We start from the raw sequence: 275,950 nt of genomic DNA on the forward strand, positions 1-275,950 counted from the left end.
TTTTTATAATTTCTTCCTTATCTATTTTTTACTTTGTCTTAAACCTGCATTGATGGTTAAATCCCTTAACGCTCGAATCCCGTTAGTGGGATAGATTTGACAACATCCTGTGAAATTGCAGAGCGCCAAATTCAAACTACAGAAATATAAATATTTAATATTCATATAAATACAAGTGTAATACATCAAAATAAAGCTTAACTTCTTGTTAATCCAGGTGCTGTGTCAGATTTCAAAAAGGCTTTACGGCAAAAGCACACCATGCGATTATCTGAGGACAGCGCCCGGCATACAAAAACATGAAAACCATTTTTCAACCAGGCTAATGTGACACGAAAGTCAGAAATAGCGATATAAGAAATGCCACACCTTTGAAGATCATCTTTTTGCAATCCCAAATTGTGTCTCAGTGACACAATAAATGGTCAATTCGTTCGATAAATTCCTTCTTTATATCCCAAAAATGTCCATTTATTTGGCGCGTTTGATTCAGATATACACCGGTTCCAACTCGCCCAACATGACTACAAAGTATCTAATAAGTTACCTGTCCAAACATTTCAAACAACTTTTCTAATCCAACCTAAAATGTAAATAATCGATCAAATTTAAGACGGAATAAACGGTTTCCAATACCGGAGGAAAATAACGAGGAGCGCGCTCCTGTTCACGTGCACCAAAAAGACTTAAGTCCATCTGAGTGACACATGGAAAGAATAGGACTACTTCTTCATTTCTCAAAAGAAAAACATCGAACAATTTCTAAAGACTGTTGACATCTAGTGGAAGCCATATGAACTGCAATCTGCATTAGAAAACACAATGACCTCAACAACAAAAAAAATCCCTGGATGGATTGTGCTCAGGGTTTCGCCTGCCAAATCAGTTCTGTTATACCCACAGACATTATTTTAACAGTTTTAGAAACTTTAGAGTGTTTTGTATCCAATTCTATCATGCATGTGCATATCCTAGCTTCTGGGCCTGAGTAACAGGCAGTTTACTTTAGGCACGCTTTTCCTCCGGACGTGAAAATACTGCCCCCTATCCTGAAGAAGTTTTTAAGGGCTTGTAAGTAAGCATTTCACTGTAAGGTCTACACCTGTTGTATTCGGCGCACGTGACAAATACAATTTGATTTGATTTGATTATAAGTGACTTACGTTCCAGTGATGCATTGGTCGGTGTGTGTCATTGTTTTCTCTCTGTTCCCTTTCCTCCTCTCCGTCCTCTCCAGCGCGGCCTTGCCTTTATGTCTGTACCTTATTAGAGTATCCAAAGGTGAACTTTCACAGACACACATGCCATGTTAGAATACAACAACAAGGCCCTTGTTTAGCCAATTCCTTGTTGTGTTATTGTGCCATTGTCGTGTTATTATTGTACCTCTGAACATGTGTATAACAGGGTCAAACTGTTGATGTGTTAAAACGCTGTCCCTCTCAGGGCCAGGTGTAGGCAATTGTCAATTAATGGCATGGCTGCCATGCCCAGGTATAAAAGCTGTGCTTTACCCTTTGTTTTGGGGGATCCCTTCACGATTGTACAGGCTGGTGTGCCTTGGGAGGACGGGGGCAGTGGCTGTGGTGTAATCTAAATTCTACTGTGACCCATATTGTAACCGTCTATGGCAAGATGTGCCCCTCTTCGCTGGTAGCTGTTCTCCTCCCTTGGCACGCCTTCCTCGATATTGGTTTGGTGTGTATTTATTGTGTGTTGGCCAGATAATCGGAACGTAAATATATTATGAGACTTAAACATGTTTATTGAATACTCAGACAATGATTATTGCAATAACTAAACTCAGTAAAAAAATAAACATCCTCTCACTGTCAACTGCGTTTATTTTCAGCAAACTTAAATATTGTGTAAATATTTGTATGAACATAACAAGATTCAACAAATGAGACATAAACTGAACAAGTTCTACAGACATGTGACTAACCCTGGGCATCCTTCTTTTGGTGTTTTTCAGAGTCAGTAGAAAGGCCTCTTTAGTGTCCTAAGTTGTCATAACCGTGAGCTTAATTACCTACCGTCTGTAAGCTGTTAGTGTCTTAACGACCGTTCCACAGATGCATGTTCATTAATTGTTTATGGTTCATTGAACAAGCATGGAAAACAGTGTTTAAACCCTTTACAATGAAGATCTGTGAAGTTATTGGGATTTTTACGAATTATCTTTGAAAGACAGGGTCCTGAAAAAGGGATGTTTCTTTTTTTGCTGAGTTTATGATTTGTTTGTCAGCAGACACTGTGCTGAGCGCTAGGCCCTGAAGATATTGTCCAAATCTAACACCTTGATCACACTTAGTGTCATTGGGCAAAATGTTACGCAGCATCATCTGGATATGTGTGCAACAAAAGTTCAACATTCACATTCTGCTACCATTTCTGTCAAGCCGTCTATGCATACAGTTTGACTCATGAATGTACTTCTGGTGTACCAAAATGCAATGATGCTGTCGGTGTGATCGAGGCCTAAACTTTTTACTAGTCCTATTGTGAAATAAAATCTAGTTTGCTCCACTCCCTGACGCAAAGAAGCGGTGTTTTATGCAACAATTTCAAAGACTTTACTGAGTTACAGTTCATATAAGGGGGAAAAAGTCAATCAAAATAAATAAATTAAGCCCTAATCTATGGATATCACATGACTGGGATATGCATCTGTTTGTCACAGAAACCTTTAAAAAAAGGTAGGGACATGAATCGGAAAACCAGTCAGTATCTGCGACACATCTCCTTTGCATAGAGTAGATCAGGCTGTTGATTGTGATCTGTGGAATGTTGTCCCACTCCTATTCAACGGCTGTGCAAAGTTGCTGAATATTGGCAGGAACTGGAACAGGCTGTCGTAAACATCTATCCAGAACATCCTAAACATGCTCAATTGCTGAAATGTCTGGTGAATATGCAAGCCATGGAAGAACTGGGACATTTGCAGCTTCCAGGAATCGTGGACAGATCCTTGTGACATGGGCCCGTGCATTTATCATGCTGAAACATGAGGTGATGGCGGCAGATGAATGGCATGACAATTTGAATGTGCATTCAAATTGCCGTCGATAAAATGCAATTGTGTTTGTTGTCCGTAGCTTATGCCTGCCCATACCGTAACCCCACTGTCACCATGGGGCACTCTGTTCACAAGGTTGATATCAGCAAACCGATCGGCCACACGACGCCATACACGTGGTCTTAGGTTGTGAGGCAAGCTGGACATACTGCCAAATTCTCTAAAATGATGTTGGAGGTGGCTTAAGGTAGAGAAATGAACATTCAATTCACTAGCAACGGCTCTGATGGACATTCCTGCAGTCAGCATGCCAGTTGCACGCTCCCTCAAAACGTGAGACATCTTCGGTATTGTGTTGTGTGACAAAACTGCACATTCTAGAGTGGCCTTTGTTTAATGATCATGCTGTTTAATCATATCAAGCTTCTTGATATGCCACACCTGTCAGGTGGATGGATTATCTTGGCAAAGAAGAAATGCTCACTAACAGGGATGTAAACAAATTTGGGCACAACATTTGTGCGTATGGAACATTTCTGGAATCTTTTAACATGGTCCAATACTTTACATGTTGCGTTTATATTTTTGTTCAGTATAATTTAGTCCTGAGGACTTCCCCTTGCATATAAAAAGGTGTCGTATTGGCTACAGGAAATATTGTTTATGTGTAAATTCTATACTGTACCTCATGCTGTTTTTCTTGGTGTCCACTTCGTTTGGCTTGTGTGTGAGAGTGGGACAGGGTGCTGTATAGACTGGAGAGGGGTCTGGTTCAGGTGGTGACTGGACAACAGCAGCGACTTCTTGTTTGTTATCATCAGGGGCTTCATGTGGTCTTGAATCAGCAAAAAGGTTTGGTTGGTGGCAGGGTTAGGGTCAATTCCAATTGAATTTGACATTTCAATTAAATTCTTGAATTCACTCATGAAGTGGAGAATTTGTTGAATTCAATTTGAATTTCAACAATCTTCATGTCATGTCAAAGAAAACATTTAATCTTTGGAATTGAATTGGAATTGAGTATTTCTACATATCCCAGGTAATGTAATTAATGCATCAAACATTGACTATAGTATTTGTTTTAAATCATTTCAACTTGTATTTCTATATTTCATTTCCAGTATAGCTAGGCTGTCTGAACAGTGACTTAATCAGCCTGAAATAGCCTGACGGAATTACATTTCAATTTGTGGAATTGTTGGGGATAATATTGAATTGGGAATTGAATTCTTGGATTTGACCTAACATTGGAATTGAATGGAATTTAATTCTCTGAATTCAAAGACTGATTTGGAATTTGAATGAAATTAAATGAAAATTACAGCGAGAAAATTGAAGTAAATTCTAATTTCCTTTAACCCTTGCATGTAGATACTGTATATTCCTATGTAGCACATGGGAACGTGTGAAATGCACTCCTCAGCCTGAAGTGTCCCGCTTGCTTCACCTCATTGCTAGCTTTTGAGGTGGCGCGATCGGGCTAATATGCTTGAGGGAGGACGTTCATGTGTGTTTGTGACGCAGAGGTCCCGAGTTTGCGCCAGGTATGGGCCGTATCGGGAGGAAGTGGTACTCGCTAAGCAAGCAGCGTGAAGTCCTCTACACCTACATTACCTGCCAGCCAGTAAGGGAATATCCATCTCTTCTGTCTTGACCATGACTGAAGGGTTGGACTCTGTGATGGAGTCCATTGATGGAGATGGGGTTGAGAGTGACTTCTTGCCTATCCCATGATCTAATGAGAATGACTTCTGCAGCCCTCTTTCCCATTTTCTCTTTTCCTGAGGCAAAAGAATAGGCAGATAGTTGGTGTGCGTGGGTACGTGCATGTCTTTGGAGAGGAAGGACTTGAACTGCGCAGACCTGGGCTTGTTTGGTGATCACTGCTATGCTGACCCTTCGGCGACTTGCACCAATGTGCAACTAGAGGAACGAGAGGAAAGAAGAGAAACAAGAAAGGGATTGGAGATTAAAACAAGATGAAAACAATTATGACACAATGTTATACATAGTGAATATCCTCTGCATGAAGACAGGGAAGTGCTCCTACCTGCTGAGAGGTTTTATTGTCCTTCTGTCTGAACTCTCCTTCATCTGCAGCGAGAGACACACCAGTCAGATAACAGCATCTGTGCCTATCACATACCAAGTCATATTCAGGTAGACCTATGATGATTCAGTGAACCATGCTTACGTGATAAGTAACCTCACCAACAACCTAGACCTGAAATCTAGGTCTAGGCTTTAGCTCAGCGGGCTAACACAGTCTTGTGGCGTGCGGGACATACGAGTTTGAACCCAGACAGTTACACTGGTGGTACTTACCTCTAGGGTCGCTGTAGTTCCTACGGAGGATTTTCCTGTTGAGTTTCTTGGTCTCGTCCAGCTCCGTGATGTCTCTCTCATAACGCCTCTTCAGGTTGTCAACGTGGCTCACCATCAGCTCCACCGCTCGACTCACACGAGCCTCCTACCATACAGAGTACAGCTACATTGAGTATGTATACGGTATGTGTAGACAGAGTATATAAACCTGTACTGAACCACAAAGGATAGCAGCTTCATTCTACTCAAGTCTCAAAGTATCAGTGACGAGTGTGATGATTGTGTCCTTCCCCATTGATTCAGTCATTGGGGTGTAATGTGTAGCTGATCCAATCCATAATCAAAGTCTTGAGCTAGATAGACTGTACAGTAATGTCTGTGTGAGAGAGACTACCTGATGTACAGCTCCCAACACCTCTGCTGTGTTGGAGATTCTCTCCACTGTTCCTCCCAGTATATCCAGACACAGCTCTAGTCTCTGGAGGATCTTACTGCGCATACTGTCCAGACACAGAGCCTTTAGAGTCTGACGACACAGTGAGACAGGTCAAAACTCTGTTACAAAAACCCTCATATACAATACACACATTGTATGCTGTAGGCCTTATACCCCCCACACCCCACCCCCCCAACAAAAAGTTGTTCTCAATGTCAGGGACACAGTGCTGCTGACGCTTGTCATCATATTCATTCGAGAAAATAAGGTACTAACTCACACTTTCACTCTGGCTCAAACATAATTTATTATGATTAAGGGTCTCAGGGATTGGTGAGTGGAACAGGCTAGAGGGGAAACGTCCAATACTTCTCTTCCTTCATTGCAGTGACCCCATCCACCCTCCTTCTCCAATACCTCCAGTGTCTCCCGGCCTCTCATCAGCTCCAGCTGGATGTTCTCCTCAGCCAGGTTCCTAGCATGCTCCTCTGCCTGCAGCCTCTGCTTCAGGGTGTACTGGTCACTACGAAAGGCCAGCGCAATCTGGGAGAATGCATTCTGAATAGAATAGAATGGAATAGAATAGAAGAGAATATAGTAGAATAGAATACAATAGAGTAGAATACAAAATAATATAATAAATTAGAATAGAACTGTATAGCTCCTTAATGGGAAACGAAGGTGTTACAGGCTTACCATACAACATCATAAGGGGGGAAGGGGTTGGGGGCATCAGATGGTACACACAATACCCACACAAGATGTATCCCTATGATTGCAATGCATCATAACATCATGTTAATGAGGACTACTGATGGATTGCCTTACCTCCACTTGTTCCTCTGACATCTTAGCACTTTGATAGAGGGAGGGAGGGACAGACAGATGAAGAGGGAGAGTGAGAGAGGGAGAGAGACACAGAGAAAGAAAGAGTAAGAAAGAGAAAGAGAGATGCCCAATGAACCAGCTCAAGACAACAAAGAACCAAACACATATCTGGGGCAATTGCAGGACTTGAACACTTTAACAACAAGTCTGGATTAGGGATGAGACGATCTATTTTTGATCATTACCAATATAGTGATGGTTATCATCAGTCACACAGAGGATAAAACCTCACCTGTTGAAGCCTACGCGATCTATAATACACAGGTCATTCCATGGCGTAACCGGCTGCTGCTCTTCAATGGACTCTATGAATGAAAGACATCAACGTGTCAAATTATTCTTCCTAACCGCACTCTGTATGAAAGATACCAACATGCCAAGTTATTCTGCCCAAAAACAACAATGACATAATGACTCTGTTATTGCTAGAGAGGGCATACTAGGGTACTATACCTTCCTCACTGTCCTCACTGTCTAGCACGATTAGCATCTTGGCCGGCTGGTCACTTTGTTTAGGTGTCCCCTCATCAGGCTGGAAGAATAGAAACCCTGACTCACTTGGACATTATGAGCCCACTGTATTAGGTACAGTCTGAATCATTAGCAGAGGGTTTGTATAGCCAGAGGAGAGATGGTCTGACTCACCTGAGGGTGCATAGTATGGATCGGCACCATAGCAGCAGAACGATGCTACTAGAGAATAGGGACCAAAGACAACTGCTCCCTGTCCCTTGGACCAAAACCAAAGTAAGAAAGTAGAATAAATGTAAAATAATCAACAAGGCAAGAACAAAACCACAATAAGATCTGCATATCACTCTGAGGGAAAAAAAGAGAGTACAATTCCTTACCATTTGTCTTACTCCATTGATCTCTTCACTCACTCTGTCAGTCTCAGAGGACTGCACTCAGGACGTCAGTAATCCTATTATGAGATCCTCAGTCAGGGAAGTAGACCAGGATAAGTACAGTACCTATTAGGTACTACCTAAACCAGCTCTGTGTGTGTGTGTGTGTGTGTGTGTGTGTGTGTGTGTGTGTGTGTGTGTGTGTGTGTGTGTGTGTGTGTGTGTGTGTGTGTGTGTGTGTGTGTGTGTGTGTGTGTGTGTGTGTGTGTGTGTGTGTCAGCTCACACCATCACTGCTTAGGCGTGTGTGTGTTGTTACGTAATAACAAACTATCAGGACGGTCTAGGCAGTAGTTAGAGCCGGAGGTTAAGTTGGAAGCAGTCAGCCCATCACTATCGTCTGCTGTCCGTTCATCTGGACGCCTAGACTGACTTCCTCCCACCTCCTTACTTACACTAATCCACTTGAAACAACTTGTGTTTTAGTCAAGTGATATGCATTTTTGTTATTGACACTGAATTGTATGTGGCTTCTGCTGTATATTTTCAGATCTACACTAACATAAGAGTTCACTCTGTCTCTAAGGTGTTTGAGGAAAAGCTCTCAACTAGAACACAAACAAGACAGAACAGAAGATTGTAGGATCTTGGCAGGTCAATTCGTAGAAAAGAAAGGCAGTTTGACAGGTAGTTGATGGCCCGACAATAACCAAAGGAGGTGGCAAGACAGCACAAACAGATCTGGAACCAGGCTAGTTTGGTTCTCTCATAACGAGAGGTTTTTCTATACCTATCTTGATATACAAGGTAGTTTGAGTCTCTACTAGAGACTAGTAGAGACCAGTGTTAATTTCGTCAATAAAAACAGTGACTAAAATATTTGTCAAACACCAATTTTTTTTTGTGTGCCAATTGACGAGACTATAACTGACTAAATAATAAACCCAGAAAAAACTATAACTAAACGGGATGAGACTAAATTATCTCTGCACAATTGATATTAGCAGCACAGATAGCAGTATTGTTCAACAGTGGGAAGGATGTGCCACACCCGGCACACACAGCCTAGATCAGCTGGTGAGCTGCAGGAGAGCAAGCAATGAGTGTAGGCATTGCAGCCTGGTTTCATAGACTAGACGTAACATAGTAAATGTAAATCCAAGACACTCAAATTAGTATGATATGTTGTTGGGTAGACAGGCTTCGCCCTGGCTCCACCTCCGATTATGCACATCACACTGGCAACTCTCTTGCTTACCCGTAGCTAACCAGTCACCACCAGCCTTCTAGTTAGTTACCCTTTGCCTGGTTAAGAAACCCAAGTTGCTTTACGAAATTTTAAAAAATAGCAGCATTGAGTTGAAATTTTGTTATCAATGTTCATAAACTTCAATTAATCTACTCAGTCTGCAACCCAGAGTTAATTCATATTCTGGTTGAATGAAACAGACAAGAGTCCCAATTTACAAAAATCAAAGTGTTTATTCACGAGAATTCTAACATCAAAAATGCAAACCCAGTCTTTATAACACACACAAACAAGTTCAAATCTTAAGCTACGCCTTGCTCAGACAGTCTGTGTTTTTCCACTATACAGATACATTGTTTAATCTGCAACATGTTTCATAGTTTTCTGCGAGCCTAACAGTTTCTCCCCTCCACGGGTGGAGACAGAATGTCCTGTAAGGAACACAGTAGTCCAGCTTGTCTGTCGATAGCTCCTCTTATCATTTGTTTCCCACTTGCACCCTGCTTACATACTAAAAAGGAACAAAAGGTCCTTGTTATAATTCTGACTAAAACTACACACACCATCAGATTATAGTTTTATGATTCTAATAAATTTCATACAATTATATGGTTTCAGAGTGGAATTATTTACTCATTATCTTTGAACGTATAAATTATTTTATCACTTTGCGAAATTAAAAACAATAGCAGCATTGAGTTTAATGATAAAACAACAGTCAAGCTATGTTTTTCTCTACCTTGAGTATAGAAAAGTAGGCGGTCCTCCATTTTTTGTCTCGCTCAACCCTTCCACTTTCCCCACTGCATTTTATATCCAGGTTCTGTAGCAAAACGGCTAGAGAGATTACCGTTCAAAAGTTATGACCCATAATACAGGCACTATGTTTTTTTCTTTCTATCATGCATTGGCAGGCCGAATTTTACATTCATAAAGTATATCGCGGACCGGACCATTGACTGGCATTGTTCAGTCATGTCGCCTCATTAGCTAGGTATAGCTAACAACCTGGGGAGCGTTCAGTAGGATGCAATGTCTTGGAACGTTCAGATAGAAATATGCTATGTAGAACAAACATGCCTCTCTGACATGAAGAGTAAGGAATTGCTTTGGCTCCATTCATGGAATTTCTATATGCAACATTCGACGTTTTGCAACGAACGTGGCCCTTTTAACATGACCCTTTCTCGGCACAGAAAGAAAGGAAAAGGGATACCAAACAATTTATTGACTAAATTCCTCTTGCCACTACACTATATCCGACTGTGTAAATAACTTTGTTTTGAGTTAATGTGGACCCATTGACTGACACATAAGCACTTGGGCCAGGACTCGAGCACAGGGACTCGGACTTCTGCCATAGGTACTTGTGACTCGACCATTGGTGACTCAGACACAAGCACAGGGGACTCAAGGTTTAGTGACTGACACCTCTCCCTCTCTCTTTGTGCAAAGGTGTCATAAAGGCAAAGTGTGGCTACTTTGAAGAATCTCAAATATAAAATAGATTTTGCTTGTTTAACACTTGTTTTGGTTACTACATGATTCCATATGTGTAATTTCATAGTTTTGATGTCTTCACTATTATTCTACAATGTAGAAACTAGTACAAATAAAGAAAAACCCTGGAATGAGTAGGTGTGTCCAAACTTTTGACTGGTACTGTATGTCTATATACATATATAGTTTATTAGGTACACCACCCCAATCACAAAAATGGTTTTCTCCTACAGACAGTGAGTCACGTGACCGTGGCTTGCTATATAAAGCAGGCAGACGGGCATCGAGGCATTCAGTTACTGTTCGATTGAACGTTAGAAATGTGCAAATCGAGTGACCAAAGAGACTTTGAGCGTGGTATGATTGTCGGTGCCAGGGGTGCAGGTTCCAGTATCTCAGCAACGTCTGGCCTGGGCTTTTCACGACAGTGTCTAGGGTTTACCGAGAATGTGACAACAAACAAAAAACACAGTCAGCGGCAGTCCTGAGATCAAAAACAGCTCATTGATGATAGGTCGAAGGAAAATGGCAAGAATCATGCAAACTAACAGGCGTGCCACAAACAGGCCAATAACTGTGCAGTACAACAGTGGTGTGCAGAATGGCATCTCGGAACGCACAACTCGGCAGTCCTTGTCGCGGATGGGCTATTGCAGCAGACAAACACACCGGGTTCCACTCATATCAGCTAAAAACAATAAGAAGCAGCTCCAGTGGGCACGTGATCACAAACACTGGACAATTGAGGACTGGAAAAACATTGCCTTGTCCCACGAATCCCGGTTCCTGTTGCGTCATGCTGGTGGCAGAGTCAGGATTTGGCGTAAGCAGCATGAGTCCATGGCCCCATCCTGCCTGGTGTCAACGGTACAGGCTGGGTGGTGCTATGGTGTGGGGAATGTTTTCCTGGCACACATTAGGTCCCTTGACACCAATTGAGCAACGTTTCCATGCCCCAAAGAATTCAGGTTGTTCTGAAGGCTAAGGTTGTTCTGACCCGTTTTTAGATTGGTGTACCTAATAAAAAATTACAGAGAACTGAGGCAGGTAGGCCTGGAGTAGCGATTGCATAGCAACGTTACAGCTGTGACTAGACAGTGTGAGGTGGGTTCAGAGAGGGAAAAGACATGCCAGGGGAAACAGTATGGGAGAAGTAGTCTGACACAGGAGGGACAGCACCTCAAACATAGAGGACGTGTACTCCGAGGATGCGCAGACCAACTGGCAAGTGTCTTCATTGTTTCATGCAGTGTTTCATGCAGACCACCATAGTCTCTGTGCCCAAGAACTACCGACCCGTAGCACTCCCGTCTGTAGCCATGAAGTGCTTTGAAAGGCTGAGCAAGGCTCACATCAACACCATTATCCTAGAAACCCTAGACCCACTCCAATTTGCATACCACCCCAACAGATCCACAGATGATGCAATCTCTATTGCACTCAACACTGCCCTTTCTCATCTGTACAAAAGGAACACCTATGTGAGAATGCTATTCATTGACTACAGCTCAGTGTTCAACACCATAGTGTCATCAAAGCTCATCACTAAGCTAAGGACCCTGGGACTAAACACCTCCCTCCGCAACTGGATCCTGGACTTCCTGACGCCCGCCCCCAGGTGGTAAGTGTAGGTAACTACACATCCGCCACGCTGATCCTCAACACAGGTGCCGCTCAGGGGTGCATGCTCAGTCCCCTCCTGTACCCCCTGTTCACTCATGACTGCATGGCCAGGCACGACTCCAACATCATCATCAAGTTTGCCGATGATGCAACAGTGGTAGGCCTGATCACCGACAACGACAAGACAGCCTATAGGGAGGAGATCAGAGACCTGGCCGTGTGGTGCCAGGACAACAACCTCTCCCTCAACGTGAACAAGACAAAGGAGTTGATTGTGGACTACAGGAAAAGGAGGACCGAGCACACCTCCATTCTCATCAACGGGGCTGTAGAGGAGCAGGTTGAGAGCTTTAAGTTCCTTGGTGTCCACATCACCAACAAACTATCATGGTCCAAACACACTAAGACAGTCGTGAAGAGGGCACGACAAAACCTATTCCCCCTCAGGAGACTGAATGATTTGGCCCTTCTTTTACGCTGCTGCTCCTCTCTGTTTATTATCTATGCATAATCACTTTAACTCGACCTACATGTACATATTACCTCAATTACCTCGACTAACCTATACCCCCGCACATTGACTCTGTATCGGTGCCCCCTGTATATAGACTCACTATTGTTATTTTACTGCTGCTGTTTAATTATTTGTTACTTTTATTTTCTATTTTTTTCTTAAAACTGCAGTGTTGGTTAAGGGCTTATAAGTAAGCATTTCTCTGTAAGGTCTTCACCTGTTGTATTCAGCGCATGTGACAAATAGAACCGGATAGGATTTGAGACACACAGTACATATTCACTTATACTGGAACCCCCTTCTCTGTTTCATCTTTTTTCTTAATGCTGTTTAGTCTGCCGTTGTTTTGATCTCTGGTTGTTTGTGTTTTATCGTAAAGCAACTTTAGGTTGCTTTACGATAAGGTTATTTAAGTCCCATGTATTAATATTATGTTACGAGAATTATGTTCTCAATGTTCATTAACCACTTCAATTAAACTACTCACTAAGATTCTGGTTGAATGAAACTATGTTCGTCAAAATGTTTATTCACGAGAGCGCTAGTCCGTTGTACAAAACCATTCATTTTATACTGGCTCCTTACGCACTTACATTCACACACAAACAGTAGGTATCCTACGCAAATACTGTATCACTACCCAGCCGACAAAGATTAGGGAGACTGTGGGAAGCACTCCCCTGTCCTCCCTCAAGATTAGGGAGTACTCACTGCCCTCTCCCAAATCTCTGAGGCCCCTTGCAAGGTCGGCACCAAATTTTGCTCAGACAGTCTGTGTTTAAGATACTATAAAGATATATTGTACAGATATATTGTTTTACCCTAATTCTGACTAAAACTACAAACATCATTAATTATACTTTTACTGACTAAACCTAAACAAACCCATCAGATAATAAATGTATGATTCTAATCAATTTCATACAGTTATAAGGTTTCAGAGTGGAATTATTTCATCATTATCTTTCAACATTTAAATTACATTAACATATTATTATATACATAATTGTCATCAGCCAATGTGATTTGAGGTGGTCCGAAAACCAGAGTAACAAAACTCGAAATTACAGATGCAACTCTCTCAGACACAATTACAAAGCTGTATATTGTATTACTTCAGAGTTTAAAACATTACATTTTGCCAGCCAATGGCCTTCATCAGAAAAACGTCTTAAGTCTGACAGGCAGCTAGGAGGCGAACTCCACTCGACACCCCATGTTGAATGAACTGTGAGGTGAGGAACATGACCTTTCTCATCGGGAGGTTCTTGATGAGTGTGGCTGCTGTGCTGTGACTGAGATCAGGAGTGTGCGCCAGCAGACAGCTACACTGCTGAGGTAAGGCCTTAAAAAAAATGCATTAGTTTATGAACCCAGAAAATTCTATCAACTTCAGTTAATCCGTGATTTCTATTTCCTACGATAACAATAGAATGCTGATGTGACTGAATATAGCCTACAACGCTGTAATGCCCTTTAGTTCTCTCACCTTTACATGCTCAGGCAGGGCATCGCTTGGACTCACTGATACTGCTGGCTTCTGTGCTGAGATTGTCGACTGTCTAACTATCTGGTCTTTCAATCCCTCCGTTCCTACTGCCGACCCCACACTGCTGCTACAACTCCTCTCGGTCTCTACAGCAGGGAAGAGACTCATCTTCATCCTCTTACTCTGCTGTCCGGAGTCCTCCTCAGGTTCCGAGTCCAGAGCCACACAGCTGCTATTGCTCTGTGGAACCACCAACTCTAGCCCACTCTGTGAGGATGGTTGTGAATCTATTGGTCCACCATCCTATTGCTTTACCACCACCCCTCAGAAGCTTGCATAGTCCCCTCAGTTTGTCTCTGCACTGGGGTGTGATGAGGGGCCAAGGACTCCCAGGACCTGGACAATCAGAGCAGGCTCCCCCTGCCCGAGACATTCTAGCAGACGGAGAATACTGGTCCGGGAAAGCACGAGGTGGATGAAGGATAAAAGGCTAAGTTGGAAGGCGACTGGTTTGCTGAGAAGACATAGCTAAGGGTGATTGTTCGTTGTGAATGTAAAACAGTATACTATAGTTTTGTGAACAGCTACAATGAAAATATTAGCTATAGGCCTACTCAATGGTGTTCACATGTGCATTAAGATTTAGTGGAAGAAACTCTGACATGTAATTTCTCCAGTGGTGTAAAGTACTTTAAAGTATTTTTTACTTAAGTACTTTGGGGATATCTGTACTTTACTGTTAATATCCGACTACTTTTACTTCACTACATTCCAAAAGAAAACAGTGTACTTTTTACGCCAAACATTTTCCCTGACACCCAAAAGTACTGGTTACATTTTGAATGGCTAGCAGGACAGGGAAAAGCTCCAATTCATGCACTTATGACAACCATGGTCATCTCTACTGCCTCGGATCTGGCTGACTCACTAAACACAAATGCTTGGTTTGTAAATTATGTCTGAGTGATGGTGACCCTGGCAGTCCATATTTATTTAAATGGTGCCATATGGTTTGCTTAATAAAGGGAACTTGAAATTTGGTACTTTTACTTAAAATATATTTTTGCAATTACATTGACTTTCTATACATAAGTATATTTAAAACCAAATACATTTACTCTAGTATTTTATTGGGTGACTTTCACATGAATAATTTTCTGTTAAGGCATTACTTTTACCAGGTAAGACAATTGGTAACTTCTGATGACCGCATTTCTCCAATTTACCATCGTTTCGGCATATTTCCGCTCTGCAAAGTGTCGAGACGTGTGGATGCAGCGGTCCGGCTCTGACCGTCGCTGGAACACCCACAGAGCCTGGAGGGCACTGGTAGCCCCCCGTGAAGAATGAACAGAGCAACAACCGAGAGCAGCCATCAAACCCTTGCTGGCTGACTGGAGCGACAGAACCATTTAACTGCATGTATTGGGAGTGATTCACTTTTGCAATACAAAACACTTTCTGAAAACATGCAAGTCATCCACAACAAACTGTTTTGATGACAACAACTATAGGATTGTGGCTTTAGTGTGAAAAGGTTAAAACATTCAACCCAGTATGACATGAAGCCAGCAATGGCTGTGTTTAGACAGGCAGCCCAATAGTGATGTTTTTTTTATTACCAATTCACATCTTTTAAAAATCAGATATCTGACATGTCAAAACATCAAAATTGGGCTGCTTGTGTAAACAAACTTGATTGGCTTCAAGTTAAACTTGGTTACTGGTGTGTGCTCAACATTCATACTGAAGCCAAAACAGTATACAGTGGCTGTCAAACCGCGAAGCAGGTTAGACAGAATGAGCAAAACAATTAAAACAGGCAAACTGTGAAACTATGTTTAATTCTCTTTTCTGTGCGTGCAAATACAAACAGGTTAGAAGTAATAAAAATCAGACATTACGGTCTTCAATCAGCATGTCAACGAGAGTGTCATTCCCTGTCAACAGTACAGTAAAGGATTTCAAGTACAGCGGAGACTGCTGAGGGGAGAATGGCTCATAATGGCTGGAATGGAGAAGAATGGAACCGTAACAAAAACATGGTTTTTATATGTTTGATACCATTCCATTCCCGGACATTATTATGAGCCGTCCTGGCCTCAGCAGCCTCCACTCAAGTATGTCATAGACAGGTGACAAATAGCAGGGCAGGGCAATGTATTGCCCCGAGGCATGGCAAGATTTGTATGATGCTATAGGAGTATCGCCATGTCTTAGGGCAAGGCAAAGTATACTTCCAATTTAGACATAAAATACAAACTACACATTCTAAAAATCAAAAAAAATCTCACTTTCTAAATGATGCAAATGGCAACAGTGACACAGCATTGGCACAAGTAACACTATTTTTTTTTTTTTTAAACAGGACCAACCAATGGAACAGAGGGCAATCCAAAGCAGAGCTTGCATCAATTAACCCTGCCTTTACTTGCAATGAACCAAGGCCATCAACAGCAAGAGAAGAACCAATCTTCCTGTCTAACAACCAGCCCTGAATCCAACCAAAAGGTTAGCTGTTGGTTAGGATTGTTCATATCAAGTGTGGGAGGCTTAACAATCACAGTAAGCGAACCAGTGGTAATCCTAGCCTTCGGTACAGTTCTTCAAGCAACAGGTCTGCAAGTGCTGGGCCTATACCACAAACAATTATTCTCCCCACCAGGAGAGCAGATATATGCAGCATATATAGGGACTTCAGTTCTGAGAGACAGTGAGTGAATAAATGGCAGCCTTCTTTAATTGGGTTAGAGTAGAGGACCTAGCCAGCCATTGCATACCAAATCCTTGGAGCAGGGTGGTGCTCAGAATAGGTCATATTCACTCAGGTACAGGGGGAACTCATCATCATCCTCATCAAGCAAGTCATCCAGCAGAGTCATAGCAATGACATAGTCAAGAAGTTGTAGGCTGCCCAAGTCATCCAGACTCATCTCATGATGCTATTGGATAAGAGCAACAAAAAACCTTCTGCAATTTAGAAATGCATTGAGTGGTCACAATATCAAATGTCTGTTCCCGTTTCTATTTATCTATGTTAAAGTGTGTGTGAAGCAAAAGTGACGTCAAATATTTACAGAACGTGCTGATCTGCGTTGGCGAGGTGGTCTGTAGCCATGAGGCAGGTCATGCCAATAGAGACACTCAGTCTTGAAGGGACAGCATCCATGACGCATGAAGAAACTACATCTTCTTTTACTTGAAAAACAGAGATGTGACCAGGACAACAGAAAATCAGAATTTTGGCTATGGGACAGGGACATTTCAATAACATGAATGAGGAAAAGCAGGAATTCTTGATTAAATCAGGAAGAATCACATTCCTTTAAAGCCAATATCCCAGAAAAAGCACCATTTGACAATTCTAGACAGAATGACAAAAACTAACCTGCATTTCGCTTTGAAGTTACGGATTAGGGTTTCCTTTGGTTGTCCCTCCACCCAGTACTTGTTAGGGACGTAAAACGCGGACTTCACTCTGCACTGTGGGCAGCTCCTTTGGCAAAGACAAAAATGTTTAGCCCTTCCAGGCAAGTAAAAAAATAAAACAGAACACCCCTAGTAAAACAAAACTTACATTTTTTTTTAAATACTGCCATAAACTATGCTGCCCTGCCATCTTACTTTATAACTTCTTCATGGAAGTTTTTGGTTTTCCTCCAGGTGACAATGCAGCTCAGGCAGAAAGGATGACTGCAGTTGGGCAGGATGCCAAAGCGCCTCTCCTCAGCACTGGTCTTCTCGTACACAGTCTCCATGCAGATGCCACAGGTCACATCTTTACTTTGGTTGAAGGATTCCGTATGCTCCTGGGCCGTCTGGAAGGCAGCAGTGGCAGAGGAGGCACCATGCTCTGCTGCTACCTCCAGGGAGGAAGGCTCCTGCTAACAAATGGAACAGGCTTCATTGTGCTGCTTAGCAGTATTGCTTCCATGCTCAATATCCTAACCCAGTAGGTGAACTTGTGTTGGCGAGGCAGAGGGCACATGGTCGCTCTGCTTGACAATGTATTAACCAACTGCGCCACCAAAAATTATCCAATTCAGCAGCGGTGACCTTTCAAGCTGTGGCACTAGCATCTAGGACAATCTTGAATCCCTTAAACAAAAAACAAATACTAAATATTTCCATGTGCTATCAGGGTATATTGTACATCTTGACTGAGATTGCATAAAAAAATCCCTTGAGGTAGCAGAGAAAGTAACCTAATTTCCATAACAATGACAAACCTGCTGATTGACTAAAGGCCTCCATTCGCCTGCTTGAGCCGACAGTGTGCTGGATGGAACTGTAGTTTGGGCCGATGTCTCAGGACACTGTTGGACTGAAGCTTGGGGCTCTGTGACATTAGCATGTGATGACGCCACTGCAAATAAAAGGGACATTGTTACAACCAAGTACTACTACACAAACTCAGCAAAACAAGAAACATCCCTTTTTCAAGACCCTGTTTTTCAAAGAATGTAAAAATCCAAATAACTCCAGATATTCATTGTAAAGGGTTTCCCATGCTTGTTCAATGAACCACAAACTAATGAACATGCACCTGTGGAATGTCATTAAGACACTAAAAGCTTACAGAAGGTAGGAAATTAAGGTCACAGTTATGAAAACGTAGGACACTAAAGAGGCCTTTCTACTGACTCTGAAAAACACCAAAAGATGCCAAGTGGCCCTGCTCATCTGCGTGAACGTGCCTTAGGCATGCTGTAAGGAGGCATGAGGACTGCATATGTGGCCAGGGCAATAAATTGCAATGTCCGTACTGTGAGAAGCCTAAGACAGCACTACAGGGAAACAGGATGGAGAGCTGATCGTCCAGTGGCAGATCACGTGTAACACCTGCACAGGTTCGGTACAGCCAAACATCACACCTGCGGGACAGGTACAGGATGGCAACAACTGCCCGAGTTACACCAGGAACGCACAATCCCTCCCATCAGTGCTCAGACTCTCAGCCTATTGAAGACAGAGGCTGTACTGAGGGCTTGTAGGCCTGTTGTAAGGCAGGTCCTCACTAGACATCACCCGCAACAACGTCGCCTATGGGCACAAACCCACCGTCACTGGACCAGACAGAACTGGCAAAAAGTGCTCGTCACTGACGAGTCACGGTTTTGTCTCATCAGGGGTGATGGTCAGATTTGCGTTAATCGTTGAAGGACTGAGCGTTACACCGAGGCCTGTACTCTGGAGCGGGATCGATTTGGAGGTGGAGGGTCCGTCATGGTCTGGGGCGGTGTGTCACAGCATCATCGGACTGAGCTTGTTGTCATTGCAGGCAACCTCAACGCTGTGCTTTACAGGGAAGACATCCTCCTCCCTCATGTGGTACCCTTCCTGCAGGCTCATCCTGACATGACAATGCCACCAGCTATACTGCTCGTTCTGTTCGTGATTTCCTGCAAGACAGGAATGTCAGTGTTCTGCCATGGCCAGCGAAGAGCCCGGATCTAAATCCCATTGAGCACATCTAGGACCTGTTGGTTCAGAGAGTGAGGGCTAGGGCCATTCCCCCCAGAAATGTCTGGGAACCTTGGTGGAATAGTGGGGTAACATCTCACAGCAAGAACTGGCAAATCTGGTGCAGTCCATGAGGAGATGCACTGCAGTACTTAATGCATCTGGTGGCCACACCAGATACAGACTTAATTTTGACCACCCCCTTTGTTCAGGGACACATTATTCAAGTTCTGTTAGTCACATGTTTGTGGAACTTGTTCAGTTTAGGTCTCAGTTGTTGAATCGTGTTATGTTCATCAAATATTTACACGTTTAGTTTGCTGAAAATAAACACAGTTGACTTTTTTTACAGTCAAATTCCTCTGTACAGTACTACAATACACCATCCTAGTCCCAGATCCATTTGAGCAACCTTGCTAACCCCTAGGGTCATTGTAATGCCAAACATTTGAATTGGCAAGAATGGACAAACAGATCAGGAACCAGGTCAACAGTATACACCGATACCAGGGTAAAACCTAGCAAAGGGGACCAATTGAGGCCATACCCTGTCGTTGCGTTGAAGTTTGCGATGAACTTTCGGCTACATCCTCTTCTGTGATATCAGTGTTCTGACGGCCAAAGTTGTGCTGGAGGTGTGCTGCATAGGTCTGCATGGACTCTGAGCCCTGTCGTCCTTGGCTGTAGAAGCCCTGTGCCTGCAGTAGCGATGGCTCTGATCCTCTACGCTCTGGTAGTGCATGGCCAACCCACGGGGTGTGAACCACAGGTGCTGAACCCCTCCTACTCAACCCCGCACTGGCTGCCTCAGGATCAGTGATGTGGAGATATCTGTAGAATAGGCAAAACATAATTAAATGACTCAGAAAGTAGGTAGTGTAAAGGTAGTCTGATTAGGTAGTCAGGTCATTATGAATTTAAATGTCTCACCTGCAGCCATCTCCAAACCAGCATCCACCTTTCTGGAAGTACCTGCATATTTGGGATGTCGGCGGCAACACTGATGGCAACTCGTGTAGATAATGACAACTCGAACCGAATCTGCATGAACCGTTCAAGAATTGCCTGTAAAACAGATGTCATGGAACCATCACATTCACTGTAGATTTGAGACTCGGCATACAAAAAAATAAGAAATAAAGTGTCAAGACTGCAAGGCAAGCTCATGCTCTTCTCGATGTGGGTGTGTAGTGACCGGGGTTCGAACCCTTTTAACCAAACATTGAACTTGTTAGTTACGCGTTAGCTAGCTAGTTGGCGTTAGCAACTAGAGGCAATGAAGTCCATAGCAACGACATCTGAAGTGTAGTTAACGATTTCCAATTAACTTTAAATAACTGCTCTTAACAGAGTCATTATGCTTTAGTCGTACAAGTTCACCCAATTAACTTTTGTGCGCTACAACCGGATGTAAACATCATTGCAACAGATCAAGACACGCCTGGTGCGCGTTAGGGTTAATCGAAGAATAAACTTTTTTTTTTTCAGAATAGATGGGCTGTGTTTCCGAAACCCGACCCAGTTCTTTAACCAAAACTATACCTGCAAATCCTTCTATTAATTGAAGGACGTTCATAAGAGTCATGACACGGAAAACCATATTGTTCCATTATTGTTTGTCAAATAAGTCGTCTTTGTTTATCAAGAACAGACTACAGCAAATGGCACATAAGCGGTTAACATACTACGTCACATACACAATGCCTCGTGCTCCACCACAACTTCACTTTTTCATGTTATTCAAATATAACAAATCAGCAAACAATAGTCAAGACCTGTGCAGCAGCCATCGACAAAAAAGTGCCCTGTGCAGCAGAACAGTTTCAGAGGAAGATGAACAAATTAATTGCATTTAGTCACAGTTCTTTCAAACAAATCGCATTCAAGGCCATATGAAACAAGTTAATTTTGGGATGCATACCTACAAGTTACACCCCTGCGAAAATACGAAGTTTGACCTATATCTGACTCCATTTTCTGGCCTGCGTCTTGTTGATGTTATTGGCCCCCAAACAAAAAGGTAAAAACTTTTCAGCTAAATAGAAAGCGGGCGTTACTTTCCCATTTATCCAATTAGGAAAGGAACCAATGGGGGATTCGATTAATCTGGCCCGGGTAGACATGTTTTACACCTGGAGAAAGAACCTGGCAGCCTCCGGTCGTGCGCCAGGTGCCCCGTTCAAAGTCCACTGCGAAGTCAGCTCAAAACAAAAGTGACGTAATTCGTACGCGGAGTAATGAGTAGGATTCTGTTTTCACATGCAACATGGATAGCTTTTCAAAAGATGTATTGCCTTCCCGATGAAAACTAGTTTGAAACTGCAAACATATTTTAAATGGAAAAGAGAGGTATGGTTCTGGACGATGCGCCATGCTGCCTTGTTGACATGACCAAGCAGCAGCAGATCACTGATCGATTTGAGAATGGTGTTCCTTCCTCACGGCTTTTGCCCGTCCACGTCACGGGTAATAGACCGGCGCCCTGTAGCTCAGCATAATCGAATACGCCCATTGAAAAGCCATGATCAAACATCATATCTGACCAATAGGAACACCACCCTAATTAAGCATACATGTATCAATAACTGTAAATGTCTCATTAAAATATTGTATATGATCATTTACTGGAATGTACTAGTCTTTGAAAAGACTAGTAGTATATACTAGCAGTATATCAAATAAATATTGAAAAGCTATGAAAAGCCAACTGAGTTTTATTCCTGATTATTATTTGACCATGCTTGTCATTTATGAACATTTTGAAAATCTTGGCTCTCTCTAATTTTCTCCTTCTCTCTTTCTCTCGGAGGACCTGAGCCCTAGGACCATACGTCGGGACTACCGGCCGTGGTGACTCCTTGCTGCCCCCAGTCCGCCTGGCCTTGCTGCTATTCCAGTTTCAACTCTTCTGCCTGCGGTTATGGAACCCCTACCTGTCCCAGACCTGCTGTTTTCAACTCTTAATGATCGGCTATGAAAAGCCAACTGAGATTTATTCCTGATTATTATTTGACCATGCTTGTCATTTATGAACATTTTGAAAATCTTGGCTCTCTCTAATTTTCTCCTTCTCTCTTTCTTTCTCTCGGAGGACCTGGGCCCTAGGACCATGCGTCGGGACTGCCGCCCGTGGTGACTCCTTGCTGTCCCCAGTCCGCCTGGCCTTGCTGCTATTCCAGTTTCAGCTGTTCTGCCTGCGGTTATGGAACCGCCACCTGTCCCAGACCTGTTGTTTTTCAACTCTTAATGATCAGCTATGAAAAGCCAACTGAAAATTATTCATGATTATTATTTGACCATGCTTGTCACTTATGAACATTTTTGAACATCTTGGCATAGTTCTGTTATAATCTCCACCCGGCACAGCCAGAAGAGGACTGGCCACCCCTCATAGCCTGGTTCCTCTCTAGGTTTCCTCCTAGGTTTTGGCCTTTCTAGGGAGTTTTTCCTAGCCACCGTGCTTCTACACCTGCATTCTAGCTGTTTGGGGTTTTAGGCTGGGTTTCTGTACAGCACTTCGAGATATTATCTGATGTACGAAGGGCTATATAAAATAAAATTGATTGATTGATATTATTAAATTCAAAAATTGAGACACAATCATGTACAAAAACTATTAAAGTGCTGCAACTTGTATCTGTTCATTATTTGGGCAAAGTACAGCTAGTCACAAAAATAACTGTTGCCTTCACAGAGTTTTTGACAATCTGATATCTTGAAAAACTGTTTCAACTGGAGATAAATTGGGAACAATACAATATCTCATGTGCCTCTAACAAAATTTGGCCCCACAAAAGGACACTCCCATAGACTTCAAAAACTTTCAAACTTACTTTTGTGGGAAATTTTGTGAATATATACTATATACATTAGCTACATATACTGCAATTGGAAAACATTTTAGTATCACTTTATGTACAATGTACTTCCAGTATGCAGAGCATTCATAGGTCACCAATTTCATGAGGTAGTTGAGTGCTACAACTTTATATTAAACACTTTTTATTTGCTATTTTGCATTTATTAAAGCCCCAAACCCAGAGAGTGCAGACCTAGAAACAATAATGAAATTGTAGATAGAATACATAAAATCCTTGAAAAAGTAGTTTGTTCAGTGTTGTACATTATAGTCCTGAGTGGATGCAGAGTTCAAAGGTGTGATTTTGGTAGAGTCTTGATATTCATCTCTCATCATTTAAATTTATTATGCCAGACATTTCTTTAATCCACAAAGCAACCACGTTGTCTGTCCTGAGTTGTGGAAAGATAGGCAGACAACACATTATTACATGTACCAGTAACGTAAGTAATACACTAAGGTTTAAGGACTGGTCCTTTGCTGGTTCTCCATTCATCTAGATTAGATACAGAATCACACCTCTCAAAGTAAAAGGCCAAACCCATCTAGAAACTGTTATTTCAGAAAACATGTTGGGGGTAGTCATATTTCACAGTGGTACCTGTCCATAACCGATGACAACCTCAAGATTGTAAGACTTTGTGTCATTAGTTGTCATAATAATCTATACATTGTGTACACATGTATATTATAACATTACAACTCACCACTTAGGTACCTTGGATAAACCAAAACACATCTGTACAATCTAACAAAATTAGCACCATTATTCTGGTGAACATTATTCATTAACTTTTTTTTATCCCCTAACTACAATTAAATTCCCTAAAGCAATTGCTCTACTGCTAACAGTACCAGTAGTGTATGAAACTATTCTGAGAGAAGTATGAAAATGTTAACACATATTCAGTTGAATACAGTATAACCAAGGAAGGGTAGAGGCTCAAGTTTATGTTGTGTTAGAGAAATAAATTGTTTTTCGAACTCTAACACTATCCATATTGATTAACACCCATTTCCTGTTTTCCTTTTGACCTGCACCATCCCGTTTTCCTTTTGACCTGCACCATGTTAAGCAACTTCTATATAGTCTCTTTAGAACTTATAAATACTTTGTAACCTGAATAAACAATTTCCTTAACAGCAAACCTCCAAATGCATTCATGAGACAACTAAAATTTTACTCATAATGTGAAGTGAAACCTGTTAAAAAAAAGGTTTGCCAGGTTTTGGCAACATACTCAATTGGTGCAGTAGTACCCATTCACAACATTACTCTGGAAGAAGAGCTATACATAATTGGTCTCGTACCTCCATTAGTGTTACTGCTGTAGCAAAATCCCTACAGCAGTTTGAACACCTACTCATTCATGGATTTTTCTTTATTTGTACTATTTTCTACATTGTAGAATAATAGTGAAGATATCAAAATTAAGAAAAAACACATGGAATCATGTAGTAACCAAAAAAGTGTAGTGTATGAAACGATAAATCAAATAATATTTTACATTCTTCAAAGTAGCCACCCTTTGCTACGATGACAGCTGTGCACTCTTGGCATTATCTCAGCTTCATGAGGAATGCTTTTCCAACAGTCTTGAAGGAGTTTCCACATATTCTGAGCACTTGTTGGCTGCTTTTCCTTCACTCTGCGATCCAACTCATCCCAAACCATCTCAATGTGGTTGAGGTCGGGGGACTGTGGAGGCCAGGTCATCTGATGCAGCACTCCATCACTCTCCTTCTTGGTCAAATAGCCCTTACACAGCCTGGGGGTGTGTTTTGGGTCATTGTCCTGGTGAAAACAAATGATAGTCCCACTAAGCCCAAACCAGATGGGATGGCGTATCGCTGCAGAATGCTTCGGTAGCCATGCTGGTTAAGTGGGCACTGAATTCTAATAAATCACTGAGCGTCACCAACAAAGCACCCCCACACCTCCTTCTCCATGCTTCACGGTTGGAACCACACATGCGGAGCTCATCCGTTCACCTACTCCGCGTCTCACAAAGACACGGCGGTTGGAACCAAAAATATCAAATTTGGACTCAGACCAAAGGACAGATTTCCACCGGTCAAATGTCCATTGCTCGTGTTCTTGCCCCAAGAAAGTATCTTCTTCTTATCGGTGTCCTTTAGTAGTGGTTTCTTTGCAGCAATTCAGCCATGAAGGCCTGATTCACGCAGTCTGAACAATTGATGTTGAGATGTGTCTGTTACTTGAACTCTGTGAAGCATTTATTTGGTCTGCAATCTGAGGTGCAGTTAAATCTAATGAACTTATCCTCTGCAGCAGAGGTAACTCTGGGTCTTCCTTTCCTGTGGCGGTCCTCATGAGAACCAGCTTTATCATAGCACTTTATGGTTTTTGCGACTGCACTTGAAGAAACATTCAAAGCTCTTGAAATTTTCCGGATTGACTGACCTTCATGTCTTAAAGTAATGATGGACTGTTGTTTCTCTTTGCTTATTTGAGCTGTTCTTGCCACTCCTACCTTGTCACAACACAACTGATTAGCTCAAACGCATTAAGGAAAGAAATTCCACAAATTTACTTTTAACAAGGCACACCTGTTAATTGCCATGTATTCCAGGTGACTACCTCATGAAGCTGTTTGAGAGAATGCCAAGAGTGTGCAAAGCTGTCAAAGGGTGGCTACTTTGAAGAATCTCAAATCTAAAACATATTTTGATTTGTTTAACACTTTTTTTGGTTACTACATGATTCCATATGTGTTATTTCATAGTTTCGATGTCTAAACCATTATTCTACAATGTAGAAAATAGTAAAAATAAAGAAGAACCCTGGAATGAGTAGGTGTGTCCAAACTTTTGACTGGTATTGTACATTAATATATACATAACATCATTATGTAAACATATTGCTGTCAACAACAGTCAGTATTTGCTCTAAGGGGACACTATTTGCTAAGTCAAGGTTCGCTCCAAGGGGACAATAAAGTATTGAATTGAACAGTGTGGCTCTGCTTATGAGGAGGACTAGTACATGAATGTCTTTATAGATCTCCTACAGTAGAGAGTGCAGCAAGGTACGGTCCCATCCTGTTAAATCTGGTTTAGTCCAATTCCTGTAGTAGCAGATGCAGCAGTCTAGTCCGAGTTGGTCCGGTTTAGGCCACTGTGTCCAGTCATGTTCTTGTTGAGCTCCTGCAGTAGCGGGAGCAATGAGGTCGCAGACTCGGGGTGTGTCCGAAATTGCACCCTATTCCCTATGTTGTGCACTACTTTTGAGGAGACTAGTACATGTCCTTGTAGAAATCCTGCACTAGCGGGTGCAGCAAGTCCCAGTTCAGTCTGGTTAAGCCCAGTCAGTACATGTCCTTATAGATCTCCTGTAGTAGAGGGTGCAGAGAGGTCTCTGACTCTGTCTTCTTGATCTTCTGCACCAGCAGGGCGTTCTCTGTGACCAGCTGTCTGAGGTCGGCCATCTTGTTCAGCAGCTTGGGGAAAAGGTAGAGGGAGTCCTGGTGGTTGGCCTGCAGGTGCTGGTCCAAGGCCTGGAGAATACCGTCCTGACTCTGTTCTACCTGCTTCACGTTCATTAGCCCCGGGCGGTCTGCAGATAGATCGAGAATAGTTAGATGGGTAGACCACAGACGTGACAGAGCTGCCAACTCACAGCACAGAGTTAGAGTTACTGTGATACTACTAGTACAAAAGTATACCATACCTCCACACAGGATGATAATGGCCACAAACAGAGCCAGGTCACTGTCATCCAGCTCCAGAGCATTGAACTTCACAGCAAACTCAAACTTGGGCTCCATGATCTCACTGAAGGGTTTACGGAGGCTCCTCAGGAACTCCCGGGTCACAAAGCCCTTCCCGTTGGCCACCAGGAGGCCATCTTTGTTCATGAGGGAGGGCAGCATGGCGAAGATGGCCTCGTGGACGCCATACTTCAGTAGTGTCACCTGATGGAAGCAGGTAGGTAAACAGGGGAGAAATTAGAATTCAACAACAAAGTAAAAGTGCCATTAACAGCAGTTTGAACAGTTGACAAAAGAAAATGCATGATGAGTTCATTGTATAACTATGGGAGATATTTCTACATTAATGTCAGTACATTTCACTGAGTGTGACAAGAAATTAAGTTGATAATCAATAAGTGAAAAGACAAGGTTACTTTTTTAGTTTTTTCCCCCGACATAACATAGGTACAGATCCCCTTTTTGTATGGGACACTTTTAAAATGTACCTTTAGAGGCCATGCAATTCAGTACTCATCTATAAAACAAAAGCAATTTAGATCAAGAGTCCATATTAACAAAGGATATTGAAGGACTAACAGTACAGGTAGATAGCAATAAAAATTGTACCAGAGGCACAGTGTAAATGAGAGGAAAAACAAAAAGAACGAGTGTAAGATCCAGTGTAATATATTATAAAAATAAAGCGAACTGGATAGAATACAGGGAAAAATTCACAAAATTATATATTTTTATCTTCAACATAGAAATGCTACCATTTTTATTATTGAAACTTGTTACAAGTGGAGTCACGTATGATTCACCGAATGATATCTTGAAAGAGGAAGTACTTTAAGAATGTTTTCATTTCAGTCTCCTCCATCTCCACTAACCGAAGCTAATTATAATATTTTTTCCCAATTAATCATTTAAAATGAACATCTGTACAGAAAGACTCATGTGAAGGCCAAATTAGAGGAGGAACTTCTTGATGCAATTAAAGCCTTTAAGGCTGGGAAAACTCCAGGGCTGAATGGCATACCAGTGGAAGTATACCAAACTTTATTCACATGTTTTAACCACTCCTATATAAACGGTAGATTATCAGACACACAACAAGAAGGTCTGATTTCATTATTACTGAAACAGGACTCAAATGGTATATATAAAGATCCAGTCTCTTTAAAAAATTGGAGGCCTCTTACACTTCAGAGTTGTGATGCAAAAATTTTAGCTAAATGCTTGGCGCAAAGAATTAAAAAAGGTTTTGTCAGATATTATTCATTCTAGTCAGACAGGTTTTTTACATGGACAATATATTGGAGATAATATAAGACAAGTACTGGAAATAATAGAATACTATGAAATATCAGGGAAACCAGGCCTAGTTTTCATAGCTGATTTTGAAAGGGCTTTTGATAAAGTATGACTGGAGTTTATATATAAATGCCTAGGATATTTCAATTTTGGAGAATCTTATAAAATGTGTTAAAGTTACGTTTCATAACCCTAGGTGTAAAATAGTAAATAATGGCTACATCTCAGAAAGTTTTAAACTGCCAAGAGGAGTAAAACAAGGTTGTCCACTATCGGCATATGTTTATTATTGCCATCTAAATATTGTCTGTTAAAATCTGAACCAACAATAATATTAAGGGATTAGAAATCCGTGGCTTAAAAACAAAGGTGTCATTGTACACTGATGATTCATGTTGTTTTCTTTCAAATCCACAATTTGGACCCACCCACGGCCTCATAGAGGATCTGGATACTTTTGCTAATTTCTCTGGATTAAAACCAAATTATGATAAATGCACTAGATTACGTATCGGGTCACAAAAAAATGCAACTTTTACATTACCGTGCAGTTTACCAATAAAACGGTCTGACAGGGATGTGGACATACTTGGTATACAAATCCCAACAGAAAGAAATTATCTAAAAAAAAAAGGTATCATTTTTGTTAATGATATCATAAATAGGACTGATGGAGTTGTCACACATGCAGCTAACACAGAAATATGGAAATGTCTGCTCTACCCAAAATTACAACCAACTAATCGCAGCATTCCCACAAAAATGGAAGAGGCAAATGGAAGGGGGGAAAAAGTAAGGAACTTGTCTGTCAGCCCTGCATTAAAGACCATAAATGGTTTAAGAAAATTGTGATAAATAAAAACATATACCAATTTCATTTAAGGACCAAAAAATTGACAGCTGTTCCAAATAAATTGCAAAATAGTTGGGAAGAGATTTGTGATGTACAGATTCCATGGCACTGGAATGATTCATGATTCAAAACTTTGAATTTTCCCATTTAAATTATACTAAATTCTTGCAACCAATAGAATGTTACATACACACACATATATACATACACATATATGTATACATAAATACATATACACATATATGTATACAATATGTATACATACATACATACAGTGGGGAGAACAAGTATTTGATACACTGCCGATTTTGCAGGTTTTCCTACTTACAAAGCATGTAGAGGTCTGTAATTTTTATCATAGGTACACTTCAACTGTGAGAGACGGAATCTAAAACAAAAATCCAGAAAATCCCATTGTATGATTTTTAAGTAATTAATATGCATTTTATTGCATGACTTAAGTATTTGATACATCAGAAAAGCAGAACTTAATATTTGGTACAGAAACCTTTGTTTGCAATTAGAGATAATACGTTTCCTGTAGTTCTTGACCAGGTTTGCACACACTGCAGCAGGGATTTTGGCCCACTCCTCCAGATCCTTCCGGTTTCGGGGCTGTCGCTGGGCAACACGGACTTTCAGCTCCCTCCAAAGATTTTCTATGCATTAATTTTTATGTGCGTGTGTATATATGCATGTACAGTTGAAGTCGGAAGTTTACATACACCTTACCCAAATACATTTAAATTCAGTTTTTCACAATTCCTGACATTCAATTCTAGTAAAAATTCCCTGTCTTGTGTCAGTCAGGATCACCACTTTATGTTAAGAATGTGAAAGAATAATCAGTAGAGAGAATTACTTTTTTGAGCTTTTATTTCTTTCATCACATTCCCAAAGCGTCAGAAGTTTACATACACTCAATGAGTATTTGGTAGCATTGCCTTTAAATAGTTTAACTTGGGTCAAACGTTTCGAGTAGCCTTCCACAAGTCTCCCACAATAAGTTGGGTGAATTTTGGCCCATTCCTCCTGACAGAGCTGGTGTAACTTAGTCAGGTTTGTAGGCCTCCTTGCTCGCACACGCTTTTTCAGTTCTGCCCACAAATTTTCTACAGGTTTGAGGTCAGGGTTTGTGATGGCCCCTCCAATACCTTGACTTTGTTGTCCTTAAGCCATTTTGCCACAACTTTCAAAGTATGCTTGGGGTCATTGTCCATTTGGAAGACCCATTTGCGACCAAGCTTTAACTTCCTGACTGATATCTTGAGATGTTGCTTCAATATATCCACATACTTTTCATACCTCATGATGCCATCTATTTTGTGAAGTGCACCAGTCCCTCCTGCAGCAAAGCACCCCCACAACATGATGCTGTCACCCCGTACTTCATGGTTGGGATGGTGTTCTTCGGCTTGCAAGCCTCCCCCTTTTTCCTCCAAACATAACGATGGTCATTATGGCCAAACAGTTCTATTTTTGTTTCATCAGACCAGAGGACATTTCTCAACAAATTTTATGGCGGTTTTGGAGCAGTGGCTTCTTCCTTGCTGAGCGGCCTTTCAGGTTTATGTCGATATAGTACTCGTTTAACTGTGGATATAGATACTTTTGTACCCGTTTCCTCCAGCATCTCCACAAGGTCCTTTACTGTTGTTGAATTGATTTGCACTTTTCGCACCACAGTATGCTCATCTCAAGGAGACAGAACGCGTCTCCTTCCTGAGTGGTATGACGGCTGCGTGGTCTCATGGTGTTTATACTTGTGTACTATTGTTTGTACAGATGAACGAGGTACCTTCAGGCGTTTGGAAACTGCTCCCAAGGATGAACCAGACTTGTGGAGGTCTACCATTTTTTTCTGAGGTCTTGGCTGATTTCTTTTGATTTTCCCATGATGTCAGGCAAAGAGGGACTGAGTTTGAAGGTAGGCCTTGAAATACACCCACAGGTACACCTCCAATTGACTCAAATGATGTCATTTAGCCTATCAGATGCTTCTAAAGCCATGACATAATTTTCTGGAATTTTCCAAGCTGTTTAAAAGGCATAGTCAACTTAGTGTATGTAAACTTCTGACCCACTGGAATTGTGATAGTGAATTATAAGTTAAATAATCTGTCTGTAAACAATTACTTGTGTCATGCACAAAGTAGATGTCCTAACCGACTTGCCAAAACTATTGTTTTTTAACAAGAAATTTGTGGAGTGGTTGAAAAACGAGTTTTAATGACTCCAACCTAAGTGTATGTAAACGTCCGACTTCAACTGTATATATAAATATATATATTTACCCCAGAAATATATGGGGGATTGGAAATGATGCAGACAATTACATTGATGGAAGCAACAATCTATCCGCAATTTTAGAGCTGATCCACCCCTTAAAAAAAATGAAAAAAATACTAGCGTTAGTAAGCTCTGTTGAGAAGACCGTGGTCCATGCCATACCTGGTCGTTGAGGAAGAGATCCACAAACCCTGGGATGTTCTTGGCGAACTCAGTTAGCTCTCGTACCGTCTCCACCGTGGTGCACTGACAGCGGTAAAACACGTGTACCCCTATCTCCTTCGTGAGGGGCGCGCCCGGGATTAACTGGTTCCACACTAGACCACTCTCTGCTTGCCACAGGGTGTCCACATCATGGATCACAAATGGCTGCCGGGGGAGAGCGAGAGAAAGCATTCATCTTTTAACAGTCTGGTCTTCCTTTTCTTTAAAAACTATTCAGCTAAACAAAAATCCTTGCTCTTATAGGTCTCGGGAGACAAAAAAGCTATATGTAATTGTTAATGACAAGTTAAAACTCATTACGAAAAAGATTGATAAGAGGCTAATAAAAAACTAAAGAGCTCTACAAATAATCAGCCACTAAATCTTTCCATGAGGTTACTAGTAATATGCATCTACATTGGTGCAACCAGAAAAGCCTTCCCCCTCATCCAAGCTCAGCGGAGTTGTTGTGAGTTATGACCATAAACATACACATCATTGGTTCAGCTTGGAAGGCGTATCCTACCTTGGTGCAACCAGAAAAGTCTTCCTCATAATGAAGCTCAGAGAGTGTGTTTTTAAGGTTCTAACCGGAGGTGTAACCAATACCCATGCACGGTCAGGTCCAAAATTATTGGCACTGTTGATAAAGATTAGCAAAAAAACTGTATAAAATAAATAATACAAATACAGCTACATTATGTGCATATATTATTTTATACTGAAATAAAAATACCCCAAAAGATAAGGGTTAAAATGATTGGCACCCGTTTTCAGTACTCCATCACCCTACCCTTGTGAGGATAATGACACTGAGCCCGTTTCTATTATGTTTTATGAGATTGGAGAACACATTGGGAGAGATCTTAGACCATTCCTCCATACAGAATCTTTCCAGATCCTTGATATCCTTTGTCTGCGCTTATGGACTGCCCTCTTCAATTCAAACCACAGTTTTGCAATGGGGTTCAAGTCCGAGGAGTGAGATAGTCAATGCAAAATTTAGATTATGTGGTCAATCAACCATTTCTTTGAGGATTTTGATGTGTGCTTGGGGCTGTTGTCTTGCTGGAAGATCCACTTGTGGCCAAACCAGGTTTTTGGCCAAACAGCTCTATTTTCATTTCACCTGAACACAGCACCGCCTGGAGTTCGATAAACGGCACTGGCACTTGGATTGAAACCGGTGCTATGGTCAGATGACATGAAACCCAGTGGTGGGTTGAAGAACGGAAGCATTTGCAGAAAAGTACCTCATACCTACAGTAAAAGATGGTTGTGGATATTTTACGTTATGGGGCTATTTTGCTTCCACTTGTCCTGGGGTTCCTGTTAAGGGCAAAGGCATCATGAATTTACCAAGTACCAGAACATTTGCTGCCAAAACCCTGGTTGCCTCTGCCAGGAGGCTGACACTTGGCCACAACTGGATCTTCCAGCAAGACAGTAACCCCAAGCACACATCAAAATCCAAAGAAATTATTCATTGACCACAAAATTCATAATTTGGCAATGGCCATCTCACTCTTTGGATTTGAACCCCATTGTAAACCTGTGGTTTGAATTGAAGAGGGCAGTCCATAAGTGCAGACGAAAGGATATCAAGGATATGGAAATATTCTGTATGGAGGAATGGTCTAAGATATCTCCCAATGTGTTCTCCAAACTCATAAAAACATTATAGAAAAATCTGTCATTATCCTCGCCAGGGGAGGATGCTGGAGTATTGAAAACAGGGGTGCCAATAATTTTGACCACCATCCTTTTTATTAAAACAACTGAGCAATTGTATTAGTATAAAATAATATAATTTTCAAATGTTTTGGAGCATACAATATAGCTCAGTATGTTTTATTTATTTTGTAGTCTTTTTTGCTCATCTTTATCAAGGGCGTCAACACTGAGTGTAGAAAATATTAATTACACCTTCCTAATATTGAGTTGCACCCCCCTTTTTCCCTCAGAACAGCCTTAAAATGTCAGGCATGGACTCTACAAGGTGTCGAAAGCGTTCCAGGGGATACTAGCCCATGTTGACTCCAATGCTTCCCAGAGTTGTGTCAAGATGGCTTGATGTCCTTTGGGTGGTGGACCATTCTTGATACACATGGGAAACTGTTGATCGTGAAAAACCCAGCAACGTTGCAGTTCTTGACACACTCAAACAGCACCTACCACCACACCTCGTTCAAAGGCACTTTGATCTTGTGTCTTGCCCATTCACCTTCTGAATAGCACACATATACAATCCATGTCTCAATTGTCACAAGGCTTAAAAATCCTTCTTTAACCTGTCTCCTCCCCTTCATCTACACTGATTAAAGTGGATTTAACAGGTGACATCAATAAGTCATCATAGCATTCACCTGGTCAGTCTAACGGAAAGAGCAGGTGTTCCTAATGTTTTGCACACTCAGTGTATATTTCCATAACAGTGAGCGTACCGATGTGCAGCTGGTCTTGCCGGTGAGGATGCTGCGGGCTTTCTTCTTGGTCATAATGAGGTTCTTCAGGTAGGCTTGGTACACCTGTTTAGCCAGGGTCTTGAGGTCTGAGCCACCAAGGTGGTGGGGGTCCAGCTCCTCCGCTAGCAGGCCAGCCACTAGCTTCTTCTTCTCAGCCCCCGGCATACGCCCATACCGGATCGCTGCCGGTCGAACAGGCAGAATAGTGTTAGCATTGAAGGTGAAACAGACAGGTTAGCATCGTGCATAGAGCCATATTAGATCACTGGGTAGACAGTAACATCGAAAGCTGTACAGTGCATTTGGAAAGTATTCCTAACCCTTGACTTTTCCCACATTTTGTTATTCTAAAATTAAATGTATTGTTTTCCTCATCAATCTACACACAATACCCCATAATGACAAAGCAAAAACAGGTTTTTAGAAATATGTGAAAAGATATTAAATATAAAAAACTGAAATACCTTATTGGCATAATTATTCAGACCCTTTGCTATGAGACTCTAAATAGAGCTCAGATGCATCTTGTTTGCAAGTCTACAACTTGCTTGAAGTCCACCTGTGGTAAATTCAATTGATTGGACATGATTTGGAAAAGGCACACACCTGTCTATATAAGGCCCCATAGTTGACAGTGCATGTCAGAGCAAAAACCAAGCCATGAGGTCAAAGGAGTCGTCCGTAGAGCTCCGACACAGGATTGTGTCGGGTACCAAAACATTTCTGCAGCATTGAAGGTCCCCAAGAACACAGTGGCCTCCATCATTCTTAAATGGAAGAAGTTTGGAACCACCAACACTCTTCCAAGAGCTGGATGCCCGGCCAAACTGAGCAATCGGGGGAGAAGGGCCTTGGTCAGGGAGGTGACCAAGAACCCGATGGTCACTCCGGCAGAGCTCCAGATTTCCTCTGTGGAGATGGGAGAACCTTCCAGAAGGACAACCATCTCCACCAATCAGGCCTTTATGGTAGAGTGGTCAGATGGAAGCCACTCCTCAGGAGAAGGCAAATGACAGCCAGCTTGGAGTTAGCCAAAAGGCACCTAAAGGACTCTCAGACCATGAGAAACAAGATTCTCTGGTCTAATAAAATCAAGACTGAACTGAATGCTAACTACTTCTCTGATAGAGTTCAGTGTGTCAAATCGGAGGGCCTGTTGTCCGGACCTCTGGCAGTCTTTATGGGGGTACCACAGGGTTCAATCCTCGGGCCGACTCTCTTCTCTGTATACATCAATGATGTTGCTCTTGCTGCTGGTGATTCTCTGATACACCTCTACGCAGACGACACCATTCTGTATACTTCTGGCCCCTCTTTGGACACTGTGTTAACTAACCTCCAGACGAGCTTCAATGCCATACAACTCTCCTTCCGTGGCCTCCAACTGCTCTTAAACGCAAGTAAACTAAATGCATGCTATTCAACCGATCACTGCCCGCACCTGATTGCCCGTCCAACATCACTACTCTGGACGGCTCTTACTTAGAATACGTGGACAACTACAAATACCTAGGTGTCTGGTTAGACTGTAAACTCTCCTTCCAGACTCACATTAAGCATCTCCAATCCAAAATTTAATCTAGAATCATCTTCCTATATCACAACAAACATCCTTCACTCATGCTGCCAAACATACCCTCGTAAAACTGACCATCCTACCGATCCTCGACTTCGGTGATGTCACCTATAAAATAGCCTCCAACACTATCACAGTGCCATCCATTTTGTCACCAAAGCCCCATACACTACCCGCCATTGCGACCGGTACGCTGTCGTTGGTTGGGCCTCGCTTCATACTCGTCGCCAAACCCACTGGCTACAGGTTATCTACAAGTCTCTGCTAGGTAAAACCCCGCCTTATCTCAGCTCACTGGTCACCATAGCAGCACCCACCCGTAGCACGCGATTCAGCAGGTATATCTCACTGGTCACCCCCAACGCCAATCCTCCTTTGGTCATCTTTCCTTCCAGTTCTCTGCTGCCAATGACTGGAACGAACTGCAAAAATCTATGAAGCTGGAAACACTTATCTCCCTAACTAGCTTTAAGCACCAGCTGTCAGAGCCACTCACAGATTACTGCACCTGTACATAGCCCATCTATAATTTATCCCAGAAAACTACCTCTTCCCCTACTGTATTTATTTATTTATTTTGCTCCTTTGCACCCCATTATTCCTACTTTGCACATTCTTCCACTGCAAATCTACCATTCCAGTGTTTTACTTGCTATATTGTATTTACTTTGCCACAATGGCCTTTATTTGCCTTTACCTCCCTTATCTCACCTCATTTGCTCACATAGTATATAGACTTATTTTTCTACTGTATTATTGACTGTTTGTTTTGTTTATTCCATGTGTAACTCTGTGTTGTTATATGTGTCGAATTGCTATGCTTTATCTTGGCCAGGTGGCAGTTGCAAATGAGAACTTGTTCTCAACTAGCCTACCTGGTTAAATAAAGGTGAAAAAAAAAAAATGTAAATGCCAGGCATCACATCTGTTAGAAACCTGGGACCATCCCTACGGGTGAAGCATGGTGGTGGCAACATCATGCTGTGGGGATGTTTTTCAGCGGCAGGGACTGGGAGACTAGTCAGGATCGAGGGAGAGATTAATGAAGCAATGTACAGAGAGATCATTGATGAAAACCTGCTCCAGAGTGCTGAGGACCTCAGACTGGGGGTGAAGGTTCACCTTCCAAAAGGACAACAACCCTAAGCACACAGCCAAAACAACGTAGGAGTGGCTTCGGGACAAGTCTCTGAATGACCTTGAGTGGCCCAGCCAGAGGGCAGACTTAAACCCGATCAATCATCTCTGGAGAGGCATAAAAATAACTATGCTCTGATGCTCCCAATCTAACGTGACAAAACTTGAGGATCTGCAGAGAATGGAAAAAACTCCCCAAATGCTGGTGCGCCTAGCTTGTAGCATCATACCCAAGAAGACTCGAGGCTATAATTGCTGCCAATGTTGCTTCAACAAAGTACTGAGTAAAGGGTCTGAATACTTATGTAAAAGTGATAGTTTTTATTTTTAATACATTTCGAAAAACATGTTTTTCTTTGTCATTATGGGGTATTTAAAAAAATAAAAAATGAGAATAAGGCTGTACTTTTCAAATGCACTGTATAGCCCCACCAAAATGAGGTTCAAGAGTTTCATCAATTAATATTGTTAATATTGAAACACATTATCAGTAGTTCTTAGGGACAGTTTTCAAAACACAGATAAAGATCCTCCATTCAGTCCAGGGCTTTATCTGCGTCTGGGAAACTGGCCCTTAACCTGTAAAAGGATCAAGTATTTCCAGACCCTGAAAGACCCATTAACGGTCTCCTCTCACCGTCATGGGACATGCCCAGGGCCAGACACTTCTGGAAGCGGCAGTATTGGCACTTGTTACGGTTCTTTTTCAGGATCTTACAGGCTCTCTCACAGCGCTCGTACTCCAGCTTCATCCGAATGGTCCGCCGGAAGAAGCCCTAGACCACACGATACGCACAGGGGAGAGAGAGCGAGCGAGTTCAGTTTATTTACAATTGAAGGCATTACAGGGAAGACAGATATAACACTGCATTTACCACAAGTCACACATTATGGCCATTGAACTTGAGTTGCAGTGGGCTAAATTTGGGTCACACAGAGTGGTAGTCTTAAACAAATCTACTTTGAAACAAAAGTATTCACATGGTTATGGGCTTAAATAAAAGAAGACACCTGTACCATGTCAGATATAGTTGAAATGTTGAAATGTATTACATTTTATGTATTACATTTTAAGTTTGCCTCCCAATATTACACTTTATATTCATCACAGAAAACTGAAATATAACAAAATTGTTGGACATAGAAAGACCGGATTTTCGACGAGTTATTTCAAATAATGTTTAATTATGAATAACATTCCACCCATCAGGCCACTAGGTCATTTGACTGCAGGAAAGGGCTACCGGACTGGAATGCTGCAACATAGGACACCAACTAAACTCAAGCTAAGCTCAAGCCAGGTTGAGGCTGTTAGAAGCCATGACAAAACCTCCAGGATTTAAGACCTAAGAACATTAAGCAAATTTGTTTTCTGATTTTAAAGCCCCATTGGTAGACTTGTGAAATCTCTCACCTTGCAGCCCTCGCAGGCATGCACACCGTAGTGGAACCCTGAAGCTTTGTCAGCACAGATCCTACACTCCACGTTGATACCAGGGCCTGTGGCCTCATCCCGTCCCAGACGCAGCTGCTCCGACAGCGAGGGAGACGACGTGTGAGACAGGTCTGGCACACAGAGAGACAACACCCATCTGATTGTCGTACGAGAGACTCGTATTACCAGCTCAAACTGATCTGGGACCAGGTCATACCCATATGCTCTGGTCTGCTGATGTATTCACTATAAGTCCAAAATATTTCAGTGAAGCATATCACATCCCACTTAGGGTATTATTTCAAATATAACCAATGACATGTATTTCATTTACTCTCTTTTACCTGTATAGTTGTTATCAGCAGCAGGACTGTCTTGTCTGCTGTAGCTAGTCTTGTCCTTCTCCAGTCTCTCCTCTTCCCCTCCTCCATTCTCTCCATTCTGTTGGCTGCCAGTCCCATTCCATGATACCCTCGAGATGGGGGACCTCGGCCTCTCCGCCCCACTGCCTTCACCCTCCTCAACCCCCAGCTCCTGCAGGTCCGTCAACCCTCCAAAGTCAGGGGCCACTGCCTCCACCTCCCTTGCAGTCCATATATCATCAGCTGCTGTGTCCAGGGGATGTGGAGAGTTTGGGCCACATAGGGGCTGCGGGCCTGTCCTAGTCTCCCCATTCACCTGTTCAAGATGCTCAGGGGAAGGTAGCTGCTGTAACACATCCATGGCTCCTTACCTTGTGGTCAGGGTGCTAAAGCGCCTCTTCCCTGTCTGTCATGATGTTGCTGACATGGTCTCCCCTGTTAAGGTAAAGAACAGCGTAATTATGCAACAACATTTAAAGACCTATCTACGTCTCCATATACTTGAATGGATCACTAGGTTCATATCAAAAGGAAACCCAGGTAGAGTTATTATGGCAAACTGTAGCTAAACATTTTAAACAAAAAAATGTGCAATACTTATTGGACAAGTCCTGGTAGGCCCTCCCTGTTTCAGACTGTTTCCTTCTGTTTTGGTGCCTAATGAACATGACCTAGTTATTGGGGTTCTTTGTTGTATGATTAGAGAGAGGGTGAGAGAGCAAGAGTGAGCTCAACTGTCTCTGCTAGTGCGGCAATCAAACACTAGTCTCATAACCAACCTTAACCTCTTTTAGAATCCAAGAGTAAAATACATACACTCTCGTCTCTAACATGTAGGCTCAGTATTCCCAAACAGTCCCATTACAAGTCAGAATGTTGAACAAACTTAATTTCAACGTACTTTACCCGATATTGTCCCTATGGTCTGTATAACTTTTGTATTTTTACGATTGGCTCATTCATGCCCCTCTCCCCTGTAACTATTCCCTAGGTCGTTGCTGTAAATGAGAACATGTCCTCAGTCAACTTACCTGGTAAAATAACGGATAAATAAAAATAAATACAAAATTCCAGTTTATTTTTTTCAATACTGAAGCAATTCGCATATGACAAACACTTGCACGTTATGGCCGAGCCTAACAGAACCACAGACCAAATGTTGTCCCACGATATCTGCTGGCAAATTTCACAGCTGATTGCGAGTTAACTTGCTTAGGTCCTCTACTTTTGGTAACATTCAGCTATTGTTTACATATTGTGCATCACATGCATGTGTCAGGAGATTGAAAAGGCAAGCAACAGAACCTACTGGAGCAGCAAAAATCAGAGTAAACAAGACTTTCCTGTGGATACACAACATCCACTTCCTATCGCCAAAAGGACCAACAGCATGTACAACCAGTAAAGTATGTGTAAATATCATTTTAAATCAACATTCTGACTTGTATATACTTTTTTTAGGCAAACTTCTTTCAGACTGAATAGCAATGGAGTAACCATGGTAAGTCTGAGGTTTCAGCAAAACCAACCTGAGTGCCACACTTGTCAAAACATTCCTTTTTATTTGACTCGGTGAAGAGACAACAAATGTTTCATTTAATACCAATTCTAGGCTATTACTCAATAGAACAAGTCTAGTACAGAAAAAAAAAACTGTAGGAAATTACTGTTCAAACACTCGTTCAGACTTGTCACTTAGCTAATAACCTGTCATGCTGGTTCTCAGAATATCTGCTGCTGTGCTTTGTGTGAGTCATTCTAAAGGGCTTGGCACCATTGATTGGCACAGACAGGGTCGAAAATAGCACAATATAAGTATACATGACACACAAAAAAGTGTTTACGAGTGAGTGCATCACAAACGTCTCTGATGAATCCTCTTCCCAATGCAGCCTCTTCCAACACCAAATGTTGCTTTGATGTCAAGTAGGCTCATAAGGTCAGCGGGTCTGACCAACAGTAGGTCAGCAATATAGGCTTATCATGAGACTTTTCTGTTAAAATCATGACTGGTAGATTTGATTGAATCCAAATTCCATATCCCAAAACATGCATTCAAAAAGCACATTGACAGAAAATGCAAGCATTCATTGAAATAAATCTATAGACTTAACTATAGTGACGTGAAAGCAATCATCCTAAATAAACAATGTCTGATAGTTCCGAGTACAGACCAGAAGCAAAAGACAAGCTAGTGAATAAATTGAACTGTTGTTGTTTTTGTCTTGGTGGATATAGCTAACTAGCTAGCCTAGCATGACAACTAACCGTTAGTCCATTCTCACCTTTCTCAATGGTGTTGCTTACTTTTCCAAAGAATGTGTACCGGTGAAGTTACCAAGTCGTGTCCATTAGCACTTGATTCGATTCGCTGGCTATGCGGTGTTGTTTGATAGCAGCTAGCTAACGCTAGCTAGTTTACGTTAGCTAGCTCTGAACTTGTAAAAAAAAAAAATCCCAATTCATCTATCAATGCTGTCAAATAGTCTGTCCTGTATGCTTGCAGTACAGTCTCCGTGTCTGGTAGCTGGCTGGTTAAAGTACATTTTGTATCAAACTTTCCAGTGAGCTCTTGCTAACTAATGTTAGCCCAGTATGAATCATACACCTCACTCAGTCAACCTTCTCTGCGCCCCGCTGTTGCCCTCTGAGTGCCTGCTTCCACTAGTTAACGTTACAAAATCACAAAGGCAAAATTGGCTTTATCGTAAAAATTCAGGAAAACAAAAATTTGCTTTTTAGTCTTAATTTAAGGTTTGGGTTAGCATTAGATTAGCAGTGTGGTTACGGTTATGGTTAGGTTTAAAATCAAAATTGAAGAATATAAATGTTAGAAATAGGCGAGGTTTATGACTTTGTGGCTGTGGTAACTAGTGACTACCCTGAGTTCCCCTCATTTTACATTTGAGTAATTTAGCAGACTTACAGTTAGTGCATTCATTTTAAGATAGCCAGGTGAGACAACACATCACAATCATATCAAGTACATTTTACCCCAACAAAATATTTATCAGCAAAGTCAATGCTAGTGAAAAAATAGAGGGGTGACATGGGATTACTTTGGAAGGTTGAACACCGGTGGTCAAGGTGGAGGACAGGCGCAAGCCATGTTGGGAGAAGAGGAATAAGAGGTTAAAGAGAATAAGGAAAGCAGAGATTTGAATTTGTGGACGATGGCGATTTTTTTTCTCCAGATGTGGTGTCGAAGAAGATTGGTGTCAAGTGCAAAATGAGTGAGCCATGTGCAAGACCATGACTAGGACCGTTGAGCTAACGGGCACTAATATGATTAGCATGATGTTGAAAGTAATAGCCAACTTTCCAGGACATAGACAAAACTGTCCAATTTACAGTTGCTATTACAGTGAAATGTTATGCTATTGTTTGAGGAGAGGGCACAACAACAACAAAAAAGGTATTACCTCTGAAGGTAAATAATGTACTTACATTCAGTAATCTTGCTCTGATTTGTCATCCTGAAGGTCCCAGATATAAAATGTAGCAGTTCTGTTTGATAAAATCAATTTTTATATTCAAATTTGGGAACTGGGTTCTACAGTTTGAACCCCTGCTGTCTCTGGCTCCACACCCACCCCGCCCGGCCATCTAGATGTGTGAAAGTTAATGTATAAGCTAATGATCTATCATGTATGACATTCCTGGGAGTGTGTAAACTTAAATGTTGTGTTACCATATCATTTTTGTATGTTCTCTAGTTATGTACTTGAAATTAAATCAATTGACCAATTTGGCACATTTGGGCAGACTTGATAAGAAATATTGTCCAGTATTGCAATGCTTTACTGGATCTATCTGAAACTTTGCGCGCACACTGCATCATCTAAATTGCACCCAAACTGCAATATTATAATATGGTCTTTCTCTTGCATTTCAAAGATGATGGAACAATTTTTTTTAAACGCATGTTTTTTTGTTTGTATTCTCTTTTACCAGATCTAATGTGTTATATTCTCCTACATTACACATTTCCACAAACTTCAAAGTGTTTCCTTTCAAATGGTATCAAGCATATGCATAGCCTTGCTTCAGGTACTGAGCTACAGGCAGTTTGATATGGGTATGTCATTTTAGGTGAAAATCCTTGCCTTTTGGCGGATCCATGTGCGGTTTCAGGGTGGCTAGGAAAGAAGTTGGGAGCAGTTGAATCGGTGAAGGTAACCTGAAGTGGACTTGTGATATTTTCTTTGGACCAGAGGGAGCGGGCGCTCCATGTCAAGCAACTTGGGCCAAGATCTTTCTTGCTTTGCACTTAGGAATAGAGCATCATTGAATGCAGGGATTTCTGGGGCAGTGTTAAGTGTGCAGGGGGAGAAGTTGAAGATTCCTGGTGTTTGTGATGCCTGCCGTTTGCTGCAACGCAGACCCGGTGGGGAAACTGTCATTCCTTTTTGAGTTTTGAGTCTTTTTACCTGACAAAGTCTTGTTAGGATATATCAGTTATCCCGTTAGAGCATTTGTGCCAAATCCATTGCGGCTATGGTCATGTCACAGCAGTGTGTAGGAGGGAGATTCCAAGATGTGGGAAGTGTGCAGGAGTGCATGAGATAGAGGATTGTGTAGTTTCGGGGAATAAAGTTGTGTGTCACCTGTAGGAGTGCCCATGTTGCTGGGGATCGGAAGTGTCCGGTGCGAGAGAGGCAGGTGGAGCTGGCCAGAGTCAGAGTAGTGCAGAATGTGTTGTATGCTGAGGCAGTGAAGAAAGTAGAGGAGGATGCGTCAACGGTGAGAGATCCTGAGAGGATCCATGTGAGGAGTGGATCTGTGCCAGCACAGAGGGATAGGCCATCGAAGGATGCACTGTATGCTTTAGTAAGGTTGGCTTCTTAGCGTTCATAACAATGGTTATCAACTGTACCACAGAAATGGAATGTAAATCACAAAAAATAGATGTTGTGGTGGCAGCTGCAGAGAAGTATTTGTGTATACGAGATTTGACTTCAGAAGAGTTACAGGGTGTGTGAAGTGGTGGTGTCCCGTCCTCCCAGGCAAGTGGCATGAACCAGAAAGGTTCAAAATAGTGGAATGGGATGGTGATAAAAATATTTTAAAAATGAAATAGTGAAAAATAGTTGTAGGGTTAGTTGGTGGTGCATATTATTATTTCTTAATTTTCCCCCCTTTTTATTTTTGTATAACAAAATGTAAGGTGATTGAACACACACTACAGTAGATGGCGGCATGCACAAACAAAATATGTGAACGACATGATACCAAAGAAGAAGAAGAATGTCGAACACCAGGCGGCTGCGGCATTCTGGATAAGTTGCAGGGGTTTGATGGCACAAGCGGGGAGCCCATCTAACAGAGAGTTCCAGTAGTCTGGATGGGAGATGGCAAGTGCCTGGATTAGGACCTGTGCCGCTTCCTGTTGTAGAGCATGAACCTGCAGGAGCAAGTCACTGCCTTGATGTTTGCAGAGAACAACAGAGTGTTGTCCAGGGTCATGCCAAGGTTCTTTGCACTCATATCTGTCATTCAGAGGGTGAATGGGCAAGACAAAATATTTAAGTGCCCTTTAAACTGGGTATGGTACTGGGTGCCAGGCACGCTGGTTTGTGTCAAGAACTGCAACGCTGCTGGGTCTTTCACGCGCAACAGTTTCCTGTGTGTATCAAGAATTGTTCACCACCCAAAGGACATCCAGTGAACTTGACACAACTGTGGAAAGCATTGGAGTCAACATGGGCCAGCATCCCTGTGGAACGCTTTCGACACCTTGTAGAGTCCATGCCCCGACGAATTGAGGCTGTTGAGGGCAAAAGGGAGTGCAACTGAATATTAGGAAGGTGTTCCTAATATTTTGTACACTCAGTGTAAATAATGCAATGGATGCACTCAAATAAAAAGGAAGAGAATACCCTGAATTAGACACAAACATTGAGAAACTGCCACGTCAATGTTGCATAATATGTAGGTAAGGCAGGCACCCCAGAAAGAGCCTTGATCTCTACATGTCTGTTGACTTACAACGGAAACAGGAAATAGACACCACAGAAGCAGTTTGCATTAGTTTCCCTCTACAAATCAGTCTTATCTGTTTGTATATCGAGCCCAACCCGTTATCATTTGATAATACTTTTAATGGAGACAGACAAAGTGGCGAGCAAAAACTAGATTCCAAACCATTTAATCTGGTCCACCAGCCAGCTCAATTGAGCCTGGGGATGAGGTTACAAACTACTTAGTAAATATATCTACAAAATTCATAGTGGTGCATTATGGTTCTTTCATTCTTCATTAAAACATGGAGATCTGTTATAACATACTGTGAGATAAGGTGAGAGAATAATACAAACTTTTAAAAAGTTAATACAATTACAAAAATGTTTGTGGGAGAACATTTGAACAGCTGTAAACAGAGTGTTTACTTTGCCTTTATCCTACCCAGCAATCCCATTGACAGAAAGTTCACCTCAAAATATTATTTCATACTAAAAGGTTCTCCACCTTGCTTTTTCATTACAAAAAACACAAACAAAATAAACAGTTGTTGAGTTAGGCTTTGAAGAGAAGCACCATATGATCCTCAGGGAATGTCCATGTCTCCGTTAGAGGCCTGAGAGAGACGCCTCTCAACTCTCTCTCCTTCACACCCCGACTCTGCACTGCTGCTGTTGTCCACGTTTTCCTTGCTCTCCTCGTCCTGCTCCTCAGACCTCTGTCTCAGACGCAAACCTGGATCTCTCTGGGATGGGATCTGGAAGCTGGAGAAAGAGCCCCCTCCTGATGGTCTCTTCTCTAGAACCATGGGAGGGAGATCAGGAGACAGAATAACAAACATTTATTTTAACATATATGGCGCTGAAGAAACAATGTCATCAAAGAGAACCAGAGTTATCTGCAGCTAAAATATCAGTCACCCCCTGAAATGTAATTTGTCTAACTTGAAGCTGTTTAACTTTGGCAAAGATAGGAGACAGATCCATGTGATTCTGTGTCTGCCATGCAGGGAGAGTGGTGGCGTGTCACCTGGTAAGGGGGGAATGAGTAGAGCCAGGGGGTTTCAGTTCAAAATATGATTAAGATCAATAAAATAGAAATGCACGAACGCGTCTTGTCTAAACTATGTTTGAGGAAGACGTCTTCTAAAAGGAGCTTGAGAACCGCCAGCTGCAACCACAGTGAGAAAGAGGGACACTTCTGAAGACCTTTAGCATACTGTATAGTCTACACCTACTACTGTAGGTCTTATCCACTACATGCTCTTTGTGCATAGTTAAAAGCCACCCAAACCACAAGGAAACGTAGGCTTATTCTAGTGACCTGGCTGAGCACTTAGCAGCAGGCACTTGGCAGTGTATGCATCCCAAATGGCACCCGATTCCATGTTTATAGTGCAGTATTTTTGACCGGTCAAAATTTGGGACACGACCAGTGTTTATGTTGCAGATCGCGACTACTCCTCCTTGCTTCGTCTCCGCCTCAAACATGATAATATATCAAACCTTAGCTTTCTGTGTAAGTTTTTTTTATAGTCAATGAAGACACTGATGTGGTGTGACGTAGCCTACCTCCTGGTCCAATAGGACGCATCAGTCGGTTCATCTGAACATTCCAGTGTTTGACATTGGTGCTGGCCTGGCGAAGCTTCCTCTGGGCAGCCTATAAGAACACAAGACGGATTGAAACACCCCCGCAAACACAGTAAAAGGTACTTAATTCCCTCACTATCTCCTGCAATCCCATCCCTGATCACATCCCACTGGGCAAAAACTGGTTGAATCAACGTTGTTTCCACTTCATTTCAACCCAGAAAATCTGTGACGACATTGAATCAATGTGGGAAACTAATTGGCTCAACCAGGACATTTTGTATTTTTTTCTACCAACTTTTAACCGAAAGCCAATGACATGGTGAATATTTTTAATTTCATGTTAAATTCACCATAGTTGACAACTCAACCAAATGTAAATCAAAACTAGACGTCTGTGCCCAGTGGGATGTGATACCCAAATAGCCAGGGCTGTTTTAAAGTACCATTAACGGTGTGTGGATAGGCTACTCATCACTATATAACTATAACATTATGCACAGGTATTTACATTTACATTTAAGTCATTTAGCAGACGCTCTTATCCAGAGCGACTTACAAATTGGAAAGTTCATACATATTCATCCTGGTCCCCCTGTGGGAAATGCCATGCTCTACCAACTGAGCCACACGGGACCAGGTATTTATATTATATAGTGTATCTCTGTACTCACCACAACGTCCTGGTCGACCCTGTAGCGGTTGGCCCTGACCTCCTCCAGCTGCTTTTGGGCCTCCTCAAGAGCGCGGGACTTGTTCTCCATCTCTTGCCTTAGCTCCTGCTTCTCCCTCTGGGTCTTCAGGATGTACTCCTCTTGCTCCTCTTGCAGCGTCATCAGGGCCTTCATCTTGTCCTCCTCCTCAGACAGCAAACTGTACAATAAACGTATATGACAAATAGAAAATCTTTAACTGGAAGACATGCAGTAGATATGGCATTGTGTGGTAAGAAGTTGGACGAGACACATTTCATGTTTTTAGAAATGTGACACATGCAAACTCTTGACCTCGCAATCATCTCTCAAAAAGTGTCCAGTAAAACACAGGCGTCCTCCAAGGCTGTTGCTTATCTCCATTACTTTTCATTATATACTGTACAATGTTATGTACATTTTTTTAAAGCATATATGAGCCTTTGTAATGTCTTATTACTTCATATTTGTATGCTATATTTGCCTTGTCTGAGTGTTTTTTGATCTTTGAGACAAGCAGAGAGCTTGGCGCTTGGTATTTGCAGTCACAAAATGAAATAGAACAGGTTAGGATCTGTATGTTTCCCAACGAGCAGTCAGTGAATAAATGCAACAAAGCACACGGCTTATTCTTACATGTAGGATTGTGACAGACACACCATGAACACCCTGTCAGTGTCAACAGATCCTACACATCATAGCTAGACAACTTCCTCTGTTAAACTCAACTTCCTCAGGAACCTAACTAATGCAACAGCCTCTCTTCAACAGCAATTGGCTGCTCTTAACACCATCTGTCTCTCTGCTGTGTACTGTGCTCTGTAAAAAGACATGCAGCTTTTACGTGCCAACTTGGTGCCTTCTCACACGATGACAGCAAGCCCTAAGATGAGCCTGTGTCTTGTAAGCAAAGTAGTTAGGGTACTAGGTTTGTGAGTCAGTGTGAGCGAAACAATGTCTTGAGTGTGTCCAGCAGCCTGCCCTCAGCCTGTGTGTGTATGCGAGAGTGTGTTTGCGTGCGTGCGTGGGTAACTGCCTACCTGTGTGTGTGTGTGTGTGTGTGTGTGTGTGTGTGTGTGTGTGTGTGTGTGTGTGTGTGTGTGTGTGTGTGTATCCTTACCCAGTCTGTGCGTATCGAAAGACCTCTTCGTCCTGCCGAGCTTTGATCTCCTGCTGTAGAGCCTCCTCCAGACTTGTCTGCATCTCCTCCAGCTCCTTGATCCTCTTCCTCTGCCGCTCCGCCTCCTCCTCCTTCAGAACCATCTCTGCCTGCATGGTGGCCCGCGACTGGAAGAGGAGACCCACATCAGCATGGAACATCTAAACACCCACTCCTCCAGTCTGAATCAACCTCCACCCTTCTCCTGCGCGACACAGGTAAACATTGTGCGGTCGTCACTCTCCTCCGTGCAACCACACTCCTCTCTTCCCTCCACCCTCCTCCCCTGTACACTTCCTCCACCCCTCCCCCCTCCCAGTCTTCACCTCCTTTGCCTCGCGGAGCTGCACCTCCAGGGCCTGTTGCATCTCCTCATGATGCTGGCGCCGCCTCATCTCGTCCTGCTCCAGGAGGGCTTGGGCCTGCCTCTGCGCCTCCTTTAGGAGCTCCAGCTCGGCCAGCTTACGCTCCTTCTCCTCCTGCAGGGCCTGAAAACGTTGCTGCTCCTGCTCCTTGGCCAGCCGCCTCTTCTCCCGCTCCTCCCTCTGCTCCCTCCTCTTCAGCTTCAGGTCCTTGTGGAGAGAGGTCTTCCCTTCAGTGTGTAGACGGATGGCTGTCTGAATGGCTGGGGGTGAAGGGAGGGACAGGATGTCAGTACTCAGTATATGCTTACTGCTTGACTTTGAATAATCAACCCAGTAATCAACCCAACATATAGGGCAGGGGGAATCGTTGCCTTCACTACTTTTGCCATCAGTATGATAGCTGTTACAAGCTTGGTAATTCATCATATCCCTAAATAATTGTGTCAACAACGTGTAAATGCTCAATTAATAAATTATTGATCGTGATACCTGCAGTCCATTCCTGTCTCTGCTTGGTGTCCGAGGCACTCATCTCGTAGGTCTTGGACAGAGTTTTCAGACAGAACATACACCTCTTTCCATCCCGGTCTGGCAGAACCTGATCAACAGGAGAAGTACTCATTGTGACACATTAGCACAATGTATATATATTTTTTGTACATCTATTTCTATTTTCAGCTTTTTCAAATGAAGCATATGAGGGAGGGATGTGTTAACCCTGTAGCTCTGATTGAATAAGTTATTCCTATCTTGTCACCCATTCTCAAAAAGGAGCAGGCCCATCTCAGCTGTGCCTGTCCCCACTGCCCCACCCCAGGTCCCACTCCACCTCAAGCCCAGCCTACCTCCACACAGCAGTTCCCATCCAGAGCAATGCTTCCCTGGCGCTCCTTGCGGTCCTCACTGGTGTAGTAATCCAGGGTAATCGGCCTCAGGGTGAACCAGCGCTCCTTCCAGTTCCTCCTCAGCTGACTCTTTTTCCACAGGTACCCCTGTAGGCAACACAGTTAACCCACACAGAACTGACGCAATCAACACACGTCACTGAAACAGAATTGAAGGTCACAGGCAAGTAGGCAGATGGCAAGAAATTCAGACAGACAGGCAGACAGTATAGAGATGCTGTATTGTTGTTCTGTTGTTTTTAAGTACCCTACCTCTTTGAGGACATCAGCAACTATCTCCCTGTAGACCTCCTCTATGGCCATGCTGGTGATTTCCTGGCCCATGCCTCTGGTTATCTTCCCAGTGTTCATCATCTCCAGGAAGGACCAGACAGTGAAACCATTCTGTTGCACTGCATCCTGGGAGATGAAGTCTTCCAGCTCCACACAGTTGAGCTCAACACTCATGGCCATGCATATCTTCTTCAGGAGGTATTCCACCTGAATAATTCAAACAAAACACAAATATTTTGTTTGTAAAAGGGATGCAATTGGTATATGGGGGGAATGGTTGCCTTTCAATTGTTTTGTAATTGGTTTATAATCTGAGTCTCAATCTCGATCTCGTTTATTTTAATAGTCTGTCACGACTCACAAGATACTATTTGGATGATAATGTAACCTATGTTTTTGTTTTCAGTGAAACCACCCTGACTGCTGGTTGTTACTCTGAGGCACTGTAGTGCCCTGCTCTGAAATCTGTGGCTTATCACAATCATACTGCCAACACCGGTTGTGAAAAACAGACTACAGGCTGAAACCAAAGCCATGCTACAAGTGACATACAAGCCCATATTTAGGTACTGAAAGACACACAGCAATCAGTAGGAAGAGAAGCATTCCTCACAGATTTGCTATATTTAGCAACCTGCTCTCAGAGCATTTCGTATTATTCTATACGTAATTCTGATACTATTTCGTATGATACTGTATGTTACGTTTTGTATGTTATGTATTAATTTGTGGATGTCCATTACGTATGTTATGTTACAAATTACAATTTATATTATATGTTACGAATTTGCAAAACATATAATATGTTACAAATTCTAGCTGGATGGTTAGGTGGCTAACGTTAGTAATCTGGTTAACATTAGCGAGACTAGGGGTTAGGTTAGGGGTTAAGTTTAGGAGTTAGGTTAAAGGGTTAGGGGAAGGGTTAGCTAACATACTAAGTAGTTGCAAAGTAGCTCAAAAGTAATAAGTCGTTGAAAAGTTGCTAAAATGCAAAAGTTGTCCATGATGAGATACGAATTCAAACTTTGGGTTGCTAGATGTTCGCTGTCACGCACGCCCAACCACCCTACTTTCGTTTTTGCCTTAAGTAACCATACCAAATGTAACATATCATACTGATTTACATTTACTATGTTACGTCTAGTCTATGAGAGTATAGAGGTTTGGCAGATAAATACTACATTTTACATTTAAGTAATTTAGCAGACACTCTTATCCAGAGTGACTTACAAGAGCATTTAAGGTTAAGTGCCTTGCTCAAGGGCACAGACAGATTTTTCCCCTAACGTTAGTCGGCGATTTGAACCAGAGACCTTTCGGTTACTGGCCCAATGAGCTTAACCGCTCGGCTACCTGCGGCCCCTACAATTAAATACTACAATTTGAATGAGTGTTTGGATTTGGTTACAACGGTTTTGAAAGTTAGTGATGGACCTTTTCCCTTTTTAAGTGACTAAATGTATTAGGATTATTTAGCATCCATCCAGTGTATTCTAGGTGAATTTGTAGTATAGTATGCTACAGAACCCAGCATGCTTTGTATACATAACTCACCTCATCAGGAACCATAACGAGAGGGTATTTATCCTCTGACAGAAAGTTAAATAGACTCCAGAGATGAAAGGCATCTTTCCCTGGCAACACATTCTTATTGTCCTTCACCGGTTTGTAGTTCTTCTTAGCAGTGAGAGTCCAGCACAGTTCATCAACCTGTTCTTTCACAAAACAGCCCTCTTCTACCTGTGAGGCATAATAAACAGCACTGAGTAAGGAAAATGTACCTAGCATTTTTTAGCTCTCTTTTCCTTCTGTATAAACCAAGTGGTGGCATCTGGGTACACAAACAAAATAAAAGGAAAGCCTGAGGCAAAAATGTAAGGTGACCTGGGTGTGTTTGTGTACATGACTTTACCTTGTCCAGTATGTATTTGTTGAGGTAAGGCATGTACCCCTGGCTGGAGACCGGTCCATCGTCATCATCCCTGAAATGTTCTTCCAGAGCCACCGGGTCGTGAGGGATGGACAGAACCGTACACAAGTTATGTGATAGGACCTAGAACACACAAATGACAGGGTTGTGAGGGCTGTTCACTTCCTTATCGTCGGGCAAACCGTATCGGAGCATGAGGTCTGATACCCACAGGCACAGAGACAGTTTCTATCTACAAGCCATCTGACTGCTGAATAATTGAACTGGACTGACCACCTGCTCTGATTCTCCGCACCTTGGCACACACACACACACATTCGTGGTTCCTTCTATTAAGGCAAGTCGTCCAGGTCCTGAGGCAGCAAAGCATCACCAAACTATCATACTACCACCACCATGCTTGACTGTTGGTTAAAGGTTCTCACTGTGGAATGCAGTGTTTGGTTTTCGGCAGGCATAAAAGGTCCACTTTTGACTGATCTGTCTATAAAACATTCTTCAGAGAGTCTTGATGATCATCCAGGTGCTTTTTGGTCAACTTGAGTCAACTTTTTGGATGAGACGGGTCCCACTTTGTCTGGCAAAAACCAAACACTGCATTCCACAGTAAGAACTTCATACAAATCGTCAAGCATGGTGGTGGTACTGTAGTGTGATGGTTTGGGGAATGTCAGGCCATCCGTCTGTGAGCTGAAGTGGGAGCACAGCTGGGTCATGCAGCAAGACAATGATCCAAAACACAATCAAGTCTACATGAAAATGGTTAAAAAAATAAATAAATGTGACGTTTTAGAATGGCGTAGTCAAAGTCCAGACCTAAACCTGATTGAGATGTTGTGGCAGGACTTGAAACGAGCAGTTCATGCTTGAAAACTCACAGATGTTGCTCAGTTAAAGCAGTTCTACATACAAGAGTGGGCAAACATTCCTCCACAGCGATGTGAGAGACTGATCAACAACTACAGGAACCATTTGGTTGCAGTCATTGCAGCTAAAGGTGGCACAACCAGTTATTGAGTGTAAGGGGGCAATTACTTTTAAACAGAGGGAAATTGGGTGTTGCATAACTTTGATAATTAAATAAGTATCCTTTTTTTGTTATTTGTAAATTCAGGTTCCCTTTATCTAATATTAGGTTTTGGTTGAAGATCTGATAACAATCAGTATCAAAAATATGCAGAAAGCGTTTCACGGCACTGTAGATGAGATACAGCTAAATGTATATTGAAAATAAGTTTCAAATCAAGTTTAAATCTTTGGTAGATCCTTTTAAAAACTGACTTGTCTCTGTCAGACAAAGATGTGGCGTACAGTAAAAAGAGAAATACATTGACGTTATGAAGGAACTGAAACATAAAAGCTGAATCATGAAAGTATTTTAGTCTTCTATAAAAAGCAAAAAAGTTAGTTTACATATTGTAGGGAATTTGGGGGGTAGCCCCGACCAGAACTCAAACCCTGGTCCCGCGACTGTCAAGCCAACACCTTAGCCGTTACAACAAGAGATCTGAACCCTTTGACAAGATCGCTAAGTGTTGGGTTAGGGTTGCTTTAATATCTTTGATTTACCCATAACAATATGTCATTCAAGAGTGCTTCTCACAGGCACAACAATGTTTCAACTGCCATTTAGACCTCAGAGAAAATACAATGCTATTTCTGTGAAGTTCATAATAGTTTTTTAAGAGAGCATCATCAATAAATAACTGGAGGCTTATTGAAATAGAAGTTGGGGATAATCCTTTTTTTTGAGAGTGGGGGGGTTTGAGGCAGTGCACCCAGCCCACATCTTCTGAAACATCATCACATCCTGTCTTCCTCTCCTTCTGCCTCCCTCCTCTTTCACTACGAAACCAAGAGTATGTGACCTGTTTGACCTGCTGGCTTCTAAGCCTCTATTACCCTTTCACAATATCATTCCAACCTGAACCATACGGTGCTGGCTGGCTCTTTTTTCATTTTTCCAGCACGGCTCCATCACCTATGGTTGATGGTAGGTGTACTGTAACCAACATGATACAGCTCCGCTCAGCTTGGCTAAGTAGATTTTAAAAAGGTATATGACTCCCTGGTCTCTGGACTGACTGGGCCATACTCCAGACCAGAGTACTTAGCCTCGATAAACCTGACTGCATGGTTCTGGTCTGGACAATACTCTAGACTAGAGCCTGCCCCACCACCAGTATGACGGGATAGGCTTTGTCATGAGGTTCTAGTAGTTAAAGCCAGTAGCACATGGCTGAACGTAGGGCCGAATGGAGAGATGGAGGGTAATGTAATGATTATATATCCAACTTTCTACAGCACTACTTTGTCAATAACAATAAGCACTGAAGATGTACATGACCATAGTATTGAAGACCATGTGTGACACGTTCTATTCCATTCACCACCTCTTTGGTCATGTTCAGTGCCACAGTACCAATTGCACTGTATGTGGTGACATCATGGACTAGTCTGGGTACAACTTGGTGATAAGGGCTCTTATTCATAGAAACACTGAGAGCAAACTGTTACTTGTCAGCTCCACACTCGCAGTGCCTCTAAAGCACAAGCACACATTGTTCACTCTCACTATCACTACTGTTTTGCTCCCCATAGGAAACATCTTCATCACTGAGTCAGCCATCTACACTACATGACCAAAAGTATGTGGACACCTTGTCGAACATCTCAAACCACCTCTTTACTGCTATAACAGCCTCCACTCTTCAGGGAAGGCTTTCCACTAGATGTTGGAACATTGCTGCGGGGACTTACTTCCATTCAGCCACAAGAGCATTTGTGAGGTTGGGCACGGATGTTGGGCGATTAGACCTGGCTCGCAGTTGGCGTTCCAATTCATCTCAAAAGGTGTTTGATGGGGTTGAGGACAGGACTCTATGCAGGCCAGTCAAGTTCTTCCACTCCGATCTCGAGAAACCATTTCTGTATGGACCTCGCTTTGTGCATGGGGGCAGTGGCGGATTTAGTTATAGGCGACATGGGCATCTTGCCTGGGGCAGCACGAGGCGCTCGCACAAAAAAAGAAGAAATGAATGGTGACATTTGCGTGATCGGTTTTCTATCGCTCATTTGCACGTAACGTCAATGATATCATGTCACCGTGTGGGACTGTGGGTCAATTAACCTTGTCGGACTGAGCACCCGGATTCTAGTTTGTGAGCTAGGCAGGCTACTGCCTGGGAAGGTCATCCACTCAGAAGTACGAGATGGAGGGCGGGGTAGGTTGACTTCAGGTCTCCCCACTGGAAGTCCGAGGTAGGGGGAGCGGGGGAATCTATCAAATAGCGCACCTCTAACTTTATACAGTACTAATGCAATTAGTAAAATCAGTCACACTACGAAATGCTACCAAATAAACCACAATTCATTTATAATACTGTGAATATATAGTTTCACAGACATATTGTTGCATTTTTTTCTGGTTTGTGTGAAATCGTAAGGAATAATATAAAACAAGTCTGCACACCAGCAAGGTGAATTGGGTTAGTCTTGACTCTTGGTTGACAGTGTTGGGGGATGGGTAATGTATTGATGCTCTTTGTTACTTATTTTTTATATTTATGAGTCTTATTTTTGCATATATTTTTATATAGTTTTAAATGTTCTGATTATTTATTTGTGTTGTTCCAAATCTTAATAAAAATTACACTTAATGCAGAATTGTGTTTTTTTTGTTCTTTTGGGGGGGGGGGGGGGGGGGGGGGGTTGCCCTGGGAGCCATACAAGCTAGAACTGCCACTGCACAGGGGCATTGAGATGCTGAAACAGGAAAGGGCCTTCTCCAAACTGTTGCCACAAAGTTGGAAGCGCATTATCGTCTAGAATGTCATTGTATGCTGTAGCGTTAAGATTTCCCTTCACTGGAACCAAGTGGCCTAGCCCAAACCATGAAAAACAGCCCCAGACAATGATTACTCATCCACCAAACTTTACAGTTGGCACTATGCTTTCAGGCAGGTAGTGTTTTTCTGGCATCCGCCAAACACAGATTCGTCCGTAGGACTACCAGATGGTGAAGCGTGATTCATCACTCCAGAGAACGCGTTTCCACTGCTCCAATGTCACTGAGCTTTACACCACACCAGCTGACGCTTGGAAACCCATTTCATGATGCTCCCGACGAACAGTTCTTGTGTTGACATTGCTTCCAGAGGCAGTTTGGTAGTGAGTGTTGCAACTGAGGACTGACAATTTTTACACACTTCAGCACTCGACAGTCCCGTTCTGTGAGCTTGTGTAACCTACCACTTCGTTGTTGAGCCTAGATGTTTCCACTTCACAATAACAGCACAATAACAGTTGACCACGGCAGAAATTTGACGAACTGACTTGTTGGAAAGGTGGCATCCTATGACGGTGCCACGTTGAAAGTAACTAAAAATCAATCAATTTAATCAATTTAAGAATAAGGCTGTAACGTAACAAATGTGGAAAAAGTCAAGGGGTCTGAATAATTTCCGAAGGCACTGTATATAAAAGTATGTAAAATGTGTGAATTCTGCTGTTTCAGCCACACCTATTTTTGACAGGTGTATAAAATTGAGCACACAGGCAGTAGAATGGCCTTACAGAAGAGCACTGCTCAAAAAAATAAAGGGAACACTTAAACAACACAATGTAACTCCAAGTCAATCACACTTTTGTGAAATCAAACTGTCCACTTAGGAACCAACACTGATTGACAATACATTTCACATGCTGTTGTGCAAATGGAATAGACAAAAGGTGGAAATTATAGGCAATTAGCAAGACACCCCCAATAAAGGAGTGGTTCTGCAGGTGGTGACCACAGACCACTTCTCAGTTCCTATGCTTCCTGGCTGATGTTTTGGTCACTTTTGAATGCTGGCGGTGCTTTCACTCTAGTGGTAGCATGAGACGGAGTCTACAACCCACACAAGTGGCTCAGGTAGTGCAGCTCATCCAGGATGGCACATCAATGCGAGCTGTGGCAAGAAGGTTTGCTGTGTCTGTCAGCGTAGTGTCCAGAGCATGGATGCGCTACCAGGAGACAGGCCAGTACATCAGGAGACGTGGAGGAGGCCGTAGGAGGGCAACAACCCAGCAGCAGGACCGCTACCTCCGCCTTTGTGCAAGGAGGTGCACTGCCAGAGCCCTGCAAAATGACCTCCAGCAGGCCACAAATGTCCATGTGTCTGCTCAAATTGTCAGAAACAGACTCCAGGAGGGTGGTATGAGGGCCCGACGTCCACAGGTGGGGGTTGTGCTTACAGCCCAACACCGTGCAGGACATTTGGCATTTGCCAGAGAACACCAAGATTGGCAAATTCGCCACTGGCGCCCTGTGCTCTTCACAGATGAAAGCAGGTTCACACTCACATGTGACAGATGTGACAGAGTCTGGAGACGCCGTGGAGAACGTTCTGCTGCCTGCAACATCCTCCAGCATGACCGGTTTGGTGGTGGGTCAGTCATGGTGTGGGGTGGCATTTCTTTGGGGGGCCACACAGCCCTCCATGTGCTCGCCAGAGGTAGCCTGACTGCCATTAGGTGCCGAGATGAGATCCTCAGACCCCTTGTGAGACCATATGCTGGTGCGGTTGGCCCTGGGTTCTTTCCAATGCAAGACAATGCTAGACCTCATGTGGCTGGAGTGTGTCAGCAGTTCCTGCAAGAGGAAGGCATTGATGCTATGGACTGGCCCGCCCGTTCCCCAGACCTGAATCCAATTGAGCACATCTGGGACAACATGTCTCGCTTCATCCACCAACGCCACGTTGCACCACAGACTGTCCAGGAGTTGGCGGAACTTTAGTCCAGGTCTGGGAGGAGATCCCTCAGGAGACCATCCGCCACCTCATCAGGAGCATGCCCAGGCGTTGTAGGGAGGTCATACAGGCACGTGGAGGCCACACACACTACTGAGCCTCATTTTGACTTGTTTTAAGGACATTACATCAAAGTTGGATCAGCCTGTATTGTGGTTTTCCACTTTAATTTTGAGTGTGACTCCAAATCCAGACCTCCATGGGTTGATAAATTTGATTTCCATTGTTAATATTTGTGTGATTTTGTAGTCAGCACATTCAACTATGTAAAGAAAAAAGTATTTAATAAGGATGTTTCATTCATTCAGATCTAGGATGTGTTATTTTAGTGTTCCCTTTATTTTTTTGAGCAGTGTACTTATGAAATCAGCAAATATCTTGTCACCATAACAGAGCATGTGGCATGAAGGTTTGCTCAACCGGGAAATACAGTACATATAATCAGATAAGGATCAGCACAAAATCTACCACATATCTTTCAAAATCCTACAGAATTATGTCAAGTTATTCTCCAGCTAGCACAATTTGGTTCCTTGGAAGTTATGGAACATAAGTTTTTGGTTTCCCATTGGTTCTGGGAACGAAGCCATTCGTTTCCTTGACTGGTAAAACTGAACGTTTTTTAAACGTTCTGATAACAGAAGTGAAACTTTCACCTGATCTGGACGTACATTTTTAGTTTACAGGGAGATTCTGAGAACATTTTACTATGGTTCCCTGAAAGTTTTTAATCGGAGGTTTCATTAATGACAGGTTATTCCATTAATGACAGGTTATTTCATTAATGACAGGTTATTTGAAGGTAATTAAATAATGTTCTGAGAACATGTTTCAATAAGGCTTTTAATAACACTGCTAGCTTAGTTTGGGTTAACTATTTTGCACTCCAAGCACACATAAGACACATGGAAATTATTTTGTTGAGGCTCCCGAGTGGCGCAGCAGTCTAAGGCACTGCATCTTGATGCAACCAGCGTCACTATAGAACCTGGTTTGAATCCAGGCTGTATCACTTCTGGCTGTGATTGTGAGTCCCATAGAGCAGCGCACAATTGGCCCAGCGTCATTGTAAATAAGAATTTGTTCTCAACTGACTTGCCTCGTTAAATGCATATGTTTCTTTTTTATGGCACAGCATCAGTGAGATTGAAACCTATGATCTTCTGTTCTCTCTGTGGAATAGCTAGCAAACTTCAATAGACCCCATTTCAAAGGAAACAAGCACTCATTAAGATCAGGTGTGGCCAATTAGTGGGCAAGGCCAACACACCAGAGGTGCGTTTAGATCGCGTGAACGTTTTGCGGAACAGTTTGTACTGAACGACACATTAATACAAAACTTTATTGTATGTTTTTTAACAGACTTTGAGGTACGTTTCCTCCCGTTTGGTGGGTGTCGTGAGTTGTGGCTTGAACTAATGAGTGGCGTATTTAAAGGGCAGTTGCCATGCTGACAGTGTTCCCCAACCCCTTCCAGTTTTTCATTTGGTCATTCAATACAGCACCGTTTCCGTTCAATTGAACATTCTAGAACACAGCTCTGAACATACTTAAGATAGAGGATAGAGAGAGTTTTGTTAATAATGAGAACGGAATCTTTATGTTGTTGAATAACATTCTTAGATCGTTCTCTGAAAGTTACTAAAGTTTTCTTGGGGTTTTTATGTAAAGTTTTCTTAACGTTCTGGGAACCATTTAAGAACATTACTTTAAATAGAATCATGAGGAAACCTGTAATAAACGTTAAGCTAAAGTACTGAAATTCCTGCAGAAGAATGTTGTTTCTTAACGTTCTCGGGAACAATGTGAGAATATGACTTTAAATAGAACCATGAGGAAAGATGTAGGAAACGCTATGTTGAAGCACTGAAATTCCCACAGAAGAACAATGTTTCTTAATAACATTCTCTGAACTATTTGAGAACAGTTTCAATGTCAAACCAGTTGGAGAATGTTCCGTGAACATTAACAAAATTGAAATTAAATGGAAACGTTCTGTTAAAGTAATGAAATACCAAGAAAATAACACTTTTTTGTCAAGTTCCTTAAATGTGCTAAGAATGTCCAAAGCCAAGCAACTATCCTGCACCATTCCCAGAAAGTTGTGGGAAGGTAAACATATGGTTCCCAGAACGTTATGTGCTAGCTGGGTCAGGACCTGTTTTGCTCATCATCCAATGTCAATAAATGAATATTTTTGTGGATCCAGTTCACTTTATATATTGTTGGCTGACTCCAGCTACCTCAAGAAGAGAAGATTAATATGATGTTCCTGAGGTCGGAAATGTGGCAGAAAGCGTGCCTGGATAGAAGAGGCCCAAAGCATTGGTCCAAAAAAACTCATAAAATCTACCTTTACCTAATGTAACCAGGTACTTACCTTAAGTTGAGACTTTGACACTTTCCCACTCTTCTCTAGATCCAAGGCTGTGAAACCATACCAAATGGACTTGAGGAGCTCTGAGCGTAGGTCCATGTCTGCAGCAGCATAACTTTCTGTTTTGCTCCTTCTTTCACAGCTTTTTTTCCTCTCCTCTCCCCTCCTCTTGATACGTGGCCCTATGTGTGACAGCCAGCAGTCACCCACACCCTGTACTGTGGCTCGTGAGGACCTGCGCTGACAGTCCCACAATCCAATCAGTCTCAGCTACCCCACCTGCTGGTGGGGCAGGACACTGCAGGTAGGGGTCCACTATCATATCAAATCAAATTGTGTTTGTCACATGCGCCGAATACAACAGGTGTAGTAGACCTTACCGTGAAATGCTTACTTACAGGCCCTTAACCAACAATTCAGTTCAATAAATAGAGTTAAGAGCATAGTTGGTTAGGCAGCCATCCCCTCCTGCGCCATTATTATGCTTTGCAAAAAGTATTCAGACCCCTTGAATTTCTTCACGTTTTATTGTGTTACAAAGTGGGTTTAAAAACAAGTAATTGTACATTTTTTGTCAACAATCTACACAAAATACTCTGCAGTGTCAAAGTGGAAGAATTATTTTTATTTTTTTAAAGATAAATAAAGAATAACCAAAATATAATCGCTGCTTAAGTATTCAGCCCCTCTGTTTAGGCAAGCTTAAATTAGTTCATCTGTAAAATGTGGCTCAACAAATCACATAATAAGATACATGGACTCACTTTGTGTGAAATAATAGGGGTTGACATGATTTTTGAATGACTACCCCTTCCTCTGTCCCCCATACATACAGCATCTGTAAGGTCCCTCAGTCAATTATTGCATTTCAAGCACAGATTCAACTACAAAGACCAGGGAGCTTTTCAAAAGCCTCATAAAGAAGGACAATGTTTGGTAGATTGGGTAACAATAACAAATCAGACATTGAGCATCTCTTTAAGCATGTTCAAGTTAATAATTATGCTGTTGATTATGTATTAAACCACCCAGACACATAAAAAATACAGTTCTCTTCTGATCTTAGCTGCAGGATAGGAATGCAACTGCTCAGGGATGTTACCATGAGGCCATTGGTAATTTTAAAACAGCTACAGAGTTCAATGGCTGTGATGGGAGAAAACTGAGGCGGGATCAACAACATTGCAGTGACTCCAAAATAGTAATCCTGGATTGTAAACTGTTATGGTCAAAACATATTGATGCAACAGTAGCTAAGATGGGGAGAGGTCTGTCCGTAATAAAGCACCGCTTTGCCTTCTGAACAACAAATCAACAAGGCAGGTCCTTACAGGCCCTAGTTTTGTCGCACCTGAACTACTGCCCAGTCTTGTTGTCAGGTGCCACAAAGAGGGACTTGGGAAAATTACAACTGGCCCAAAACACTGCAGCACGGCTGGCCCTTTAATGTACATGTAGAGCAAACATTAATAATATGCATGTCAATCTCTCATGGCTCAAAGTAGAGGAGAGATTGACTTCATCACTACTTGTTTTTGTAAGAAGTATTGACATGTTGAATGCGCCGAGCTGTCTGTTTAAACTACTAGCACACAGCTCGGACACTCATGCATACCCCACACGACATGCCACCAGAGGTCCCTTCACAGTCCCCAAGTCCAGAACAGACTATGGGAGGCGCACAGTACTACATAGAGCCATGGCTACATGGAACTCTATTCCACATCAAGTAACTCACGCAAGTAATAAAATCAGATTTAAAAACCTTATAACAATATACCTTATGGAACAGCGAGGACTGTGAAGAGTCACACACACAGGCACAAACACACACATACAAACATACATAACATGCACACTATACACACACGTACACAGTTGTGGCCGGAGGGCACACACTTAATGTATTTTGAAATCTGTTATAAAATGTTTTTGAATGTTTAAAATGTTTATTAAAATGCCTTAATTTGTGCTGAATAACAGGAAGAGGCAGCAGCTAATGGGGATCCATAATACATACAAATACAAATGACAGATTGAAAAGAAGAATACAAAAATACAGAATACTAATATTTGTATGTAACCAAGGGTGCTACTAGAAGCTCGGATGGGGGCACAGGGACAAAGACGTTTCAGATGGAGTGTGTGGGGAAGGTACTCATTGGGTCACGTGGTGAAGCATCATGCGTCGTTTCCATGGAGTTGTTTTTGCACGCTTGATGCTGATTGGTCAAAGGAAATACGGCTCTTGAAAAAACTAGCGCAACGATTGGCTCATGGCGTTTCTGGTTTAACCAATAAAACAACTTGCTTTTTACAAACTGGAGCATGTTCAGGAAGTTTTGAGCTTGTCTTTTTTTCATGCCTCTTTTGTGTTGAAACAGAGAAAAGTCTTGGATATATTCATTATTTTGTTCGAAAACATTTTTTGAAGCAAGTAAACAATTCTCTATTTTGAAGTGTGCATGTGAGTACAGTCAGATTTTCTCTCTTGTCACGTTCAGATACCCAGAGAGCAAGCTGTCCTTTCTCTCAGGTAGCTCGCTTGAGGCTAGCAGTAACAGTACTGTTTAAATTGTTCAACGTTTTGTGGTGTTTTCTAAGGGATCCGAATATTTCAGTGGGTCTTTGCTTTATACGACAGCTACTAGGCTATCCAGCGAGTCATTAAACAAGTTAACTAGCTAACTGTAGCAAAGCAATTAAACAATGTGACAATGTGGTTACTGTTTTTGTCTCTAAAAAGCATATGCTCTTGCCAACTGTGTTAGCTAGCATGCTGAATTATGTTAACTAACATTTGGTTCAGGGTTTGTTATTTGCAGAATTCTGTTGAACCTCTCTGACTGAGCGAAGATGGATTCCTCTCCGATTCTGCGTCAGCATAGTCAGAACAAAATCCTGAACAACCATTCAAGGTAGGCCTACAGAGTATGGATAACTAACAAGTCAATTGTGCTTTATGTTGTTGGTCGCCGCTCCCTAATGATGCATGGCCACTGTTTATCAAGTACTGTTGATAAGTTAACCTGAATTAAAAACACTGTATAAACGGCCTGGAAAGTATATATGTCTGTCCACATTGACTGTCAATCTCCAGTCCAAACAGAATGAAGATCAACAGAATGACAGCAGACCCCAAACCAGGTTCTAAACACCCGTCTGTACCCCACCCTTGCAAACACCCCTCTGTACCCCACGGCCACCATTCCAAACGAGGGACTGAGAACAAAGTCCCAGCAGCAACCTCAGACAAAGACCCTAAGCCCCCTGTAAGACCACTGGGCATCAGCAGGCTGCCAGTGCTTGCTAAATCCTTGCCCCTTCAGACGCCCTCTGACTTCACCCAGTCACACAAGAGATGGGAGGAGAACTCTCTAGCGGTAAGAACTATAGATAGATTCTAAATACATAACCCAATTATATTTATGTGGTAAACCCATCGCTTCAAATGAAATGTATCACTGATTCTGGTCCCATATTAAGCCTAATTTCTGCATTAAAAAGCATGTGCGATGGGGAGTCTACATTGAAAGTGTTTCTTAACCAGGAATAGCCCTAACTTTGAGAAACCGGCCCTGAATGTGTATCTTGCTAGCATTACTGGCAGTGCTAAGGGATGTCATTTAAATGTTTTGTCCTTATCTGTTTTCCTAAAGGGTAAAGCAAAGAGGAAGAAGCCAAACACCAAGCCTGTACCTTTCAACTTCACCCATCCCAGAGCCAACCGAATGGGGGCCACGAACCAGAGGCCGCCGCTGGTTGCTCAAACCACCCAACCTGAAAATACTTTTAGCGCTGCTGCCAGCCATAAAATAAGACCCACGACGACAGCTAAACTACCCAGTTCTGTCCCACAAACTCATAACAAGGCCCGAACAAAGTCAACAGTAGAACTTTCTGCTCGACTCCCAACACTCGCACAACACTTGGCGGCCAGAAAAGAAGGTCCAGGGCTAGCAGGCATCTTGTCACATCACGATGGAAAAGAATGGAAGACTCATTGGCCCCAGGCTACCAGTGCTGCCACCTCCATGTCTTTGTCTCAACATCCGAAACCAAAGGCACAGTCTTCTTTAGACAATCCATTTCACGGATCTGGATCGGGACAGCTTGGTCTTTCCAGACCGCCCAGTTCATTTGGTCCTGGCTCAGGTCTTTCGTCCATTGCGTTCTCATTTAGCAGTGACTCCTCCACTACCTCAGCCAAGCTCACTGCCCTCAGTACGGAAGCCTGCAGGGGCCATTTGGACACGCTCAGCATCAAAGATCTTTCCGAGCCTGGCCAGTTACTAAGTAGCACCGCTGGTGAGTTCAGAGCTCATCATAGAGCTGCAGTGTCATGGTGTTTGTTCTCTCTCTCCCTTGTCTCTAGATTTTCTAGGTTTTTGTTATCTTTAGATTTAGATTTAGTTTTTGAAATTGTGTTCCATTGTCACTTGTGTGTGTTCCAGGACGTGTGGAGGCCTTCTCCTCTGACCCCTTTGCCCTACGTAGTATCCTGCAGAATGTCGGAGTCAATGCTGCTGGGGCTTCTATGTCTAGCCGTCCCTCTACAAAAGCCTATAACAACATGGTGAGTTGTCCTATGGTTCCTTTACACAGCAGACCTGGTACTCTATCAGATTGAGAGACACAGGAGAGTAGCGCTTCTTTGGTTATATACTCAACAAAAATATAAACGCAACAAAATCTGAATTTTTCCATATGCACAAAAATCTTCTCAAATTGTGTACAAATTTGTTTACATCCCTGTTAGTGAACATTTCTCCCTTGCCATGATAGTCCATCCAACTGACAGGTGTGGCATTTCAAGAAGCTGATTAAACAGCATGATTATTACACAGGTGCACCTTGTGCTAGGGACAATAAAAGGCAACTCTAAAAGGGAGAGTTTGGGCTACCATTACCTGTCTGTATTGTTTAGCATTAGGATACGTATTGTTATCAGTCCTTATAGCATAGGCATGTTCAGACACCCTGTCCTTGAGCCTTCTCTTAGTACGTCCTATGTAAAAGCACCCACATGGGCACTCCAGCCTGTACACCACATAGGTAGTGTTGACAAATGATTGAACTTTATAGGTTCCAGGTACACAAGTGTCCCTGAATGTATTTGTTTTTACAATATGATTGCAGTTACCACATGGAAGTTGCCTCTGAGCTTGGGGAGCCAACTTGGTTTAGTTACTAGGATGAGTTCGCTGCGCACCAACTTATCCTTGAGGGTAGGGGCCCTTCTGTAAGAGAATGCTGGGGGTTCAGTGAACACATCGCACAGAGTAGGATCACTTGCTTTTTGGCCATCAAGGAAAATGCTATGTCTGGCACAAACCCAACACCTCTCATCATCCCGAGAGCACCATCCCCACAGTGAATGGTGGTGGCAGCATCATGCTGAGGGTATGTTTTTCATTGGCAGGGACTGGGAAACTGGTAAGGATTGATGGATGGTGCTAAATACAGGGAAATTCTTGAGGGAAACCTGTTTCAGTCTTCGAGATTTGAGACTGGGACGAAGGTTCACCTTCCAGCAGGACAATGACCCTAAACATATTGCTAAAGCAACACTCGAGTGGTTTAAGGGGAAACAAATGTCTTGGAATGGCCTAGAACTCAGTACTTTTGATAATCTGTGGTATGACTTAAAGATCGCTGTACACCAACGAACCCATCCAACTTGAAGGAGCTGGAGCAGTTTTGCCTTCAAGAATGAGCAAAAATCCCAGTGGCTAGATGTGCCACGCTTATAGAGACATACCCCAAGAGACTTGCTGCTGTAAAGGGTGTCTCTACAAAGTATTGACTTTGGGGGGTGAATAGTTTTGCATGCTTAAGTTCTGTTTTTTTTGGTCTTGTTTGTTTCACAAGAAAATCATATTTTGCATCTTTAAAGCGGTAGGCATGTTGTGTAAATCAAATGATACAAGACCCCCAAAAATCTATTTTTATTCCAGGTTGCAAGGCAGCAAAATAGGAAAAATGCCAAGGGGGTGAATACTTTCGCAAGCCACTGTATTATTCTCCCTTCCTGTAAGATATATGTGGTTTATACATTTTTTGTTATCCAATCTTAAGTTTGGTAGCAAGAGCTCGTGTACACAGGTTTTTTCCTTTTATGATATTGGATTTCTTTTGTGGTGTTCCATTCTCGTTATGCCATGTTTATCTTTGTATCTTGAATATTTTCGTTACGTTTATTTTTTTTGCTTTATCAACTACATATGGTAATGAATTGAGTCACTTCCTGTGAGAGTTGGGATATACAACAGTTTGTCCACCACTATTCTTTGTCACCCTGATGAAGGCTGTTGTAGCCGCAAGGCATCGGTGTGTTTTATTCTTACCATTAGGCTTTTTTATTTTTGCACTACATGACAGTTAGTTGATTACTTCTGGAAGTTTGTTTGCACAAAGGCTGTTCCAGCATTGTTTACTATCCGGCATCAACTTATTTTTGTTTTGAGGTTGCCTGGCGCAATGGAACCAATAGAATAGTCATAGTAATCAAACACTCGTATTTGAAAGAAAACAAATAACAATTGAAGTGAACCCAGATCTGCAGGGTACTGACTGATGACCTTTCTGAGTTTGTGTGTCCAATATCAGTCTGTGAACTAACTTGAAGTGATCTTTCCTCTGCAGCCCCAGAGAGTGTCCATCATGAAGAGTCAACAGAAGACTGCACCCTCTGCAGGTCAGTGGTAGTAGTACTGGACATTTCCAAGCTGCATATATCGGTCTATGTACCGCTGATATAAACTCAGCAAAAAAAGAAATGTCCCTTTTTCAGGACCCTGTCTTTCAAAAGATAATTCGTAGAATTCCAAATAACTTCACAGATCTTCATTGTAAAGGGTTTAAACACTGTTTCCCATGCTTGTTCAATGAACCATAAACAATTAATGAAGATGCACCTGTGGAACGGTCGTTAAGACACTAACAGCTTACAGACAATTAAGGTCACAGTTATGAAAACTTAGGACACTAAAGAGGCCATTCTACTGACTCTGAAAAACACTTGCATGCTGCAAGGAGGCATGAGGACTGCAGATGTGGCCAGGGCAATAAATTGTAATGTTCATACTGTGAGAGGCCTAAGACAGCGCTACAGGGAGACGGGATGGACAGCTGATCGTCCTCAGTGGCAGACCACGTGTAACAACACCTGTACAGGATCGGTACATCTGAACATCACACCTGTGGGACAGGTACAGGATGGCAACAACAACTGCCCGAGTTACACCAGGAACGAATAATCCCTCCATCAGTGCCCAGACTGTCTGCAATAGGCTGAGAGAGGCTGGACTGAGGGCTTGTAGGCCTGTTGTAATGCAGGTCCTCACCAGACATCACCGGCAACAACGTCGCCTACGGGCACAAACCCATCGTTGCCGGATCAGACAGGAATGACAAAAATTGATCTTCACTGACGAGTCGTGGGTTTGTCTCATCAGGAGTGATGGTCGGATTCGTGTTTATCGTCAAAGGACTGAGCGTTACACCGAGGCCTGTACTTTGGAGCGGGATCGATTTGGAGGTGGAGGGTCAGTCATGGTCTGGGGCGGTGTGTCACAGCATCATCGGACTGAGCTTGTTGTCATTGCAGGCAACCTCAACGCTGTGCTTTACAGGGAAGACATCCTCCTCCCTCATGTAGTACCCTTCCTGCAGGCTCATCCTGACATGACAATGCCACCAGCCATACTGCTCGATCTGTGCGTGATTTCCTGCAAGACAGGAATGTCAGTTTCCTGCCATGGCCAGCGACGAGCCCGGATCTCAATCCCATTGCGCATGTCTGGGACCTGTTGGATCAGAGGGTGAGGGCTAGGGCCATTCCCCCCAGAAATGTCTGGGAACTTGCAGGTGCCTTGGTGGAAGAGTGGGGTAACATCTCACAGCAAGAACTGGCAAATATGGTGCAGTCCATGTGGAGGAAATGCACTGCAGTACTTAATGCAGCTGGTGGCCACACCAGATACTGACTGTTACTTTCGATTTTGACCCCCCCCCCCCACTTTGTTCAGAGACACATTATTCAATTTCTGTTAGTCACATGTCTGTGAAACTTGTTCAGTTTGTCACAATTGTAGAATCTTGTTATGTTCATACAAATATTTACACATGTTAAGTTTGCTGAAAATAAACGCAGTTGACAGTGAGAGAACGTGGAGTTTAACATTGACATTGAAGGCTATTTCCGTGTGGAAATGTTGCATGTAGCACCCCTTTAAAAACACAATTTGCACTGATCTGTTTGATTAGCCAGCCTATTCAAACTCCTACTCCAGCTCAATCTAAGGGCCTAGGACAGGCTAGCAAGTCTATAGCCTTGTATGTGCTTGAATTGTTTATAGGTCCTTTAAGATCTCTTCAGTTCTCCCCTGAGCCTTCAGCCCTCAACAGCATCCTTCAGAATGAAGGGGTTACCTACCCTCTGCAGGCCCAGAGAGTGTCCGTCATGAGAAGTCACCAGAAGACTGCAGCCTTGGCAGGTCCGTGGTAGTACTATCTTTGAGCACGTTTTGAAGAGCAAAGCTTAGAAATGCCTGCAATAGCTTACTACTGCTTCATAATCATGATGCAAAAATATTAATTGTAAAGGAGCTTTCTAGCTTCAACCAGTGCTAAAAGAAAGAAAAAAGTTAAACTAACAAGTTTGTAACCTTGTATGTGCTTGTGTTCCAGGTCCAGGACGGAGTGTCCCGTTCACCCCAGACCCCACGGCCCTAAGCAGCATCCTACAGAATGAAGGGGTGACGGCTGGGGGAATGCTGGGGGCCACACCACAACGCACCTCTGTCTGCCCCTCTGCCAGGGGGACCTCCATCTACACTGTGAGTAAATACTTTGATCGATAAATGTATTTAAAATGTATGATTTGATAATGCATATAAAGCCGCTCCAGCCAGGGTGAAAACAACTTTATATGCATTTCAATTAAGATTTAAAAGTCATTGCCATAGTACTGCCTCATGTCCCTATTTCTCATGTCATGTCTCCTTAGGGCTGCATGAAACAGGCAGCCACAGTTTACTGATGAGTATAGAGAGGCTTTAGGAATATAAACAGAATATTCACTGTGGTGCTTTACCTTTCCAGGCTCAGAGAGTACCTGTCACAAAGAGTTGCACTGAAGCATCTGGACGACCTCTGGGTAAGTTATACTGAACAAAAATATAAACGCAACATTTAACAATTTCAAAGATTTTACTCAGTTCCAGTTCATAGAAGGAAATCAGTCAATTGAGTAAAATTCAGTAGGCCCTAATCTATAGATTTCACATGACTGGGTCGGGGTGCGGCCATGGGTGGGCCTGGCAGGGCATAGGCCCACCCAATTGGTTGGATGTACTGCCAAATTCTTAAAAATGACGTCGGAGGCGGCTTTTGGTTAAGTTCTCTGGCAACAGCTCTGTTGTACATTCCTGTAGTCAACATGCCAATTGCACGCTCCCTCAACTAGAGACATCTGTGGCATTGTCTTGTGTGACAAAACTGCACATTTTAGTGGCCTTTTATTGTCCCCAGGACAAGGCTCACCTGTGTAATGATCTTGCTGTTTAATCAGCTTCTTGATATGCCATACCTGTCAGGTGGATGGATTATCTTGGCAAATGAGAAATGATCACTAACAGGGATTTAAACAATTTTGTGCACAGAATTTGAGGGAAAGATGCTTTTTGTGCACATGGAACATTTCTGGGATCTTTTATTTCAGCTCATGAAAAATGGGACCAACACTACCTGTTGCGTTTTATATATTTGTTCAGTATAGTTACAGTGCATTGGGAAAGTATTCAGACTTTTCCCACATTTTGTTACGTTACGGCCTTTTCCTCTTCAATCGACACACAATATCCCGTAATGACAAAGCAAAAACAATTTAGACATTTTTGCAAATGTATTAAAATAAAAAAACAGATGCCTTATTTACATATTCAGACCCTTTCCTCTGAGACTTGAAATTGAGCACAGGTGCATCCTGTTTCCATTGATCATCCTTGAGATGTTTCTACAACTTGATTGGAGTCCACCTGAGGTAAATTCAAATGACTGGAAATTATTTGGAAAAGCACACACCTGTCTATGTAAGGTCCCACAGTCGACAGTGCATGTCAGAGCAAAAACCAAGCCATGAGGTCGAAGGAATCGTCCGTAGAGCTCCGAGACAGGATTGTTGTCGAGGCACAGATCTGGGAAGGGTACCAAAAAATGTCTGCAGCATTGAAGGTCCCCAAGAACACAGTGGCCTCCATCATTCTTAAATGGAAATATTTATGGTCACTCTGACAAAGCTCCAGAGTTCCTCTGTGGAGATGGGAGAACCTTCCAGAAGGACAACCATCTCAGCAGCACTGTAGCAATCAGGCCTTTATGGTAGAGTGGCCAGACGGAAGCTACTCCTCAGTAAAAGGCACATGACAGCCCGCTTGGAGTTTGCCAAAAGGCTCCTAAAGGACTTTGACCATGAGAAAAAATATTCTTTGGTCTGAATGACAAGCGTCATGTTTGGAGGAAACCTGTCCCCATCCCTACGGTGAAGCATGGTGGTGGCAGCATCATGCTGTGAAGATGTTTTTCAGTGGCAGGGACTGGGAGACTAGTCAGGATCGAGGGAAAGATGAACAGAGAAAAGTAAAGAGATCCTTGATGAAACCTGCTTAGGACTTCAGACTGAGGCCAAGGTTCATCTTCCAACAGGACAACAACCCTAAGCACACAGCCAAGATAACGCAGGAGTGGCTTCAGGACAAGTCTCTGAATGTTCTGGAGTGGCCCGCCCAGAGCCCGGACTTGAACCCGATCAAACATTTCTGGGGACTTGAAAATAGCTGTGCAGCATCGCTCCCCATACAACCTAACAGAGCGTGAGATGATCTGCAGAGAAGAATTGGAGAAACTCTCCAAATATACAGGTGTGCCAAGCCTGTAGCGGCATACACAAGAAGACTGTAATCGCTGGCAAAGGTGTGCTACGACTGTAGTATGGGGTTGTCTTACCCAGCTATCTTAAGAGGAATGCACCAGATTGTAAGTCGCTCTGGATAAGAACGTCTGCTAAATGACAAAAATGTAAATGTTCAAATGTTATGGCTGTCTTATAACTTGATTTGAGCCCAATACTACATACCTGGTTTGAGGAGTTAGTGAGGTATCTTTGGTCAACCGGTACCACCAAAGTGGCTCACCTTTTTAGCCAGGTACATTTCTATGGCAACGAATCCTTAAGAACTAACTTGCTCCAGGGCAGGCTAACTCCATTTATCCTGAATGAAGTGTGAGCTGCGAGTTGAGGACCAATGAAATCCGATTCCCTCCCTATCGCAAAGATTGCTTCATTATCCCCTTCATTTAAGGAAGAAGACTGATTGAGTATTCTCTTTTTTGTGTTAAATGTTAAAATACCTATCACATTTAGTAATGACAGAATGCATTTGAATCTTCATGCACAGTAAAACCTTTTATATGACTTAAGTTACAAGCCTGCTAGAGTTAGCGGTCCTCTGGGGGGTATCCTATGAAGCAAGCTAGATCTACTGAGGGTTTTCTAAAGCTAACCAGCTCCAGTTAATTTCACATTCCAGCTCAGGCTTCTTCCTTACTACGACGGGGAATACTGCTTGTCCGCCTGCCGCTGACTCTCGCAGGCTTGTAACTGCTTGTGCACGTGGCTAGTCGACGCCGCACGTGGCTAGTCGAACACGACTCTGAGGCAATGCTGAAACGTCAATCCATGGGCGAGTCAGTGACACATTTTAATTTGTGCCGAAATCAAAAGAAAATGTATCATGCAAATTCAGCAGGCTATGGTGTGAAATAAGAGTGTTCTTGTGCCATCTTCATTGTATTACATTTACATTACATTTAAGTCATTTAGCAGACGCTCTTATCCAGAGCGACTTACAAATTGGTGCATTCACCTAATGACATCCAGTGGAACAGCCACTTTACAATAGTATTACGTATTACTTATCGTTAATGCCGTCTTTGGGGTGCTTATCAATGCACAAGCACCTTTTTTCCCCCACTCCTTTCGATATTTGTATTACATTGCGTGAAGTTTAAAATGGATTCTGTTGTTACTGAATGTGTAATGTGATATATTTTAACATCACTTTTTTTGCACGCAAAAAACATTTGAGTAATAAAATATTGAATAATTCATCTTCCTCAAATGAAGGGGATGATGACGCAATCTTTGCAACAGGGAGTGAATCTGATTGGTCTTCTATTTGCGTTTGTCATCTCATTCAGGGTAATTAGAGTTAGTTAGCTCTGAAGGATTCGTTTCCATAGACATGTACCTGGCGAAAACGTGAGCCACTTTCGTATGATTTATTATTATTTTATTTATTTAATCCTGATTTTGAAAGCAAGGTAACTTTGGTCAACTCAGATAACTCCACAAACCTGCTTCGTAGGATACCCCTCTGCTCTGTCTTTGTGTTATGAAGTAGTCTGTCGCTGTCCGTCTGTCAATATGATCTATCTGTCTGTCCCTCTCGTCAGTGATGCCAGTCGGCCAGAAGTGGACACCCCAGCGGGTCCCTGACACCAGGCATCAGCCCATGTCCATGGTAAGTATGTTACAGTACACTTTCACTCGTATGTCCATGGTCTGTATGTAGAGTTTTTTGATTTTGAACTGTCAACACTAAAGTGGCACCTTCTCAGCATATGTTGCCCATGGTGGAATCAAACTGACAACCCTGATATTGCCAGCATCATAGATGCTATAACTCACTGAGCCATCTTCTTTCAGGGGAGGCACCTGTCTGCCCACCGGACCCCCTACGCATGCTCTCCTAGACTCTGGGGCCTCCAGGGCCACAACCGAGATCTGGAGACACACAAGGAGGTGAGGACGAAGGCTTACTAATGGAATATATAAATATCCTACACCACATGACTGAATTAGGTTGCTAACGTCTATTTCATAATGTTGAGTCACTTAAGTCATTGAGTGCGTGTTTGTGACAGGAGGTTGTTCAGCGATTATTCAAGGAGACGGACCAAGAGGAGGAAGATAGGATAGACAACAGGGAGCTGGTCGAAGACCCTACTGAGACCCGAGCAGACAAGGACCAGGAGGAGGAGGAGGAGGAAAATAACACGGGAACAGGACTCCAGACCTTCTTTCAAGCCCCACACAGGGAATCTGTCATTTTCTTCTCAACGGGGAAGAAGCTGCTCAGAGCAGCTCCAGCACAAGAACAGGAGAGCCCTGTGGCTGGATTTCTGGAGCGAGGTGGGCCACTGGAGAAGTGTTGGCCTGGGGCCAGAGCTTCAGCACAGGGGACTGTCCTTGAGCTCCTGCTACATCCAGTCAGACCCTCGTCTGGACCAGAAACTCTATCCACGGTTGCTACTGCAGCCATAGCATCAGGCTTGACCAGGCTAGCCAACCCCTCAGCCTTTGTCCCCCTGAGTCATCCCAGAGGTAGGACTGCTGAGACAATTTATCTTTTGATACTACTTGTAGCTGGGCTGGCTCAGTAGAGTGGGCAGAATCCATTGATAGATAAACATCTGATAGTTCTTATCCCATTGATGCAAAAAAGTGCTTAATAAATACATTTGATTGACTGACCTCGGTCCTCTGAATGTCTAACCAGTAACCTGTGTCGTTGCAGGTAGTATCATCATCCCAAAGAGCGGCGCTCTGAGTTCTGCTGCAGCCTTGCTCCGCCGGCGCCTCCCCCCTCTGCAGGAGCTACGTCTGGATGAGGAGGTGGCTACCTACACCACCACCTCCCCAGCCCCTCCCTGCTCCTCCATGGCTACCTCCTCCTGGCCCGTGCAGACCCGCTGTGGAAACCCTGTGGCAGCAGCCCTGTATCTGCAGGACTACACTGTAAGTTTGGTATCATCGTTTAATTTACATGTTAGTACTACAGGCATTTAGCCCATCTATAGCATCGGTTTCTAAGATTCCTCCAGTAGTCGGGTGATGAACAAGACTTGGAAGGATGGCATCGTGAGACCTTCCTACCTATTGATGAGGATTCATGTTCATTGTCCAATAATCAGAAGAGCATCATTGATCATTTTGTGATAGTTAAAAGTCAATTGAAACTCTTTTCCTGTTCTTCCCTTCCTTTCTCCCCTTCAGAGTTTTCGGTCAATCATCTTGGACCCCTCGTCTGCTCTTTCCTCCCCCTGCTCCTCTCCTCTACAGGAGAGATGATGGCTGTTGCACTGAGAATGTTTCTCTTCTTTTTTTGTCTGGTCTAGTTTACTGATAAGACACTGTAAAAATGACGGATTGTTAAGCAAAGACTTGAAGGAGTGTATGTATGTACAGGTAACTGCCAAAATAAAGGAAACACCAACATAATGTGTACATTGGCATACTGTAGATTCTACAAGTGTCTGGAAGTCTGTTGGAAGGATGCAACACCATTCTTCCACGAGAAGTTCTATCATTTGGTATTTTGATTTTGATGCTGGTGGAAAAGGCAGGCTCAGATGCCACTCCAGAAGCTCCTATAAGTTTTCAATTGTGCTGAGATCTGATGACTGAGATGGCGTATGGTTTACAGGCTCAACAAACCATTCAGTTACCACTCGTGCTCTGTGGATGGGGGCATAGCCATGGTAGCCAAAATGACCTGCCCAGAATTTTTACAGTGCAGTCAGTTAGTATTCAGACCCCTTGACTTTTCCCATGTTTTGTTACGTTACAGCCTTATTCTAAAATTGATCAAATATTTTTTTTTCATCCATCTACACACAATACCCCATAATGACAACGCAAAAACTGTTTTTTGAAAATGTATTACAAATAAAAAAAACGATACTTTTTATTTACGTAAGTATTCAGCCCCATTGCTATGAGACTTGAAATTGAGCTAAGGTACATCCTGTTTCCATTGATCATCCGTGAGATGTTTCTACAACTTGATTAGAGTCCACTTGTGGTAAATTCAATTGATTGGACATGATTTGGAAAGGCACACACCTGTTTATATAAAGTCCCACAGTTGTCAGAGCAAAAACCAAACCATGAGGTTGAAGGAATTGTCCGTAGAGCTCCGAGACAGGATTGTGTCGAGGCAGAGTTCTGAGGAAGGGTACTAAAAATGTTACGCAGCATTGAAGGTCCCCAAGAACACAGTGGTCTCCATCATTCTTAAATGGAATAAGTTTGGAACCACCAAGATTCTTCCTAGAGCTGGCTTCCCGGCCAAATTGAGCATTCAGGGAGGTGACCAAGAACCCGGTGGTTACTCTGACAGTTCATCTGTGGAGATGGGAGAACCTTCAGAAGGACAACCATCTCTGCAGCACTCCCAGTCAGGCTTTTATGGTACAGTGGCAAGATGGATGCCACTCCTCAGTAAAAGGCTCTGACCATGAGAAACAAAATTCTCTGGTCTGATGAAACCAATATTGAGCTCTTTGGCCTGAATGCCAAGTGTCACGTTGGGAGGAAACATGGCACCATCCCTACAGTGAAGCATGGTGGTGGCAGCATCATGCTGTGGGGATGTTTTTCAGCAGCAGGACCTGGGAGACTAGTCAGGATCGAGGGAAAGATGAACGGAGCAAAGTAGAGAGAGGTCCTTGATGATAACCTGCTCCACAGTGCTCAGGGCCTCCAAACTGGGGCAGAGGTTCACCTTCCAACAGGAATACGACCCTAAGCACACAGCCCAGACAACACAGGAGTGGCTTCGGGACAAGTCTCTGAGTGGCCCAGCCAGAGCCCAGACTTGAACTCGATCTAACATTTCTGGAGAGACCTGAAAATAGCTGTGCAGCAATGCTCCCCATCCAGATAAGAATGGTAGAAGGTCCCCAAATACAGCTGTGCCAAGCTTGTAGCATTAAACCCAAGAAGACTCAAGGCTGTAATCGCTGCCAAAGTTAAATAAATCATTTTATTTTTGCCAGTATTTACAGTATCCAAGAATGTGACATTAAAAGTGTTTCATTCGAATCAAACAAAGAAAATGAATTGTCAAATCAATGTTGATGTTTTCTAGACTACTGATCCCATTTGGACACTGTTGGGAATCTGTGGCTTGATCAATGTTACAAATATTTAAATTAAATGATCTTCCGGAATTGATAAGGGGAATATGTAGATTTTATGCGATTTTTGATTTTGTAATTTTTCATGAAACAGTCAATATCGATGTCAGCATTGTTTCACTAAAATGAGGCCAAAGTCAGATTGTGTAGATTTCAGGACGTGTAAAACTGTCGTATGATGCATGTTTTGTGAGTTTTATTATGACATGGTCGTGAAGCCCGTTGGAAACTATACTTACTGTAATAGAGCTTTTTAGGTTCTGATGGACAGTGTCAACTACAGCGATCTCGCAGAGCCAGACTGCTTTTTAGGTTCTGATGGACAGTGTCAACTACAGCAATCTCGCAGAGCCAGACTGCTTTTTAGGTTCTGATGCACAGTGTCAACTACAGCGATCTCGCAGAGCCAGACTGCTTTTTAGGTTCTGATGCACAGTGTCAACTACAGCGATCTCACAGAGCCAGACTGCTTTTTAGGTTCTGATGCACAGTGTCAACTACAGCGATCTCACAGAGCCAGACTGCTTTTTAGGTTCTGATGCACAGTGTCAACTACAGCGATCTCGCAGAGCCAGACTAGTGTCTCTTCATTTTTATTTAACCAGTTTTATTTACAATGACGACCAAGAAGATCCGCGTTCAAATGTAAAGGTCATTTCAGATTGAGCCGACGCTGCGTTTACCGTGAATGCAGTCCGCGAAGGCGAGATCATTGCCTTTACATTTCAGTCGAGCTATAACCTGAATTGAATCCAGCCTTCCGTGTCAACTGACTCTTTCTAGCGCTGTGTATGAAATGCCATCTGGAATCTGTAGCCTTTAGCGGGGGAGTATGTTGTTCCTCAAGACATTCCCTTTAACTGGGCTGTACCGCATAACAGATGAATACACTGGCCTGTGCTACCACTTCTGAAGAAGAGCAAGACTGTAGTCGCGTTCCAGACATCACACACCAGACATCTGCAAAGTAGTCACGCTACACACATTTACCAATTATTTAATGGTACGTCATCTACGTTGCAGTCATGTCATATTGATTCAGTTAGTAACATGTAAAACACAACAAAAGTATTTGGGAGATTTAGTGTGCGACTGCAACGTAGAACGCGACCTGTAGCTCATACCATTGGCTTTGGCTACTGTACCGCTTGGCATGTTAAAAGATTTCGTGTGTCTTAATCTGAATTTTTCTGCCTCATAACAGATTAAAATGTATAATGTGTGTCTACAGGTGATTGACAAATAACTTTAACATTCCCTGAATTTCTACTGGGCCATACTAAAGTTAAAGTATCTGTCTGGTGAAAATCTCACTTAAAAGTGTATATTATGTTAACTCATACTCATAATGTTGTTGACTCGTCCTATACTTGTATTTGTGGCCAAAGCATAAATTGGAGAGAAAAAGGTAAAAACGATTTTTTTAAAACTTGTATGTCAAACTGGGCCCGGTTTCCCAAAAGCATCTTTAAGGCTACGTTCATTGTTAAAGGTCTACTCACATTGATATTTTTAATGCCTGGTATACCGCCCACACATTATGTCGTTGGGGTACGCCCACACCATTCCAGCACATAAAAGCTGCTTTTAAACATACTTAATTAAAACATTTTTGGAAGGAAAACAATTTCATGCATATTGTAATTAATTATAGGTCATATTTAACAGAAATCTGGAAACACTGGGCAGTTACTTTAAAGACAGTGTTTTCAGGAAGCAAGTCATCTCTTCCCACAGCCAATGTATCTCTGACACTGGGGGTGGTGGAGACCAGCAAGACTATAGTATATGTAACACATACTGATGAGGAACACATGATGATAACGTAAGCATTCCTCTGCTGCTGGTTATCTGAAATGTACCCTGTCTGTTGCTGAAACAGCAGGTTAATTAAAGGACACGTAGACAGGGGGTAGAGATGACCCAGCACACTATCTGTGGCCAGTGTCTTTTGATTGCCACATTCATGTAGGTGGGCTTGCCTAGCCTGGTCCCAGATCTGTTTGTGTGTCTTGCCAACTCCTAGGCTATGGCCATTGTTGTCACTTTGGGACCAGGCTTACGCATATCAATGTCAATTCTGACCTAATGGTGACTTACAGTTTCTATGTTATCATGGTTCTCTCATATCATCGGTGCTGGGTGTATCAAACATAAGACATGCAGTCTACTAGCAGTATCCTGATGTGGGTAGAGTCGCATTTGTTATTTCTTTGGGACACAGGGGCCCTTCAAGGTCTCTGGTCTCAGAGATAAATTATATGATTATAATGTATTATAATTTATTAAAGTTTTAAATGTTCATATTTTAATCCCTCAAGCATGTTTTAAATGTATCCTACATTCTATCATATGTTCTGTTACTGTGCCCTCTAGGAGGTGACAGTCACTGTGATGTATATTTAGTTCAGTCATGAGGTGTGTGTGTGTGGATGTGTTTAACTATACTTGTGGGGACCAGAATAGTAAACAAACAAAAATTGACCAATTGGAGACATTTTTAGTCCCCGCAAGGTCAAATGTTATTTCTAGAGGGTTGAAGTTAGAATTAGGGTTAGGAGCTAGAGTTAGGAATAGGTTAGGGGTGAGGGAAAATAGGATTTTGAATGCGACTGAATTGTGGGTCCCCACACGATCAGTAATACAAGACTGTGTGTGTGTGTGTGTGAGAGATTCGGGGGCAGGGCTATAGGGCAGTGTCCTTTATAAAGCCAGTGACCTTACCATTCTCTCTTGAGAAACAGGGTAGCAGCCAATCTATCCCTTTCCTTCCTTAGTGCCACCACCTAGTTGGTGTGGAGCCCTGTGGACACCATGTCACATACAAGCATGGATCCAACCAAGATGGGCATCGGCCGGTCTATAGCCGTGCTGACGTCTGGTGGTGATGCCCAAGGTAAGAAGTGTGTGTGACGTCAGAGAGACAGTGTGTGTGTGTGTGTGTCTGTAACTTTGTGTGCCTGTAACTGTGTCTAGGTTTTTGTATGTGGTGTGTGTCAGTGTTACTACTGCAATAGTCTGGGTTTGACTGTGAGGACCTCCAGCTCTGTAGGTGAAATCAAATCATGCCAGTTTATATTAACTCAACACCCCGAGTTGAATTATTGAGTTAGGGCTGGAGTTATCTCTGAAGAACATCCAAAGCAAGCTAAAAGCAGCCAAAGAAGGGTTGGGCGACTGAGCGATCAGTTATGCCAGTTAGATTCTGGAGTTATGTGTCTTCATGGTCACTTAGTCCCAGAGGCCAGGTGTCAGGAGTTGATGAATGTCTTTAGCTTTTAGGTTTGTGGTGGTCAGGGCAGTGAGGACGATGTGATGAGTACAGCGTGATAGCTTTCCTGTACCCTTAGAGCCACGGGACTTTTTAGGCTGACACCCGATACAGATAACTTAACTACCCAACTTGATCAGGATCTCAAATTGGCAATATCTACACAAACATTGTTGTCCTGCATCTTTCCCTAGCAGGGTATACTTCTTATCTTGAAGTTGCATAACTTATGCTTCAAATTTGTGTACTACTCCATGATTGTTGAGAGACAAAAAAAGTAGAGTAAAATGAGACTGTAGTTTACTGGCAATGTCATATAAGTACATTTCAGTAATGCTGACTGTGTTTCTAGTTTAAATTCACAGAATACCTTAGCTGGCCCACCAGTAAATACCATTACATGATATTTATTTGGACAGATCTCTACTAAGTTGTTGCAAGATACATTGCCAGTGCGGCTAGGTATAGGGTATAGTGGCTATTAAACAATATATATTATGACTGATGTTTGTCTAGCTGTTGTATCATCATTGAAAATAAGAATTTGTTCTTTAACTGACTTGCCTAGTTAAATAAAGGTAAAAAAAAAAAAAAATACAATTAAAACCATTGCTAGATAGATGATTCCAAATGTGTCCCATAACCTTTTCTCTAAGCCACTGTTATCTCCCGCCTATTCCCCGTCCGTCTCCCCCTCTAATTTGGTGTTAATTTTAGACCCTCTGACCTTTTTTGTGGAACGTCATGGTATGGAGGATATGGCCACGCTCTTCTCTCAGCTGCTCTACTGTAACAAGAGACGGTCCCGTACCATGCTTGTCTACCAACCAACCAATCACAACACGCACCCACACACCTTGGCCTTTTAGTGTTCTGAACATGGAGAGAAGATAGAGTACAGTCTACAGATCTGTTTACAGACATGACACCTCTCTATTCCAATTCTGAAAATAAGTTTATGAGCCATTTTGGATGTGTCAGCCGGACGTTGTAGCCAAAATACTCTGAACACAAAACACAAATGTCAAGGGACTTGATACCCATACGTCAATGGTTGATACACATAAAATATATGTGTATAAAGCATCAATATATGGGTATCAAGCCACTTAGGGGCTATAAAAGTCATATTAATGTGTTTGATGACAATGCTGAAATCCAAATGTAAACTTGATTTAGTCTTAATGTTAGTATTCGTTAAACGGGTTGTTTTACGCCATAACTACTGTACTGCCACTGTGAGATGTGGACCTGTGTACGTCACAGTTTGGCTTTGACAAGCTGCTCGTTATAGTGCATTGCACTTTACTGAAAGCCTGCAGGTGTAAGACTTTATAACTTGTTATAAGCATGTATAAGCCTTCAGTCAATCCTGTTTGTCTGTCTATCTGTGACTATCAGGTATGAACGCGGCCGTGAGGGCCACAGTCAGAGTTGGTATCTACACCGGAGCCAAGGTCTACTTTGTTCATGAGGTAAAGTCATACAATAGTATCATAGAATCACAGTTCTGTTATCCAAGTTTATTCACTTGCTAATGTGTTGCCTATCATTGCTGATCACCCATGGAGTCCTCTACTATCCATTCTATCCTGATTACCATTGTGATTTATCTGACTGAAGTTTTAAGAATTTCCCCCCAAAATGGATTCTATCACAACCCACATTGAGAGAGAAGTTGTGTGGCTGCAGTAGCATGGTGTTGTCTCCCATTTCAGAAGATAATGGAGTTTGTATTTGTGTTGATGATGTGTGCAGGGTTACCAGGGTCTGGTGGATGGAGGAGACAACATCAAACTGGCCACCTGGGAGAGTGTGTCCATGATGCTACAACTGGTGAGTCCTGTTATCACACCCTCACACGCACTGATGCCAATACAGTACACAACTGTCATACGCTGTCATTGTCTAGAGAGGGTATTACAGTAAATGAATGACGAGAAACCAAGAGTACTGGTTTATTTTAATATTAGAGACGGATACAAACACACAACCAAAAGTGTTCATAGATGGATAGATGATGTCTACTGTAACTAAGGGAGAGCAGGGGTCGGCTCCAGTGATACAAGCTGACCTCCACGTACACAGGGTGTTTTAAGTTGAGTTTGGATGTGGCCAGACACCATGGAAAGATCCCAGCAGGGTGTGATTACAGAGCTGCCTCTCTTTAATGATAGCCTGACATATTCTCAGTGCTCAAACCGGCCTAGAGTTGAGCTGCAGACGAGATGCAAGATTCACATGCATCACTAAAGATCACGTTTCACGTTTAGAATAGTTAAAAACACTGTTGTTTCGGCCATCTGGGTCTTCAATGATTTCTAACAGCCTCCACCAAATTGCAGTCCACAACTTTGTCCATTATTTCTTCTAATTCTATGAGTCTCTCTCTACCAGGGTGGCACGGTCATCGGCAGTGCCCGCTGCATGGACTTCAGAGCCAGGGAGGGCCGCATGAAAGCTGCCCTGAACCTGGTCAAGCTGGGCATCACCAACCTGTGTGTGATTGGGGGTGACGGTAGCTTGACCGGAGCTAACCAGTTCAGGAAGGAGTGGGCCACTCTGCTGGTCGACCTGGTCAAAGCCGGTAAGAGCCCCCGAACCCTGAGAACCCCAGGAAAGCCCTAAGAACTTCGAGTGTATTGCAGACATTGGTTCAAATAGTATTTGTTTTCTTCCAAAATTCTTTGATCGTTTGATTGAGTCTGCCTGGAGTGCCAGATTGGCAAGTTTGCACTTTTCAGGCTATTCCATTGGTTCCATGGTGCCAGGAAAACTCAGTCAAGCACAAAAAAAGTATTTGAAAGAAAACATACAGTTGAAGTCAGAAGTTTACATACACTTAAGTTGGAGTCATTAAAACTCGTTTTTCAACCACTCCACAAATTTCTTGTTAACAAACTATAGTTTTGGCAAGTCGGTTAGGACATCTACTTTGTGCATGACACAAGTCATTTTTTACAGACAGATTATTTCACTTATAATTCACTGTATCACAATTCTAGTGGGTCAGAAGTTTACATACACTAAGTTGACTGTGCCTTTAAACAGCTTGGAAAATTCCAGAAAATGACATCATGGCTTTAGAAGCTTCTGATGGGCTAATTGACATCATTTGAGTCAATTGGAGGTGTACCTGTGGATGTATTTCAAGGCCTACCTTCAAACTCAGTGCCTCTTTGCTTGACATCATGGAAAAATCAAAAGAAATCAGCCAAGACCTCAGAAAAAAAATTGTAGACCCCCACAAGTCTGGTTCATCCTTGGGAGCAATTTCCAAACGCCTGAAGGTACCACGTTCATCTGTACAAACAATAGTACGCAAGTATAAACACCATGGTACCACGCAGCCGTCATACCGCTCAGGAATGAGACGCGTTCTGTCTCCTAGAGATGAACGTACTTTGGTGCGAAAAGTGCAAATCAATCCCAGAACATCAGCAAAGGACCTTGTGAAGATGCTGGAGGAAACAGGTACAAAATAATCTATATCCACAGTAAAACGAGTCCTGTATTGACATAACCTGAAAGGACCCTCAGATAGGAAGAAGCCACTGCTCTAAAACCGCCATAAAAAAATCCAGACTACGGTTTGCAACTGCACATGGGGACAAATATCGTACTTTTTGGAGAAATGTCCTCTGGTCTGATGAAACAAAAATAGAACTGTTTGGCCATAATAACCATCGTTATATTTGGAGGAAAAAGGGGGAGGCTTGCAAGCCAACGAACACCATCCCAACCATGAAGCATGGGGGTGGCAGCAGCATGTTGTGGGGGTGCTTTGCTGCAGGAGGGACTGGTGCACTTCACAAAATAGATGGCATCATGAGACATCAGTCAGGAAGTTAAAGCTTGGTTGCAAATGGGTCTTCCAAATGGACAATGACCACAAGAATACTTCCAAAGTTGTGGAAAAATGGCTTAAGGACTACAAAGTCAAGGTATTGGAGTGGCCATCACAAAGCCCTGACCTCATCCTATAGAAAATGTGTGGTCAGAACTGAAAAAGCGTGTGCGAGCAAGGAGGCCTACAAACCTGACTCCGTTACACCAGTTCTGTCAGGAGGAATGGGCGAAAATTCACCCAACTTATTGTGGGAAGCTTGTGGAAGGCTATCCTAAACGTTTGACCCAAGTTAAACAATTTAAAGGCAATGATACCAAATACTAATTGAGTGCATGTAAACTTCTGACCCACTGGGAATGTGATGAAAGAAATAAAAGCTGAAATAAATAATTCTCTCTACTATTATTCGGACATTTTACATTCTTAAAATAAAGTGGTGATCCTAACTGACCTAAGACAGGGAATTTTTACTAGGATTAAATGTCAGGAATTGTGAAACTGAGTTTAAATGTATTTGGCTATGGTGTATGTAAACTTCCGACTTCAACTGTATACTATTTAAGCCCAGGTCTGGTTACATTGGTGGAACGGCTGCTGAATATGACTGACAGTGTATGACTGACTACTTAGTTACCATGGTTGCTCTCCAGGTAAAATTACAGATGACGAGGCCCGGAAATCGTCCCACCTGAACATCGTAGGCATGGTGGGTTCTATCGACAATGACTTCTGTGGGACAGACATGACCATCGGGACTGACTCTGCTCTGCACCGCATCATAGAGGTGGTGGATGCCATCACCACTACCGCACAGAGGTGAGGAGAGGTCATCACAGTCACGAAAATGTGCAACTGTGCGTACACAACACATGCAGACACACACACAGTTGATAGGCTTAATTACTGTCAGTAACAACTTGGACATAAACGGCAGCCTGACACACACGCATGCAATCTAGTGCTGAGTGATTAGTGCTTTTTAAAGGTTGGTTCGGTTTCAGTTGGATTATTTAAAAAATAATCATGGTTTTTGATTTCTGTTTCTGTCATTTTTCTAAACACCAAATGCATTATGATATAATGACATTAAAATGATTTTAGAGCTTTTCAATTGCTAAAACATAGAAAATATCCCATTGTCTCTGTTAGGTCCATTGGGTATAAATCAATAGAAAAAGAGGAAATTACTATGAAATAATGAAATATTTCAGTTGTGTATATTACTTTTTATTTGATTACTTAATTTTTTGTATTCCTTATAGTCATCATCTCATCTCTGCTAAAGCAGTAGCAGCCAGCCAGACATCCATCTAAAGTTATCTCTGTACTGTTTTTAGTCATCTTATTTATGCTGCAGAGCTGTCTGACTAAATCATTTGACCTGTTATTCAAAGTAGATAAGCCAAGGCTTTCACGAACTGTCTCTATCCCTCTCATTGTTCTGTTGTGTACATTCCTCTCGCATGCGGTCTGTGTGTATCTAACCTAATTTAGCAGGCATATGAGTGTATCCATCTCTGTTCAAGCCGGGAACGGGGGCAATGAATTATGCTCATTGTAGTTAATTACCATGTTTCTGCACTGAACTAGGTTGAATATTTGCTTAATGAAAACTACAACTCCCTTCAGCCCAGCATCTCACATAGTTCTTGACTTGATTTCTTTCGTGAATGATTTGATTTCTCTCTAGATCAAACGACACGGTTGGGCTCACAAAAAAAAACTGGACTAAATGGAATTCAAGTACTTGAACCAACACTACAGGTCAAAAGTTTTAGAACAACTACTCACTCAAGGATTTTTCTTTATTTTCTAAATCGTAGAATAATAGTGAAGACATTAAAACTATGAAATAACAATGGACATATGGAATCATATAGTAACCAAAAAAGTGTTAAACAAAGCATATTTTATATTTGAAGTTCTTCAAATAGCCACCATTTGCCTTGATGACAGCTTTGCACACTCTTGGCATTCTATCAACCAGCTTCACCTGTCTTGAAGGAGTTCCCACATATGCTGAGTACTTGTTGGCTGCTTTTCCTTCACTCTGCAGTCCGACTCATCCAAAACCATCTCAATTTGGTTGAGGTTTGGTGATTGTAGAGACCAGGTCATCTGATGCAGCGCTCCATCACTCTCCTTCTTGGTAAAATAGCCCTTACACAGCCTGTAGGTGTGTGTTGGGTCATTGTCCTGTTGAAAAACAAATCATAGTCCCACTAAGCGCAAACCAGATGGGATGGCGTATCGCTGCAGAATGCAGTGGTAGCCATGCTGGTTAAGTGTGCCTTGAATTCAAAATAAATTACAAATGTCCATTGTTCGTGTTTATTGGCCCAAGCAAGTCTCTTCTTATTATTGGTGTCCTTTAGTAGTGGTTTCTTTGCAGGAATTCGACCATGAAGGCCTGTTTCACACAGTCTCCTGTGAACATTTGATGTGGAGATGTGTCTGTTACTTGAACTCTGAAACATTAATTTGGGCTGCAATTTCTGAGGCTGGTAACTCTGGGTCTTGAAATTCATGTGGCGGTCCTCTTGAGAGACAGTTTCATCATAGCGCTTGATGGTTTATGCGACTACACTTGAAGAAACTTTCAAAGTTCTTGAAGTTTTCCGTATTGACTGACATTCATGTCTTAAAGTCATGATGGACTGTCGTTTCTCTTTGCTTATTTAAGCTGTTCCTGCCATAATATGGACTTGGTCTTTTACCAAATAGGGCTATCTTCTGTATACCACCCCTACCTTGTCACAACACAACTGATTGGCTCAAACCCATTAAGAAGGAAATAAATTCCACAAATTAACTTTTAACAAGGCACATCTGTTAATTGAAATGCATTCCAGGTGACTACCTCATGAAGCTGGTCGAGAGAATGCCAAGAGTGTGCAAAGCTGTCATCAAGGAAAAGGGTGGCTATTTGAATAATCTCAAATATAAAATATATTTTGATTTGTTTAACACTTTTTTTGATTAATACATGATTCAATATGTATTATTTCATAGTTTTGATGTCTTCACTATTATTCTCCAATGTAGAAAATAGTAAAAATAAAGAAAATCCTTTTGAATGAGTAGGTGTTCAAAAACTTTTATTTTTATGTCTGTCAGTTGTTTAATAACAAAAAATAAATACATTTTGGTTAATCACTCAGCACTATGTCACTCACACACCCTGTTTCAGTTTTCTCCTCTGAACCTGGTTTATAACAAAAATGGTTATTATTTTGTTCTCCTCAGTCACCAGAGGACCTTCATCCTGGAGGTGATGGGTAGACACTGTGGCTACCTGGCCCTAGTGACTGCTCTAGCCTGCGGTGCTGACTGGGTGTTCATCCCAGAGATGCCCCCAGATGAGGGATGGCAGGGGCATCTGTGCAGAAGACTGGCTGATGTAGGTTTACATGCCCAGACAGATTAACTTCTGACCTGAAAGATTCCTTTATCCATCTTGAATTACATTTTAAAAACACCACATTACAACATAATTTCTAACCCCACTCATCGGTTTCCATCGTTGGTACCTAATCATCAGCTGACATCTTGTGTCTTTGGTCTCTGACAGCAAAGAGCCAGAGGATCTCGTCTGAATGTGATTATTGTGGCTGAGGGAGCTATGGACCGAGATGGAAACCCCATTAGCTCTGAAGACATCAAGAAGGCAAGCTCTCCCTCATATTACTGTACCTCGCAGTTGAAATGAGTTTGTTTGCTTGTTATTTTAGGACCTCTTTTAGCGTTGCTGAATCCACCAATGGGCTCACTCTCTGGGGACGAGGTTACTTCAAATCAAAGTTAATCGGTCACGTACACAGATTTTCAGGTGTTTTTAACAGCTGCAGCGAAATGCTTATGTTACTAGCTCCAACAGTGCAGTAGAATGTCTTGCAAATACAATACAATTCCCACAAAACAAAACAAAATCTAAACAAGAAATCAAGAAATAACATTCCACGGAGATATATTAGAGTCAGCATGTGTGAGAATCCAGAATATAAATACGTGATGTGTATAGACGGTATATAATTTGGAAAAGGAAATGGTACGTACAGTAATAGTATTAAGATGAGAACAGTTGCTGCTGCTCCAGTTTCAACTGTTCTGCCTGCCGCTATGGAACCCTGACCTGTTCACCGGACGTGCTACCTGTCCCAGACCTGCTGTTTTCAACTCTCTAGAGACAGCAGGAGCGGTAGAGTTACTCTGAATGATCGGCTCTGAAAAGCCAACTGACATTTACTCCTGGGGTGCTGACCTGTTGCACCCTCGACAACACCTGTGATTATTATTATTTGACCCTGCTGGTCATCTATGAACATTTGAACATCTTGGCCATGTTCTGTTATAATCTCCACCCGGCACAGCCAGAAGAGGACTGGCCACCCCTCATAGCTTGGTTCCTCTCTAGGTTTCTTCCTAGGTTCTGGCCTTTCTAGGGAGTTTTTCCTAACCACCGTGCTTCTACACCTGCATTGCTTGCTGTTTGGGGTTTTAGGCTGGGTTTCTGTACAGCACTTTGAGATATCAGTTGATATAAGAACGGCTTTATAAATACATTTGATAAATACATTTGATTTGATTTGCCTTCGGAAAGTATTCAGACCTTTTCACTTTTCCCACATTTTGTTATGTTACAGCCTTATTCTAAAGTTGATTAAATGTTTTTCCCCCCTCAATCTACAATACCCCATAATGACAAAGCAAAAACTGTTTTTTTGAAATGTTTGCAAATGTATAAAAAAACAAAACAGGAAATTCATATTTATTAATATTCATATTTACATAAGTATTTACCCTTTACTCAGTACTTTGTTGAAGCACCTTTGGCAGTGATTACAGCCTTGAGTCTTCTTGGGTATGACGCTACAAGCTTGGCACACCTGTATTTGGGGAGTTTCTCCCTTTCTTCTCTGCAGATCCTCTCAAGCTCTGTCAGCTTGGATGGGGAGCGTCCCTGCACAGCTATTTTCAAGTCTCTCCTGTCGTGACCTGACTTTAATTAACGTGATGACTGTTATTTATCGAATCAACTAACTACAATAGTCACCAATTTTTAAATTAATCATGTAACAATGAACTCATTAGGAATTTGGGGCACTACGGGAAAAGTTGTTTAACAAGTTACCATCTCCCGAATTAAACTCTGAAGAGGTACAGATATCTCTTACATCAATAACTTAATCATTACCTGATATCAGTCTCATTCTGAACGCCGCAGACCTCTTGAATCCGCAAGAACCCCAGCTTTTTCTGATCATTCAATACTACATCAATTGATTTAATTATTTATTTACTAACTAACTAAATAATAACACAGAATACACATATACACTTACATGAGATAAAAGTCCCTAGTGGACTGACATGATATGATGCCTTGTTACACAATGGAAAGGGGGTGGGGAAAGATAGAGGAGGAGACAAAGAGACAAAACACTTACATTTGGAAACTATCTCACAGTAGTTAGAATAATTAGCACCCTAACCACCCCCCATTCGCATAAGAAATGCAATGTACATATTTACGCGTAGAGGTCTTTGTTTGTCCTTTCTCTGTTGAACCAATCAACCCTTCTATGAGGACGGGGTAGTTGTAGTTCACACTTCGGTGTAAGGCTTCGCTTGTCCACCAGAGGTCACAATGTCCTTCTTAGTTGTAGAGCTTCTCTGGCAGTGGAGGGTTCAAATAGAGCAAACTGAGATGGGATTTGTTCCTTCCCACCTTGTGTCTTTAGTTAAAGTTCTAGGACCACTTTTACATGCACAGCTGCAGACTGTGAATGTTTCTGGTCTCGTAGCGGAGGTTATCTTCTCCCCTCGTGTTGGTTTTCAGAGTTTCCAACCATTTCGTAACATTCAGTTTACGCCGGCCGTCTGCAGGTCTGATATGCTAATTCTTAGTGAGTCCTTTTATTTAAGCACTCCGGTTGGAAAGGCGGTTGCATCACACTGATATGCTCTTCCGACCTCATTAGGAGCGTGGCTAAGTTAATGTGCAACAGACATGAAAAAACATTCTCATTAGAAAACCAAAGTCTAATTCATATCTTAACAACAATAGTTCCATCATTCTTCATATTGTATTAACATCATATTGGATGGAAACTTGAAAGCTAGAATGTGTTTCCTTCCTAAGTTACAGAATTTTTGTTGCATAGTTTGGAAAGCAATATGACAGGATTATTCTTTGGTCCATAGGGATCTAATCTTAACATTCGTATCTTATAATGTTCCAAATTTCACTCTTTGGGTGTTATAGTTTTGGCGGCAAAATCTTCTCTCTAACAAAGTCATTCCAATCTTGCTACTAGAGAGAAGGAGAGTTCTCTCTCACTTGATTTACGACAGGGTGTGAAAGTGTCATAAAACTGGCCAAGCCCCCCCCACCGGCTATCTGTCGGCCATTTGCCAAGCTGATCTGAGGCCTTGGATCCTCGACCAGGAGAGTCATGACACAACAGAGATGTTCGATCATGTTCAAGTCTGGGCTCTGGCTGGGCCACTCAATAACATTCAGAGACTTGTCCAGAAGCCACTCCTGTGTTGTCTTGACTGTGTGCTTAAAGTCGTTGTCCTGTTGAAAGATGAAACTTCACCCCAGTCTGAGGTCCTGAGCACTCTGGAGCAGGTTTTTATCAGGGATCTCTCTGTACTTTTCTCCGTTCATCTTTCCCTCAGTCCTGACTTTCAATGCTGCAGAAATGTTTTGGTACCCTTCCCCAGTTCTGTGCCTCAACACAATCCTGTCTCGGAGCTCTACAGACAATTCCTTTGACCTCCTGGCTTGGTTTTTTCTCTGACATGCACTGTCAACTATGGGACCTTTTATAAACAGGTGTGTGCCTTTCCAAATCATGTCCAATCAACTGAATTTACCACACATGGACTCCAATCAAGTAGAAACATCTCAAGGATGATCAATGGAAACTGGATGCACCTGAGCTCAATTTTGAGTCTCATAGCAAAGGGTCTGAATACTCATGTAAAAAAGGTATTTCTGTTTTTATTTTTAATAAATGTGCAAAAATGTCACGTCTGTTTTCACTTTATCTTTATGGGGTGTTGTGTGTGTAGATTGATGAGGATTTTTTTTATTTCATCCATTTTAGAATAAGGCTGTAACGTAACAAAATGTGGAAAAAGTTAAGGGGTCTGAATACTTTCCGAATGCACTGTACATACACAGTGAGTAAACAACAGTATATAAACAGAATATGAGGTGACGAGCTCTATACATGAGGCATTAGTCTCACGGTGCAGGGCTGAGTGTCTGGCAGGTAGCGAGCTAGTGATGGCTGTGCAACAGTCTGATGGCCTGGTATAGAAGCAGTTTCTCGGTCTCTCGTCCCGGCTCTGATGCACCTGGTCCGTCTCTGTCTGCTAGGTGGTAGCAGAGTGAACATACCGTGGCTTGAGTGGTTGAGGTCCTTAATGATCTTCTTGGCCAGGCAGCGTGCCCCCGATGATGTGTTTGGCTGACCGCACCACCCTCTAGAGAGCCATGCGGTTGAAGGTGGTGCAGTTGCCGTACCAGGCGGTGTTGCAGCCCGACAGAATGCTCTCAAAGGTGCATCTGTCAAAGTTTGTGAAGGGCTAGGTGTGTGACTGTTGAAACGTTTGAAAGAAATTGGGATCCTTAACGTTAAGAAAAATTCCTAACTGTAAAACAATGTTTTTTATTAAATTTTTTACATAGATGCAGAAAATAAACAGCATATTGGGTCCATTTCTGCAACAACTAAGAGTGTTCAGGTCCTCAGTGATGTGCACGCCAAGGAACTTGACGCTTTTGACCCTCTCCACTGCGGGCCCTGTCGATGTGGATGGCTTTTCCTGGTACTACTCCGCTAGGGCTCTAACCTCCTCCCCTGTAGGCTGGCTCATTGTTGTTGGTAATCAGGCCTACCACTAATGTCGTCAGCAAATTTGATGATCAATTTGACAACTGGAAGACACACAAGATGCTTATCCACAACAACCCTCCAGATACCAAGGGGGGACAACAGCTACACAATTAACACATTAAATTACTTAAAAGACCATAAAACTGACAGAACAATGTCAGCATATCTTTGCCCACAATAGGGCCGATTTCTCAAATAATACCTCAGTGTTGAATACGGTTAAACTGTCGATTGCTAACAGCTCTTGGTGTGTGCTTCTTACATTTGTAGCTGGTGGAGAAGAATTTGGGCTTTGACACCCGTACCACTGTCCTGGGACACGTGCAGAGAGGCGGCACTCCCTCAGCCTTCGACAGAATCCTGGTAGGTCTCTCTGTCTCTGTCACTGTGCGTATGAGCATGTCTAAATGTGTGATGTGTTCTCCCTCCTCCCCATGGCAGCAGGATGGGTGTGGAGGTGGTCATGGCTCTGTTGGTGTGTCTTTGTGTGTATCTAGCTACGGTGTGTCGTGATTGTGTGTGTCTAACCCTGGTGTGTGTTCTCCCCCAGGGCAGCAGGATGGGTGTGGAGGCTGTGATGGCCCTGTTAGAGGCCACTCCAGAGACCCCGGCCTGTGTGGTCAGTCTGTCCGGTAACCAGGCCGTCAGGCTGCCCCTCATGGAGTGTGTCCAAGTGGTCAGTATCAGTCACTAAGCCACATCAACTGTTGTGTGTGTGCCATTCAAACGGGTTCATCATAGATCTGAGCACTTTTGCTGTCATTTCAACAAGAATTTAATTGACTACTAAAGGGTTTTGATTATTATATGGCAGAAAAAAACAATGACATGGAGTGAGATGGCAGATGGTTCAACTTCTATGTAAATTTGCATTAATGATCGCTCGCCCCCCCCCCCCCCCCCCCCCTAGACTAAGGATGTGACTACTGCCATGGCTGAGAAGAGATGGGAGGATGCTATCAAGCTCAGAGGAAAGTAAGAACACTACCCTACTTTTACCACTCTTACAATGGCTTCACTATGATTGAAACTAATCAGTGGGATGCCACATATGAACTTTATCACAGTCTACTAACACATCACTGTTTTGTTGGCTGTGTCCAGGAGCTTTGAAAACAACTGGAACACATACAAGATGCTGGCCCACATCAACCCTCCAGATACCAAGGTGGGGAACAACAGCTTCACAATGAACACATGAGTTTTGTTAAATTAAGACTCTAGCACTGACAAAAATGTGTCACCATTTTCTTCGTGTCACCTCTCCTCTCCTCCTCTTCAGAGCAACATTAACGTGGCTATAGTAAACATTGGTGCTCCATGTGCTGGTATGAATGCTGCTGTGCGTTCTGCAGTGAGGATCGGCATCATTCAGGGACACAACATGTTGGCCGTTCATGACGGGTTCGAGGGTCTCGCTCAAGGAAAGGTATATACACCCTACGCACTACACATTGCGTACTAGGCAGAGCCCATTCCTCTCAGCCAAAACTCCTCTTTTTATCAGGGCCCATTTTCATAAAGCGTCTCAGAGTAGGAGTGCTGATCTAGGATCAGGTCCCTTTTGTCCATGCAACATCTAAAAGGCTCAACTGATCCTAGATCAACACTCTTGGATGCTTTGTGAGTACAGATCCAGGTCATCTCTAATCTAAATATAGAATAAGTGGCCTGGTACCAGAAGAGGCTGGTAGGAGGAGCTATAGGAGGACGGTATCAAACATCCGTTCCATCTATTCCATTCTAGCCATTACAATGAGCCCGTCCTCCTATATCTCCTCCCAGCAGCCTCCTCTGCCTGGTACAGTAACTCTTGTCCAGTGAATCTGGAAACCTCAATCCCTTGACCCCTTGACTTTGTTGTCTTCCACAGATCGAGCCTATCGCCTGGACTGGAGTGTCAGGCTGGACTGGAAAGGGGGGCTCTGAGTTGGGCACCAAGAGGTACTACTCAAAATGATTATTAGGATGCAGGATGAATACAGTGTAATAGTTTGTGTTGTCCGCAGGAGTGGAACTGAGGGGCACACATGTAAAATCATTTTTTGGGGCAGTGATGCGGTAAATTACTGATATTTCACACAACTAACTAAATCGTCCTTTTTTTGAAGAGTCCTTCCTTCTGAGTACATTGAGGAAATCAGCTTGACTATCGCTAAGTTCAATATCCACTCTCTGGTGATTATTGGAGGGTTCGAGGTAAGACTCAGAAGATTATCTCATCACATGCATGTCTTCTTTAATGTGTGGTTGTCTTACAATCACAAGTAAATGTTCTAAAAGTAGGTAAGTCATCCTGGATAAAAGAATTTGATAAATGATTAAAATGTAAATGTAATGTCTATGTGGAATCTCACATGTAACTACAAAAGACACATAAGCCCGGTACCTCAGTAGTGTAACCCCTGCTGCTCTTCTCCCTCCTCTCGCCTCTCCTTCCCTCCCCTTTTTCCTCTCCTCTCTCCTCCTGTCCCCTCTCCCAGGCGTATATGGGTGGTCTGGAGCTGGTGCAGGGCAGAGATAAGTATGAAGAGCTGTGCATTCCCATGGTGGTCATCCCCGCCACTGTCTCCAACAACGTCCCCGGCTCAGACTTCAGTATCGGAGCTGACACAGCCCTCAACACCATCACCTCGGTCAGTACTGTAATACATCAACACCATCACCTCAGTGAGCACCACAGTGCTAGCTGTGCCACCAGATATTCTGGGTTCGTGCCCAGGCTCTGTCGCAGCCGGCCGCGACCAGGAAGGCCCATTGGGCGGCGCACAATTGGCCCAGCGTCGTTAGGGAGGGTTTGTTCGTCAGGGATATCCTTGTCCCATAGCGCACTAGTGACTCCTGTGGCGGGCTGGGCGCAGTGCACGGTGTTTAGCGACACATTGGTGCGGCTAGGTTGGATGTGCATTGTTCAGTGCGGCTTGGTTGGGTTGTGTTTCGGAGGATGACAATGACACACTTAGTTATCTACCGGCCTCGTTCCTTTCTTTTAGCATGTGCGCGTAGTAAGTACACCATCATGTTTTCAGTATACATGTCTTTTCAGATTCCACAATGATTATTCAGTTGTGGACTCTACATCACCACACTCCCTCTCTTGCTCTTGGTCCTCATCTTTGTAAGTCACTTTGTGTATTTTATCAGTTTCTTTATGAAAATATTTTGCGAACTCCATGACAGTAGATAAAGCAAGAGGCTATAGCAGCACACAAGTAGACTACGAATTAATGCTGGCACGGGCATACCTTGAGCTCGTGAAGTGAGCGCTACTTGGAGTGAAATTGGAGCGGGCGAGAAGGCTCCGCGCTCCAGTTACAAATTGGGCAAGCTCCACTCCTCGCTCCGCTCCAGCTCCGCTCAGCTCACATACTCTGATGCTGTAAAACTGTCAGTCTCCCCCTCTTACCCCGTCTCCTCTCCATTCCCTGTCCCCTCAGACCTGTGACAGGATCAAGCAGTCAGCAGCAGGCACCAAGCGTCGTGTGTTCATCGTTGAGACCGCAGGAGGGTACTGTGGTTACCTGGCTACCATGGCAGGTCTGGCTGCTGGGGCTGATGCTGCATACATCTATGAGGACAAATTTGGTATTAGGGACCTGGAGGTGAGCTGAAGCAGGATACACACTTTCTCTCTCTCTCTCTCTTAGTCATGGACACTATTCCTGGAGAGGCACTGTCAGTGGAGAATCGTCATTGAACATGCTTTCTAGTCCAGGACTAGGCTTAAGTTTCTCCTTTATATAAAAGTATACATGGTACAAACTGGCCTCTATATAGTTGACATGGTACAAATGGGTGCTGACCGACTGGCTCTGGTTTACAGATGAATGTAGAGCATCTCGTGCAGAAGATGAAGACAGACGTGAAGAGAGGTTTGATTCTCAGGTGGGATTCATTCAAGCATTCATTCATTTCATTATCTACCATGCTTGTACCTTTTCCAAAACCCCAAACTGCCATGCCACTTCAACAGTGTATATACACATTACATTCATGTTTAGATCTCATCTGTACACCTTTTGATTATTCCTCTGTGTGTCAGGAATGAGAACTGCAATGCCAACTACACCACCGACTTTATCTTCGCCCTCTACTCTGAGGAGGGCAAGGGCATCTTTGACTGCCGCAAGAACGTTCTGGGACACATGCAACAGGTCTGTGAACAGTGACAAGGCTGCATCCCCAAATGGCACCCTATTAGAAGTAGTAGAAGAGTGTCCCTAATATTATAGCTTTACCAGAACATACAGCACGTCGACTTCAGATGCAGTAATAGAACCTTCCCTCTCCCCAGGGCGGCACCCCAACACCTTTCGACAGGAACTTTGGCACCAAGATGGGTTCCAAGGCTGTTTTGTGGATAACAGAGAAACTCAAGGAGGTCTATAGACACGGTAAGACAGACAGGCTGTGGGATGTCTCCAAATAGCCCATGTGTCTTAGTGGCAATTGTAATGTACACATACATAGAAGATAGGATGTAAAAAATAAATGTGTCCATTGATGGTACATTTTGTGTCCGTTGTATCCCTTGGTTTAATCTCGGAAACCCAGAACTAAAATCTTGCATAATTGCGTCAGATGCTTGATTAAGTTATGGGGGCAGACGTCTTAGAAAATAAACTATAATGAGGAGCTGAAGCAGGATGGTAGCTCCACCCCCCTCTCGCTGCATATTTCAGGCAAGTCTATGGGCCAAATGTCCCCTCTTCCGAAATTCGAAAGCCTGTGAAATCGTGATTTGTCCAAATGATCAGTGATGTATAAAATCTGCCAGACAGACGCTACGATACCATCCTCTGTTACGTGCGTTTGTCCACGTGAGATTACCCCTGCTTTTACCTCACAAATTCATATACTTGGTTTTAAATCTCTGTCTCTGTGACAGTTAATATTCTTCTTCTGTTCTCCAGGCCGTATCTTCGCTAACACCCCAGACTCTGCCTGTGTGCTGGGCATGAAGAAGAGAGCACTGACCTTCCAGCCTCTTGCTGAGCTGAAGGAACAGACAGACTTTGTGTAAGATCCTTTAAATCATATACATATTTTCAAAAATAAAATCTATGACGCTTAACTTGAAAGTGGCAGTTGCTGATTATTCTATAATAATATAATATTTGCCATTTAGCAGACACTTTTATCCTAAATGACTTAGTCATGTGTGCATCCATTTTACATATGGGTGGTCCTGGGAATTGAACCCATTACTGTGGCATTACAAGCGTCATGCCGTACCAACTGAGCTACAAAGGACCACTTTTTATATTGGCCTTTTCCAGAAATGAACCCTAGCACCTGTTATCACCATATTGCTATCCAATCCTCTCAGATATCCACAAGTGTCTAGGGGTAAGGGCAAGTGGTTGTTCCTGGACAGGGCCAAAATCTCCCATAACATTCCTATTAAGGCTTCTCTACCCCCCTCTGCTGTCCTGTCCAGGCACCGCATCCCCAAAACATCGTGGTGGCTGAAACTGAGGCCAATCATGAAGATCCTTGCTAAATACAACATCAGCCTGGACACATCTGAGCATGCCCACATGGAGCATGTTATCAATAAGAGGGTGTCGATGCCCGCGCCACTGATGAAGAAGGCATCTCCTCCCACGAAACACGAGGAGGAAGAGTAATTGTACTAAGTTACATGTATGTCAGTGGAGGGCTGGTGGGAGGAGCTATAGGAGGATGGGCTCATTGTAATGAATGGAATTAATGGAACAGTATCAAACACAAATATATGGAAACCACATGTTTGACTCATTCCTTTTTTTTCTATTCCAGCCACTACAATGAGCAGTTCTCCTATAGCTCCTCCCACCAGCCGCCTCTGATGTATGTCTATATCAGGGTTCTCCAACAGGTCAATTGGAGCAGCCCACCAAATAGTAATGAAAAATACATGCACTTCCCAAATTGTTTAAAGTCAGTCTTGTGTGTTCATTTCATCACTGTTTTGATTGTGACTGCCCCATTGCGCTCTTTTTGCGAGAAGTGTGGAGGGACTCCTCTTGATGAATCAATGTCAGATGTTTGTTTTCACTGAATCTCAGTTTGGATATTTGGTAACAATTAGACTGGGAAAATGTTAGCTAAATTGAGGTGAGTGCTCGTGATAATCTTTATTCTAGTTTGCTCATATTCGTTGATTAGAAAATTTTGCTAGTATGTTATGTAGCCTAACAAGTGTATTTTGCTCTTCACTCGGTAGTAGCCTGTCCTACACCCGACCTAATGCCTGTGATTTGACTGATAAATCAATATGGTTTTGTTTCACTGAATTTCTGTCTGTATATTGCTTAATTGATCTCTGGTTGGGCAAGTGGAGGTGGTGGTTCATTTATTTGTTAGCTCATCCATCACTGATCAGAAACATTTAGCAAGCAACAATATAGCCTGAATAATGTGTATTATTTTTGCTAGACCCACCTCGTAGTAGCCTTGTATAATCAATCCATCAAGCTGTGAGTGCGCGTTGTCTTAACTTAGCCTACTAATATATAATCAATTAATCATTCATGTCATTAGACAGCAAACGAGTCATTAATGCCTTTAAATACAATCAAGCATTTTATTATTATTATGTAGGACTAAAAGACTGGGCCGACCACGGTTGGATTCGGGCTGAGAATGAGAACTCTGCAGACTGTCAAGTATCACACACCAAGCTCCCGGCTACTATCCAATCAAATCCACATTGACATTACCCCTAGTTAGTCACAACTGGCTTAAAACCCAAACGTAACAATATCTGTCAATACATTTCCAGCAATATTGCTCCTGTATGTCTGTGTGGTGTGCGCGTTTGCCTATCATTCACTTTGTATACCAGTTAGCGGAAATAACAATTGTCTTCTCCGTAGACAGAAAGACTTACCCCCAAACCTTCTCATTTTAATGTCAACTGCAAACCAGGCTTACCTGGCAGAATTATATCATGATTATTTGTCTTAATTGGGTTGGCTTTTGTTATGCAAACAGTTATGAGTTCCCAAACCACAAAAAATAAAACAGAGAAAACATAACTCGGGAAAATACAAGGAGTGCATATTTCAAAGCTAGGAAAGCAATTATGAGTAGCTCATGTTTCATGATTTAACAGTAGCTCTCATGTTTCATGATTTAACAGTAGCTCTCATGCTAGAAAAGGTTGGAGACCCCTGGTCTATATCAATCAATCAAGTTTATTTTATATAGTCCTTCTTACATCAGCTAATATCTCGAAGTGCTGTACAGAGACCCAGCCTAAAACCCCAAACAGCTAGAATGCAGGTGTAGAAGCATGGTGGCTTGGAAAAACTCCCTAGAAAGGCCAAAACCTAAAGAGGAACCAGGCTATGAAGGGTGGCCAGTCCTCTTCTGGCTGTGCCGGGTGGAGATTATAACAGAACTATGCCAAGATGTTAAAAAAAATTCATAAGTGACAAGCATGGTCAAATAATAATCATGAATAATTTTCAGTTGGCTTTTCATAGCCGATCATTAAGAGTTGAAAAACAACAGGTCTGGGACAGGTGGCGGTTCCATAACCGCAGGCAGAACAGCTGAAACCGGAACAGCAGCAAGGCCAGGCGGACTGGGGACAGCAAGGAGCCACCACGCCCGGCAGTCCCGACGTATGGTCCCAGGGCTCAGGTCCATTGAAACTGGAATATATGGAGGAGGAAGAGGTGCATGAAGGGGAAGAGTCATTTTTTTATGTTACATGTATGTATGTTTCTGGTTTAATGAATCATCTGACTCATAAACTAAACGAGAGCTACATTCTTTCTTACTGTTGTCTTCTTTTTGATCTTCTCAAACATTTTTTCTTGCACTTTTTCATTTCTCAATCAGTGTGTGCTGCCCTGATCTGGGAACCAGTTTTACTGCTTCAAGAATTAAACGCGTTACGATTTTGGCTCTTCTGATTTATTTTGTGCATGATTTACAGCTCACTAATTGTTATGTATACAAATAAATGCATTGTCAAGACATAAGAATCATAACCTAATCTTTAAAAAAAAACTGGTTAAATGCTTATTGCTTAAGTGAAGTACTGGTTTGCAGTCACCTCGCGAAAGTGATAACTCTTTCGGGCATTCGTAAGCTGAATATTGTGCAAAATGTGATGTCATGCATAGGAAAGACACCCAAAGTTGCTAATGTTCTCACTTCTCGCGCAAACTTGTCAAAGCTTGACCTCCCTCCAATACACAGACAAAACGTATGGACTGTTTCTTCATCACCCCTGACTACTGTCACATTGATATCTTCCATAGGGCCACATTCATAACCATCACCGTTCCTACGATGTTGACTCAATGCTCAAGACTACTAATACTGGGATCCCCAGGAGGAGACAAGGACAAAGAAGGTAATGTGTTTTGGTCACCTTGTACAGTAAATGTCAATAAGCAAACTACCGCCCGATAGCACTCAAACCTGTAGCCATAAAATGCTTTTTAAGGCTGGTCATGGCTCACATCAACACCGTCATCCTAGACACCGTGAACCCACTCCAATTCGCATAATGCCCCAACAGAACCACATGTCACAATCTCTATTGCACTCCACACTGCCCTTTCCCACTTGGACAAAAGGAACACATACGTGAGAATGTTCATTGACTTCAGCTCAGAATTCAACACCATAATGCCCTCAAAGCTCATCACGGAGCTAAGGTCCCTGGGACTGAACACCTTCTTCTGCAACTGCATCCTGGACTTCCTGTTGGGCCACCCTCAGGTGGTGAGGTTAGGCAACAACACATCCGCCACACTGACCCACAACACGGGGGGCCCATCAGGGGTGCGTACTTAGTCCCCTCCTGTACTCCCTGTTCACCCACGACTGCATGGCCACGCACGACTCCAGCACCATCATTAAGTTTGTAGACAACACGGTGGTGGTGGGTCTGATCAAAGATGACGATCAGACAGCCTATCGGGAGGTCAGAGACCTGGCAGTGTGGTGACAGGACAACAACCTCTCGCTCAACGTCATTAAGACAAAGGAGCTGATTGTGGACTGCAGGAAACGGAGGGCTGAGCACGCCCCCATTCACATTGATGGGGCTGTAGTGGAGCGGGTCGAGAGCTTCAAGTTCCTCAGTGTCCACATCACTAAGGATCTATCATGGTCCAAACACACAAACACAGTTGTGAAGAGGGCACGACAACATCTCTGCCCCCTCAAGAGGCTGAAAAGATTTGGCCCTCAGATCCTCAAAAAGTTTGACAGTTGCACCATCAATAGCATCCTGACTGGCTGCATCACCGCTTTGTATCCGTCCGCAAGGCGCTACAGAGGGTAGTGTGTACGGCCCAGCACATCACTGGGGCTGAGCTTCCTGCCATCCAGGACCTCTATACCAGGCGGTGCCAGAGGAAGGCCCAAAAAATTGTTCTAGACTCCAGCCACAGACTGCTCTCTCTGCTATCGTACGGCAAGCGGTACCAATACACCAAGTCTGGAAACAACAGGACCCTGAACATCATCTACCCCCAAGCCATAAGATTTCTAAACAAGACTGCTAAACAGCTAATCAAATGGTTACCAGGACTACCTGCATTAACCATTTTTTATACGAACTCTCTTGCACTGACTCTGTACACACACACACTGGACTATAACCATACACTCATGCATACCTGCACTAACACCCCAGCACACACACACCCACATAACATGCACACACATGCATACTAATGCGACACAACACATACACTGCTATTAGTCGTTTTACCCCTACCTAAACTCAGCAAAAAAAGAAACGTCCTCTCAAACTACGTTTATTTTCAGAAAACTTAAAATGGCTAAATATTTGTATGAACATAACAAGATTCAACAACTGAGACATAAACTGAACAAGTTCCACAGACATGTGACTAACAGAAATAAAATAATGTGTCCCTGAACAAAGGGGGGGGGTCAAAATTAACAGTCAGTATCTGGTGTGGCCACCAGCTGCATTAAGTACTGCAGTGCATCTCCTCCTCATGGACTGCACCAGATTTGCCAGTTCTTGCTGTGAGATGTTACAGTCCTCTTCCACCAAGGCACCTGCAAGTTCCCAGACATTTCTGGGGGGAATGGCCCTAGCCCTCACCCTCTGATCCAACAGGTCCCAGACGGTGGGATTGAGATCCGGGCTCTTCGCTGGCCATGGCAGAACACTGACATTCCTGTCTTGCAGGAAATCATGCACAGAACGAGCAGTATGGCTGGTGGCATTGTCATGCTGGAGGGTCATGTCAGGATGAGCCTGCAGGAAGGGTGCCACATGAGGGAGGAGGATGTCTTCCCTGTAAAGCACAGCGTTGAGATTGCCTGCAATGACAACAAGCTCAGTCCGATGATGCTGTGACACACTGCCCCAGACCATGACGGACCCTCCACCTCCAAATCGATTCCGCTCTAGAGTACAGGCCTCGGTGTAAAGCTCATTCCTTCGACGATAAACGTTCATCTGACCATCACCCCTGGTGAGACAAAACCACGACTCATCAGTGAAGAGCACTTTTTGCCTGTACTGTTTGGTCCAGCAACAGTGGGTTTGTGCCAATAGGCGACGTTGTTGCCGGGGATGTCTGGTGAGGACCTGCCTTACAACAGGCCTACAAGCCCTCATTCCAGCCTCTCAGCCTATTGCGGACAGTTTGAGCACTGATGGAGGGATTGTGCTTTCCTGGTGTAATTCAGGCAGTTGTTGTTGCCATCCTGTACCTGTCCCGCAGGTGCGATGTTCGGATTTACCGATCCTGTGCAGGTGTTACACGTGGTCTGCCACTGAGGACGATCAGCTGTCCGTCCTGTCTCCCTGTAGCACTGTCTTAGGCGTCTCACAGTACAGACATTACATTTTATTGCCCTGGCCACATCTGCAGTCCTCATGCCTCCTTGCAGCATGCATAAGGCACGTTCACGCAGATGAGCAGGGACCCTGGGCATCTTTCTTTTAGTGTTTTTCAGAGTCAGTAGAAAGGCCTCTTTAGTGTCCTAAGTTTTCAAAACTGTGACCTTAATTGCCTACCTTCTTTAACCTGTTATTGTCTTAATGATATTTCCACATCGCTGCATGATTTACAATTGCCCCGTTGACGGGACGCCTATCCCTAAGAAACAGTGTTTAAACCCTTTACAATGAATATCTGTGGAGTTACTTGGATTTTTACGAATTATCTTTTAAAGACAGGGTCCTGAAAAAGGGATGTTTTCTTTTTTTGCTGAGTTTATATGTACAGCACATAGACTCGGCACAGGTACTACCTGTATATAGCCATGTTGTTTTCTACTCCCTATATATAGCCATAATATTTCTACTTGTTATTTTTATTCGTTATTCGCTGTTTCACTATTTCAATGTTTTATTTTATTTCTTAACTTATCCTTAACTATGCATTGTTGAAAATGGAACTATAATTAACCATTTCACTGTTAATCTACACCTGTTGTCTACGAAGCATGTGACAAATAATATTTGAAATAGAGTGCCTCATCTGTTTCACCACGCTTGCCACCGGGTCTGCGTCTCACCAAACAGCAGGCGTCACAGACACCAGGAATTTTTCACTGCTCCATCTTCACCTCTACCCCAGTAATCACTCCTTTCATTGGTGCCCTATTCTTGGGAGCAAAGCAAGTAACATCTCTTTTCCCCATTTGTGTGGTGCGGAGCGTCCGCCCCCTCTGAGGGGAAAAAACACAATCATCACAAGACCACTTCAGGTTACCTTCACCGATTCAACTGCACCCAACTCCTTTTCCCACCCACCATGAAATCACATATGGGTCTGACAACTTTTCCCAAAAATGTCACTCCCACTGGACCAAATGCATCTTTATCCATTGGAGCGAGGCTTAGGCTCCAATATCTTCACCACACCTGCCACCTCCAGTAATTCTCCCTCATTCTCTTCCATTTCACCTCCAGAACTCGGTCTGGAGTACAGCTCACTCTGTACTTAACACCAATCTTCCTCAACACACCATATCCCTTGTTATTGCTCGCTTCATCGGATTCAAACTCAACATCTGCTGTCTTTAAGCTCTTTATCTTCTTTTTCCACAGTACCTCCAAGTTCCCCGGCGGCACGACCCAGCCATAACCCAATATAAAGTACATTCTTCGGATCAGACTCACTCTCATCCGTCATCTTCGACCACATGCCGCTTGGCTCGACTAAAAGTTCTGTCCACTCAAGAGTGACTTCCTTTCACTCACACGAGTGAGTGAAGGCGATAATATAAAGGCGATAATAAAGGCGATAATCATGGTTCTATTGTTGATTATGGGTCCTCTCGAGGTCTCTTCATTGCCTTGCCATCCATGTAAACACCTGCTGACTTCTGTTAGTATGCATTGCGTGCATGTACGTCCATCTTGTGCTCGTGCCATTCGGTCATCAGCAAACATGTGTAGGCCAACACAATGCATGCATACTAACTGAAGTCAGAAGGTATTTACATGGTTTTGCACAAGTGCCAGGTGATAGAAATTTCAACTTCAGTACCAGCACCCTAACAATATTTTCCTGTGGATATTTGGTCTCAAATTTCACCCAACTGTAAGACCAACACACCAGACTACCGGGAGAGTAAATTCAAATGCAATTGTATTAAACATTTTGGCTTTAAAGAAAACTTTGACGATTTTGCAGTCATTAATTTCAGGCTGTGTATATAGCCTACCAGAATCAGCCTGTCTGATTCATCATCCTACCAATAGAGTAAAGTATAAAGGTTGAGAACAGGCCTCTCCAACCATGTTCCTGGAGAGATTACCCTCCTGTAGGTTTTCAATTCAACCCCAGTTGTAACTAACCTGATTCAGCTAATCAACAAGCTAATTATTAGAATCAGATAAACTAGATTACCGTTGGAGCGAAAACGTACAGGACGGTAAAACGTTAGCTCTCCATGGCCAAGGTTGGAGCCCTGGTTTAGAAACGCTATTATAAGCAAATAATTATCAAAAACTGCACCTCAGTTGCATTGGTAAGTATTGCCCTTCTTGGATCAAACGTACTAAAATATTGTACAATAAAGGGAAAGCTTTTTTTTTTTTTTTTGACACCCCTGCCTGACCAAGCTGTTTGTTTTTAAGTTTGTCAACCGGAAACGGAAAGTACCACCAAAGTTCCAAAGGTCATTTCGAACTCGCAATGTGAGTTGGGACAGTGGCGGACTTCACTAATGTCTGCCTCTGCCTGCTCTTAGAAAGGTGCGTGCAGGGTGCGTGTCCCTAGTGTCCGCTTCGGTTGCCCGGGTAAGAATTCGCCTTTGACGCTTGTAAAAATGTGTGGGAAGAAACATTAGTGACAAAGGTGGTATAAGTAGGTTCATGAGCTCGCATAGTTTTCGTCTGTAGTATATTGTCGTGCGAGTTTGGTTCATACACGTTGATTCAACCCGGCTAGCTAGCTAAGTAGGATAGCTTACTTGCTAACCCTGTCTAGTTAGTTAGCTTTAGGTGTTGGCTAAACAAGTCTAGCACGAGATAAGCAGACTGATTGTAGACAGTAAAACCAGTATTTTGAGAGACTAGGAGTGGCAAGCAGGCCGGGGGGTTGGGAGGAAAACGACGGGGGAGTCGTGAGCCAGGAGCGGCCGATGAGTTCGGACCAGGGTGGAGAGCCGCGGCTGCTGCAGGAGGAGGGTGATCCGGGACCGAAGACCTGTGTGGAGGACGACACACCACTTGGGATCGGGGGAGGGTCAGGCGGCATGGTGAGTTGCGGCCTCTACTCTTACTAACTAGCTAAGCTAACGTCGCCTAGCCTACACACAACACACCATCCCCATCTCGTCCTAAGTCCCATTCCTACCACCATGATTTGTTGCCTGCCACTGCCTTTCCAAATAGGGTCATCATGCCTGTCATAGGCTCTTGAGGCCGATAATATTACCTACATTTGCAATGATTTCTGCTAACTACCAATCCGATTCATATCGAGAACTTGGTTGAGGTTATTTATAGTTCACTTTAGCTAGGTATGTTGCCATATGTTTGGCTGACTGATTTATTTGCTGTCGTTCATTACACCAAACAGTTGGTTTGCTAGGGTAAATCAACGTTACAAACAATATTTTCTATTTTCTTATTTTGCAAACAAAGTAATGAGTAACTTAGTTAGCCAGCTAACGTTGGCTAGCTAGCCAAACGTTATCTGAAGCTTAGTTCAGCCATCTACTTTGGCAGCCATTTAATTTGCTAACCTAGTTAGCAGTAGCAGCCTAGCTAGCTAATTTGTGAGTTTGCCTAGTAATCTTTATGCAGTGACAACTGTAATGTTATTTAGTAGACTATGAATTGGAGACGGCGGGCAGGCGCACCGATGCTGTCAAACTATGCAGCCAAACAGCAAGCAAATTCGCCGAATCAACGTTACCTAGCAAGCTAACATGCGTTGCAAATACCTGGCCTATGCAGCACAGTCGGTGTCAGATGACTATATAGAAACTGTGGCTACAGTAACGAGATACAACCAGGCAGCAGCAAGCACTGCAAGTGTGTTGCTACACATTAATTCGAGTTGCTTTGCCAGACTAAGGGACTGTCGGACGTATTGTGCACCGTGTAAGGTGTGCTACTTAATATATCAAATTATTTTAAAACCACAATGTATACTGAGATGTGACAGCTGCTCTTGCCAGGAAGAACAGTTAGACTAGAACGAGAAGGGTGGATCATTTTGTAGCAGGTGGTGACTAGGTACGACCCCCCCCCGTGGTAACGTTGTGGCAGATTTTACTATTATCTAAAGCTAGCTCTGTGGACTCAAAGGTGAAACAAGATGACGACCAATATCAAATGCTTCACATGTATGGTACAATGTTTAAGTACGTGGCTAGCGTGGCCATTCATTAGCTAAGTATTTACTGATTTATGCTGTAGTTTGTCCAGCTATGGGCCGTAGTATATATCTGTTTTCACAGTATTGTAACGACACCAATGTAATGAAACAGCAGGGAGCAGGTCTCGAACCCTCGACCTCCTAGCCCCTAGCCCGAGGTCCGGCGCGCTATCGACTGTGCCGCAAAAGCATGCTCAAGCGGCAGAGTCGATTTCCGCGCTTATAAACCCAGGGTCGTTACACTATTGTTTTTATTTGTGTCATTGTTGCTTTAATGACACATGTAGCTGACATACTAAGTCAACATATTTTGTCTGTCATGTCCAGTCAACGTAACTGACAGCTCTGGGGCGGCATGTAGCCTAGCAGTTAAGAGCATTGGGCCAGTAACCGAGCCGATAAGGTGAAAAATAATTCGGTGTTCCTTTGAGCAAGGCACTTAACCATAATTGCTTCTGTTAGTCGCTCTGGATAAGAGCGTCTGCTGAATTACTAAAATGTAGCGCTAGCTACACCTTTTTGGATTAGTGCCACGCCTCAAAAGCCCATGCACACCCGTTTTTAAAATGGTGTCATGTAACTGGGGATTGGGGATCCTCCCTAGACCGGACAAGATGCTCTTGTGAAGAATACTAATTTCCGAATTCCTATATTATATTTTAGAACATGGGGGCGGGGGCGAGAGAACGTGGCACGTGCCTCAAGTATCATCAGGAATGATTAAGGGCTCGGTAGCAGCAGCAACAAAATATCATGTGTATCGTTTGAGATTGACAGTGCTGCCTGCCAACAGCGATTCTGGGTTTGGGTTGGCGGTAAAGCATACAGAAGAGAGCGCGAGGTCTGCGGATACATGTCATGTGGGTCCATCTGCTAAGGATGTAGGTGAAGTTCAGTGAGAACCGCATGTTGATTTTTAGAAAACAATCGACTTTACGGGTAGTCTTTTTTTATATATATAACTACTGTGAAGTATCTCAAGTTCTGCTTCTCACTCTTGTTCGCAATAGAAGATCATTGGCGTTTTTAAACTTTTATCCACAAAGTACAACAAAATTGTTATTCTCGAGGTAAGCAACTTTATTTGATACAATGTAGGCAACACAACACGCTCGCGAGTTGCAAATGACTAAGGTTAATAGTGGATGGGGACAGCGCGCCATGCTTGCTTTGGCATTCTTGATCATAGTAGTTTATCGATCAGTGGTTGTACTGAAAATAAAATGTATAAAGCGACCACGAATTCAATTTGGTTCCCAAATAGCTTAGTTACCTACTTGCTTATGAATCTTTATGTTTTCATGTGGATTTTGTGCTCATGGAAACGAATGTAATACATCCTTGAGGCGTTTGATACATTTGTATCAAGATTGATGTTATATATTTTGTCAAATTTTTCTCCTGAATACGATTAACATTTCTATCAGATTTACATTAGGGGGTTATCCAATGTTACTACAGGGTAATTACAATTCATGTTCACATTACATGGTATTTACATGAACAATTAACTTCTACATTGGACCTTTATCTCAATATCAAATCATTTCTGTACCTTACTGTGAATATTTTTAATTAAAATGGTCAAATGGAAACAAATGGCTTCTTAGCAGAGTAATTTTTCTAGTGGTGGAAAAAGTACCCAATTGTCATACTTGAGTAACAGTAAAGATACCCTAATAGAAAATTACTCAAGTAAAAGTGAGTCACCCAGTAAAACAGTACTTGAGTAAAAGTCCAAATATATTTGGTTTTAAATGTACTTATTTTTCAAAATAAAATACAATTGCTAAAATATACTTAAGCATCAAACGGAAACGTATAAATCATTTCAAATTCCTTATATTAAGCAAACCAGACGGCACCATTTTCATGTTTTTTTTATTTATTTATGTAGAACCAGCTCCAACACTCGGACATATTTGTGTTTAGTGAGTCGGCCAGATCAGAGGCAGTAGGGATGACCAGGGATGTCTTCTTGATAATTGCGGGAATTTGACAATTTTCTTGTCCTGCTAGCCATTCAAAATTTAACGAGTACTTTTGGGTGTCATGGAAAATGTATGGTGTTAAAAGTATATTTTCTTTAGGAATGTATTGAAGTAAAAGTTGTCAATATAAGTAGTGAAGTATAGATATCCCCAAAAACTACTTAAGTACTTTACACCACTGAATTTTTCAAGCAATAATTTAGCTCGGACAGAGTGTGGAGCGGAAACTAAAAGCAAAATGTTATTGAGAGATGTTTGGGACTCTCTTATTGGTGTATTAACTAATTTACAGCAGGCCAAAATTCCTTCCCACCACAACAGGCTCACATTTCAAGTGGCCTTTTCAGTGTGGAGATAGATATATCCAGCTCTAAATCACAGGAAAATTAAGTGTTTGGCTGCACTGGGCAGTTTTAAAGATTCAAAAATAAACTGGGAGAAAAACGTGGAGCACTGCCCCCGGACTGAGTCAGGGAAACCCTTACCTAAAACAAGTCTACCTAGTGTGAGAAGCGCAGACAAGTATATTTTGTCTTTTGTGTGGTTGTGTGCACAATCAAAACGCAAATGTTATGCTGAGTGTAATTCCCTTGTTTTAGGATGGGCAAGAAAATTGCACTGTATTTGACATGGCAAGAAATAAAGACAGGTGGCCTGTATGATGGCACCAATTTTAGTGAACTATTTGCAAATAATTTACAGAGCAGATCAGCCTAGAGTGACAATACATCAGGACGCGTTACCACAACACATTTCGACTTGATGAGTGTTCCTCAGGCAGCATGAAAAAGGGAGACAATAGAAGTATGTCAGGATTGGGATTAATTCCATTTTGATTCAGTCTGTTTAGAAAGTAAACTGAAGCTGCATTAAAAAAATCCAAATGTTATTGTTTTTCAACCCTGAAGTGTATGATACTGTACATTTTCAAGTGCATTTCCTCTCCCCCTGTTCCAAGGTCACCTCCAAGGGCGCCGGTCTGAACCCCAATGCCAAGGTGTGGCAGGTGTCTGTGGCCCCCGCTGAGGTCCCTCCTGACGGAGCACAGTGGCCCCCGGCTGACGTCACTGAGGGTGAGAAACGACACTTAACAACATAATTAAGTATGCCGTTTAGCAGAATCTTTTAGCCAATGCACCTTAGAGTGAAGTGAGTGCATACTTTTTTTTGATTGCATACACACCTAGCACCATACCCAACACTGTACGGTTTACAACCGGGGGAGGACACAGACTCGGAATAACCTGGATGGGAGAGAGTGTACATCGGGTGTCATTTATAATCGTTGATTGGCTATGCATAACACATTTCAGAACACATTTCCAGATGCTCAAAGCGCTTTTACATTCAGGAAAGCTCATCTTATCCACCACATCAATGAAATAACCCTTACTTGTCTCTGATGGGCTATTATGGCTGACAACAGAAGGAACATACCACAACCTATGCTGTACTATACATGACATCAATGCCACATATACTGAAATCTATAGGCCTATTGTTATTGAGAACTCTCTTTATAGAACTGTGGGGCCAAGAGGGTGCAGTGACACAGCAGCAACAGACATGGCCAGTCAAAATATCCACGTTAGCTTACAAAATTTATATGTTACAATTTATCACAAACTTATGAGTTTAACAATAAATGACGACCCCTGTTGCACTCTTTCTACCCAAGTGCAGACATTTCGGCAGTGGAATTTCGAATAGGCTACTAATAGGTTCTTACAATTATCGCACATCCTATTAACTGAAGAATCTAACAATAAATGACACCCGTGGTGTACCCTCTCTCCCATCCAGGTTATTCCGAGTCTGTGTCCTCCCCCAGTTGTAAACCGTACAGTGTTGGTTTCACTATCCTGGAGGACAGCAGCTCCTCGACAGCATCCGCAGCTGAGATCACTGTGAACGGCATGGATCCCCCAGACCTGGGCTTCACCCCCACTGAGACCACTACCGGCACATCAGGTATGTAGCACAATTAACCACACTACCCATAATTCACCATATACAATACAAATGGTTAAGATCAGTCAATCATAGCCACAAGGCTGCATGTTTCTCACTGACAAATTATAACACTTTTACAGATGCATTATTCCGACAGCCCTCTTCCGGATGTCTTTTCGGACTTACCTTAGTACATGCTAATGAAACATGTTGGTTTGCAGGGGAGACCAAGCTGACAGAGGAAAGGCCCCTCTCATCAGAGAACCTGAGAGACTCCCTCAAGAAAGAACTGGAGTTCTGCTTCTCAAGGTGAGTACACATGTTCTAGGTTAGGTCTTCTACCTCTAGGTGAGTGTAATTGTTCCTATGTTTGTAACTGGGAGATAGTACCTGAACTTGTCCAATTAAAAGCACACATTAGTTTTGTAGTTGAAAACATTTGCTACACTATCTCTTACTGAATGACCATAGTCTGATGGGGCTTTGGCTATGTGATTATATATTAAGTTAATTCCTTAGGATAAATGTGAATGTTTGATCGCCATGTATGTTTTATGATGATAACCCTTGACCCTCATTTCATGTCTAGGGAGAACCTGTCCAAGGACCTGTACCTGATGTCCCAGATGGACAGTGACCAGTTTGTCCCCATATGGACCATAGCCAGCATGGAGAGCATCAAGGCCCTCACTACTGACATGGAGATCATCCTGGACATACTCCGGTGTAAGGAACTATACCGTTGTTTTATTTGTCATTTTTGCTACTTTTGTGGAACCATGTACCCTGGTCCCAAATCTGTTTGTGTTTTCTTGCCAACTCCTATGGTCAATGTGGGACGGCACAAACAGCTCTGTGACCAGTCTAGGAACAAGTGGACTTATGATTGAATGGTATTGATACATTTCTTTTTTTTTTTTGTTACGCACCAATGGCAATACTTTTTGGACAATGGAGTGGTATAACCCATACAATTATAGTTAGTGTATGTACAGTACCAGAAGTTTGGACACCAACTCATTCTGGGGTTTTTATTTATTTTTACAATTTTATACATTGTAGAATAATAGTAAAGACATCAACTGTGAATTTGCACATATAGAATCATGTAGTAACCAAAAAAGTGTTAAACAAGTCAAAATATATTTTAGATTCCTCAAAGTAGCCACCATTTGCCTTGATGACATCTTTGCAAACTCTTGGCATTCTCTCAACCAGTTTCATGAGGAATGCTTTTCCAACACTCTTGAAGGAGTTCCCACATATGCTGAGTACTTGTTTGGCTGGATTTCCGTCACTGCAGTCCAACGCATCCCAAACCATCTCAATTGGGTTGAGGTCGGGTGATTGTGGAGGCCAGGTCATCTGATGCAGCATTGCATCACTCTCCTTCTTGGTCAAATAGCCCTTACACAGCCTGGAGGTGTGTTTTGGGTCATTGTCCTGTTGAAAAACAAATGATAGTCCCACTTAGCGCAAACCAGATGGGATGGAGTATCACTGCAGAATGCTGTTGTAGTCATGCTGGTTAAGTGTGCCTTGAATTCTAAATAAATCACTGACAGTGTCACCAGCAAAGCACTCCCACACATCACATCTCCTCCATGGTTCACGGTGGGAACCATACATGCGGAGATCATCCATTCACCTACTCTGCGTCTCACAAAGACATGGCGGTTGGAACCAGAAATCTCCAATGTGGGCTCATCAGACCAAAGGACAGCTTTCCACTGGTCTAATGTCCATTGCTCATGTTTCTTGGCCCAAGCAAGTCTCTTCTTCCTATTGGTGTCCTATAGTAGTGGTTTCTTTGCAGCAATTTGACCATGAAGGCCTCATTCACGCAGTCGTCTCTGAACAGTTGATGTTGATGTGTCTGTGACTTGAACTCTGTGAAGCATTTATTTGGGCTGCAATTTTGAGGGTGGTGACTCTAATGAACTTATCCTATGCAGCAGAGGTAACTCTGGGTCATCCTTTCCTTTGGTGGTCCTCATAAGGGCCAGTTAATTTAATTGAAATGCATTCCAGGTGACTACCTCATGAAGCTGGTTGAGAGAATGCCAAGAGTGTGCAAACTGTCATCAAGGCAAAGGGTGGCTACTTAGAAGAATCTCAAATATAAAATATATTTTAATTTAACACTTGTTTTGGTTACTACATGATTCCATGTGTGTTCATAGTGTTGCTGTCTTCTACAATGTAGAAAACAGTAAAAAAAAAAAAAAAAAGTAAAATCCTGGAATGAGTAGGCGTCCAAACTTTTGACTGGTAATGTAGCTGGATAGTGATGTAATTTGTGACCCTGATGTTTGTTCTTGTTCTCAGCCTCTCCAATGGTACAAGTGGATGAGAAAGGAGAGAAAGTGCGTCCTAATCACAAGCGCTGCATCATCATCCTGAGGGAGGTTCCTGAGACAACACCCGTAGAGGTCAGGCGACTGTGTTAAAACCAATATATTACCATGTTACTGCCGTGGTTACATTACTCTTACAACTAAAATAAAACCATTTTTTTACCCAATCATGTTACAACTATTTGTAGCCAGTGGTATTATTGTAAGTGACAAGGTGAATTGCTAGCAGTACTCCCAAGTAAAAATGCACATTTGCTATATTTGAGCAACAACTCACATACTCTTATCTTTTTTTTTGTTCCCCTCAGGAAGTGGAGTCTCTCTTTAAAAATGACAACTGTCCAAAAGTGATTAGTGTGGAGTTTGCGCACAACAACAACTGGTACATCACATTCCAATCTGACACTGATGCTCAACAGGTAAGCTGGATCTGATTGGTGTATAAAGTAGTATTCAGGCTTCTAATTGGTGTAAGCAGTTATCAATCCCAATTTTGTTGAATACCTATGGAATTTCTGCCTGTTTGTCTTTCTCTCTGTTCAGGCACACAGATATCTAAGAGAAGAGGTGAAAACATTTCAGGGGAAGCCTATCATGGTGAGTTACATAACACAATCAATCACTTGTAATTTAAGATTGTCACCTCCCTTTATTAATCTCTCTTCCCTTCGCAATCATATTGTGAAGCCAAAGACAAATTTCCACATTTAGTTTCTTTTCACAAGTTTTTTTTATTTTAATATATTTTCTTTTCTAACTTCCAGGCGAGGATAAAAGCCATCAACACGTTCTTTGCTAAGAATGGCTACCGTAGCATGGACAGCAGCATGTACGCTGCCCAGACCCAGTCCCAGTACAACCCTAACCTGTACATGCAGCACGTGTACAGCCCTCAGCAGCAGTACCCTCTCTACGGCATCGTACCACAGACCTGGACACCCTCTCCTACACCCTACTTCGAGACTCCTCTGGTGAACATCAACACTCAATATACTATCTTTATGGTGTTAACTGTGGTATAAATGTATAATATTCAAATTATTTGATAAGTTTCAGCACACTATAAACCTTATCCTAGTAAATTGTGTCAACTAATTTAATTCGGTTAGTCTTATTGAGAAAATCCTACAGAAGATATATCTTCTTATTAATGAAATGGAGAATTACAAAATATTGATATTTCTTGTTCAACAGTGACCTGTATAAATGTGATTTGTAAGGTGGAAACTTGTGTAATGACTAACTCTCCTGCACTACACTGCGACTGACCATGTGCTTCCAATCCCGCTGTTTCTCGGGTTTGGGCTGATCAGACAAAAAGGAAAAATTCAGTTTAAGAATATTGACAATGAAGTATTCTTCCTCCTTTTCCCACATCTCCAGGCACCATTTCCCAACAGTGGCTTTGTGAATGGATTCAGTTCTACTGGACACTATAAAACTGGCAACAACTCCCTTAATATGACTCGGCCCTATAACAGAAACCGGTACGTTGAAAGTTGATCTTTTATTCTCTCTGAAGTGCCGTGAGTGGTTTCAAGTTGTCTTTCTGTGGGTGAAAATGCTTTGAACCCGTACATGCCAGTTTGTGGATAAACCATAGTAAAATTGGTCAATACTTTGTGCCATTTTTTCCCTTCTTCATAGAATAAGGCTACAGCCGCACAGAAATTGTGTAAATTATGGATTGATCCAGTGGTTTTTCAATTTGAGATTATCCGTTCAGAAACGCACAATAGTTTCGCCTGTTTACTTATGCAGCTTGTCGGGAAAATGGTTTACTTGGATTGAACCTTTGACTGACAAAAACAGGCAATTGATGAATGCAAATACGAAGTATTTCTTGTCCATGCGTCTCTGTGGCCGTAGCCTAATGGTATATATCCTTACATAAAACCACAGATTTTGCATTTCCATATTAATAGTGTATGAGTCTTATTGAATGAACCAGTCCAAGGTAAGGTTTTGAATTCACCACCTGTTCTCTTACTGTCTGTCCCCGCAGTGTACCCCTCTATTCAAGAAAGAATGTAATAAATGCCTTCAGGTACAGCCATTATACTGTATCAGCTTCATCGCTTCCCCATCTCTTGCAATACCACTGACAGCTTTGTTAGTTCGTAGCTGTTTATAACAGTTTAGGTACTACTACACTGTTGGAGCTAGGAACACAAGCATTTCGCTACACCTGCAATAACGTCTGCTAAATATGCTACATCAAATTTGATTTTGATTGAACAGTTGAGCATTATCCCATGTCTTACTATACTAGTCTACAGCCAAATGACTAAATCTATAACTGGTCTTAGCTCTGACAGCCAGCGCATAACAGTTCAGTTAATACTTTTAACATTGACATATAGGATTTGTTAAGTCATTTGACAGCTTCTGTTTGCAAGATGTTTAGAAGAGTTAATAATTGGTGGAGTAAAAGAAAAGCTGGCTTAATAGAAAATGACTCAAGTTAAAGTGAGACCCAGTAAAATAGTACTTGAGTAAAAGTCTAAAAGTATTTGGTTTGAAATATACTTGTGTCAAAAGTAAATGGCATTGCAAAAATGTACTTAAGTATCAAAAGTAAAGGTATAAACCATTTCAAATTCCTTATATTAAGCAAACCAGATGGCAAAATGTATTGTTTGTTGATGGATAGCCAGGGGCACACTCCAACACTCCAATACGCAGTAATGTCACTGTTGCTTTAAGAATGTATCAGGTACGTGAACGGAGGTGTGAGGATTGGATGAGTGAGTTAACATTTTGATCCGAAGTAAAGAAGTTCCGTTTAATTGCACCGCAAGCCTCTGCATTTGTAACATTTACAAATTAAGCGTTTGTTTAGTGAGTCCTCCAGATCAGAGGCAGCATGGATGTTCTCTTTATAAGTGTGTGAATTGGCCCATTTTTCCTGTCAAAATGTAATGATTACTTTTGGGTGTCAGGGAAAAAGTACATTTTCTTTAGGTATGTAGTGAAGTAGTTGGCAAAAATATAAATTAGTAAAGTACAGATATCCCAATAAACTACCTAAGTAGTACTTTTAAATATTTTTACTGAGGTACTTTACACCACTGGTTAATAAGTTTTATAGGCTGTAGCTCAGATAACAGTTCTAAGTATGACTTGGCTCCTATCCACAGTGATCTAGCTATCTCTCCATTTTGTCATTTAACCGTTTCTCTCATCCTGACAAACCATCCATTTTATTTATTTTCATTTATCTCTTAGTTTCATTATAAATGTTTCCGTAGTACAGCTGTACTTTGGTAATGTAGTCATGCTACCAAATAAATGTCCTTTACTAAGAGGTGAGGGAAATTCCTGTGACCTAATCTGTTTCATTTGATGACTGTATAAATAAGACAGCTAGCTACTGTAATGTGGAATGGAGATTTGGTCAGCCAAAAATGATTGACTGGTAACTTTTCCTTTGCAATCTGAATAAGAACCTTATTTTAGCTGGCAAATTGGTACGGATACCCATGTTAACTTTGTTTTTTTTAAATTGAGAAATGCGTCCACCACTTAACAAATGCATGTATTTCTAAAGATCAGTAGTTGGCAGACCTAATGATTGGCTGCTTCTTTTGTACTCTTGTGTCATGTATAACCCTGACACTGGTTGGACCTGATGACACATTGATGTGCATAGAGGGAATACAGTCTTTGGAGGGAATGGGTCTCTCTGTTTCTCCTCCTGTGCTCACCCCTAACCACTCCACTCCTCTCCCTCCAAAACCCTGAATCTCCACACCTGTCCCGACAAGTGCAAAGATTGATGTCTGACATGGGCTTGAAAAAACAAATGCATGAATTGAAAGGCGGGTGTGGTGTTTGTAATATTCTTGCAAAGTTAATTTCAGCCGACATTTGTCTTTCAGTTTTCTTCGCACATCCGTTGCATGTTGGCGTATATATCATCAAATGTAGGCCTAGATGCTGCATGCTATTTGTATCCCCACCACGTCCCAGTTGTGCCAAGATTAGCCTCTGTAACCCTGGGTCGTATTTATTAGGGCACACGTGAAGCCCCAGGTGGGGAGACCAGGCGAAATGGCCCCTGTTCCCCTGGAGAGCTTGACTGGCCTGAGGAGTCCCCAGCCCCCCACCACTGGCCCTGGACCTCTGCAGACCCAGACACCTCCAGACCTGACCTTAGCCTTCCCCCACATCTCCACCTCCTCGGACCTCAACGATGACGGAAGCATGGCTGGACGCGGAAGGTGAGCCTGACACTTAAGAACTTTTTTGTTGTTGTATTCATAAAGGTCTCTCGGGGGGCCTCTCGATTGGCGCAGCAGTTTAAGGCACTGCATCGCAACACTTGAGGTATCACTACAGACGCAGGTTCGATCCCAGGCTGTGTCATACCCGGCCGTGACCGGAACACACATTTGGCCCAGCATCGTCTGGGTTAGGGGAGGGTCTGGCCAGCCGGGATTTCCTTGTTCCATCGCGATCTAGCAACTCCTTGTGGTGGGCCAGGCGTTTGCAAGCTGACTTCGGTTGCCAGCTGGACGGTGTTTCCTCTGACACATTGGTGCTTCTGGGTTAAGCAAGCAGTGTGTCAAGAAGCAGTGCGGCTTGGCAGGGTCGTGTTTCGGAGGACGCATGGCTCTCGACCTTCGCCTCTTCTGAGTCCATAGGGGAGCTGCAGCGACGGGACAGGACTGTAACTACCAATTTGGATATCACGAAAAAGGGGTAAAAGTAAAAATAAATATCTCGATCTGGTATTATGACAGAACACATTGCGGTCCCCAGGGATGGTATTATCCCCCTAATGGAACAATGATATTCTGTTTTTGAAGTGGTGAATTCTTCCGGGTCATCTCATCAGACCTAGTGATGACAACTTGATGCGCAGGAGGGGAAAGCAGGCTGTGGAGTGTGACTGGCTTTGGGTCTTTCCCCTTCTCTCCTCCTCGTCCTCTACCTACGCTCCCCCTCTCCCCTAAGCTATGATCCTCCACACCTGTCCCGATGAGCGCTAAGATTATGAGATCTGAAGGTCTGATATGGAGAATGTTAAGTCAGTTAACAGAACACTTGTGTACTAGTTTCTGAACCACTTCTAATAACCTCTTCTGTCCTCGATTACAGAAGGACTACATACAGAGGCACAAGGAGGAGGAGAGAGGATGAGCGGATTACGGTACCGTTGCAAGACGAATGATAGTTATTTTTCTTTTGCATAATAGATTTAAATCAGGACCAAACCGGTTATCAACTCAACTGCCTTTTTTCCTTGTTTGCATGTCGTTTTTTTATTTTTATTTTTTAAGCTTATTTTGTTATTATGTACATTTTGAGTTTGTATGGTGCAAAATGTAAATGTTATCTCTTTGTTTTCCCCTCCAGAGGCCCATACCCCTGGCTGAGGTAAAGGTGCCGGCCCCTAAGTTTGACCTGGCCGCTACTAACTTCCCCCCGCTGCCGGGCTGTGTGGCCAGTACACAGGGAGAGCCCCTACTGGAGAATAGGATGTCAGACGTGGTGCGAGGACTGAACAGAGACAAGGTTAAGACGGGAACCGTATGGTTAACGCCTTGCTACCACACTCCTATCACTTCATTTTGGACAGAATCCTAACTTGAGATGCATATGATCAAGTCAGACTTTTGCGTCAATCACAAACTGGAGTTTCACATGCAGATCTCAAGTTAGTTTGGGTGGTGTTTTTTTTGCTCATATGCTTTACTTCAGTCTTTACTTACTCTCTACAGACGCCGGAACAAGCAAACAAGGAATCGAGCAAGGAAGTGGGTGCCGAACCAGTCCCAGCCCCGACCCCAGCCCCAGAACATGAGGAGGCAGTGTGTGTCTCTAATCTTGCTCAGCTTGCAGCCAAACCTGCTGCACTCCCCCACGGAACCCCCATCCATGCACCTGCCCCCAGGTATGGGAAAATAGGCTGAAGTCTGTACATTCTTTTTCAGAGGGTTAGAGTGTAAAATTGTGTATAGAGACTTAACTTCTTGCGGATCAGTGGGACGCTAGCTCATTTCGACAACTTCCGGTGAAATTGCAGAGCGCCAAATTTAAACTTTCATGAAATCACAAGTGCAATACATCAAAATAAAGCTTACCTTGTTGTTAATCCAGCTGCCGTGTCAATTTCAAAAAGGCTTTGCAGTGAAAGCAAACAATGCGATTATCTGAGGACAACGCCCAGCACACACATGCATAACAAATCCTTTTCAACCAGGGAGTTGCGACACAAAAGTCAGAAATATAATAAATGCCTTACCTTGATCTTCTTCTGTTGGCACTCCAAAAGGTCCCAGATGCATCACAAATGGTCTTTTTGTTCGATAATGTCCTTTATATCCATAAACTCAGTTTAGCTGGCGCGCTTCAGTCAATAATCTACTCGGGTTCCCTCCTTTAAAATGCATACAAAATGAATCCCAAACGTTACCAATAAACTTATCCAAACAAGTCAAGCAACGTTTATAATCAAACCTTAGGTACCCTAATATGCAAATAAACGATAAAATTTAAGACTGAATCGTTGTCTTTACCGGAGAAAAATACCAAAGAACCCGCTCTCATTAACGCGCTTGGAAACACTACAGCCAAAATGGGAGCCACCTAGAAAAACTACAATTTCTGGCGCATTTTTTCAAAAACCAGCACGAAACTCTTTCTAAAGACTGACATCTAGTGGAAGCCCTAGGAACTGCAATCGGGCACAATTTCGCCCTATTATAAAAGTGTCAGCCATTAATCAGTGGTAGGAAGATTTTTTTATATATTTTTTTAGATTGTTTGTCCTCTGGTTTTTGCCTGCCATTTTAGTTCTGTTATACTCACAGACATTATTTTAACTGTTTTAGAAGCTTTAGTGTTTTCTATCCAAATCTACCAATTATATGCATATCCTAGCTTCTGGGCCTGAGTAGCAGGCAGTTTACTTTGGGCATGCTTTTCATCCGGACGTCAAAATACCGCCCCCTATCCCAAAGAAGTTAAGTCTGTTTACATTTTATTTAGCAGACGCTCTTATCCAAAGCGATTTACACTAGTGAGTGCATACATTTTCGTATGTTAGCTGGTAATTCTTCAATCCTTTAAATGAAATTGCTAGATCACTGGCTAGTGATGGCTAGCTCATTTACAGTCTATGAGCTGTAAAGCTAATGTCACAGTTGAATTTTAGACTTGCCTTGTTAATTAGTGATCTGCCAATGAAGTTGTGCTGAATTGACTAGAATCATCAATAAATAGAGCTCAAAGAAGCATGCAAAGGTCTGCTTCATTCATAATGACATTAAAACTAACTTTGGGTCGAATGGGGCTTCCTGCTTTTTGTTCTTCTGTAGTGTACCCCATCAGGAGAAGAAGTGGGAGACGGTGGAGAGGGTAGCAGAGCCCCCAGCCCCCAAAGTGACCCCACCCACACCTGCTCCCTGTGCGGCCAACCCATCCGGACTCCCCTCCACACAGCCAGCTATGCCTGGCCCCAAGCCTCAACCCAGCACAGTGTCCTCCACTCCAGCTACACCCAGCACACCAGCCACCATCGCTACCCCTGCATCAGTGGTGAGGCACCAAAGATAATCCTGTACCTCTAATCTAGCCATTTAGAGATGATTGCTTTGTTTTACATTGGGATTGCTTCCTTAATTTTATGAAACGTAATTGGTTTCCATTTTCTACCTGAACTCTTAGATCTACATCTGTTCCTTTGAACTCATTGTTCCTTTTTTATGGCTCTTGTTCAGGAGCCCCGTAAGCTTAGCTATGCCGAGGTGTGCCAGCGAGCCCCCCCGCCGCCCCCCCCAGCCTCAGCCTCCCCTTCCACGCCAGCCCAGCCTCTGCGTGAGCTGCGCGTCAATAAGGTAGAGGAGCCAGGCTCCAGCTCTACCACCAGCTCGGGCGACCGCCCCAGGGGAGACCGGCAGGACAAAGCCCAGGATAGGGACGGTGGCTGGGAGTGCAAGGAGACCCGTCCCCGTGATCGTGACCACCGTGACTCCCGGGATGGAGGCTACTACCGCAGCAACGGGCCCTCCAGACAGGGAGGCTACGGGGGCCTCAAGTTCCGTGAACAGAGACGGGGCCCCCAACCAGCCTGCCGCAGCTCCCCCCAAGGTGGCCCCCGACACACTGGCAAAGAGCAGAACATCCCCCCGGTATCGCCAAAGTAAAACTTCCGATATGAATAACGAAAACAAACAAAAGTATGAAATATATACATGGATATAAATATATAAAAAATGAAATGCATATAAAAGCAACAATCTTAACGGTAGCCGCCTCCTCCTGTCTGCCTCCTGGAGCATTGTCCCAAAGAAAGGAAAAAAAGCTTTGTGAAATGACAATGAAATGAAAATGGAAGCCTGGGGACATCCAGGAGAAAGTAGGGCAAAAAAAGAAACTGCTTAAGAAGTGTGAACTTTCACAGTGATTTTTAAAAAGGAAAAAGATCTCAATTAGGCCTCGTAAACAAATGTATTCACGGAATTTAAAATCAATGATTTTAAAATCAATGTGCTCTCTTTGGAGGCTGTTTCATTTTCTTCTCTAACTGAGGGGAGGTGGGACATTTGGGCCCTGTATTAAGGCCCTCTACCATTTTTGATTTTAAAGAATAGATGTTGGTCTGCAAGAAACATATGCACTAAAGAATAGAACATGCATACATGTCGTGTACACATACAAAGATATCACTAACAACACAGTGACGACGAGACATTATTTTTTTCTTGTGAGCATAGGTTTGGCACGGATAAATGGCTGTAGACAAGCTGGGTTGATTAATTAAGATGTCTGTTAATGCATTGACTGCTGCTAAGCAAACAGATTGGGACAGAGTGCTACAGTTCAGTTTGCTGTTGCACTGATTTTCATGAAACTAACGAGCGGCTCATTGTGATTCTAACATTCTAGAATCAGAATCGATGACCTGAAATTAGGCCGTTAGAGATGATCCTCTGTTTATTCATTGAAAATAAAAAATATATAATTTGAGGCTTGGTAATTATTGTCTCAACTATGTTATCTGTAAGGTCAACAAAATGATCAGTAACAATCAAGCTACAGTTTTATGTCGGTGGTTTTTGCCCAGAGCTGGAAGGCTCTTGTTTGCAGAAGGAAGGGTGAATTATTACAATATTTTTTAAAAAGTTGAAATCCATTCTGGGTAGGAGCAGCGCAACGCGCGGTCCGACTCGCAGATCGCAGTCTCCTGGTCCAATGCTGTTTATTTGAAGTTGTTTCATCTATTTGTATCTTTATTTCCTGATTTGTCTGGATTTCCCGTCTTCTAACGGATTCAGATCATACATACTGATAATCAGTCAGGCTCTCTGTTTACAACTTACTATTCACAATGGGATTGTAGCTTAGTTAGGCTATTTTTATGGAAACCTAGGGAATAGAAATGTAGACTGGGTGCCAGTCTGTTTCGTCTCTTGCCCTAACTCCTTATGTTATTGTCATGTTTGGCTTAACAATGACAGCAATGGTGTTAGCAAGGGCACGAACAGATCTGAGACCAGGCTAAGGTCGATGCAGTCAAACCTGACTGTCTGTGCTTAGGTTGATGAGTTGACCGGAATGGTCTTGGCAAGATCTTGTTGGTTTCTCCACATCAATGCAGGATATTCAGGTTTAGCAACACATTCTGTGTATTGTAAATATAAATAAATGATGGTATAGCAATATCATTCAGAAGTAGGCTGAATGCTGTTAGCTGAGAGTGATTTAGCTAGCTTATATAATACATTTGGCAGCGAAGTAAAGGGGTTAAATGATATCAGACCATTTCTATGTGCTATGTGCCAGCTGCCTACGATCCTAGTTGACTTGGTAGGGTAAAAGCTTTGGTTGTGTCCCAAATGGCACCCTATTACCTATAAAGGGCACTACTTTTGACCAGGGCCCTGATCAAATGTAGTGCATTATATAGGGAACAAGGTGCCATTTGCGACGCACAAGAGTTGAATCGTTCGGCTAGGTAATGTAGTCCTTTGGGGAAACTTTGTCCCAGTTAAACTGAACATTAGAACTGTAGAGGTGTAGTTGCCTATGCTATATCATATTATTAACCCTTCACTAGAGGTGTGTGTGTGGGAGAATGTATTTGTTCTAGTGCTGAACTTCCAGAGAAGGGGAGGCTGGCATTTATCCACCACTGCAGATTTTGTGCTTTTTAGGGTGAGTTTGCTGTTTTCAAATTTGATAAAAACGAAGACCGAAATTTGACTTGGGTATTTGCAGTTTGGACTTACTGGACAACGTTATTTGCTTTTTACATTTTATTTATTTTAATCCTACTGTGCAACGCTTTTCCCAATCTTGGTAGGTTGGTTTCCCCAAAGTTGTGTGTGAAATCGCATTGGCAAAGAATCACGCATTTGACAATGTTTGAGATTTCAACTGAGAGAAATACTTGATGCATTGACTTGGGGTTTAGTAATGTAGTTATAAATGATTTAAACAATCAGAGGCTTTTTTTTTTCTCCATTTCATGAGTTTTGAGCAGCTAGTGATCTAGTGTAATGAAATAAATCCACTTGTTAAAAAAAAAAAAAATCTTACTGTTTAATGTGAAATCATTTTAAGAAGCATATGGTAATGACATTGAGGTAGACAGGCTTGTGAAAATCTACAGGAATTGCTTTTTTCTCATGCTTGGCATTTTTTTATTTTTGGTTTGGGGTGGCAACAAGGAAATATGGCAATGGATCAATTAAGTGTTTGAGACACTAAATTCTAAAACTGTATGAAATGTCACAAAAAATAAATTATTTTGATTTGGCTTTTGAGTTCTGACCTTTTTGTTTCATCAAAGCACACTGAACAAAAAATAAATGCAGCATGTAAAGTGTTGGTTTCATGAGCTGATAAATCCCAGAAATGTTCTATATGCACAAAAAGCGTGTTTCTCTCATTATGTGCACAGATTTATTTACATCCCTATCAGTGAGTTTCTCCTTTGCCAATATAATCCAGCCACCTGAGAGGTGTGGCATATCACAAAGCTGATTAAACAGCATGATCATTATACAGGTGCACCTAGTGCAGTGGACAATAAGTCCACTTTAAAATGTGCAATTTTGCCACACAAAATGCTACTGATGTCTCAGGTTTTGAGAGAGCATGCTGACTGCAGGAATGTCCACCAGAGCTGTTGCCAGATAATTTAATGTTTTTTTTCTCTACCATAAGCTGCCTCAAATGTCATTTTAGAGAATTTGTCAGGAAGTCCAACCTGGCCTCGCAATTGCAGACCACGCCAGCCCAGGACCTCCACATCTGGCTTCTTCACCTGCGGGATCGTATGAGACCAGCCACCTGGACAGCTGATGAAACCGAGAAGAATTTCTGTCTAATGCCCTTTTGTGGTGAAAAATCAATTATAATTGGCTCCCCAGTGGGTAAGCCTATGCCCCTCCAGGACTACCCATGGCTGCACCCCTGCCCAGTTGTGTGAAATCCTGTAGATTAGGGCCTAATTTATTTCAATTGACTTTTTTGAATTGTAACTAAGTTAAAATTGTTGCATGTTGGGTTTATAGTTTTGTTCAGTAAAAGTTGTACCCCTTGCAATAATACTAAATCTTTGTGATACACCTAGTGACATCAAGATAATTTTGCCTTTTAGCTTTGAAGCGAATGGTGGGGCAGGGAATACAACTTGGGTCACTGGCGTGAAAGGCAAATACCCTACGCATCGTACCAATAGGGTTAACCCACTTGCTGGTAATTGTAACATGGCTCATATAGCAATGTTTGCTACACTGCTCCCTCTGTACTTCAAGGCGCATCCCTGTGCTTCGACAACTCAGCCCCCTAGCACGTCCGAGCCGTGCTTTTCGATGGCCGCCATCCCACTTCTGAAACCAATGTAGCAAAAGGCAGGACAAGGAAGTGAAAGGCAAACACCCTATGCATCGTGCCAATAGGGTTAACCCACTTGGTAGGCATAGTATTATTACATATAAGTATTTCGGCAGACACTCTTATCCAGAGCAATTTATAGCAGCAATCAGGGTTAAATGCCTTGCTCAAGGGAACATAGATTTTTCACATAGTCAGCTAGGAGATTCAAACCAGCAACCTTTTGGTTACTTGCCCTATGCTCTTAACATTAGCTACCTGCCACCCTAATCAAAGCTCATATATCAAGGATTGTGACAGTATAATGATTTTGGAATGACAGTCACAGGGACCAGGGTTTGAGTTCCAGTCAGAGTACCCCCTTAATCCACTATATTATTGTCAGATGTTGGAGAGCACCATTGAAAGCATGTCCCAGCCAAGTTTTAGTCACAGTATTTTTGTGTTAGGCTAGCGGTGTTTGTCAGGTTTCTGTACTGCACATGTGACAGCAGAGTATGCAAAACAAATGCAACCGATTGATACAAATCATCAAGATATCATTCTGCCAGGTAGGCCTGCCAGGTAGGCCCTTCCAGTCAATGTTTAATTTTGTAGTTTTTTGGTAGAGACCGTTGAAAGTGACTTTTTCATCGCAGATTTTATAGAGCCGATAGGTTATACACAGTGTGCAAAGCATTAGGAACACCTGCTCTTTCCATGACATAGACTGACCAGGTGAGCACTATGATCCCTTACTCATGTCCCCGGTAAATCCACCTCAGTGTCACGTCCTGACCATAGAGAGCATTTATTTTCTATGGTAGAGTAGGTCAGGGCGTGACTAGGGGTTGTTATAGTTTATATTTTTTATGTGGGGTTCTAGGTTTATTTTTCTATGTTGGTGATTTGTATGATTCCCAATTAGAGGCAGCTGGTTATCGTTGTCTCTAATTGGGGATCATACTTAAGCATTTTTTCCACCTGTGGGTTATGGGATATTGTTTATGTTTAGTTGCCTGTTAGCACTGCATTATTGTTTCGTTTATTCTTTATTGTTTTGTTTTTTCTAAGTTTCACTTCAATAAATTATGTGGAACTCAACATACTTGATCTGTTTATGCAAACGATTGTGACACTCAGTCAGTGTAGATCAGGGGTGTCAAACTCATTCCACGGAGGGCCTAGTGTCTGCAGGTTTTTGGTTTTTCCTTTCAATAAAGCCCTAGACAACCAGGTGTGGGGAGTTCCTAACTAATTAGTGATGTTAATTCATCAATCAAGTACAAGGGAGGAGCGAAAACCCGCAGACACTCGGCCCCCCGTGGAATGAGTTTGACACCTGTGGTGTAGATGAAGGGGAGACAGAACCTCTTAAAGTCTAAGCCAGGGGGGGTACTAAACTAGCATTTGGAATTGTTTTAAGATGGTCATACCATGGATCATTTAGCTATTTTTCGAAACGCTTTAGGCATAATTAAAAACATATATTTGATAAAATATTGAGGTTGGCCTTAACTACTATAGCACATTGAAACATATTGAATAACACATTCATAAATGGCAAAAAGGACAGTCAAAAAGAAATCATAAAAAATACGGTTTTGAAGCGTCTGTCTTAGAAATACTAAGAGATAGCAGACCTCTTTAACCCCTTATTTTTGTTGGCACACAACTTCCTCCATACTTCCGTTCGTTTGTATGGGTTACCTTCAGACGAGTCCCGTGACACTTGTGGGGGTCGTAGAGCAAAACGGAGAACACCATCGTGAGAGTCTCCCCTTTCCATATTAGTTTTGTAGGCCAAATCGTTCGGGCTCTACAGACGATTTCGTGAGAAGACCGATTTTCGAAATGTCTCATGGTCTGATGTAGTTTGGCCACCTTCCACCGCAGGCCGATTTTAGCCCTATTTTAGCCTTATTCGGACTAGTATTACCAGAGAACTTTGATTATATAATTACTACCCCAGAATGCCCTTTATTCCAGAGGACGATTTGGACGGGATTAGTTTTTTTTTACAAACTGCCCTTTGTAATTATACATTTTTGTTCAATAAATTGACAGTTATGAAGAAAGCCTGGAGTTTTTTTTATAGCCGTGAAAATATTTTAAAACGCATCTCAAGTGCAATGTTCAGCTCACATCTAAAGGCTGGGGGGCTGAAGGCTGATTCGCTAAAATATCCTAATGATTATGATCTCACTTCCTCAATTCAAATGTTATGGGGACATTATACCAAAGACGGGTTGGCAGTGGTGTAAAGTACTTGAGTAAAAATACCTTAAAGTAGTACTTAAGTCATTATTTGGGGTGTCTGTATTTTACTTAACTATACACTACTGTTCAGAAGTTCGGGGTCACTTAGAAATGTCCTTGTTTTTGAAAGAAAAGCACAATTTTTTGTCCATTAAAATAACATCAAAGTGATTATAAACGCAGTGTAGACATTGTTAATGTTGTAAATGACTATTGTAGCTGGAAACGGCAGATGTTTTTATGGAATATCTACATAGGTGTACAGAGGGTCATTATCAGCAACCATCACTCCTGTGTCCCAATGGCACGTTGTGTTAGCTTTTTAAAATGATAAACTTGGATAAGCTAATTGATCATTAGAACACCATTTTATAATTATGTTAGCACAGCTGAAAACTGTCATACTGATTAAAGAAGCAATAAAACTGGCCTTCTTTAGACTAGTTAAGTATTTGGAGCATCAGCAATTGTTAGTTCGATTATAGGCTCGAAACCAGAAACGAAGAACTTTCTTTGGAAACTTGTCAGTCTATTCTTATTCTGAGAAATGAAGGCTATTCCATGCGAGAAATTACTAAGAAACTTAAGATCTCGTACAGCGCTATGTACTACTCCCTTCACAGAACAGCGCAAACTGGCTCTAAGCAGAATAGAAAGAGAACTGGGAGGCCCCGGTGCACAACTGAGCAAGTGGACAAGTACATTAGAGTGTCTAGTTTGAGAAACAGACGCCTCACAAGTCCTCAACTGGCAGTTTCATTAAATAGTACCCGCAAAACACCAGTCTCAACGTGAACAGTGAAGAAGCAACTCCAGGATGCTGGCCTTCTGGGCAGAGTTGCAAAGAAAAAGCCACATCTCAGACTGGCCAATAAAAAGAAGAGATTAAGATGTGCAAAAGAACATAGAGACTGGACAGAGGAAGATTGTAAAAAAGTGTTATGGACAGACAAATGTAAGTTTGAGGTGTTCGGATCACAAAGAAGAACATTTGTGAGACGCAGAAAAAATGAAAAGATGCTGGAGGAGTGCTTGACGCCATCTGTCAAGCATGGTGGAGGCAATGTGATGGTCTGAAATGCTTTGGTGGTGGTAAAGTGGGATATTTGTACAGGGTAAAATGGAACTTGAAGAAGGAAGGCTATCACTCCATTTTGCAAAGCCATGCCCTACCCTGTGGACGGCGCTTAATTGGAGCCAATTTCCTCCTACAACAGGACCATGACCCAAAGCACAGCTCTAAACTGTGCAAAAACTATTTAGGGAAGAAGCAGTCAGTTGGTATTCTGTCTATAATGGAGTGGCCAGCACAGTCACCGGAACTCAACCCTATTGAGCTGTTGTGGGAGTAGCTTGACCGTATGGTACGTAAGAAGTGCTCATCAAGCCAATTCAACTTGTGGGAGGTGCTTCAGGAAGCATGGGGAGAAATCTCTTCAGATTACCTCAACAAATTGACAACTATGGCAAAGGTCTGCAAGGCTGTAATTGCGCAAATGGAGGATTCTTTGACGAATGTAAAGTTTGAAGGACACAATTATTATTTCAATTAAAAATCATTATTTACAACCTTGTCAACGTCTTGACTATATTTCCTATTCATTTTGCAACTCATTTCATGTATGTTTTCATGGAAAACAAGGACATTTCTTAGTGACCCCAGACCAAATTTTACTTTACTACATTTCTAACGACAATACTGTCCTTTTTACTCTATGTTCTCCATGACACCCAAAAGTACTTATTACATTTTGAATGCTTAGCAGGAAAGGGAAATGGTCCAATTCACACATTTGTCAAGAGAACATCCCTGATTATCCCTAATGGCGCTGATCTGGCAGACCTTCAAAACACACCTGCTTCGTTCATAAATTATGTCTGAGTGTTGGGGTGTACCCTTGGCTATCAGTAAATAAATAAAAAACTAGAAAATGGTGCCATCTGGTTTGCTTAATATAATGAATTTCAAATGATTCATACTTTTACTTTTGATACTGATGTATATTTTAGCAATTACATTTACTTTTGATACTTAAGTATATTTAAAAACAATACTTTTAGACTTTCACTTGACTCATTTTCCATTAAGGTATCTTTACTCGTGTATGACAATTGGGTACTTTTTCCACCACTGTGGTTTGGTATGGTTTAGAAACTTGGAAACCAAGCTTGATTTAGCAGTGTTGTCCTGTTATCGCCTGGACTTGTTAAAACTTGTTAAGGATCTGACCCTTCTTTTAAATTTGATTGATCAAGTCAAATGTATTTATAAAGCCCTTCTTACATCAGCTTATATCTCAAAGTGCTATACAGAAACCCAGCCTAAAACCCCAAACAGCAAGCAATGCAGGTGTAGAAGCACGGTGGCTAGGAAAAACTCCCTAGAAAGGCCAGGACCTAGGAAGAAACCTAGGTACTAAAACCTAGGTAATAAAATATAGTATTAAAACACTTGACTGTCTCCCTTGATCCTAGGTCCTGGCAGAGTTGTGCAGACTCAGGACAACTGAGCTTTGGAGGAATATGCAGATTTAAAGAGGAGTCCGTAATTTGCTTTTTAATGATCATGATCTTTTCCTCAAAGAAGTTCATGAATGTAATACTGTTGAAGTGAAAGCCATCCTCTCTTGGGGAATGCTGCTTTATAGTTAGTTTTGCGACAGTATCAAAAATACATTTTGGATTGCTCTAATTTTCCTCAATTAAGTTGGAAAAATAGGATGATTGAGCAGCAGTGAGGGCTCTTCGATACTGCACGGTACTGTCTTTCCAAGCTAGTCGGCAGACTTACAGTTTGGTGTGGCGCCATTTCCATTCCAATTTTCTGGAAGCTCGCTTCAGAGCTTGGGTATTTTCTGTATACCAGGGAGCAAATGTTTTTTGTTTTTAGGGGTGCGACTGCATCTAGGGTATTGCACAAGGTTAAATTGAGTTGCTCAGTTAGGTGGTTAACTGATTTTTGTACTCTGGCGTCCTTGGGTAGGCGGAGGGAGTCTGGAAGGGCATCTAGGAATCTTTTGGTTGTCTGAGAATTTATAGCTTGACTTTTGATGATCCTTGGTTGGGGTCTGAGCAGATTATTTGTTGCGATTGCAAACAAAATAAAATGGTGGTCTGATAGTCCAGGATTATGAGGGAAAAAAACATTAAGATCCACAACATTTATTCCATGGGACAAAACTAGGTCCAGAGTATGACTGTGGCAGTGAGTAGGTCCGGAGACATGTTGGACAAAACCCACTGAGTCAATGATGGCTGCGAAAGCCTTTTGGAGTGGGTCTGTGGACTTTTTCATGTGAATATTAAAGTCACCAAAAATATGAATATTATCTGCCATGACTACAAGGTCCAATAGGAATTCAGGGAACTCAGTGAGGAACGCTGTATATGGCCCAGGAGGCCTGTAAACAGTAGCTATAAAAAGTGATTGAGTAGGCTGCATAGATTTCATGCCTAGAAGCGTTTTTTTTGTTGGTACATTGAAATTTGCTATCATAAATGTTAGCAACACCTCCGCCTTTGCGGGATGCGCGGGGGATATGGTCACTAGTGTATCCAGGAGGTGAGGCCTCCTTTACACAGTAAATTCATCAGGCTTAAGCCATGTTTCAGTCAGGCCAATCACATCAAGATTATGATCAGTGATTAGTTCATTGACTATAACTGCCTTGGAAGTGAGGGATCTAACATTAAGCAACAATCTCTTTCAATAATGGCAGAAATGGAGGTCTTTATTCCAGTGAGATTGCTAAGGCGAGGTCTCCCAGGTGGCGCAGAGGTCTAAGGCACTGCATCGCAGTGCTAGCTGTGCCACCAGAGATTCTGGGTTTGAGCCCAGGCTCTGTCGTAGCCGGCCGCATCCAGGAGGTCCATGGGGCGACGCACAATTGGCCCAGTGTCGTCTGGGTTAGGGAGCGTTTGGCCGGCAGGGATATCCTTGTCTCATCGCGCACCAGCGACTCCTGTGGCAGGCCGGGCGCAGTGCATGCTGACCAGGTTGCCAGATGTACGGTGTTTCCTCTGACACATTGGTGCGGCTGGCTTCCAGGTTGGATGTGCGTTGTGTCAAGAAGCAGTGTTGCTAAGTTGGGTTGTGTTTCGGAGGACGCATGGCTCTCGACCTTCGCCTCTCCCGAGTTCGTTCGGGAGTTGCAGCGATGAGACAAGACTGTAATGTGAGCGGACCAAGTAATTGGGCGTCACTCTAAAGCGGGAAGGTGGAACAAACGAGTCAGGAGTAGGTTTTCTTGATTGAACAAAGTTCTATATTGAGGGCATTTGGACAACACAAACACTCCAACAGAATCAATGAAACTCTCCAAAGGAATAAAACATCTATCTTCTTCTCCAGAGCAAAACAGGAACACCATACGATTGTCTTTAAATTACCACAAAAAGTCACGACATTGTCACCGTCTTAATGGTTCTTCCTAGATAGCTCCTCTGTCTCGGTGGCCATCTTCCAGAGATAGTTCCCCCCCTTGCTGGTTCCATACTCTCTCTTATAGGGGAAGGAGAATATCTCATTAGTAGTGTCAGCTGTGCTTAATTGCCTCTGGTTCACCTGTCTCCCATGCCTTGTTGGGCTACCATCCGTGAGTCCAGCCTGCCCTCTGGTGGTCCTTCCACAGTAACTACTACCAATTGGACACCATGAAATTGGGGAGAGAAAATGGGTAAAAAAAATTTTAATGGAGATTGGCGAACACCGCCATGTTTAGTTTTGCCCAACCTAGGTCGAGGCACAGACACGGTCTCAATGGGGATAGCTGAGCTGACTACACTGACTGTGCTAGTGGCAGACTCCACTAAGCTGGCAGGCTGGCTAACAACCTGGCCTGCACCCTATTTCATTGTGGAGCTAGGGGAGTCCGAGCCCTGACTATGTTCGTAGATAAGATGAGAGCACCCCTCCAGCTAGGATGGAGTCCGTCAGTCCTCAACAGGCCAGGCTTGGTCCTGTTTGTGGGTGAGTCCCAGAAAGAGGGCCAATTATCTATAAATTCTATCTTTTGGAGGGGCAGAAAACAGTTTTCAACCAGCGATTGAGTTGTGAGACTCTGCTGTAAAGCTCATCACTCCCCCTAACTGGAAGGGGGCCGGAGACAATTATTCGATGCCGACACATCTTTCTAGCTGATTTACACGCTGAAGCTATGTTGTGCTTGGTGACCTCTGACTGTTTCATCCTAACATCATTGGTGCCGACGTGGATAACAATATCCCTATACTCTCTACATTCGCCAGTTTTAGCTTTAGCCAGCACCATCTTTAGATCAATCAATCAAGTTTATTTTATATAGCCCTTCGTACATCAGCTAATGTCTCGAAGTGCTGTACAGAGACCCAGCCTAAAACCCCAAACAGCTAGAATGCAGGTGTAGAAGCACGGTGGCTAGGAAAAACTCCCTAGAAAGGCCAAAACCTAGGAAGAAACCTAGAGAGGAACCAGGCTATGAGGGGTGGCCAGTCCTCTTCTGGCTGTGCCGGGTGGAGATTATAACAGAACTATGCCAAGATGTTCAAAAATGTTCATAAGTGACAAGCATGGTCAAATAATAATCATGAATAATATTCAGTTGGCTTTTCATAGCCGATCATTAAGAGTTGAAAAACAACAGGTCTGGGACAGGTGGCGGTTCCATAACCGCAGGGAGAACAGCAGCAAGGCCAGGCGGACTGGGGACAGCAAGGAGCCACCACGCCCGGCAGTCCCGACGTATGGTCCCAGGGCTCAGGTCCTCCGAGAGAAAGAAAGAGAGAAGGAGAAAATTAGAGAGAGCCAAGATTTTCAAAATGTTCATAAATGACAAGCATGGTCAAATAATAATCAGGAATAAATCTGTTGGCTTTTCATAGACGATCATTAAGAGTTGAAAACAGCAGGTCTGGGACAGGTAGGGGTTCCGTAACCACAGGCAGAACCGTTGAAACTGGAATAGCAGCAAGGCCAGGCGGACTGGGGGCAGCAGGGAGTCGTCATGCCCGGTAGTCCTGACGTATGGTCCTAGGGCTCAGGTTCTCAGAGAGAGAAAGAAAGAGAGAACGAGAGAATTAGAGAAAGCATACTTAAATTCACACAGGACACTGGATAAGACAGGAGAAGTACTCCAGGTATAACCAACTGACCCTAGCCCCCCGACACAAACTACTGCAGCATAAATACTGGAGGCTGAGACAGGAGCGGTCAGGAGACAGATTAGCCTTAACGTCGGTAGCCCTGCCCCCTGGAAAAAGTGTATGATCGCTGGATGATTCGTTTTAAGTCTAATACTGCGGGGTAATGGAGTCGGCAATGACTAGGGTTTTCAATTTGTTAGAGCTAATGGTGGGAGGCTTCGGCGTCTCAGGCCCCATAACGGGAGGAGTAGAGACCAGAGAACGCTCGGCCTCTGACTCCGACTCGCTGCTTAATGGGGAGAACCGGTTGAAAGTTTCTGTCGGCTGAATGAGACACCGGTTGAGCATTCCTACAGCATTTCCCTCCAGAAGCCATGAGAAAGTTGTCCGGCTACGGGGACTGTACGAGGGGATTTATACTACTATCTGTACTTACTGGTGGCGCAGATGCTGTTTCATCCTTTCCTACACTGAAATTACCCTTGCCTAACGATTGCGTCTGAAGCTGGGCTTGCAGCACAGCTATCCTCTCCGTAAGGCGATCGTTCTCCTGTATATTATGAGTACAGCGACTGCAATTAGAAGGCATCATGTTAATGTTACTACTTAGCTTCGGCTGGTGGAGGTCCTGACGAAACATGTCCAGATAAAGCGTCCGGAGTGAAAAAGTTGAATGAAAAAAAGTTCAGCGAGGGAAAAATACAAAATATAAACGGTAATTAAAAAGTAAAAACTGTCAGGTAGCAAAGTAAGGTTAGCAACAAAACGCACAGCAGCACGTAAACACGTCTGCTTGATACCATTTGAAAGGAAACACTTTGAAGTTTAATGTAGGAGAATATAACACATTAGATCTAGTAAAATATAATACAAACCAAAAAACATGTGTTTTCCCCCCAAAATTAGTTTTTTTTCTTCATCATCTTTGAAATGCAAGAGAAAGGCCATAATGTAATATTGCAGTTTAGGTGCAATTTAGATTTTGCAGTGTGTGTGCAATGTTTCAGATTGATCCAGTGAAGTATTGCAGTACTGGACAATATTTTGTATCAAGTCTGCCCAAATGTGCCGAATTGGTCAATTGATACATTTTCAAGTACATAACTATAGAAAACATACAAAAATGATATGGTAATACAAAATGTAAGTTTACACACTCCCAGGAATGTCATACATGATGGATCATTAGCTTATACACTAACTTTCACACATCTAGATGGCCGGGTTGCGTGGGTGTGGAGCCAGAGACGGCAGGGGTTCAAACTGTAGAACCCAGTTCCTACATTTGAATCTAAAAATTGATTTTATCAAACAAATCTATGCTACATTTTATCTCTGGGACCCTCAGGATGACAAATCAGAGCAAGATTACTGAATCTAAGTACATTATTTACCTTCAGAGGTGTATGTATCAAACCAGTTGCCGGGACACAATTTTTGTTGATGCTGTGCACTCTCCTCAAACAATAGTATGGTATTTTTTCACTGTAATAGCTACTGTAAATTGGACCGTCACTGTAAAACCGACCGGCTTTCTGGCCATATAAGATATGTCTATGCCCTGGGAAATATTCTTGTTACTTACAACGTCATGCTAATCACATTAGCGCATGTTAGCTCAACCGTCCCGGTAGAGGGACACCGAACCCGCTATGGATGAGAAAGTGAACTTATAATTTCCAAACATTTTGGTCAGTTGTATGCTGCTTTGCAATCTATTAACAGCAAGGGTTACATTAAATAATAACAGCAAGGGTTACAATATTTTTTACATACATGTTGCCTGGACTAATATGAATATATGAACCTGGTGAAATTCACAGTCTTTTAACAACTGTTACATGTGTACATTTCAATGTGTGATTGTGATTGTGTTTGTGTATAAGTACACACATAGGTTTGCATGTGTGATTGCAATTGGTGGAGGGTGGTATGTGCATTAAAATGAGTGAAATAATAAACAAAAACATTGATTTTGGTATATTATTATGTGATTAGTTGCAGTAATTAGGTTATTAATAACAAATGTTGTTACTCACCTGATAACATAATAACCACCAGATAACATAATAACGTTTTAAATTAAGTGGAAAAAGTTACTACATTATCCATTCAACATGTGTATTACGTTATCCGGCAAGTTATTACATTAACCGGTTTTATTACATAAACATTTTAAAAGTTATCACACTTAGAAAAGCTATTACATTAACCAGTGTTATTACATTGACTGTTGTTACAGGGCATTACAAGTGTTATCAGTTTTGTAGTAAGAGTTTTGAAATTACCACTTACATCTAAAAAAAATTGTCAAAAAATTGTACTAATTTTGTGATAAGCACCATATTAAGCAAGGTTATACAGTGAAGTGCCCCTGAGTTTATAGCTTCAACAGAAATGGAAACGAAAGAATAGAGAAGGTATGTAATGATTCAATCTGTCAGCAAATATTACGTTTGTGTCTAGATAGATAGATGTCATGGCTCACGCAATGTTAACATCTGACACATACACACACACATTGATGGGCATTGCCTGTGCTGCATTTCACTACAAGGTATTTAACATAGCACTGCCAAGCAGTCAACCTTTAAAGTGCTTCCCAGAGAGAGCAATGGAGCCATCTGATGCCCATTCTTGGAGAGGAAGCATGGCTACTATGTGATAAATGCCAGCACTACATGAAGTCTGTTACTATTAAAATAACACATGTAAGATGCTGAATAACATTACAAAAACACAAAATTCTAAGTCAGAGAAGATTCCTGTGTATATTTTGCAGTGGTGCAAAGTACTTCAAGTAAAAATACTTGAAAGAAAAGTACTACTTAAGTCGTTTTTGGGGGTATCTGTACTTTACTATTTATATTTTTGACAACTTTTACTTTTATTCACTACATTCCGAAAGAAAATTATGTACTTTTTACTCCATACATTTTTCCTGAAACCCAAAAGTACTGGTTACATGTTGAATACTTAGCAGGACAGGAAAACGGTCCAATTCACGCAGGTATCAAGAGAACATCCCTGTCCATCCCCTGCCTCTGATCTAGCGGACTCACTAAACACACATGCTTCGTTTGAAAATGATGTCTGAGTGTTGGAGTGTGCCCCTGGCTATCCATAAATACATTTTTTTTTTAAATGAAAATGGCGCCGTCTGCTTTGCTTAATATAAGGATTTTAAAATGATTTATACTTTTACTTAAGTATATTTTAGCAATTACATTTACTTTCGATACTTAAATATATTTCAAACCAAATACTTTTAGACTTTTACTCAAGTACTATTTTACTGGGTGACTCACTTTTGCTTGAGTCATTTTCTGTTAAACTATCTTTACTTTTACTCTAGTCTAGTATGACAATTGGGTACTTTTTCCACCGCTGATATTTTGTGGGCGTAGCCCAGTCGCATGTTTTCGCAGCAAATTAAATGACGTTGCCGTTTCCATGTTTTTGTCAAGCTTGGACAGCGCATTCCTTGAAACTGTGGACCATAAACGGTATGTAGGGCCCAAAATATCGACATACCAACGATGCAACTTGAATTTTAAATCAAACTATGGAAATATTTGATACATTCTTCACAATCAATAAAATGTATAATACTGGTCATCTTTGCTAGCGTGAACTGTCATTTGGAGTGGAAAACAGCGAGCCGATTAGCACGCTAGCTAGCTAACGTTACTGCTGCTGAGGTCGCGACATTTAGTTAAGCTAAATTGTGTTTTGGTTAGCAACTGCAATTATGGTTAAGAATTTTGCTAGATAGCTTAGTTTGATTGTTTATATAATGGTAACTTAGCTAATGCAAGTAAGTTAGCTAACTAGTAGTTGGCCACTAAGTAGCCAGCATTAGCTGCTAGTTGACGTGTTGCAACAGCTGGTTAACAGGCTAGCTAGCTAACGTTACCATTTAACCTAACAAGCTAAATTGTAAAGTTTCTACTTTTTGCCAAATGATGCACAGGTCAAACTAAAAACACTTTTGCTAGGTTGGGAAATGATAGCTGTCGTGTACAGAGTAGTAGCCATTCAGTTTGTGTGGGCGGGTGTCAAAAGAGAGTGTGTGCATCAAATAATAACAAATGTCAATGTCAGTCAACGTCACATTTACAAATTCACCAGAGTGGGATTGCCATACCCATGCACGTAATTGATCTCCTAGAATATATTGTAGACCTAGATAAAAACAAGCATGTCTCTCCAAAGTGAACACCTGTAATTCTTTACCATAATAATACCAACATTGTGTTTTCTTTCAGATCTTTAACTCCAACTTGGCCAGCCAGGTGTTGTAGACCGTGTGGTGTGGCGTCAGTGCACCCCAGCCTGGGTGCAATGTTCCTCAGCTCCACATGAGCTCTACTATGTGGTACATCATGCAATCTATTCAAAGTAAATATTCCCTGTCCGAGCGGCTCATCCGCACCATTGCTGCCATTCGCTCTTTCCCACACGACAATGTGGAGGATCTTATTCGAAGGGTAGGTTGGCTTATCTTTGAACTGTAGAGATGAAATGTTAACACAAACACCACTGTACTTATCGAATTTGTTGTGTCCCAGAGTTGACTTCTATGTAGTAAAAGAACTCCCTCAACCTCACATTTTCTCTGCACGTTGTTAATTGTGTCGATGTTTTGTAGTTTCATTGCTATCTTTTAACTATGCCACAAATTTGAGATGTTTTTCAGTTGAATATGACTTGTTGTGTATGGTATCGGTATCTATTCATATTTTGCATACTGTTGAAAATTACATAATTGCATGTCTACCTTCAGGGAGCTGATGTGAACCGTATGCACGGCACTCTGAAGCCCTTGCACTGTGCCTGTATGGTGGCGGATGCCGACTGTGTCGAGTTGTTGTTGGAGAAAGGAGCAGAGGTATGTATGGTGGCATGTTTTTAACTCTCACTCATCCAACTTGAACTTTGTTTGAAATGATTTAGCTACTTGCTTAGCTAGTGGTGTTATGTTGTAATGTAAAAAAAAGAAGAAGGTAAACATCCTGAGGTAATATTTTTTTCTTCTTTTTATACTGTACATGCTGCAGGCATCGATACATCTAACCTACTCTTGATTACTCCCACTTGAATCCCCTTCACCTGAATCTCAGAAAATAATAGTGAATCTCTTATCTGTGAACTTAGGTCTATAATAGCTGCCATTTGTTACTATGTAATGCCTCCAATTGTAAAATAAACCATGCTCTCTCTCCCTTTCTCAAATGGACTAACAAAGTTTTATTGTATTCTGTGAATCCCCTACCTGTCTTCTCAGGTGAATGCCCTGGACGGCTACAACCGCACAGCGCTGCACTACGCAGCAGAGAAGGACGAGGGCTGTGTGGAACTCCTCCTAGAGTACGGGGCCCAGCCCAATGCATTGGACGGCAACAAGGACACCCCGCTACACTGGGCGGCCTTCAAAGACAACCCGGAGTGCGTCAGGGCTCTGCTGGAGAGCAGTGCCTGCCCCAACGCACGGGACTACAACAATGACACTCCATTAAGCTGGGCCGCCATGAAAGGCAACCTAGAGAGTGTGAGGGTTCTGTTAGAATATGGAGGCCAGGTCCATGTTACTAACCTAAAAGGCCAGACACCCATCTCTCGCCTGGTGGCCCTACTTGCCAGGGGCCTGGGGGCAGAGCAGGAGGAGGAGTGTCTGGAGCTGCTGTATAAGGCAGCGGGGAGGTTTGAGATCCGCCGGGCAGATGGTACCTTACCCAGGGAGCTCAGTAAGGATCCCCAGCTCCTGGCCAAGCTGACCAGTATGGTGGCTGAAGCACCGACGCTACGCGCGCTGTCACGGTGTGCTGTCAGACAGAGCCTGGGGGTGAGATTCCTCCCCACTGCGGTCAAAGAGCTGCCTTTACCAGAGTCGGTCAAAGAGTACTTACTGCTGAGAGACTGAACTTACAAGGGGTGGGACTAGAGGTGACAGGATGTGTAATCACTATCAATCGTATTCAGACTGGAAATCTGTGCTTAGCTCAAATTAGTTCAGAGTTGCACGCACCTATCTCACCCATTTAATAGTTTATGATGCATATATTCTGACAAAGTTTCTCCTTAATGAGGAATGATGTTGATTCTAGATAGTATGAGGTGTTGGAGGCAGTCCAAAAGGTCACACTGAGATGAGGAAGTACTTAGTTCTTATGTGGTTGTTGTGTGTGTGTAAAATTTGAGTGATTCGCTTTTTCTCAGTGCTTCCCTCTTCGTCAGTGGGTCTGCAGAATCAGCCTTGCAATCCCAAAAAACATAGTGTAAAATATGGAATTGCATTTCATTCAATGTTGCATTTCATGATAACTGAGTATAATCACTCTTCGTGTTACAAAATAATAAACAAATGTAGATGACATATTTAAAATCACTAATATATTATAGAGATCAGTGTGCCAGGTAATGTTGTTACATAATGTTGATTAACAGATATGTGACTGTTAAACAAAATCATCTGTATCATATAGCACTTCCTGGCAGGATTGGGGTCAATTCTGAATTAAGTTGCGAATTGGTGTTTAATTCCATTGTTGAATTTGAATTGGCCACACCCCACAGGAAGCAGAATTTGAATTAAATTAAATATAATTTAGTGAAATTAAATTAATTGAAATTCAAATGGATAATTTATTGCATAAGTCATTATGCACATGTTTATTTTGACATGTATGGTTACCAATACTATATTTAAAACTCATTATCCTTCAACGGGTTTATCATAATTATAGTGGTTTGGAATATTGTAAGATCATTGTGAAAGTTGTCTATAATAATTCAAATTCACTTACATGTTATTAGATAAAATAAACATGTTTTCCAGAATGCATTAGCTCAACCACTCAGAACATCTCATGACAAAAATACAAACATCTGTGAGTTATAAAAAAGCAAATATTTGAAAATGGTATCTGTATTCTTCAGTAAGAGGTGGCAGATGCTTCTGGCAAAATATTTGTCAAAGGACTGAGACTTGATGTTTCATATCTAAGTTTGAATTGTTTTTTAATTAAATTCTACTTTAATTCAAATTCATTTAAAATTCTGCTTCCTGTCGAGTGTGGCGAATTCGATTTTCAATTCGTGGGATGAATTGAATTAAATTCTGAAATTCTGAATTGACCCCAACCCTGCTTCTTGGGCTAAATATGTGGAAATGCCAGCCTGTCAAATATATAAGTGTGAAAATGTGATTTGCTATTTGTGTTTTCTATACAAGTTTTTGAATGGAAAAGGTACAGTGTACATTGGCTTATTTTAGTTGAAGTATGCTGATGTACAGCCAACTATTGAAGAATACATAGATATTTTGTTTTCTATAGAGACTAGGTAAACTTTTATTTTATAATTTTTACATCAGGATTTTCCATGGTGCTTTTTTTGGTCCAAAACTTTGTGCACCACAGATTTAAATGTGACCATAAACAATGTAACCAGCAAACCATATAAAGGTCTTTTTCAAAATTCTTTATTTTAGGCAAAAGCTTTCAGTAATAGTAGAAATTGTCATAGTGGCGTGAATTTAGATGTTTTTTTAAATTGTATTTAAAATATATAAACTATAGAAGCTTTGACCAATGTACTTTAGTTTGTAGTGAAACTCAAGTGACACATTTTTGACAGTTGTTTAATGTGCTTGTTTCTGTTTGCTTGTTTGCCAGGTGTGTACATGCATAACATTGATAGTTAATTTGGTTCTCTTAGACACCAATGTAAACCTACAAAGTGCATTTTTCTGTTAAATAATGAAAAAAAAGTAAATGCCTTCCCTTATACTATGTACCGCATTTCTGTTGTTTTTACGTTATTTTAGTTTAGACACCAAAAACTCCAGTAGGGATATTGGCAACAACTTATGTGCATGTAGTTTCATCACATGCAATATTGAAATTGTCCAGCAGGAGTCTAGTCTGCAACAGTGCCTTCAGAAAGTATTCATACCCTTTGACTTATTCCACATTTTGTTGTGTTACAGCCTGAAATCCAAATTTATTAAACGTTAAAAAAAAAAAATCATTCTCACCCATCTACACAATAACCCATAATGACAAAGTGAAAACATGTTTTTAGAAATGTTTGCTAATGTATTGATAATAAAAATACATGTCTCATATACATAAGTATTCACACCCCTGAGTCAATACATGTTAGAATCTTATTTGGCAGTGAATACAGCTGTGAGTCTTTCTGGGTAATGCTCTAAGAGCTTTGCACACCTGGATTGTAAAATATTTGCACATTATTCTTTTAATATATTTTTTTAGCTAAACTACCATTTTCAAGTCTTCCCATAGATTTTCAAGCCAATTTAAGTAAAAATGTTAACTAGGCCACTCAGGAACATTCAATGTCATCAACTCCAGTGTATATTTGGCCTTGTTTTAGGTTATTGTCATGCTGAAAGTTTAATTTGTCTCCCAGTGTCTGTTGGAAAGCAGAATGAACTAGGTTTTCCTCTAGGATTTTGCCTGTGCTTAACTCTGTTTCGTTTATTTTTATCATAAAAAAACTTCCTAGTCCTTGCCAATGACAAACACACACATAACATGATGCAGTCACCACTATGCTTGAGAATATAGAGAGTGGTACTCAGTGATGTGTTGTGTTGGATTTGCCCCAAACATAACGCATTATATTCAGGACATAAAGTAATGTCTTTGCCATTTTTTTTGCAGTTTTACTTTAGTTCCTTATTGCAAACAGGATACATGTTTTGAAGTATTTGGATTCTGTACAAGCTTCCTTTTCTCTCTGTCATTTATGTTAGTATTGTGGAGTAACTACAATGTTGTTGATCCATCCTCAGTTTTCTCTAATCCCGGCCATTAAACTCTAACTGTTTTAAAGTCACCATTGGCCACATGGTAAAATCCCTAAGCGGTTTCCTTCCTCTCCAGCAACTGAGGTAAGGATGCCTGTATATTTGTGACTGGGTGTATTGATACACCATCCAAAGTGTGATTAATTACTTCACTGTGCTCAATGTCAGCTTTTTTTAATTTTTTTATTTTGTATCTTTCAATAGGTGCCCTTCTTTGCGAGGCATTGGAAAACCTCCCTGGTCTTTGTGATTGAATCTGTGTTTGAAATTCACTGCTCGACTGAGGGACCTTACAGATAATTGTATGTGTGGGGTACAGAGATGAGGTAGTCATTCTAAAATCATGTTGAACACTATTATTGCATACAGAATGAGTCTATGCAATTTTTACTCCTGAACTTATTTAGGCTTGTCATAACAAAGGGGTTGAATACTTATTGACTCAAGAAATTTCAGCTTTATATTTTGTATTCATTTGTGAACATGTCTAAAAACAATTCAATTTTGACATTATGGGGTATTGTGTGTAGGCCAGTGACACAACATCTCAATTTAATCTATTTAAAATTCAGGCTGTAACACAACAGAATGTGGAAAATGTCAAGGGGTGTGAACACTTTCTAAAGGCATTGAATAAATCTGTATTTGCTTCAATAGCAGGAGATCTAAGTATAGCATTGAAAAACTTGTTAATAATCTTCAGTAATGTTGTGTTATTGGGAAAATATGACAAGAAAGAAAGATTGGTTTAACAACATCTTGAGAAGTATATACTCAACTCAAAATGATTGTATACATCTGTCAAAATAACATCCTATTTACAGGATAATACAGTAAACTCTTGTATGCCATTGTTGGTGTGGCACCACTGAAGACATGACAGTTGAATTGTTGTAAACAACATATATTTCACTGTTTATCTGTATTTACAGTGGCTACCACTCTAATTTTTAACGTTATCGTCACTGTGTAAAAACACAAAGCTATTGGACACATTTCAAATCCCACCTTTGTTTTAATTGGCTGCTTCCCCTTTGATGACATTTGAGCAGGTTCAAAGTACCACTCAATAATAATCCTTTGTTGAGTAACTAAGGTATTGTCTCGAGATATTTCCAATGCTATATTTTGGCCCCATATCCCGACACAGACAGGATGTTCGTTTCCCAGCGAGAGAAAAAAGGTTTGTTCATAAACCCTGCCCATTTCTACAATTGATCATCTTACATTATTATTATTACTTTTACCTTAATTCTAACCTTAACCACACTGCTAACCTTATGCCTAACCATAAATTAAGACCAAAAAAATCATGTATCCTTCCAATTTTGGCTTTGTGGCTTTGGAATCTGACGTCGTGGCTATAGAAGCTAGTGGAAACCAGAAAAAAAGGGCGAGAATTTCTAGAAGGAAACTAAAGCAACACAGAGAGGAAGAAGGCCCCCTCTCAGCACTCTCTCACACTACCTTCCTTAAAAACTGTACAATACAGTAGTTATCATTCACTCACAGCTGTTCAATGTCTGGATTTTCTTCACATTAGTGCTACTGTAAACTTTCAATACTACTGTACATTTCTACTACAGTAACAGTCAAAAGTTTGGACACCTACTCATTTCAGGGTTTTTCTTATTTTTAAAACTATTTTCTACATTGTAGAATACTAGTGAAGACATCAGAACTATGAAATAACACATGGAATCATGTAGTAACTGAAAACGTGTTAAACAAATCAAATTATATGTTGTATTTGAGATTCTTCAAAGTAGCCACCCTTTGCCTTGATGACAACTTTGCACACTCTTGGCATTCTCTCAACCAGCTTCATTAGGTAGTCACCTGGAATGCATTTCAATTAACAGATGTGCCTTGTTAAAAGTTAACTTGTGGAATTTCTTTCCTTCTTAATGCGTTTGAGCCAATCAGTTGTGTTCTGACAAGGTAGGGTTGGTATACAGAAAATAGACATTTTCCTTTAAAGTAATGAAGAAGAACAGATCAAACGACAATCCGTCATTACTTTAAGACATGAAGGTCAGTCAATTTTGAACATTTCTTCAAATGCAGTCACAAAAACCATCAAGCGCTATGATGAAACTGGCTCTCATGAGGACTGCCACAGGAAAGTAAGACCCAGTGTTACCTCTGCTGCAGAGGATACGTTTATGAGAGTTACCAGCCTCAGAAATTTCAGCCCAAATAAATGCTTCACAGAGTTCAAGTAACAGACACATTTCAACATCAACTGTTCAGAGGAGACTGCGTGAATCAGGCCTTCATGGTCGAATTGCTGTAAAGAAACCACTACTAAAGACACCAATAATAAGAAGAGACTTGCTTGGGCCAAGAAACACGAGCAATGGACATTAGACTGGTGGAAATCTGTCCTTTGGTCTGATGAATCCAAATTACTGATTTTTGGTTCAAAGCCATGTCTTTGTGAGACGCAGAGTAGGTGAACGGATGATCTCTGCATGTGTGGTTCCCACAGTGAAGCATGGAGGAGGAGGTGTGATGGTGTGGGGGTGCTTTGCTGGTGACACTGACAGTGATTTGTTTAGAATTCAAGGCACACTTAACCAGCATGGCTACCACAGCATTCTGCAGCGATACACCATCCCATCTGGTTTGTGCATAGTGGGACAATCATTTGTTTTTCAACAGGACAATGACCCAACACACCTTCAGGCTGTGTAAGGGCTATTTGACCAAGAAGGAGAGTGATGGAGTGCTGCATCAGATGATCTGGCCTCCACAATCACCCGACCTCAACCCAATTGAGATGGTTTGTGATAAGTTGGATCGCAGAGTGAAGGAGAAGCAGCCAACAAGTGCTCAGCATATGTGGGAACTCCTTCAAGACTGTTGTAAAAACATTCCAGGTGAAGTTGGTTGAGAGAATGCCAAGAGTGTGTAAAGCTGTCATCAAGGCATAGGATGGCTACTTTGAAGAATCAAAAATAATACATTTACACAAAATATACTTTTTTGGTTACTACATGATTCAATATGTGTTATTTCATAGTTGTGATGTCTTCACTATGATTATACAATGTAGAAAATAGTACAAATAAAGAAAACCCCTTAAATTGTTTCCAAACTTTTTACTGGTACTGTACTGCACTCTGGTGTACATTTTTCAATCCTTCAAAATATCATGAATTTCACTCATATATCAGGCTTGGAAATGTAAAACAGAAAGAAAAAAATGTTAAGAGAAAATGAAATGAAAAATGTTAGGAGAAAATGTAATATTTTAAATGTGACAGAGCGTTGTTGTAACTGCCCTCATCAGAGATGGTCTATAATGTTGTAACAATCCCTCACAACAGTGCTCCTTCTACACATAGCAATATAATAAACTGGGGTCATTCTACTTCTAGAATCATTGGCTCCACCTGCCCAAGGTTGTAGGCAGGCCAGGCCAGTGGTTGTTATGCAAGCTGTGATCTTAGGGACTGGATACATAATTCATTACATAGTCTGAGTTCGAAAAGGCACCCTTTCCCCCTTTTTTCCCACTTTTGACCAGGGCCAATAGTGCTCTAGTTAAAAGTAGTGCCTTATATAGGAGATAGGGTGCCATTTGGGATGAAGACATAGTTTCCTTGTCCACAGACTCCTGGCTCAGTCAGGATACAGAATATTGGAACAACACAGTTGGCAAACAAAGCAAATGAGCTGAAAATGTGATGTTACCAATAATTATGATTAACACTCATTGCTGGCTGGTGTACTTGGGGAGAGAGTACAGTGTACTGGTAGTGTACAGTGTACTGTTTAACCAGTTTCTTATGTTGCATCTTGAATTGAATACCTGCTTCATGTCAACGGTTCTAAACTAAGAATTTAGAACCTGCCAGCTTCTAAAGCGACCAACTTCTATTATATTCCATTCTATTATAGCTTTAACAACTTTAGATTGATTACAAACAAAGCTTTACACTGTGCTCTAAGCATTCCCTTTCCCAGGAACAGACAGTATCTATTATTCTATTTAGAAGGAGATAGATAGACAAACCTCATGTATTTCATCGCCACATTCCAGAAACAGGTTATTGAGGTAACTAAAATAGCTGCAAAAACAAAGGTGCCTGTTTGTTTGTTGTAAGTATGAGCAATGTGAGTATAAAATTCAGTGTGTTCACAGTCAGAAATATGGTAGGCTTATGACACCCCATTTCAAACATCTGCTACACAGGGTGAATAGAATAGAATATGTTGCCCCTGGGAAAAATATTATACCATTTTTTATGCACCCCTCAATACATCTTAAAATAATTAATGTAGGCGTATGTAAAATAAAAAATACATAAAAAGCTTTGAAATAGGCCTAGTCTGTATTTTCTTAAAGTAAATTCCATACACTGTTTTTTATTATATGAGTAAAATGACTATGAAGACCTCGACGTAGAACCTCGCGATGATTCAAGGAGGAGGGGAGTGTCAAATTCCAAGACTAGAGAAGAGGAGAGAGGGAGCGAGAGAGGGGTGCAACGGTGAGTTTGTAAACAGTATATCATTGTCAAAATCTACAATCCACGCGTAATTCCGATGAAAATGTGACATAGAAGTATTGAAAGTCGTTACAGTTAGTGTGTACGTTTCTATCGTTGTCCTGTCGGCCATGAAATCTGAGTGGGCAATTAACGTTATTTGACAGAACTGTTGTGGTCTGTCTTCTCGCTCGCACTCGAGTGCCTATTTTCGCTTTCTAGCTAACAAGTTGGTTAGTATTTAGCTAACTAAAGTGTCAACTAATTATTTATCAGCAAAACTACACGACTATATGACATGCTCATGTTGTCATGCATGAAGTTCGTTGTTGTTGATGAGGTTTTAGTACTGCACATTGCTTTTCCCTGGCTGTGGTAGCGGCCTGTTCGAAGTTAGCACTGGGGAAAGTTTCAGCTAGCGAAAACTCCCATCTTTTGAGTGGAATCGTCATGAACCAATCACATTCTTCTGTCAGAATTGATTGACAGCCCAATGAGCGATAAGGATACGAGATCATGGTGATTAACATGTTGGTAGCCAATCCTTGAAAAGAAAGGGCGGTCTCATGCGGGAAAAGGCAGGTCTTGTGTGTGTTAATGGTATTCGGGTCTCAGCTAGCATGCTAACTTGACTGAACATCTAATTTAGCCAGACGTCTGATGGTTTCAACTTTTAGCAGAAGTTAAGTCATTACGATTCTGCTTCTTGAGAAGATGATTTCGATTCTGCTTACTGAGAAGAGAGAATGTCATAACTTTAGCTAACAATAAGTTTTCTCCATCATCGTAAGCGATCCACACCATGTGTAGCTGAAAGAATAACCTGCAATAAATTACAGCACAGTTGATTCTTTAAAAACTGGGAGATTCAAATTCCTCAACATATACAATCCTCCATTCTATTGCCAGTTGTGACTTTAACTTCAGCCATATATTTATAACACTGTTATAATAACTGTACCTCATCCTAGTCTAAGATTATGATAATATTGTTATCTGTATTGATATCTATACTGAACAAAAATAGAAACGCAACATGTTAAGTGTTGGTCCCATGTTTCATAAACTGAAATAAAAATCCCAGAAATGTTCCATAAGCACTAAATGCTTATTTATCTCAGATTTTGACCACAAATTTGTTTACACCACTGTTAGTGAGCATTTCTCCTTTGCCGAGATAGACCACACCTGTCAGGTGGATGGATTATCAAGAACTTGATTAAACAGCATGATCATTACACAGGTGCACTTTGTGCTGGGCACAATAAAAGGCCACTCTAAAATGTGCAGTTTTGTCACAAAACACAATGCCACAGATGTCTCAGGTTTTGAGGGAGCATACAGTTGGCATGCTGACTGCAGGAAAGTCCACCAGAGCTGTTGCCAGAGAATTGAATATTAATTTCTCTACCATAAGCCGCCTCAACGTCGTTTTAGAGAATTTGGCAGTAGGTCCAACCGGCCTCACAACCACGTGTAACCACGCCTGCCCATGACCTCCACATCCGACTTCTTCACTTTTGGGATCGTCTGAGATCAGCCACCCGGACAGCTGATAAAAAATTTCAGAAACAGTCTCAGGAAAGCTCATCTGCATGCTCGTTGTCCTCACCAAGGTCTTGACCTGACTGCAGCTCGGTAGCGTAACCAACTTCAGCGGGCAAATGCTTACCTTTGATGGCCGCTGGCATGCTGGAAAAGTGATGTTCAAGGAAGAATCCCGGTTTCAGCTGTATCGGGCAGATGGCAGACAGCGTTTATGGCATTGTGGGCAAGTGGGTTGCTGACGTCAATGTTGTGAACAGAGTGCCCCAGGTGGCGGTGGGGTTATGGTATGGCAGTTATACGGTCAACGAACACAATTGCATTTTATCAATGGCAATTTGAATGAGAGATACTGTGACAAGATCCTGAGGACCATTGTCATGCTATTCATCTGCCACCATCACCTCATGTTTCAGCATGATAATGCACTGCCCCATGTCACAAGGATCTGTACACAATTCCTGGAAGCTGAAAATGTCCCAGTTCTTCCATGGCCTGCATACTCAACAGACATGTCACCCATTGAGCATGTTTGGGATGCTCTGGGTCGACGTGTACGACAGTGTGTTCCAGTTCCCACCAATATCCAGCAACTTCGCATAGCCATTGAAGAGGAGTGGGACAACATTTCACAGGCCACAATCAACAGCCTGATCAACTTTATGTGAAGGATATGTGTTGCTCTGTGTGAGGCAAATGGTGGTCACACCAGACACTTACCGGTTTTCTGATCCACACCCTACTTTTTATTATTATTAAAGTTATCTGTGAACAACAGATGCATGTCTGTATCCCCAGTCATGTGAAATCCTTAGATCAGGACCTAATGAATTTATTTGAAGAGGCTCCTGAGTGGCTCGGTGGTCTAAGACACTGCATTTCAGTACAAGAGGCATCGCTGCAGTACCTGGTTCGAATCCAGGCTGCATCATATCCGGCCGTGATTGGGAGTCCCATAGGGCGGTGCACAATTTGCCCAGCGTCGTCCGGGGTAGGCCGTCATTGTGTAAATAAGAATTTGTTCTTCACTGACTTGCCTATTTAAATAAAGGTAGCATAATTTAAAATAATTGACTTATTTCCTTAAATGAACTGTAACAAGGTAAAATCTTTGAAATTGTTGGATGTTGCGTTTATATTTGTGTTCAGGGTATATACATTCCTATTCATATCTACACATACAGTACCAGTCAAAAGTTTGGACACATCTACTCATTCCAGGGTTTTTCTTAATGTTTTACTAATTTCTATTTTGTAGAATAATAGTGAAGACATCAAAACTATGAATAACACATGGAATCATGTAATAACCAAAAAATTGTATCTGTGTGCGTGTTTTATGAGTGTCAGTGTAGAGTGCAGTGAGTGTGCATTGGAGCCAGTACAAGAATGCAACAAAAGGGTGTCAATGCAAATAATCCAGGTAGCCATTTAATTAACTGTTCAGCAATCTTATGGCATGGGGGTAGAAGCTGTTCAGGAGCCTTTTGGTCTCAGACTTGCTGTGCAGAACAGCCTATGACTTGCGTGGCTGGAGTCTTTGACCATTTTTGGCTTTCCTCTGGCACCACTTGGTAGAGAGGACCTGGATGGCACCGAGTTCGGACCCAGTGATGTACTGGGCCGTACGCACTACCCTTTGTAGCACCTTGGGGTCGGATGCCAAGCACTTGCCATACCAAGCTGTGATGCAGCCAGTCAGGATGCTCTCAATGGTGCGATGTATAACTTTTTGAGGATCTGAGGGTCCATGTCTGGGACTTTGTCTGGTTCTGTGATGTGTCCATATTCACAAGTATTTGTTTGGTTGTCTGCTAAGTTAATAAAGATATCAAATCGAAGTTTATTGGTGTGGTGTTATATCTGTGGTGCTGTCTAAGGCAATGCATCTCAGTGCTTGAGACGTCACTACAGACACCCTGGTTTGAATCCAGGATGTATCACAACCGGCCGTGATTGGGAGTCCTATAGGACAGCGCACAATTGGCCCGGGTTTGGCCGGTGTAGGCCGCCATTGTAAATAAGAATTTGTTCTTATCCGACTTGTCTAGTTTAAATAAAAAATATGCATCTCCAAGACTAGCGCATCACCAAGATTATGTTCATTGCGAATCATCTGGGAGATGTACGAAGTTAGCAGTGGGAGTTTTCACAACTATAACTTTCCCCATCTTTTTGAGTGGAATCGTCATGAACCAATCACATTCTTCTGTCAGAATTAATTGACAGCCCACTGAGCGATAAGGGAAGGAGATCATGGTGATTTACATGTCGGTAGCCAATCCTTGAAAAGAAAGGGCGGTCTCATGCGGGTAAAGGCAGGTCTTGTGTGTAAAGGGTATTTGGGTCTCAGCTAGCATGGTGACTTGACTAGTGCCGATTTTTGGAACAGTTCTGCCTTTTAGATCACAATCCAATAAGATTACATCGACGGGGGGGGCTGATCCTAGATCAGCACTCCTACTCTGAGATGCTTGGTACATACAGCCTCTGTTTTTCTGGTTTGCAGTTTAATTCTAAAAAGCTATATCAAATGTTATACATTATGTATATTTTTCTGTATTGGATTTATACTTGTGTATTGATCCATGAAAGTGTCAAGAACACATGGCAGGTGATTAGCTCCGGTTCATCATTGTTTCACCACTTGCTTCGTATTAGATCCCAGACTAAGAATTTGTGCTTTCTGTCTGATCTACTCAACAGAAACAAAACTAATGAATGTACATTAAATACAGGGTGTTTAAACCGCCTTAAAGTTCATAGCCCAGATGCAGCCTACCAGTTGTTCATAACACAGAGATCAAATGTCTCAGTTATTGGACAAGTCTGTCTTGTTTAAGCGTTGTAGTTTTGGCATCAAAACAACTTGGGCCATACAACCCATTCCCTTCCGTTCAAAAGCTGATGATCCATCTAATAAATAGACATTCAAGGGTTTCCAATTTCATTGCAAAAAAATGTCACTGGTGGATCATTTGTCTTGCATTGTCTGTCTGCTCTGCCATGGATTTAGCTTAAAGACCTGGGCAGTTATGCAGACGCGCGAGCATATAGGGTTTCATGTGTTCCAGGCAGCAGCCTAGATTTCTCTTGTTAGTCAACCCTCACAGGGTTGCAACTGAGGCCGCTAGCACCTCGTCTGTCCTGTCCAATGATTTATATACAGTGCGTTCAGAAAATATTCAGACGCCTTGACTTTTTCAAAAACAAATGTAGGTTACAGCCATATTCTAAAATGTATTTAATAGTTTTTTTCCCCCCTCCACACAATACCCCATAATGACAATGCAAAAACAGGTTTTTATACATTTTTGCAAATGTATTAAATAAAAAGAACTGTTATCACATTTACGTAAGTATTCAGACCCTTTACTCAGTACTTTGTTGAAGCACCTTCGGCGGCGATTACAGCCTCGAGTCTTCCTGGGTTTGACGCTACAAGCTTGGCACACCTGTATTTGGGGAGTTTCTCCCATTCTTCTCTTCAGATCCTCTCAAGCTCTGTCAGGTTGGATGGGGAGCGTCGCTGCACAGCCATTTTCAGGTCTCTCCAGGGATGTTAGATCGGGTTCAAGTCTGAGCTCTGGCTGGGCCACTCAACGACATTCAAAGACTTGTCCCGAAGCCAATACAATGCAGGAGTGGCTATGTGCTTAGGGTCGTTGTTCTGTTAGAAGGTGAACCTTTGCCCCAGTCTGAGGTCCTGAGCGCTCTAGGGCAGGTTTTCATCAAGGATCTCTCTGTACTTTGCTCTGTTCATATTTCCCTCAATCCTGACTATTCTCCCAGTCCCTGACGCTGAAAAACATCCTCACAGCATGATGCTGCCACCACCATGCTTCATCGTAGGGATGGTATTGGCCAGGTGATAAGCAGTGCCTGGTTTCCTCCAGATGTGACACTTGGCATTCAGGCCAAAGAGCTACATCTTGGTTTCATCGGACCAGAGAATCTTGTTTCTCATGGTCTTGAGAGTCCTTTAGGTGCCTTTTGGCAAACTCCAAGCGGGCTGTCATGTGGCTTTTACTGAGGAGTGGCTTACGTTCAGCCACTCTACCATAAAGTCCTGATTATTGGAGTGCTGCAGAAATGGTTGTCCTTCTGGAATGTTCTCCCATCTCCACAGAGGAACTCTGGAGCTCTGTCAGAGTAACCATCGGGTTCTTGGTCACCTCCCTGACCAAGGCCCTTCTACCCCGATTGCTCAGTTTGGCCGGGCTCTAGAATGAGTCTTGGTGGTTCCAAACTTCTTCCGTTAAAGAATGATGGAGGCCACAGCCACCATGCCTCCATCTTGGCAGTCCCCCACGATTGTAAAAAATATATATTTTGGAAGCTATAGAAATTTATTTATGATGTATACATTTTTGTTTTTGCCATATTTATTATATTACAGACAACGTAAAGGTGCAATATGCAACTTTTTTAACAACCCCCGACCAAATTCACATAGAAGTGTCAGTTATGGATCTGTCATTCTTATTGAAAGCAAGTCTATGATGTGTAGATTTTCTATGCTTCCCGTTCTTAAGTTCACTGTTTGCGTCTTCGATTTTGTACAGCAGCTTCTAACAGCTGAAAATACAATAATTTTGGTTATTGAAAATATATTTCACTCCGCTTTAGATGGTACAATGATTCTCTACACCAGTGGTTCCCAAAGTTTTTATTGTCCCGTACCCCTTCAAACATTCAACCTCCAGCTGCGTATCTCCTCTAGCACCAGGGTCAGCGCACTCTCAAATGTTGTTTTTTGCCATCATTGTAAGCCTGCCACACACACTATACTATACATTTATGAAACATAAGAATGAGTGAGTTTTTGTCACAACCCGGCTCATGTGAAGTGACAAAGAGCTCTTATAGGTCCAGGGTACAAATAATAATCTAATATTAGTAATAATAATCAATCATTTTGCTCTTTATTTAGCTATCTTGCATATAAAACTTTATTTGTTCATCGAAAATTGTGAATAACTCACCACAGGTTAATGAGAAGGGTGTGCTTGAAAGGATGCACATAACTCTGCAATGTTGGGTTGTATTGGAGAGAGGCTCAGTCTTAAATAATATTCCACACACAGTCTGTGCCTGTATTTAGATTTAATGCTAGTGAGGGCTGAGAATCCACTCTCACATAGGTACGTGGTTGCAATAGGCATCAGTGTCTTAACAGCCCGATTTGGCAAGGCAAGATGCTCTGAGCGCAGCCCAATCCAGAAATCAGGCAGTGGCTTCTGATTAAATTAAATGTTCACAGAACCGCTTGTTGAAATTTCGATGAGGCTCTCTTGTTCAGATATCGGTAAGTGGACTGGAGGCAGGACATGAAAGGGATAACGAATCCAGTTTGTGTCATCCGTTTCGGGAAAGTACCTGCGTAATTGCGCACCCAACTCACTCAGGTGCTTCGCTATATCACATTTGATATTGTCCGTAAGCGTGAGTTTATTTGCACACACAAAAATCATACAATGATGGAAAGACCTGTGTGTTGTCCTTGTTAAGGCAGACAGAAAAGAGCTCCAACTTCTTAATCATAGCCTCAATTTTGTCCTGCATATTGAATATAGTTGCGGAGAGTCCCTGTAATCCTAGATTCCGATCATTCAGGCGAGAAACTCGTTATCATGCAAGCGGTCAGACAAGTGAAAATTATGGTCAGTAAAGACACTTTAAGCCTGTCTCTCGTGTCAATACTTTGCCCCTTAATAACCAGCGCACTTCTGTATGTTGTAAAAGCGTTACGTGTTCACTACCCATATCATTGCATAGTGCAGAAAATACACGAGAGTTCAGTGGCCTTGATTTAACAAAGTTAACCATTTTCACTGTAGTGTCCAAAACATCTTTCAAGATGTCAGGCATTCCCTTGGCAGCAAGAGCCTCTCGGTGGATGCTGCAGTGTACTCAAGTGACGTCGGGAGCAACTGTTTGCACGCGCGTTACCACTCCTCTATGTCTCCCTGTCATGGCTTTTGCACCATCAGTACAGATACCAACACATCTTGACCACCAAAGTCCATTTGATGTCAGAAAGCTGCCCAGTACTTTAAAAATATCCTCTCCTGTTGTCCTGGTTTCCAGTAGTTTGCATAAAAGGTTGTCTTCCTTAATTGACCCCCCCATAAACGCAATGGACATGTGCCAGGCCCGCCACGTCTGTTGACTCATCCAGATGTAACTCATATAATTCACTGGCTTGTATGCCAACCAGTAGTTGTTTCAAAACATCTCCTGCCATGTCACTGATGCGTTGTGAAACAGTGTTTGATGAAGGCATTGTCTGGATAGTTTTGGTCTTTTCCCCCAGCATTGTCCTAGCCATATCCTCTGCAGCAGGAAGAATGAAGTCCTCCACAATAGTATGGGACTTGCCTGTCCTATCCACTCGGTAGCTCAACATATAAGACGCTTCTAGCACCTTCTTATTAATGGTATCTGTTGCAGTTTATACATGTCTTACTACTCGAAAGTCGACTTAATTCTCGCTCAAAAACTCCTGTAGCTTTATTTCAAATTTGCATGTTTTGCATCTAAATGTCTGCACAAGTGTGAAGGTTTCATCGAGTTGTGAGATAGCCACAGTGTGTTATATGTGCAAACGAACTGAGGAAAGGCACCCAATATAAGTGAACCCCAAATCAATGTAGTTCTCATCATATTTGCACCTCTTCGATTGTCCAGTGTCCCTGTCTGTTGTTCGGTGCTTTCCCTGGCTGTAGCTCTTTGGCTGCGTCAGATTCACAACTGTAAGTGCCCATGCTAGCTGGGCTAACAACAACATGTAGAATTACTGATGTTAGCATTGGATGTGCTTGTGGAAGCTGAACAACTTATGTTGTCGACAGGTGCAGGTGTAGTATTGCTGGTCGTAGCAGTACTACCAGTAGAGCTGGTATGTATGTCTCCATGGACACGGGCCTAACTAAAAAAAAAAAAAAAAACATTTATCAATTTTTTTGCAAATGGAATGAGCAGCAGCTACGTTTGACTACATACGGACCGTTAGTGGAATTCCCACGAGAGAGTAATGTGATTGGATGTTAATTATTTGACAAGGCTACCTGTATTTGACATTGTGTTATTTCATTGAACACTAGATGGTTGAATTAAATTTTTTGCAGTGAAAGGAGGCTACTCAGGCGAGTCAAAAACCTCACCCAAATGCATAGCCCTGTTGGAAAATATAAATGGACTGTTTGAAAATGTGTGGGGGAAAAAATGTATTTCAAAATTATTTTTAAATGTGAATCACATTTTGATTTGGCTTACCTCCGACTGCATTGCGCGTACCCCTGGAGAATACCTACTCTACACAATTGCTTGTTTTGTCACATAAATTGAAATTAGGCGAACTACTAGTATTTTAGCAGCCAGGCAATATTGCAAATTGTACCTTTTTTTAATTAATACTTTTTAAATGATATGCCTATTATGTGAGGTATATGTGTATATATATATATATATATATATATATATATATATATATATATATATATATAATTTTTTTTTTTTTTTTTTTTTTTTGAAATACACAGATGATTTTTTTTAAACATACTGAGTTACAGTTCTTATAAGGAAATCAGTCAATTAAAATAAATTTGTTAGGCCATAATCTCTATGGATTTCACATGACTAGGAATACAGAAATTAATCTGTTGGTCACCGATACTTTTGGTCATGTCATGTATGTGGACTCCTGCTCATCGAACATTTAATTTCAAAATCATGGGCATTAATATGGAGTTGCTTCCCCCATTGCTGCTATAACAGCCTACAGTCGTGGCCAAAAGTTTTGAGAATGACACAAATATAATTTTCACAAAGTTTGCTGCCTCAGTTTGTATGATGGCAATTCGCATATACTCCAGAATGTTATGAAGAGTGATCAGATTAATTGCAATTAATTGCAAAGTCCCTCTTTGCCATGCAAATGAACTGAATCCCCCAAAAACATTTCCACTGCATTTCAGCCCTGCCACAAAAGGACCAGCTGACATCATGTCAGTGATTCTCTCGTTAACACAGGTGTGAGTGTTGACAAGGACAAGGCTGGAGATCGCTCTGTCATGCTGATTGAGTTCGAATAACAGACTGGAAGCTTCAAAAGGAGGGTGGTGCTTGGAATCATTGTTCTTCCTCTGACAACCATGGTTACCTGCAAGGAAACACGTGCCGTCATCATTGCTTTGCACAAAAAGGGCTTCACAGACAAGGATATTGCTGCCAGTTAGATTGCACATAAATCAACCATTTATCGGATCATCAAGAACTTCAAGGAGAGCGTTTCAATTGTTGTGAAGAAGGCTTCAGGGCGCTCAAGAAAGTTCAGCAAGCGCCAGGACCGTCTCCTAAAGTTGATTCAGCTGCGGGATCGAGGCACCACCAGTACAGAGCTTGCTCAGGAATGGCAGCAGGCAGGTGTGAGTGCATCGGCAGGCAAAGACTTTTGGAGGATGGCATGGTGTCAAGAAGGGCAGCAAAGAAGCCACTTCTCTCCAGGAAAAACATCAGGGACAGACTGATATTCTGCAAAAGGTACAGGGATTGGACTGCTGAGGACTGGGGTAAAGTCATTTTCTCTGATGAATCCCCTTTCCGATTGTTTGGGGCATCTGGAAAAAAGCTTGTCCGGAGAAGACAAGGTGAGCGCTACCATCAGTCCTGTGTCATGCCAACAGTAAAGCATCCTGAGACCATTCATGTGTGGGGTTGCTTCTCAGCCAAGGGAGTGGGCTCACTAACAATTTTGCCTAAGAACACAGCCATGAATAAAGAATGGTACCAACACGTCCTCCCAACCATCCAGGAACAGTTTGGTGACGAACAATGCCTTTTCCAGCATGATGGAGCACCTTGCCATAAGGCAAGAGTGATAACTAAGTGGCTCGGGGAACAAAACATAGATATTTTGGGCCCATGGCCAGGAAACTCCCCAGACCTTAATCCCATTGAGAACTTGTGGTCAATCCTCAAGAGGTGGGTAGACAAACAAAAACCCACAAATTCTGACAAACTCCAAGCATTGATTATGCAAGAATGGGCTGCCATCAGTCAGGATGTGGCCCAGAAGTTAATTGACAGCATGCCAGGGCAGATTGCAGAGGTCTTGAAAAAGAAGAGTCAACACTGCAAATATTGACTCTTTGCATCAACTTCATGTAATTGTCAGTAAAAGCCTTTGACACCTATGAAATGCTTGTAATTATACTTCAGTATTCCATAGTAACATCTGACAAAAATATCTAAAGACACTGAGGCAGCAGACTTTGTGAAAATTAATATTTGTCATTCTCAAAACTTTTGGCCACGACTGTACACTTCTTAGAAGGCTTTCCACTAGATGTTGGAACATTGCTGCGGGGGACTTGCTTCCATTCAGCCACGAGCATTAGTAAGGTCGGGCACTAATGTTTGGCGATTAGGCCTGGCTGGCAGTCTGCGTTCCAATTCATCCCAAAGGTGTTAGATGGGGTTGAGGTCAGGGCTCTGTACAGGCAAGTTCTTCCACACCGATCTCAACAAACAATTTCTGTATGGACCTCGCTTTGTGCACGGGGGCATTGTCATGCTGAAACAGGAATGGGCCTTACCCAAACTGTTACCACAAAGTTGGAACACCGATTCGTCTAGAATGTCATTGTATGCTGTAGCATTAAGATTTCCCATCACTGGAACTAAGGGGGCTAGCCGGAACCATGAAAACAACCCCAGCCCATTATTCCTCCCCCACCAAATTTGACAGTTGGCATTATGCATTCAGGCAGGTAGCGTTCTCCTGGCATCTGCGAAACCCAGATTTGTCCGTCAGGCTGCCAGATGGTGAAGTGTGATTCATAACTCCAGAGAATGCGTTTCCACTGCTCCAGAGTCCAATGGCGGCGAGCTTTACACCACTCCAGGCGACACTTGATATTGCGCATGGTGATCTTAGGCTTGTGTGGTTCTGCCCCGCCATGGAAACCCATTTCATCAAGTTCCCGACAAACAGTTCTTGTGCTGATGTTGCTTCCAGAGGCAGTTTGGAATAATGGCACTTAAAGTTGACCAGGGCACCTCTAACAAGGGCAGACATTTTACATACAAACTTGTTCGAAAGGTGGCACCGTCCTAATACCGTGCCACGTTGAAAGTCACTGAGCTTTTCAGTAAGGCCATTCCACTGCCAATGTTTGTCTATGGAGATTGCATGGCTGTGTGCTCGATTTTTATACACCTGTCAGCAATGGGTGTGGCTGAAATGGCAGAATCCACTCATTTGAATCGGTGTCCACACACAATATATAGTGTACTTTAAAAAAAAGTTGGGGCATGGTTTAGAAAACCAATTAGTATCTGGTGTGACCACCATTTCCTCATGCAGCGCAACACATTTCCTTTGCATAGAATTCATCAGGCTGTTGATTGTAGTCTGCAATTGTGGTGCCGGTTGGACGTACTGACAAATTCTCTGAAACAACGTTGGTGGCGGCTTATGGTAGAGAAATTAACATTAAATTCTCTGGCAACAGCTCTGGTGGACATTCCTGCAGTCAGCATGCCAATTGCACTCTCCCTCTAAATTTGAGACATTAGTGGCATTGTGCTGTGACAACACGGCACATATTAGAGTGGCCTTTTACTGTCCCCAGCACAAGGACCACCTGTGTTAATGATCATGCTGTTTTAATCAGCTTCTTGATATGCCACACCTGTCAGGTGGATGGATTGTCTTGGCAAAGGAGAAATGCTCACTAGCAGGGATGTGAACAAATTGTTGCCCAATTTTTGAGAAATAAGCTTTTTGTGAGGATGGAACATTTCTGGGATCTTTCATTTCAGCTTATAAAACATGGGACACTTTGCATGTTGTTTATTATTTTGTTCAGTATATAGTAAAACGTTTCCTTTTAAAGTATACTTTTTTAGATGACTAATGATACTGACACCGCTACAAATACTTTTTGTGCACGAAACATCTCATGTAAATACTGTAAAAATGACATTCATTCCTTTGGAGGACTGCTCCTACTGGGGAGTGCCAATATGGCTGACCTGTGGCTTCAAAGCCTCTCAATGGCCAATACAAAGGATCAGCAATCCAGGGTTTATATACATCATTGGTCATGTCCTGTTTGAGCTACCAAATACCCTTTGATCTCACAGTAAAGTCCGTGAGTCAACCAATACATGACCACCACACAGCAAACCTTCTTCACCACACAGCAAACTTTCTTTTCTTTCTTTCTTTCTTTCTTTCTTTTATCTCTTTTCTTTCTTTCTTTTCTTTCTTTTCTCCTTTCTTTTCTCCTTTCTTTTCTCTCTTCTTTCTTTTCTCCTTTCTTTCTTTCTTTCTTTCTTTCTTCTCTGTGCCTTATCCCCTCCCTCCCTCTAAGCCTTTTGTGGGGTCTCCCCTACCCTCTAACCCTGGCAACTCTAGCCCTGTAGATTCCTGAGTCCTTTGGCTCCCTGCCTGCAGGCAGAGAGAACTATTAATACAGTTTGTTTAGCTAGTTTCCTAGCAGGCTGCATCAAACACTGCGGGCCTGTAGCTGATTATAGACAGAGACCCGCTCGACCTGCTCGCTCCCCTGGCCATTTGGGAATTGGGACACAGACCAAGTTAACACCGACGGGGACATTGCCGGCAGGCTCCGAGAGAGCTATTGGAATAGGGCCCACTGGCTGAGCTGACTTCTTTTGATGTTTCCATGTCACCTTGGATGAATGGAAGCTTAAATAGATGGGTGGACTCACTGAGTCTGACTCATATGTAGGCTATCGCATGTCTGAAATGGATATAATGAAAAGGATTTATGTGGAGGCGTTTTACCTCAGAAAGCACAAGAAGGAAGATTTAGACTCCCACATTCTTTGCTTGTTCTGAAATTGTTTCTGTTGTAGAAACACAGATACAATTAGTCTTTGCAACATTTATTTTGTTGAAATATAATTTGATCTCTGAATTTGTTTTCTTATTTATCGCAAACAAATTGGTCATTATAATTTATAGAATTCATTTAATATTCAATAAATATAGTACCTAACATCTGATTTGGACCAAACCTTTTTTCCAGCTATGAGTTAGACATGAGGAATCCAAAGAAATAGTGAAAAGCTACCCACAGAGTCCCTGCCACACCCCACTACAATCACATCCTACATCCTGATATTACCAGGTTATAACCACTAGATGGTGCTGTTTCAGGGGATTTTTATAAAAATGTCCACGACAGGGAACGGTTGATTGTCAAGGGCAATGAATTCCATTATCTTGGCATTAATGGATTTCGCCTTTTGAGTTATCTCACTGAAATCTTCTTACTCTTTCAAATGACTGCTCGACTTGAACTTGTTTAGTTGTTGGAAGTGTGCGCTTAGTATTTTTTCTGCTTTTCTGTGTAGCACCGTATTTTTCGTGGCGTCATTACGTCATCTACCTACGTTATATAGGTATGCACGTCAGCTTTGACATTGGTTTTGCACATCGCACTAGATGTTGGCATTTTTAGCTAATATCGACCAATTCCGATATGCTCACCGATATATCGTGCATCCCTAATTTAAATAGGCCTACATTAATTTTGTTCTCAACAATTTGTATGAATTTTATTTTCATGTATACTGAAAAAATATATAAATGCAACATGCAACTATTCAAAGATTTTACCGAGTTCATATAAGAAAATCAATCATTTGGAAAAAAAATTTGTAGGCCCTAGTCTATGGATTTCACATGACTGGGAATGCATCTGTTGGTCACAGATACCTTAAAAGGTTGGGCGTGGATCAGTAAACCTGTCAGTATTTGGTGTGAGCACCTTTTTCCTCATGCAGCGCGACACGTCTCCATCCTTCGTGTAGAGTTGATCAGGCTGTTCGTGGTGGAATGTTGTCCCACCCTCCTTCAATGTCTGCAAAGTTGCTGGATATTGGCGGGAACTGGAACACACTGTCGTACACGTTGATCCACAGGATCCCAAACATGCTCAATGTTTGACATGTCTGGTGAGTATGCAGGCCATGGAAGACCTGGGACATTTTCAGCTTCCAGGAATTGTGTACAGATCCTTGAGACATGGAGCCGTGCATTTAAAGGTAAAAACATATATATTTTTTTATTTAACTAGGCATGCTGAAACATGAGGTAATGGCGGCGGATGAATAGCACAACAACGGGCCTCAGGATCTCGTCACGGTATCTATGTGCATTCAAATCGATAAAATGCAATTGTGTTGGTTGTCTCGAGCTTATGCCTGCCCATAACATAACCCCACCACCACCATGGGGCATTCTGTTCCCAACGTTGACATCAGCAAACCGTTCACCCACACGGCGCCATACACGCTGTCTGCTGTTGTGAGGCCGGTTGGACGTACTGCCAAATTCCCTAAAACGACGTTGGAGGCGGCTTATGGTAGATAAATTCAATTCTCTGGGAATTGTTCTGGTGGACATTCCTGCAGTCAGCATGCCAATTGCACACTCCCTCAACTTGAGACATCTGTGGCATTGTGTTGTGACAAAATTGCATATTTTTAGTGGCCTTTTATTGCCCCCAGAACAAGGTACATCTGTGTAATGATCATGCTGTTTAATCAGCTTCTTGATATGCCACACCTGTCATGTGGATGGATTATCTTGGCAAACGAGAAATGCTCACTAACAGGGATGTAAACTTGAGAAATAAGCTTTTTGTGTGTGTTGCACATTTCTGGGATCTTTTATTTCAGCTCACGAAACATGGAATCAACACTTTACATGTTGGGTTTATATTTTTGTTCAGTGTAGATAAAGTTGACACAATAGCGGGAGTGTTTACTAATGATTATAAGCAATTGTTTTGCTGACTTAGTCTGTCAAACTTTCTACATCTCCTTCTCTTTCCAACTGTGCTTTGATGCTCGAGCAGCAGCTAAAACGCTAGATACACAGGGGTGTAGAGCGCTATGGGATGTGTGAACTTTCATGCAATGCACATTTTCATTGCTTGCTAGTAAATAAATACATCGGTCTTCCTTGGACATGTCTGACTATTCATGACTCGTTAAACAGCAGTCGACAAGGTTGTTCTGGCTCTGAGGCCTATAATGCGCTAATGTTGTGTCAAATGGACAGTGCGCCAATCCTATCTAACCTGGTATGGATAGTTTGATACGGAATCTTTTCTTACTTTAAATATATAGACTAATCAACGCTGATCAGGCCCGGTACGATATTCCACCCTAGGCGCACCCCCTCCCTCAAAAAAAGAATGCCGGACCCACCAATCCCTGCAAAGTAGAATAGAATAGTAGTCGAGGCTAAAAGTGTCGGCTCGCAATGCACTTTAATGAATGCTCATGTGGAAGCCTACCGTTTCTAAAACAGGCAATTTACTGTTAATCCCTGTCATTTGGTTATATTAATTTCTGTTAATGCATGTATTAATTACAGTAATTGACTGTTCTCCTTCTCTGAGCGGAAACGTTGTTTGCAGAGTTCACATCCTGCTACACTTGTGAGAAACAAGTTTTGGTTTATTTCATACCATCATTTACGCGCTCCATGTGAGCAATGAGCATGTGACTGGTCTCTCTGTCCTGGTAATGTTGACAGAGCGAGCATAGAAGTACCTGGCCTGCTTCTAACAAATGTCAAATGTAGGAAGGAGCCCAGCTGGGCTTCTCAGTAATGTTTTCTTCACCTCACACAGTAAGTCAACAAAGTCCTTTTAAATATACAGTACCAGTCAAAAGTTTGGACACCTACTCATTCAAGGGTTTTTCTTTATATCTTTATAGTGACTATTTTCTACATTTGTAGAATAGTGAAGACATCAAAACTATGAAATAACACATGGAATCATGTAGTAACCAAAAAAGTGTGTTAAATCAATCAAAATATATTTTATATTTGAGATTCTTCAAAGTAGCTACCTTTTGCCTTGATGACAGCTTTGCACACTCTTGGCATTCTCTCAACAAGCTTCACCTGGAATGCTTTTCCAATAGTCTTGAAGGAGTTTGCACATATGCTGAGCACTTGTTGGCTGCTTTTCCTTCACTCTGCGGTCCAGCTCATCCCAAACCATCTTAATTGGGTTGAGGCCAATTAATGAGGTGTTAATTCATAGTTGATGTTTTCACTATTATTCTACAATGTAGAAATGAGTATCTCTACCGCTCCTGCTGTCTCTAGAGAGTTGAACAGGTAACACATCCGGTGAACAGGTCAGGGTTCCATAGCCGCAGGCAGAACAGTTGAAACTGGAGCAACAGCACGGCCAGGTGGACTGGGGACAGCAAGGAGTCATCAGGCCAGGTTGTCCTGAGGCATTGTCTTAGGGCTCAGGTCCTCCGAGAGAAAGAAAGAAATAGAGAATTAGAGAGAGCATACTTAAATTCACACAGGACACCAGATAAGACAGGAGAAATACTCCAGATATAACAGACAGCCCCCCGACACATAAATTACTTCAGCATAAATACTGGAGGCTGAGACAGGAGGGGGCGGGAGACACTGTGGCGCCCCATCCGACGATACCCCCGGACAGGGCCAAATGGGCAGGATATAACCGCACCCACTTTGCCAAAGTACAGCCCCCACACCACTAGAACCTTCCAGAAGGACAACTATCTCAGCAGCACTCAACCAATCAGTCCAGCATCCTGGAGTCGGCTCTTCACTGTTGACGTTGAGAATGTTGTTTTGCGGGTACTATCTAATGAAACTGCCCGTTTGAGGACTTGTGAGACGTCTGTTTCTCAAACTAGACACTCTAATGTACTTGTCCTCTTGTTCAGTTGTGCACCGGGGCTTCCCAGTCCTCTTTCTATTCTGGTTAGAGCCAGTTTGCGCTGTTCTTTGAAGGGAGTAGTACTTAGCATTGTACGAGATCTTCAGTTTCTTAGCAACTTCTCGCATGGAATAGCCTTCAGTTCTCAGAATAAGAATAGACTGACAAATTTCAGAAGAAAGTTCTTTGTTTCTGGACATTTCGAGCCTGTAATCGAACCCACAAATGCTGATGCTCCAGATACTCAACTAGTCTAAAGAAGGTCAGTTTTATTGCTTCTTTAATCAGGACCACAGTTTTCAGCTGTGCTAACATAATTGCAAAAGGGTTTTCTAATGATCAATTAGCCTTTTAATATTATATACTTGGATTAGCTAACACAACGTGCCATTGGAACACAGGAGTGATGGTTGCTGATAGTGGGCCTCTTTACGCCTATGTAGATATTCCATAAAAGATCTGCCGTTTCCAGCTTCAATAGTCATTTACATCATTAACGATGTCTACATTGTATTTCTGATCAATTTGATGTTATTTTAATGGACAAAAAATGTGATTTTCTTTCAATAACAAGGACATTTCTAACTGACCCCGAACTTTTGAACGGTAGTGTATATCCTACGGGACATTAATAACTGTAATATATTATGTTTCACCGAGTCGTGGCTGAACAACGACATGATTAACATACATCTGGTGGGTTTTAAGCTTTTTCGGCAGGATTGAACAGCAGCCTCTGGTAAGACAAGGGGAGGCGGCCTATGCATATTTGTAAAAAACACCTGGTACACGAAATCTAAGGAAGTCTCAAGGTTTTGCTCGCCTGAGGTAGAGTATCTCATGATAAGCTGTAGACCACACTATTTTCCAAGAGAGTTTACATCTGTATTTTTCGTAACTGTCAATATACCACGCAAGACCGATGCTGGCACTAAGACCGCACTCAATGAGCTGTATTCGGCCATAAGCAAACAGGAAAACACTCACCCAGAGGCGGTGCTCATAGTGGCCGGGGACTTTAATGCAAGGAAACTCAAATCAGTTGTACATTTCTATCAGCATGTTAAATGTACAACCAGAGGGGGAAAAAACTCTAGACCACCTTTACTCCACACACAGACACACATACAAGGCTCACCCTCCATTTGGCAAGTCTGACCATAAAGCAGGAAGCACCAGTGACTCGGTCAATAAGAAAGTGGTCAGATGAAGCAGATGCTAAGCTACAGGACTGTTTTGCTAGCACAGACTGGAATATGTTCCAGGATTCTTCTGATGGCATGGAGGAGTACACCACAACCGTCACTAGCTTCATCAATAAGTGCATCAATGACGTCGTCTCCACAGTGACCGTGCATACAAACCAGAAGCCATGGATTACAGGCACCATCCGCAATGAGCTAATGGGTAGAGCTGCTGCTTTCAAGGAGCGGGACTCTAACCCGGAAGCCTATAAGAAATCTCGCTATGCCCTCCGACAAACCATCAAGCAGGCAAAGCGTCAATACAGGACTAAGATCGAATCGTACTACACCAACTCCGACGTTCGTCGGATGTGGCAGGGCTTGCAAACTATTACAGACTACAAAGGGAAGCACAGCCACAAGCTGCCCAGTGACACAAACCTACCAGACGAGCTAAATTACTTCTATGCTCGCTTTGAGGCAAGTAACACTGAAACATGCATGACAGCACCAGCCGTTCCGGACGACTGTGTGATCACGCTCCCCGTAGCCGATGTGATTAAGACCTTTAAACAGGTCAACATTCACAAGGCCGCAGGGCCAGATGGATTACCAGGACATGTACTCCGGGCATGGACTGACCAACTGGCAAGTGTCTTCACTGACATTTTCAACCTCTCCCTGTCTGAGTCTGTAATACCAACATGTTTCAAGCAGACCACCATAGTCCCTGTGCCCAAGAACACTAAGGTAACCTGCCTAAATGACTACCGACTCGTAGCACTCACATCTGTAGCCATGAAGTGCTTTGAAAGGCTGGTCATGGCTCACATCAACACCGTTATCCCAGAAACTCTAGACCAACTTCAATTTGCATACCGCCCAAACAGATCCACAGATGATGCAATCTCTATTGCACACAACACTGCCCTTTCCCACCTGGACAAAAGGAACACCTATGTGAGAATGCAATTCATTGACTACAGCTCAGTGTTCAACACTGTTGAACTGGTGTTCAACACCATCGTGACCTCAAAGCTCATCGCTAAGCTAAGGACCCTGGGACTTAACATCTCCCTCTGCAACTGGATCTTGGACTTCCTGATGGGCCACCCCCAGGTGGTAAGGGTAGGTAACAACACATCCGCCACGCTGATCCTCAACACGGGGGCAGTCCCTCCTGTACTCCATGTTCACTCATGACTGCACGACTCCAACACCATCAAATTTGCCGATGACACGAGTGGTAGGCCTGATCACTGACAACAATGACCCAGCCTATAGGGAGGAGGTCAGAGACCTGGTCGTGTGTGCCAGGACAACAACCTCTCCCTCAATGTGATCAAGACAAAGGAGATGATTGTGGACTACAGGAAAAGGAGGACCAAGCACACCCCCATTCTCATTGACAGGACTGTAGTGGAACAGGGTGAGAGCTTCAAGTTCCTTGGTGTCCACATCACCAACCAACTGTCATGGTCCAAACACACTAAGACAGTTGTGTGGAGGGCATTGCAAAGCCTATTCCACGTCAGGAGACTGAAAATATTTGGCAAGGGTCCTCAGATCCTCAAAGGGTTCTACAGCTGCACAATCGAGAGCATCCTGACGGGTTGCATCTCAGCCTGGCATGGCAACTGCTCGGCCTCCGACCGCAAGGCGCTACAGAGGGTAAGTGCGTACGTCCCAGTACATCACTGGGGCCAAATTTCCTGCCATTCAGGACCTCTATACCAGGTGGTGTCAGGAAGGCCCTAAAAATTATCAAAAACTCCAGCCACCCTGGTCATAGACTGTTCTCTCTGCTGCCACACGGCAAGCGGTACCGGAGCACCAAGTCGAGGTCCAAAAGGCTTCTCAACAGCTTCTACCCCCAAGCCATAAGACTCCTGAACAGCTAATCGAAGGGCTACCAAGACCCTTCTTACGCTGCTGCTACTCTCTGTTTATAATCTATGCATTGTCACTTTAACTCTACCTACTAGTACATATTACCTCAATTACCCCCGCACATTGACTCTGTACCGGTACCCCTTGTATATAGCCTCGCTTGTTATTTCACTGCTGCTGTTTAATTATTTGTACTATTTTCTATTTAACACTTTTTTCTTTTTTTCTTAACTTCTTAAAACATTGTTGGTTAAGGGCTTGTAAGCATTTCACTGTAAGATCCTACACCTGTTGGATTCGGCGCATGTGACAAATACAATTTGATTTAATTTGAAGTCTGAATGTCCTTGAGTGGCCCAGCCAGAATCTGGACTTGATCTCGATCTAACATATTTCGAGAAACCTGAAAATAGCTGTGCAGTGACGCTCCCCATCCAACCTGAGAGCACTTGAGAGGATCTGCAGAGAAGAATGGGAGAAACTCCCCAAATACAGGTGTGCCAAGCTTGTACTGAGTAAAGGGTCTGAATACTTATGTAAATGTGATATTTCAGTTTAGTTTTTTTATACATTTGCAAACATTTGATAAACCTGTTTTTGCTTCGCCATTATGGGGTGTTGTGTAGATTGAGGAGGGGGGGGGGAGTATTTCATCCATTTTAGAATAAGGCTGTAATGTAACAAAGTGGAAAAAGTCAAGGGGTCTGAACACTTTCCGAATGCACTGGACTAACATTAAGAGTTTCCTAAAATATATATATCTTTAATAAGACTCAAACGCTCCTTTTCTGATTTAATCTAGTAAAAGGCCTATTTTCAGTAGCTTAAGCTACATGATTTCTCTCGACGGCCTTCTCTCTTTGAAGAACTTCGAATGACCGCAGCAGCAAGGTCTGTGACGTAATGTGAATATTTTGGGAAAAGTGGGAGAGAACCCATCCGACTTTGTTTGAATGGTTTTGTGCGTCAAGATTAGAATCTCTATTTAAAAAACTATTTTGTGCAGAAAAGCCAACAGACAAGGACAAGTTAGGCATATATCTTTATTTTGACTCTGTTAATGTTGTGTCAATACAAAAATGCAACAGATCCTGTCCAACCTGGCATTTCTTAATTTGTTGATTCATATTTAAGTCATTACCTGAATAATAATGAAATGCCATTATAATTACGAAGTGTAATAGCTTGTTTCAAGAAGCATATCCATGTAATCAAGTGTACAAGTAAAAGTCTGTCCCTCACCCCTCCTGCTCCGTCCAGTTGTTGTCCTTGATATGGCACACACAGCCTGTTTGTTCACACGATGAGTATAACGAGTTGCTGGTGTATTGTGGTGTGTAGATGGACTGAAGTCACACATCTCTGCCCAAATGGACTCAGAGGAATGTGTTTTAGTGTGGGCAGCGGATGAGGCCTAACACCAGCCTACTGTATTGGCTTGCTGCTCTCCGCTCCACACACAAGTCTGCATCCCAAATGTCATCCTATTCCTGATATTGGGGACTACTTTTGACGATAGCCCAATGGGTCAAAAGAAGTGCACTAAATATGGAATAGGGTGCCATCTGGGACGCTGACACAGCCTGTGAGGTCTGTTCGGAATCAAACCCTCTGCTCCTCTGCCTTGTATGTGTTCCGCTTCCTCCTTTGATCTCACTGGGGAAGGATAGACCAGCCTGCTTTTTATAGGCAAATAACATGCAGCCTTTGTATTTTTCGAGAGAGTCGAGAGATTCAACAGTGGAAACATGATAAGTGCTACTAAAACCAGTGGTCTATAAAAGGTTGTAAGTCGAGTACTAGGCTATGTAAATGTGCAGTTACACTGCGGTTACACAGTAGGCCTACCTGGCAATGTAATTACTATGTAAAAAGGCCTATAACAGGTTGTAATTACATGGGTTCTTACAGATATTTACATGGTTACAGATCTACATGGCATCTTCATTGGATGTTATTGGAGGAGAACGTGATGCTGTTGTATAATCTGTTGTGCATTAGTGTGTGTGTGTTGTAGGACTTGCGTTGTGTAATAGTTGTTGTCAGACGTCATCTAGAGGCTTGTGCTGGGACATTAGGACAGAGTGCTGCTGAAAAATGTATGCCATAACGCACCCCACCCCCAAGTATCATCTCTTCTCATCCTTCCCTCTCCTGTCTCTCCATCCCTGTCTTCTCCCATGCTCCACTTGAAGTCAGGTTGTGAAGTTTAGTAAAGATAACTTGGTCATTCAATGTTAATGACCTATCCCCAACATTACATCACATCCCATGATAAACATTTCATGACCAAGTTATCTTTACTAAACTTCCCAACCTGTCTTCACTGTGGGGGAGAGGGAAGAGATGAAAAGCGAGAGGGATAGAGAGGGTGGGATAGAAGAGAGGGGGAGCAGAAGAGGGAGGAAGAGGTGAGGAGGAGAAGAGCGAGCAAGGGAGGGGAGGAGTACTCCACAGAGACAGTTGACAGACAAAGTTGAACCCAGGCCTGTAACCGCCAAACAAGCTTTAGATCATGTCAGTTCAACTGTACTCACACACGGTCGGGGAGGAGAAACTTAACGGTGTTGTGTGTGTGTTATGTCACATTTGTTAATAGTAGAGTATAGGCCTATGCTCGGAAATGTGAGTTGAGAGAGGTGGGTGAAATCAACTGAAACTGCAGATTAGATAGAGAGAAGGTGGGTGAAATCAACTGAAACTGCAGATTAGATAGAGAGAAGGTGGGTGAAATCAACTGAAACTGCAGATTAGGTGGGTGGGCCTAAATGGCCTAAGAGGAAATGTCCTGAAACAGGGAGGGAATTTGTCCAATACAATCTGATTTTGTCCAATGCTTGTTTTCTTTGTTCGTTGCATAATGTTTTGCTACGTTGTGCACTAATGAGTATGACCCAGAGCAGCATAGGCCTACATCTAATTTACAGTGTTGTACCTTATTGGCAACAATTTTTGATGAGCGAGTTTCAAACTCTTGACAATTCACACCTTCCAACACCAGCTGAGAGTAGCGTGTCTCCCATTCATCAACTGTAGTGACCTTCCCTTCTTAGCTATGCGCTAGGTCTCTTCTCGTTAGCCTAGGGGTTCTTGGTATGGCATTCTGAACGTGCTTGGTTTCTGTTTTGCTTGTGGCAGTAAAGTCACTGAGAAAGTGGGGTGACAGCAGCAGACAAGAACAGGCAAATGAGATCACACGATAAGGGTTATGTCCAAAATGGCACTCTATTCCCTATGTAGTGCACTACTTTTGCCCCGGGCCCATGGGGTTGAGGTCAAAAGTAGTGCACTATGCAGTGAAATAGGGTGCCATTTGGGATGTATCCGAGGTGAGATGAAAGATGGTTGTTGAGGGTCACTAGGGGATGTATGGCGCACAGATATTTGAGCTGTGGAATTAGAGATGACATCCTTCAAAAAGTAGACGAGGGGGGGGGGGGGGCATTGACGTGTAGGCTACTGGACTATAGAGGGGTAGTTGAATCTGAAAGATTGAGGGAGCTGGCAAAAAGAGGGAGAGCGAGAGAGCCTACAGAAAAGAAGAGCGAGAGACGGAGTCAAGAATGGGTGCTTGGGGACTAGTGGTGGGTGTGATGGAGAAGTCTATGTATTAACCAAATGCTAGCTTCCTTCTCTCCTGTAAGCTTCTCCTCATTCATTGGCCAGCTGAAAGACCCTGGTATGAAGGAAACGCCACCAGGGAGACCTCATCTCGCTGCCTAGCTGTGTGTGTGTGTCCGTGTGTGTTTTCCTCCCTGCTTGGGTAGGTTATTTTTAAATCCATTCTGCTTCCTGGCTGCCCTGACTATAGCTAGCCTACCAGCAGGACAGGAGTATTCCTGCTTTGTTGTTTTCTGGAATAGTCTACTGGAGGACCAACTGAACCGCTTTGAGGAAACTAAGAAAAGAAAAGAAACGACAACAATGTTCTCTTCTCCTTTCCCACAGTTACATTGCAAACTCTTTGCAAAGATGGGGGACGATCGACCTTTTGTGTGCAACGCTCCGGGCTGTGGACAGGTAAGCCGTCAACTACCTCTGTCTTGTCTCGGCTTTCAGGTGTGTGTGTGTGTGTATGTATGGTTGTACTTGGTATTTGTGAGTGTGTTTGTACAATAGTGTGTGTGTGTGCGCTTGTATGGTTGTACTTGGTATTTGTGTGTTTGTATAATAGTGTGTGTGTGTGCTTGTATGGTTGTACTTGGTATTTGTGTGTTTGTATAATAGTGTGTGTGTGTGCTTGTATGGTTGTACTTGGTATTTGTGGGTGTGTGTGGCTTTGTTAGTGTGTGTTGTCTATAGCAGTTGACTCTGGAATAACTCTTAAGTGAGCATCCTCCTCAATCAGTTGATTGGGAAGTTGAAACTGACGATATTCATTCACACTCTACATGGTCTAGTTCTGTAGTGAAATGAATGGAATTTCCCACTGCTGTCAGTGGAATAGAACATGGGTAGAGAGTAGACATGTTTTAGTTAGCTGGCTGAGTGACCACATGGACAACACATTCCTATTGCCAGTCTGTTTCTGTTCTCTCGCCAACTCCTTATTGGCTTGACAATGACTAGCTAGGAAGCTAGAATTGCGAAACAATTCTAATGTAGACTATTTAATGGATTAGCTCTGCTTATTCTGTTTCTCTGGAAGAGCCCTCATGGACGACACACACACACACACACTGATCGCACTGTTAGTGATAGCTAGCTAGTCGAACATGGGTCTCTCGGCTACTTCTGTTTCTCAGTGAGAGCCCACATGGACAATACACTGATCACTGACAGAGACAGCTAGCCTAGCGGTGTTGCGATACATTGCTAACAAGGATGTGTCTCCTCCACTCAGCCAGCCAGTGAGTCACAGGCAGCAGGGCAGTACAGATGAGTAATCTAGGCGCCGTTATTGTTTCAACCTGTCTCTGTCTCACTTCTACTGCCCTGCAGACACAGAGGTTGAAGACCCATATAGTGACTCGGCTGGGCACTAAATGTCTGTGGCTGACGGCATCCCAAATGGCACCCTAGTCCCATAGGGCTGTGATCAAAAGTAGCGCACTATATATGGAATAGGGTGCCATTTGGGACGCAGCTGTACTGGAGGTTAGCGACGTGCAACACTAGTGACTGCTTTGGCAGTTAAGTATGTCTACGACTACACACGCCACAATCATGTCTAATGTAATGTTGGTTTTGGCCAGCAGAACATGATGAATAGCAGTCATAACAAGACAGGTGTTGTTGTACTCTGTCCTAAGGTGCTAGATTTCACCTATAAGCTAGTTGTTTTAAAGCCTAGTACAACATTACAATACAATCCCAGTGAAGATGTTAAGAAGACGTCTTTTCAACACCTCGTGCTCTCTGGTTCTCCCCTCCTTGACTATTGATGCCATGACTTAAGACTTATACGCCTTGTTATTAGGTAACATTATAAAGGCTCCCACATGCTTATAAAAGTGTTACCACATATTTTACTGTGGACAGCTTGCAGACAACAGATGACTGTGTTGTTAAGAGAGTGGAGATGGGATTATTGATGTTATTACTTTGTCTCTTTTTTATTATAGAAGAAATCATTAGTGTTGTAGTCTGTGTTGTCCTCAGCATTTTAGTGTTTAGACACTGTACCGCACACACACACAGTAACTTGCGTCTGGAATGAATCATTGATTGCTTGTTGGCTCCTTTTCCCTCTCGGAACCTTCAGGACACCTAGGGACTCAATTGAAGTTACCACAACACTGAGTTTAGCTTCCACTTGACTTGCTTCTGTTAGGATATTCAAGTTACCACAACAAACACTTTAGCTTCCACTTGACTTGCTTCTGTAAGGACAACAATGTTGTAACATATTTAATTTATTGACATGATTAATTTATTAATCAGGTACAAAAAGGCTACAATGGATGCTAAAATAAAAAGTACAGGATGTCCTTTGAGATTTGGTTGAATCAACATTGATGTCTGTCTGTAGCTGACTTGCTAGTGTGTGTGTGTGTGTGTGTTAAGAGTTGGGCGATATTATGATAGTATCGTCTATCGGCGATGATTGACAGCCATCGTCGATGGTGACGACATCGTGATGTGACGGACAATGCTTTAGCTTATTTGAACTTGACTGGCGCCGCGCAGGAAAGAACGGAGTCTCAAAGTGCACAGCACAGCAGCACAAGTGGCATTCTGGGTAATTCCTATTTGCTAAAGCCAATTTCAATAAGTATGTTGCATACAGAACGCAAGCGAGGAATATAGGCCAGACCGAGCCGGTAATTCCACCGACGCGGCGTAAAATGACACTACTTAACTATCTTGTGTCTAGCTGTTTAAAAAAAACTTAGGCAATAGGCTTCTCTCGCCATTCGATAGGCTATGAACATGACTTTGGGCAAAAGGCTTCTCTCTCCATTTGATAGGCTATGAACATGACTTTGGGCTATAGGCTTCTCTCTCCATTCGATAGGCTATGAATATGACTTTGGGCTATAGGCTTCTCTCTCCATTCGATAGGCTATTAACATGACTTTGGGCTATAGGCTTCTCTCTCCATTCGATAGGCTATGAACATGACTTTGGGCTATAGGCTTCTCTCTCCATTCGATAGGCTATGAACATGACTTTGGGCTATAGGCTTCTCTCTCCATTCGATAGGCTATGAACATGACTTTGGGCTATAGGCTTCTCTCTCCATTCGATAGGCTATGAACATGACTTTGGGCTATAGGCTTCTGTCTCCATTCGATAGGCTATGAACATGACTTTGGGCTATAGGCTTCTCTCTCCATTCGATAGGCTATGAACATGACTTTGGGCTATAGGCTTCTCTCTCCATTCGATAGGCTATGAACATGACTTTGGGCTATAGGCTTCTCTCCATTCGATAGGCTATGAACATGACTTTGGGCTATAGGCTTCTCTCTCCATTCGATAGGCTATGAACATGACTTTGGGCTATAGGCTTCTCTCTCCATTCGATAGGCTATGAATATGACTTTGGGCTATAGGCTTCTCTCTCCATTCGATAGGCTATGAACATGACTTTGGGCTATAGGCTTCTCTCTCCATTCGATAGGCTATGAACATGACTTTGGGCTATAGGCTTCTCTCTCCATTCGATAGGCTATGAACATGACTTTGGGCTATAGGCTTCTCTCTCCATTCGATAGGCTATGAACATGACTTTGGGCTATAGGCTTCTCTCTCCATTCGATAGGCTATGAACATGACTTTGGGCTATAGGCTTCTCTCTCCATTCGATAGGCTATGAACATGACTTTGGGCTATAGGCTTCTCTCTCCATTCGATAGGCTATGAACATGACTTTGGGCTATAGGCTTCTCTCTCCATTCGATAGGCTATGAACATGACTTTGGGCTATAGGCTTCTCTCTCCATTCGATAGGCTATGAACATGACTTTGGGCTATAGGCTTCTCTCTCCATTCGATAGGCTATGAACATGACTTTGGGCTATAGGCTTCTCTCTCCATTCGATAGGCTATGAACATGACTTTGGGCTAAGGCTTCTCTCTCCATTCGATAGGCTATGAACATGACTTTGGGCTATAGGCTTCTCTCTCCATTCGATAGGCTATGAATATGACTTTGGGCTATAGGCTTCTCTCTCCATTCGATAGGCTATGAACATGACTTTGGGCTATAGGCTTCTCTCTCCATTCGATAGGCTATGAATATGACTTTGGGCTATAGGCTTCTCTCTCCATTCGATAGGCTATTAACATGACTTTGGGCTATAGGCTTCTCTCTCCATTCGATAGGCTATGAACATGACTTTGGGCTATAGGCTTCTCTCTCCATTCGATAGGCTATGAACCTGACTTTGGGCTATAGGCTTCTCTCTCCATTCGATAGGCTATGAACATGACTTTGGGCTATAGGCTTCTCTCTCCATTCGATAGGCTATGAACATGACTTTGGGCTATAGGCTTCTCTCCATTCGATAGGCTATGAACATGACTTTGGGCTATAGGCTTCTCTCTCCATTCGATAGGCTATGAACATGACTTTGGGCTATAGGCTTCTCTCTCCATTCGATAGGCTATGAATATGACTTTGGGCTATAGGCTTCTCTCTCCATTCGATAGGCTATGAACATGACTTTGGGCTATAGGCTTCTCTCTCCATTCGATAGGCTATGAACATGACTTTGGGCTATAGGCTTCTCTCTCCATTCGATAGGCTATGAATATGACTTTGGGCTATAGGCTTCTCTCTCCATTCGATAGGCTATGAACATGACTTTGGGCTATAGGCTTCTCTCTCCATTCGATAGGCTATGAATATGACTTTGGGCTATAGGCTTCTCTCTCCATTCGATAGGCTATTAACATGACTTTGGGCTATAGGCTTCTCTCCATTCGATAGGCTATGAATATGACTTTGGGCTATAGGCTACACTTTGATCGTTTTATGCTTTCTCCCGATCAAACAATAAACGTAAAGGAGTTCCATCTTAAAAAGTTGTTTGAATAGCCTAAAAACCTAAGGTAGCCAGAAGACTGCACTATTTTTTTTAATGAACATCCATACACCTATACAAGTCGCTCTGGATAAGAGCATCTGCTAAATGACTAAAATGTAAAAATGACTAATAATGAAAGGGAGCGAGAGGGCGAGAACAAACCATATCAATAGAAAAACGTAATGACAAGTTTTAAATCAAGTTTAAGCTTATTGAGAAAGAAATGATCCATGCGGGCCAGAAAAATCCCTTCATGCAACATAAAAAAATAAAAAATAAAAATCTAAGACAAGTTAGTCACAGTCACTTAGTTGCCAAATATTCTAGCCTGGTGTTGTCCTAAAGTTGCTGCTTTCAAAAATCGCAAGAATGTAAGTCTAATAGCCTAGGCATAGGCTATTCTCAATCAAAGATTTACGAGAGATAGAAGAAACAATATTATTTATTTATTATTTTATGGGGCTAATTAAGCAATTTATTTTCCAGTTCTGAAGAACCTAGAGTGCTCCCTTACTCACTACGGTAAGACCGTTCCTCATCAGACAGTCACTGTTCCATCATGTGCGCCGTGCCACACACACACACACATACACACACACACACACACACACACACACACACACACACACACACACACACACACACACCTGTTCTATGCTGCAGCTCCTCCACCAGAAATAAATATTAGAAAAGATTTGCCTGCACTTAGTCTCTACCCAGGCTTTCAACATTATCTTTCGTCATGATTTGTCCTGTTGAAGCATTCGATTTCACGCTATAGCCAAACTGTCATTTTAGCTGAGTAAAAATAATATGGGGTTGGCCAATAGGGGGCAATACCCTCGTATATCACAATGTGGGGTTTTATGGCTACATAATCACGATAGGATGAAGATTGACATCGCCCAACCCTAATGTCTGTCTGTCCCTCTCTCTCTCTCTCTGTGTGTGTGTGTGTGTCAACATGTTGTGAATCATCATAGCATAGTGTGTTGATGCTCCTTGGGTGTGTTTTGACACCTTCACACTCAACCACTTGGCTGCCGTTTTGTGTCTGTCTGTTATTCAGTCCGAACAGAACAGAAGATTCATTTTATTCAGGTCCAGACCTTGTCTTGCTATGGCACATAGCATATTCATACAGGGAAACCTTGTCCTGGTGTTAGTCTGGCCTTTCCAAGAATCCTTCTGTACAATTTGAGTTTACAGCGACAGGGTCTCCATTTTGACCTGTTTGCTATTTATTGTTAGATATGATAATCCTTACTTCCAGTATCTCCTACGTACGTACAAGTCAGAGAGACTAATTTTAGATGGTTTCCCCCAGCCCAACCCAGTTGTCTTGGTCACAGGAAAGATACTGTCAGTCTGTGAGACGTATGAGTGTATTGGTGACGCTGCTGCTAGCTGGTACTGGCTAAAAATATGCTCCTGACACTTGACAGTGTTTCCACTTGGCTCTCTCTTTCTCTGTCTCTCTCTCTCTCCCCCCTCTCTCACAACTGAACTTGTTACTGTGACACTCACGCAGCCAGAAATAGCCTTCATTTCAGAAGAAGACGGAGGAGAAACTAAAGCCTGCGTCACAAGTAGCACTCTATCCCCTATGTAGTGCACCACTTTCGACCAGAGCCTTTGGGCCGTGGTCAAAGTCGTGCATTAAATAGGAAATAGGGTAACGTTTGGGCCTCAGCCTAAATGCTAAAGCCATGATGATTAAAATTCCACCTACTGCATCCCCTCCTGATTCACCTCCACGGTCGCATTCATCAGGGTGAAATGTATCAAAAAGTTTTGTAACAGCAAACTAAATTGTTTTTCTTATTGGACATAGTGACACGTAGTCCATCACGGTTTCAGCGTGTTTCCTTCCGTTTGGTGCCTAATGAACACAATCTAGTTCTGTAAACTAAAACTAAACCAAAGCAACTCCAAAAGGGAAGAGAACAAATACAGAAAGACTGACCGAGGAAGACTATTGTAGCACCTTGGTGTGCCTGCCTGACTGGCACATGTGTGTCCTGTCTTTTGTAGATGGGCTGGAACTAGAGAAGAACACATACCTTGAATAAACACATACTTGTGCTCTAGGCTACTTGTTTACTGGACCATAAGTCTTACAAATGCAGTAGTAGAACAAGTGCACAGCAGATGCTAGATCAATTTTTTTAACCTTTTTTATTTTACTAGGCAAGTCAGTTAAGAACAAATGATGTGCAGTAAGCCAACAAGCAGGCCTAGCATTCCACTTCCCTGCTGAGCAAGCTGTTGAGTCAATGTGTTTTCAGTGTCAGCAGCATTTTGTGGCATATAGCGATAGTCAGCCATGGCTTTTCCAAGACATGTTGTCTAGTTTGAAAGGGCTGCGGTACAAAAACCAGAGTGTATTGTACATAGAGGTCGACCGATTATGATTTTTCAATACCGATACCGATTATTGGAGGACCAAAAAAAGCTGATAGCGATTAATCGGCCGATTTTCTTTTTATTTATTTGTAATAATGACAATTACAACAATACTGAATGAACACTTATTTTAACTTAATATAATACATCAATAAAATCAATTTAGCCTCAAATAAATAATGAAACATGTTCAATTTGGTTTAAATAATGCAAAAACAAAGTGTTGGAGAAGAAAGTAAAAGTGCAATATGTGCCATGTAAAATAGCTAATGTTTAAGTTCCTTACTCAGAACATGAGAACATATGAAAGCTGGTGGTTCCTTTTAACATGAGTCTTCAATATTCCCAGTAAGAAGTTTTAGGTTGTAGATATTATAGAACTATTTCTCTCTATTATACCATTTGTATTTCATATATCTTTGACTATTGGATGTTCTTATAGGCACTTTAGTATTGCCAGTGTAACAGTATAGCTTCCATCCCTCTCCTCGTCCCTACCTGGGCTCGAACCAGGAACACATCGACAACAGCCACCCTCGGAAGCAGCGTTACCCATGCAGAGCAAGGGGAACAACTACTCCAAGTCTCAGAGCGAGTGACGTTTGAAACACTATTAGTGCGCACCCCGCTAACTAGCTAGCCATTTAACATCGGTTACACCAGCCTAATCTCGGGAGTTGATAGGCTTGAAGTCATAAACAGCTCAATGCTTGAAGCACAGCGAAGAGCTGCTGTCAAATGCACGAAAGTGCTGTTTGAATGAATGCTTATGAGCCTGCTGGTGCCTACCATCGCTCAGTCAGACTGCTCTATCAAATATCAAATCATAGACTTAATTATAACATCATAACACACAGAAATACAAGCCTTTGGTCATTAATATGGTCGAATCCGGAAACTATCATTTCGAAAACAAAACGTTTATTCTTTCAGTGAAATACGGAACCGTTCCATATTTTTTGTAATGGGTGGCATCCATAAGTCTAAATATTCCTGTTACATTGCACAACCTTCAATGTTATGTCATAATTACGTAAAATTCTGGCAAATTAGTTCGCAACGAGCCAGGCGGCCCAAACTGTTGCATATACCCTGACTCTGCGTGCAATTAACGCAAGAGAAGTGACACAATTTCACCTGGTTAATATTGCCTGCTAACCTGGATTTCTTTTAGCTAAATATGCAGGTTTAAAAATATATACTTCTGTGTATTGATTTTAAGAAAGGCATTGATGTTTATGGTTAGGTACAGTCGTGCAACGATTGTGTTTTTTTCCGCAATTGCGCTTTTGTTAAATCATCCCCCGTGTGGCGAAGTTGGCTGTCTTTGTTAGCAAGAAATAGTCTTCACACAGTTCGCAACGAGCCAGGCAGCCCAAACTGCCGCATATACCCTGACTCTGTTGCAAGCGAAGTGACACAATTTCCATAGTTAAAATAAATTCATGTTAGCAGGCAATATTAACTAAATATGCAGGTTTAAAAATATATACTTGTCTATTGATTTTAAGAAAGACATTGATGTTTATGGTTAGGTACACGTTGGAGCAACGACAGTCCTTTTTCGCGAGTTCGCACCGCATCGATTATATGCAACGCAGGACACGCTAGATAAACTAGTAATATCATCAACTATGTGTAGTTAACTAGTGATTATGATTGATTGATTGATTGTTTTTTATAAGATAAGTTTAATGCTAGCTAGCAACTTACCTTGGCTTCTTACTGCATTCGCGTAACAGGCATGCTCCTCGTGGAGTGCAATGTAAGGCAGGTGGTTAGAGCGTTGGACTAGTTAACCGTAAGGTTGCAAGATTGAATCCCCGAGCTGACAAGGTACAAATCTGAAGAAGAAGAAACTGAATGAAAGAGAGTAGCCTACAGGCCAGGGATGAACAACCGACAGCCAAATCGTCTGTATGGGCCTCATTTATGCACATTGTATATAAGGAGGGGAAAAAGGTTGCCCATATTTTAAAGACCTTAGCTTATTGCATTTTAGTTTTATTTAGTCAATTTACTAGTTTATTTAATTTATTTGTTTAGGCTTGGCCTATTTAGTAGGCTATCTTAACTCTACCGCTTCTCTCTCCGGGATCCTCCTCATCAAAAAAGCTGACCAGCATAGCCTAGCCTAACGGGACATGGATATCATATAATATAATTTCATGAAATCACAAGTCCAATACAGCAAATGAAAGATAAACATCTTGTGAATCCAGCCATCATTTCCGATTTTTAAAATGTTTTACAGCAAACACAATATGTATTTCTATTAGCTAACCACAATAGCCAAACACATTTCACCATGTTTCCACCGCATAGGTAGCTTTCACAAAACCCACAAATAGAGATAAAATTAATCACTAACCTTGAACAACTTCATCAGATGACAGTCTTATAACATCATGTTATACAATACATTTATGTTTTGTACGAAAATGTCGCTTATTTGAGGTATAAATCATAGTTTTACATTGCAGCCACCATCACAAATAGCACCAAAGCAGCCAGAATAATTACAGAGAGCAACGTGAAATACATAAATACTCATCATAAAACATTTATGAAAAATACATGGTGTACAGCAAATGAAAGATAAACATCTTGTGAATCCAGACAATATTTCCGATTTAAAAAAAAAAGTGTTTTACAGCGAAAACACAATATAGAATTATATTAGCTTACCACAATAGTCAAACACACAAAAACATTTATTCACCGCCAACATAGCTTTCGCAAAAACCAGCCATAGATATAAAATTCATCACTAACCTTTGGACAACTTCATCAGATGATAGTCTTATAACATCATGTTATACAATACATTTATGTTTTGTTCGAAAATGTGCATATTTAGAGCAGCAAATCGTGGTTATACATTGTGAATACGTAGCAACAATTCACCAGAATGTCCGGAGATATTTTGGACACACCTAATCTAACCAAAGAACTCATCATAAACTTTACATAAAAATACTTGTTGTATGGCAAATGAAAGATACACTGGTTCTTAATGCAACCGCTGTGTTAGATTTTTTAAAATAACTTTACCACAACATACAGCATGCATTATTGTGAGACAGCGCTCACCTATTCTCCGCCGTGTTGGAGTCAACATATTACACAGAAATACGAAATAACATCATAAATGTTGTCTTACTTTTGCTGATCTTCCATCAGAGTCCTAGGTCCAGAATAAATCGTTGTTTGGTTTTAGAATGTCCATTTCTTCTGTCGAATTAGCAACTTTGGCTAGCATTGTGGAGCGCACGTGTCCTTCATCTCTTGGTGCATGGAACGAAAAATTCAAAAATTCCCAATAAACTTTGAATAAACTGGTCAAACTCGGTTGATCCATCTTTATGATGTTATTATCATATGTATCAAATAAAATGAGAGCCGGAGCAATTCGTAGTGTATACCGAACGCTTTTCAGAAGACAATGTGAGGTTCCCCTGCGCGCCGTCGAAAACTGACAAAAGACCGGACCTGCCACTCCAAAAGCTCTTATTCGGCCTCACATCAAGCTAGACACCCCATTCAACCGTCTACTGCCTGTTGACATCTAGTGGAAGGCGTATGAAGTGCATACAGATCGATAAATAAAAGCCAGTTGAATAGGCAGGCCCTGACACAGAGCCTCGTTTTCAGATTTTTCACTTCCCTGAATGTAAGTTTGCTGCCAAATGAGTTTTGTTTTACTCACAGATATAATTCAAACAGTTTTAGAAACTTCAGAGTGCTTTCTATCCAATAGTAATAATAATATGCATATTGTATGATCTAGAACAGAGTACGAGGCCGTTTAATTTGGGCACGATTTTTTCCCAAAGTGAAAACAGCGCCCCCCTATTCACAAGAAGTTTAAAACAAATATAAGTAAGTTGAATTACTCGAGTGATAGGCTATTTGTAGGCATAAAGCTGGGACTCACTCGTACGCAAGTTTCGTGGCTTTCATTCAAAATAAATAAGTTATATATTTTAATGCAGAGTTACCGACACATTCTTTCTGATCGTCTTTAATAAACAACATCGTTGACCAAGTTAATCTGCTCATGTTGTGTTTGTACAGTAAACTGATATTGTAGAAAATATTGTTGCATTATGTTGAAAGGCTCTCGATTTGATTCATTGTGTAAGGATAAGAAGAATCAGGACTTCTCTCTTCAATGATTCCATTTTTATTAACTCTCCGGACGGTAGGCCTACATGTTCGCTTTAAATCCCAATTGTTGCAAATGAATGCAGCAGACTCCATCCTTCCGTAGACTATTTAACATTTATTTTTAATTTGAAGCTTGAAAACAGGCTATAGCCTACCTTTTAGTCTAAATCAATTATTATCAAAACAGTTAAATAGACTAGATTTTAATGTTAAACAGTATAAGAATACAGAATATTATAGTAGGTTACAGACTAAAGTGAATTATTTGCTGGTCTCCGTATGTAAAAGCTAAATTAAAAAGAAATGTTTTGAAACAATTTGGATTGAATGCAGACCCGATCCAATTTGGATTAAGTTCTCTCTCAACTCTGACATGTTTCGAGTCACACCTGGTCCACCTCGGATCTGAATCGGATCGAATATTGATTTTCAAAGAAAATTACCGGATCCTGTCGGGGTCGGGGGGGAATTTCTTGGATCCGGTTCGGATCTCATTTCGGTATCCGAGGAGACCTCTAGTTGTGTGTGTGTGTGTGTGTGTGTGTGTGTGTGTGTGTGTGTGCATGCGTTTAATCAGCTTCATAAACTCTCTCCCTCCCTCTCTTCAGAGGTTTACCAACGAGGACCACCTGGCTGTACACAAACACAAACATGAGATGAGTCTGAAGTTTGCCCCTGCCAGGACTGACTCTGTCATTATCCAAGGTACTGGTTCTCCTAGTGAGTCTGGTCTATTCAACTTTATTACTCTACTGTTTGCACTGTCGCCTCTTTACTTTGGTACTCTTGTCAGTTGTTGAGTACCCCAAAATGTCACTTGTTGTGCTCACCAAAACATTTCAGTCAGAAATAGCATCTCTGTCACCACCTGTCTAGTTTTATTTCCCTGAAGACCTTTAGTTGAATATTGGTTTATTTTGATTATCTTTAAAGCTACAATCCTTAGTTGAAGAATAACAAAGTGTCACCCTGCCTTTGTTTTGGGGGAAAAAAGCTGAGGGAAGGGCCTGGAGAAATGTAGCCTTTCTCAAATTCATAGAGCTAGGGATGCAATAAATGACCTTCCATGATATCCAAATGATAGTTTTAACTATTGTTTACAAACATTGGAGTAAAACAAGGAGGGAGTTCTGTTATCCTGAGCCGTGGTGCACCGGTGTATGGTCCGTAATGTGAAAAGTCAAAGGTGGTGAGGGAGGAGCGCCCTTCTCAAATCTGCGCCGCACTGTCAGGCTGTCAACAAGGCAGCGTGGTGCAACGTCCAGAAACATACAACCTAAGAAGATATAGTCTCGAAAACCCAACCCTAGGCGACACTGATGGACTCTCTTGGCATAGACGAACTACGTCACTGCCTACGGCGATAAAGGGGAAAAAACACATTCTGGGGACTCTCCCAACGAATCACGAGGCAGACATGCCAGACCTCCGCAATTCAAAACCCAAGTTTGCAGGCATAACCTTTGTAGTGGTCGTTGACGCAAACTAGGTGTCAAGCCTGTGATCTCCATCTTGCTAGCTACAATTTTATTCTAGCGGATATTGTAATCAAGCAGATAAAGTAGTGATGTAGGCAGAGATGTCGTTCTTCTATGCCAAAAGAGTCCATAATTGAAACCAAAACCTAGACACTTGCCTAGGGTCGGGTTTTTGAGACTATAAAATGTATGTTCAAATGTTCAAACTTGTTTTCATTGGGAAGGCAGATAGAGTTAAAAACAAAACAATCACTTTTGCATGTGAAAACACAGAATCCTCATGCCCTGGAGGCAGCCCGGTTCCAAAACTAATGCAGTCACTTTTCACCCAGTGCAAACTCCTTCCACTGGGGTAACCCGGGCCAGATAATCGAATGCCCTCAAGTTTATATTTTGGGTTCTGATGGGTTATGGTAGTTGATATAAACTCATGAGCCGTTTCTAAGTTATATTATTCAATAATCAATGGGTGTATATATATAATTAATTTATAGGTCCAAAAATGTATGTAGCAACTAAGGATTCTAGCTTTAAATCTCTTTCAGAATAAAACATCCATTGGCTGTTTTTTTTGCACGGTAAGTATGGGGGAAAAAAGGTGAGAGATTTTCTAAAATAGACGTTTCTGTTTTTCTCTTCCTCCTGTTCCAGACCAGACCCCTACTCCCACTCGCTTCCTGAAGAACTGCGAGGAGGTGGGGCTGTTCAACGAGCTGGCTAGCTCCTTCGCTGAGGAGTTCAGGAAGGCCCAGGAGGATGACGACAAGCGGGCCAAGAACCCTGTGAGTAGAACCCACGTTTGCCTAATGAGTTACTCTATCTGAGACCTGAAGACTTGCGTAAGCTCTAGGCTTTAGGTCAGTGGACTAATGGTATTGTTGCGCGCAGAAGACCAGGATCGGAACCCAGTCAGTCACATGAGCAATGGGGTGGAATGGGATTGGAGTCCTGGATCTTCTGAAGGGCTATCTCTCCTGTGCTTTGTAGTGTCTCACAGTCTCCCTCTCCCTCCCTCTCTCCCCCCCTCTCCTCCAGCTCCCTGCCCCGAACAGGGAGGTGGCCCTGGACATGAGCCTGCAGACGCCTTCAGCGGAAGCCGTGAAGGTGAAGGAGGAGACGCCTGTTGAGGTTGACTCCTCCCCACCAGGAAGTCCAGATTCCTTTTCCAGCATGTCAGACAGTAGCAGGGACACCATGGTGAGAAGAGGAAAGGTAGGGGTCAAAACTAAGGGGACATGATTGACCAGCAAACCCATGTTGAATGACCTAATTGGTTAGGATTAGAGTTCTGGGTTGGCATGCCAGTCACGTTCCTTCAGTCACACCCAAAGGTAGGGGACGGGAGGGCCAGAGGAACAGGTAGTAAGTATGTATGAGAGACCAGGATGGGCACTGTGGTTTGTTAATGGGGATCGAATGGATGACAGGATAGAGGAACAACATGCCTGCAGTACTCCTCCTTTACTATGTCTATGTGCTATCAAGGAACAATCCAGAATGCATTGGAAACGAGTCATTATTGACCTCATGCGGACCTTATACACATCACCCAGTGTTGAACTCAGCATCTTTCCTGTCTTCTCCTCAGGACACTCCCCCGAGGCCAGCGCTGAGTTCGGCCCCCACCCCCACAATCGTGAGGCCAGGCGCCCTCCCGGTGCGGCCCAGACCAGGCTCTCTGCCTCTCCACCTGGGCTTCGACGCCCTGCAGCCCACCATGCCTTCACCCACCTCTGTCATCACACCCACCCCACCATCCAACCGCACCGTATTGGGGTGAGTGACTGGTCCTCTCGCCACAAACCTGGTTCCAGATCTGAAGATGGCATAAGCAGTTCTGGAACCAAGCTAGTCCCCCGTGGGGCCTGGAGATCCAGTTAAAGATGGCTGTTATATAAGAATCCCACTTCAACCCTTTTTTACAATCCCTACCCCCTAGGCCATTTCTGTAGAACTGAAAGGATTGGATAAGTGTATCCTATATGGTGTAAATTCCACCTAGCCTATCAGAGGGCAAGATGAAGATTTCCAAATTGTTTTCCCCCCACCAGTAACCCTCTACCTCTCTCTTCTAGCTCTCCCACAGGCCACTACCCCATGATGATGCACCTTCCCAACGGGCTCCTCCCTGGACCCATGCAGATACCCTCTGTCATATCTGTAAGTAACCTGCCTTCATCGCTCTGTCCTTCTCTGGCTTGGGACCGGCGGTTGTTGCCAGTTCTGATTCAAGTGGAAGCTGACCATTACCTGGAAGCTGGTCCCCCGTAGCTCAGTTGATAGAGCATGACGCTTGCAACGCCAGTATAGTGCGTTCGATTCTCGGAATGCCCGTATGTAAAATGTTTGCACAGATGACTGGCATTTATTAGAATTATTATTACATTACTAACAGAGTAATAACATATCAGTCAGGGAGCCTAGTTTGATCATATAATAAATAAATTGTACGCTTGCACTAGTTGTCTATAATGAGTATTAATTCACATGGAAGAATACATGAGTAACTTTGAAACACTGACAATGAGTAGTGTCTCACTTTGCCAGCATGAGCCCCAACCTTGGATGTTAAAATGTGTGTGTGTGTGTGTGCATCCTGTCTCTAGCTGGCCCGGCCCATGCACATGGTGCCCAACATTCCCGGCATCCCTGGTCCTCCTCTGGGAGGTGGCAGCAGCGGCTCCAACTCCCCCTCGGGGTACACCACACACTCGGAGGCCAAGATGGTTAGGAACAGATGCATCTGTCTCTCTCTGTGTGTGTCTCTGTCTCTCTGTGTCTTTCTATCTTTCTCTATTAGGGATGCACATTCCTGTACATTTTGCTGCCATCTAACTGACCCTCATTAACCGCTTAATTCGCTTACATTTGTTCCAAACAGTAAAAATGATGTGACCAACAGAAAATACTATGCGTTCATACAAACAACAGACATTTTTGAAACTATTGAAACAATAGCAAGCAGGGTTTTCCATTAGCGCCGGCTGCGGCTTCATACACATTTTCCACTTCAAGAATGAACCATACGCATCTTCTAGTGATCTATTGATAGGATAGGTACCTGTCAGTCACAAAGCGAGCGATGACAGGGAAACGCAGTCTGTCTGTCCCGCCTCACCGGTACAATTTGTGTGCGCAATGGTTGTTTGCAGTCAAATTTCTTTGCACGGAGGAGGGAGAGAGCATGGTGCTCGAGAATTTGCACCTCCCATGTAATGTAAGTGGTAACGATGAGTCAAAATCCTAATTATTGTTTTCTGGTACATTCATATTTCCTAGGCTTCCTTTCCTAGGATTTTGGGGCTTGCCAGACAGTGACGGTAAAGTGAGTGACTCGTCTCGTCAGCCTACCGAATCGCATCGATGAGAGAGCCGTTCATTTGACTCCCTAATTTGCATAGGCTACTTTTTTGGCGATTATCTGCGGGTAAATTATGAAAAGATTAGATGAAGATGGTGAATCATCACTACAGGACCAACAGGTAGTATAGGTAGCCGCATTCTGGTCCAAATATCATAATTAGGTCCCTCACGTAATCCAGGTATTAAAACGGATTTCAACAATATTCTAAAATGTATTTACCTTTAGTAAATCAACTAAATGTATTGAACAATTATTAATTTGCCCAAGTTTATCATAAGACATGAACAGAATGCATCAGTGATACGTATTTCCTGCAACTTTCTGAAGAGGCAATGGGAATGTCTGTGTGTAGATGGAAATGTTTCTCAAAAGCCGTCTCAATGAAATGCTAACTAAAAATTAGCCTATGCTTACCTGACAGAATCATGTCATGATTATTTTCATCAATCCAGCAGATATTTGTTTTGCAAACCAAAAACACATAAGGGAGTTGCAAAGTGCCCTACAAAACACCGCTAAACAACATCCTCTTGCTAGGTGCACACTTGAATAAGAGGGTAACTACACCCAAAAATATACATTTCTCCTGATGGGGATTAAGCATTGTTGTTTGCCCTTACCTAAGGAAATATTAGTGGGGCTCTATGCCACGCCCTTAAACAATTCCCTTAGGTAAGGGAAAAGTATTCCTTAAGGGAAACACTTAAGATGTTTTATGCAACCGGGCCCTCAATTAGAACATTTTCACTTAATTTAAGGGGGAAATTCGCCTTAAAATGTTTGCGACTGACTTCAAGTTAAGTAAACTGTAATGGAAAAGATGAGTAATATTTATTTAAGATGTTTTATCCAACCGGGCCCTGCAGCTCTCGGTGTCTGACAGGTGATATTCCGCTCAAACTAGGCTTTTTAATGTGCGCGGTGCCCGTCTGATAATTAAGATGCATGACAAACTAATGAAAATACACACATGCCAATTTAATTCCACTCAGTTATGCAAATTGACCTATAGACATGTAGGCTCTCTGTCCCCATTGGTCTCCCCCTTTGGGTGCACCACACACTCGGAAACCAAAATGGTGAGATCTATCTCTATTTCTGGCGCTCTCTTGCTCTTTCTCACTCACCTTCTCGCTCTCTGGTTCCCCCCCCCCTTCCCCCTTTTCTCCTTTCTCTATGTATGTACAGTTGAAGTCATAAGTTTACATACACCTTAGCCAAATACATTTAAACTCAGTTTTTCACAATTACCGACATTTAATCCTAGTAAAAATTCACTGTCTTAGGTCAGTTCACCACTTTATTTTAAGAATGTGAAATGCCAGAATAATAGTGGAGAGAATGATTGATTTATTTCAGCTTTTATTTCTTTCATCGCATTCCCAGTGGGTCAGAAGTTTACATGCACTCAATTAGTATTTGGTAGCATTGCCTTTAAATTGTTTAACTTGGGTCAATTGTTTTGGGTATCCTTCCACAATAAGTTGGGTGAATTTTGGCCCATTCCTCCTGACAGAGCTGGTGTAACTGAGTCAGGTTTTTATGCCTCCTTGCTCGCACATGCTTTTTCAGTTCTGCCTACAAATGTTATATAGGATTGAGGTCAGGGCTTTGTGATGGCCACTCCAATACCTTGACTTTGTTGTCCTTAAGTCATTTTGCCACAACTTTGGAAGTATGCTTGGGGTCATTGTCCATTTGGAAGACCCATTTGCGACCAAGCTTTTACTTCTTGACTGATGTCTTGAGATGTTGCTTCAATATATCTACATAATTTTCCTACCTCATGATGCCATCTATTTTGTGAAGTGCACCAGTCCCTCCTGCAGCATAGCACCCCCACAACATGATGCTGCCACCCCCGTGCTTCACGGTTGGGATGGTGTTCTTCGGCTTGCAAGCCTCCCCCTTTTTCCTCCAAACATAACGATGGTCATTTTGGCCAAACAGTTCTATTTTTGTTTCATCCGACTAGAGGACATTTCTCCAAAAAGTACGATCTTTGTCCCCATGTGCAGTTGCAAACTGTAGTCTGGCTTTTTTATGGCGGTTTTGGAGCAGTGGCTTCTTCCTTGCTGAGCGGCCTTTCAGGTTATGTCGATATAGGACTCGTTTTACTGTGGATATAGATACTTGGGAATTGCTCCCAAGGATGGACCAGACTTGTGGATGTCTACAATTATTTTTCTGAGGTCTTGGCTGATTTCTTTTGATTTTCCCATGATGTCAAGCAAAGAGGCACTGAGTTTGAAGGTAGGCCTTGAAATACATCCACAGGTACACCTCCAATTGACTCACATGATGTCAATTAGCCTATCAGAAGCTTCTAAAGCCATAACATCCTTTTCTGGAAATTTCCAAGCTGTTTAAAGGCACAGTCAACTTAATGTATGTGAATTTCTGACCCACTGGAATTGGGATACAATGAATTATAAGTGAAATAATCTGTCTGTAAACAATTGTTGGATAAATGAGTTGCCGAAGTCGGTTAGTGGTTGAAAACGAGTTTTAATGACAGTGTATGTAAACTTCCGACTTCAACTGTATCTATCTCCCTTCGTTGCCCTTTAGCCTTCCGTCCCTCCTTCTATCTCTGTTTGTTCATCACGTGACTGAGATGGCATAGTCCAGAAGCCATTGTGATAACATAAAGGAACACGTGTTTGTGTTTTTGTGTATTTTGTTCATGTGTGTATTAATGTTAAAATGGTCCTGGTTGTCCTGTCTCCTGTAGAGGCTGAAGGCAGCGCTGGCCCAGCAGAGTTCAGGAGGTCATGGTATGGGAGGTATGGCCGGCAGCCCCATGCACCCCCAGAGGATGGAACAGAGCCAGTTACTGGTGCAGCACCCCGACGCACCCTCCCCAGCACAGCCACAGGTAGGGCGACGTGGAGACATGGACACACTCTTACTCCCTCAAGCACTCACGCACGCACATGCATGTTCATTTTAAAGAATACACATGGAGGCTTTACTCTCTGGCAATCAGGGTTGGGGTCAATCCATTCAGAAAGTAAATTGACATTTCAGTGTACTTCCTGAATTGACTGGAATTGAAATGGATTTGACCCCAACCCTGGTGGCAGTAGAATATTATCAAAATCCTCTTGACTTGAATCTTCATGACCTGTCGTTCGTTGACATCAGTAGAAGGGCAGGGGCATTATAATTTAGGCACTGAAAGACAATTTTGTATCAGTCTTGTTTTAGGTGTTGACAATCTGACTCAAACCCTCACTCTCTCCGACCTCACTCTCTCTCCATTTCCACCACGCCCTCTCCCCCTTTCCCTCCAGGTGTCTCCGGCTCAGCCTACTGGTGGTCGGCGGCGGCGTGCGGCGGAGGACGACCCGGACGACCGACGACAGCGTTTCCTAGAGAGGAATCGGGCGGCCGCCTCGCGCTGCCGACAGAAACGCAAAGTCTGGGTCAACTCCCTGGAGAAGAAGGCAGAGGAGCTCGTCTCCATGAACGTCTCGCTGGCGGTGTGTGTGATGGTTTTCAAAGCCGCACTGTACTTCGGTCTTATCTCTCCTTTTCTCCGAACCACTTACTCATTGAAACATTTCAACCAGTTTGAAAATAGAAGATATTCGGTCCTCTTCTGGCTGTACTGGGTAGAGACAGAGTATTGACTCATTGTGTTACACAACAGCATTGACTCATTGTGTTACTGTGTTTCTTCAGAATGAAGTGTCTCTCCTGAGGAATGAGGTGGCTCATCTCAAACAGCTACTGCTGGCTCACAAGGACTGCCCTGTCACCAATCTACAGAAGAAGATTGCCTACATGGGTGAGCCTGCTAGCTAGCAGCATCTAGAAAACTCATGGAAAACTCTAATATGTACTTTTGTAATATTATCTTATGTTGTTCTTGTCTATAACTATTCTGTTGGATGGGGAGCGTCGTTGCACAGCTATTTTCAGGTCTCTCAAGAGATGTTTGATCCGGTTCAAGCCTGGACTCTGGCTGGGCCACTCAAGGACATTCAGAGACTTGTCCCGAAGACCCTCTTGCGTTGTCTGGGCTGTGTGCTTAGGGTTGTTGTCCTGTTGGAAGGTTAACCTTCTCCCCAGTCTGAGGTCCTGAGTGCTCTGGAGCAGGTTTTCATCAAGGATCTCTCTATACTTTGCTCCGTTCATCTTTGCCTTGATACTGACTAGTCGCCCAGTCCCTGCCACTGAAAAACATCCCCACAGCATGATGCTGCCACCACCATGCTTCATCGTAGGGACGGTGCCAGATTTCCTCCAGATGTGACGCTTGGTATTCAGGCCAAAGAGTTAAATCTTGGTTTCATCAGACCAGAGAATATTGTTTCTCATGGTCTGAAAGTCCTTTAGGTGCCTTTTGGCAAACTCCAAGCGGGCTGTCATGTGTATTTTACTGAGGAGTGGCTTTCGTCTGGCCAGTCTACCATAAAAGTCTGTTTGGTGGAGTGCTGCAGAGATGGTTGTCCTTCTGGAATGTTCTCCCATCTCTGCAGAGGAACTCTGGAGCTCTGTCAGAGTGAATATCGGGTTCTTGGTCACCTCCCTGACCAAGGCCCTTCTTCCCCGATTGCTCAGTTTGGCCGGTGGCCAGCTCTAGGAAGAGTCTTGGTGGTTCCAGACTTCTTCCATTTAAGAATGACGGAGGCCACTGAGTTCTTGGGGACCTTCAATGCTGCAGCAATTTTTTAGTACCCTTCCCCAGATCTGTGCCTCGACACAATCCTGTCTTGGAGCTCTACAGACAATTCAACTGTGGAACCTTATATAGGTATCAATTGAATTTACCACAGGTGGACTCCAATCAAGTTGTAGAAACAGCTCAGGGATGATCATTGGAAGCAGGATACACCTGAGCTCAATTTCGAGTGTCATGGCAAAGGGTCGTGAATACTTATGTAAATAAAAAATAATCTAAATTCGCGCCCAGGCTCTGTCGCAGCCGGCCGCGACCGGGAGGTCCGTGGGGCGACGCACAATTGGGCTAGCGTCGTCCGGGTTAGGGTGGGTTTGGCCGGTAGGGATATCCTTGTCACATCGCGCTCCAGCGACTCCTGTGGCGGGCCGGGCGCAGTGCGCGCTAACCAAGGGGGACAGGTACACGGTGTTTCCTCCGACACATTGGTGCGGCTGGCTTCCGGGTTGGAGGCGCGCTGTGTTAAAGAAGCAGTGCGGCTAGGTTGGGTTGTGCTTCGGAGGACGCATGGCTTTCGACCTTCGTCTCTCCCGAGCCCGTACGGGAGTTGTAGCGATGAGACAAGATAGTAATTACTAGCGATTGGATACCACGAAAATTGGGGAGAAAAGGGGATAAAATTTATTTAAAAAAATAATAAAATTAAATAAAAAAAAATCTAAAAACCTGTTTTTGCTTTGTCATTATGGGGTATTGTGTGTGTAGATTAATGAGGAAACAAATGTATTTGATCCATTTTAGAGGCTGTAACAACAACATGTGGGAAAACGGAAGGAGTCAATGCACTGTATACTAAATCTCTTAATTGATAGGGGATAGTGGTTGAAATAGCTGATTGTGGTTTCTGGTAGCTCGGTTCCTTCTACCCTGTAGAGCAGGGATGGGCAACTGGTGGCCTGCGGATCAATTCTCTCTTTTTCGGGGGGGAACTCATTTGGGGTCTCAATTTACTCTAGAATAGTAGAATACTCAAGGTGGAGTTTCAAATTGTGGTAGTGCATCAGCAGTTTTTCTCTTATGTTGTCAGTTACTCAAGTAGCCCATAAAATGTGTTAGCTGGCCACTAGACTTACCAATCTATCTAAACTTTTAGTAATCATGGTCGAATTACCGACCGTGGGGCCCCCATTGATTTTGTTATTCACTCACTCCGATATCATATTAAAAACAGCAAACAATTCAATCCACCCTGTGTCAAAATCTATAGTATTGCAAGAAATTAGCTCTTAAACTGCACATTTTTCTCTCCGCCCCATTACAATTGCATAAAATGTGTTAGAAAATTGCTAGGTTTTCTCTGCCGAATGGCAAAATGTGTAGAACTGCAGCAAACCCAAAATTATTTCGCTTAGGGCCCCCAAAAGGCTAGGGCCGGCTATGGGTATGGATGTGGGTACGCAAATGATTATTTTTTTTTATTTTTTTTGTGGCCTCCACCAAAGTTGCCCATCTCTGAAGAGTCACTCTGGTAAGCCCATCCCTGTAACACGTTGTTCTTGTGTCTTTGTTTTACAGGAGAGGATAGTCCTATGAGAGACATGTCGGAGCCCACCGGCTCCCCAGCCCCTGTCATCCAACACAGCTCCCTGCCCAGCCCCTCTCCTTCCTCGGGCCCCAACGGCATGGGCGCCCGGGCGGCTGCCGAGGCCATGGCCATGTCCGTACTAGCTGGGATGGGTCAACACCAGCAGAGGAGAGGAGAAAGGGATGGAGGGAGAGACGGGAGGGATGGTCCCTCCTCCCACGTCATCATGGCCACACAGTCGCACCACTCTGCCAGATGATGAGCGTATCACACATCACGGCCCGGGACTCTGCGGCACTCACCACCAGACACCACCCCACACGGGCAGGAGGAGATAGTAAAAAAAAATATATATATATATATAAAATATATAAAAAAGAACTCCTCTCTTCTCAGGTGACCAGAAGAGTAGGAAGAAAACATTGTCTTACATCAGATGGCGTGACAGTTCCGCCTCCGAGCAATGCGTAGGAGTGACGCGACCTGACGTAAGACAATGGGAGGAGGAGGGACACCCGAAGAAATAATCTCTTCCTACTAAAATGAAACAAACTCCTCCTCCTCTTTCCCCCTGCTGTGGTTGCCATTTTGTGTCAGCCATTTTGTCTCAGGCCTGGAGCCTTGCAGGAGCTCAGCAACAACAGCCTTCTGGGAATGGACTGGGACAATAAGAGAGAAAGAGCTTCCTGTTCTCTTCACTATGCCATAGACAACATACAGGGGCTGGCCTCCACACCCCTCGACCCCCCCCCCCCCCCCCCCAATCACCCTACAACCCTCTCGCCTCGCCCTCAAGCACTTATGAACTTCACTGAACTTTAGGACTGCATAGCATCTTCCTGAGGGTGGTAATGGTCGTGATAAACTCATCACTCAGACTCTAATTAACAAATACAGGTAACACACAGTCAAACACACACAATGCACGCGCACATACTAGACATACATATACACTCAACGTAAACATTGCATTGATTCACATTTGTCGTTGATCACGTGAGATACCAAAACACTGAGCACTGCAGGGGTCCATATCATTGTAACAAGGGATTGTGGCCTTGCTCTCCTGCACATGTTGACATGTTTTATTCACACACATGAAGATGATTGACGCTCCGAATCCAAAGATGCATTGTTGTTTTTATACTTTCGTTGTCAAGATGGTCGGATCCAATATTTTACATTTTGTCTGTTTTCCTGAATCCCTAGTAGCTTTGTAAGTGGTTTCATTTTGAGCATCTGTGTCAGTCGTTCACAAAAAGTGGACCTCATTTATAGCCCTTTATGATACGTTTTATAAACCGTGTGTGTTTTTATGTATAGCAGAAAATAGCAATTTGTTGTTTCAGTATCTGATACACTAAGATCCGGTTTGGTAGCATGTGACTTTTTTATTTTCTTAGCATTTTAGTTGTGTTCCTGTGCAGCTTTCTTTACGTTAACGGCACATTATTTGCAGCTTGGGCCATAGCAAACCAAATTGTGTCTTTGGTTGTCACTGAAGCCGTGCGACAGAAACAGAAAGCTAAAAGTCATTTCTAACTGACTTATACACTTATTATACACAGACATTTTTTCCGGACTACTTCCCCTCGCCTCTGTAACCATTTCCTCTTTCCCATGCAATTTTTGTATGTATTAGTTTCTCAACGTATGCCATTACCATCTTTTATGAAATCTTAGCTGGCAGAAAGCTTTTCTTCTAATGGTTGTATGCCTGTCTATCTGGTCTTTCTCTTGTCTTTTTTTCTCACTTTCTCTGAGTGGTACTGTAGTAGTTCATCTTTGCTGCTTTCTGGAGTGGAATGTGCTGCGCTTTAGTCTCTCTAGGTCGTGTTCATTAGGCACCAAACGGAACAAAATGGACTGAAACGATGAGGAACTACCTGGACCTGTCCAATAAGAAATGCTTATTTTTGTTTGCCGTTACAAAACGTTCTGGAATGTTTTCTGTTGGGCGCCCTAATGAACAGGACCGTTGCTGCTCTTATGAATGACTATCCAAAACAAAGCTGTGTTCCCATGTAATGCTTGTGTGTCTACAAACGGCACTGACACGTGAACGAACATGTAACAGAACTGTTATACTATGGATCAGCACTCACTCAGTGACAGCTCCATCTCTGCTCAACACACACACACACACACACACACACACACACACAATGTGTTCGAAAACAATTTTGCCTTAAAGAATCACTTTCGTGCCTCCGAAATCCCCCTCAAAGATTATTGGGTTGCATGATAAAACATATAATGGTTCTGCCTTAGGAAAAAAAATATATAATTGTCTCAGAAGTTGAAAGCCATTCACAAGGAGTAACAATAGATTCATTTATTTTATATGCTGATTGTATAGAAGATGCCTTCAAAAATCAGGAGTAAAATGGCACCACACTTCACCACTGCAGTCACCACACTTCACTGTTGTGTGATACTAATGCTGCCATCTAGTGGAGTATGAGGAACTTCACCTTCTCACAAGGATGGGAATTGGACATTCTTTCAGAACTTTCAGAACTCCTGTGGCAGTCTGGGAACAGTTTCAATTCTTCAGGGATCCCCCTTTTATGAACAAAGTTTTAGACATTTTGTTTTAGATAAACAACTCCTGAACAAGGGATAATCTTGTTTTGCATTTGTATGTAACTTCCCCCACAATCCATCTGAAAATGTATGTAACAATTTGCAGGTTATATTACCGCAGAATTAACTAGAGTTTCAGTCAAAAAAACATAAGGACATGTCTAAAGGCACTTAAATATGCAGGTTTATCATTCATGATTTGTGTTTTCTTTTGTTTGTGTTTGTATATACTTTGGTTTAATTTTGAATACTTTCAGTGACAAAAGTTGGCTATTTCTTTTGTCTTGATAATGTATATTATACATAATGGGCTTGTTTCTCGGATCCAGATTTAGCCTGGTTCTAAACTTAAAGGCATGTTCAACGGACATTCGCAATTGAAAGTACTTAGTCCAATAAGGATTGCTACTCAGTAACTACTTGACACCTCTCACAAATGACTGAACTTCTTTGTTCTACAATAGTAACCAGGGCTCTGGTCAAAAGTAGTGCACTATATAGGGAATAGGGTGTCATTTGGGATGCTGCCCAACAATGACAATCCCAATGGTGAACCTGTATGGCATTGTGTAGTACTCTGAGCTGGCGCTATAGTTGGCTAGCTGTCCCTTATTAATAGACGATTGTTGATATGAAATGGTAAAACAAACAAAAAAAACTTTATTTAGCTTTCATGTTAGTTGATATTGTCATTGGCACTTTGTTTCTTCTCATTTTTGTTTTTGATATTTTCTTTATTGCGTGCTATTGTCATCAGGACTATATACAAATACGCTGGCATAATAAACGCTTCTATTATATATTTTTGTGTTGTAATGAGATATAAAAATTTATTTGTTTTAGAACATCGATTTCTTTACCTATCTAAAAGACTTTTAATGTAACCCAACTGTGTATCAGCCGGACTGCGCCGGAACCATAGAGTTAAAATCATGATTCTAATTCGATGGCTGGAACTCTGCTCTGTCTGGACTGCCCATAACTCACAAACCAACTAAGTTATTGTTGCATTGGTTTCATGGAAATCAATGTTTTTTTTATTATAAATATTAACCGTTGTTGTGAACAAGTAACATAATTATATAAGACAAAATAACAATTTTACGTATGGGAAGACATTGTGAAAGTTGCTATTAGTTATTTGAATTGTTAATTCGCACAGAATTGAACTGATCATTTCTGAAATTGTTCTTTATTGTACTGTACATCTGTACTATATGAATATTTACTTCTCCATGCATGTCCAAGTGGAACTACTATGAACACTTAGTGCTGCGGATTTAATTAAACAAAAGAACCTAATGGATATCAACTGTTTCTGAATCATTTGATTCAGACAATTTCACACAATAGATCTCATTCTGTCTGTTTTACATGGTCACTTCATAGGTCACTGCAGAATTCAGCAATCCATCTCTGTACTAAAGATCTTTGTCCAACTAATAATGTGCAATCTGTGCTGTATCTTATCACCATCCATCCATACATACCAGTGTTGCCACATGTAACAGCATCAGATATTTACTGAGGAAAATAATGATAGAGCCAATAGTCAACATCGGGGATAAGTGAAAAATGGGGACACACAGTACCAGTCGAAAGTTTGGACACACTCATTCAAGGGTTTTTCTTTATTTTGACTATTTTCTACATTGTAGAATAATAGTGAAGACATCAACTATGAATGAACACATATGGAATCATGTAGTAACCAAAAAAGTGTTAAACAAATCAAAATATTTTAGATTCTTCAAAGTAGCCACCCCACGCATTCTCTCAATTAGCTTCATGAGGAATGATTTTCCAACAGTCTTGAAATAGTTCTTACTTATACTGAGCACTTGTTGGCTGCTTTTCCTTCACTCTGCGGTCCAACTCATCCCAAACCATCTCATTTGGGTTGGGGTCAGGTGATTGTGGAGGCCAAGTCATCTGATACAGCACTCCATCACTCTCTTTATTGGTCAAATAGCCCTTACACAGCCTGGAGGTGTGTTTTGGGTCATTGTCCTGTTGGAAAAACAAATTATAATCCCACTAAGCACAAACCAGATGGGATGGCATATCGCTGCAAAATGGTGTGGTAGCCATGCTGGTTAAGTGTGCCTCAAGGACTCTGGAGACGCACAGGAGGCTTGGTGCCGGAACTGGTGGTACCGGGCTGGAGACACGCACCACAGGGTGAGTGCGTGGAGGAGGAACAGGGCTCTGGAGACGCACTGGAAGCCTGGTGCGTGGTGTTGGCACTGGTGGTAATGGGCTGGGGCGAGGAGGTGGCACCGGATAGACCGGACCGTGAAGGCGTACTGGAGCTTTTGAGCACCGAGCCTGCCCAACCTTACCTGGTTGAATGCTCCCCGTAGCCAGGCCAGTGCGGCGAGGTGGAATAGCCCGCACTGGGCTGTGCTGGCGAATCGGGGACACCATGCGTAAGGCTGGTGCCATGAGGCCCGAGGAGACGCACTGGAAACCAGATGCGTTGAGCCGGCTTCATGGCACCTGGCTCGATGCCCGGCCGATATGAGGAGCTGGGATGTACCGCACCGGGCTATGTACACGTACAGGAGACACTGTGAGCTCTTCCGCATAACACGGTGTCTGCCCGTACTCTCGCTCTCCACGGTAAGCACGAGGAGTTGGTGCAGGTTTCCTACCTGACTTTGCCACACTCCCCGAGATCCCCCCCCCCCCCCAAGACATTTTTGGGACTGCCTCTTTGGCGTCCAGCCGCGCTTCCATGCTGCCTCCTCATACCACTGCCTCTCGGCTTTAGCTGCCTCCAGCTCTTCACGAGGGCGGCGATATTCTCCAGCTTGTGCCCAGGGTCGTCCGCCGTCCAGAATTTCCTCCCAATTCCAATAGTCCTGCGATCGCTGCTGCTGCCTTGTATCACGCTGCTTGGTCCGATCTTGGTGGGTGATTCTGTCACGATCGTCGTATGGTGAAAGAGAGGAGGACCAAGGCGCAGCGTGATATGAACACATATTTAATAAACGAAGACGAAATGAAGAACAGTGACAAACTATACAAAACAACAAACGACCGTGAAGCTATATAAACAATAAGTGCAGACACAGGCAACTTACACATAGACAATCACCCACGAACTACCTAATGAATATGGCTGCCTAAATATGGTTCCCAATCAGAGACAACGATAAACAGCTGTCTCTAATTAAGAACCAATCTAGGAAACCATAGACATACATACACCTAGACTAGACACTTTAACCAACTAAACCACAGCACCCATAAACATACAAAAAACCCTAGACAATACAAAACACAAACATCCCCCACGTCACACCCTGACCTAACTAAAATAATAAAGAAAACAAACATAACTAAGGCCAGGGCGTGACACAGGCTTAAGCCATGTTTCAGTCAGGCCAATCACATCAAGATTATGATCAGTGATTAGTTAATTGACTATAACTGCCTTGGAAGTGTAGGATCTAACATTAAGTAACCCTATTTTGAGATGTGAGGTACTACAATCTCTTTCAATAATGGCAGGAATGGAGGTCTTTAGTCCAGTGAGATTGCTAAAGCGAACACCGCCATGTTAAGTTTTGCCCAACCTAGGTCGAGGCACAGACACAGTCTCAATGGGGATAGCTGAGCTGAATACACTGACTGTGCTAGTGGCAGACTCCACTAAGCTGGCAGGCTGGCTAACAGCCTGCTGCCTGGCCTGCACCCTATTTCATTGTGGAGCTAGGGGAGGTAGAGCCCTGTCTATGTTCGTGGATAAAATGAGAGCACCCCTCCAGCTAGGATGGAGTCCTTCAGTCCTCAACAAGCCAGGCTTGGTCCTGTTCGTGGGTGAATCCCAGAAAGAGGACCAATTATCTAAAAATTCTATCTTTTGGGAGGGACAGAAAACAGTTTTCAACCAGCGATTGAGTTGTGAGACTCTGCTGTAGAGCTCATCACTCCCCGTAACTGGGAGGGGGCCGGAGACAATTACTCGATGCCGACATCTTTCTAGCTGATTTACACGCTGAAGCTATGTTGCGCTTGGTGAACTCTGACTGTTTCAACCTAACAATCGTTGGTGCCGACGTGGATAACAATACCCCTATACGCTCTACACTCGCCAGTTTTAGCCAGCACCATCTTCAGATTAGCCTTAACGTCGGTAGCCCTGCCCCCTGGTAAACAGTGTATGGTCGCTGGATGATTAATAAAAGCCAAAATGTGCAGTTTTGGCAGCCAAATATGTGTGTTCCTGCCACAACCTGAGGGACAGCCAGTGAAAAATGCAAAGTAATATTGATAATATTTCCCATTTAGCTTAGTTTTGTTTTGTCTTTCATACCAGGTCATATGTCTTCTCAAGTCATATTGACACTGGTCTACTACTGTTGCTTTAATTTATTGTTGTTCTGATTAATATTGTTGTTGTAGTTGTTGTTAATGGTAATCCCATGTCCACTACTACTGTTATTATTGCTGTTGGTCCCACCATTTATTTATATAAATATATATATATTTTGTATATATATACATATATATTTGATTTTTATTTTTCGATATGTATACTTTGACAATGTAAGTAATAACGAACCTACCATGTCAATAAAGTCAATTGAATTGAATTGAAATGGATTATTTTTAAGTCTAATACTGAGGGTAATGTAGTCGCCAATGACTAGGGTTTTCAATTTGTCAGAGCTAATGGTGGGAGGCTCAGACCCCGTAACGGGAGGAGTAGAGACCAGAGAAGGCTCGGCCTCTGACTCCGACTCGCTGCTTAATGGGGAAAACCGGTTGAACGTTTCTATCGGCTGAATGAGCGACATCGGTTGAGCATTCCTACAACATTTCCCTCCAGAAGCCATGAGAAAGTTGTCCGGCTGCGGGGACTGCGAGGGGATTTATATTACTATCTGTACTTACTGGTGGCGCAGGCGCTGTTTCATCCTTTCCTACACTGAAATTACCCTTGCCTAACGATTGCGTCTGAAACTGGGCTTGCAGCACAGCTATCCTCGCCGTAAGGCGATCGTTCTCCTGTATATTATGAGTACAGCGACTGCAATTAGAAGGCATCATGTTAATGTTACTACTTAGAGTGAAACTACTACTTAGAGCGTCCGGAGTGAAAAAGTTGAATGAAAAAAAGTCGAGGGAGGGAAAAACTTATAAAGTTGATGGTTTTTGCTACTGCACAAGTTCTTGAAATGTTCCGGTTTGACTGACCTTCATGTCTTAAAGTAATGATGGACTGTCGTTTCTCTTTGCTTATTTCAGCTGTTCTTGCCATATTATGGACTTGGTCTTTTATCAAATAGGGCTATCTTCTGTATACCAACCCTACCTTGTCACAACAACTGATTGGCTCAAACGCATTAAGATGGAAAGAAATTCCACAAATTAACTTAACAAGGCACACCTGTTAATTGAAATGCATTCCAGGTGACTACCTCATGTAGCTGGTTGGTTTTGGTTACTACATGATTCCATATGTGTTATGTCATAGTTTGATGTCTTCACTATTATTCTACAGTGTAGAAAATAGTAAAAATAAAGAAACCCTTGAATGAGTAAGTGTATCCAAACTTTTGAATGGGAGTGTATATCAGGGGTTTTCCTGGCTCAAAAACAGGCTAAGGTGGTAACTTTGCGTGGTCCGTCATTGTGCCATTCAACCTCCACCACCACCTGACTCTGGCCCTCCCAAATTAACCTCAATGTAGTACATTTTTACTAATTTTTTGGTGGCTCTGTAAATCAACAACGTGGCCACCTTAAAATGTTATTTCTATTCTGGTTAGAGCCAGTTTGCGCTGTTCTGTGAAGGGAGTAGTACACAGCGTTGTATGAGATCTTCAGTTTCTTGGCAATTTCTCGCATGGAATAGCCTTCATTTCTCAGATCAAGAATATACTGATGAAAGAAAGTTCTTTGTTTCGGGCCATTTTGAGCCTGTACTCGAACCCACAAATGCTGATGCTCCAGATACTCAACTAGTCTAAAGAAGGACAGTTTTATTGCTTCTTTAATCAGGACCACAGTGTTCAACTGTGCTAACAGAATTGTAAAAGGGTGTTCTAATGATCAATTAGCCTTTTAAAATGATAAACTTGGATTAGCTAACACAACGTGCCATTGGAACACAGGAGTGATGGTTGCTGATAATGGGCCTCTGTACGCTTATGTAGATTTTACATAAAAAATCTGCCGTTTCCAGCTACAAGAGTCATTTACAACATTAACAATGTCTACACTGTATTTCGGATCAATTTGATGTTATTTTAATGGACAAAAAATGTGCTTTTCTTTCAAAAACAAGAACATTTCTAAGTGACCCCGAACTTTTGAATGGTAGTGTATATAATAGGTGGTTTCAGAGGAAAGCCCATAAAATTGTCAGAGACTCCAGTCACCCAAGACATAGACTGTTTTCTCTGCTACCGTATGGCAAGCGGTACCAGAGCGCCAAGTCTAGGACCAAAAGGCTTCTACCAACCAAGCCATTAGACTGCTGAACAACTAATCAAATGGCCACCGGACTATTTACATTGAACCCCCCCGTACTCGCTGTTTATCTATGCATAGTCACTTCACCTATCTACATGTACAAATTACCTCAACTAACCTGTACCCCCGCAGACTGACTCAGTACCGGTACCCCCTGTATATAGCCCCGTTATTGTTATGTTATTGTGTTACTTTTTATTCTTTTTTACTTTTAGTTTATTTGGTAAATATTTTCTTAACTCTTCTTGAACTGCACTGTTGGTTAAGGACTTGTAAGTAAGCATTTCACGGTAAGGTCTACACTTGTATTTGGAGCATGTGACAAATATAGTTTGATTTGATTTGTAAATCTTATACAGTCTATGATTCACACAGATAATTATTTGACATGGTATGCCACATGTCAGGTCATCTGGTGTCATACAAATGAAGTTAAATTAAACTGTACATTTACAATTCTACTTTAATGCTAATTTAGGACTCACTATCAAATTAGCATATAGTAATCCATTGTACACAGTTGTACTATCTCTAGAGCACCACAAGAGGGAGCACAAGCTGTATGACTCGATCTATATATCCTGTTTTGGGTGCAGCCTGTCCGCCAGTATGTGAGAGATCACGTGACTGCTCATTGCCATTGGTGAGCTCTCCCCATTATGGCGGAGAATGGATTGTCTCTTCTATTCAAATTCATTTTTTGTGTCTTGATGCTGGTATTTTAACCCAGAATAGATTTCGTTTTACTTAAAGCACACTTCGTTTTACTTAAACCACACTTCGTTTTAAGTCATGGCAGACCGTGGCGTGGATTTCTCTGGTATACCGAAAGAGCTTCGAGACCATTTGGCAGAGTTGGAATTGGAGCTATCGGAAGGTAAGGAGGGTGACGAGGGGATGAGGCTAGCAAGCTAGAGTAGTGAATTCAAATTCACCCCATGTAGTTACGTTAGATAGATAGACACCAGTTGCGGCTATCAAATTAGCGCTATGTATTATGTGTCTCTTTGAGTATACAAGGCAAATTGCAACATTTGAGTGTATTATAGCCATACACAATCGTGTTCTGCCAATGTCTGGCCAGCTAGCAACCCTTTTCTGCTAGCATTGCATTGACAGACAGCAGAAAGAGAATGGCTCAACCCCTGTGGTCATGGGCTCTCTAGTCTGTGACTGTCTCGCACTTGTCTAGGTTCAATCTAGGTTCACTCATTTCATAGCTATTTTATATGTAAAGCCATTGATTCATCTGTAAATAACTATGCAGATAAATACTAATACTATTTCGGTTGTGATTTAATGTCAAAGCCAAACTTGTCAGAATCATCTGGCTATGACAGCTTGGTTTTAGCCAAAGCCTTTGTCTTTAGCAATCATGGATCTTCTTGACCATCAGTTCAGGGTTGGCGTCAATAACCAGTAAGTCAGTGGATTTAGGAGTGTAATGTTCGGTTTTCAGTTGGTTAATTCTGCATTGCACAACCTGCGACTCAATGTGTGGGTTTGTGACTGGAAGAATTGGAGATGACTAACTACAACAGCCATTGAAATGAAACATGAGTACTGATACTCATCACATATCATAAATGCACCTGTAGCCAGTCTATATTATGTTGGTATGACAACCTCATAGCATATGACAGGATGTGACATCATATGGTCCTCTGCATGGCTTGACCAGATAGGGTAACCTTTGGACACCAATGACATTTAGGCTTCATTGTTTGCTGAGGCACACTCAATATTAACTTGAGCTGTGTGTTTGTCGGGGTGGGGATGTGTGTGTGTGTGTGTGTGCACACATGTGGCACATGCCCATCCCCCTCCCTCCCATCTCAAACAGCTGCAACCCCGGGGTATGACAGAATGGTGTTAAACATTTAATTCAACGGAATCGGTACTGTACTAAACGACCAGTTGATTGAAGAAGGGCCTGATTATGGTGGTGTGCTGCAACTTCTAATGGTCACACCCATATTGATCAGGCCACACCGCACGCACCACACGGGAGGAAGAATGGCTCGCACCGTTTTAGGGTAATGTGTCATTCAGTACAAACTGCCACGCGACATAGGAAACGTTGAACCGAACTGAACGCAGCCCTGGTCTCCTCCTCCCTGACACCCAGGAAACGTTCAGAAGTCAGGTGTTGTGGAACGTTACCAATAGAAATGTCATGAATATAGTTGGCATGATGCCTTATTCTACACGTCAGAGAAACAAGTTTGTTCTACGTAACATTCTATCTGCACGTTACACAATGTTGTGCCCTGCTCAACGTGCCCCTGGGGTCTGTTCAGGAGGGTGCAACGTTTCAGAATGTTTACATATAAATATAAGCCATTGAGTAGTACAACAGATATGAATGTCGGTCAGGTAGAGGGTTGGAAGCGTGTCTGCAACGTTCAATCCGACCGTTACGCGTCACTGAAAACATCCCTGGGCTGAATGCATTCAGCTGGAGAAGCTTGCTCGCTCCATCACCTAACCAACTGATTTATGGATTGTGATTGATCATTAGGAAAGATAGCCCTTCAGATCATGTAATAAAGGAGTGATAACATGGTAATAAAGTGGAAAGTAAAGACTAGATGTCATTAGCATGTTTCACTTGAATCATTCCATCCAGACTCTTTTTAGATGCAGCCCCTTGAATAACCACCCTAGCCCAGATTCAGTAGGCTAGCCTGTGTGACACACACCACTCCTGTGACAGTAGCTAATCTATGCTGGAGCGTGCTTCAAGGGACAAGCGTCTGAAAAAGAGTGACATACGCAACCATATTTTGTCCCCTGCCTGCCCTGCTCATAACAAACACCACCACAGAATCGAGTCAGAGCGGAAATGCCTGTTGTTGGGTTGCTTAGATGAGAACAGAGGCAAGCCAAGTGGCCTCTTAAATAACAATCCAGTTCTCTGTGTGTGTGTGTGTGTGTGTGTGTGTGTGTGTGTGTGTGTGTGTGTGTGTGTGTGTGAGCAAAGCCCCCAGTGACCAGTGAGGACACAATGCGCCTCATTCAGCTGGTCACGGCCATGGTGGCATTTAGTAGGCCATTCAACTAAACTCTATAATCTGTGTCCCAATTGACACCCTATTCCCTTTATAGTGCACTACTTTTGACCTGGGTAGTGCACTATAAAGGGAATAGGGTGCCATTTGGGATGCAATTTTGCGTGCTGCAGTAGAAATGAGCTGCTCTTATACAAAGGGAGGGGAGGGGTCGGACATAGTTCGGAGGATGGTGTACTGTGTGTGTTCAAAGCCCCCCGTGTTGTTGTGTTAGCGTTCAGCCAGGAGTGACTAGACGTGACTCACCTGTCCTCGGTAACTAACTGCTGTTTCTCCTCATTGATAGAGAAATTTCCGTCCTTAAAGTTTACAGAAGCATTTGGCTATTTTCTGCTTTCAGAGGTATTTGCTTTCGTCAGCAAGGGTTCACTGAGTTTACTTATGAATGATAGATTATTCGGGGTGTTTTTTGATATTTGAATTTGTTTTTTGCCGGTTGCTGCTTTCATATTGTTCGATAGGAAACCGTTTTAAAAATGTTTTCCTCTCTTGATTGTTTTCTGGAACATAATGTGGCATGAGTGCCTGTGTGTGGGTGTGTGCATCGGCGTGTATACAGTATGATGAGCTCCTGTCCTACATACTTACTGACTTTGCCTGCTACTGTGGCCAGTGTGTGATTGGGAGTCCAGATTATTGCCAGTTGCTTCCTATCTAGGCCAGCCAGCCATTTGTGCCCTATCTGAGTCATTTATCCAGTGGGTCAGGCAGCACAGCAGAGGAACAGCATCTAAAATCTGAGAAATAAGGGTATCCGCAGCAGCACAGTGCTGTGCTACACTGTTATCCAGCCATTAGTGGCAGCCAGCAGACCTATAGGTTCAAGTAAGTAGGCCTATTTGCTTTTCTTTCAAAAGCTTTGAGCTGTGTTCGATTTGAGCTCGCCCTGGCGCAAGGTAACAGAATAGTCCCAAAAGTGCATACAAACCTTGCCCAAAGCTTAAAGTATTTGAAATAAATTGAATCCTATTTGAACTCCAGTGATATCTGATGCTATCATCCACCAACTGCACCCATTAGTGACAGCACTGTAGATAGGAGATGATGGAATAATAAGGCAGAACCTTCAAGGTCCAATGCAGCCATTTTTATCTCAATGTCAAATCATTTCTGGGTAACAATTGTTTTCAATTAAAGTGGTCAAAAAGAAACAAAAATAGCTTCTTAGCAAAGAGCAATTTCTCAAGCAAGGATTTTGATGGACTCTCTGGGAGTGTTCTGAGTGGGGAGGGAAAAACTGAACTAGCTGTTATTGGCAGAGAGGTTTGGATCTCATTCTTATTGGTCTAAAAAGGGAAATTCCACAGTAACGGAATTGTGCTGAGACTCAGAATGTTCCCTTAAAATGTATGCCAAACAAAAACCATTGATTACAAAGTTTAACACACCAGACAACTCTATGCAGAAGGACAACTTTTAGTAATTTGCTGGTTGTGGGTGTGTCCACTTTTTCCAATAACTCTGTGCTCTGATTTGATATTCAAAGATGTCTGCAGAGACAATGGGGTGTCATCTATGACATGGCACCTTGACCTTGAAAATGTATTTTGGTGATACAGTAAGTCAAGTGGATTTACATTGTGGGTCCCTGATCTGTACTACACAGAAATGCATAATTATGGAAATGAATGTCATTCACTTCATGGTGATGTATCCTAAATAGGTACACAAAATATGCAGCATCCACCTTGCATATTTGGATATGCTTCACACTGGCTATTATTTTAATGACCTCTGCTCCCAAACACGACCAAATTAGGTTTGTCCTGACCGGACTAAATCTGAACCAATCATAGACGTCTATGTTTTACAAGTTTGGACAGCAGAGTAGAGTATAGTGTACTCAACTCTAGTGTGTTCTACTGTGTACTTTTCTGTACTGTACTATACTCTACTGTGCTGTCCAAACTTGTCAACCCAACTGTTGTGTGACTACTATGATTTCCCATTATAGCCAATTGATTTGATAGTGGAATTTCCCGTTTTAATCACTTAATAACTCATGAATAAAACTGATTTCAGTTTTTTTTAAACACCGCCTTAGACCGCTGCACCACTTGGGAACCCAACTCGGGAGTGTTTAACATTATTTTTGAATGACTACCTGTCACGTTCTGACCTTAGTTCCTTTTTTACGTCTTTATTTTAGTTTGGTCAGGGCGTGAGTCGGGGTGGGCATTCTATGTTGTTTTTCTATGTTTTGTTCTATACGTTATATTTCTATGTGTTTTGCCTAGTATGGTTCTCAATCAGAGGCAGGTGTCGATCGTTGTCTCTGATTGAGAATCATACTTAGGTAGCCTGTTTTCCCACTATGGGTTGTGGGTAGTTGTTTTCCGTTTCAGTGTTTGCACCATTCGGGACTGTTTCGGTTTTCATTTTTATTCTCTTGTTCGTTTTGTATTTTGTATTCATTCTCATTAAAATATAATATGGATACGTACCACGCTGCATTTTGGTCCTCCTCTCCTTCCACCAATGAAAGTTGTTACACTACTCTCACGTATACAATTATCTGTAGGGTCCTTCAGTCGAGCAGTGAATTTCAAACACAGATTCGACCACAAAGACCAGGGAGGTTTTCCAATGCCTCGCAAAGAAGGGCACCTATTAGTAGATGGGTATAAATAAAAAAGCAGACATTGAATATACCTTTGAGCATGGTGAAGTTATTCATTACACTTTGGATGGTGTATCAATACTCCCATTCACTACAAAGATACAGGCGTCCTTCCTAACTCAGTTGCAGGAGAGGAAGGAAACAGCTCAGAGATTTCACCATGAGGCCAATGGTGACATTAAAACAGTTACAGAGTTGAATGGCTGTGATAGGAGAACTGATGGACCAACAACAGAATGAAAAGAAGGAAGCCTGCACAGAATAAAAATATTCAAAAACATGCATCCTGTTTGCAACAAGGTACTAAAGTAATACTGCAAAAATGTGGCAAAGCAATTACCCTTTTGTCCTGAATACAAAGTGTTATGTTTGGGGCAAATGCAACACATGAGTATCACTCTCCATATTGTCAAGCATAGTGGTGGCTGCCTCATGTTATGGGTATGCTTGTAATCGTTAAGGACTGGGGAGTGTTTCAGAATTAAAAAAGAAACGGAATGGAGCTAAGCACAGGCAAAATCCTAGAGGAAAACCTGGTTGTCTGCTTTCCACCAGACACTGGGAGTTAAATTCAACTTTCAGGGGGACAATAACCTAAAACACAAGGCCAAATTTACACTGGAGTTGCTTAGTAAGAAGACAGTGAATGTTCCTGATTGGCCGAGTTAGTTGTGACTTAAATTTGCTTGAAAATGTATGAGAAACCCTGAAAATGGTTGTTTAGCAATGATCAACAACCAATTTTACAGGGCTTGAAGAATTTAAAAAAGAATAATGGGCAAATGTTGGACAATCCAGGTGTGGAAAGCTCTTAGAGACTTGCCGAGAAAGAGGTGATTCTAACATGTATTGACTCAGGGGGTTGAATCCTTATATTATTATTTATTTATTTAACCTTTATTTATCTAGTCAAGTCAGTTAATAACAAGTTCTTATTCAGAATGACGGCCACACCCGGACGACGCTGGGCCAATTGTGCGCCGCCCTATGGGAGTCCCAATCCCGGCCAGTTGTGATACAGCCTGGAATCAAACCAGGGTGTCTGTAGTTACGTCTCTAGCACTGATCTAATCAAGATATATATTCATTTTTATTTGTTACAATTTTTCTTCCACTCTGAGATTACAGAGTATTTTGTGTAGATTAAATCAATTTGAATTCACTTTGTAACACAACAAAATGTGGAAAAGGTACCCTTTTCTGACCTTTTTCTGGTAGTTGTTTTCTAACACCATCTTTTCCATCTGTTTGACCAGAAACCATTTTCACCACTTCACAGTATTATTCCAACCTCGTAGTGTGGAAATATATATAAAACACAGGAAGATCCCGTTTGACTGCAAAGGGCCTTTAACTTCCCCTTTCTACTCGTTGTTGCCGCATTCACACCAGGGGAACATGGTAGGGGTGAAAATGAGGTGCAACTCCATATGATATGTACCTCTGTTCATGCCAGGGGAACTGAGCAGCAGTTAACGCCTTCGGTGAACCCCCGCCTCCCCCTCAATATTATTGCGTTCTTTTGTGTTGCACTTGCATCTGAGCCACATGATATTGAACCAAAGACACAGATGGTTCCTGCCCTTCTGAGATTCTCACTGCTGTTTACAGAACAACCGGTGCTGTTAGATTAGGATATCAGGACCTGCTTAGACAAAGCAATTGTAGCAGTAGAGCAAAGGATCGCAATATATGGGAAAATGAATGACTACAGTGTTGCCGTTATGAGTACACGATGCATGGAATGCCAATGCGTAAATGTATGAAAGCATGCATTTCTCATTTTAAATGTATGTAGTTCGGCCCTTGTGCTGTGCTTACCTATTAATGTCATGTTTTACGTGGCCCCCGGGAAGAGTAGCTGCTGTTTTCCTAAGAAATACTAAGTTGTCTGAACTGAACTGTGGACGACGTGGATGGGATTGAGCCTACAGTGAAGCAGCATGCTGTTCCGTGTGCACGCCTGCCAGGGCCAAGAGGGATTCAGGTGAGAGAGATGACAAGCTTGTGACTGCCAGACACTTCCTTCCGCTTGTTTTAGAACAGCTGATGAGCCTTTGTGTTGTGTTGCACGTATGGTGGAGAAGGGAGAGTTTGAGTCTGGCCAGGAGCGGGAACATGGGCTTTAAAGCTGAGCCACGCAAGTACGCCTAGCTCGAGTCTCAGCCAATCATCCCTCTCCTCTCTCTCGGGGCTTTAGACTCCACTGGCCATGATACACTGAGCCTTGACTCTTGTACCAGATGTTTGTTTGGAACAAGCACTTGCTGTCAGTCTACTTTCACAGTCGAGCTTTTTGGACCAAGCACTTGTTGTGAGTACATAGGCAATAGAGTAAAGCTTTCTCTTCCAATTCATACCATATTGAAATGGGCTAGCCTATATCAAATTGACAGCCAGTTGTTGTATTCAGGCTGCATCTGTGACTTCTGTTTTGTGCCAAGTCTAATGGAGAATAGAGCGCAGGGCAGCATCTCCTTAACTCATTATTTGTTAGGCTAGGCTATATAACGATTTAGTCCAAACAGCTTGTGGGCTGTGAATAGTTAATGTCTCCCATTCCATGGTTCTCCTTTAGGATGGACCAAGGGCTGTGTTCCCTTCACTCCTTCAGGGCTGAATGAATAATTCACATGCTCTCATTAAACACCAGGAGACAAGGCTGTCACCACCCGGCCTCTGTCCCAGGAGGTGTGTGTGTGTGTGTGTGTGTGTGTGTGTGTGTGTGTGTGTGTGTGTGTGTGTCATCCTACTCCACAGTTAAGAGTTGAGGCGTATGTGGCAACGACCTGTGTCGTGTTCAGTTGGTATGAAAGGACAGAGGGTAGGAGGAGAGAGGGTAGGAAGGTAGAGGGTTGAGTATTACCTGAATGAATCCCATAAGAAATGTTTTTTTACGACCCTGTAGAACAGTGCTCGCATCCTAATATCGTCACTAACTTGTATTATAACGCGCATATGAAGATTAGCTGAATTCAAATATGACCTCGTTGTTTTAGCATCATCCAGTGAGGTTTTTTTAAACGACGCCGCGCAATATGGTTCAGTGTTCCAATAAATCAGCAAAATCTACTTGGTTCTGTAATTTCCGGCGTCTTCAAGCTAAAATTGGGATTATGTATACTGCGCTAATGACCATACAAACAAAGAGTAACGAGGGCAATGTACAACACAGGCGAACATAGGAATTTGGGGTAAGTGCAACCAGGGGTTTTATTTTGGGAGCACTGCGACTATGAACAAAAATTCTCCCATATAATAATTGTATTCATGATCAGTTTTTTACCGTTGTTTCCGAGTGCCCTAAAGAAAGAAGTGGTTGCACCATTACTTACAGCGAAAACGGCTTGCTTCTAGCCCAACCAAGGCAAAAGTTCTGACCCATATTACCGACACCATAGCAGAAGGCCGGGCCAACATTTTACATTCATAAACCATGTTGTGGGCAGTTCTAAAACTACTCGCATCTCAGTCGTTAACCATTTGTTTACACTGTTCAGTTATGTTCCCTCATTGGCTAGCTCGCTAACAACCTGTTAACTTGACCAGTAATATGCAAACATTTGGGGGCACATGAAGAAAGTAAAAGGGAGATAGATCAATGATCATCATAAATCTAACGTTTTTTTTTTAAAGAGACGGTGTACAATTTGCAATGTAATGCATCTCAATAGGAATATAGTGCTTTTACACAATGTCCAAACCTGATATTCCAAAAATGACTTGTAAATTCAATGACAGGTATTTTGTATCAACATTTTAGCTTTTATAATAAACTCATGTGTTTACAGTGTTACATATTTGTTTATAGGGCACAACATGTGCTTTGAAAGTAGCTCGAATTCATTCAGGTCCAATATAGGCTGTATCTCAATCAATTTAATAGGTCTTATTTTCTGGTGCTCCTAAATTTCACGTGGTGCTCCTAACTTTTGAATGTTAGGAGCACCAGTGCTACCAATGAAAAATGATCATTTAGAGCCCTGGACATGATCTATATATATTCTCACTGTTAAACCATGCATGAAGTTAGCATTAGGGGCATTACTCAATGCAATTAAGATCAGCGTCCTCCCCTTCAGGGCGACGCTGTCAGTCACAGGATAGCAGAGCAAGAGAACCTGTTCAGTGCTCCAGTCACCGTAGGGCTGTTTATGTGTTACTGTGAGTGGGATGCACCTCTTTCACATTAAAGCTATGATTCATAGAGCTATGACGGGTGGTTATAGGGGGCCTTGAGAAGTCGGGTGATTCACTCTCAAGTTCATTTCTCAACGACAGACACACGTAACAGAAATTGGATGTGACGACTAACAAGGACACTTTTTTTTCTCTTCTCTGGTGCCCTTTATTTTTCAGCACTGGTCATTTGGACAAATCACGATTTCGCAGGTGATCGCATCTTTCGGAAGGGGAGGCAACATTTGGCCCATCAGAGAGATGGCGGGGTGGAGCTACCGTCCTGCATCAGCTCCTCGTTCTAGTATCTTTTCCGACACGTCTGCCCACAGAACTTAATCGAGCATCTGATGCAATTCCGAAAGATTTTAGTTCTGGGTTTCCAAGATGACTCTCAAGTCACAACAACAAGCCAAGGCACTTGTAGTTCATGTCACCAGACAAACCTGAAATCGAGGATACGTGGTGGTGTTGTGCTGCTGAAGGACCTCTGTTGCACAGGATGGGTTGCACAGAGCTGCTTTACTAAACTGCCTGGGAGTCAGACAGCCTTTGTCAGAGGCCCACCGTATTCTCATAGACATGTGCTAACACCTACCACCACATGCCAGTCACTCTCTCACACCCAGTCGTTACAAGTTACAACTCTTATCATCACACTGAAGCAGCAAAGAAGATGGGCGTTGGTACCAAAATACAACTGTCACTTTCTCTGATTTACAGCTCTGAGATAGGAGGATCAGTGTCACAATGTCTCCATAGACTAGAGCAGTATTCTGCTTGGTCCTTGAGAGCTACAGGGTGTGCAGGGTTTTATTCCAACCCACTATTTAGCCTACACAACTAACTTACATTGAACTGATCCAGACTATGATCAGTTAAATCAGGTGTTTTAGTGCTAGGCTAGAATAAAAGCCTGAATAAGGGCCTAGAGACAGGAACACTGCTCTACAGCCTTGGTGTCTTTGCCTGGGTCGTGTTCATTATGACACACTAACGAAACGTGCAACAGACCCTGAAAACCAGTGCTTCTTATTGGACAACTCCAGTTAGTCCCTCCCTGATCCAGTCTGTTTTGTTCCAATTGGTGCCAGATGAACACGATCCTGTTGTCAGAATGTGCTAACCGATAATGTTCTTGTTTTGGAGTCTGGAATCTTCCCCTCCAGCCCCATGTTATCCATGGCAACCATGTGACTGTTGGTGATGTTGGAGAATGCTGTTCTCACTAAATATAGGACCAAATAAACCTGGCGAGACAAATTCACTTTCATGGCTGAGCAGGAGGAAAACAAGCCACTCTTTGACACCACTTCACAAAAGCTATGCTGAAGTAGGGCCCCCTTAGAGGCTCCGTGTAGGAGTCAGTAAGGCAGGCATATTTGTGTTTGTCCGTTCTCTCCCTTATTCCTTTCTTTCTTTCTTTCTTTCTTTCTCTCCTTCTCCTGTGCCCTGCTTGCACAGCCAAAGCAGAATGGTTTGTTGACACTGTTTCACACTGTCAGTCTAACTAACCGCTTGGCTTGACTGCCATATGTGAGTCACTGTTACACACACATGGCCTACCGACATTGGCCTACTGACATTGGCCTACTGACTGACTTATTGCTACAGGGACATATTATCTATCTCTCTCTCTCTCTCTCATCTCTTATCAACTCATTATCTGTGGTATTTGACCTACACTCACGAGATCAAGTTGGAGTGTTATGATAAAAATAAAGAACTTGATTAATGATGTCAATTTGATGAGAAAGACCAGATTCTGTCGGTCTGTCTGTGTATGATTATGAACTGAGAAGCAACTTCAAACAAGTTGTTTGACTTTGGATAAATCTATATTTAGTCTCTCAGTAACATTTTAGCATTCTAATCTTGTCCTCATTCTCCCAGTGTCCTCTCTCTTCAGTCTCTCTTCATCTCTCCCTCCCTCTTTCTTCACCCCCCCCCCCCCCCCCCCCCCCCCTCTCTCGTCCCCCCCTGTCTCTCTTTATAACAGTGGGCTAGGCTCTCTGGATGTGGTCGTTAGACTGTGGATTGTTTGGGTGTGGAGAGCACTGAACATTTTCTAAGCAGTTGGTCATTTTCTAAATATAAAACGAGCTCATGAGTTTAGCCAGAGATGATTTTTGATAGTGGGCAACAGTTTGATACGGTACTGGACTGTGTGGTATGTGTAAAGGAATCCCGTGGTGCTTGATATCTTTCTAAATCCCTGTGGACATATGGTCTGTTACTGGGTTTGTTCAATTTCATGGATATGTCATGGGATTTAGGGCTGATTTGATAGGGGTCATAGTTTTGTACAGTATCAGTACTGTCTCTGGTATGTGTAGCCTATGTCCCCAGGGGAAATCTTTGGGAATCTAGTTGTTGGTGGTCATTTCAACAATTGTTTATATCTTTCTAGTTCAGGCTATGTCCCTGCCTTGGGGATACTTTTCAGGAATCCAGTGGTTGATTTCAACAAAGTTGTGTCTGTCTAAATCCCTATAGACTGATTTTCCATTACTTTGTTTGTGAGAATTCACAGTCCTCAGGAAACCCTCCCACTGATCCTTATAATGTGTGTGTGTGTGTGTGTGTGTGTGTGTGTGTGTGTGTGTGTGTGTGTGTGTGTGTGTGTGTGTGTGTGTGTGTGTGGACCCCTTAATTCAACTCTCTAGAGAAAAGCCAGAACAAAGGGTTTGAAAACACTGAATGGGTGTGGTTTAAAAAGTCAGGAAAAGTTCAGTTGGCTGTAAGGCTCTACATCAAGGTCTGTTAGACATTTATTGGTTTGATGCTATCATTGTATAGGCTTATACCAACTGTAGCCTATAGCAACTGTGTAACAACAACTGAATAACATTGAACTATACCTTAGAGCAGTGGTTCCGGACCCCTTCAAACAGTCAACCTCCAGCTACGTACCCCCTCTAGCACCAGGGACAGCACACTCTCAAATGTTGTTTTTTGCCATCATTGTAAGCCTGCCACACACACTATACTATACATTTATTAAACATAAGAATGAGTGAGTTTTTGTTACAACCCGGCTCATGTGAAGTGACAAAGAGCTCTTATAGTACCAGGGTACAAAAAGTAATATAATAATAATCAATAATGTTGCTCTTTATTTAGCCATCTTACATATAAAACCGTATTGTTCATCAAAAATGGTGAATAACTCCCCACAGGTTAATGAGAAGGGTGTGCTTGAAAGGATGCACATAACTGTGCAATGTTGGGTTGTATTGGAGAGAGGCTCAGTCTTAAATCATTTTCCAAACACAGTCTGTGCCTGTATTTAGTTTTCATGCTAGTGAGGGCCGAGAATCCACTCTCATATAGGTACGTGGTTGCAATGGGCATCACTGTCTTAATAGCGAGATATGGCAAGGCAAGAAACTCTGAGCGCAGCCCTATCCAGAAATCTGTCAGTGGCTTCTGATTAAATAACATTTTCACAGAACCGCTTATTGCAATTTTGTTGAGGCTCTCTTGTTCAGATATTGGTAAGTGGACTGGAGGCAGGACATGAAAGGGATAATGAAACCAGTTGTTTGTGTCGTTTCGGGAAAGTACCTGCGTAATGGCGCACCCAGCTCACTCATAGCGAAGCACAACTCACTCAGGTGCTTCGCTATATCACATTTGACATTGCCCGCACGCTAGAGTTAATTTGCACACAAAAAATCATACAATGATGGAAAGACCTGTGTGTTGTCCTTGTTAATGCAGACAGAAAAGAGCTACAACTTCTTAATCATAGCCTCAATTTTGTCCTGCACATTGAATATAGTTGCGGAGAGTCCCTGTAATCCTAGATTCAGATCATTCAGGCGAGGAAAAAACATCACCCAGGTAGGTCAGTCGTGTGAGAAACTCGTCGTCATGCAAGCAGTCAGACAAGTGAAAATTATGGCCAGTAAAGACAACTATAAGCTCGTCTCTCTATTTAAAAAATGTGACCGTACTTTGCTTCTTGATAACGAGTGCACTTCTGTATATTGTAAAAGCGTTACATGGTCGCTGCCCATATCATTGCATAATGCAGAAAATACACGAGAGTTCAGGGGCCTTGCTTTAACAAAGTTAACCATTTTCACTGTAGTGTCCAAAACATCTTTCAAGATGTCAGGCATTCCCTTGGCAGCAAGAGCCTCTCAGTGGATGCTGCAGTGTACTCAAGTGGTGTCGGGAGCAAATGCTTGCACGTGCGTTACCACTCCTCTATGTCTCCCTGTCATGGCTTTTGCACCATGAGTACAGATACCAACACATCTTGACCACCAAAGTCCATTTGATGTCAGAAAGCTGCCCAGTACTTTAAAAATATCCTCTCCTGTTGTCCTGGTTTCCAGTAGTTTGCAGAAAAGGATGTCTTCCTTAATTGACCCCCCCCATAAACGCAATGGACATGTGCCAGGCCCGCCACGTCTGTCGGCTCATCCAGATGTAACTCATATAATTCACTGGCTTGTATGCCAACCAGTAATTGTTTCAAAACATCTCCTGCCTTGTCACTGATGCGTTGTGAAACAGTGTTGTTTGATGAAGGCATTGTCTATATAGTTTGTTTGGCCTTTTTGTTTGGGGCTTGCCTGTCCTAGCCACTCGGTAGCTCACCATATAAGGCGCTTATAGACCCTTCTTATTAATGGTATCTGTTGCAGTTTATACATGTCTTACTACTCGAAAGTCGTCTAAATTCTCGCTCCAAAAACTCCTATGGCTTATTTTTCAAATTGACATGTTTTGTTTCTAAATGTCTGTGCATGACTGAAGGTTTCCCGTGAGAGAGTAACGGTTAATGTGATCGGATGTTAATTATTTGTCTCGGCTACCTGTATTTGACATTGTGTTGTTATTTCGCTGAACACTAGATGGCTTAATTTGATTTTTGGCAGTGAAACGAGACTACTCAGGCGAGAAAAAACCTCACCCAAATGTATAGCCCTGTTGGAAAATATAAATGTACTGTTTGAAAATGTGGGGTGAATAAAATTTAATTCACAATGATTATTTTTTACGTGAATCACATTTTTCTTTGGCTTTTCCCTGACGGCATTGGGCGTACTCCAGTTTGGGAAAACCTGCCTTAGAGGAAGTGTGTTATTATAACCATTACAATCCATTAGTGAAAATTAGTCCATTCTTAGTCACTTCCTGAATATGAGCTTAAACATGTCATGTTATGGTCAGCTAGTGACGTCTTATTGCTGTAGTAGTGGGTTATGTTATGCAGTAGCCTGTGTCAGTGAATGGTGTCATTGACGACTGAGGGGGTAATGGGTTGGCCTAATGAGGTAATCCGTCTGTCACTGTGATGACTAACGGGAGGTAAGGAAGCAGGACTAGCGGTATCTCTTACACAAACTCATCTCTGTGTGTGTTCATCTGTATCTTCTCCCACACAGACTCCAATGACACACTGATGACTGTGGTGGTCTGGATGGTATCTCTGTTCACCTCTCGCTACTCCTGCCCTGTCCCTCCTCAAAGAGACCTGGCATGCTCCTTCTCTGTCTTGACCCACTGCAACGAGCTCTAAAGAATGCAGTTAGTTTAAACCCTGCCTGAATCCAGACCGAATAATCCTTTCTTTAAAACAAGACTTCCTCTACCAGTTCAAAACAATACTACTCTATTGGTGTGGGAACTAGCTAATATGATTACAAGATGTAGCCTACCTAGCCCAATATGTAGCCTGCCTCCCGAGTGGCGCAGAGGTTTAAGGCACTGCATCTCAGTGCTAGAGGCGTCACTACAGACCCTGGTTCGATTCCAGGCTGTATCACAACCGGCTGTGATTGGGAGTCCCATAGGGCGGCGCACAATTGGCCCAGCATCGTACGGGTTATGGTTTGGCCGGGGTATGTCGTAATTGTAAATAAGAATTTGTTCTTAACTGACTTGCCTAGTTAAATAAAAAATTACAATAAAAATAAAAAATACAAGCAGTGAACTAAGCTTGGTTTGAGAATGTGTGATTATCAATAATACATATAGGCCTATATCTATCTTGCACCTCTTCTTGCCTTTTACATTGTTTATATTTTAATATCGGCCAACAACATACTGTAGTGTTTCAGACAGCACTCCTCCTTGACCAGCTCGACTGTGTGTTGACCTTAATGAGTCAGTGTGACATAGTAGAGTTCAGGAGGGGAGAGTAGGCTAAAGCTTCAGACATACATTTACCGCTGTGAACTATCATCATACTTCCACGTCTGGATAAGAGCCAATTAAACAAGGCTTGTATATATGTCATCGTGGCCAGCGGCGCTGAACCAAGATTTCATCTTTACTGAGTCCACTCCAGATTAGGCTGCAGTTTATGAACAGTAGACCCCAAGGGGGAGTTACTACCCCCAGCTATGGTGGGGGCGTGGGAGAGAGGAGACGGCTGTTCTGTGCCAGACTCCAGGCTACATTTAGCCAAGCTATAGGCAGGGAGAAATCCCTCCTCTTCTCCAATCTCCACTACCCACTCCATCCTCCACCCCTGCAGTGCAGCACAGCAGCCTCCCAGGCTCCCACTTCAGCAAATTCCACTCATCCTCCAGCTCAAGACCAATCCTCCATTCCCCCCTGCACCTTTCTTCCCAACATCCATAACTCCATTTGAATAGGAGTTTCCCGTCTTACTTTACCCTCCCGTCCCACTTTCCCACACTGTCTGATACAGGCCAACACATTTTCTCCACACAAAAACTGTCTATCATCGTTCTCGCTCAGATTCTCACGACTAGCCTATAAGCCTTCTTATGGATAATCCACAGTTTATTGTTACTTCATTCCTCAAAATGAAAGAGTTCAACATTTGCAGCTCTTGTAAATTGCTGAGTCAGTCAGTGAATGTTTAGAAGGCACCTAAACACACCTACTTTGTTGCTGCTATACAGTTGTCTGACTGTTAGCATACTGGCTAGGTTAATAATGGTGATTTACGGTTGGGACCTTAGCCTACATTGATGCTAGCTCTCTAGTCTACAGTATTCTTGCACATCCAGACATTCCACCATATTCCTAGAACGGCTGGAGTCGAGGCTAGCTTCATGGTCATGTGAGATCCCTGTGGTGTAGTGTCCGACCTAGTGTGACTTAGTACCTACCAGGGAGAGGTTAGCTGTCTGCCTCGTTCCCACCCACTCATCAGTAGCCTACAGGATGGTTCATGGCCCTGCTGTCTGGACTACTGAACCTGCTTACTAAGGGGATGTTTCATATGATTTCAGTCCGTTTCTGACTGCACCCCTTTTGATTTGAACAAAACCTTGCCCATGGTAGGAGTGTTCGGGAAGTAACTTTTTGGACCTGAATGCCAAAACAATCAGGAGATAGAGGTGCATAAATTGACCAATTTTGCATACCCCACCATACCATGAGACATCCATGTTTTAATCACAAAAACAATAGAGGTTTTAGTTGAGCTAATATACAGGGAAGCTAAACTCAAGCTCTGACACCCTCCTCTCTCTCTTTAGAAAGACAAAGGGCCGTTATGTAGGGAGTGCTGCCTGACTGCATGGCAGACAAGTGTTTCAACATAGCTCTGTGTGACACCACCAGTGAAAGTGAAGTATCATGTTGTAGTATTAATGTGAAGTGATACAGGCCAGGGCTGAAGGCTACTTAAATTAGAACAACTCATTTCAACACTCCATCCTTTCTGTTTAGTTAAGCTCAAGATAACCTCAAATCGGAAAATATTCACTCCACCACAACCATCCAGGGAATGATCCAAATGGTTTCGCGACAGTAGAGGCCAAGGCTCCATCTTGATCTATAAGCATATTGAAGCTAATCTATAACAAACCAGTTAAAGGTGAGGTTATACAAGTTCATCTACAGGCACGGACAGACTGGCCAAGGGCGGAGAGACATGATTATGATAAAGTGACAGTAGTCAGCCCTAGTTATCCCCCTTGTCAGATTTTGCATAAAATAATCTGAGATTATAGAGGGAGTTGTGGATTACGGCAGGTATGAGACGGGAGTGTTTTTGGAACGGAGATAATAGATGATAGAGACGTCTCAGCGGGAATGTCCCACTCCCTCTGACTGTACTCTACACACCACTCAGCTAATGGAAGAGAGATGGTATTAGTTATAATGATGAACTGAGTCAATGTAGATTTTTATTGCCTTCTGATCTATTACCAGGACCTCAGGTTACATTCTGAGTTTGTTTTTCAGCCCAACAGCAGCCCCTCCACTTGGTTTGGTGGTAAGAGCGATCTGGCTGGAAAAATGTAACCATTCTCAAATTCATAGACCGCTATTGATGCCAGGACCTTTATGGATGCCGGAGTTGTATTGTCTCTCCTCTCTTACCAGTCTTTCTGGTTAAGACAGTGGGAGTGTCTCATGTTGTAGTGTTCCTAGTTCAGGCCGAGGGGAACTGATAGTGTGCCTGTGGAAAGAGGAAGTGGGAGATAAAGATGTTGCTTCCTCCCTGAGCTGCATGTGACCAGCCACCAGTCCGATCCGTCCATTCAACCGTAATTAGACCTGTCGATCACAGAGGGGTCATTTACAGACATGTTGAGAGACACAGAGGGGTCATTTACAGACATGTTGAGAGACATTTATAGAGAGCAAGAGGTTGTGTGTACGTTATATGAGCATGTGTTTTCGCTGTGTTCTTCACGCTCCGCTGTGGTACACGTGTATGTGGGGTGAGGGGGTTCGACACAGGAAGACACAGATCACTTTAGAATTGATTGACATCCGTTGCCACTTTCAGCCACAAACTCAAGAATAACAATGAGAACGAGGCTGAGTTTATCACTTTACATTTTCTGTTTCAAGTGAAATGGATGTCAGTGTGCTGCTAACATTAAAGCTTCCTCCACTGCCCCTGTCATCATAACCGACTCGAACCAGTGTATACCCGACTCGAACCAGTGTATACCCGACTCGAACCAGTGTATACCCGACTCGAACCAGTGCTCACAAACACACGTAACCGCCCTCCTTGACAACATACTAACCGTTTGTCAGAAAATATCTCATTGGATAGCTCCATCGGCGACTTTCCAAGCTGCTGTGGGGTGTGTTCCGGTACGTTCTTAACTCCGTTACACAAGCTCTAAAATGGATAAAGATGCATTGTTACTAAAGATGTTGTTAACTCACACCATTTCACAATGAATTAAACTGTTTCAGTAAGGGCTTAGTGTCCCTGAGCCAGGATTCCCAAAGCCCCCTAGTCTCAAATGCTTAGTTTAGCGTATTTACAGTGACTGTAGTCTAATCTGATGTGGTGTGTGTTAGTTGGGGGTGTATGGGCGTTAATCAGCGCATTACCACACCAACCCAGTCCTCCTGTCTGCTAGCATCAACCATTAGCTCATCCCAGTCTCATCCAAGTCTCTTAGAATAGAAACTACTACAGTTCTCTCTCTCCTTAGTTATCACTGACCATGACCATATTCCTAATCTACCAATACTGCTGTGGAAGCTATAAATGGTAGCCTATTTTATATTTAGGCCTAAAGTACATATTAAATACCATTTTAGTTACAGCATTTACTCTGGTTGAGTTATACATGAAGAAGTGTCGGCTAGTAGTTGAATGAAATACGGTAGCCAGATTGCTACCCTAGCATGGCAAGAAATCTCTCTGGGGTCAGTCACTAGTCTGTATATTAGAACACACAGCATTTACAGTGCTGACCTCAACCCCACCAAGGTCAAGGTTTAACATGAAGAAACATAATCACCAGTGAACTAAGGGGTTGAGCTGAAAGGATGAGCTGTCCGAGGGTGTTGAGTGGCTGAATGACTATATAAGGGAGCATCAGACTTATTCCTTGATAAAATGGCATAATATCCGTCCTGACCTCCCTATGGATTCATGTAAAAAGGGGTCAGTAATGACAGAATGGCTTTAACATTAAAGCCAAACAACTAGTTGAGCTAAACTGTGTGTTTTTGTATTTCTATAAACTGGTCTGGGAACAGTGACAAGCGAGGGAGAGGAGGCGGGTCAATGACCTCACTCTGACCCTTGTGCTTCAGCTGTCTGTCAGAGATCGGACCTTAAGGCGTCAGCATGCTTCAGTTCGGCTGACGCCTAGCCGGACTCAGCTAACCGAACGAGTGTCCTCGCATATTCCCTTAAAAGACCTTCTCTTGAAAAACAAGAACAAACTGCAATAGAATTCTTTGTCCATTTTGAGACACCGTAGCAGGTATACAGTTTCTCAAAATAGTCTGAAGTAATCTAAAGTAATTCAAGAAATGTCAGTTTTACGTTTTTGCCGAAGATGTAAAATTGCACGACTATCTCTAAGTAAGTAATGTTTGCTGCAGGATTTTCACAGAAAAAAATGAGCATGAAAACAAATAGTCTCTCGTTGAATGACAACAAAGACTTTATTGAAGAATCCATACGGTTGACCAATCACCAACGAAGGGGTGTAGACTTCGGCTTGCTTCCAGAAAAGACGTTGTGTGTCGGAACAACCCCCCCAAAAAACTCACTGAAGTCCAAAACAAACAAAAACGTCACAAAATGTCGTCATATGCACGAACTCTACTGAACTGTTTCGGCTGGGAAGCATACGGAGGCCTTAACTCTCTTCCTGAAGGTCAGAGGTCAACAGGATTTGTCACCGTCATCCCTATGAATGTCTGTTTACACTTTCATTGTGATAGACAAGACCGCGAGTAAAGGGAGAAGATGGTAATGTTATGAGGGCAGTGTATGATAAGTGTGTAACTTAATCATTTTTAGGGAGTCAGAGATCTCTCAGCTCTGCTGACGGAGCCGTGCGACGTTGCCATGACGTTGACCGCACACACACTTCCTCTCTGTACTCTGGGTCCTTTCCACTCCCCACCAAGAACAGAGAGTCCAGGAAGCTCCCAAAACTTCTCATATCCGACTGATAAACACACACACACTGACTGAGACACACTCACTGAGACAGAAACAGATGTGAAGTGTAAACACATACTGGTGCTGGGTGATATGGGTTTAAAATCATTTAACTTATGGGCGATTCACGATATACTGTTTATCAACAACAACAAAAAATCTCTAAATAAGCATTGTTGTACAATTAAAGGTAAAATACACTGCATTTCAAACAGTCAGCCATAATCTAATGAATTCAGGGCTTGTGAAATTATATCTAGATTAAATATAGGCCTTCCATAACCATAAGAACTAATAATTGAATCCAAATAGTTCAACCTGCTTTTTTGTTGCAATAATCACGGATCTGGCTTTCACGCCTGTATGAAAATGCCATTTTTTTTGTTACAAACTTACCCAGAACCATGCATAATGCACATTCACTAATAATGACTGACTTCTTGTAGCAGGCATTAGACTATAGAGAGTTAAGAGTTCTCATCAACAATCGCTCAAGCCCACATGCTAGGGATTAGCCAGCTAATCTTTACATTTCAGGTTTACATGGATCTATTTGCTAGCTGACAAGGTCGAACAGTTGAATTGTTATGAACACACCTGTCTGTCCGTCTCCAACTGTTTGAAAAGCATTTTAGCCTGTCCACTTTGTTCAGATGTTGAAATCAAGTAGCCTACCTTATTTCTCAGTACTCGAGACCAGTCCGGTCTTGAGACCACACTGAGTGTCTCTTCTTGTCTCGGTGGGTATTGTGTATACTCACTTCTTAATCCCTACTGATGCGTAGTGAAGGTATACGACTTATCAATTATGTAGTACAATAGGGAAATCATGGATAAAGTAGCCTACACAATCGCGAAGCACGTGAAATATATTCACATGCACCCCTAGTTTCAGCGGAATATCATCTGCAGGCAGCAAGAGTGCAGCTCTGAACTGGTTTTGGCATGGAGCTGTTTACAGAAGAATGACATCGGTAGCCGGTTGGGTAGGAAAGATGTTTGAACTTATCTACCAGCTAACTAAAGCAACAATGGGTTTGCAAACCAGGTATTCAAAAGGTTTAGTCTGAAGTGTTGGTTAGTAGACGATTTGTGATGCGCAATTGTCATCATGTGTAGTTTGCATCGGGGGCGTAGACATGGATGGGCCTGGGTGGACAGGCCCTGACAGGCCCACCCAATCAGATTGATGTGGTTTAAGCATTGTTGTGGACTTTGACCATCATGTTTGTATTTTTTATATTAAAACAAGTGTGATTTTCAGAGTGAACTTTTTTTTTTAAGGCACACAGGCTGCATTTCCTTCACTGGGCAAAATTAGAGTATAGCAACTTCTCCAGGCACCACTACACCACTGCATAGGGCGATGGAAAGACAGCAGTCACACACAGCATAATACTAAAGGATAAGCAGTCCATAAACTCTGACATAATAAGGCAGTAGGTCCCAATCATAAGAACACAAAAACACAACCATTAAGCATTTCCCAATCGAAATGTACAACTATTGCTTCCCATTACAAAAAACATTTAACGTTTAGCACACAAAGTTTAGCGCACAAAGTAACGGGTGACCTATAGTTTACAGTGGAACTGACAGCGTTTTAACTACTTTGCAGATATGAAACAAACAATCATAATATCAGTCAAAAGTTTAAAAGAGGTTTTAAAAAATAGTCGATGTATAATTCACCAATACGTTTCTTGGTAGTCCTAGAAATATTGCTATCAGGTTGTAAATCACAGCTGGTACATTGTTTTCTGCCTCCCATTCGGGATGCACCGTTTCAGTTTAAATTACTCAATATTCTGGACAAAAAGGGACGAATGTAACTAAGGCTGGGAATGTCAATACAATCAAACTAGCAAAGGCAATGATCACAAGTCAGTCGTGACGTGGCTAATAGGCTAGCGTATCTATTTATGTAGCAAGGTAAAAACAAATCCTAATGTTAGCTAGCTAGCTGCTAGCAGGATGTCATGACATTGGAGGAGTGGGTGAGTCACTGACATTTTCCCCTCTTATTGTTTTTCGGTGGCAATACACAGTAAACGTAGGCAAAAAAAGTTATAGTTAGTCAAGAACGCTCTAGATAACATTCAAACAGCCTAACCAGGTCTGTTAGGGTGAATAAAATGGTCAGAGTGAGGTGTTCTCTCAATTGTGTCTGGAAGTAGCAAGCTAGTCAACTTTAGCCAGTTAGCATGGGTGCTTGGTTGGGACAAGCATGCATTGGCAGGCAAGCTGCAGGTTGAAGAGGAGGCTACGATTCCCCATTGTTTGTCAGTGCAATTTTGACGGCCAATTAGCTGAAAAAGTTTGAGAGGGTTTATCTAATGTTCCTCCGTTAGATTTTAGCTCTGGCTAGCATTAGTTGTTGATCGTGTTGTTGATGTGCATAATGGAGCGAGAGAGCTTACCGTTTCATGGTTGTTTGATCAATAGGACTGTAAAGTTCCCAAATGTAAGTGGACCCCCGTGGTGTTTACATATTTGCAGAAATCCATTTAGGTGTATTTTGTGGCTTTTTCTTGGCAAATGCATTCTAATGACCTAAAGTCGCGCGGTTGCAACTCCCTGCAAACAAATAGTCCAGTTCAAAGTGAATGATGGCAGGCCCGTGTGGCAAATGGCTTGTTTGTATAAAGGCCTACTGTGATACTCTGATTGGTTATAGTGCACCGGTCTGTGTAGACTCCGGTGCTGGACAAGACAGATGTTTTCATTCGTTTTATTTACTGCAGAGTCTATTAATTGTCCAAACGCACCACCGCTTTCCCACTCTATATTGCTATCGAGTTTTCACAAATGCCTTAGTATATGTAATTCCTAAACATTCTAAGAATTTATGAAATGTCCATATCGAAGTGGTCGCTTTTCAGAAAGATTTTTTTTAAGTTTCATTCTTCCTGGGGGTGTATATGAACAGATATTTATAAGATTTAATTTACCTAAAATGCTGTTAGTTCCACTTTAAGTGCAATAATGTTTCACACACAGAAGTTATTTTCAAAGAGATGGCTAACAACAGCAAGAGAGCTGCAATAAACAACACAGTTCCATTCACCAGATGATCATTTGAAACCTAATTTCTTGTTGAAAGTTATTCTTGAAAAGGGAGAAGCTAACAAATTAGCAGCAACATCCTCTTTGATAACACCTGCTGCAGCCGCTGCAAACTAGCCGACAACAAAAGCTAGCTAGACCATGGGATAACTACTGCTCGCTATTGCACAGTGACCTGTTGTTCTTCAAGAAGGCAGAAGTTTCCATACGTTTTTGTCAAAAATGGCCCACCCATTAACTCGATGTGATTGGTTGATTCCAATGTCACTCACAAATTTTGCCCTAATACAGTTGAAAGGCAGATGCCTTTATCTAGCTTCTCATGGCCTAGCCAATGGCTGACTTGGCTAGCTAGATTTATCTCCCCGGTGTTAACCCTTTACTTTCTAACCAAAACTGAGGAGATTACATCAGAACATCCTTCAAAATAATAATTTACAGTGCCTTCGGAAAGTTTTTAGACCCCTTGACTTTTTCCACAATTTGATACTTTGCAGCCTTATTCTAAAATTGATTAAATATAAACATATCCTCAGCCATCTACACACAATACCCCATAATGACGAAGCGAAAACAGGTTTTTAGAATTTTTTACAAATGTATTAATAAAAAACAGATACCTTATTTACATAAGTATTCAGAACCTTTGCTATGTAACTAAGTTGCATCCTGTTGAGCTCAGTTGCATCCTGTTTCCATTGATCATCCTTGATGTTTCAACAACTTTTTTGGAGTCCACACACAGGTCCCACAATTGACAGTGCATGCAAGAGCAAAAACAAAGCCATGAGGTCGAAGGAATTGTCCGTAGAGCTCTGAGACAGGATTGTGTCGAGGCACAGATCTGGGGAAGGGTACCAAAACATTTCTGCAGCATTGAAGGTACCAAAGAACATAGTGGCCTCCATCATTCTTAAATGGAAGATCTTTGGCACCACCAAGACTCTTCCTAGAGCTGGCCACCTGGCCAAACTGAGCAATTGGTGGAGAAGGGCCTTGGTCAGGGAGGTAACCAAGAACCCAATGGTCACTGACAGAACTCTAGAGTTCCTCTGTGGAGATTGGAGAAACTTGCAGAAGTACAACCATCTCTGCAGCACTCCACCAATCAGGCCTTTATGGTAGAGTGGCCAGACAGAAGACACTCCTCAGTAAAAGGCACATGACAGCTCGCTTGGAGTTTGCCAAAAAGGTACCTAAAGACTCTCAGACCATGAGAAACAAGATTCTCTGGTCTGATGAAACCAAGTTTGAACTCTTTGGCCTCAATGCCAAGTGTCACATCTGGAGGAAACCTGGCACCATCCCTACAGTGAAGCATGGTGGTGGCAGCATTATGCTGTGGGGATGTGTTTCAGCGGCAGGGACTGGGAGACTAGTCAGGATTGAGGCAAAGATGAACGGAGCAAAGTACTGAAAGATCCTTGATGAAAACATGCTCCAGAGCACTCAGGACCTCAGACTGAGGCGACGGTTCACCTTCCAACCGGACAATAACCCTAAGCACACAGCCCAGACAACACAGGAGTGGCTTCGAGACAAGTCTCTGAATGTCCTTGAGTGAACCAGCCAGACCCCGGAATTGAAACCCATCGAACATGTCTGGAGAGACCTGAAAATAGCTGTGCAGCAACGCTCCCCATCCAGCCTGACAGAGCTTGAGAGGATCTGCAGAGAAGAATGGGACAATCTCCATAAAAATACAGGTATGCCGAGCTTATAGCATCATACCCAAGAACACTCAAGGCTGTAATCGCTGCCAAAGGTGCTTCAACAAAGTACTGAGTAAAGGGTCTGAATACCTACAGTATTTCTTATTGGTGTCCTTTAGTGATGGAGTGCCATATGATGACCTGGTCTCCACAATCACCCGACCTTAACCCAATTGAGATGGTTTGGGATGAGTTGGACCGCAAAGTGAAGGAAAAGCAGCCAACAATTGCTCAGCATATGTGGGAACTCCTTCAAGACTGTTGGAAAAGCATTCCAGGTGAAGCTAGTTGAGAGAATGCCAAGAGTGTGCAAAACTGTCATCAAGGGAAAGGGTGTGACTGCTTAAAAATATATATATATACTTTGTTTTTATTGTAGGAACACAAAGAAAGTACAAATAAAGTGAAATAAAATAACAACAAAAAAGATCTGGCAGTTACAGACTGACTAACTAACTTATCATACCTTCATACCTTCATCATATTAGTTACATTGACATCTTTGAATTAAACCTTTTTCAAGTACGAAACCCATTTTTCCCAGTATTCCTGACCTCTCTCCTCTTTGTGTTCTTAAAGCAAAGGTCATCCGCTCCATGTGGTGTATTTCTTTAGCAATGTCTATCCATTGTGTCACTGTGGGAGAGTCTTTTTGTAGCCATTTCCTAGTGACAGCCTTTGTACTGGCTGCCAGTAGGACCTTCAAGAGGTACTTTTCTCTATTGTGTACGTTATCAGGTATTTCACCCAACTACAAAGAAATGAATGTTTGTTCTATGTCAAATCCCATAATTTTTCCAATGTTAGATCTTATTTCTCCCCAGTAAGTTTCAATTGCGGGGCAAGTCCAAAAGATATGAGAGTGATAGGGTGGCTGCTTTGAAGAATCTAAAATATATTTAATTTGTTCAACACTTTTTTTTTTGGTTACTACATGATTCCATATGTGTTATTTCATAGTTTTGATGTCATCACTATTATTTTGCAATGTAGAATAGAGTCAAAATAAATAAACCCTGGAATGAATAGGTGTGTCCGAACTTTTGACTGGTACTGTATGTAAATGTAATATTTCATATTTTTTTTATTTTATACATTTGCTAAAATGTCTTATCCTGTTTTTGCTTTGTCATTCAAATCGAATCACATTTTATTTGTCACATGCACCGAATACAACCAGTGTAGAGACCAAGTCATCATATGTTGAAATGCTGACTTACAAGCCCTGTGGGGGTATTGGGTGTAGATTGATGAGAACCCCCCCAATTTAATACATTTTAGAATAATGCTGTAACTTAACAACATTTGGAAAAAGTCAAAGGGTCTGAATACTTTCTGAATCCACTGTAATTAATATTATTATTATAATCCTTATTTTAGAAATCCTTGGCCCTTCTCTGAAGGCTTAGAAGGCCCATCGTTCCCCACTGTGTTTGGGTTAGTAATCATTTGTAGAGTGGCTCTATTTTCCCTCAGAATGCATTTTTCACTATTCTGAATGTCTAAAGATTCCATATGTTGTTCTGAAATATGAGTACAGAAATACTGGACATTTTGAACTCTTATGAGGGTAGTGATTTGACAACATTACAATCATGGTCTTGAATTGGACATTTTTCTGTGCTCGGACCCCTTGTCCCCCTCCCGGTCTCGGTCATGACTCAGTCTCACCCCCCTCCCGGCCTCGGTCATGACTCAGTCTCACCCCCCTCCCGGCCTCGGTCATGACTCAGTCTCACCCCCCTCCCGGCCTCGGTCATGACTCAGTCTCACCCCCCTCCGGTCTTGGCCTTGACTCAAACTCGATTTGCTCTGGTCTTGGTCTTGAATCGGTCTCGTTTTAGGTGGTCTCGAACACAACACTGCTTATTACACATTTATGAAACACAGTCTAGACAGCTAGTACTGTATAAGTCTTTGGCTAAAATGCTGCTAGCGGTACGGTACGTGATACCTCAATGCCACGCGGAACAAACTGAGCATACATTTTCCAAAAACACAACATGAAAACAAGCAGACATAAATGCCCATTAAAAACGAAAATATAACAAAATCTTGATTCTGCGATACAGGCGTTTGGAATATCACGCAAAAACATACATTCATATGAATTTGATATATTGGCCGGCCCTAACTGGTGCTGCTGTTCTGACACACATAGATCTGGTGGCCCGCCGTACCACTGCATCGCTAGTTAATTCAGCACTCATTCTTCTAAACACTGTAAAACCCCCCCACCCTGCATTAACCTGCTCCAGCGGTACACACACTCACACACTCCGCAGAATAGCATCACACACACCACAGAATAGTGTCAAACACTCACACACACACACACACTATCAGAATAGCATCACACACATACACACACACACCACAGAAAAGCCCTGTGCACGCGCACACACACACTATCAGAATAGCATCTCACACATGCACAATTTGTCCAGTGAGCCAGTTGGCCCAGTCAGTTAGGAGACTGTTCTCCCATCAGCACATTCCTTTAGGTGGTGTCCCAAATTGCACCCTATTCCCTATATAGTGCACTACTTTTGACCGGAGCGCTATGTGCCCTAGTCAAAAGTGGTGCACTATTTCAGGAATAGGGTGCCATTTGGTGCACATTCCTGTAGTCTCAATAAACTGCGAACTGCTTTTGGCAGGGGAGACAGGGTGGGGTAACGCTCATATCCTGCCCTTAGACCTCTCACACACGCACACACACACACACACACAAACATTTCTCAAAACATGCAACAGTTTTCTCAAAAGCATTATTTCTTCCTCTAATACACAAACTGTAGCAAGTGTTGCTCACAAACTGTTGGTGTGTGCAGACTTGACCAGGTCACGGCCCACTCTGTCTGCCCAGCTCCAGCTCCAGGTCTGGGTGTCTGCTGTTGTCTCTGGTGGTGCTGTGTGGCGGTGCCAGTCTGTGCCTGTTGTTGTGTCCCACCCTATCACCAGTACAGGCACCCCTCTGTCTCTGTGTTAATGACCCAACATCAGTCACAGCTCAGAACTCTCTCTCACACAATGGAGCTCCAGTCCACTACTCCTCACTAACATCAATCTACCACTTACTGTGGCAGAGCGTGGGGCCAACTCCGTCTCTGTGTGTTTCTGTGTGAAAGACGGAAAGAGTGTGTTTGTCTGTAATGTAGGCCTTTGCGTACGTTTGTGTGTGTGTGTGTGTGTGTCCCTGTTTGTGTGTGTCTTGTAGTTGCTGTTTCCGTGCCAGATTTTCAGGCAGCGGTAACAGTGTGTGTATCCAGGCATGAACACATTGCTGAATACTGGGAGCCCCTACAGCACTCTGACACAGAATGAAAAAGCACTCAGAACTCTCTCTCTCTCTTTCACTCTCTCTCCTCTCACTTTGTTGGTTTCTCTACCTTTCACTCTGTTACTCTCTTTCTCTCTATCACTCTTTCTATTTTTCCCACTAGGTCTCTCTTTTTGTTACTCTCTCACTCCTGCAGTCACTCTCACTTTCTCTCTCTCTGTCTCGACACACTGAGTCACTGTTGTTTTGAATTGAACTCTTGTGGCCCCTGCCCCTTTTCTCTGATGGACGTTGCAAATAATACTGTCCCCCAAAATCACCCACAACGGTAGTTCTCATGTTCAGCCCTATGTCAACCGTTGTTGTTCTACTCAGTAATATCAAGCGCAGAGAGAGATGCCGGTGCATTCAAGATAAAACACACACCACCCCAGGCCCAGCAGCTTATCAAACGCCTCCATCGGTCTCTCTCTCTCTCTCGCTCCCTCGCGTTATTTGTTCCTTCTCACTTCCCCAACCAGTTTCTCTCATTGCACGTTTATCTTCCTCTAGTCTGGGCTGCAGCACACACCACCCCTGTCCCTCCACATGTCAATAAGGCTTTGAGGGGCCACTTGATCTCACAAGTCAGTGGGAGTTGTAGAGTTGTAGTAGGAGGTGGTGTAGGGGTAGAAAGCCGTCCCAGACAGGTTCGGCTGGCGCCTAGTAGAACTCGGCTAAGCAAACCGAACGAGCGTGCTCGCTCGCATACTCCTTTAAAAAGACGTTCGCTTGAAAAGGGCAAGAGCGGAAATAGTGCTCGTAATACTCAACTACGGCCAAACAAGGAAGTGACGACGACACCCAAGCAAGGAAGAGGCGCACTGTAGAAATAATATGGTGTACAGAGACACTTGACTGGCGAGAAAATGGAAGTTGGGGGAATTGCCCGGGATCTACTAAATTCACTTTACCTAGCAACACATAAAAGGCGAGACAAGGAGAAGATAGTCAGTGCGACCACTCAACAGACAAGGAACAACGTAGGGGGTGGTATGCCATGCTGGTCCAACAAATGCGCCCAATTGATGAGGAGCAACATTTTGTGTACTTCCGGATGAATTGGCCTTTACATGCTAGTCTTTATATGATGCAAGGGCTGGAATTGTAGAGGTGCAGGTACTTCTGTACCTCCTCGACCAAGCGACGCTGCAAGTTGTTCGCCATTTTGAATCCACACTGAGTTTCGGGCTGAATCGAGAAGAAGAAGAGCCTCGATTCACCCTGACATTTGACGAATCACAAACGAAGGGGCGTAGACTTTGGTTCCCGAAGTTGGACTTTGCTCAAGATAAAATGACGTGTGCACAAACAGCCCGAAAATACCCTTGCCAAAGACCAAAACCGGGCATAATTCACGCACAAGCTGTGTTCAACTGTTTCAGATGGAAGCATGTGGATGCCTGAAAGGGTAACTCTCAACCCCAATTTCAGCCTTTGCCCGTTATTACCATGGATGTAGCTATGAGTATAAACGTGTAATCCTCATAGCCTATATGTTTTCTTTCTTCGTAAAAGCACGGTAAGCAGAAACTTTGAATTTGGTCATATGCGGAAATGTGCCTTACTGCTTTTAAAAACAAATGTTGTGATACGTCAGTCGTCTAGTCAAGGAAGCGTCATGCAAAATATTTTGGCACATCCCACTGATCAAGACCGTTGCCAAATAAGGCACGCCGTCACTTGCTTTTATAGTTAGCTTTGAGGTGGTACCACCCAGCACATCTAGGAGGGAGTGTATTTCATGCCGAACCCCTCCCTTGAGATGACTGAGAGGCTCTACATCACCATTTCAATGGTAGAGTTGAACCATTAGGGGCAAAAAGAACTAGATTTTCCTACTAAAATATCAAAATACATCACTTTTGCAACAAACTGTCAAAATGAAGACCAGAATTGACATGTTTCACTATAACTAAGCCTAAAACATCTGAGTTTCTATTAAAAAAAATGTTTTTATTAAATCATCACAGTTACTCTTTTAATGGAGGTTTAGGAGGAATGGGCTGCGGAGATACAGACCCCCAGGTCTCCGCTCTACTCCACTTAGACTGACTCTTATCTCTCCCTGTGACGCTATCGCTGGTCACAGATAAGGGGATGTGTGTGTGCCTGCCTGCCTGCGTGCCCGTGCGTGTGTGTGTTTTGGGGGAGCCTAGGGAGTGTTTGGACTTTGCTCTTTGCAGTTGTGGGAGGGCTGGGCCAAACGCTCTCCCCCCTTCCCCGCTACCCCCACACCCCCCTAGAGAATGAAGAAGAGGAGAAAAGAGGAGAGGGGGGTGTGGGGGGAGTTGGGTTCCATGTGAAACTACCTCCCATTGCTTCCTCTGTGCTTTTTTTGCCATGGCTACAATCCCAAATGGTACCCGAGGGCCCATAAGTAGTGCCCTATATATAGTAGGGAATAGGGTGCCATTTGAGATGCAAGCCATGTCCATGTTTACTATTCTGTGGCTCGATTTGCTTACTTTGGTATTGTTCTCTGGTGGGAGGCTATAACCGTAGCTGTAATCATTTTTGTTCGTTCCTTGGCCTGCCCTGGGGCTTGTGTGCTCTTGACATATTTGTCCACTAAGGAGGGGAAACGATAATCTTACCTGATCCTTTTTACTCATTATTATTCATTATTCACTGTGTGTTTATTCCTCGTGTCACTATTTCTATATGTGTTCTTTTTTTTACTGTGCATTGTTGGATAAGGACCCTGAAGTAAGCATTTCACTGTTAGTCTACACCTGTTGTTTTACCACGCATGTGACAAATGAACATTAGTTTCTGTTTGCAGTGAGCCACAGGACATATGAAGCTGTACCCGAAGCTGACAGAATCTCCCCTGGAAGGTTTTTTGAAGTGTGTCAGGATGCCTGAGAGTGGTTGAGCGGTTACGGTTGCCGCCCTCGGCACCAATGCAATCCCCTGGCTGCATGGGATCGAATCCCAGTCCCAACACACTTCTCTGTCCTCAATCGGTCTCCCTCCTTATTTCATGTTTCTCCCTGTTAATAAAACTGGAAAGATACAGGGGGGTGGGGTGATGAGCGGCGTGTGCAGGTCTATAATCAGAGACTTTAGAGTTAGTGTTCTCTCAATCTTGATGCCCTGTATCTTAATTGATTCTAATAGTGTTTTTATCAATCAATCAAGGCCTAATACTCAAACCCCTGTGTGTGTGTGGGTGGGTGGGTGGGTGGACGGGTGGGTGGGTGGGCGGGTGGGCGGGCGTGTGTGTGTATTGATTTATTGATTGTTGGTAGTATGTGGTGACTAACATGGCTGTCCTGTTCTCTTCTCTGCTAGGTGACATCACACAGAAGGGCTATGAGAAGAAACGAGCCAAGCTGCTGGCCCCTTTCCTCCCTCAGATCACCAGTAAGTACTGGCCTTTCTCTCCTCTTCTCTTTTCACCTTCCTCAGTAAGACACATCTCCCCCTCTTATCTTTTTCTTTCTGTCCCTTTTGTCGTTGTCCTTTTATATATTCTTCATACTACATCTCCTCTCTCTCGTCTTTTCAGTCCCTTCTCCTCCTCCTCATCCCGTTCTACTATTGTCTTCCTCCTCATTGCTCTCTTCTTCTCTGACCTCTCTTGATATTTGTCATCCACGCGCATAGCAGCAGAGAGGACAAGACATGACTATCTGTTTTCAGCCTAACCCCAGACTCAAACAAATGCCTTTTTAATCCAACTGACAGCAATGACCAAACTCATCAACTAAGTCAGTTTTGTACCAACAAGTCATTTTTATGGGGAAAGAATGCACAGATAAACCAAAACTGTTCCACAAATAGTGGGTTACTGAACTGACTTCCCCATAATTGTTTTTCCACTATATCTGTTTTTGACCTTCCTCTGTCTGTGTGTTCCTATGGCAATGGGAGAGTTTATGGCTCTCTGCTGCACTCTAGTGGTGGATGACGGAACAGCTGCATTGCTGCTCAAACGAAGTACAATGCTTAGTGAGATCCTTCGAACGACCCTACCCTAAACCCTTACTCTAACATAAGCCGGTACCTAACCTTAACCGTTTTAAATTTCAAACGAGGACATGGTTAATATAAATCTAGCTGTTTTTTCTATACATTGGCAGGACAGAACGGCAGCGTCTCATAAACCCAAGGGCGGGGGGTATGTGTCTCTTTGTTAACAGCTAGTGGGAAATCTCTAATATTAAGTAAGTCTCGAGGTTCTCGCCTGAGTTACAATGCCTCATGATAAACTGTAGACCATACTATTTACAAGAGATCTATATTTTTCATACCTGTCTACTTGCACTAAGACCGCACTCAACGAGCTGTGTAGGGCCATAGGTAAACAAGAAAATGCTCACCCAGAAGCGAAGCTCTTAGTGGCTAGTGATTTAATGCAGGAAAAAATGAAATCCATTTTACCTAATTTCTACCAGCATGTCACCTGTGCAACTACGGGAAAAAACGATATCACCTTTACTGCACACACAGAGATGCATACAAAGCTTTCCCTCGCCCTCCATTTCGCAAATCTGACATTAACTCTATCCTCCTGATTCCTGTTTACAAGCAAAAACTCAAACAGGAAGTACCAGTGACACTCAATTCGGAAGTGGTCAGATGAAGCAGATGCTACGCTACAGGACTGTTTTGCTAGCACAGACTGGAATATGTTCCGGGATTCATCCGATGGCATTGAGGAGTATACCACCTCAGTTACCGGCTTCATAATTAAGTGCATCGACAACGTCGTCCCCACAGTGAGCATCCGTGCAGTTGAAGTTTACATACACTTAGGTTGGAGTCATTAAATCTCGTTTTTCAACCACTCCACAAATGTCTTGTTAACAAACTATAGTTTTTCCAAGTCGGTTAGGACATCTACTTTGTGCCTGACACAAGTCATTTTTCCAACAATTGTTTACAGACAGATTATTTCACTTTTTATTCACTGTATCACACTTACAGTGGGTCAGAAGTTTACATACACTAAGTTGACTGTGCCTTTAAACAGCTTTGGAAAATTCCAGAAAATTATGTCATGTCATTAGAAGCTTCTGATAGGCTAATTGACATCATTTGAGCCAATTGGAGGTGTACCTGTGGATTTATTTTAAGGCCTGCCTTCAAACTCAGTGCCTCTTTGCTTAACATCATGGGAAAATCAAAAGAAATCAGCCAAGACCTCAGAAAAACAATTGTAGACCTCCAACAAGTCTGGTTCATCCTTGGGAGCAATTTACAAACACCTGAAGGTACCATGTTCATCTGTACAAACAATAGTATGCAGTTTAAACACCATTGAACCACGCAGCCGCCATACCGCTCAGGAAGGAGACACGTTCTGTCGCCTAGAGATGAACGTACTTTGGTGTGAAAAGTGCAAATCAATCACAGAACAACAACAAAAGACCTTATGAAGATGCTGGAGGAAACAGGTACAAAAGTATCTATATCCACAGTAGAACAAGTCCTATATCGACATAACCTGAAAGGCCGCTCAGCAAGGAAGGAGCCACTGCTCCAAAACCGCCATAAAAAAGACAGACTATGGTTTGCAACTGCACATGGGGACAAAGATCATACTTTTTGGAGAAATATCCTCTGGTCTGATGAAACAAAAATAGAACTGTTTGGCCAAAATGACCATCGTTATGTTTGGAGGAAAAAGGGGTAGGCTTGCAAGCTGAAGAACACCATCCCAACCGTGAAGCACGGGGGTGGCAGCATCCTGTTGTGTAGGTGCTTTGCTGCAGGAGGGACTGGTGCACTTCACAAAATAGATAGCGTCATGAGACAGGAAAATGATGTGGCTATATTGAAGCAACATCTCAAGACATCAGTCAGAAAGTTAAAGCTTGGTCGCAAATGGGTCCTTTGCTGTTGTTCTGGGATTGATCGCACCAAAGTATGTATCTCTATATCTCTAGGAGACAGAACGTGTCTCCTTCCTGAGCGGTAGGACGGCTGCGTGGTCCCATGGTGTTTATACGTGCGTACTATTGTTTGTTTCACCCTTGGTGAACATAACTCAGAGAAAATACATATCACATGTGGTGTTCCACAAGGTTCGGTTTTGGGTCCGGTACTGTTCAGTTTATATATGTTACCCCTTGGCAGCGTTATCATAAAACACAGCATTGATTTTCACTGCTACGCAGACGATACACAATATCTGTGTCACCAGAGGATTTTAGCTCCACGGATAAATGATTCAACTGTGTTAGTGATTTAAATACTTGGACGGCTCACAGCTTCCTCCAGCTAAATCAAGACAATGCCGACGTACTTATTGTTGGAGTCAAAGCACAGAGAGAGAATCTAGCCGCACATTTTAATTCACAGGCAATAGAGATAAAACACCAGGTAAAAAAAGCTAGGTGTTATTTTAGATTCTGAACTTTGAACTTTGAATCGCACATTAGGAATGTAACCAAAAATGTTTTTTAACACCGAGGAACATTGCCAAGCTGAGGCAGTTTCTCTCTCCGGCTGATACAGATAGACTAATCCATGCTTTTATTACAAGCAGGCTTGAATACTATAATGCTCTCCTCCTGTCTGTTCTACCCAAGAAAGCCATTGTTCAACTGTAAAGCATACAGAATGCTGCAGCATGGGTACTGACCAGGACCACACGGAGAGCACACATTACACCGGTTTTAAGGTCTCTGTACTGGCTTCCTGTGAGTTTTTTTTTAGAATTTCATTTTAATATTGTTTTAAAAAAATCAATCCACGACTGTGCACCTCAATGCATGTCAGACATGCTTTTAAGTTAAGCACCCAGTTGGTCCCTCAGGTCTTCTGGCCTTTTAACTATCCCAAAGCCTTGGACCAAGAGGCATGGAGAGGCAGCCTTTAGTTATTATGCCCCCAGCCTCTGGAATAGCCTGCCTGAGGGGGCTGAAACTGGACATTTTTAAAAGGAGATCTTAAAACTTTTTTATTTTCTTTAGGGTGGTTTTTAGTAGTTCAGTTTGTCATTCTTTAGTTTTTTATCTTATGTTTATTCTATAGTAAATGTTTCAGCTTTTATTTGCTTTTTTAAATTTTTTTTAAGCACATTGAGTTCCATTCCATGTCTGAAATGTGCTGTATAAATAAAGCTTGATTTGATGACCAAAAGTATGTGTACACCTGCTGCTATAACAGCCTCCACTCTTCTGGGAAGGCTTTCCATTAGATGTTGGAACATTACTGTGGGGACTTGCTTCCACAAGAGCATTAGTGAGGGTTGGGCACTGATGTTGGGCGATTAGGCCTGGCTCGCAGTCGGCGTTCCAATTCATCCCAAAGGTGTTTGATGGAGTTAAGGTCAGGGCTCTGTGCAAGCCAGTCAAGTTCTTCCACACCGATCTCGACAAACTATTTCTTTATGAACCTTGCTTTGTGCACGGGGCCATTGTCCTGCTGAAACAGGAAGGGGCCTTACCCAAACTGTTGCCACAAAGTTGGAAGCACAGAATCGTCTAGAATGTCATTGTATGCTGTCGTGTTAAGATTTCTCTTCACTTGAACTAAGGGGCCTAGCCCAAACCATGAAAAACAGCCCTAGACCATTATTCCTCCTCCACCAAACTTTACAGTTGGCACAATGCATTGGGGCAAATAGCGTTCTCCTGGCATCCGCCAAACCCAGATTAGTCCGTCAGACTGCCGGATGGTGAAGCGTGATTCATCACTTTAGAGAACCTGAGTCCAATGGCGGCGAGCTTTACACCACTCCAGACAACACTTGATATTGGGCATGGTGATCTTAAGCTTGTGTGCCACTGCTCGGCCATGGAAACCCATTTCATGAAGCTCCCGATGATCAGTTCTTGTGCTGACGTTGCTTCCAGAGGCAGTTTGGAACTCGGCAGTGAGTGCTGCAACCGAGGACAGAGCATTTTTATGCACTACACACTTTGGAACTTGGCGGTCCTGTTCTGTGAACGTGTGTGGCCTACCACTTTGTGGCTGAGCCGTTGTTGCTCATAGACATTTCCACTTCACAATAACAGAACTTACAGTTGACTCAAGCAGCTCTAGCAGGACAGAAATTTGACGAACTTGACTTGTTGGAAAGTTGGCATCCTATGACGGTGCCACATTGAAAGTCACTGAGCTCTTCCTTCAGTAAGGCCATTCTACTGCCAATGTTTGTCTATCGAGATTGTATGGCTGTGAGCTTGATTTTATACACCCGTCAGCAATGTGTGTGGCTGAAATGGGTGAATCCACTAATTTGAAGGGGTGTCCAGATACTTTTTTGTATATATAGTGCATTTTGTGAATCGCCCGTAAGTTTGAAGAGAAAAAAAGAAGAAGATTTTTGGCCATATCGCCCAGCCCTAGTATGTGTGTGTGTTAGAGCTAGGTGCTGAGTATCTCCTCGTTCCTCTCTGTCCAGGTGTGGATCTGCCTCTCCCAGACGTCCAGCAGCAGTCGTCCTCCGGCCCTACCAGTGGTGAGCCCAGCCCTGCCAGCTCGGACCGTAGCCCTGCCAGTCCTGAGGCCTCTGGCCCCTCTTCTTCCTCCGGGGGCCGCAGAAACCGCAGCGGGGGGGCAAGGGATGACCGCTACAGATCAGGTACAGACACACATTCATAAGTCACAGATTCAGATTCCGAAAACGTTAATGTCCTCAATGAGGCCATTCATTTAGCAGCAAACACAGTACATTCAGAGGAAATGACAGATTTAAAAGCAACAACATAGCAAAGGATATTTACATGGGAAATAGACTAAGTGCAATTTCATCAAAATGACACAAACCTCTACCATGCATGGCACCACAGTAGAAGTGGGATGTGTGGGAGCTGCTGCCTTGCTTAGGGATAGTGGTTGGTTCTGATTGTGACAGAGGAGTCTAGTGGACCACAGTTGGTGCGGTGACTGACCTACTTTTTCCATTCCTCATCCCTGTTTTGTTTTGTTCTCATTCTTTCCCACCCTCTCTGTCAGACATCCACACGGAGGCGGTACAGGCAGCGTTGGCCAAACACAAGGAGGAGAAAATGGCACTGCCCATGCCCACCAAGCGCCGCTCAGCCTTCGTCCAGTCACCCGTAGACAACTGCACCCCTCCAGGTCACTACCATAGAGATCAAACTATGTTCTATGTTTGAGGGTTGGGGTCAATTCCATTTCAATTCCACACAATTCAGGAAGTACACTGAGATTCCAATTCTCTTCAATGCTTTTCAATGAGGAGATTTTAGAATTGGAATTTGGTTTACTTTCTGAATTGAAATGGAATTGACCCCAACCCTGCCATGTTTGAGTAGTACACTGTAGTGGTCAATAACTAACCCTGGTCCCGGAGAGAGAAAATACAGGGTGCACACTGTGCAGGCTTTAGTTCCAGCCCAGCACTAACACACCTGATTCAGCATGTTCAAAGTCTAGATGTTCAGTAACTAGACAACCTTTGATGAGTTGATTCAGGTGTGGGTTGGGACAAAATCCTGCATACCCTGTAGCTCATTATCAGGACCAGGGATGGTTGGTTAGGTTATCACTGCTTTTGCCCCAATAAGAGCAGGAGTATTGGGTGTCCACAAACACTGTATATAACCCACCTGGGGTGCTGCCAAGGCAGCCATTTTGTGCTACAAAGCTCACCACGCGTCATCGACTAAATACATCTCGTTCTGTCTCCCTGTCAGACACATCGTCAGCGTCTGAGGACGAAGGTTCTCTGCGTCGCCAGGCGACTCTGAGTGCAGCGCTGGTCCAGAGTCTCCAGAGCCCAGACTACTGGATCAACCGCTCAGTGCAGAGCTCCTCCACCTCCTCCTCCGCCTCCTCCACCCTGTCCCACGGGGAAAATAAGACTCAGACGCAACCGCAGCCGCAGCCCACCTCAGCGCTGGCCGACATACTGGCAAGCACACGCATAGGTAACACACACACACACTCTGTAATCACACACACCCCACACATAGGTAAGACAAACACACCCTGCACACACGTAATCCATATTCCTTACACGCACACGCATTGGTAAAACTGACTCGCACACACATAACAGCCCTTCGTACCCTCAGAGACACTTTCTAAATGAACATGCATTGTCCGTACCTCCACAGCTTTAGGTAAGTTTACTTTAGAGTATTAAACCTCCTTGTCCCTTCTCCTCCAGAGAACAGTGTCCCCCCAGATGTGACGTCCTACACCCCTGAGAGGGGTTCAAGGGTGGACTCCAGGGTGGACCTGCCCCCCAATGCTATGTCCAGGGGGATGCCCCGAGGACAGAGCCGCACCAGCATGCTGGATACCACCGCTGACGGTATGCACACACACACTGTAGAGCAACAACCACACATTGTAGAACACACTGTAGAGCAACAACCACACACTGTAGAACCCACTGTAGAACAACAACCACACACTGTAGAACACACTGTAGAAAAACCAGAACTCACTGTAGAACAACAACCACACACTGTAGAACACACTGTAGAGCAACAACCACACACTGTAGAACCCACTGTAGAGCAACAACCACACACTGTAGAGCAACAACCACACACTGTAGAGCAACAACCACACACTGTAGAGCAACAACCACACACTGTAGAACACACTGTAGAGCAACAACCACACACTGTAGAACACACTGTAGAGCAACAACCACACACTGTAGAACACACTGTAGAGCAACAACCACACACTGTAGAGCAACAACCACACACTGTAGAGCAACAGCCACACACTGTAGAACACACTGTAGAACGACAACCACACACTGTAGAACACACTGTAGAGCAACAACCACACACTGTAGAACCCACTGTAGAGCAACAACCACACACTGTAGAACCCACTGTAGAGCAACAACCACACACTGTAGAGCAACAACCACACACTGTAGAGCAACAACCACACACTGTAGAGCAACAACCACACACTGTAGAGCAACAACCACACACTGTAGAGCAACAACCACACACTGTAGAACACACTGTAGAGCAACAACCACACACTGTAGAACACACTGTAGAGCAACAACCACACACTGTAGAGCAACAACCACACACTGTAGAGCAACAACCACACACTGTAGAACACACTGTAGAGCAACAACCACACACTGTAGAACACACTGTAGAGCAACAACCACACACTGTAGAACACACTGTAGAGCAACAACCACACACTGTAGAACACACTGTAGAGCAACAACCACACACTGTAGAACACACTGTAGAGCAACAACCACACACTGTAGAACAACAACCACACACTGTAGAGCAACAACCACACACTGTAGAGCAACAACCACACACTGTAGAGCAACAACCACACACTGTAGAACACACTGTAGAGAAACAGCCACACACTGTAGAACACACTGTAGAGCAACAACCACACACTGTAGAACAACAACCACACACTGTAGAACACACTGTAGAGCAACAACCACACACTGTAGAGCAACAACCACACACTGTAGAACAACAACCACACACTGTAGAACACACTGTAGAACACACTGTAGAACAACAACCACACACTGTAGAACACACTGTAGAACAACAACCACACACTGCAGAACACACTGTAGAGCAACAACCACACACTGTAGAACACACTGTAGAACACACTGTAGAGCAACAACCACACACTGTAGAGCAACAACCACACACTGTAGAGCAACAACCACACACTGTAGAGCAACAACCACACACTGCAGAACAACAACCACACACTGCAGAACACACTGTAGAGCAACAACCACACACTGTAGAACACACTGTAGAGCAACAGCCACACACTGTAGAACACACTGTAGAACGACAACCACACACTGTAGAACACACTGTAGAACACACTGTAGAACACACTGTAGAACGACAACCACACACTGTAGAACACACTGTAGAACACACTGTAGAACACACTGTAGAGCAACAACCACACACTGTAGAGCAACAACCACACACTGTAGAACAACAACCACACACTGCAGAACAACAACCACACACTGCAGAACACACTGTAGAGCAACAACCACACACTGTAGAACACACTGTAGAGCAACAGCCACACACTGTAGAACACACTGTAGAACGACAACCACACACTGTAGAACACACTGTAGAGCAACAGCCACACACTGTAGAACACACTGTAGAACGACAACCACACACTGTAGAACCCACTGTAGAACGACAACCACACTGCAGAATGTACGATCTCACACACACATGGCAGCAGACTGGTAACACACCGCAGAAAACCACCACACACTGCGATCACTGACTGTTTTAACCATAATCTCTAGTCTGTAACGTCCTTAATCTGGTGATGGTTTGTCTAACTGACCTTTGTCAGTCAGCACTGTTGTACTGCGTTTGCAGTAATCATGAATGTGGCTGGCAATTCAGTGTGTTTACCCTACCGTGTTTGAAATGGCTATGGCTGCATCCCAAATGATACCATATTTCCTACATAGTGTACTACTTTTAACCAGAGCCTCCTGATCAAAGTAGTGCACTACATGTATATAGGGAATAGGGTGCCATTTGGGACAGTACCTATGTGAATCCATTGGGATGATTTGGGTGCTCATGCTCATGTCAACCTCCCTCTTTTTTTAAAAATCTACTTTTATTCAGACATAATGACACACTGACAAGACATAATAACTTTGAATGAATCTCACTCACTCTCATCCCCATTCTAGGCGTTGTGTTGGGAATGCTGCTAACATACTATATTTTGTTCTTTTTTGGGGTGATCCCTTTTTCGGCTGTACGTGTCGTGTCTTTCATTAAAAAAAGGAAAGCGAAAAGGTAATATGAATCAAAATGGGACGGGGCCAGGGGGAGGGGCGATGGATGGATCAATTCCAATCAGCTTGCTTTTTCACCTCTTCTGTTGTCTGTTTGTCCTCTCTCCATCTCCACAGATAGAAATATCCTTCTGTTTTTGACCCAGAATAAAGTTGCATCTACCTGTTGTGTGTGTCCGTTTGTGAGCATTTGTGTCCGTTTGTGCGTGCTTGCCTATTTAATGTCTGAGTGTATGAGGAGTATGTGTGTTGTTGTGCGTGATTGTGACTATTAGAGAGTGTGTGTTTGTGTCTATGGTCATGTCTGTGATTGTGATTGTGATTTGTCTGCCTCTACCTTTGTGCTCTCCAGGTGTACCAGTGAACAGCCGTGTTTCCACTAAGATCCAGCAGCTGCTGAACACTCTGAAGCGGCCCAAGAGACAAGCGCTCAGTGAGTTCTTCCTGGATGACTCCGAGGAGATCGTAGAGGGTAAGAACCACAGAGGACCTGTTCCAAGACTTAGGTTCCATAAAATACAATACTTCCATTCTGATACTTACAGTACCTTCAGAAAGTATTCACACCGCTTGACTTTTCCACATTTGAGTTCGAGTTTATTTTATTTTTACAGGGACAGTGCACAGTAATCAACGTTTCAGTAAAAGTGACGGTTTTAGCCAGCCAGCTAATTTTCAACCGCAGTCCCTGGGCAGGTTATTAAAAACAATTACACTATAGACAATCATTGAGCAGTGAGCACACGCAGAGCAACATAGAACAAGCAAGACATAGCATACAGACAGAGCAACATAGAACAAGCAAGACATAGCATACAGACAGAGCAACATAGAACAAAAAGCAGCAAGACAATTTTGTTGTGTTACAACCTGAATTTAAAATGGATTAAGAGATTTTGTGTCAATGTCCTACACACAATACCCCATAATGTCAAAGTGGAATTATGTTTTACAAATTAATAAAAAATGAAAAGCTGAAGTGTCTTGAGTCTAAGTATTCAACGCCTTTGTTATGGCAAGCCTTAGTAAGTTCAGGAGTTCAGTTGCTTAACAAGTCACATACTAAGTTGCATGGACTGACTCTGTGTGCAATAATAGTGTTTAACAAGATTTTTGAATGACTACCTCATCTCTGTACCCCACACATACAATTATCTGTAAGGTCCCTCAGTCCAGCAGTGAATTTCGAACACAGATTCAACCACAAAGACCAGGGAGATTTTCTAATGCTTCGCAAAGAAGGGCACCGATTGGTAAATAAAAAAAGCAGACATTAAATATCCCTTTGAGCAAGGTGGAGTTATTCATTACCCTTTGGAGGGTGTATCAAGACACCCCGTCACTACAAAGATACAGGCGTCCTTCCTAACTCAGTTGCCGGAGAGAAAGGAAACCGCTCAGGGATTTCACCATGAGGCCAATGGTGACTTTAAAACAGTTACAGAGTTTAATGGCTGTGATTGGAGAAAACTGAGGATGGATCAACAAAATTGTAGTAACTCCACAATACTAACTTAATTGACAAGAAGGAACCGTGTACACTAAGGCACTAAAGTAATACTGTAAAAAAAATTGTCAAAGCAATTCACTTTTTTCCCTAAATACAAAGTGTTATGTTTTGGGCAAATACAACACATTACTGAGTACCACTCTCTATATTTTCAAGCAAATGGTGGCTGCATCATGTAATGGGTATGCTTGTAATTGTTAAGGACTGGGGAGTTTTTCAAGATACAAATGGAATGGAGCTAAGCATAGGCAAAATCCTGAGCACAGGGAAACCTGGATCCGTCTGCTTTCCACCAGACAGTGGGAGATTAACTCACCTTTCAGCAGGACAATAACCTAAAACACAAGTTCAAATCTACACTGGAGTTGCTTAACAAGAAGACAGTGAATGTTCCTGAGTGGCCTAGTTCGTTTTGACTTAAATTGCTTGAAAATCTATGAGAAGCCCTGAAAATGGTTGTTTAGTAATGATCAACAACCAATTTTACAGAGCTTGAAGAATTTTGAAAAGAATAAGGGGCTATGGTTGTACAGTCCAGGTGCGGAAAGCTCTTAACAGTTATTGACCCGTGTGTGAATATTTATGGAAATGAGCTCTTTCTGTATTTCATTTTAAATACATTTGTAACAATTTGTAAGAACATGTTTCCACTTTGTCATGTGTTAATGGGTGAGGGAAAAAAATAATGTAATCCATTTTGAATTCAGGCTGTAACACAACAACAACAAAAAGTCAAGGGGTATGAATATTTTCTGAAGGCAATGTACATTCCAATACTTACATCCCATTGAATACAATGCATTCTTCCTTCCTCCCTTCCTTGAAAGAAACATATAGACAGTAGACATTTAACTCACTATACCCCACTTTATTATTCTCACCCTCATCCCCGTCTCCTCCCCTCTCCGTAGTGCCCCAGCCGGACCCCAACACCCCCAGGCCAGAGGGCCGTCAGATCATCCCAGTGAAGGGGGAGCCCCTGGGGGTGGTCAGTAACTGGCCCCCGGCCCTTCAGGCAGCCCTGGCACGCTGGGGAGCCACACAGGCCAAGAGCCCTGCTCTCACCGCCCTGGACGTTACCGGGAAACCCCTCTACACGCTGACATACGGTTGGTCTCACCGTCTTAAATACCACTCGGCTCCCTATTCCCTGCTATATAGGGAGTAATTTCCAGCTAACCCACTTAATTTTGTATTTTGCCTTTTATTTAACTAGGCAAGTCAGTTAAGAAAACATTCGTATTTACAATGACGGCCTACCAATAGGAAAAAGGCCTGCTGCGTGGATTCAAATAAAACATGTAGATATAGCACATCACAACGAGAGAGTCACCACCACACTACAAAAAGGAAGGGCTAAGATGACAACACAGCCTGGCATCAACACGGTAGCAACACAACATGACAGCAACATGGTAGCAACACAACATGGTAGCAGCACAACATGGCAGCAGCACAAACATTGTTGGGCACAGACAACAGCGCAAAGGGCAAAAAGGTGAAGATAACAATACATCACGCGAAGCAGACACAAGTGTCAGTAAGAGTGTCCATGATTGAGTCTTTGAATCTAGAGATGGAGATAAAACGGTCCAGAAAGCTTGTTGGACACTAAGAAAACATTGTTGTAGAGCGTTAAACACAACATCTCGGGAGGGACCAGCTGAGTGTTAGACTGTATCATCTGCATATAAAGCTTGCTACTGCCTGAGCTATGTTGTTGATGTAAATTGAGAAGAGCGTGGGGCCTAGGATCAAGCCTTGTGGTACTCCCTTGGTGACAGACAGGCACTGCACTCTTTGAGAGAGGTAGTTAGCAAACCAGGCCAAAGACCCCTCAGAGACACCAATACTCCTTTTCCGATCCACAAGAATTGAATGGTCTACCATATTAAAAGCTTTGACCAAGTCAATAAAAATACAAACATTGCTTAGAATCAAGCGCAATGGTGACATCATTTAGGACCTTTAAGGTTGCAGTGGCACATCCATAACCTGAGTGGAAACCAGATTGCATACCTGAGAGAATACTGTAGACCTCAAGAAAGCCAGTCAGTTGATTATTGACAAGTTTTTCCTCCAATACTTTTGATAAACAGGGCAAGATAGAAATTGGCCTATAACAGTTAGGATCAGCTTGATCTGCCTTCCAAGCAATGGGAACCTCCCCAGAGAGGAGAGACAGGTTAAAAAGTTCAGAGATAGGCCACTGTCCCACGGTCGGGTAAATAAGCAAGTTCGTAGTCAACAAAGCTCGCAGGAGTCATAGGGCAAGTAGCGTAAAGCACATGAAAATAATAAAAATGACTTGGGGCTAGCCATTGTAAGTTCAAAGAGTCACTCACCCCAACAAATTAACTTGAGAGAGTAGCTCTATGAGCTCTATGAGTCCAGTAGGCTATAAAAGTCTGAGAAAAAATAAATAAATAGTAGGCCTATACTTGTTAATTAAAGCGTTTGAGTAAGTTCATATAATAAGCTTCACAAGTTAATTAGCCTACATATAATTCAGATCAGTCCAAAGTCTGCGGTATGTGCGTTTGTGCTGGAGGCCAGCGAACGCTCAGGAGAGAAGGGGGGGGGGGGGCAGACCAGGGCAGACGGGGAACAGATCGATGGGTGGGATCCAAACAGCAGTGCAGCAGGCAACGGGAGTGGGTGTCACACCTGCTTGGGAGAAGCTTTTTTCGGGAGTCTGAGTAGGAGAGGAGGCGTTCAACCTTACCAGACAGGTGCGCATTAGAGCAGAAAAAAACATCCAACGCGAAAAGCTTGTTGGGAAAAAAACATGGTCAAGTTGGCTTGAGTTTCGATATTCGCCAGACATTCGGGCCTTCAAACAATCAATAGCTCGCAAACGATTTCCTGAAACGTGGGTGTTCTACACGCAACATGGTAGGGGGCTTCCCAGTCATTACAAGTGCAACATGAAACCCACAGACCTGAAGGACGCTGCAGCCGAGGTGGGAGGAGGATTGCGCGTGTCTCAGATCTGACCTCTTTAGTTTATGACTCGTGCTACCGTAGTTCATCGACACCAAAGATCACACTCCTCTCAGTCAATCTATGGAGAGCTCAAGTCGTTTTAGTCTCCTCTAAGAAATTGCTCTTGTGACCACGGTGTATCTCTCTCTCCCTCAGGTAAACTGTGGAGCCGCAGTCTGAAGCTGGCCTACACTCTGTTGAACAAACTGGGCACCAAGAACGAGCCAGTGCTGAGACCTGGTGATAGGGTACGTGGTCAGAACACACAGCCAATCAGACGGGATATTCCTTGACCACTTTGATTGATTGATCTTCATTCAAAAACGTGAAACGTGTCTTCTAGATGCATTGCACATGCACAGGCGACACAACGCACAATGTAAGATGTTCCCGTTGTGACGTGCGGTGCTCTTTCTGAAACTGTTCTGCGTGTCTATGTCCCCTAGGTGGCGCTGGTGTACCCCAACAGTGACCCTGCTATGTTCTGGGTGGCCTTCTATGGCTGTCTCCTAGCAGAGGTCATCCCTGTACCCATAGAGGTGCCACTGTCTAGACAGGTAAGGGACAAGGATGTTGAGTGTTTTATAGTAACATCATTAGTTAGCTATGTAGCTCAATCTCATGGAATATTTGGTTCCTGACAAATAACCAAATCAAATCAGAGTAGCATGAATCCAGCTTTCAGTCACTATGCAGTAGACATGGGCCAGTTCTTACCAGCTATAGCAACACAAACAACATAGCTAGATCCAAGTGGTCACCTGACTCATTACAGACCGATAGTGGCAGTATAGATTTTCTGTCAATTTGTAATGGTTATTTTTGTGTTTCACATCCCAGGACGCAGGCAGTCTTCAGATTGGCTTCCTATTGGGCAGCTGTGGGGTAGGCCTGGCCCTGACTAGCGAGATCTGTCTCAAAGGACTGCCCAAGACACCCCAGGGAGAGATCATGCAGTTCAAAGGTCAGCACACACCACAAAATGCTCCACTGCAGTTGTCACCCCACTCACTCTCTCTCTCTCTGGGACTCATTAGCTAGGCACATTAGGAGGAGCCCGTTGCTCATTATACTGTTTATCTGTGGGTAGATGTACATCCATTGTACCGTATGAACGAAACAAGGCCTACACAAATGGTCCTAATACCACCTTTTTCAAAGCTCCAAGGTTTTGATCCACAGTGGATCTTTGTCCAGTCGTCAACCTGACTTCTAGTATTGTCCTGTGTCCACTGATGAGGATGTTGTTCTGCCTCCCAGGTTGGCCCCGTATGAAGTGGGTTGTGACAGACACCAAGTACCTGACCAAGCCCTCTAAAGACTGGCAGCCCCACATCCCCACCGCCAACACAGACACTGCTTACATCGAGGTGAGACCAGCGTCCTTGTGGGAAGTATACAGACCATTTATGCGTGTATTTGACAGATTTTTTAAAAAGAAATACAAAAAAATTATAATAATTATGCTCGTTTGTCTTTCTGTTTATGTTGTGCATCGCAGATTTATTTAGTGAATTAATTTAACTCTATGACTGATTGTGTGTTCTGCTCTTCCAGTACAAGGCCAGTAAAGAGGGGACAGTGATGGGAGTAGCCGTGTCTAAGATAGCCTTGTTGACACACTGCCAGGCCCTGACACAGGCCTGCAACTACTGTGAAGGTCAGTACATGAAAAACACACACGGACACATATTGTTTTAGTGACAATATATCTACTCAAGCCCTCTTAGTAACCTAGATACACGGAGATGACCCAAAACGAGTTTGTTAATTATGCAAGGAGGAACATGAAGAAGCTAAAGGAACAGAACCCTTTGGAGGAGGTTAGGGTGAGGTCTTCACCACGAATACTCACGCTCAGGTTAAATAATTGATCAGGCCTGAGGCCTCTTCTCCTGTACGCTCTCTGTCTCTTTCTGTCTGTCTCTCTCTCCTCTACTCAGATCATCTGTTAGACAAAGGGAACTTTAGCCTCTGTGTCTCAGAGAACATTAGATCCTGTGAGGGGGAATCCACAGAGGCAGGCAGCAAGACTGTTCCTGGAACACGGTGTTTCCCTGTCCATAATTAGTTTACTTTTATTGTAGCCTACAGACTTATCATGTGATATAAAGCTATTATCAAGTGCCCTGTGGCAGCCTAGCTATATGGAGAAGCTGCTTCCGCTATCCTTATGTGTCCGTGTAACTGTTGGAATCCTCCGTGACTGTAATGTGATTTGTGGATTGAAATCAAGTATTTCAATTGAGTGTGTGTGTCCTCTCTCAGGAGAAACGTTGGTCAACGTGCTAGATTGTAAGAAGGACATGGGATTGTGGCACGGGGTGTTAACCAGTGTGATGAACAGGATCCACACCATCACTGTACCCTACGCTGTCATGAAGGCCTGTCCCATGTCCTGGGTGCAGAGGGTCCACATACACAAAGGTAAGGCTACAGTTAGCATTTGTATTGTAAACTGCATAGAGACTAGCATCCTAAACTTCATACTATGGATTAAGGTAATTCGGGTCGGGTTCATTAGGAGACATTGTAGCAAAATGTTTTAAGATGTTGTCTGCTGGGAAATGAAAACAAGCATTTATTTTCTTATTGAGCAAATTCAGATATTACCTCTCGGTTTCACTCTGTTTTGGAACGTTTCTTCCATTTTGTGCCTTAATGAACACAACCGAAATGTGTGGAGTTGGCATTAGCGCTTGTGTCATTAACTACTATGTGTGAGAGGCTGAGCTGTCCCTACTATTCCTCCCTCCCTGCAGCACGTGTGGCCTTGGTGAAGTGTCGTGACCTCCACTGGGCTATGATGGCTCACAGGGACCAGAGAGACACCAACCTGTCCTCCATACGCATGCTCATAGTAGCCGATGGAGCCAACCCCTGTGAGTCACACACACGTGCGCGGGCTACAGACACATGGACGCTTTGGACACACACACACACACACACATAGGGACCAGAGAGACACCAACCTCTCCTTAACCTTTTCTGTGAGTCGCATATACATGGCAGCCAATTTATCTATTCCCAAGACTATTATTTGTCCCTACAAAGGTGCACTGTGATTTAGTATTTGTAAGCTACACTGCATCCGCCGGTCAACAATCATACAGTGGCTTGCGAAAGTATTCACCCCCTTGGCATTTTTCCAATTTTGTTGCCTTACAACCTGGAATTAAAATGGATTTATTGGGGGTTTGTATCATTTGATTTACACAACATGCATACCACTTTCAAGATGCAAAATATATTTTTATTGTGAAACAAACAACACAGAAAAACAGAACTTCAGCATGCATAACTATTCACCTCACCAAAGTCAATGCTTTGTAGAGCCACCTTTTGCAGCAATTACAGCTGCAAGTCTCTTGGGGTTTGTCTCTATAAGCTTGACACATCTAGCCACTGGGATTTTTGCCCATTCTTCAAGGCAAAACTGCTCCAGCACCTTCAAGTTGGATGGGTTCCACTGGTGTACAGCAATCTTTAAGTCATACCACAGATTCTCAATTGGACTACAGGTTGTAATGCAAGAAAATAGGAAAAACACCAAGGGGGATGAATACTTTTGCAAGGCACTGTATCTAACCTTATCAAAGTACATTGGAAGTACAGAAACGTTTGCATTGTCTGTGAATATTGACACACACTCTGTACTGTATTTGTGATGTCTTTCAGGGTCCGTGTCGTCGTGCGACGCCTTCCTCAACGTGTTCCAGTCTCACGGGTTAAAGCCGGAGGTCATCTGCCCCTGTGCCTCCTCTCCTGAAGCCCTCACTGTGGCTATCCGCAGGTACCACACTGCACCAGTTCACAGCTACTGATGCACCATATATATATATATATATATATATATATATATATATATATATATATATATATATATATATATATATATATATATATATATATCTATACTGTACATACAACCTCTAAGGAAACATGCACGCAACCCATTTCCAGTGCTCATGTAGTATATGAACAATAAAGTCATCTTCTTCACATCAATTGAGAAAACGTATGTCTCGTGTCTCCATAGCTCTCTCACACTCTACCCTACTTTCTTTGCCCTTACTCTCCCTCGCTCTCCATCTCCCCCTCCCTCCCTCCCCTTCCAGGCCTGGTGCCCGTGGTGCAGCCCTCCCAGCCAGAGCCATCCTGTCCATGGGCGGTCTGAGTCACGGGGTCATCAGGGTCAACACAGAGGATAAGAACTCTGCCCTCACTGTACAGGACGTGGGCCATGTCATGCCTGGAGGTTAGCCAACTGACTTCACCGTGCACCACACTACAGTACACGCGTTTATATGCTATTTGTGTACTGTTACGGTTCAATTCCTTTAACAGTTGTTCCTCGCTGACTTACTTTAACAGTGGGGCTTTTACTGTCATGTCAATGTCTCTCCCCTGGTGTTAAGTCTACTTGGCTCAGTGTTCAAGTCATTGCTTCAATAATACATTGATTTTATATCGCGCTTATCTTGGACACAAAGACGCTTCGGAAGTTAGTTTCTTACGTGTGTGTGCTTTTTGTGTTTTAGCCCTAATGTCATTGTCCTCTTGTGGTTCAGCTCTGATGTGTATCGTGAAGCCAGACGGCCCACCGCAGCTCTGTAAGACCGATGAGATCGGAGAGATAGTGTTGAACTCCAGGGCTGGAGGAACCATGTACTACGGCCTGCCTGGAGTCACCAAGAACACCTTCGAGGTGAGGACTATTTACTGAACCCTCTCATCAAGCCTCTGCGTCTCTGGTGTGGTGTACTGGCACTGTTGTGTAGCCATCAACCTAAAAAACAGACTCCTCTGTCAGAGCGTTACACTTCTAAAAGCTCTAACCTATGGTTGCCGATGGTCTCTACTCTTTAAACTGAGTCGAGGAGTTGTGTTGACAGTTAAAAGTGTTGTTAATGTGATGTTTTTGAAACGACGGTCATTATGAAATATATTTAATACAGGCCCCTTCCGTAAACCCCATAACTGAACGTGTGTCCCTCTGTCTTCCGTGCAGGTGATTCCCGTGAACCAGGCTGGAGCTCCGTTGGGAGAGATCCTCTTCACTAGGACTGGCCTGCTGGGCTTCGTAGGGCCGGTAAGACCACATTGAGTCCCCCTTGGACTTTCCTCCAAGTTGTAGGACTTGCCATACTGAGCTAGCCTGGGTGTCCTTTCTCTTGCCAACTCCTTATGGAATTGTCCTGCCGTACAGTCTGGCTGAATGATAACAAGTTCACGCTTATAGTTTGCAGTGAGGCCAGACGGTTTGGATTTGACACCTATGGAGTTGGCAATAGCACAAACAGATCTGGGACCAGGGTCTCTACTGATCTGGTGGAATAGAAAAATACCTATCTAGAATTGGCTTCTTTAGTCTGTTGATGTGCAGTAGGTGAAGATCTTCTCCCTCTCTCCACAGGGCAGTCTGGTCTTTGTAGTGGGAAAGAACGAGGGGCTCCTGACGGTCAGTGGTAGACGACACAATGCTGATGACCTGGTGGCCACCGCCCTGGCTGTGGAGCCTGTTAAAACTGTCTACAGGGGGAGGTGGGTGTCAGGGGGCTCAGGTTTCTCCTGTGAATGTACACATGCTGTGTTCAAGTGTGCCTTTGTAGAATTGTGGTTTGAGGAGGGAGGTGAGATATACAGAAGCCTCTGGGTCCTGTTTAGTAGGCACGACACTGGAGAAAACGTTTTGGATCCGTTTCAAATGTAGTCTCCGTGTTGTGCTGACCTTAAGTGACGTAAGAGCGGCGTGAGGGCGTGGTATTAAAGTGTGCCGTGCTGTGTGGGGTCGCGCTGTTCTTCCTCTCGGCACCGGGGCCAGGATCACTGTGTTCTCTGTGGCGGTGTTCCCTGATGTACTGTGTGTTGTGTTGTCAGAGTACGTTGCTTTTGGTGTTGTGTGTGTGTGTGTTATGGTAGTTCACAGGGTTGTGTGTTATTGCCGACTGACCCTCCCTCTCTCTAATCTCTCTCTCCCCTGGTGTAGGATTGCTGTGTTCTCAGTGACCGTGTTCTATGACGAGAGGATAGTGATCGTAGCAGAGCAGAGGCCTGACGCCAGTGAAGAGGACAGCTTCCAGTGGATGAGCAGAGTACTACAGGTACCCTGTCACATCACCTCCATGTCATCTATGCATTCATCTAGAATAGCATCTGTCTTTCAGTTACAGTAAGATGGACGTATAGCTGGGTATACTATCTTCTATCGATATGCACACTGTTAGTTAGTACACCTCGCTAAACATAACCATTATGCTGTGTTTTCCTCGGCAGGCCATAGATAGTATTCATCAGGTGGGTTTGTACTGTCTGGCCCTGGTCCCGGCCAACACGTTACCCAAGACCCCGCTGGGAGGGATCCACATCTCTGAGACCAAACAGAACTTCCTAGAGGGGAATCTGCACCCATGTAACATCCTCCTCTGTCCACACACCTGTGTCACCAACCTGCCCAAACCACGACAGAAACAACCCGGTAAAGACAATGGGCCTGAATGTTGGGGGAAGTTCAGTTCCCTGAACTGGCGCGATTCGGGATTGTATCTCGCATCTTGAACTCTTGTGTGTTTGTATACAGAACAGGGTGATAACGATTGTCAGGCCTAATGTCTCAGTCTTTGTGTATCTCTGACTCTCCCATCCTCCTATCCTGTATAGTTGGTGTGGGCCCGGCCTCTATCATGGTTGGTAACCTGGTAGCGGGGAAGAGGATGGCCCAGGCTGCAGGCAGAGAGCTGGGCGTGCTGGAGGAAGAGGGCCTGGTCAGGAAGGTAAGACCTTAACGTACCGGGTGAGGCTGGCACCTACTGTCTGTCTTCTCTCCTAAACAGACTGACGCCTGGAAGAAACCACATCACAAGTGATTATACCAGCATTGACTAAACCTTATTATTGTACAAAAGAGCTTGGCCATGCAGGATCCTTATATCTGGTATGGAGTCAGGGAGGGGTGACTATTGCTGATTTCCTGTCCTAAGGTTGTGTTGTGTTCTGTCTCTACTGTCGGTGGCGCTGGTAGCTCTGTTCTTGGCCCACCATGATGGTAAGTCTATCGCTAGCTGAGCTGGGTGTCGCTTCTGCTCATGTTGCCTGTGTCAGATGTGCTGCTTTGCAGTGATAGTCATTTGTGTGTCCACCCCTGCTGCTGGCTGTGGTTGAGGAGGGAATCAAGCGCAGCATGGTACCGTCCAGGGAGCAACAGAGAACTCACTATATCAGTGTGTGTTTTTACTGTGGCTGCTAGCCTGCTACTGTAACTGCTCTCCCTCCCCAGTTACAGTGACCCTTACCGTCCTGTTCTTGTACCCTGGTCTTTGGTTGTGTGATCGGCCCTGAAAAGTCCTGAACTGAAATCGTAATATCAGTATTGAATGATCCTGACTGCTCTCACAGCTCACCCCCTCTCTCGACTTTCTCTCTCTTCTTTCTCTCTCTTCTTTCTCTCCTCTCCCGTGCTCTCTCTCTCTCTCTCTCTCAGCACCAGTTTCTGTCTGAAGCCTTACAGTGGAGAGCCCAGACCGACCCTGACCACGTCCTCTATGTGCTGCTCAACGCTAAGGTACGACACACACATTCATGTTCACATGTTTTCTTTATGAGCTTATAAGCATTAACACGGTCGTGTTTGGGAGGTAGTTTGGAACCATGCTCGCTTGATGAGTAACAGCGTCTGGAAGATTTGCGGTGCCTTCAGCTCAGTGGGCTGATAGTCGGGTACCATGTAGGAGATCAGGGTTCGAACCCCGGTCAGTCACAATTGCTAGACTTTCCTGGGAATTTGAGCTGCAGCTGTTCTGTTGTGTATATGGTATCTGTTTCCCCACCTCCATCCTGCAGGGGGTAGCGGTGTGCACGGCCACGTGTAGTCAGCTGCATAAGAGAGCAGAGAAGATAACCTCAGCCCTGATGGAGAGAGGAGGCCTCAACACTGGAGACAACGTAGTGCTGCTATACCCCCCTGGTGAGGAGCTACACACACTCTCTCACACACACACACACACACACACACACACACACACACACACACACACACACACACACACACACACACCTGACTGCTGCGACTGGCCTTCCTCACCTCAATTAAAGTTAGTCCTCAGAATAGTCAGTTATATGCTATTGTTAAAAGCCCCCCCATCTCTCTCTCTCCCTCCGTCCCTCTACCCAGGCATTGATCTGATAGCTGCCTTCTATGGCTGTCTGTACGCGGGGGTGATCCCTGTAACAGTGCGCCCCCCTCACCCCCAGAACCTGACTGCTACCCTGCCCACCGTCCGCATGATCATCGACGTGAGTCAACTAACAGCTTTATAAAAGATGCTTGGCCTCAATGATCAACATAAAATGTAGACATGCATATAGTTGTACAATGAAAACTTTGGCAAGCGCTGAAATGTTCTTGAAAAATGAGTCCCCATCTACTCTTAACGTCCCTGTCTCTGTCTTTGTTAAAGGTGAGTAAAGCAGCCTGTATCCTAACCACCCAGCCCCTTATGAGGATCCTCCGGTCCAGAGAGGCTGCTGCCAGCGTCAACGTCAAGACCTGGCCCACTATCATAGACACAGGTACTCATCTGAAATATTTGGTGGCGACCTATTCAAAGCTCACCGCAAGGAGAGAAGTGAAGTGAAATGAAATTCAACAGCTTTTAATTGTGAGAGTCGTACCTTTTGAGACGGTCATATCTTTTCCTAAGTTCAATCACTCACTCCCTTTCTAGACGACCTCCCCAGGAGGCGGCCCCCCCAGCTCTACAAGCCCCCCACAGCAGAGATGCTGGCCTACCTGGACTTCAGTGTGTCCACCACAGGCATGCTGACCGGGGTCAAGGTAAAGGCTCTGCAGTAACACGAATACACAAAAAGTATATTTGCTCAATGTCTATGTGCACTTAAATACTGTATCCACTCGGAACACACCATAGTAACTGTTTTGCACATTATATATTGAAATGCATCTCTCTCTTTTCTTTCTCTGTCTCTCGCTCTCCCTTTTTTGTCTCTGTCTGTGGTGTGTATGCGTGTGTCAGATGTCCCACTCGGCGGTCAGTACTCTGTGTCGCTCCATCAAGCTACAGTGTGAGCTCTACTCCTCACGCCAAATAGCCATCTGTCTGGATCCCTACTGCGGCCTGGGCTTTGTACAGTGGTGCCTCTCCAGGTAAGACCTGACTTCAAATAGTGTGTATGTATATATACAGTTGAAGTCGGAAGTTTACATACACCTTAGCCAAATACATTTAAACTTAGTTTTTCACAATTCCTGACATTTAATCCTAGTAAAAAGTCCCTGTCTTAGGTCAGTTAGGATCACCACTTTATTTTAAGAATGTGAAATGTCAGAATAATAGTAGAGTGATTTATTTCAGCTTTTATTTCTTTCATCACATTCCCAGTGGGTCAGAAGATAACATACACTGAATTAGTATTTGGTAGCATTGCCTTTAAATTGTTTAACTTGGGTCAAACATTTTGGGTAGCCTTCCACAAGCTTCCCACAATAAATTGAGTGAATTTTTGCCCATTCCTCCTGACAAAGCTGGTGTAACTGAGTCAGGTTTGTAGGCCTCCTTGCTCGCACACACTTTTTCAGTTCTGCCCACAAATTTGCTATAGGATTGAGGTCAGGGCTTTGTGATGGCCACTCCAATACCTTGACTTTGTTGTCCTTAAGCCATTTTGCCACAACTTTGGAAGTATGCTTGGGGTCATTGTCCATTTGGAAGACCCATTTTTGCGACCAAGCTTTAACTTCCTGACTGATGTCTTGAGATGTTGCTTCAATATATCGACATAATTTTCCTGCCTAATGATGCCATATATTTTGTGAAGTGCACCAGTCTCTCCTGCAGCAAAGCACCCCCACAACATGAGGCTGCCACCCCCGTGCTTCACGGTTGGGATGGTGTTCTTCAGCTTGCAAGCCTCCCCCTTTTTCCTCCAAACATAACGATGGTCATTATGGCCAAACAGTTCTATTTTTGTTTCATCAGACCAGAGGATATTTCTCCAAAAAGTACGATCTTTGTCCCCATGTGCAGTTTTATGTCGGTTTTGGTGCAGTGGCTTCTTCCTTGCTGAGCGGCCTTTCAGGTTATGTCAATATAGGACTCGTTTTACTGTGGATATAGATACTTTTGTACCTGTTTCCTCCAGCATCTTCACAAGGTCCTTTGCTCCTGTTCTGGGATTGATTGGCATTTTTCGCACCAAAGTACCTTCATCTCTAGGAGACAGAACGTGTTTCCTTCCTGAGCGGTATGACGGCTGCGTGGTCCCATGGTGTTTATACTTGCGTACTATCGTTTGTACAGATGAACGTGGTACCTTCAAACGTTTGGAAATTGCTCCCAAGGATGAACCAGACTTGTGGAGGTCTACTATTTTTTTTCTGAGGTCTTGGCTGATATCTTTTCATTTTCCGATGATGTCGAGCAAAGAGGCACTGAGTTTGAAGGTAGGCCTTGAAATACATCCACAGGTACACCTCAAATTGACTCAAATTATGTCAATTAGCCTATCAGAAGCTTCTAAAGCCATGACATAATTTTCTGGAATTTTTCAAGCTGTTTAAAGGCACAGTCAACTTAGTGTATGTAAACTTCTGACCCACTGGAATTGTGATACAGTGAATAAAAAGTTAAATAATCTGTCTGTAAACAATTGTTGGAAAAATGACTTGTGTCATGCACAAAGTAGATGTCCTAACCGACTTGGCAAAACTATAGTTTGTTAACAAGAAATTTGTGGAGTGGTTGAAAAACTAGTTTTAATGACTGTGTATGTAAACTTCCGACTTCAACTGTAAATATATATATATTGATTGGACAAGATTTGGAAAGGCACACACCTGTCTATATAAGGTCCCACCATGAGAAACAACATTTTCTGGTCTGGTGAAACCAAGATTGAACTCTTTGGCCTGAACGCCAAGCATCACGTATCGAGGAAACCTGCCACCACCCTTCAGTGAAGCATGGTGGTGGCAGCATCATGCTGTGGGGATGTTTTTCAGCGGCAGGGACTGGGAGACTACTACGTTCATCTTTCCCTTGATTCTGACTGTAGTACAGAGAGATAATTGATGAAAACCTGCTGGCAAGAACAGCTCAAACCAAAGAGAAATGACAGTCCATCAGTACTTTAAGACATCAGTCAATCCGGAAAATGTAAAGAACTTTGAAAGTTACTTTAAGTGCAGTCGCAAAAAACATCAAGCGCTATGATGAAACTGTCTCTCATGAGGACCACCACAGGAAAGGAAGACCCAGAGTTACCTCTGCTGCAGAGGAGAAGTTCATTAGAGTTACCAGCCTCAGAAACTGCAGCCCAAATAAATGCTTCAGAGTTCAAGTAACAGACACATCTCAACATCAACTGTTCAGAGGAGACACTGTAAATCAGGCCTTCATGGTCAAATTGCTGCAAAGAAACTACTACTAAAGGACACCAATAAGAAGAATAGTCTTGCTTGGGCCAAGAAACACGAGCAATGGACATTAGATCAGTGGAAATCTGTCCTTTGGTCTGATGAGTCCAAATTTGAGATTTTTGGTTCCAACCACCGTGTCTTTGTGAAACACAGTAGATGATCGGAGCATGGAGCAGGAGGTGTGGGGGTGCTTTATTGGTGACACTGTCAGTGATTTATTTAGAATTCAAGGCAAACTTAACCAGCATGGCTACCACAGCATTCTGCAGCGATACACCATCCCATCTGGTTTGGGCTTAGTGGGACTATCATTTGTTTTTCAACAGGACAATGACCCAAAAACACACCTCCAGGCTGTGTAAGGACTATTTGACCAAAAAGCAGAGTGATGGAGTGCTGCATCAGATAACGTGGCCTCCACAATCACCCGACCTCAACCCAATTGAGATGGTTTGGGATGTGTTGGACCGCAGAGTGAAGTAAAAGCAGCCAACAAGTGCTCAGCATATGTGGGAACTCTTTCAAGACTATTGGAAAAGCATTCCAGGTGAAGCTTGTTGAGAGAATGCCAAGAGTGTGCAAAGCTGTCATCAAGGAAAAGGGTGGCTAATTTGAAGAATCTCAAATTTATTTTGATTTGTTTAACACTTTTTTTGGTTACTACATGATTCCATATGTGTTATTTAATTGTTTTGATGTCTTCACTATTATTCTACAATGTAGAAAATAGAAAAAATAACGAAACACCCTGGAATGTCCAAACCTTTGTGTGTGTGTGTTGTGTGTGTGATATATATGTTATATAGATATATATAAAAACAATGTTTTATTATTATTTAAGGGGTGGATCAGCTTTAATATTGCAGATAGATTGTAGCTTCCATCAATGTAATTGTCTGCATCATTTCTGATCCCCCATATATTTTTGGATAAATATATATTTTTTCCTTATTATTTTCCAGTAACCCCATCCTCCCTCCCCTAATTGGAGTAAACTAACGGACAACAATACTTAGGCTTCTACTTCCAACTTATACATACTATATACATTTTACGGACTCAGTATATTTTTCATTAGTTATATTGTTTCTTTGTTTTTAGTCCCATCCTTCAGCTCCACTCAACCCCTCCCATCTATCTCTGAACACCGTCCAGTTTTGATTTCTATTTGCCATATATGTTTCAACTATGCTGAGATGTTTCACAAAGATTCTGAACCTTTCTATTCTCATCGTTTCTACAGATTATAAATGAAAGATTAAATGTTTTGCTAAGAGTATTATTATATTATTCATCGATTGACTATGACTTTTCAAATCACCCAGCTGTGCTATTTGCATAGTTAGCTCCAGGTAAATGTTGTAATTCTTCAGCTGTTCCTGAACCTGCGACCAAAAACAAGCTACATATGGACGGTACCAAAACAAGGGATCTAATGATTCTGTCTCTTCGCAGCAAAATCTGCAGAGCTGGGATGGTTGTATCCCCCATATATATATGTATATAACATTCTATCGGTTGCAAGAATTTGGTATGATCAAAACTATTTTGTTTGTTTTGAATCTGGCGTCGTTGTGCCATGGAATCGGTACATTGGAAATCTCTTCCCAGCTATTTGCATCCTGTATGGCACAGCTGTCAATTTGTTGGTACTTAAATGAAATATAGTTCAAATAGTATTGGTTTTCTTTAAAATACTTGATCTGTGCTTGATTGAGCTTGTCTGGCTAGCTCAATGTAACCAATGGAATAGTGCAAACGCCGCCCATTCAGCACTTCAGACAAGCTCAATCAAACGATCCAAGTATTTTAAAGGCAGGCTGCTTCCATCCCAGTGAGTGTCTGTGTGTATTTAAGGGTGGGCATTGTAATAGCAAGATGATCAATTTCAGTATATATTCTAATGAAATACTCTACCGTTGGTGTGTCTAGTGTCTACTCAGGTCACCAGTCCATCCTGATCCCTCCTATGGAGTTGGAGGTGTCCTTGCCTCTGTGGCTGAGCACCCTGAGCCAGTACAAGATCAGAGACACCTTCTGTTCCTACTCTGTCATGGAGCTCTGCACCAAGGGCCTGGGAACGCAGACTGACGCACTCAAGGTGAGGGACACACACACGTACCCTTTTCCACGCTACTGAGCTGAGCCAAGTTGAGCTGTACTGATGAGGCCCTGGTTACAAATCCAACATAGTTGTTGAAACCGTGCTGGAAAGGACAATATGAAAAATAAAATGAGCTGAGCCAGAATATTACAGTTTGGGTCATGAAAGGATACTTCTTAACCCCCGCATGTATCAGTGGCTGAAAGTGTGTATTTTCGTATTGCAATGTGACCAATACATAACCATGTGTATGTGACAAATAAAATTTGATTTGATTTGATCTGTATGTGTTTATATTTCCAGGCGCGGGGTGTGAACCTGTCGTGTGTGAGGAGCTGTGTGGTGATAGCAGAGGAGCGTCCCCGGCTGGCACTGACCCAGTCCTTCTCCAAGCTGTTTAAAGACCTGGGTCTCTCCCCCCGTGCGGTCAGCACAGCCTTTGGATCCAGGGTGAACCTAGCCATCTGCCTACAGGTGGGCCCCAGCACACTCTCTCTCTCTCTCTCTGGCTCTCCCTAGCTTTTGATGTCTAACCCTCTCTCTCTCTAGTGCTCTCTATCTCCACGTACCTTCTTTCCTTCATTTTCTCTCTTTCTTTCCCTCCCTCTCTCTTTCTTTGAACTTCACCCCTGTCTCACACAACCACTCATTAGACTAAATATATAACCCCACACCTACTAATTTACTGCGTCATTAGGTCTAGTTACAGGGGTTAACCTCAGGTAAACATACAGCTTAAAATCCTCTCTGTTTCTGTGCTAGGGAACTGCTGGACCAGACCCCTCCACTGTCTATGTAGACATGAAGTCCCTCCGCCATGACAGGTAAGACGAGGCATAGCTGACATTTACGAGAGCTCAGATGTTTTAACTGGTCAGGTCACGTTGACAGGGAAAACATGTGGTGTACACTGCAGAGCCAGAGACCATAGTAGAATGCAATTTACTAGTGTTGGATTTCACTTTGTGTCGGAGACATTGTTAGTCTCATTCCCTGTCTGTCTTGTCCGTGTCTCTTCCAGGGTGAGGTTGGTGGAGCGAGGTGCCCCCCAAAGTCTTTCCCTCATGGAGTCAGGCACTGTAAGTATCCCCGGGGTTTCTGACAGTATGTGGCTGTATCACTGTTGATCAGGGTAGCTAAGTGGTCAGGTTACACATGCTGTCCTGTCATCATGTTCAGTCATCGAGCTGCTGTACTGAAGAACGAGTGGACTTGTTCAAAAACATTGTTCAGATTGATGAAACCGTGGGGTTGTCTGTTAACCCTAACCGAAATCTCTTGTCTCCAGATTCTTCCAGGGGTGAGGGTGATCATCGTGAACCCGGAGACCAGGGGACCGCTGGGGGATTCCCATCTTGGAGAGGTGAGTTGGCAGACGGACAATAGAGTTGAAGGCATGGCAGCGTTGAGGAATGGCTGAAAATGGTGTTATCGCACAGAGTTATTGCATTGAGTATTGCACAGAGGATTCCACCCAGTTTCTTGTCCTTTTTTTTTTAAACGAATCCACTATCCGTTCAAATCCCATCCCCCATTTCCTTGCCTTTCACTTTGCTTTCTTTTTTCTACCTCCTTTGCATATTTCCCTCTCCCTCTCTCTGTTTAGATCTGGGTTCAGAGTCCCCACAGTTCCAGTGGCTACTACACCATCTATGGAGAGGAGAGCTTGCAGGCGGACCACTTCAACACACGGCTGAGCTTCGGAGAGCCCCACACCCTGTGGGCCAGGACGGGATACCTGGGCTTTGTCAAGAGGACCGAGCTACTGGGGTCCACCGGAGGTTAACTACCCTTCTAATGTAACCATCCTAGCATTGAGCATGTTATGGACTCTGCCAAGTTAGATATCCTTCTTGGGATTGTGGCGATTCTCACCCTGTGCGTCGCTTGCTACACTAAACCAATCTGAGAAGTTCCACTTAGTCATGCAAGGCGTGATTAGTCAGTTGATTGATCATTCAGTAATGCAGACGAAAGGATTATAGCGCCTTCCAACCAGAACCATCTTCCCCCCCCCCCTTCTTAGATCGTCATGACGCCCTGTTTGTGGTGGGCCAGTTGGATGAGACGTTGGAGCTCAGGGGGCTTCGCTACCACCCCATCGACATCGAGACCTCTGTGTCCCGGGCACACCGCAGCATCGCTGAGAGGTACGATACACACCGGTCTGTTCTGTTGTCTGCTCAGACACACACAGTAAATGCATGCTGACGGGTGTTGTCACACACAGTGCCTACATGCTTCACTGAGTGTGTATACTGTGTATATTTCACACCGCAGAATCACTGAGAGGTGAGATGGGTGCACACATACATGCATGTGCACAGCGTGCAGCACTGTGAATATAGACTCATGTATAGCTGCTGTCTCTGGGTGGCACCAATAGCACACACAGTTCAATTTCAATGAATGGGCTGAATGTGATTGTGGTGACTGTTTGTGGCTGTCTCTTGTCTGAGAACGAGTTACAGCGATTGGATTATGCACACAGATGAAAGTTAGGATCCCGAAGCTGTAACTCGCACTGTTTTGAAGCTGAGTGTTGTACCTGATGTGTGACTGTTGTGGTCGCCGTCTCTCTTGTCTCCCAGAGCTGTGTTTGACAGTGACATATATTTTTGCTATAACCCACAATACCATGCTCTAAGCCAGTGGTTCTCAACGTGGGCATCGCAACCCCTCTCAAGGAGGTTTTGGGGGGTCGCGAGTGTGAATACATATTTTTCATACACTACCGTTCAGAAGTTTGGGGTCACTTAGAAATGTCGTTGTTTTTGAAAGAGAAGCACATTTTTGTCGATTTAAAATAACATCAAATTGATCAGAAATACAGTGTAGACATTGTTAATGTTGTAAATGACTCTTGTAGCTGGAAACGGCAGATTTTCTATGGAAAATCTACATAGGCGTACAGAGGCCCATTATCAGCAACCATCACTCCTGTGTTCCAATGGCTAATTGATCATTAGAAAACCCTTTTTGCAATTGTTAGCATAGCTGAAAACTGTTGTCCTGATTTAAAGAAGCAATAAAACTGGCCAGAATAGAAAGAGGAGTGGGAGGCCCCGGGGCACAACTGAGCAAGAGGACAGATACACAACTAGTCTAAAGAAGGCCAGTTTTATTGCTTCTCTAATCAGAACAACAGTTTTCAGCTGTGCTAACATAATTGCAAAAGGGTTTTCTAATGATCAATTAGCCTTTTAAAATGATAAACTTAGATTAGCTAACATAATGTGCCATTGGAACACAGGAGTGATGGTTGCTGATAATGGGCCTTTGTACGTCTATGTAGATATTCCATAAAAAATCAGCCGTTCCCTGCTACAATAGTCATTTACAACATTAACAATGTCTACACCGTATTTCTGATCAATTTGATGTTATTTTAATGGACAAAACATGTGCTTTTCTTTCAAAAACAAGGACATTTCTAAGTGACCCCAAACTTCTGAACAGTAGTGTATGTTAATAGGATACATATAGCCTGCCATTTATATTTGATCTACCTTTGCGTGTATGATCTGGTTTCTAATATAGGCCTATGTTATTGTACTAAATGATTGTCTCAAAAACATCTCATCTGTGCTTCAGAACCAAGAAGTTACGCATCTTGATTGTTGACCAATGACAGACATCATCATTGGCGCGCACATTGGTGTAAAGTACTAAAGTAAAAATACTTGAAAGTGCTACTTAAGTCGTTTTTTGGGGTACCTTTACTATTTATATTTTGGGCAACTTTTACTTTTACTTCACTACATTTCTAAATAAAATAATGTACTTTTTACTCCATACATTTTCCCTGACACCCAAAAGTACTCGTTACATTTTGAATGGCTAGCAGGATAGGAAGATGGCCAAATTCATGCACTTATGAATAGAACATCCCTGGTCATCCATACTGCCTCTGATTTGGCGGACTCACTAAACACAAATGCTTTGTTTGTAAGTTCTGTCTGAGTGTTGAAGTGTGCCCCTGGTTATCCGTAAAAAAAAAAAATTTTAAACAAGAAAATGGTGCTGTCTGCTTTGCTTAATATAAGCAATTTGAAATGATTTATTCTTTTACTTTTAATACTTAATACTTAAATATATTTAAAACCAAATACTTTTACACTTTTACTCAAGTAGTATTTTACTGGGTGACTTTCACTTTTGCTCGAGTCATTTTATTTTAATTAAGGTATCTTTACTTTTACTCAAGTATGACAATTGGGCGGGTTTATATCCAGATTAGCTTACATCATTTTCATTGCCAGACAAAAACATAGTAGACCTACATTGATATTATCCATATAAAACACCCGTGTGGCTCAGTTGGTAGAGCATGGCGCTTGCAACGCCAGGGTTGTGGGTTCATTCCCCACGGGGGGACCAGGATGAATATGTATGAACTTTTCAATTTGTAAGTCGCTCTTGATAAGAGCGTCTGCTAAATGACGTAAATGTAAATGTAAAAAAACACTGTTTATAAATCTACTACGGAGGCACCTTTACCAGAGCAGTAATAGGCTACCTGGCGATTTTCATTGACACTTTTTATGTTTCAGATAGGCCTAGTTTTGGCTACTGGCTATATGTCTAAAGATAGCTGTGCCATCGCACTGCCTTCAATATTATGGGTTGAAGATGAAACATATTTTGGCGCGTTTTATTACGGTACTGACTATCCTACCGATCCTCGACTTTGGCGATGTCATTTACAAAATAGCCTCCAACACTCTACTCAGCAAACTGGATGCAGTCTATCACAGAGCCATCCGTTTTGTCACCAAAGCACCACTGCGACCTGTATGCTCTCGTCGGCTGGCCCTCGCTACATATTCGTCGCCAGACCCACTGGCTCCAGGTCATCTATAAGTCTTTGCTAGGTAAAGCTCCACCTTATCTCAGCTCACTGGTCACTATAACAACACCCACATCAGCTATCTGAGCAGCTAACTGATCTCTGCAGCTGTACACAGCCCATCTGTAAATAGCCCATCCAATCTGCCTACCTTATCCCCATATTATTTTTATTAGATTTTTTGCTCTTTTGCACACCAGTAAGTCTACTTGCACATCATCATCTGCACATATATCACTCCAGTGTTAATTTGCTAAATTGTAATTACTTCGCTACTATGGCCTATTTATAGCCTTACCTTCTCACGCCATTTGCACACACTGTATATAGACCCCCCCTATTGTGTTATTGACTGTACGTTTGTTTATTCCATGTGTAACTCTGTGTTGTTGTTTGTGTCGCACAGCTTTGCTTTATCTTGGCCAGGTCTCAGTTGTAAATGAGAACTTGTTCTCAACTTTCCTACCTGGTTATATAAAGGTGAAATAAATACAAATAAAATAGAAATTTGTGAGGAATAAAAGTGCTACCCAGTTGTCAACGAGTATCTACGGGCAGGCGGCCCTCCAAAGTGATAGCACACGGTGCAGACGGAACCTGCTTTCCATCTGGTCCTGCAACCTCCGCTATGTACAGACAGCCCGTATAACTCTGGTTCCTCTGGACTCCAGAGAAGGGACATGCTAACCCTAGTTGATATTGGCTGCTAACATGAATGACTTTCAGCTAAAAATGTAGGTATAAAACCGGGTTTATTTCTGTATCTTGCGTTTTGAAAATGCATCGCAATTTATGGCTGTAATGACAGGCTACATTTCCAAAGCGATTGAGCGTGGGGTGTCGCAAGCTTCGAACTACTGCAGGTCGTGGGTCAAAAGGTTTGAGAACCACTGCTCTAACCCACTGAGCCATTGGAACCACAGTTGAATGTTAAACTTGAATAGTGACTGACTATTTGTGCATGTCTGTCTCTCTGTCTCTCAGTGCTGTGTTCACATGGACCAACCTCCTGGTTGTAGTGGCTGAGCTGGCCGGGTCGGAGCAGGAGGCCCTGGACTTGGTGCCTCTGGTCACCAACGTAGTTCTGGAGGAGCACCACCTGATCGTGGGCGTGGTGGTTGTCGTGGACCCGGGCGTCATCCCCATCAACTCCCGGGGAGAGAAGCAGAGGATGCACCTCCGGGACTCGTTCCTGGCCGACCAGCTGGACCCCATCTACGTGGCCTATAACATGTGAGATGTGAGGAGGAGGGCCAAGCCCCAGACACACTGGGGTGAAGGCTGGCTATGGGGGTCCACTGGGGTGAAGGCTAACTATGGGGGTCCACTGGAGTGAAGGCTGGCTATGGGGGTCCACTGGAGTGAAGGCTGGCTATGGGGTTCCACTGGAGTGAAGGCTGGCTATGGGGGTCCACTGGAGTGAAGGCTGGCTATGGGGGTCCACTGGAGTGAAGGCTGGCCATGGGGATCCACTGGAGTGAAGGCTGGCTATGGGGGTCTAAGAATGAGTTGATGGACAGAGAGAGAGGCGGGGGTGTGGGATGGACTGCTCCTACTGAGAACGGACCTCTCACATTCACTCATCTGTCAGTGGGACAGCGTGGCAGAACAGGAGTGGCGATGGTGAATGGGCGTGGACTTAGTTTAGCCACCCTGTTAGTGTCTTCTGCCTAAGTGCGTGCTCTCTCTCTCTCTCTCTCTCTCTTGGCCAGAGTCTACTCTACTATGTTTATTGAGTTTTTGGGTGGGAGTGAAGCTACAGCATGTCCGTCTGCATGGGTTTGAGCTGCTTCTTACTGGTGCTTATCCAACCACTCCCCGCCTCTCTCTGCCAGAGGAGGAATAGGATTGGTAACTTCTCTTTGATTGACATTTAGGTCCAGCTATCAAGGAGACGTTTGCCAATACCCTCATCCACTGTCTCTCCCCTCTTCTCTCCCGACTGCTCCGATCAATGATTTTATCCCCAGAAATAAAGATTTTTGTGCATCTTGTTTTATAGAGGAAGACAAAAACTGTAGAGATTTGTTTATCGTCTCAATCCATTCCATGGTTTGTTTTTAGTTCAGCCTGTACCTTGCGCTCTCCTTTCTCCTGAGGGGTCCACAGTCCGTCATGTTTGTCAGGATGGGACCGTGGAGCCAATGAGACGAGCTGAAAGCTTCCCCCCCCCATGCACTTTAACCTTTCCTTGTCCTTCCATAATCTGTCCTGTCTCTCCTAGCCTGGTCTCAGATCTGTTTGTGCCGTCTTGCCAACTCCTCATGTGACAATGACCGTAGGAGTTGGAAAGACAGTGCGAACAGATCTGAGACCAGGCTTTGTGTGTGTCCCAAATGGCACCCTATTCCCTATATAGTGCATATATGTCTCCTGGGTAGTCGATGTGAAACTGACTTCCTCTAACCACCATTTTTCATGATAAAATTCAGATCAACAACTATTCAAACAATACAATACCGCCAGCAAGTACAGCTCACTTCAGGCAAACAGATGCCTGCACCTCTGTAGCTGCACTTACTTTGCGAGCTGCGATCGATCGGTCATCGTACATTTCTGTCCCACACATCTCTAAGTTTGTTTTAACGGCTCACTGCTATGTTACAAGCTTTCCGACTTGCTGGAAGAAATCACTTTTAAAACCCACTTTGAATTGGTATGGAACGAAAAAGGATGTGCAACAAACCTATCAGCAGCAAACTGAAACGACAAAACGGACAAGCTGTTTATTTCTGGACAATATTCTAAGTCCTTGGATGTATGAGCGGGAATGACAGTGATCTCATCGATCATGTAAAGAAAAGGAACTCCTGTTTAACTGTAACGCTATTCAATGGGCTTACGTTTATATGTCTGTGCAGCGACAAGACACGGTAAACTGGTGTAGATATTTACCTTTAAACATCTGTATTCACTATAGTGCACCATACAGTAATGAATTGTAAATAATCATTATTTAAATATCAAGCAAACACAATACCAGTAATATGGAACAAATGATTTCTGATAAACTGATTATCTTATTGGCTGATATCACGGAGGCTCCTATACCGAGTCACTATATCTTAGCTTGAATAAGTATCAGTCAGTCAGTCAGTCGACTGCTAGCCTCTGTCACGGGCTTTCAACAAGCCAAGCCTGGCGTCCAACAAGCCAAGCCTGGCGTCCAACAAGCCAAGCCTGGCGTCCAACAAGTCAAGCCTGGCGTCCAACAAGCCAAGCCTGGCGTCCAACAAGCCAAGCCTGGCGTCCAACAAGCCAAGCCTGGCGTCCAACAAGCCAAGCCTGGCGTCCAAGGCTAGTCAATTGCTAAGCTTGTTTCTTTGTTCTGTACTGTCCATTGAGCCACAAAGGGCATCTTCAACTCTGACTAACTTCACGAGGCTACATCGGGGTTATCAGGAGACTGCTGCCCTGTGCCTTTCTATTGTGTTAACATGAACACGTAACATCTTCAGAAATCAACGACTTGGTGTATTACCAAAACAGTTTGCAGTGGGTATAAGATGAGAACACATTCTTGCCTTATAAAACCTGTGGAACTTTTAACATTTTAGTTTTTATTTGTCAAAGGCTTTCATTTTATTGCTGTGCTTGTGATGAATAGAAAAGGGATTGCGGAGGGTAAAGTTGAGATGTTGACTGTATAGCATAGTGTATATTTTAGAGGTCAAAAACTGTATAACTGGTGTTACTGTGTACATTGACATGATGAACTTATTCTTAATGTTGATAAAACTTGACTGATCTTTCATACTTGACAGCCAATTTCTGCATTACTGACATAAAAATAGGCTAAGTAACAAATTGCAAAATTCAAAAAAGCATCTTATGGTTTGGCAGGTGGTAACAATTTGCACTTTCCCATATCATTACTGTGTGTGTGTGTGTATGATCGTATGGTTTAAATGGTGACATTGTTTGTCTTTCCTTGTGCAAAAAAAGTTTCATTGCCCTTTTTAATTAAATGAACATCAAAATATTGAACAATATTTTAGTTCCAGATTGTTTTTTTTTATGTCAAATTCACTGTACTACAATTTTTATCAGTTGATCAACCACTTTTTTTTTATCCAAATGAGACATTATTGATTTAAATGTAATTCTAATGGTTTTTCATGCAAGGTTTTATGTTCTCTTTCTCATGAACTCAACGATCCTACATTAACAGCACAACTCTGTTGCAAAACGAAAGCCTTGTTTGATTTGGAAGTAGTTTAGACTACTTGAATGACAAGACAAACATTGTCATTTATAAGTCCATCTCTTGAGTGAAGTTGAAATTGAATGGTTCATAAAATAAATGTATTGAACTTGGACTATTCTGTGGTATTTGGATTTTTTGCAAGTTGCTACTGTATAATTACACCTTCACATGTTTTAAACATCTTATCTTACAGTGGTGTGACCATAGAACTAGAATGAGTTTACCAGTCAAATTGACACGATGAGAAGTTCCAAGCCTGTTCTACTCATTTTATTTCTATGGGTGGGACAACATGTTGCCCTGCCATGTATTCAACACACATTGGTGCTATCCAAAACTGGAAACGGTGAATAGTTTAAAAAAAAATCTGCCCATGGATAAACCATCAGAATTGCAGACATTTCCTATTGATTTTTTTTCTCCACTGTACCAATTGTAGTAAAATTTAAAACAATGAAAGATGTTGTAATCTTTTAGTCAGTATTGAAAGCCCAAAATGTACTGTACTTTTGTAGTGATAAAAACGTTATCTTTCAGATAAATGTTTCTTTGTTAACCTCAAGGCTTGAGGTCTGTTCACTATGCATAAACGCTATGCATCAGTGGTGCAACTCAGAAAAGAGGCATAATTATGGCCTATTTGACCAACGTTTTGAGGAGTTGTTAATGGGGATCATTTGTTGTCTATTTGGTTTAGCAAAATGAAACGATAAAAATAGGCTTTTGTCAGCACTCCTCTGTGCCCTGTTTCCCAAAAGCATCTTGCTATGTTCATCATTAGAACCATAGGATGGAAACAGTAATGATGAACATAGCCTTAAGATGCCTTTGGGACACCGGGCCCTGCTCTGTGATCTGTAAAGCCACTAGTCTATTTTCAGTTGCTTGTCTCTGCCCACTTGGAGTCTGATTGGTGTGATGACCTGTCAGTAACTTCATTTTAACATCAACAGCCCATCCACTTCTGATTTTTTTTTTTGGGGGGTGGGGGGGCTCATTCGCTGAATGCCCAATAGTGTTGAACCGAGATGCTGTGGCGAAGACAAGTGAAAAGACAACTGTAAAAAGAGACTACAAAGCCATAGTGCAGCACCATATTATTACAGAGAAAAGTTACATCTCTCCACCAGGGGTCAGCCAACCCTCTTTCTCAGCTGAATTTTCTAGTCGTTTCTAGATGTCTACAGTGGTTGCCCCATTTCCTGGCTTATCTTCATCTCTTCACAACTTCATACCAAATGTAACTTGTCTGAATATACAGTACCAGTCAAGTTTGGACACACCTACTCATTCAAGGGTTTTTCTTTATTTTTACTATTTCTACATTGTAGAATAATAGTGAAGACATGAAAATTATGAAATAACACATATGGAATCATGTAGTAACCAAAAAAGTGTTAAACAAATCAAAATAAATTTCAGATTCTTCAAATTAGCCACCCACCCTTTCCTGACAGTTTTGCACACTCTTGGCATTCTCTCAACCAGCTTCACCTGGAATGCTTTTCCAACAGTCTTGAAGGAGTTCACACATATCCTGAGCCCTTGTTGGCTTCTTTTCCTTCACTCTGCGGTCCAACTCATTCCAAACCATTTTCCACTGGTCTAATGTCCATTGTTCATGTTTCCAAGCAAGTCTCTTCTTCCTATTGGTGTCCTTTAGTAGTGGTTTCTTTGCAGCAATTCGATCATGAAGGCCTGATTCATGCAGTCTCCTCTGAACAGTTGATGTTGAGATGTGTCTGTTACTTGAACTCTGTGAAGCATTTATTTGGGCTGCAGTTTCTGAGGCTGGTAACTCTAATGAACTTAGAGGTAACTCTGCGTCTTCCTTTCCTGTGGTGATCCTAATGAGAGACAGTTTCATCATAGTGCTTGATCGTTTTTGTGACTGCACTTGAAGAAATGTTAAAAATTCTTGAAATGTTCCTTATTGGCTGACCTTCATGTCTTAAAGTAATGATGGACTGTCGTTTCTCTTTGCTTGTTTCAGCTGTTTTTGCCATAATATGGACTTGGTCTTTTGCCAAATAGGGCTATCTTCTGCATACCACCCCTACCTTGTCACAACACAACTGATTGGCTCAAACGCATTAAGAAGGAAAGAAATTCCACAAGTTAACTTTTAACAAGGCACATCTGTTAATTGAAATGCATTCCAGGTGACTACCTAATGAAGCTGGTTGAGAGAATGCCAAGAGTGTGCAAAGCTGTCATCATGGCAAAGGGTGGCTACTTTGAAGAATCTCAAATATAAAATATATTTTGATTTGCTTAACACTTTTTTGGTTACTACATGATTCCATATGTGTTATTTCATAGTTTTGATATCTTCCCTATTTATCTACAATGTAGAAAATAGTAAAAAAAATAAAGAAAAGCCCTTGAATGAGTAGGTGTGTCCCAACTTTTGACTGGTACTGGAATGTCTAACCATTTGAAGCAGTAGGCTATGTGGCGAGCTATACTTTGACGATGCAAAGCAGTGTCGTATTTTTGGATTTACCATTGGGCCCTGTTCCTTAACATTTGGATGCAAATTTGATCCACAAAGGTGTTGAATACAAGGGGGTTTTCATGTTCATAAGTGCAACGTTGTATCACAGTGTGATGGGATTAAAACTTTTATGACTGACTATTCTCTAAATTTGTAATGCCTGTGTGTTAGTGTCATTGTTGATTGCATCCATGTTCCCAGCTTTGACTATCAGGTAGGTCGAAAGGCTACAACAAAAACCGCAAATGAAAAGTTACATTTTGGAAAGAGTCATAACTAAAGTAGCTAAATAGTAGACATTCAATATATGATGACATGTATATTTACCAATACTGTGGTGTATGAACACATACGGCAACTGTCAGTATTCAGTCCTGGCTGATGATGATGGCGCCTCCACAGTGATGCTGGAAAGGATCTGCTGCCATCAGTCAGTTCATGATAGAGACTTGCCGTGGCCAAATAATAGGGTCAACTGTGGTGCTTTCAAGACAACTGGGAACTCTGGGGGGAAAAAACTAAGTCAAATCACGATGTCAGTGACCTTCAGGTCAGAACGTCGTAGCTCTAGAAAGATACAAGTGTTTCCGACTTGGAATTCCGATTTATTCCGACTATTTTTCCAGAGTTCCCAGTTGACTTGAACACACTGAAGTCGGAGACTTCCCAGTTTTAAACGATGCATTGGAGTGCCACTAATAAACCGACCACCACCATAATCACCATAGTCAGGTGGCATCATTGTTGATGGTGTCTGGTCTCGTTCCACAATTTACTAAAAAGGAAGACAAGAACCATAATGCTGAGTTTGTGCTTCAGCTTAATGGCAGACAACCTCTCCATTTGATTTGGTAGGACTACAAAAGGGATGGGCAACTTTGATGGGGGTGGGGGCCACAAACAATCAACTCCTCACGAGGGCCCGCAGTTGCTCGCAGGTCTGCATACCCACATCTACAGTTGAAGTCGGAAGTTTACATACACCTTAGCCAAATACATTTAAACTCAGTTTTTCACAATTCCTGACATTTAATCCTAGTAAAAATTCCCTGTTTTAGGTCAGTTCGGATCACTTTATTTTAAGAATGTGAAATGTCAGAATAATAGTAGAGAGAATAATAGTAGATTTATTTCAGCTTTTATTTCTTTCATCACATTCCCAGTGGGTCAAAAGTTACATACACTCAATTAGTATACGGTAGCATTGCCTTTAAATTGTTTAACTTTGGTAAAATGTTTCGGGTAGCCTTCCACAAGCTTCCCACAAAAAAATTGGGTGAATTTTGACCCATTCCTTCTGACAGAGCTGGTGTAACTGAGTCAGGTTTGTAGGCATCCTTGCTCGAACACACTTTTTCAGTTCTGTCCACACATTTTCTACAGGATTGAGGTCAGGGCTATGTGATGGCCACTCCAATACATTGACTTGGGACTTTGTAGTCCTTAAGCCATTTTTCCACAACTTTGGAAGTATGCTTGTGGTCATTGTCCATTTGGAAGACTCATTCGCAACCAAGCTTTAACTTCCTGACTGATGTCTTGAGATGTTACTTCCAATATATCCACATAATTTTCCTTCCTCCTGACGCCATCTATTTTGTGAAGTGCACCAGTCCCCCCACAACATGATGCTGCCACCCGTGCTTCACTGTTCGGATGGTGTTCTTCGGCTTGCAAGCCTCCCCCTTTTTCTTCGAAACATAACAATGGTCATTATGGCCAAACAGTTCTATTTTTGTTTCATCAGACCAGAGGACATTTCTCCAAAAAGTAAAATTTTTGTCCCCATGTGCAGTTGCAAATCATAGTCCGGCTTTTTTTAATGGAGGTTTTGGAGCAGTGACTTCTTCCTTGCTGAGCGGCCTTTCAGGTTATGTCGATATAGGACTTGTTTTACTATGGATATAGATACTTTTGTACCTGTTTCCTCCAGCATCTTCACAAGGTCCTTTGCTGTTGTTCTGGGATTGACTTGCACTTTTCGCACCAAAGTACGTTCATCTCTAGGAGACAGAACGCGTCTCCTTCCTGAGTGGAATGACGCTGGTGTTTATATGCATACTATTGTGTGTACAGATGAACATGGTACCTTCAGGCGTTTGTAAATTGATCTCATGGATGAACCAGACTTGTGGACGTCTACAATTATTTTTCTGTGTTCTTGGCTGATTTCTTTTGATTTTCCCATGATGTCAAGCAAAGAGGCACTGAGTTTGAAGTTAGGCCTTGAAATACATCCACAGGTACACCTCCAATTGACTCAAATGATGTCAATTAGCCTATCAGAAGCTTCTAAATCCATTACATAATTTTCTGGAATTTTCCAAGCTATTTAAAGGCACAGTCAACTTAGTGTATGTAAACTTCTGACCCACTGGAGTTGTGATTAAGTGAAATAATCTGTCTGTAAACAATTGTTGGAAAAATTACGTGTGTCTTGCACAAAGTAGATGTCCTAACCGACCTGACAAAACTATAGTTTGTTAACAAGAAATTTGGGGAGTGGTTGAAAAATACGTTTTAATGACACCATCCTTGCATACGTGTATGTAAACTTCCGACTTCAACTGTATGTTGTAGTGTTAAAGCAAGTCTCTTGCAATTCTACACATTTGCCATGGGGCGGAGAGGAAAATTAGCTGTTTTCATTTCTACACATTTTTCCATAGGGTGGAGAGAAATGTTTGCAGTTTTTAATATGATATCTGAGTAAAAATCGATTATGATAACAAGTTTAGATTGCCAAGTTAGCTGGCCACTAAACTATCTAAAAAATGTTAATGACATGACTAATTGACTGATTATCAGTGACTGACATAAAAAGAGAAAAACTGCTGATGCACAAGCAAATTTTGTATTCTACTATTCTCACTCAAAACAGTAAGTTGAGTACCTGACTGAGTTCCAAATTTCAGATTTCTGCATAAAATGATAATCAAATTTGATCTGATCTTCATCTAAGTCACAACAATAGACAGACATAGTGTGCTTAAACTAATAACACAAATTATTGTATTCAGTATAGACAACAAAAAAACATATTTTAAACATTCACAGTGTAGGTTGGAAAAGGTATGTGAACCCCTAGGCTAATGACTTCTCCAAAAGATATTTGGAGTCAGGTGTCAGCTTACCTGGAGTCCAATCAATGAGACGAGATTGGATATATTGGAGCTGCTTTGCCATATAAAAAACACTAACAAAATTTGAGTTTGCTATTCACAAGAAGCATTGCCTGATGTGAACCATGCCTCGAACAAGAGATCTCAGAAGACCTAAGATTAAGAATAGTTGACTTACATAAAAGCTGGAAAGAATTACAAAAGTATCTCTAAAAGCCTTGATGTTCATCAGTCCATGGTAAGACAAAGTGTCTATAAATGGAGAAATTTCAGCACTGTTGCTACTCTCCCTAGGAGTGGCCGTCCTGCAAAGATGACTGCAAGAGCACAGCGCAGAATGCTCAACGAGGTTAAGAAGAATCTTAGAGTGTCAGCTAAAGACTTACAGAAATCTCTGGAACAAGCTAACATCTCCGTTGACGAGTCTATGATACGTAAAACACCAAACAAGAATGGTGTTCATGGGAGGACACCACAGAAGAAGCCACTGCTGTCCAAAAAAAACATTGCTGCACGTCTGAAGTTTGCAAAAGTGCACCTGGATGTTCCACAGCACTACTCGCAAAATAGTCTGTGGACAGATGAAACTACAGTTGAGTTGTTAGGAAGGAAGTTTGGAACACTGTGTGTGGAAAGAAAAAGGCACAGCACACCAACATCAAAACCTTATCCCATCTGTAAAGTATGGTGGAGGGAGTATCATGGTTTGGGGCTGCTTTGCTGCCTC

At 42.7% G+C, this 275,950-nt stretch overlaps 9 protein-coding genes across 17 annotated transcripts; 6 read left to right on the forward strand and 3 right to left on the reverse strand.

The window, feature by feature from the left end:
* Window positions 1-15,715: 15,715 nt before the first annotated feature.
* On the reverse strand, window positions 15,716-21,766 carry mkrn4 (makorin, ring finger protein, 4). 2 transcript variants are annotated; one of them, XM_055930919.1, is made up of 8 exons: window positions 21,275-21,766; window positions 20,284-20,418; window positions 19,901-20,184; window positions 18,120-18,256; window positions 17,515-17,771; window positions 17,279-17,386; window positions 16,968-17,088; window positions 15,716-16,832 (listed from the first exon to the last, which is right to left on the reverse strand). In XM_055930919.1, the coding sequence occupies exons 1-8, from the start codon at window positions 21,325-21,327 to the stop codon at window positions 16,695-16,697; spliced, it is 1,233 nt and encodes a 410-aa protein (XP_055786894.1). In that variant the 5' UTR covers window positions 21,328-21,766; the 3' UTR covers window positions 15,716-16,694. The 2 variants fall into 2 exon arrangements, with proteins under 2 accessions (XP_055786894.1, XP_055786893.1); XM_055930918.1 differs by having other exon boundaries at window positions 17,515-17,774.
* Window positions 21,767-23,533: 1,767 nt separating this feature from the next.
* Window positions 23,534-41,337, reverse strand: LOC129860497 (peroxisome proliferator-activated receptor delta-like). The gene is made up of 8 exons (XM_055930920.1): window positions 40,846-41,337; window positions 38,543-38,995; window positions 38,178-38,329; window positions 37,401-37,539; window positions 34,030-34,232; window positions 31,544-31,750; window positions 26,904-27,147; window positions 23,534-26,789 (listed from the first exon to the last, which is right to left on the reverse strand). Exons 2-8 carry the CDS (start codon window positions 38,919-38,921, stop codon window positions 26,542-26,544), a joined length of 1,572 nt encoding a protein of 523 aa, XP_055786895.1. The 5' UTR covers window positions 38,922-38,995; window positions 40,846-41,337; the 3' UTR covers window positions 23,534-26,541.
* A 3,355-nt stretch (window positions 41,338-44,692) lies between these two features.
* Window positions 44,693-59,833, reverse strand: LOC129860498 (differentially expressed in FDCP 6 homolog). The gene is made up of 11 exons (XM_055930921.1): window positions 59,616-59,833; window positions 51,423-51,563; window positions 51,065-51,250; window positions 49,487-49,714; window positions 49,175-49,321; window positions 48,819-48,927; window positions 48,291-48,589; window positions 47,926-48,092; window positions 46,788-46,986; window positions 46,093-46,183; window positions 44,693-45,319 (listed from the first exon to the last, which is right to left on the reverse strand). Exons 1-11 carry the CDS (start codon window positions 59,709-59,711, stop codon window positions 45,108-45,110), a joined length of 1,875 nt encoding a protein of 624 aa, XP_055786896.1. The 5' UTR covers window positions 59,712-59,833; the 3' UTR covers window positions 44,693-45,107.
* Window positions 59,834-61,928: 2,095 nt separating this feature from the next.
* Window positions 61,929-74,429, forward strand: LOC129860500 (uncharacterized). Its single transcript, XM_055930924.1, has 14 exons — window positions 61,929-62,079; window positions 62,422-62,530; window positions 62,713-62,995; window positions 63,272-63,920; window positions 64,067-64,188; window positions 66,258-66,309; window positions 67,973-68,110; window positions 68,304-68,452; window positions 68,718-68,772; window positions 72,129-72,196; window positions 72,382-72,477; window positions 72,600-73,059; window positions 73,253-73,473; window positions 73,732-74,429. Exons 2-14 carry the CDS (start codon window positions 62,469-62,471, stop codon window positions 73,804-73,806), a joined length of 2,430 nt encoding a protein of 809 aa, XP_055786899.1. The 5' UTR covers window positions 61,929-62,079; window positions 62,422-62,468; the 3' UTR covers window positions 73,807-74,429.
* Window positions 74,430-75,976: 1,547 nt separating this feature from the next.
* LOC129860501 (ATP-dependent 6-phosphofructokinase, muscle type-like) lies at window positions 75,977-96,965 on the forward strand. 3 transcript variants are annotated; one of them, XM_055930926.1, is made up of 22 exons: window positions 75,977-76,659; window positions 78,434-78,552; window positions 80,329-80,402; window positions 80,686-80,763; window positions 81,325-81,514; window positions 83,428-83,593; window positions 86,024-86,177; window positions 86,349-86,444; window positions 90,958-91,050; window positions 91,238-91,363; window positions 91,598-91,662; window positions 91,792-91,855; window positions 91,970-92,116; window positions 92,561-92,631; window positions 92,799-92,886; window positions 93,171-93,323; window positions 94,125-94,289; window positions 94,511-94,572; window positions 94,730-94,841; window positions 94,982-95,081; window positions 95,601-95,706; window positions 96,128-96,965. In XM_055930926.1, exons 2-22 carry the CDS (start codon window positions 78,471-78,473, stop codon window positions 96,315-96,317), a joined length of 2,382 nt encoding a protein of 793 aa, XP_055786901.1. In that variant the 5' UTR covers window positions 75,977-76,659; window positions 78,434-78,470; the 3' UTR covers window positions 96,318-96,965. The 3 variants fall into 3 exon arrangements, with proteins under 3 accessions (XP_055786901.1, XP_055786902.1, XP_055786900.1); XM_055930927.1 differs by lacking the exon at window positions 75,977-76,659 and having other exon boundaries at window positions 78,378-78,552; window positions 96,128-96,333; window positions 96,469-96,965; XM_055930925.1 differs by lacking the exon at window positions 75,977-76,659 and having other exon boundaries at window positions 78,378-78,552.
* A 6,859-nt stretch (window positions 96,966-103,824) lies between these two features.
* LOC129860499 (la-related protein 4) lies at window positions 103,825-122,590 on the forward strand. Of its 2 annotated transcripts, XM_055930922.1 has the most exons (17): window positions 103,825-104,394; window positions 108,471-108,585; window positions 109,316-109,483; window positions 109,687-109,774; window positions 110,055-110,191; window positions 111,794-111,897; window positions 112,131-112,241; window positions 112,366-112,419; window positions 112,587-112,793; window positions 113,206-113,309; window positions 113,828-113,869; window positions 115,839-116,045; window positions 116,926-116,977; window positions 117,184-117,342; window positions 117,549-117,721; window positions 119,148-119,367; window positions 119,550-122,590. In XM_055930922.1, the coding sequence occupies exons 1-17, from the start codon at window positions 104,278-104,280 to the stop codon at window positions 119,973-119,975; spliced, it is 2,484 nt and encodes an 827-aa protein (XP_055786897.1). In that variant the 5' UTR covers window positions 103,825-104,277; the 3' UTR covers window positions 119,976-122,590. The 2 variants fall into 2 exon arrangements, with proteins under 2 accessions (XP_055786897.1, XP_055786898.1); XM_055930923.1 differs by lacking the exon at window positions 113,828-113,869 and having other exon boundaries at window positions 103,826-104,394.
* Window positions 122,591-135,426: 12,836 nt separating this feature from the next.
* Window positions 135,427-139,823, forward strand: asb8 (ankyrin repeat and SOCS box containing 8). Its single transcript, XM_055930928.1, has 4 exons — window positions 135,427-135,536; window positions 136,299-136,520; window positions 136,817-136,921; window positions 137,318-139,823. Exons 2-4 carry the CDS (start codon window positions 136,392-136,394, stop codon window positions 137,951-137,953), a joined length of 870 nt encoding a protein of 289 aa, XP_055786903.1. The 5' UTR covers window positions 135,427-135,536; window positions 136,299-136,391; the 3' UTR covers window positions 137,954-139,823.
* Window positions 139,824-145,282: 5,459 nt separating this feature from the next.
* On the forward strand, window positions 145,283-195,741 carry atf7a (activating transcription factor 7a). Of its 4 annotated transcripts, none has more exons than XM_055930930.1 (12): window positions 145,283-145,365; window positions 169,694-169,765; window positions 181,404-181,515; window positions 182,925-183,055; window positions 183,309-183,485; window positions 183,862-184,049; window positions 184,349-184,433; window positions 184,880-184,999; window positions 188,372-188,515; window positions 188,934-189,122; window positions 189,325-189,430; window positions 191,840-195,741. In XM_055930930.1, exons 2-12 carry the CDS (start codon window positions 169,718-169,720, stop codon window positions 192,106-192,108), a joined length of 1,569 nt encoding a protein of 522 aa, XP_055786905.1. In that variant the 5' UTR covers window positions 145,283-145,365; window positions 169,694-169,717; the 3' UTR covers window positions 192,109-195,741. The 4 variants fall into 4 exon arrangements, with proteins under 4 accessions (XP_055786905.1, XP_055786906.1, XP_055786907.1 ...); XM_055930931.1 differs by having other exon boundaries at window positions 183,309-183,470; XM_055930932.1 differs by having other exon boundaries at window positions 181,404-181,500; window positions 183,309-183,470.
* Window positions 195,742-201,538: 5,797 nt separating this feature from the next.
* dip2ba (disco-interacting protein 2 homolog Ba) lies at window positions 201,539-269,716 on the forward strand. Of its 2 annotated transcripts, XM_055930933.1 has the most exons (38): window positions 201,539-201,798; window positions 233,062-233,133; window positions 238,127-238,306; window positions 238,681-238,806; window positions 239,385-239,618; window positions 239,861-240,007; window positions 242,868-242,987; window positions 244,937-245,134; window positions 247,167-247,258; window positions 247,457-247,567; window positions 247,851-247,974; window positions 248,271-248,380; window positions 248,568-248,670; window positions 249,279-249,437; window positions 249,773-249,892; window positions 250,689-250,803; window positions 251,129-251,268; window positions 251,582-251,718; window positions 252,022-252,102; window positions 252,427-252,554; window positions 253,000-253,114; window positions 253,287-253,488; window positions 253,671-253,783; window positions 254,032-254,055; window positions 254,491-254,571; window positions 254,850-254,973; window positions 255,181-255,302; window positions 255,467-255,578; window positions 255,734-255,843; window positions 256,043-256,173; window positions 260,377-260,545; window positions 260,852-261,022; window positions 261,311-261,372; window positions 261,570-261,627; window positions 261,837-261,911; window positions 262,155-262,329; window positions 262,575-262,698; window positions 266,382-269,716. In XM_055930933.1, the coding sequence occupies exons 1-38, from the start codon at window positions 201,714-201,716 to the stop codon at window positions 266,632-266,634; spliced, it is 4,803 nt and encodes a 1,600-aa protein (XP_055786908.1). In that variant the 5' UTR covers window positions 201,539-201,713; the 3' UTR covers window positions 266,635-269,716. The 2 variants fall into 2 exon arrangements, with proteins under 2 accessions (XP_055786908.1, XP_055786910.1); XM_055930935.1 differs by lacking the exon at window positions 254,032-254,055.
* The last annotated feature ends 6,234 nt before the right edge of the window (window positions 269,717-275,950 follow it).

This window comes from Salvelinus fontinalis, chromosome 8, assembly GCF_029448725.1.
Source record: "Salvelinus fontinalis isolate EN_2023a chromosome 8, ASM2944872v1, whole genome shotgun sequence".
Lineage (NCBI taxonomy): Eukaryota > Metazoa > Chordata > Actinopteri > Salmoniformes > Salmonidae > Salvelinus > Salvelinus fontinalis.

What these genes read in the sequence shown, in the direction of transcription:
- LOC129860501 (XM_055930926.1), top strand. Translation starts at nt 78,471, where the DNA reads ATGTCACATACAAGCATGGATCCAACCAAGATGGGCATCGGCCGGTCT. An exon ending in TGTCCATGATGCTACAACTG is followed by an intron (nt 80,764 to 81,324) that starts GTGAGTCCTGTT and finishes TCTCTCTACCAG; the next exon opens with GGTGGCACGGTCATCGGCAG. An exon ending in GGTCGACCTGGTCAAAGCCG is followed by an intron (nt 81,515 to 83,427) that starts GTAAGAGCCCCC and finishes GTTGCTCTCCAG; the next exon opens with GTAAAATTACAGATGACGAG.
- asb8 (XM_055930928.1), top strand. Translation starts at nt 136,392, where the DNA reads ATGAGCTCTACTATGTGGTACATCATGCAATCTATTCAAAGTAAATAT. An exon ending in TGGAGGATCTTATTCGAAGG is followed by an intron (nt 136,521 to 136,816) that starts GTAGGTTGGCTT and finishes GTCTACCTTCAG; the next exon opens with GGAGCTGATGTGAACCGTAT. An exon ending in TGTTGGAGAAAGGAGCAGAG is followed by an intron (nt 136,922 to 137,317) that starts GTATGTATGGTG and finishes CTGTCTTCTCAG; the next exon opens with GTGAATGCCCTGGACGGCTA.
- LOC129860498 (XM_055930921.1), bottom strand. Translation starts at nt 59,711, where the DNA reads ATGGACCTACGCTCAGAGCTCCTCAAGTCCATTTGGTATGGTTTCACA. An exon ending in ATGGGAACTGCTGTGTGGAG is followed by an intron (nt 48,928 to 49,174) that starts GTAGGCTGGGCT and finishes CCTGTTGATCAG; the next exon opens with GTTCTGCCAGACCGGGATGG. An exon ending in GAGACAGGAATGGACTGCAG is followed by an intron (nt 48,590 to 48,818) that starts GTATCACGATCA and finishes CTTCACCCCCAG; the next exon opens with CCATTCAGACAGCCATCCGT.
- mkrn4 (XM_055930918.1), bottom strand. Translation starts at nt 21,327, where the DNA reads ATGGAGTCAGATATAGGTCAAACTTCGTATTTTCGCAGGGGTGTAACT. An exon ending in AACTTCAACGCAACGACAGG is followed by an intron (nt 18,257 to 19,900) that starts GTATGGCCTCAA and finishes TTTTATTTGCAG; the next exon opens with TGGCGTCATCACATGCTAAT. An exon ending in AACGCAGATCAGCACGTTCT is followed by an intron (nt 16,833 to 16,967) that starts GTAAATATTTGA and finishes CTTATCCAATAG; the next exon opens with CATCATGAGATGAGTCTGGA.
- atf7a (XM_055930929.1), top strand. Translation starts at nt 169,670, where the DNA reads ATGTTCTCTTCTCCTTTCCCACAGTTACATTGCAAACTCTTTGCAAAG. An exon ending in ACGCTCCGGGCTGTGGACAG is followed by an intron (nt 169,766 to 181,403) that starts GTAAGCCGTCAA and finishes CCCTCTCTTCAG; the next exon opens with AGGTTTACCAACGAGGACCA. An exon ending in CCATGGTGAGAAGAGGAAAG is followed by an intron (nt 183,486 to 183,861) that starts GTAGGGGTCAAA and finishes TCTTCTCCTCAG; the next exon opens with GACACTCCCCCGAGGCCAGC.
- dip2ba (XM_055930933.1), top strand. Translation starts at nt 201,714, where the DNA reads ATGGCAGACCGTGGCGTGGATTTCTCTGGTATACCGAAAGAGCTTCGA. An exon ending in GTACAGTGGTGCCTCTCCAG is followed by an intron (nt 256,174 to 260,376) that starts GTAAGACCTGAC and finishes TGGTGTGTCTAG; the next exon opens with TGTCTACTCAGGTCACCAGT. An exon ending in CGCAGACTGACGCACTCAAG is followed by an intron (nt 260,546 to 260,851) that starts GTGAGGGACACA and finishes TTATATTTCCAG; the next exon opens with GCGCGGGGTGTGAACCTGTC.
- LOC129860500 (XM_055930924.1), top strand. Translation starts at nt 62,469, where the DNA reads ATGGATTCCTCTCCGATTCTGCGTCAGCATAGTCAGAACAAAATCCTG. An exon ending in GGGGGACCTCCATCTACACT is followed by an intron (nt 68,453 to 68,717) that starts GTGAGTAAATAC and finishes TTACCTTTCCAG; the next exon opens with GCTCAGAGAGTACCTGTCAC. An exon ending in CCCCCTGAGTCATCCCAGAG is followed by an intron (nt 73,060 to 73,252) that starts GTAGGACTGCTG and finishes GTGTCGTTGCAG; the next exon opens with GTAGTATCATCATCCCAAAG.
- LOC129860497 (XM_055930920.1), bottom strand. Translation starts at nt 38,921, where the DNA reads ATGGATGTGTTACAGCAGCTACCTTCCCCTGAGCATCTTGAACAGGTG. An exon ending in ATGCCTGCGAGGGCTGCAAG is followed by an intron (nt 37,540 to 38,177) that starts GTGAGAGATTTC and finishes CGTGTGGTCTAG; the next exon opens with GGCTTCTTCCGGCGGACCAT. An exon ending in GCAAGACCAGCTGCACATCG is followed by an intron (nt 31,751 to 34,029) that starts GTACGCTCACTG and finishes CTCCCCCGGCAG; the next exon opens with CCATTTGTGATCCATGATGT.
- LOC129860499 (XM_055930922.1), top strand. Translation starts at nt 104,278, where the DNA reads ATGAGTTCGGACCAGGGTGGAGAGCCGCGGCTGCTGCAGGAGGAGGGT. An exon ending in CTGGAGTTCTGCTTCTCAAG is followed by an intron (nt 109,775 to 110,054) that starts GTGAGTACACAT and finishes TTTCATGTCTAG; the next exon opens with GGAGAACCTGTCCAAGGACC. An exon ending in AATGTAATAAATGCCTTCAG is followed by an intron (nt 113,870 to 115,838) that starts GTACAGCCATTA and finishes CGTATTTATTAG; the next exon opens with GGCACACGTGAAGCCCCAGG.